At 44.7% G+C, this 210,892-nt stretch overlaps 3 protein-coding genes and 1 long non-coding RNA gene across 8 annotated transcripts in view; 1 reads left to right on the top strand and 3 right to left on the bottom strand.

Moving 5' to 3' along the window:
* Positions 1-10,658, bottom strand: part of FECH (ferrochelatase) — a 30,373-nt gene extending 19,715 nt beyond the window's left edge. The window contains exons 1-3 of one of the 3 annotated variants that reach the window (XM_084778016.1): positions 10,485-10,657; positions 5,288-5,411; positions 127-246 (exon numbers count right to left, since the gene is read on the bottom strand). In XM_084778016.1, coding sequence (XP_084634142.1) covers positions 127-246; positions 5,288-5,411; positions 10,485-10,551 — 311 coding nt within the window. In that variant the 5' untranslated portion in view covers positions 10,552-10,657. Of the gene's footprint in view, positions 1-126; positions 247-5,287; positions 5,412-9,980; positions 10,360-10,484 lie in introns of those variants that run through there. The other 2 variants (XM_084778018.1, XM_084778017.1) reach the window with 2 other exon arrangements.
* An 8,249-nt stretch (positions 10,659-18,907) lies between these two features.
* NARS1 (asparaginyl-tRNA synthetase 1) lies at positions 18,908-34,071 on the bottom strand. Of its 2 annotated transcripts, none has more exons than XM_084780153.1 (15): positions 33,921-34,071; positions 32,723-32,805; positions 29,570-29,635; positions 29,372-29,464; positions 29,205-29,294; positions 28,116-28,194; positions 26,732-26,802; positions 25,024-25,110; positions 23,302-23,523; positions 23,002-23,201; positions 22,451-22,586; positions 21,614-21,727; positions 20,373-20,504; positions 19,958-20,089; positions 18,908-19,270 (listed from the first exon to the last, which is right to left on the bottom strand). In XM_084780153.1, the coding sequence occupies exons 1-15, from the start codon at positions 33,961-33,963 to the stop codon at positions 19,139-19,141; spliced, it is 1,680 nt and encodes a 559-aa protein (XP_084636279.1). In that variant the 5' UTR covers positions 33,964-34,071; the 3' UTR covers positions 18,908-19,138. The 2 variants fall into 2 exon arrangements, with proteins under 2 accessions (XP_084636279.1, XP_084636280.1); XM_084780154.1 differs by having other exon boundaries at positions 32,723-32,802; positions 33,921-34,066.
* A 16,482-nt stretch (positions 34,072-50,553) lies between these two features.
* On the bottom strand, positions 50,554-176,569 carry ATP8B1 (ATPase phospholipid transporting 8B1). 2 transcript variants are annotated; one of them, XM_084778004.1, is made up of 28 exons: positions 176,218-176,569; positions 121,995-122,197; positions 101,679-101,776; positions 99,239-99,352; positions 97,423-97,521; positions 97,247-97,308; positions 93,478-93,550; positions 93,277-93,347; positions 91,719-91,801; positions 91,451-91,609; positions 91,112-91,200; positions 90,022-90,212; positions 86,209-86,417; positions 84,169-84,212; positions 82,989-83,145; positions 78,136-78,324; positions 76,024-76,136; positions 73,911-74,075; positions 72,803-72,914; positions 71,613-71,688; positions 67,662-67,794; positions 66,993-67,281; positions 60,805-61,028; positions 59,441-59,524; positions 58,472-58,717; positions 58,042-58,180; positions 52,731-52,861; positions 50,554-50,869 (listed from the first exon to the last, which is right to left on the bottom strand). In XM_084778004.1, the coding sequence occupies exons 2-28, from the start codon at positions 122,173-122,175 to the stop codon at positions 50,645-50,647; spliced, it is 3,756 nt and encodes a 1,251-aa protein (XP_084634130.1). In that variant the 5' UTR covers positions 122,176-122,197; positions 176,218-176,569; the 3' UTR covers positions 50,554-50,644. The 2 variants fall into 2 exon arrangements, with proteins under 2 accessions (XP_084634130.1, XP_084634131.1); XM_084778005.1 differs by lacking the exon at positions 176,218-176,569 and adding an exon at positions 175,660-175,825.
* A 19,962-nt stretch (positions 176,570-196,531) lies between these two features.
* LOC311596130 lies at positions 196,532-200,256 on the top strand. Its single transcript, XR_014778722.1, has 3 exons — positions 196,532-196,634; positions 198,744-199,091; positions 199,818-200,256. It is a non-coding gene; the product is annotated as an uncharacterized lncRNA (long non-coding RNA).
* Positions 200,257-210,892: the final 10,636 nt, after the last annotated feature.

Raw genomic sequence — 210,892 nt, 5'->3', positions numbered from 1 at the left:
GAGAGTGCTCGCTGACTGGCTCTCCCGCTTCAGGCCTTCCTTCTGTCCCCCTAGAAGACAAGAGTGCTGCCTGACCACGGCCAGGAAGGCAGAAGCACAGCACGCATTTCACACAGTAGATCTTACTTTTGAATGGGAAGTGTCATGAGGTCTCGGTCCAAGAAGAGCCTTTGAAGGAAGTCCTGAACTTCTCCGAGGGTTTCGGGGCCTCCCATGTTTAACATTAATATGCCGGTTTTGGGCTTCCTACACAAGAGACGACAGTTCATTGCCACACTTCCATTTGCTCAGGGGCAGCTACTACTTCAGCTGATAAGAACCCACAGGGCCCTTTGCTGCTGTCACAGGGCCACTCTCTGGAGACACAGAGGGCCTCCCTTCACTGACCACCTCAGACTCTGACCCTTGTCTCTGGCTCCAGCCCTACGGTTGACATTAACTGAAGTCAAAACTTCCCAATTATCCCATCAGTCTTGAACAAAGACCCAAATTTTAGAGACAGAGACACAGAGTTCTAGAAACCTAAATCAGTAGTGCTAGTGCTAGTGTAAGTGCTAGTGCTTCGTGAGTACACAAGGTTTGGCTTTCCAATGATTAAGGTGCCTTTGTATAGTAAAACTGAAGTCCAACGCTTTCCTTTAAACATTGTTTGGAGAGCTCAGTGCATAAAGTGCAGACTCAACACAGCCTACCACAGAGTGAGTTCTGTCACTTACAGAGTGAGTTCTTCTCTATTGTAACACTCCAGTGAGTCTATCACTCACTCTTTCATCTGTTTCTATCACTCCAATCACACAGGAATTACTAAGCTAAATTGGCCCTTACACTCTGCTTTCTTCCCCTTCACTGTACAGGACTCCACCTGCCGGCTGGCAATATTATATGCCTGTGCGACAGTACACATACATGTGCTAACCTGTTCTAGCAATATTATATGCCTGTGCGATAGTACACATACATGTGCTAACCTGTTCTAGCAATATTACATGCCTGTGCGATAGTACACATACATGTGCTAACCTGTTCTGCTTAGGGTTTTTTGTCAACTTGACAACAAACTAGAGTCACTTGGGAAGACAGAACCTCAGTAGGAAAACTGCCCCATCATAATGGTCTGTGGGCAGTCGGTCAGACATTTTCTTGAATAGGTATTGATGTGGGGTATTGTGACCACTGGGCAGGTGGTCCCAGGTTTTGTAAGCAAGGCCAGCAAACCGTGGGGAGACCACCAAGAGAACTGCCTCTGTGCTCGGTGCTCGGTGCTCGGTGCTCGGTGCTTGGTGCTCTTGGCTTTAGTTCCCGTCCTGGCTCCCTCGATGCTGGACTGTAGCCTGCAAGACGAATAAACCCTCTCCTCCCCACATTTGTTCCGTCACTGTTTTGTTGAAGCAATAAAAACCAAACCAGGATAATTCCTCACCTCAGCTGTGAAGACCAAAAATGCCTCCAGGTCTTAGAGAAAGCCTGCCTAGCCTTCTTTTTACTAAAGGATTATGCCAAACAATTACACTTAAGACATTACAAAACTCTGTGTGTGAATATGTGGTCCCTGTATATGTGCACAGGTGGGGGTGGCACATGTATCCATCGGTGCTCATGTAGAGGCCAGAGGCTGATGTCTGGGGCCTTCTATTGTTTCTACTTTTTTTCTTGAGACAAGGTCTCTCGCTGACCTGGAGTTTACCTGGGTGCATAGTGAGCCCGGAGGATCCTCCCGCCCCTACCCCACTCCCCAGCCTTGAGGCTACGGCACAGAAAGCTATGCCGAGATTTTATGTGGGTGTGGGGTCTTCAACCCATGATCGCTCAGCAGGACCTCAACTCAGAACCATCTCCCTAGCTCCTACAAAACTTTTTCCACACAAAAATGCTACAACTAAACAGGGCTCTTGGGTTTTCTTGCTACCTAAACACGCCAGATACATCACCTGGTGAAACTGCAACACCCCCCTCCTTTAATCTTCCTACTGAGACCACCCATCTTTGCCCTGAGTTCTTGTCTTTCACCCCAGAAATCTGTGACTCCAAATAAATTAAGTGCCTTTTGCCATGGATTGCTGCCAGTTAACAGATTACTGGTTAACAAAGCCCAGGCTAAAAGACTTACCTAAGCCACAGAAGTTCTCAATGTGCAAACGGGATTTAGCTCTGCGCTTTCCATCTGTAACACCTGAGCTCAGAGCAAGAGTGGCTTTAAAGCGGACAGCACTCTGGCCTGCTCACGTTTTTGCAAGCCCATGTTGATTTTATACATGAAAGAGTCGCATATGATTTGAAAATGCCCCAACACATGTAAAGCTTAATTCAGAACTGTGTTATGCATGATGAGTGGTGCATTAGTCCGGCCCGGCTGTGTTCTGCAGGATGAAGTGCAAAGCCCTCGTCAAGGGTCTCTGGCTCTTTTCCCCTCCAGACAGACCACACCTGAGACCAAGGTCTGACTGGCCAAGGCTCTCTTTGTTTCAACATGAAAGTATGCACATCAACGCGTATTTTAAAACTTACTTGGCAAAAGTTTAAATGCTTTGCATTTGTCATATTCTGGGACTTCCAAAGCACAAAGCTCTCCCTTTGAACCTTGAAATGTGCACAATAGGAACTAAAACTCACCAGTGGATCAGCAAATAGGAATTTCACTCGATGGCATCTAGGCAGCACTGATGAGGGATATAACCTCAGCTCTTCGTTAAACCTACAGTATAGCAGTGAGTGACCCAGGAATCTAGGCTACTTCTAGAATAGAGCCCAGTAAACAACAGAATCTGCACCAAATTCTCACACACACACACACACACACACACACACACACACACACACACACACAGGAGAGAGAGAGAGAGAGAGAGAGAGAGAGAGAGAGAGAGAGAGAGAGAGACAGACAGACAGACAGACAGACAGAGACAGAGACAGACAGAGACAGAGATAGACAGAGACAGAGAGCAGAGAGAGACACAGAGAGAGAGAGACAAAGAGACAAAACCAGAGCCGGTGAGCACAGCTGGAACACAGCCCCACTTTGTGTTTGTCTTATCTATGGCTGCCTTGACGTAGTAACAACAAAGGTAAAAAGCAGCAAAGGAGATGGTACGGCCTATAAAATCTAGTACTTACATACATACATACATACATACATACATACATACATACATACATACACACATCTGATAAACACCTGTAGACTCCTAATCGAGGAGAGCAGCTGGCCTAGCATTGTAGTTTAGCTCAAACCAAGCACTAAACAACACAAAGTCTTCCAAATCCTTGGCATCAGAGTGGTCCTGAGCCCACTCCTGACTTTAGCACCTCAAACATTCAAGACTAGACATAACTCATGCCTGGAAAGCGGGCTTAGATAAATAAATTGTGATGTGCTACTTGAGACAGGTAAGACTGTCAACTTGATAGTATATAGAACCACCTAGGACACAAGCCTTCCGTGTGCCTGTAAGGGGGTTTTAGTCTAAGTGAGGCGGGAAGATCTCCCTGGACCGGGAGTGGCACCATTCCATGCATCCGGGAATGAGTGAAAAGGAGACATGAGCTGAGCACGAGTGATCATCTCTCTCTGCTTCCTGAGTGCAGATGTAACTGTGAGCGGCCACCTCACACTCCTGCCACTATCGTGGGCAGCACCCTCAAACTGGGAGCAGAAATAAAGCCTTCTTTATGTTGATTTTTGTATTTGGCCACAGCAACAAGAAAAACAACTAAGACAACATAGGAAAATGTGTATAAATATATGGTGGCAGTAGATAAAAAGAAATTGTAAAGTAATATGCACAGTACTGTTTGCATGTCAGTAAGTATATATGAGTGAAAAATAAAATGCTAGAGGATGAGATTACTATGACTTTTAAATCCTTTTTTTCCACCTGAGTTTTCTATTGTTTCTTATAAATATTGTATAAAGTTACTTAGTAAAACCTAAGGCTTATATTTTATTTAATTTTAACAATTAATATAATGTTAAGGCCATTTATTTTATTGACTTTTGTCACTACAAACTATAGCACTGAAATAATTTTTCTTGCAAGCTCCTCATCAAATCAGTTCTTTGGCTCACACTAATATTTTTTCAAGTCTTAAGGAACCATGGGGACAGAGGGCCAGTGTCCTACGCAGCGTGCCACCAGCCCAAGATGTCTGTTTCCTATCCTACCCTCTAACTCCATCTTCTAGGAAGACAGATTGAGAGGAAGGGATGCGGACCTATCCCTAACTCCAGATCCTAAATCCACCTCGGGTTCTTGGCCTTCAGTCAACAAACCCATATTATGATGAGAAATAACAAACACAAAATGAAAACACTTCACTCACATGGCTGCTCATGGTAGTCTGAATGAGAACGTGGTCTATGGCATTTGAATAGCTGGTTCCTAACTGGTGGTGGATAGGGTTAGGACGTGTGGCCTTGCTGGAGGAAGTATGTCACCACCGGGGTTGGGATTCCAGGTTTCAAAGAGTCACACCACTCCCAGTGTGCTCTCTCTACTTGTGGTTTAAGATGGGGGCTCTCTGACACTGCTAAGCCTTGGTAATCCTCTGGAGCTAAAAGCCAGGACAAGCTCTTCTATAAGTTGTGGTTTATCACAGCAACAGAAAGGTAACTAACATGCTATTCAACTGTAGATTGACGTCGTCTTGTCTACCAGGAAGGTCATGACGTCACTAAGTCATAGCTACTTTCCTTCTTAGGTCTGAACAGCTTCCATGTATAAAACCTGCTTTTCTGTATCACAGTGGAGGCCCTGTGGGGCATCTGTGGCTTCTGCTGCTGAAAACACATACCACAGCTACTGCTTCCACCCACAAATACCAAGAATGAAGTACACTTTATTTCCTTAATAAAGTATAAGACATAGCTTGTCATTGATAATTATGTTCATTATGTTAAAAGCTAAAAGTAATAATGGGAGCATCTCCTGGAGAAGTTCTTGGTAGGTTAACTACTCTTTATCCTATACATGGTATACGTAGGTATGCCTATGTTCATACATAAAGTTCCAGTATTCACATAAATGATTTTATATATGGCATATACCATGGCCACATTCTTACATGACTGAAGGCTGTATTTAACTCTACATCCTTTGTTAGCCCTTCAAGCCTATTACTTAACAGCTGTTAAAGGGAAACCAAGAAAATAACATACCATTGTTAATAAATATATTAGATTTTCCAAGTACCTCTCCCTTTAGGTTGCTTGAACTCACTCGTGTTTGCCGTAATAGAAAAGAAAAACAAAACCAAAACAAACAAACAAAAACTTATTTAAGCCTAAACTTACCTCCTGTCTGGTTGGGCTTGGGGTTTTGCAGTTTTGGCACGATGCACATTTTCTGCAGTGGCTGCTACCGCTGTACCCGACAGGCACCTCCATGGCTGACAGGTCCTCCAGCTGCCATGCCCCACTGTGACAAGATTAAAGTGCTAGCATGAAATCTAGTTGGAAGGTAATTTCTTTTCAAGAGGTCCTCAGGGCATAATTCCTGGCTTTAAATTTTAAGATGGTGCAAAGGTACAGGAATTTGCCCAGCATCTCCACAGGCACACAGAAGACTTGTTTCTTCAGGGGGCTGGGTGCAGGTTCCCTCCTCCATGCTGGCTTCATCTTCTTAGAAGCTACACACACCTCTCGATGCCCTGGCTACAGATTCTGCTCGGATCTCCTCCCTAGAACCTCTGCACACTCAAAATATCTCCAACTGTGGGACAGGGCTCAGAGGGGAGCTGGGCACCATGGGGAGGGTCATTTAGAGTGCAAACTGGGTTAGTTCCCAACTAACTGTGGGTCCCATTTCTGTCTTCAAGCCTTCTGGGCAAAGCATTCAGGATGGAAGCCAGAGAAGTGCCCTGTGCCCTGCCAATGACACGCAGGCACTCTCTCTTCTCAATGAGTGCACCCATGAGGTGTGGAGTCCCTCAGGGTCCAAGACAGACCAGCCTCCCAGGGCCCAGAGCTCAAGAATTCCCTCTCCCCCTAAGCTCCACTGCCTACTCTAGCGTCTCTATAGGCTCTCTGCCTGCATCTGTCCTCTGGGCAAGCGGTTTGTAACCTGTGTTTGCAAGGGTAGCCAAAGGGTAGCAGGAAAGGACTGGTGGTGAGAAGAGAGGCAAGAACACTTGCAGGCCAGCATTCTCAGGGCCTCTACTTGGCAGGGGTTTAAGAGAGCTCGGCCATTCTTCAGCGTGGTTATAAAGGTCTACTGGTTAAGGCTGAGAGACAGGACTTACTATTCTATGGGTGACACATATGCCCCTATCTACACTCTTGACCTGGGCTCTGCAAGAGTAGGGGGTGGGCCAGGGAAAAAAAAACTGAACCAAGGAGTACATGTGCCATGGTGAGCTGTAACAGGGAGTATTGGTCCTTAAACAAACAGTAAAATTAAATTAAAACCACAAGTTAGTAACAGAGCTACTGCAACCCGTGATATGCACTAGATAGACACTAGTCTGGGCTCTTCTGCCTTACTGTCCTCTAAGTGCCCTGATGAGGACGTTCAGATAGGTGTGACGATGTTCAGCCCTCCACTTCCTAGCTGTGTGACCTGGGTCGGACTATAATCTCATAAAGCCTTAATTCCCCCTCAGTAACAAGAGTCCTTGTTGGCAGAACTCTGAGGAGTCAATAAAAAATCAAGGGAAGTGTTCTGCAGCATCTGCCACATGACAGGGGCTAGTACAACATTAGCATATTAGTTTCACCTGGAAGTTTCTAGCGACTAGTAAGCACACCTGCTCCACCTTCTTTAAATCACCCTCATTGAACAAAACAAAAGAAAAATGCTATCTCCAGGCCCCCTACAGTTCTTTATACCCAGACTGTACGTGCCCACATGGCGGTACATGCCTGTAACCACAGCATCAGCAAGCTGAGGCAGGAGGAGCTTTAATTTGAGACCAGCCAGGATTCGACCTAGACCCTGCCTCAAAACCAATAAATAAAACTAGCTTGTGCGCCTTCCCGACAGAGCCCGCTACGTGAGCTTATGCCAGGATAGCCTTACTAAGTCGAGGCAGGGCGGAAAGACTGATGTAAAGAAGTTCAATTCCGCGCAGATGAAGTCTCCAACACCACCCATGCCCTTGTTTGAGACAAGCTTCATTATGAACTACATGACAGATTTAACCAGGTGTTCAGTCATGTGCAATACCTCCAAGTCCCTATGAATGAGACTCCATCAGATTCTATGGGGTCAGACAAGGGAATTCTGATGGATGGTCACACATAAGATTTCTTTCTGTGACCCTAACAAAAGGAGCAGGGGGGAAGGTGGGGGTAGGGCTAGATTCCCCTGGCTAGTACATTAGGGTTTCCTAGTATGATTTCGAAGCTTCCTAACTGCTGCCATGCCCTTGCTCACACAATTCTTGTCTGTGGCTGAACAAATTAGGGTGCTGATAAGGGATCCTTCTTGCTGTGACTTGGATTAGCACACCCCTCAAGAGCATCTCTGAAACATCCCTCGCCGACTGCTGGGCTATTCTAGATATGGGAGGGCACGAGGCCCGGGTGGTCAGAGAAGATAACGGAGGAGGTGGGTATGCTCACAGTGTCGAGTGTGTGTATGAGAAAGTCACAGAGAAACCCACACAAACTGTACAAAGCACAGCCACTAACTAAAATTACATAGGACCCCACACTAACTTAGGGGCAGGGGCTGCAGGGGCAGGGGGACTTGCTTCCCAGATTTGGCCAGTTAAATAGATTATAACAATAAACAGGAAAAGGACTGTCACTGTCCCTCCCGTAAATCCATCTTAGGAGGACATTCAAAACCAAGGTCATTTCTGAGCCATTTAAAAATTAAAATATATTGGGGCTGGGGAGCTCAGGGGTTAGAAGCGCTAGCTAGCTGCTCTTACAGAGGACTTGAGTTCGGGTCCCAGCACCCACATCGGGTAGCTTACAAATACCTGTACTCTAGATCTCATGCCTGGGGTACCTGCACACACATGTATACACACACACACACACACACACACACACACACACACACACTTTAAAACAAATCTTCAAAAAGAGAATAGAAATTTTACTTAAAGCATATCATGAAAAGTTTTCCATGAATCAAACTGATGACAGACTGCTGTTACATATACTGCATAACTGAAGCAAAAGACATTATGCATGTGTATATACAGCTTAAGCATTTAAAAAAAAAAGTCATGGCCAGGTGTGGTGGCGCACGCCTTTAATCTCACCACACGGGAGGCAGAGGCAGGCAGATCACTGTGAGTTTGAGGCCAGCCTGGTCTATAAAGCCAAGGACAGGACAGCCAAGGCTGCACAGAGAAACCCTGTCTCGACCCCTCCCTACAAAAATCAAAGCTGGGGAGTTGGAAAGATGGTTCAGTGGTTGACAGCACTCTCCTCTGAGGAACCAAGTTTGGCTCCTAGCACTGACATCAGGTAGCTCACAAACACCTGTACTCCAGCCCCAGGGGGATCGGACCCCTCTGGCCTCTGTAGGAAGTTGTAGTCTACACACAAACCCACACACAGACACATAATTTAAAATAAAAATGATTCTTAAGTAGATGGAAATTAACATAAAAGCACTGAATACATAATAAGCTACAATTTTTGTATATCAGAAAATATACAAGGAAAAATAAGTGATTTTGTGAAAGATAAGTTTAATTTCTTCACAAAATCTTAAAAATACAAATTATAAAACCAAAAAGAAAAATGTGCATAGATCTAATAGAATTCTTGAATAAGGAAAACACAGAACTGTGGGGGGGGGGGGAGGTTATGGTGTGTGTGTGTGTGTGTGTGTGTGTGTGTGTGTATGTGTTATAGTGTGTGTAGTACACAACACATTTGAGGAAGCATCTTATTAATTCTAAATGATAAAAAATACAGAATATAAGACTTTGCCTTTTCCAGTTTCATTTCCAGAATTCAGTTGCAGAAAATACTATTTTCTCTCTTAGCTAATATCAATCTTTTCCTCTTAACAAAAATGATCGAAGTAGTAAAATACCATCTTAAAAACTAGAGTGTGGCTGGGCATGGTGGTGGGCATGCCTTTAATCCCAACACTTGGAAGGCAGAGGCAGGCTGATCTCTGTGAGTTCGAGGGCAACCTAGTCTACAAACACGAGTCCAGGACAGCCAATGCTACACAGAGAAACCCTATCTCAAAAAAACTAAAAAACTAAAAAAAGAAAGAAAAGAGTGGAGTGTGAGCAATTGACACAGAAACTCACAACTAGTTAAAGTGCAAAGAACGATAGAAGTGGGGTAGAAACTCTGTGAGAGCCAGGCACTGTGGAGGACTAGGGCAACGTGGCTTACGGCTGCACCATGAACTCACTGTGGCTGCGGTTGCTGCACAAGACCTGGACAAGATCCAGCCAATCAACATTCCGTTATGGCGTGAGGAGGGGCTCCTGACCCCCCAACCCTAGCTATCAATGGCTTCTGGAGAGGGAGAGTCGGGCTCTTTTTAAAGGTATGGTCCCTGATAGGTTGACCATGCTCTGACAAGTGGCTCCCTCACCCATGTAGATCACAATACAATACTCTGTATGCATTTATGAAATCCTCAAGGAATAAAAAATATTTTTTAAAAGCGTTGGAACCTGTATCACAGCGGGAACTAGGATACATTGTGGTTTCTGAATCCTTTCAACTTAGTTACTTCCAACTTACACAGAAAATAATTTCATTTCTCATACTGTTTCATGGCCTCCAATCTTGGGTCTGTTGGACTTTATTTGCCACTGGAAAGTGCCTTTTCTGGCACTGTCCTTATCTTAGGGAGCACATCTTGTCTTTTAACAAAGCACCTGCAATAACATGTGGATATCCAGAGTAGACTTTCACCACCCAAGTAGGTGCCAAATTTACATTAGAAAACTTCTTTGAAATAGGTCAGGTAGCCACCATTCAAATTTCTTAATTGAGCATCTCGCTTGGGGCAGTCTTTTCCATCAGTAACTGAGGGGCTCTACAATGCCTACTTCACCTGTGCTGAATCTTCACAGCCAATAATCGAGGTTGGCCAGGTTGGAACCGCGACTCATCAGTGTCCTTACTCAATTCAGTGTCAACCTGGTGTGTCCCACCCAGGGTCTCAGCTCATCTAGTGGGCTCACCCTACAGTCTCCAAGTGTACCAGCAACACTTGAGGTCTCACTTGTTCTCCAAATATCCCACAAAAAAACCTCTAGGCCGCCCCACGGTGAATCCTTCTACCCAGAATTCGTAGCACTGGCTTGGGCAGAAGGCAGTAGTAGGCGCCGTGAGCACCATCAGCACAGAGCGAACTCAAGGCAGATGACAACAGTGATGGTGACAACAACGCCTGCGTCTTGGTTCCTTAGGTGTCAGGTCATTCCGAGATCTTTCCCAAATCCAGCTACTGCTCGATTTCCCCACCCCACCCCACCCCAAGCTGGCCCTGGCGACTTGAACCCGCGGCCTCCCGGACGCTCCTCGCGTACGTGAACGCAGACGCAACCCAACTTACGCGGCTCGCGGAGCAGTGCGCCCGCAGCCCGCAGGGCCGCAGCCATGTTTGCGCCGGCCGAAAGCATTTCCGGGACAGCCAGGGATTCTCTGCAGCGACGCTACAGCTGGAGCGCCGACCTGGCAGCGTTCCGTACCCGCGCCCCAGAGCCTTATCACCGCGCATTCGCCGGCCGGCGGGGGCGGGGACAACATGAGCTCCGCCTTCGGGGTGTGGCCGGGAGGGCGGGGCTTGTGGGCCGGAGTTGCCAGAAGCTTCCCAGGCTGGACGGTGCTACAGATAGCCGGAGATAGGGCCCGTTGCTTAGAGACCGGTTCCTGCCACCTCGGGTCAGTGCACCCAGGTCCAGCTAGGTCAGCGGTGATCTTCCGGTCGTTTCTGCCAACCTGATCAAAGCTGGCCACGACTCAGCAAAAGACTTTCTAGACGTTTCCATAACTGTCTTTGGACGTGCCCACGCGTTTGCCTCTTTCCAGTTTGGCTGCTTCGCTACTGCAGCACAGTGCAGACTCACCTTCTTTCCAGAGCAGAAAGAGGGTGGGGTGTTTTTGGTTTTGGGGGAGTGTGGTTGTCGGCAGTATCGCAGCACCTCTCTGTATCAGTTTGAGACAAAGAAGCCAGCTCGGGTGTGGGGGCGTTTGGAAGGGTGGAGATCAGGAACGCAGAGGCCGAAAGGGCTGTGGAGAGACTTAGCAGAACAGGTAGATAGTATTTTGAAAGACTCAGAGTCTTCTAGGAAGAGAGAACAGTAGGGTAAGACTGACTGAAAGAAGTCCTCATGGAGGCTTGGGGAAAGGCTATAATCTGAGCTCTTGGCCTTACTAGTTTATTGTGTGTATATGACCTACTTAAATTGTAAATGTTACCAACAGGATTTTCAAACTCAAACTTGATGGTAGCTGAGAAGAAAGAAGTATCAAATTATCTCTTGTTGAGGACTGAGCCCAGAGCCTCACACAAGTGCTAGGCAAGAGGTCTGTCACTGCCTCAGCAGGCCTCTTTTTCCATTACATTTAGAGGCAGGGGTTTGTAAATTCTCCTCCTGCCCTAGCCTCCCCCAAGAGGGGTAGGATTGCAGTGCTGAGCCACCAGGCCAAGTCAAAATGGTTTTGAGACTGCCCTAAAGAGATGCCGGGCATGGTGGCACAGGCCTTTAATCCCAGCACTCAGGAGGCAGAGGCAGACGGATCCCTGTGAGTTCGAGGCCAGCCTGGTCTATAAAGTGAGTCCATGACAGCCAAGGCTACACAGAGAGACCTTGTCTTGAAAACAAAAACAAACAAACAAACAAACAAAAAAAACAAAAGAGAGATACTAAGGGAAAGTTAGGAAACAGGCAGACAGAGAAGACAGAGACTGCCTTCTTGAGGGGACCCCTTCCTTTCTCTTAAGATATTTGGGGGTGAAGGGGATGCCTGCTAAGTGACAAACATCTGGACAAGATAGTAACAGAGATGGGAGGACCCAAGGGTCTTACAAAATGCCGGAACCAGTCCTTTGCCTATCACATGAAATGAGCTTGGCCGCAAGATGACCTTTATGGACAGTGCTGCCCATGGAAAACTGGGGTTTTTCTAAAGTTTATTTAGAAAATGAACTGCAGAGCTTCCACAACACACTTAGAAATGCTGTGTCGGATGGTGTAGAGATGAGGTCACAGCTCTAAGATGTCTTTTCTGTGGCCTCTGGGAGGCCCTGAAGGAGTCACTCTGCCACCCTGGGTGCTAAGCACTCCTGCTAAGTGAAGATAACAGGAGTTCCTTGGCCCCTCCCAGGGAAATGCTAATGATTAGTGACAAGGCAAAAGTGGCACTTCTCACAAAATCTGCTGCTGAGACAGGTTAACTTTATCCGTGGCCAGAAAGCAAACAACAAAAACAAAACAAAAAAACCTGACAAATATGTTTATTCCAGACATTGATCCAAACATTCTAAAAAAAAAAAAATTAATGAGCATCAGTTCTTTAATTTTATTTGCATTTGTTTACTGACTTTGAAAAAAAATCAAAATTCTCTGTGTGTAAAGCTTCTTGATGTACATCTGGTGGATTCATGGGTTGTTAAAAAACGAACAAACAAAACTTCCTAAGAAGCTGCTTGACAGCTGAAGTGCTTGCTGCTCAGGCCTGACCATCACCGATTTTTGGGAGTACACCACGGAGGGACTGCACCAGCCTCTGAGAGCTGTCCTCTGACCTCCACACGTGCACCACAGCACTCCTGAGCGTGAACACACACACTAGAAGTAGAAAATAAGGAAAGCAAAGTGTTGTAATTGTGTTGTTTTTCTAGTTTTGTCTAGGTGGGCCTTGAACCTGGGACCCTCCTGCCTCAGCATCCCTTGTAGTTGGAACCACCGTCCTGAGACACCAGGCTAAACTCTTTCGATAATTTTTGACTCTGATAACAAAAATGATATTATTTGAGGTTGCGCTTACATCAAATACAGCAGCTTCCCAGTGAATAGGATTTTTTTTTTTCAAACAGGGTTTCTCTATGTGGTCCTGGCTGTTCTGGAACTTACTCTGTAGACCAGGCTGGCCTTGAACTCACAAAGATCCACCTGCCTTTGCCTCCCAAGTGCTGGGATCCCAAGTGCAGGGATCCTAAGCCAGAGAGCATGTTCTTAGCCCAGAGGTTGTGAACTCTAGACACAGGGTTACAGAAAAATTAGAAAGCCCTTGAAAGGCTAAATAAATGAGATTTACAAATGGAAGCATACACACACACACACACACACACACACACACACACACACACACCATATATACATGTATATACCAGCTTTTTAAGCAAAATTCTATACCAATTCCATTAGCAAATGGAAGGCTGAAAGACACAGCCTTTGTGTTGACAAGATAAGCAACACAGCCACCAGGGAGAAGATTTGTCTGAGCCTGGGCGACTTAATTAGTGAATAAAGCACTTGCCTGTCACAGACAACGCTCTTGAGTTCAGCCTGTAGTTCTAAATAAAATGAATTTGTTGGTTTCAGCTCAGTGCTTCAGGGAAGGGGAGACTCCCCTAATTCATTATGTGCAGTGATTGGCACCTCTGCGCTACACAAACTAAATTTAGATTACTCGACTTTGTCTCCTTAATCAGAAAAGGACCAGGGGAAGGGATCCCGTGCAAGAGAAAGAGTGGCTCCACGTGACAAATGGCGAGCTTAGAATAATCGCTCAGGGAAACCTGAGCCGTTGTCCTCACAATTAAGACCTAAGCCACCAAACCCAGATCCAAACACTGCATGCTTTGACTAAATCTTTGACCACTAGAAGCCTGGAGCCCCTGAGTGTGTCCCCAGTGAGAAAGGGGCTGCCCCAGGTGACAGGAAAACAGTGTGAAAAAGTCCTAAGGGAACTTGTACTTGCAAGAAGCTCATTCATATATGAGACAAGTATGAAGGCAAAGCCCACGGACAGACACCCTGGACAATTCGTGGTTGGTACTCATATGGATCTAACACTCTAGAAGGCCACTTAGGCAACTGTGTACGAGAAAGAAGACAACACACAACATAAGGTATGTTATATATGGCTAGGGGCCAGGGAGGAAAGTAAAGTAAGAATGCAGAGAGGCTGGAACTGCTGGTTTCTGTGCTGCCCTCAGACATGAATTCTGCAACCCGGCTGGGGGAGGGGGGGAGGGTTAGGGGGCTGGAGGTTGCCCCAGGAGGGACCTGCAAAGGTTAGGACCCATTTGGAGCCTGTATTAGTTTCCTAGTGTCTCTATGAAAAAGTCTCAACATTTTGCTATGTTTCTGACTCTGAAATTTAGAACCTTATGTTAAGGTATCAACAGGGCCGCATGCCCCTGAAGTCTGAAGGGGCAAACCCATCCTAATCACGCCTTATCCTCTGGTGTTGACTGGCAAGGCTTTGAATACCTGTTATACCGGAGTCAACTGCCCCCATAGTTGCATCTGAAGTACTTTTTCTGTAATCCTCCATCCAGTTTACAATTTCTGGGCTAAGAACATGGATTTTGTTGCTTGATTTTAGTTTCTTGAGACAGGATCTATATAGCCCAGGCTGTCTTGGAATTTACTGTTTGACCAGGCTGGCTCAAATTACAGAGATCTGCCTGTTTCTCCTGGGATTAAAGGTGTATGCCACTATGCCTAGCAGTAACTGTATTTTATTTTATTTTTTGTTTTTCAAGGTTGGGTTTCTCTGTGTAGGCCTGGCTGTCCTGGAACTCACTCTATACACCAGGCTGGCCTTGAACTCAGGGATCTGCCTGGCTCTGCCTCCCTGAGCACTGGGATTAAAGGCATGCACCACCACTGCCTGGCTGTAACTGTATTTTTGAAGCCAGGTATGGTGGTATATGCAGAAGAACCAATGAGTCAGAGCAGGGGGCAGGACATAACTTCTTTTAGAGGATGGACACAAGGGACCCGAGAAGAGGTCACATGGTCTGAGCAGAGTGAGGATGGAGGTAAAGTGAAACCAAGGCTCCTCCATGTAATAAGACTTTGCAGGTGATAATGAATCTTTGACATGGCCTTCTGAGTGCTCTCCAGGGAGCACTGCGATACACGCTTGGGTTTCCTTTTTTACCCTCCTGAGACAGGGTTTCTATGTGGCTGTCCTAGACTCCCTTTGTAGACCAGGCTGGCCTCGAACTCACAGTGATCTGCCTGCCTCTGCCTCCTGAGTGCTGGGATTAAAGGTGTGCGCCACCACACCCAGCTCATGTTTGGGTTTCCAAAGGTTCCATTTCTCAGTTGCATGGACAGAATGGGAGCACCTGGATCAACACTGAGACGCAGACTACATGACCAGACACATTATTTTTCCCCATGCATTACACTTTTTTAAAGCTCTTATTTGTTTTTTTGTTTGTTTGTTTGTTTTGGGGGGGGTTTGCTTGCTTGTTTGTTTGTTTTTCAAGACAGGATTTCTCTTGTAGTCCTGGCTGACCTGGAATTCACTCTGTAGACCAGGCTGGCCTCGAACCCACAGAGATCCTCCTGCCTCTGCCCCCAAGTGTTGGGACTAAAGGCATGCGCCACCACACCCGACTTTAAGCTGCTATTTGTAAGAGTGCTTTCGTAGCATAGTTTCCACAGTGGTAAAGGAGTCCACTGCCAGTGTCTTGAGTTTCTTACAGCTAATGACCATAGCTGAAAACCTATGAGTTCACTCATAGCTGAGCTAGGATGCACCAAGGAAATTCAACAACCAGGATAATACTGCTCAGATTCCCAGGACACATGCAAACGGCGCCTACAATCTTTCATCAGTGTCTTCACTCTTTGCCAACCTGCCCTTCCCAACAGCTAATGACTGCATGTTCCTCCCCGTGTACCGACTTCATTCTGATTTGCAATGACTTCTGGGTAAAGGGGGGCCTGGGTACACAGATTTTCACTTTAGACCAAACCCCACTGAAATCTCAACAGAGGACTTGAAATGGGGGTGAGGGTGTGGGGTGTGGGGTGCTTTCTGTTTTCAAGCACAAGTTAAAAAAAAAAAGAGGGAAAGATTACCACAGAAACAGAATTTTAGAAGCTAGAGGGCAGATGAATCAATATTTCATGGTTCAGTCAGCCGAAGAAAAACTGAATTGTAAGCTGGCCATTCTAAAATAAGAACCATTTAGATTTAGACAACAGAATCCCTGGAGGCTGGCATTGGCGGCAGCAGGTGCCTTTGGAAGTGGAGATGAGAAAAAGCATGCTATAATGAGCTGGATGGTAAGTCTGTGAAAGTAGTTGTCAGATTCCTAGGTTCCCAGGCTGCGGTGGGGTACAGCTCCCCTAGTCCATGGCCAGCTGAAGACTGCATACCTGGACAAGATGCTCAAGGTTCTAGGTAAAGGCAGGTAAGCAGCCCAGGAGACTTTTACAGGAAGAATGTAACAGATTTACCCAATATGTCTGAATGTCTTTTGGGGTTGAATCAACTGAATAAAACCTGATACTACTAATTGTAAGGAAAACAAAAAGGCATAGAAGGAAAAGCAATTCCAATTTACTACATATCCAACAGAAATGATAACCTAACGAAATTGGGAAGATGGGGATGTGAGCATGGGTGGTGCACGGGAAAGGTACAGCTCCTGACTAGATGGCATTTAAAGGAAGCATCAGTGAGGAAAAGCACGTGATCCAGCAACATGGAGGTAAGTTTTAAATTCAGCTAAACACTGACAACCTCCATGTCTCTAGGCTGGTATGCTATGACTTTCACTCCAGAATTCAGCGCTTACACTCATGACTTCATTTAGTTCTAATCAAGCTGCTATCTGCCCAATGGACCAAGAAATAACCAGCTTTTAGCACGAGAGCCACTACGTTGAGTGATTTCCAGATGGTAGGAATTACAATGCCTGAGGCTCATGGCACCTTTGTTCTAGAAGGCTAGGAAGAAAGGAGGTGCTACGAGAGTTTTAAAAAGCCAGCCTTTCCCCAGGCTGTTTCAACTAGAGATGAGCAGTAATATCTCCATACTTAAGTCTTAAGGTAAGAAGAGCTTTAAGGGTCACTTTTGTAACTGTCAGCACCACCCCCACACGTTTTACTCGGGAATTTTCAAAAAGTATCTTGGCCTCATCCATTAACCCAGATTCAGCTAGTCTATGTAAAACCCAGGCACTATTATTTATAAAATCACCATCCAGAGCTGAACTAATCCTATACTTAAGAAGCCAGTTTTGAGAAATGGATATGCAGAGCAAGGTGGGAAGGAGATAAAGGAGAAATCTGAATTACTAAAAATGGTTGAAGGACATTTAAGGAAAACTGATACTAAGTCTAAGCGCTTCTTGGCATACAGTGAGGTCACTCCCACAAGCATAGGTAGGAAATATACTCACTACACCTTACATAATAGCATAGTGTGGCCTACATTATCTTAAACATAGAGCATGAGCTACCAGTGAGCAAATCCTCTAACACACGGCACATTTTATAACGTATGTAACACTTGTAATGTGTTGACTAGTAAAGATGGAAAGCAGAGTGCTGGACAGGACGATCTTCCATAGCAGTGTATAAAGGCAAAGAGTGAACTATCCCAAGCCGACATCATTCGTAATTTGAATCACTAGAGCACTAGTTTCCCACTTCTGTGAGCAGCTCCACTGCAGAAGGACAGGTGAAGAGGCTTTGATGTGACCATCGACAAGCTTCTGAGAAGAGCTGCGGGATGACAGCCTAGTGAGGAGGGCAGGAACCAGAGCCAGGGGTGTCTGCAGGGGTAAGGGGTGGCGTGTGACCCTAAGAGCAGAACAAGACTCACACAATGAGAGAGTGCCCACGAACCGTGTCTCTGATCCTTCATGGTCTGGTCCTTGGTCCCAGGTCACCATTATCTGATCCCTTATCTCACCTAATCCTGGCTCTCTTTTAGTATTTTAGCTATCAACCTAGACATGCCACCAAAATTCAAGCTAACTGGGCCTAACCTCTTCCCTTAAGTCCTGGTCAAGCCACATGCTAAACTGAATCTACATACAGCCTACTGACATTCTCCCAGGACTAGATCACAAATGCCCTATTTCCATGCAACATTTCACTTATTTGCAAAAGAGTAGGAAATTTAATGTATTTACAACAACAACAAAAAAATGTAAAAACATACTAGGACCTAAGTATTTAATTTAAAAAACTCATTCTTTAACTATCATGTAACTCTAATAATACTAAATTTAGTATCTAATAATCATGACAAATAGACTAAAAAAATGCATAAGGTTTGAAATGTAACTCAGAGATGTTCAATGTTGAAAAAATAAGTCAGCATGGTTTTGTTTTTGTTTTTCCTTTATTGATTAGTGGAATACAGCCCATCAGAAAACATGGCATGCATCTGGTGGAGAATTGAGTTGTGCACTGCAGCCATTTAGTAAGCCTGCTGAGATCACGAACAGTAAAGATGGTTCCCATGGAGAGTTGCCTATGGTGGCTGATTTTCCACCATGTCTTTTAGGAATGTATTCACTTTTCACTACTTCTGGAGAGAGAAGCCCTGTTCATCCCCGGCTCTTCAACTAAAGGCTGAGGGGTTGGAATCATTTAAATAACCACCGTCCAAATCATGTTCACTGCAATTTTAACTCAATCCCCTACATTAATTTTCCGTATCAATTCATACTCCTCAGAATTACAAGCACTATGAATTTAGAAAAGATTAATAGTGAATGCAAAGGATTATGTATCCAATTCCAGTATCTACAACTGTTGTACTATAATACTAGAATTTTTATGTCAAATGGCCAATTTCTCTTTTAGACCCTTGCTGTAACAAATATATATATATATAATAAATTAAAGAATTCCGGTGACATTTAAAAGAACAAAAAGATGAAGTTCCTGGAACGTCAGACTACAATTAAAAACCATATAAGCATACAATGATTGTAACCTAAAGAACTATAAAATGTCTCCATAATAAAGAGTGACATGCCATGTATTTCCTCAAAATCTTGTGGTATTTTTATTAAAGGGACATCAATGTCACTTGATGTTCAAGTAACCCTATGGTTGTTTATGATATTGCAAAGAAAAAACATAATGACAGGAAAAAGCTGTTACCCACAACAGGAAATCAAGAATGATTTGGATGTTTGCTCTTTTCTTTTGCAGAGGCAGTCTTAAATTTTCATGAACATTTTCCCTTCCTTCGTGTTTCAGGGGCCCCTGGTTATGGCCGGCAGCGCTGGAGAAATCGAGGGTACAAGCACACATCTCGGATGTGATACCTGTTCAGAATCCAACTTAGGAACCGTTCCAAGCCCAAGCCATAGCCTCCATGAGGACATGTACCATATTTTCTCTGTTAAATAAATGGAGAAAAGAGAAAGAATGAATGCTTACCTTAAAACTGTATCTAGCCACACTAAGACTCTTACTACTTGGGTAATAGTTAGTTCACCCAAATCCACACGCCTTCATAAACCACGCAGAGAGGACTAGCTCAGTAAACCACCATCAAAGGAAGAGAGTTCAACCTTTCAAATTAATTGCCTTGATTTCTCAGAGCAAAGTGAAGATTGGAATCAGATGTTGGTAGGATCTAGTACTTTATTTTCAAAAACTGCACCTGGGGCTAGCAAGGTACGCTCAGCAGTTAAAGAGTACTGGCTGTTTTTCTAGAGGGCCTGGGTTCAAATCCCAGCACCACATGGTAGCTCACCATGGAGATCTCAAGCCCCCTTCTGGCCTATGGGGGCACTGCATGTGAAACATAAAAGCAAGCAAACCAACCACACACATCAAAACAAAAACAAAACCAACCCACAGCAGATAAAGAGCTTTACTGATGAACTGACATATAACGTGGCTAAAGACAAAAATGGCAATATCCAAATGCTACACAAAGCAAACACAGCTCATCTGAATACGCATGCACTACCTGGGATTCTGGCCTCCTAAACACTTCAGTGTGTGCAAGAAGTGTTACAGTGAAAAAACAAAAACAAAACACAAAAAACTTAAAAGAAGTTTAAACAGTTGCTTTTACCTGATCTGTGTACCAGTAATAAGGCGCAGGGTCAATCCCTTCCCTTTTATAGCCTTCTAGAATTTCTTCACTATCCCAGGAGCGCATCGAGCCTCCCACAATCTCACCAACATTGGGCATCAAAACGTCAACCTTTAAATGAGTCAAAAAGACCCACAATTACTACCAACCAATCAGACATGAATGCAAGACTTTCAGGAAAATTACTCATTAAGCTGCTAACTTTAAAGGAAGCCCTCTGGCTATGCAAAATTCAAGTATTACAGAATGTATCAATTCTGACTGGGGAAGGAATTTTTTATACTTTAATTATTGCCATTCTAGATTTATGAAATATTTGCCATGGGCTGTATCTTATCACAAATGGCAGTTCCCACACCCTTAAAAATACTCATGGGTGGGATCGCAAACTGACAGATTCGGTAAGTCGAGGATCCTTGGGACAGCGCTGCATGTAGAAGGACTTGATCTCCACAGGAAACCGACACAGCAGGATTGGTTCATTAATGGTGTCTGTCATCAATCTCTCGGGGGCTTCGGGAATATCCTGAGGTTAAACCAGATTTCATTAACATTTAAAACTGTGAATAGAAAGTGGCTTTCACCCTCAGTCAGCCCTTGCTGTGTATCTATAACATAGCAGAACGCATACGGACCTAAGCCCTTCAGGAAACCATATTCCAATCAGAATTCAAAACTCCTGTCCTAGTAAACATTGGCTGAGAACTGGACAAGATTCACTGATCTGTGTAAGAACTGAAACTGGCAGTCCTTGGCTCTGGTCCCTGAAGCCCTATGCCGCCCTCTCAGGTTGGAAGACGAGGATAAAACGTGGGAACTGATCTCTTAAGAGTGTCTGCCTCCCACACGAGGGTTCTGTATGAGACGAACGCACATCTGGAAAAGCCTGCAGCCTAGTCACTAGCTCTAGAGCCCGCATGCTATGGGCTGGTGGAAATGCACAGTACACACCGGCATGCACTGGGGCTTCCAGTGCCACAGGCCCTGCCCACCTTATTGGGTAGAACAGGGTGTCACCTCAAGGTAGACTTGAGGACAGTTGGGCCAGTAGCCTTCAGCTGCACAGCAGGCTGAGAGAGAAGTGCATGGGGGGCCTGGAACATTTGGACTCTATAGCTGGTGACTGTCCCACTCAACCATGGTAAGTACTGCGTATAATTAGCACTTCAGTTCAAAATCATGCTATACATCATAAACTGAATGTACAAGACAGAAAGGGCAAAGTGTGGAGGAGACCCAGTACGTCACTTGTTCTTACATAAATTACTTCTACATCCAAAGCAAAACAGCTGAGTAGCAGCCAGTCACACCTCACCTGTAAGCACACATGCACCAACAGTGACTGGGAATGGTCAAATAGACAGGTCTGAACTTGTGATAACTCACACCCCAGTGCATGCTGGGATCCGAGCCTAGGAGAACACTATGTGACAGAAAGAGCTCTAATATTTTGGAACTCCACAAAATACACACTGATCTACAGTTTGCTCTCATGAATCCACTTAATATTAAGGAGGAGCTTCTGCTATTATTGCCTTGAGGTCAAGCAGAGGCATCCAACATCAGTAAGCAGCCACAATTGGCAACCTGCTAAGCGCACAACCCCGTCTGCAGCAATGACAGAGGGACACATACGTCTCCAAATTCATAGAATGTCCCGTCTTCTTTCTTCACATCGTGCTCCTTCAGCCACTCAATGGCATCTGAGTAGTCCATCCGCCGGAAAGGCCGCTTGGGGGGTTTAAAGTTCTACAGTAAAAGGGAAAAAAGCAAAACTGTACCTAAGAAGAAAGCATTCAGACTAAAATGTCTATTAAGAAACAAAAAGGGAGACCGCAGAAACGGCTCAGTGGTTGAGTATGGGCTGCTCTTCCTGAGGTTCTGGGTTCAATCCCAGCCCCCACATGGCCAATCACAACCATCTGCAACTCTAGTTCCAGGGGACACAGCACCCTCTTCTGGATTCCAGATATACTGCATGCATGCGGTACAGTGACATAGACACAAGCAAAACACCCATATACATAAAATAAAATACAAATTCAAGCAGTGTGGGTAGGAGTGGACACTGGAGAGAGGGCTCAGCTGGTGAAGCCCTTGCCAGGCATGCCTGATAACCAGGGTCTGACTCATGAAGCCAAGGTAAAGGTGGAAAGAGAGCCAGCTCCACAAACGTCACCTTGGCCTTCTACATGCTATCATGGTACAGTGAGCCCTCGTGCACCATAAACACGTTCAGTAATACTAAATTCTTTCAAATAGAAAACAGTCCTGAAGATCATTACTATGAAAGAGGATTTCAGGTGAAGAAATACTTATGAACCGCCTCTATTGTCAGCTAAAACAGTTATTGGCAATTACCAATATTAAACTTTCAAAACATTTCCGCTTGTCAAACCTACAAAACTTGTGCGTGACTCTGACTTCTACAAAGACTGGAACCCTTTCACCTGGAGAAAACACCACACCTACCGGGTTGAGCTCATGCACTATGCTCCCCGCTGGTGACTTCAAGACTCGGTCCACCACGTCACACACGAGGTCCTCTAAACGGTTCAGGAGGTCCTCAAAAGTCAGGAAAGGACACTCGGCTTCCACGTGAGTGAATCTGAAGAACAGACACAGCTGAGAGGTGCTGCTCGTTCACCACAAGTGTCTCTCAAGCCAAGGTTTAAGCCTTGGGGCGCGGTCCAGAAAGGATGAATGCCCTGCTCTGCATTGTGTTGAAGATACCGCGCAACTCTCGCTGCAAGACTGAGGACAAACTAGAGGATTTCAGCCATGGCCTAGGAAGCCAAGTGCCTTTTCTTTCTTCTCAGGCAGGGTCTTATAGCCCAGGCTGGCCCTGAACTTCTAACCCTCCTGCCTCTGCCTCTCAAGTGGGATGACCCGCATGTGCCAACATTTCTACTTATATGTGGTGCTGGCAATTGAACCCACAGCCTTGAATATACTAGGCATGCTCTGTACCAGCTGACCTCCACCCCAGCCCCAGGGGCAGCTTAGGTAAGACAGTTTCATACTCGGCCAGGTGCCTCCGTGTTCTGGACTGCTCGGCCCTGTATGACTGGGCAATACAGAAAACATCTCCCAAGGCCGGAAGGCAGGTCTCCAGGTACAACTGGGAGGACTGGGTCAAAAAGGCTTCTTCCCCAAAATAGTCAAGCTTGAAGAGTGTGGCCCCGCCTTCCACCTGCGTCTGCACCAGGGTCGGTGTAGTAACCTGTTCAGATGGGAAGGAGCAAACAGGTCTGCTGTGGCCATCACTCTTCCAAACGGCACAGGTTACCACTTGCAAAAGGCGACCTGTGACGGGCACTTACTTCACAGTAACCCCTGTCGAAGAAGTGGTCCCTGAAGCACCTGGTGATCATGGACCGTGCTTTCAAGATTTTGGACATGTTCTCTCCGCGGATCATCATGTGCCGGTTGTTGAGCTGGACATCCACATCAGACTCCTCATTGATCAGGTTATCAGCCCCTCCAGCGGGCGCCAGCCCCACCAGCTCCCAGAAGTCACAGCTCAGCTCATGGCCGCCAGGAGCCTGTACATTGAAGAAGCAGAGGGAGTGAGACAGACACTAGAAACCCACGGTACTGAAGAGTTATCTCCAAACTTCCAGTAAGGTATTACTTTAAGAACATCATTAGTGAGCTGGAGAGATGGCTCAGAGGTTAAGAACACTGTCTGCTCTTCCAGAGGTCCTGAGTTCAAGTCCCAGTAACCACATGGTGGCTCATAACCATCTATAATGAGATCTGGTGCCCTCTTCTGGCATGCAAGCAGAACACTATATAAATAATAAATGGATAAATCTTTTAAAAAAAGAGAACATCATTAGTAGTTTCAGTCTCTAAACTTAGAGACCCACTAACTCAATGTTAATGAGATTTACATCTAAAACTTCTTTCCATGAACACACACACACACACACACACACACATTTTGTAAATAAAAACACATATACTAAGAATTAATTCTAATTTCATAACCTGGAGTAATTACTTACAAGTGCTAGCATGATGGTTTATTTTTTTCTAGCATTGTTTAAAGATTAGTTAACATTACCTATCCAATTTCAAAACTTAAATGCGGAGCTTAAGAGCTAGCCCAGCAGTTAAGAGTGCAGTGCATACTACCCTTCCAAAGGACCCGAGGCCAGTTCCCAGCACCCAAAGGTGGCTTGCACCCACCTTTAGCTCCAGCTCCAAGGCATTGATGCCTCTGGGTCCCGAGGGCATCTGTATTTATATGCACAAAGCTCATACCAGCACACACACGTAACTCAAGTAATGGAGTCTTAAAATCAACTGGAGAAGTTTAACTAAAAGCAGTACATCTGTTTTCTACTTTTGACTCTATGGAAAGTAATTTATGCTAAAAGCCTCCCACTGATGGAGCATTTAATTATCTTGTTGCCAAACCCTGGACAGCAAGCAACACCATGACAATCACTTCATCTGCAGTCAGCTACTTCCGTGAACTTCCTTCAGATGCTCATTGTTTTTACAGAACTCTGGGACTAAGAGTATCTGCTCCCTCTTGTGGTTGTAGTTAAGATGCTATATCTGGAAGTTTCTTTTCCTTGACAACAGTTATTTGAATTGTAATTACCAGCAGGCGACTGTTATTGGAATAGGTTGCCTGCCCTTGGCTAAAGCACAGACATATCCCTATGGCCAAGTTTTTATATCCGTCTTGCTGGAGTTATTCTTACACCCACAACCAGGGGGATGAATAAAGAATTAAAGAGAAAAGATGCTTTCCTTTTTAGGGAGCCCCTCTATCCTGGACTTCCCAACTACCAGAACTACAAGAAAATTTTCTTTTCTTCATTAATTTCCCAGTCCGTGAATGCAGCTACAAAATGCAGACTAAGACAAAAACATATAGCATCCATATTTTACGGGAAAAAGAAGTCTATTGAACTTATAGTACGTCACACTTGTGTATTTCTATGCCAAACGCCACATGTGCCAATAACGACATCGGAGAACAGGCTACTAAACACCTATGACTTTACTCCAGGTATCAGCTTCCTTACCTGTTTGCCCTTGGGAGTTAGGTTTAGTGTTCCGTAGACTGCCACACTACTCTCGGTGGACAAGACTACTCCATTGTAACACTGACACTGTAAGAAGACCAAAGTTCATATTAGGCTATTACGTTGACATTAAGATATTCTAATAAAATTAAAGGAATTATTTACAAAAAAGGTCATTTGGTCAAATATTTGTAAATTAAGGATTAACACTGCCACTAATTTTGGTTTTGGAAACAGGTTCTCAATATTGCCCCAGCTAGCCTTGCACTTGTAATATTCAAGTGGTGGACTTACAGGCTATGCTACCTGGAAGTCCTACAAATATGGCATCCAGGGAAAGAAGCCAGGATCCACCATAAATTGGTAGTGACACAGGCCAGGTCATATACTTTCTACACTGTCCTAAGATTTTTTTCCCCCCGAGACAGGGTTTCTCTGTGTAGCCTTGGCTGTCCTGGACTCACTTTGTAGACCAGACTGGCCTCGAACTCACAGCGATCTGCCAGCCTCTGCCTCCCAAGTGCTAGGATTAAAGGCGTGCGCCACCACCGCCCAGCTACCACCTGATTTCTAATGAGAGGTGGGGAAGGAGGACAGAGAGAGAGAGAGAGAGAGAGAGAGAGAGAGAGAGAGACGGGGTGGGAGGGGGGAGAGAGACAGAGACAGAGAGAGAGCGAGAGCGCACACGACATGAGCAAGCTAGCTTTTTTTCTTTAAGCTAGCTATTTTTGGAAGGGCAGAAATATCAGTGCAGCCATGCACCACATACAGTTCCTATTGGCAGTGGCGTGTGCTCCTATGACCCACTGCTAGCATGGCTAAGTTAAGTACACCCTGCTATCTGCTCAGTGAGATAAGAATACTAATGTACTTTCTTGGACTGTGGTGCTATCACTCAGTTTCATGGCTGCATAAAAACATCTTTAAGTCCCCTGTATGTGCACATCTGAGCATGAAGGACACTAGGCCCATGACATAGCCACAGTTTGTCTTTGATTTAAACAGAGCCCATCTACACTATGACAACCAGTACATGCTAAAGTCATTAGGAGAAAAGTGAGGGGCAATTTGACAACAGTGGCATAAGGCTGCTTACACTTAAAGCTACTAATTACAAAAAGCCAAGTGGGCATCATGTGCCTCTTGACGTAAGCAGAACAGAGCTTTGCCCAGCAAGTAACAGTGTGAAGGAAAAAAAGATCAAATCACATCCAACACTGCCAGCCCCAACCTCCATTTATAAAACCAGCGCAAGGTGAAGCTCATTAAGCGAAGCCACAAGGCAGGAATTAAGCAAACTCATAAAGTGAGATGCTCCACAGACAAAATTTTCTGGGTTTTCACCCTACAAATAAACTGGGGAGCAGAAGGAAGGGTAACGAATGACAAGGGGACACTGCTACAGATAAGACATGCAGGGAAAGAAGCCAGGATCCGCCATAAACTGGTGGCGATACAAGCCAGGTCATACACTCTCTACACTGTCCTAAGATTTCATATTTCAGAAAACCCCATAACAGAAGCTTTCTCCCTAGCTTTTCTAAGGCATAATCAAAATGTTTACATTTATGATATACAATGGTTTTGATAATGGGTATCCACAGTTAACACAGTAAAAATGTAAAGTATTTATGTAGATGCTAAAATACAATTTATATAGACCCTATTAAATACAATCTTTCAGACATACCTAAGACACAATACTTACCAAGTCATCTGACAAGACACACTGAAGATAGCCTGTGCCATCTCGCAACACCAGAAACATCAAATTCTTTCCTAGAAATGAGAAACACAAAGTCAGCCAGTCTGAAGGGACTCCAGAGTGCTTCATAATCCACCCTGCATAAATGCAGCTCCAAGGTTAAAGTCAGAAGTTCAGGTCTCTCCATCACAAGTAACCCCAAGCCTACGCTATGTGCTATATGTTACAATCATACATGATCCTCGCAGCGCACATGATTGTGGACAGTAAGGGAGTCATGAGCTAAGGCACTGTCTTATGTACTTCTGAATGCCTTATTATCTAAAGAACAACGCTGAACACTTGGGAGGAGGGGCATAAAGATGTGAAGATAAGCACTCGTTTGTCCCCCATTTTTTAATGAAAGATTTGACAATAACTTACATGAAAGTAATAAACTAATAAAAAGAAGAAAAAGGTCAGGATGACAGTAATTATTAAAAAAAAATCAAAACTAGCTGGGGCTTAGAGTACTTGCTGTGCAAGCATGGGGGGCACATTTCAGACCCCCAGAGCCCATGCAAATGTCATGCGGCGTGGGTGTGGTGGCCCCTGTAATTCCAGCCTCCTTAGAAGAGACAGGATCTCCAGAGCAAGCCGGTTAGCTAGACCAGCTGTGTCAGTGAGCTCTGGCTTCGAGTGAGAGAGCCTGCCTCAAACACATATGGTGGACGATGAATCCTGGAAGATTTAATATATGTGGCTCAGGCCTCTACACACACATGTCCACATGTTCATGCCACACACATTCAAACATGTGTTTATACACACCATACATGAGGGGGGAGGGAATGAACTAAGATGCTAACTTAAAAAATAAAATAAAGGATAAGCACATACACAGTCTGTGATCATATCCAGACCAGAATCTGTTCTTATAACACGTACCCCTGTCTCTCATTAAGTAATCAACATTCACTTTGAGGATGATGTACTTATTATTCACCTGATCACTGTGAATACCACCAGGTGAAGTAATGTCTAAATAGTTTTCAAACTTTCATAGTCATGCTCCAAAGGAACCAATTTAAACCATAAATTATTTATTACATCATTTAAAAAGACAGTACACCGCTAGGCGTGGTGGTGCATGCCTTTAATCCCAGCACTGAGGAGGCAGAAGCAGGTGGAGGATCACTGTGAGTTCCATGCCAGCCTGATCTACAGAGTGAGTCCAGGACAGGACAGCCAAGGCTACCGAGAGAAACCCTGTCTCAAAAAAAAAAAAAAAAAGACACAGTACACCAAAAACCTAAACTAAATCAAAGAAATGTTTCTATGCACTTCTTCATCTAAGACCGGGTTTATTTAAGATTGAAAAGAGGGAAAGAAAAACTACCCCACTCACCTTGCCTACGTAACCTGTGAACCCAGCCAAACACCTTCACTCTCTGGCCTCTATATCCTTCTAATGCAGAAATCTTTACCTGTCAAATGTAAATAAAAACTACTTAAATCATGGCATTTATCACAAACCAACATTTTCACTAATATTCCATAGATCATAATAAATGTTAAAATGTTAAAAACAGTCATGGTTGGGTGTGCAGGTGAACACACTCCATCTCAGTAATGGTAAGGCAAAGCCATGCAGAGTTCTAAGAATTCTAGATCAGTCAGGAATACATTTGTCTCAAACAAAAACAAAATGAACAAAACAAAAAAACCAAACCAACAAAACACAAAACACCCCGACAACCACAATGATCAATATAAAAACAAAACAACAACAAATAATACACACAATCACAAATAATACAAAATTACCATGCTAAGTCCTTTTCATTGGTGCAAAATTGGCAATGAAACATACCTGACACTTTTTTAGATACTGTTATAGAAAATCAGTTCAGTTTGTCACAGAGAGGTGGCTCTCCCCAACACTAGCAAAAATCCCAGGCTCACAAGTCCCTCTGAACACCCAGACACCAGAAACCCAAGTCAGAGAGGAAAAGGCAAAGAGGAACTGGGTGATACAGGGAGTAGTGAAGGTGCTGGACACTCCCACAGCTCAAGCCATCACTGCCCAGTCAGCAATCTGTGGGTTCCAGAACAAACACACAAGAGCAAGCCTTTGCAAGAATCATAAATGCTTCTGAAATATTTGTGAAACTTGTGAAAATCACAGATTCCTACCTTTTCACTTTGGGGTGAAGACACTGACCCTACAGAAGGCAAAGTCCTTTGCCCCGAACTACCCAGCACAACCAGATGGTACCCACATCTGCTGCCCTCAGCAGAATCCACTCATCACACACCTTCTAATGCTAGTACCAAAGAACCTCTAAAAGCCACCCTCTGCACTTAGGACACCACCTCTCTAGTCTTCCTGAGTAGAAAGACAGAACACAAGAACAAAGGATGCTGTGCCTGCAAACCAAGAAATGGCACAGCCATAGCCACAGCCACGCCCACAGCACCAGTGACAGACACTTACACATGCTGGCTCTGGCAGGTTTGGGTCATTTTTAATGATAATTTTTTTTGCTTCCTCCAGGTTCTTCTCTCTTCGTAAGTTATCTTCTGCCTAATTTTAAAAACAATGCAAGTGTAAGTATAGTTCTGTTAACTATAAAAATGTGCAGTGGCAAATCCGTTAGTCACCTCTTTCTTCTCCCGAGAATCATGCTTCATCTGTTCTCTGTGCCACATCTTTTTAATGTTCTTCATCTGTGACTTAGAAATAACGTCCCATCTCTACAGAGAGAGCACGAAGATGCGCGTTATTTTCAACACCTCTGTGTGCTCAGACAACTTATTATTCACAAAGCATGATCTCGGAAAGGTTTTGGTGCACCCTACCTCATTTTCCTTTTGTGAGTCCACATAAATGGTGGGAAACGGCTCTTTTCCAACTGTCATCAAAGCCTTGGATAGGGAGGGAAAGGGAAAACAAAACAAAACAAAACCTTTCTTTAGTAGTATACAATGCTTAGTAACCAAGATCACACTGGGTAATGAGCCTGAGCGTGACCGGGAGCCTAGAAGGAAAACATGCAGCAGGATGACTCCATCAGGAGTTTGCTCTAAGAATGCCTCAGGTCACGCAACAGAAAATCCCAAACCAGTTCAGCTGCACAGTTCAGCTCCGCCCGCCCCACCCCGCCCAGCCCCCATCGGAGAAGAAAGGTGACTAGTTACAGAAGCCACCAGCAGCGAGCAAAAGCACTTTGCACATGACATCCGAAAGGTTAGAGACGTGTAAAATATCAGAGCGGGGCCTACGACAGGCAGGCCTGAAACTCTCAACAAAACAACAGCCAAGTTACAGGGAAGGCCGGCCTGTGTTTAATTTGAAAAGTTCTCACCAGACTATTCTTTTTCATCAATATTGGTATATCAGGCGTTATACATCACTTAATGGTTTATAGTTTGTGTGTTTTGACTTGGGGAATATACAATTTAAAAATGCTTATGTTTCTATTGAGTGATTGCAGTGTGCATGTGCGTGTCGTCAGAGGACAGCTAGGAGAATCAGCTTTCTCTTTTCACCATGTGGGTCCCAGGAACTGAACTCAGATTGTCAAGCTTGGTAGCAATCACCTTTACCCACTGAGCCATCTCATAGGCCCCAAAAGGCTAATTAAAAACAAAAAACAAAACCAGGATCTCTGGGTCAGGCCAGTGTCGGCCTTGCTGTGTAGCTGAGGACGACCTTGAACTGCTGATCCTCCTACCTTAACCTTCCAAGTGCTGGAACTACAGGCTGAAGGAAAATATGAAAAAAAAAATTATTTTATTTAACTTTATTTTGTGTGCACTGGCGTGAATGTCAGATCCCTTGGAACTGGAGTTACAGATAGTTGTGAGCTGCCATGTGGGTGCTGGGAATTAAACCTGGGTCCTCGGGAAGAGCAGCCAGTGCTCTTAACTGCTGAGTCATCTCTCCAGCCCAAAGGTATCTTAGCAACCTTCAAGTACTGTCTGAAAATTTCTCCAGAGTTACTACATCAAACAGGAAAAGAAATATCGTATTCTCTCTGGCAATAGCATCTCAAGTTTATAAAGCCTGACCTCTGAGATGCTACAAGCCCCTAGTCTTCTGTCCTGCTCTGTCTTGTGTCATTCCTCAGCTAAAGGCTTGAGGCCTTAAGTTACAAAGGACAGTCATCTGGGAGTGTAAACAGCTAGGCCTATAGGAAAACATTAACAACGTGTATTTAAGACTACCTAAGACCCCCACCCCTGTATGAAATGACACACACACACACACACACACATACACACACACACACACACACACACACACACGGCTGCCCACAACTGCCCCTGCAATTGCTGGAAGCAATCATAAAAGGAACAAAGGGAGGAATGACCAAGTTCCTGGAAGACACGCATAACCCCACACTGACTAGTTCATCCTCCTCCCCCACATACTAAACTCTCTAACCCACAAGGCCCCAGAAGCTGGTTTGAAACAGTATCCCCCACTTTTATTCCTTCCTTGTTCTAAAACCAAGGGCAACAGAAAGCCTGATCTAGTGTGACCTAGTCCACTGCATTACCTGCTGTGGAGCAAGGGCGTGAAGCTTCCGAAAACACCAACAGAATGCTTAAAAGGAAGTCAGCACGGGATCACCTCTGCACCACAGTAAGTACACTTCTTCATTCAGTGATGGGTTGCATGTCCAGCTACGGCCCCATCACACAAGCACAGTGCGGAGGAGCGCTGCGGCCAGCTACACTCATCTCTCAACAATACAGATGCATCTGCAGGGCCCTCAGACTGAATTTCCTTCCTTCCTCAAGGTGTACGCTGACTCTCATCTTTTATGTCAGAAATGGAAAGAGCCTAACTATCCACAAAACACAAGGGCACGCCTTTGGACGGCAGCATTCCTCCTCTGAGGGTGGCCTAAAGTGTTCAACTGTTTTGGAAAGTCACACAAGATCGCTCAACTGAGAAGGACTTCCCTCTGAAGAGTTACAAAAACAAAACCCTGGTATGACACATTAAAGCATGATTGTGTGGCCTGACTTATAGAGAAAGCACTTCCAGGTTAGGAGACGTTAATGACTGATAACCATCAAGAAACACAAAACAAGAATTGGCCAGATCTGGATGCAAAGAGAAAGGAGTGTCGAGACCTTGCTCTTCCAAAGAGAAGGCATGTAAGCTTCCCCCTTATAGGGTACCTGTGGCCAGAGGACTGCAGCAAAGTCAGTGAATAAATCCATAGCGGGTACCCTGGGACCACACCTTTCAAACCCGGAATTGAAGGACTCCTGGGACACGTGTAACAGTCCACTTAGAACGAGCTAACCTCATGATGCTCCAGGCCCCGAGGGAACAGTGCATTGATGAAGCAGCATGAGAACCCTGAGTGTGCTTTAAGACGCTGGCCTACGGGTGTCCTGCTGGTACGTCTAGTTGTTGGGTCTCTAGGTCAAGGTGGCATCTGCACTATGATAAAGCCATGAAGAGACCTCTTCAAACTCATGGGGGTGGGGGGGGTAAGGGAAGGGGCTCAGTGTGACTCAGAGGGGACTCTTTCTCCTATAAGAACCAGAAAAACACTATCTGACACAGGAAAAAATTCCGAGATGAGCGCCTTGTGGTAAAGGAGGAAAAGAAAAAAAAATGTGTGTGTGTATATATGTATGTATGTATATAGTTTGAGCTAACACTTATTAAATATACATGTGTATACACAACCCTTCTTTACTTTCCCTTTTTGGTGATTTTTTTTTTTTTAAGTAAAATTATTGGGCTGGGGAGATGGCTCACTGGGTGACTGCCAATAAGCACCACGACCTGAGCAGGATACTCAACAGTCACGGGGTAGAAGGACAGACCAAACAGTACAAGGTCTCCTGGCTTCCTTACCTGTGCAGAGGCACACAGACACCTCCCCCCATGAACAAATGCAGTATTTTCTTTTTTTAAAGAAAGAATGAAATACAATTCTTAACAGTCATTACAGAATCGCAGAGCCGTTATCCTGATGAGATTACCTTCAGGCCTGTTTTAAATGGTTTCTCCTTGGATCCATCTCCTGTTGCATCACTTCCTTCTCGATCAGAGACATACAGCTCTGCTGTTTTTTAAAAAAATGAAAAGTTACTCATCCCTCACCAATAATCCTCAGTCACTTAGCAATGCAACTGCTTTACCAACTTCCTACCTTTGTAAACAGAAAAATCATCTGATATGTAAAAACTCCCAAAGTCCAAAAGAAGTCAATATGTTATTTTCCCAAGTTCCCCCTTTTAAGACTACCCCACCTCCTAACACAATGAATTACAAACATGACTTTTCCTCTTCTTCTCCTTCTTCTGAGACAGGGTTTCTCTGTGTAGCCTTGGCTGTCCTGGACTCACTTTGTAGACCAGGCTGGCCTTGAACTCACAGTGATCTGCCTGCCTCTGCCTCCTGAGTGCTGAGATTGAAGGCATGCGCCACCACGCCCAGCTACAAACCTGACTTTTCTAAATGAACTTTTTCATTATTTTAAACCATTAGCATTATCTCTACTCGACCCTCTACAACAATTAAGACCAGAGTTTTAAAAACTCATCCCATCTTTATTAGATGCTGTACTTTAAAAGTCAGGGTGACCTGGGGAGAATTTATTTAACCTTTCTGTGCCTATGTCTTCATCTAGAAAAATCAAGAAAACAATACACAATGTACAGGGCTGGACTGAGGGTGAAAGAGAACAAAATTTGAATCCAGCAGTCCAGTAAACGGTGCACACAGAAATGGCAAATGGAAATGCCAGTTCCCCACGCTTCTCAAAACAAATCCAAACTCTGGGGTTAAACCGCTGAGGGCCTCACAACTGTGACATCGTCTCGGTCCCCTTTTACTGCTGCAAACCTCACAGAAAGATGAGGCAGTGCGATTAAAATCATTCCCCGAAGAACTGCATATCGGGGGCTTCACTAGGTCCGATACCCTAGCAGCGCCCCAGCCGGAGGAACGGCGAGAATGGGGCTGGGCCAGAAAGGCGGTGGCGAGGGATCCACAGGGTGGGGCAGAAGGGGACTTGGGCCACCGAGTCTGGTGTCCAGGCGGCCTAGATTCGAGGGTCTGATGCAAAGGTCCAGGGCCCCACAAATATTTGGGTGTGCTCCCACGCTGCACCAAGCACTAAAGGAAGTTCTGGAATTCGGCCAGAGCATTTCGGGCCACACGCCGAACCTCACTCACCTAGTACCATGCCTGCAGTCGAACTGATCACGTCCGAGGACATCGACACTGCACCACCACCGCCTGGTCACCCCAACGTGCACTGAAGTCTTCCTTGACTGAGGGGTTGCATCAGATCACCTAGGGCAGCCGTCGCGGATGTGAGTCAGCGGAACGTCGGGCATCCATTGGCTACAGGAGGCGGGCAAGTGACTCAGCGGCCGCCATTTTTAGTAAGGGAAGAGAGCACTTCCGGTTCGAAGACCGTGGGAGAGGTAATTCTCAGGCTCAGGAGTCGGAACTGGCTGTCCCCGGGTTGGGATGCACTACTGAGGTCGATGTCCGTTTGCTCCCAGCTCTGAGCCTAACTGAACACATAGCAGGATTATACTTCAGAGGGATTCAACCACCGAGGAGGAAAAGGGGATTTTTTTTTTTTTTTAGATTTATCCTTTAATTGATCTGTGTGAGTGTTTTGCCGGTACCTGCACCAGGTGCGTGCCCAGTAAATGAAAAGACATCGGAAAAGAGCCAGAGTTATGGGTGGTTTGTGACCTGAGGACCTTCATAAGAGAAACAAGTGCTCTTTGACCCCTGAGCTCTCGAAAATATACTTTAAAAAAAGAAAGAAATTGTGATGAGCTGACTATCTACAGACTTCCCTGGTAGAACAACAGTTTATATAGCATTTAACTCTAAAATATGCAAGATTTGCATAGGTTCCTTGCAGACATTACGCTGTTTAGTATTTTGCGTGTTATTTCATTATTTGCAGGGATCCTGCTAACAATCCCTCTAAGATAGCAAGGACTGTCCCTAAGTCTGACGGTGGATCTTTTGTGGGTCTGACTATGGGTAACTCTCCGGCCAGGATCGGTTTAGCGGTCCCAACACAGCATGGAGCTCGGGAACCGCTTGGCTAACTCGTCTAGACAGTCTCATTTAATCCGATCTTCTTCCGGGAGCTGACGTTTCCTTGCTGCATAGCTGAGAAAGTCACTTCCAGAAATAGGCTGAAATTTGCCAGTGTCCTTTATCGATTGACTGGCCGACTGAAATGTGTTTAATTAATGGCATTGTTCCGGCTGTGGCCGCTCTGTCCTTGTGGTCACAATGTTCCCCCACTGCGTTCTCCAGATTGTTCATTTGGTTTGCAGTGCACAGTAAAGGGTGTGTCTGTATTTAACTTTCACCACAGTTAACCTGCCTAAGTTCAGGGCATATGAATCCGACGTCGCATATTGACTCCGGGCAGTTTCCGGGTTCCTCTCCGGGTCCTGTCAAACCTCTTACCCAAGAGCATTCGTTTGCATTCAGTATTTTCCTTCAGAAAACAAATTTTGGAAAGAGAAGAGGCGAAAATCACCGCGAGGTCTTTTTACTCCGTCCCAGCCTGGGAAGGGGTGTAGTGTATGGAAGATGTAAGTGTTAAAAGCTGTAACTGCAGACAACAGTGGAGGTATCACGAGACTTATTTTAAGGAACTGAAGATTGAACTTCCCTCTCGCCTTGGAGAGTTAAAATTAAGCCCAAGTTAGTTCTTTTATTCCTGGAGAAGCTTTTATTCCGTGATCCCCAAGAAACTGCTTCATGCTTGTCTGTACACACCCAGGAGCGATAAAAAAAAAAAACCATTTAAAAACTAATATCTCATTAAGTAGGATAAATTTGAGCAATTAGGACTCTGATACTAGATACACTTGAAAACAGCACAACTCTTATTTTCTGACCCCATGACTTTGATCCAATGCCTTGAGTCTTGGACATTTCCTTTGTAAATTGATAAGAACACATCTCTCAGAAAGTAAAGATTACAAATAGCCAAGTATATAAAAATGCCTACTGTGTCTTTGACATCCATCCTAATCTGAACTATTAAGCAACATTTGGCACTCTTTGTTCCCTGGTCAGGCATGAATTAAACCATCAACCAAATTTCTGAAGGTTCTGGGGAACCCCTCATTCTCCTCTCTATCACACACACACACACACACACACGCACGCACGCACGCACGCACGCACGCACACACACCACCACCACCACCACCACCACACATCTACACGAGTTGGCTCCCTAGCCAGTGTCTCAAGAAGTCTCTGACTATTTTGCCCCAACTGCCAGAAAATTACTTGTCTTTTGCTTCAAGCCATTGTATGGGCGCTCTGACCGCACTCCCTTGAAACCCGAAAACTTCCTGCTTCAACTCCTGTCTTTTGCATCTAATTCAATGCAAGTAGCAGCCCCATTAAGGCAGCCAGCTGGAGTTCTCGGCTGAGATTCTCAGAATGTCCTCAGAGTGTCCGCTGTGGTAAGGATTCTAGGGGAGCGAATAGCAGCACATAGGGACAGTACCATCACGTCAGGCCCTCAAGATGTCCAGCACAAATGACTTTGGAAGTTGAGGCAGCGGCTGGAGTTCCTGGTTGAACTTTTTCTCATGGCTGAGCACCACACAGCTGAGCTAACCAGCTTCTCTTTTCCACTGTAGCTACTCCCCCGATTTTCTACTCCCCCGACTCCCTACTCCCCACTTCCCACCCGGGACAGGGCTTCTCTGTGTAGACTTGGCTGGTCTGGACTCCATTTGTAGACCAGGCTGGCTTCGAACTCACAGAGATCCACCTGCCTCTGCCTTGCATCACCCAGTTCCCACTGTAGGCACTTTTATATCGTGGGATAAAGAATTGTAACTTTCGGGCTGTATTGCTGTTCTCTTCCTTCCCTCCCTGTCACACAGTTAACAGGACCAGCCTAGTCCAAAGCAAGAGGTCTTGGGAGGCAAACCCGCTTAGGTCTGGACTAGGGAGTGAGGGGCATCTCCATTTCCAGATCCAGCTTCTCGGTGATGGTGACTTCAACAGTACCTGACAATTTATCAACACCTACAGATTCTATATCAGTTTAGCCTAATAACTGTATTCTCTTTTACCCTGGGGCCAATGACCTCTCTTGCTATGGGTTTTTGGCCATGTTATGGGACCAGGCATGGACTCCTTCCCTGTTGAACAGGCCTGCAGTCCACTCTTAGGCAGTTGGTTATCCCCATAACAGTATGCACAAGTGGGTGGGAGGAAAAGCCCCATCTTGTGCCCACACTGCACAGCTCTATCATCAAGGTCCAGTAAAGATCAGCCATAATTCGCAAGGTGGCAGAACACAGCATTTTGAACTCACATGGTCATTTTTGCATCAGGTGGGGAGGGTGTCTAGTTTCATGTGCAGGTTGTGGCCCTATCTCAAGAAAGAACAGTCACACAGATTACCCTGGAAGGGCCAGTGGGTGGCCAGTGTGCATGTGATAGTGGCGAGTGTCTGGGCGCATGGAGTCCAGTTGCAGCTGCCCTGGTTGTAGTTGCCAGTCCTACCTACCTACATGGTAGGTTCCAGGGTGAATGAGTTCCAGGCCAGCGATAGACCCTCTCTTTAAAAAAAAAAAAAAAAAAAAAAAAAAAGAGCAACATCAGAGGAATAGCAACCGAAGCTGGCCTCCACAAACATATGCACACACACACACACACACACACACACACACACACACACACACACAATGAAGAGGGAAGGGAGGAAGGGAGGGAAATGGGGAATGGAAGGGGAAATCTAAAGTGAAGAGAAATAAACACCTGATAAATCATGATGATGGTTAAAAAAGAAAAACAAACAAAAGAAAATCCCAAAACAACACAACAACAAACAGTGGGAGGCGGGGGATATGAGCAACATGCAGTAACAAATACGTATAAAATGTCAAAGTGTAACCCATTATTTGTAACAGCATGGCGTGGTCTGGTGCTTTGTATGTGATTGTCTATTATTTTGCCCCTGAGGTCTGCTTGCTGTCTTTTACAAGCAGACACTCACGTTCCTCAAAATGACGTTTGTAATCCATGCCTCCAAATTATGCCTGATTGGCTGAATAAATGCGAGCACACCTTCACAAGTCAGAAGTGAGGTGGGCGTGGCCAAAGTTGGAGGGCTTGGAGGAGGGCAAAGGAGGAAGATGGACAGGTGGGAGAGAAAGGGGGAAGCAGAGTCGCCAAGGGATAGGAAAAGAGCTGAGGATCGGCGTGGAGAGAAGCGGCCCAGATGGAAAGCAGGTGAGAGTATTTATGGTGATATTGGATGAGAAGTAGCCCAGATAGGAATGATTAAAGCAAATGGCATGGGCTGTGGGGCTGAGAGGTAACGGGGTGGATCAGGGGCTAATGTCTGCCCAGCCACAGCGAGAAACAAAGCTTATTTAAATACAACAGGTGTCTGTGTCTTTTATTGATATGGTAGCGGGATAATAATAATCGCCGCAGTAATTACATGTTTTAGTAATTAACATTATCAGCAATTTTTATTTTCTATAACAATTATTTGCAAATCAACAGAGCTTTAAAGGCACGCTTTTAAAGACGCTGGAGCAGGGATTGTCAGTGGTTAAGAGCATTTGCAGAGGGCCCAGGCTGGTGGCCCACAACAACGTTTAACCACAGTTTCAAGGGATGTGACACTTCTTTCGGCACCATGCATGCACATGATACATAGACATACATGCAGGCAAAACACTCATACACATTAAAATGAATAAATCTTCAAATAAAAACAACCCAGGGGCACTGTGCTGAATTTAAGATATGTTACTTGCTCCGGCAGACCTGCCTGCGGTCTCCTGTTGAAACGATTATTAATCTTCCTCTGGCTCCTGATACTTTCAAATATTAAGAATCATTATTGAAAGTTGCCCTAAACCCTGGAAGGCCTGGGTGTTTCTTTTTCGTGAGCTGATTAAAGATACAGCATCCTTGAGAAGCTAAGGTGAGAGGAGACCATGTCTAACATTTCTCATTAGGAATCAATTCTCCCAGGGGATAAAAGTCAACCTTTAGCATAGAGGTCAACTTGTCCAGAGAGCGTCATCTTGCAGTTTCATTACAAAACAGTGCTACCCAGCCAAGCTGCAGAATGATAAACCAGTGTATGGAAATGGAATGGGGGAGGGGCTTCTGGTTGCCACTCATAGGGGATTCCCACGTGTTTTCAGCTTCTTTGTTTGACCAATATAAACAGTCTGTGCTCACTGAATACTTTAATAACACAAGGAACTATTTCTAAAAGTAGAGTGTTAGTTTATATTTCTGGAGAATTCACATCAAAGTTTTAAGTACCACAAACATTTTTAACAAACATGCACCCAGAAGGGCTCTTGAAAATTGACCAGATTTTTTTCATATTTCTTTATATATCTATATCTATATAGATATCTATATATTACATACATAACATTATATATTATATGTTATAAAGTACTCCACTGTATCTGTATCTATATAGTCTATAGTCACGGTTATAATGGGCTCAATATAGGTGTATATATATATAAAGTTATATATAGAGACAGACAGATATAGATAGATACATCTTGGCTTGTAGAGCAAATATTTTATCCATGTAATTTATGTATATGGCACTCTGTCTTCATGCATATCAGAATAGGGCATCAGATTCCATTACAGACAGTTGTGAGCTACCATGTGGTTGCTGGGAATTGAACTCAGGACCTCTGGAAGCTCAGCCAATGCTCTTAACTTCTGAGCCATCTCTCCCGCCCAGAGAAAATCCTCTCATGGAACCAAGATGTCCGAATCAAGATATCCTGTGCACAGCTATCCAGAGAACAGTAGAGGCAGCGAAGAAGAAACTGTATTTTGATGCTGGTGATCAAGAGAGAAGATAGTCTTTGCCCTCCTCCAACCCCAAGAGCTTAAACTCCCAGAACAGCCACTGCTAGATGTGTTTTTGGTTAGTGGACTAGGCAATGAATACTTGAGTCAGATAGAAGCTTGAGCCAGTGTGCCTCTCACTGGGATAAACATAAGTCCCTCAACACCCTGAAGCTTTAGGACCAACCAGTTACCTAGCTATAAGCCCACACCCACACCCAAGCCCAAGCCCAAGCACATGCATTACTTGCAACTGTCCAGCGGGAATTAGGAAGGCCCTTTCACCAGCCCTCAGCCTTGGGACTACAGTCACTGTTACAACAGGGGGACCTCCAGGATTAGGAATGCAGCAACCACAAAGGTTAACCCTTAACATACCTGTGCTCATTACAGGCTCATGAGTATTCAGGGAGGGTCTCTTTCCCAGCTGATGGCCTTGGGCTGCAGCTGCTCATGTTTGCCCTGAGGGACCTGAAGGTAATCCTCTCTCCACTTCCTGAGTCATTGCAAATGGCAGGTGCCTGAGGACACATCTTTGGAAGCTTCAGCCCACTGCAAAGTCATTACACCTACCTTCACCATCCACTGCAGTCTACACAATTGTAGATACTAATGACACAAAAGAAAAAGAAGTTAGGTTGTGGGTTCCCTAAACCAAATCCAAAGTACATAACTAAAGGACATCCTATATCCCAGCTTAGGTGTTTACAGTGATAAAACACCATGACCAAAAGAAACTTGGGGAAGAAATGGGTTGTTCTGTTTACACTTCCATACAGTTGTCCATTAAAGAAGGAAGTCAGGGTAGGAATTCAAAGCAGGGGCCTGGGCGAAGGACCTGAAGCCGAGGATATGGTGGAATGCTGCTTGCTGGCTTGCTGGCTCCTTGTGACTTGCTCAGCCAGCTTTCTTATACACCCAGGACCACCTGCCTCTGGAGTAACGACACCACCAGTGGCCCAGATTCTTCCACATCCATCATTAATCAAGAACATGCCCCACAGGCTTGCCTACAGCCGGATCTTATGGAGGCATTTCTCAACTGCAGCTCCCTTCTCTCAGATGACTCTATCTTATATCAAGTAGACAAACAAACAAAATGAGCCAGCACTATTGACCCCTTGTCAACTTGACAGGCAACACATAACCATTCAACTACAACCTTTCCTTTCTCACGTGTTGCCCATCTTAGTCACTGTTCCATTGCTGGGAAGAGACATCATGACCAAGGCAACTCTTATTAAGAAAAAAAAAAACATTTAACTAGGGGCTTGCTTACACATTCAGAATTTAATCTGTAGCAGAAATTTCTTATATCTGTATGGTATCATTACCTGTCAATAAAAAGCTGATGGCCTATTAGCTGAGGCAGGAAATAGGAAGCAGGAGTTCTGGTAGAGAAGAGATGAACTCTGGGAGAGAGTGAGAGGCAGGAGATTTCACCCACAGACTCTGAGAAGGAAAGACACATGAAAGCAAGGAAAGCTAAGCAGCCATGTGGCACACATAGAATAGAACACGTGCTTAGTTGGGAAATGAGCCAAAGCTTATGGCCTAGGCATTTATTTCTTCATGAAACAATGAAGTCTCAGAGTCATCATTTTGGGAGCTGGGCGCGGGAGGAACACCCAAAGGTTACATTCGTTCATCGTCACCATGGCAGGGAGCATCAGAGCAGGCAGGTGTGGTGCTTGAGCAGTAGTTGAGAGGCACAGCATGATCTGCAAGCAGAAAGAGATAGATGGTGGGGGTGGGGCATGGCATGGGCTTTTGAAACCTCGAAACACCTCCCTTTCTGGTGACACACTCCCTCCAACATGTCCACACCTTCTAATCCTGCTAATACCAACAGAGTTTCCACTCCCTAATAACTAAGCATTCAAATAAATGAGCCTATGGTGGCCATTCCCATCAAACCACCACAGTCCCCAACTTGTCACGTCAATATCACAGTATAAAGCATTCCAACCTTTTGGGCTTTTTGTTTTGTTTTGCTTTGTTTTTTTTTTTTTTTATTTTTTATTTTTGAGACAGGATTTCTCTGTGTAGCCTTGGCTGTCCTGGACTCACTCTGTAGACCAGGCTGGCCTCGAACTCACATCAATCCACCAGCCTCTGCCTCCTGAGTGCTGGGATTAAAGGCGTGTGCCACCACACGCGGCCAGCATTCCAACTTTTTAAAAGTCTCACCGTCTTTAAAGATTGAAACACTTTACAAAGTCAAGTCTCTTTGAAATATTCAAAGTCTCTCCCAAAGTTCAAAGAGTCCCTAAAATATCCAAAGTCTCTCTCAATATCCAAGATCTTATGACTGTGGGCTCTTGTAAAGACAATGAGCAGGTTAAACGCTTTCTCGTTTCAAGAGGGAAGGACAAAGATACGATCAAAATCTGAATAAAGCAAAACTGAAATTCAACAATGTAAGCAATTCAAATCTTGATGTCTGAGACTCATTCATTACCTTCTGGGCTCTAAAGGGCCTGGCAGCTCCATTTCTCTGGCCTGCCATCCGACGCATTTACCACTTGTCTCCTTGGCTTATGCTGGTTCCACACTACAGCTGCTGCTATTGGTGGTCATCTCATGGTACTAGCATCTCCAAAACTCTGGGGTCTCCTGCTGCAACTGGGCTGTACCATCCTTAGTAGCCTCTCGTGGGTTCTCTTCATAAAACTGATTATTGCAGCTTTATCACAGTCGAATCATAGTAGCTATTGGGCCTTCTGTGTCGCTTAACTGACAGATACATGCATTTTGTTTTGGTTGGGTTTTGTTGGGTCTTGCTATGTATTCTGGTTTGGTCTTCACTTACTGCGTAGCCCAGCTGGCTTTGAACTCATGATCCTCCTGTCCTTTAGTGGTACAGGCATGTACTGCCACACCCAGTTGACCCGAGAGAGAATTGGTTTATATGGAGTGAAGAGTTACTTCCTGCGGCTCACAGTTTCAGAGCACAGCCACTCAACCATGCTGCTTTGCCTGCGGAGACATAATCATGGTGGGGATGTGCGGCGGGGCAGACCCACTTACAGTGACTGGGAAGAGAGAACGAGAGCAGCTGGGGCTCCGTATCTCCTTCACGGCCATTTTTTCAATGGCCTAACTGCCTCTCACTGGTGTCCACCTCCTAAAGATTGCACCCCGACACGAGAGTGACACCGGCTGGGGAGGGGGGGGGGCGAGGTCAAGCCTTTAACACCTGGGCTTTAGAGATGGCTCAGATCCTACCTGCTAAACTTTATTTTTGCTTCACTCTTGTCTTATAAATCCTTCTAAGTCTTTGTATTCCCAGGTGAGGCTTAGAACTAGCTGGACACTTTTAGAAAAATCTATGGGATTTTTGGCCGGATCCCAGGGCTTCTGTGCACCAAACCCCACCTCTTCTTTCACAGGAAAGGGGGCCACCAGACTCAGGTCTGTGCCCGGCCTTCTGGCTCCACAATGAATTGTGTAAGTCTTTCTTAGTTTCTTAGTTTCCCTTGGTTTCCATTCTACTGTCATCAGAAGATACCTAATCCCCTCTAACAAGTCTCTACTCATTGGTTTCTAGCTTTGCCAATGCTTTGTCATTACAAACACACGGTGGTGCTGCCTGTTATTCGTGTGGCTTCCCCTGGGGCAGATACATCCGCAGTGAAGTTGATTAGTACAGTGGTGACCGGGTCAAAGGGCAACAGCATTGAGATTTTAATGGCTATTTCTAAAGTGCCCATCTCAGAGTCTCAGCACTTTGTAGTTCTGTCAATAATAAAACGAAAGGTTTGTTTTTGCACACAGCAAGCCTTGTTAGAGAGTTGATCTTTTGTTAAGGCAAAGCATTTATTTATTTGTTTGTTTGCTTCTTTACTTATTTTTTTTCAAATTTTAATTCCTTTATTTTTTCCAAGATATATATTATTTTATTAATTTGTTGTTACATCTCAATGGTTATCTCATCTTTTGTATCCTCCCATTCTTCCCTCCCTCCCATTTTCCCCTTATTCCCCTCCCCTATGACAGTTCCTGAGGGGGATTTCCTCCCCCTGTATATGCTCATAGGTTATCAAGTCTCTTCTTGGTAACCTGCTGTCCTTCCTCTGAGTACCACCAGGTCTCCCCCTCCAGGGGATCCAGAGGGTCCTAGAAACCTACAAGTAGAACATTATGATAGGTGGATTTGGGCCCAGGGGTCCCGCTCAAACTAAGGCACCAGCCAAGGACTATACAGGCTGTAAACTTTAAACCCCTACCCAGATCTAGCCAATGGTCAGAACATTCTCCACAGTAGAGTGGAGAGTTGGATATGACCTTCTTTACTTATTTACCTATTTTATTTAGATAGGGGCTCATGTGGCACAGCTTGGTGTTGAATCCACTTTGACTTTGAATTTTTCATTCTCCTGCCTCTACTGTCTGAGTGTTGACATTACAAGCACTTGCTGCCACAACTGGACATTGTTGTTTTGAGACAAGGTCTCACTATGTAGCACTGGCTGGCCTAGAACTCATTTTGTAGAAGAGCTGGCCTCTAACTCACAGAGATCTAGTTGCTTCAGCTGGAATTAAAGGCATATGCCACCATGTCTAACCACATCACGTTTTATTCCAGAACTTCATGGAAGCTAGGCAAACAGTCTACGAAGGGAGCTATAGCCCCAGCCCTGATTTTTCACTTATTAAATTTATTACAGGTAAATTTAAATTCCAAAACATTTCATTACCAGCCCCCCGCCCCCGAAAACCCACAGTCATTTTGGTGGTTAATTGTATTTCACTGAAATGGTCAAATAAGCCTAGACATTGCTTTGAACATGTATACAGAGATTTAGATCTGTCCATTGATGTCCACCAAGAGTAAATAATTCCATTTCCAGCTTTTAGATTCAGGCTTGCAATATCAATCTCCAGCCAGAATTTCCCTGCGCAGCCTGCATATCCTAATCACTTTTAAGCCCCACGACACAATTATATAAGCAAATTCCTTAGAACAGGCTGTTTTCTGTTTCTCACAGCAGCTGTGGTTGCCTGCAGGCGGTCAAGCCAGTCAAATTTCCACCACAGATGGGGAAAGACACCCCCCCCCCCAGGACCCTGCCCTTATTGGCAAGTGAAGGCTGCTGCTGGACAGATAGTCTTGCTTCTTTGGGGATTTGCTGCACGCTGCTCATGCCCAGTAGTTGGCCAGGTGCATTCCCATGTACTATGTGGTATATGGGAAGCAGTAACTTGACTTGGGGAGTTATTGATAACAACAACGACAACAACAAAGACATGAATCTGGGAGTGAGATGGAATGGGAGCCCTAAGGGGAGTCAGAGAGCAATAGTGACAAATGGATATGGTCATCAAAATACATTGTATACATGTACAAACTTTTAAAGAACAAAACCATTACTTGCAAAAAAAAAAAAAAAAAAACCCTTGCTGACCTCCCCTCTCACATACACACATGTGGTGTTCTCTGCTCTCCCCCTTCCACCCCTGCCCACCAGTAGTTTCCTCCATTTAAGGTGTATCAAGTTTCGCTCATGCTGTAGCATGGATCAGTTTTTCATTCTTTTTGTGGCCAAATTGTATTCCATTGTATACACACCGTATCTGTTGACTCATCCACATGTTGATGCACTGTCTGGGTTGTTTCTGCCTTTGGGCCACTAGCTTGTGTTTGCTCGAGTTCATGTCTCTGATACTGTCAAGTATGTATCTCAGAACGGACTTGCTGAATCAAAGCCAAACTGTCTTCCCCAGTGATGCTATGACTTCCCAGGTCCCCAGAAGGATGGGGATTCCAGTTTCTACACTGACTCTTAGCATCATGACTATGGTGTTGAGTATGAAGTGGGATTTTGTTGGAGTTATGGTCCTGTGCACTGTGTATTCAGATGCTGATTTCTGTGTCCCGAGATCTGGGTTTAGTCCAGACATGGGCATTGCCATTTCTATAAAAAAAGATCTCTTGTCTCAATGTTGTGTAAAAATTGTTCTCCATCATCTCTGATTGGCTAATAAAGAAGCTGATCAGCCTATAGCTGGGTAAGAGAGGAAAGGAGGCGGGACTTCCAATTCCAGTGAGGAAATCTCAGGTAGGGACCAGAGGAACAGGAGTTGAAGGTGGTAGGGAAAGGAGGAAGTTCCCATGAGGGATTTGCCATGAGGACAAAGATGGAGCAGAGACAGCTAAGGTGAGACCAAGATGGCAAGTAACAGGGGGTTAGAATAGATTAATATCTGCCCAGCTCTAGTGCTTTAAAGCTTATTAAATGCAATAGGTTTCTTTGTTATTTTTGGGAGAGAAAATGGGTATAAATAAACCATTATATTATTTTGCAGGAGTTTATTTTGATTATTGGTTTACTTGAGGTAGGATCTCCCTAGTTCATGTTGGCCTCAGGTTGACCATGATGCTGAAAATGATCATTTTGCAGAGTCATGCTTGGCTTCATTTTGGTTTTCACTTTCCTGGTGGCTAAAGACCTTGAGCATCTTATCAAACACCTACACAGATACTTGGAGATAGAGCTCTAGAAGATTGTTTTCTTTTTCTTTCCAAAGTATTTTTATAGCTGGGCACTGTGATGCATGCCTGTAATCCCAACACTCCGTGAGTTTGAGGCCAGCCTGGTGTACAGAGTGAGTCCAGTACAGCTAGGGCTACATGGAGAAACCCTGTCTTGAAAAAAAGTATTTTTATGAGTATGAATGTTTTGCTTGCAGGTTTGTCTATGTGCCACTTGCATGCCTGGTGCCTGTGGAAGCCAGAAGAGGGCTTTGGATCTCCTAGAGTTGGAGTTACATATGGCTGTGAGCTGCTATGTGGTTGCTGGGAATCGAACCTGGGTCCCTGGAAGAGCAGCCATCGCTCTAGCTCCCTAGGAAATTATTTCTTCAGTGCTCTGTTTTAGGTATCTTAACCTCCAATTGCCCCAGAAATTTACTTCAACATCTTGACAGACCTTTTTGTTTTATCATTGTACCAAAAATTTATTGCAGCCATAACATGCTAGCAGATCCTGACAGGAGTTTTGGAAGACATTTTGCAGTTTTCCTGAGCTTCATTCCTATCACAGGAAGGCAGTGCCTCTTGAAATTGGATTCCATCAGGTTACATTTTGTTATAGATTTCATCTCCGTCAGACGCCACTCCCAAGCAGCATCTGCTAAAGAACGTGACTGGGTACCTCTATGTAGTGGATGTACATATGTTTTTGTTTTGATCCCAAGTGTGGCATGGAGAACAGATTTGTGAGAGATCAGGTGATGTTTACCCACTAGAAGACAAACCACCTTGTGAGGGGGCTTAGTTTTTGTCAGCTGAAACACATCTTGGTACAGACTCTGAGAGGAGGATATATATATATATATGTCTTGGTATTGTTTAGCTGTTCATCACTCCACTTTGAGACGCTCCTAGAGAGACCCTGCCAGAGAACCCTTTGGGACTCTGGGTTCCGGCTGCTGTTCCAGGTTCCAGCAGCAACTTTGGCTGAATTGCTGGTCTGCTGAAATCCTGCTGACTATGCCAGGGGAATTGTTCCCATGAACTGAGTACAAAAAGGTCTACTTCTCCTATTCCCATTAACCTATTTTCTCTGCTATCTAGGGTAGGTGGGCTGGAAGGGAGGAATAAGCATTAAAAAAAACCTCAAATAAAGTATGTTTGGAAAAGTTTGAAGCCTACACCTCTAGGTGGTGCTGTTGGGTTAAAAATATCCTGAAACCAAGTCTGACACGGGTGGTACTTTGCAGGACTTAGTTTCTCACAGGCTGCTCAAAGATTGTCTCACACTTTGTCTACTGAGGAAACTAATACCTGCTCCTCTTCCCTCCCCACACACCCACAGCCTGACAACACCCTCTCATCACTTACTGCTAATCATGCCTCCCAAAGAAGTCCTCACTTGGGGGATGCCCTTGATGGCATGACCACGCTTTGCTGGCGAGGATGAGGCACACCATCCTTTACGTCTAAAGGGCCCACTCCTTGCACTATACCCAGGCCATACCACCTAACCCTCAAACATGGACTCCGCCCCGCTAGCTTCATCACTCCTTCCCACTTGCCCACGTTTCTGCCAGCTATTCCGCATGTATTTCCAGACTCTCTGCTCACTTCTCTTACTCTCCGGGAGAGAGGTCTGCAGCACTCCGTCTCACCATCAAAGCCATTCCTTCTTCCTTGACTAAACAAGGAGTTCCAGCAGCCTACGCTATAGGAGAGCCCGTATTACAAAGGCGATAAACAAAACTTAGTTCGGTCAGCTGGGCATAGTGGCGCATGCTTGTAACCTCAGCACTTGGGGAGGCAGAGGCAGGCAGCTCTCTATGAGTTCGAGGACAGCCTCATCTACAGAGTGAGTCCAGAACAGCTAAGGCTACACAGAGAAACCCTATCTCAAAATAAATAAATAAATAAATAAATAAATAAATAAATAACAAAACCCAAAAAGAGATGGCTCAGTGGTTAAGAGTACTTGCTGTTCATCCAGAGGTCCTGAATTAAGTACCAGCACCTACAGCATCTGTAACTCCAGCTGAAAAAGAACCTGACACCTTTTACATACATACATACACACAGGCATGCACACAACACAAATACACACACACACACACACACACACACACACACACACACACCTCACCAACCACCCAACTTAGAAAAATATTTTACAAGTGGAAAGTACAGCTCATTGGAGAGCATTTGCCTGGCGTACACGAGACCATGGGTTCAGCTCCCAGCACTGCAAAGAAGTAACCACAAAATACATATATGAATATATATATATATATATATATATATATATATATATATATATACACACACACAAGTATACTTTCCAAATATTTTACTAAAGCATTTATTTTTTAAACAAAAATATACATTAAATCTCAGATTTACAGCATATAGAAATAATTTATGATTTGCATTTTAAAATTATTAATATTGCACCCAACAGTGTAAGTCTTTGACACATTTGCATTGTCAACCTTTCCCACCATTCAAAAATAAATGAAAGTGAAACCTGAAACTGACAAAATTACACAAGCTGAATTTTCCGTAAAAAAAAAGAAAAACATACAATTCTTCTTATTTACAAGGTAAAGTTGTAAACTTTCAGAAATTTACCTCCATAGGCTAGGCATACATTCTTTCCTCATACCTAGACAATGCATTATAAAATTACAATTAAATTTTTCCTGCCCTGTGTATAGAAGATGAACTATTCACATGATTTTTTCTTGGGAATTCACAGACTGTTATGAACATTTAACGAGGGGAAAAAGTTACCCACTGCAACCCACCTACCTATTCACTAGGCTAGGGAAACTGTTTTGTGAAAGATACGAAATGGGAAGAGTCCATGGAAAACAAATAAGTTACCTTTTCAAGGATATTTTCCTTAATCACCTAATTTTTTTTTACACAATAATGTCTTAGACATAAGGCAGATGCCAGAGCAAGGCTCCTTAAATAGTCCTATAAAATACTTTGTAGGAAGGGGTACACAGTTACTTTTCAACAGACAACTCTGCAAATATCCCAAAAAGTATCACCGATGCCCTCTGGGCTTTTGGTTTGTTTAAACTTATCTGTACTGAACAGGAGACCTCTCTTCCGCTTTCAGGAAACACAGGGGAAAGTTCCCCCAAAGACTCCCTACCAGCTACGTGCAAGCTTCTGACATTGTGACAAACTGTGCAAAGCTCACACTCTAGAACTAAGCAACGGAATCAATCATTTCACAAGCATGGGTACAATCTCATAATGCTTTAAGGAACCTTTACGATTTTTGTATTGGGCTACATTCATAGTTATCGTTGGCTGATACACCTCGTAGACTTTGTATCTATTGTGCTTACCCGTTCTGGGTAGTAGTAGCAACAGTCCTATAACTTACTAGTCATGACTCCTGCCTCCCCTGCCCCCGCCCCCCAGTGCATCCAGGGATTCAGAGGAGCTAAGTAGTGTTGTCTTCCAAAGGGAACCACAAGGAACAGTTCAGTAGGCATCGTCGTCCTGTTCTTTCCTAGTTAATTTTAAGTGACCCATAATTGTGCATATTTACGGGACACCATGTGATGTCTCTCTCTTTTTTTTTTTTTTGTACTGAAATGGGACCTAAGGCCCTAGCTCTACCCCCAAGCCACAAAGTAGCCCGTCATGGGGTTTTCCCCTACATGTGCATACTATAGAATATTGACAGTAGGGTTTGTCCATCTCTTCAAAACAGTTATCACGTTGTTCTGGAAACATTCAAAACCCTTTCATTCCATTATTGTTATCCACAATCCTTTTCTGTGCAACAAACGCCACAATTTGTTTCTCTTATCTAAATGGAACTTACTTAATATTAGTTGATAACATCCTCAGCTTTTCAAAATCATTTTTTTTTGGAAAATTAAGGTGGGGAGGAAAGGTGCTAAAATATGAAGTAGTAAAACCATGTAATGCATTATTTAACCTGGTAGTAAATCGAAACCAGAAGGAAACGTTGCACTTAATCATTCAATCAAGGAAACTTGTTTCAAATTTCATAAATTGGTATAAAGAAACAGGCAGCTGGTCACCAGCTCCGAAAAAGTCACTAAACCACTGTGTCAGGTGATAAACATTACGCATCTCTTGTCACTACACTCACAAATTAAAAAGAGATTTTTTTTTTAACAAGGTGACAGCAGGGGGAGTGCATCCGAGAAATCCATGCTTAAGGCCACAGACAGATCAGTGTAATTGTAATTTTATAGTGAACTAGCATCCTTTGAGTTGAAATGGAGACTTTTCTAGATTCTGCTTTGGGCCTGGATTTAAAAAAAAAATTCCCTTTGAATCTCAGCAGACACAAACAGCTGAATAAGAAGCAGTTGGTCTCTTGGCTTTGCTATTGCTTTAACAGCATAACCCTCGAAGCTTATTATAATGGTCCTTGGTATCACTGTGACAAATTTAGTTTGTCTTTTTGTTTAAAAAAAAAAAAAAAAAGAAGAAGTCCTGAGTCTTTCCTTTAAAAAAAAAAAAAAAAGCATTTCCCCAGCACTTGGGTCTCTCTGCGGAACAGAGCTTTTCAGCTCTCCACTGTGCGTCGGTACTCAGCTGTGCCATCTGCGATGATCGCATCCAGGGGTGAGCGCTTCTTGCGGATGCTACGGCCAGAGGAGATGAGGTCCGCATAGCCCCTCTGGTGAGAGAAGGCATAGGCTGAGCGCCTGGAAGATGCTCCCCTCCTGAACACGCTCTGCCGCCGTTTCCACTGCTCTTCAGCCTTCAATCGCTTCCGGTGCTTCTGGATCTGGATAAAGGAAACCACGAAAAGACAGGTTTTAGATGCCAAGGACGCCTGGCCAATAGGAACTGGACAGAAGCTAGGCCCTGACTGAGAAGCTATGCACTCCTAGGCATGTGTGTAAATGTCCCCACTTTGTAGACTACCTGGATGTGGAGGGTCCAGGAGGTTGGGGACTGTTTACACCATCTTGCAGATAGATTTTGGAAAACTATGGCCAGGCACGGCGGTTTGGAAATTAAACCCCCTATGCTCAAAACGTGGAGGTATCTTGAGAGGTCAGCCTGGTCTATAGGGCAAGTTCCAGGAAAACCAAGTACGGTGCTTTTTGTAAGTGTAGTGGTTATTTTCTGCCATCTTGACACAAACTTGAGTCATTTGAGAAGAAATGTTAATTAAGATGTCTCCATCTTAGGTCAATCTACGGGGGCATTTTCTTGATTAACGGTTAATACGGGAGGGCCCAGCCCAGGATGAGGGCTCCACCCTGAGCATACGGCCCCAGTTAGTGTGAGAAAGCAGGCTGAGCAAGCCATGGAGAGCAAGCCAGTGAGCAGCACCCTTTCCAGTTTGGGTTTTAGTTTCCGACTCCAGGTTCCTGCTTGAGCATCTGCTTTGGCTTCCCTCAGTGGCCTGGGAGTCGTACGATGAAACAAACCCTTGCTTCCCAGCCTTGCCTTTGGTCATGGGGTTTACCAGAGCAATAGAAAGCAGATAGGATGCTAAGCTAACATATTCTGTAAATCCCAGGGCAGACTGGTATGTGTTGACAAAACCTCTACAGGTTACAGCATGTTACAGCGGTCTGTCTGTGTCTGTGTTCGTACGTGCAAGTGGTTGTGCATGTGTGTAGACATGGCTGCGGAGGATAGAGACGGGTGCCTGGTGTCTTCCTCAATCACTTCCACCTTAAGTTTTGGACAGGATTTCTCATGGACCCCCAATTCTAGGCCTCATGGCTTCAGCTACACTGGCCGGGCCAGCAAGCCACAGGAATCCTCCTGTCTCCGCCTCCCCAGGTGCAGAGTGCCAGGTGAAGTTGTTTATGTGTGTGCCAGAACCCAAACTCAAGTCCTCGGAGCTCACACTGCAAATCACTTTAGGAACTAAGGCCCGATCTCTGGTTTACCAAACACTGTCATCTGTCACAGTGCTCTCCTAGGCACTGAAGGTTGCTTACCTCACACCCACTCTCGCCTTTCTATAGGAGGCTGATTTATACAGGTAGGTAATCCTCCCCTCCCTCCTCCCCCATAGTAACATCCTTCATGAGATGTGGGGATTTTTCCTTTCTGGATATTAGTTCAACAAAGTATGCAACCTAATTCTGACAGATGAGACCCGAGAAAAGTGTGTGTTAAAAGTTCCCAGGGTGCCGAGGGAAAGGATGGGAGTCTCCCCTTTTCCTCTGTCAGACGTGACACTGGGAACTGCTGTGGCCATCTTCTAGCACGAGATGAAACTAATGATGAAGGCATTCCCATCAGAAGAGTGACGGGAAGAAAAGCACTGCTAAGCTGCTCAACAACCAGGCCTGAAGTCCTCTAATCATTATGCATGGGAAGATGACATGTTACTTTTGAGACATTGATTGTATTCTAGGGGATAATATTTTGCTTTAAATAATGAGGGGAGAAAAAGCCCAACCCATTTGCGACTGTGAAACTGAAGGCACAAAGCATGCCGTTCTGTATGGACAAGTGTACCAAGGCCCACAATCCTTCATGATGGGATTAAAGAGAAATAATAACTCAATTCTTATCAGCCTTTCTATGAACTCTTAGCAGGAAAGGCAGTATTGGGAAATGCCTTGATTCCTGGAAGGGCCACTCAAGTAGGAGGAGGATAGGTCTTTATCTTTTTGTACCTTATCACTTTCTGATGGCCAAATGGTCATTGACAAGAACCGGATGGCAACAACAGGCAATAAGCACACGGCAACTGTCAGGATGATGGTCAACCAGATGTACGGCTGTCTCAGGGCGTTGGAAGCAGTACCTGGGAAGAAGAGGACAGTGGCTCACGGAGGCACTTTGACCCTAAGGGCACAGCTTGCCTTCCATACACTGGTGCAGATATTCTTTTTTTAAAAAAAATATATTTTATTAATTTATTCATATTACATCTCAATTGTTATCCCATCCCTTGTATCCTCCCATTCCTCCCTCCCTCCCATGTTCCCCTTACTCCTCTCCCCTATGACTGTGACTGAGGGGGACCTCCTCCCCCTGTATATGCTCATAGGGTATCAAGTCTCTTCTTGGTAGCCGGCGCAGACATTCTTAGGCAACATTTTATAACAAGATTTACCTCCTCAGATTGCTCCAGAAATGGACATTTTTCTGTTTTTGTATTTTGAGATAGGGTATGTCTCTCTCTCTCTCTCTCTCTCTCTCTCTCTCTCTCTCTCTCTCTCTCTCTCTGTGTGTGTGTGTGTGTGTGTGTGTGTGTGTGTGTGTGTGTGTGTGTAGCCCTGGCTGTTCTGGAACTTGGTCTGTAGGTAGACCAGCCTGGCCTCGAACTCACAGAGATCCCCCTGCCTTGGCCTCCCTAGTGCTGGGATTAAAGGTGGTTGCCACTGCCCAGCAGGAATGCATATTTTAAAAGCCAAAAGCAGCCAGACAGCCTGGTCTACAAAGCAAGTCCAGAACCACCAAGGGTATACAGAGAAACCCTGTCTCGAAAAACCAAAACCAAAACCAAACCAAACCAACAACAAAAAAACCAACCAACAAACCAACCAACCAAACAAAAAAACTTGCTTTGTAGACCAAGATGGCCTCAAACTCAAAGCAATCTGCTTGTCTCTGAGTCCCGAGTGCTGGGATTAAAGGTGTATGCCACCTGTACCCCCTCTCTCTCTCCCTCCCTCACCCCGCTCCCCTCCCCTAGGTCCACAACAGAAGGGGACCCCAACCCCCACCACAAGATCACAGCTTATCAGGCTATCTCTTCCTGGTAGCCCACTTACCCTTCTTCTAAGTGTCACCAGGTCTCCCCACCAGGGGAAGTGGTCAAATATGGGGCACCAGAGTTCATGTCAGAGGCAGTCCCTCTTCTCCACACAATCATGGAGAATGTGCTGTCCATTGGCTAGATCTGGATAGGGGTTCGGGTTTACTGCATGCATTGTCCTTGGTTGGTACAGTAGTTTGAGCAGACCCGCCTGGGTCCAGATCCACCAGCCTTAGTGGTCTTCTTTTAGGTTTCTAGGACCCTCTGGATCCTTCTATTTCCCCAGTCTTCCTTACCTCTCTCACCTAGAGTCCCAATAGGAAGTCTCAGTATCTATCCCCATCTCTCGCTAAGTGAAGACTTTCAGGGACATCTCTGTTGGGCTAGTGTTCTTAGTCTCACACTAGAGCCTCTTCTCCCCTCTGTGTCTTTTACTCTTTCATGTCCCATGTATTGTTTTGCCCATATTCCATCTTCCTTTGCCATCTATTTTTATTCATATTCTCCTTCCTGGTTTTTAAAGCTTTACTCATATCTACACACACACACACACACACACACACACACACACAAAGAGAGAGAGAGAGAGAGAGAGAGAGAGAGAGAGAGAGAGAGAGTCTTTGTTTCTATACTACTAAATATAAATTAGATTAAAAAACACTTCATATAGGGATATTCTAAGTAAGCATTAAAAGAGTAAGAAAAAACCTAAAGATCATAAAAACTAGCGCCATCCAGAAATTTAAAAGGGTTACCATGGCAACAATCTTTTATGACCTAGCAATGGGTCATAAAGTCCCAATCTTCTATTCAAAAGGAAAGTTATGCAGAATTTTTATTTCATAGTAAATCAAAACTATTTGAGAATCTCACAAAGTCCAGCTCATGTTTATTTTTATTTTTATATTTGTAATATTTACATCAGTTAGATTCTATTGTTTTTCAATTTACCATATGTTTTAAATATATGTTTTGTTAGTAGTTTGAGAATTTCATACAATGTATTTTGATTAAATGCCAGATCAACCCTCCTAACTTCTTACTCTTTTTTAAAAATTTTCTTTCTTTCTCATTTATTTTTTGGGTTCAGTTTGTTTGTTTGTTTTTCGAGACAGGGTTTCTCTGTGTAACAGCCCTGGCTGTCCTGGACTCACTCTGTAGACCAGGCTGGCCTCGAACTCACAGAGATCCACCTGCCTCTGCCTCCTTGAGTGCTGGATTACAGGTGTGTACCACTGCGCCTGGCTGTTTGCTCTCTTTCTCTCTCTCTCTCTCTCTCTCTCTCTCTCTCTCTCTCTCTCTCTCTCTCTCTCTCTCTCTCTCTCTCACACACACACACACACACAATGCATTAAGTCTGCTTTGTGCTACCCATACACTCAAGAGTAGGACGTTTACTAGAACATGGCAGATCAACCAGGAGTGACATTCTTAAAGAAATCTGTCTCTCCTTGCTCAGAAGCCATCGACTGTCACCCCTTAGTCAGAGGCTGAGGGCTGAACTACTGACTGGCTTGATCATGGCAATGCAAGCTACTCTGAATTACTGAGGACAATAGTCTGTTAGATGCAGAAAGCACTGGTCTCTTCCTTGACCTCTGGCTCTTTTAAAACTTTTTTTTTTTTAATTTAAAAATCTATGGGTGTTTTGCTTGCCTGTGTACATGTGCACCGTGTGCATGCCTAGGGCCTCTGGAAGCCAGAAGAGGGCATTGGATTCTCTGGAACTGGAGTTGCAGATGGTTGTGAGCTGCCAGGGCAAGCCCAGGTCCTCTGGAAGAATAGCAGGTGCTCCTCACTGCTGAGCCATCTCTCCAGTCCAACCTTGGCAGCTTAAGCCATGTGTCTTACACAGTTACAACCATTGGTCCCATGGCTTTTGTGTATTGTTCATTGACCTGTTGTTCTATATACATATTTCCAAAGATGGACCCAACTTTTGAGATCTAGGTTTCTGATGTATTAGTATTTTGTCATTTGGTTAATTTACTATCCTTAAGTCTTTAACAGTTTTAATTATTTTTAAAGAAAGGTGGTGGAAATAGGTCATGGTGATGCAGCTTTTGTACAAGGAACTTTAAGGTAGAAATACCTGGTGAAAATGAATGTAGAGTTTTGTAGTTCATTGTGCATTTTCAGATAGTGTTTTGGAAAGATTAAACATTACAATTCTTCTGGCAATATAGAGGTGCTATATTTGTTATAACTATCAACATTAGGAATTCTGGGAGAGAAGGAAAGGCTTTATTTAATTGCCACCTCTTTCTCCTTTTACCTCTTTTTTTTTTTTAAAGGTAAAGCCTTGCTGTCTAGGCCAGCTGGCCAAGAGCTCACTACATAGACCAGGCCAACCCTGAACTTGGAGAAATTCTTATTCTGTCCTCATGTGCTTGGACTACATGCACGTGCCACTATTCCCAGCAACTTAATCTTTGGGGTTTTGTTTATTATTTTTTAAATTATGCTTTGTTTATTTTTGTTGAATACAGCTTGAATTTAATTTTTAATAATTGTAAATAGATTTATTTTATACATTATGATCAAGATTTCCCCTCCCCGAACTCCTCCCCGATCCTCTTCTCCACTCACCCAAATCCACACCTTTTTTTCCCCTCTCTCATTAATACAAACAGGCATCTAAAAATAATAAAACAAAAAAACAAAAACAATCCAGAATAGGACAAAACAAACAGGAAAAAAAAAAAAGAGCCACACACACACACACAAAAAAAAGCAGAAGAAACACATATAGATGCGGAGATACACATGTTCACACACACAGAGATTTCATGAAAACACAAAACTAGAAACAAGGACCTGTAAGAAACAAATAAGCAAAAAGCCACGACAATGCATTGTGATACAAAGAAACTCCAAAAAATGCCTTTAAGTTCATTTTTTGTTGGCCATCTACATCTGGACGTAGAATTGTGTGTGTAACTCACAACCAAACTCTGAGCAGAGCACTGAGAGGCTTATGGAAGAGTAGGGAGATAGAAGGACCCAGAGGGGACAGGAGCTCCACAAGGAGCCCATCAAAGCCTGCACAAACGGATGCACCAACCAAGGACAATGCGTGCAGAGAACCTAGACCTCTGTTCAGACGGAGCCGATGCACAGCTCATTCTCCATGCGGACCCCCTAGTAAGGGGAGCAGGAACTATCTCTGACAGGGACTCTGGTGCCCTCTGTTTGATCACTTCCCCTTGGAGGGCGGGCCTTGTGGGGCCACAGAGGAAGAGGATGCGGACTATCCTAATGAGACCTGATAGGCTGGGGTCAGGTGATAAAGGAGGAGGGGCCTCCTCCTGTCAAAGCACTTGGGAGGGGAATAGGGGAGAAGAGGGAGGGAGGGTGGGAACGGGAGGATACAATTGAGGGGGTAACAATCAGGATGTAATGTGAATAAAATATAAAAGGTAAAAAAAAAAATTTTTGTGCATGTATATGTGTTGCCTGCAGAGGCCAGAAGAGGACATGGGTGTCTTGGAACTGAACTTATAGGCAATTGGGAGCCACCCAGTATGGGGTGCTAGGAACTGATCTTGGATTCTCTGCAAGAGTATGTACTCTTAACCACCAAGCTATCTCTTCAGCACTGTTTTTAAAACTTTTTTTTTTAAAGCTTAACTGATTTTTATGGTTTTTGTGTGTGTGTGTGTATGTGTGCATGTGTATGTGAACATGCATGTGAGGGTGTGTGTGATCGTGTGTGTGAATGTGTCAGCATGTGTCAGCATATGTGTGAGTGTGTGTGAGCATGTGTGTGAGTGTGTGTTTGTCAGCATATGTATGAACATGTCTGTGACTGTGTGTGTGTGTCACTGTGAAGTGACCCTGTGTGTGTCACTGTATATGTGAGCACGCGTATGGGCATATGTGTGAACACATTTGCAGGCGGCGGTCAGAGGACAATTTGCTTTGGAAGTTCATTCTCTCCTGCCACCATGCGAACCCACACACTGGCAAGCAGTTATTTCCCTGCTGGTTCATCTTGCTGGCTCAAGCTATCTAACTTAACAGATGCACAGCTGTGTCTTAATATGACTTTAACTTGCTTAGGCCCTTTCCAACAGCCACTGCCACTCAATTCCTGTTAGAACATTAACTTTTCCTATCAAAGACGGATGCCTTATGTATTGCTGTACTTACCCAGCAGTGACGTTAGAGTGTAGCCTTACGACTTGACCTATACTTGCTTCTGGAACCTGACAAGTACCAACCTGTGAACTGGAATGCGGATGGGAAGAGAACATGAATCCCCGCACTGTGGAAATCAAACATGATGCCGAAGTATACCGCAATGCTTCCAAAAATGGAAAAGGCGTTCACAAAGGTCCAGTAAGAAGTGTCCAGGCCGATCTATAGAAAACCAGGGAACAGAATGCTCATCTGGGGAACTTGGGAGGAAAAGAAAGGATCCAGGAACCCTCAAAATGTATTTAGCAATTTGGGTATGATTTGGTTTGAACAGTAAACAACCAGAAACCAAACCATCCTTGGCTCAAGCAACAAAGAGGAAATATGCTGAAATGAGGGGTGGAAAAACATTCTTATTTTATAAAGTGACAGAGGCTCTGACTACAGGGTGGGCATACTAACAAATACAGGTACCAACAGATACAGAATACGGTAAGGGGGAAAACCACATACCTGGAAATTAACTGTTATGACTAGAGCTGAGGCCACTGTGACAGCAAAGGACTGGTAGTCTGAAGGTGCCTCTCCGTCCTGTCCTACTGTCTGTAGATAAGCGCCAAGCGGAATGAAGAAGAGGACCATCGATGTCAAGACCCCATGCAGCAAACTGACAAAGAATCTCCTGTAGTTGAACAGCAAGTCTCTCTGTCCCACTACATACAACCCAGGGAATCGGAGGCTCAGTTTGTCACTCACATCCTTAGGGCGAAAACAAAATTAGAATGATGGATTATCAGGCTGAAGACATAGGTACAACACAATTTGCATCTTGGATCTCACAACCAGCTGCAGCTTATGTTTGTTTCAGGAAGGCAAGCAGGAAGCCTCATCAGTATTTTTTGTCCACAGAGGTGAATCACACAGCTCTAGCTCACCGCTATTCAATATTTGCAGAGAGTGGCTATGGGGGATTTATCACTGTGCCAGCAAAGGCAATCGATTAGTAATGTCAAAACTACGTGCAGAGTATTTTTAAACTCCCGGGAAAATAGATTGGTATTATTACAAGTCTAGAGGGGAGAATACTCACATGGAAGTTGATAAGTCAATCCTTAATTATCTCCATTTATTTATCATTAATTATCCCTTTCTAAAGAATCACTTGCCAGGTGAAATGTGATTGCGGAATTAAATGCATAAACTTTGGAAAGTGTTAAGGTTCACTTTTTATATAAGTTGTTGTTATAAACCATGCCGGATTCTCAGGTGTCTGAACAGATGTCTGGAAGGAGCACGTGAGCACTCTCGCATGAGCGACAGAAACTCTTTTAGTAACAGAGCATAGAGCAGCTATTGTTCCTTGCCAGGTGTACGAGTGTTTACCCAGGATGAGCAAAGCCAGAAGAATGCATTGATGTGTTTTCTGAAATCTCCCTGGCCGTGGATGGGTCTTTCCAGAGCGGCCCGGCCCACAGCTCCTACCTGGTCAAGCAGCCCCATGAGGAGCACGGGCAAACTGGAGTACAGCACATTGTACAGGGTGATAAACCAGTCCTCGTACGCCGTCTGCAAACAGGGGACAAAGACAGAGACTCCGTGTCATGCACAAACACAGATTATAGGTCTCCTTTTTTTACCTACACAAGACTATCTCCTGCCAAGTTGGGGCCTATCATGAAGAGAAAACAGCCCTCAGCTACCCCCAACAAAATAGACGTTTGTCTATGCTGTGGGATATGCTACGGACTTTTCCATAGCAACAAACCCCACCGCTGGTCTCCTTATATGTGTGTGTGGGAACACTACAAGGTTTTGTTAGAAGATTCTATTCTGACTGATAATACTAAAGAAATATCAGTGTTGAGTTAAAGAAAAAAAAAAGACGTTGTATTTTTAAATTAGTGATGTGTGTGTGTGTGTGTGCATCTGTGTATGGGTATGTGCACATGAGTGTAGGTGTCCGCAGATGCCAGAGGAGGGCTTTGGATCCTCTGGGTAGTGTGAACCACCTGACATGTGGATTGGGAACCAAATTCAGCTCCTCTACAAGAATGGTATATACTCTTTAATCTTTTTTAAAAGATTTATTTATTATTTATACAGTATTTTGCCCACATGTGCACTTGCCTGCCACAAGAAGGCACCAGGTCTAATTACAGATGGTCATGAGCCAGCATGTGGTTGCTGGGAATTGAACTCGGGACCTTTGGAAGAGCAGGCAGTGCTCTTAACCTCTGAGCCATCTCTCCAGCCCTATACCCTTAATCTTGAGGCACCTCTCCAGCCATGTTCATCATTTTTGTACTTCCTTGCCAATGAGTTAGAATTCTGAAACTGAATTAGAACATTAAAAACATTCTGAAATACTTAAGAAAGAATTCTGAAATAAACCTGGTTCAGGAGGGCTGTCAAGGTGGCTTAGCAGTCAAAGGTTAATCCCTGGAGCCCAGCTAAAGACGGAAGATAACTGACTCCCCGGAGTTGTTTCTGACCTCTACTTGTGCACTATGGCACATGGGCACTGTCCCCAACACAAACACAAACACACACGCACACAAACACACACACACAAACACACACACACAACTAATCAATCAATTAATAAAATGTCTTGTTGCCAGGCGAGGTGGCGTATGCCTGTAATCCTAGCACTCTGGGAGGCAGAGGCAGGCGGATCTCCGTGAGTTCGAGGCCAGCCTGGTCTACAAAGTGAGTCCAAGACAGCCAAGGCTACACAGAGAAACCTTGTGTTGAAACAACAACAACAACAACTACAAAAAGAACTAGCATTTTATTTATGTAAATATTCTACTTAAAAAATAGTTTTAAAAGGAATGTTATGTTACCTGTGCTGAGTAGCCGTTGAAGAAGGAGTACCAGAAATGAACTAAAGTAAACGCAAAGTTCTTGTAAAAGAAGTAGCGTAGGAACTTGCACATCCTTATGTAAGACCACCGGCCATGGACCAGCAGCAACCTCTGCAGATATCTGAACTGAGCAAAAGAATAGTCACTGGACATGACAGCTTGCATTCCTTCTTGTCCACTTATTCCAACACCAATGTGGGCAGCTATGGGGCAGAGGGAAAAAAAATGGTGGGTCAGACACTGTTTTTAAGGCAAAACATGGGGGTGACTTAAGGCTTTTCAGAGCGAAACAAAAACAAAAGCTCTTGTACACACACACACACACACACACACACACACACACACACACACACACACACCTGCCCCCACCCCCAGCTCCTGATTCCAACTCAAAGTCAGAGGGACAGGGATGCTAGACCAGGCACAGAAGGTCTCGGGTGGGTGGTGAATGCCATTTGGATTATCCGCCCAATGCATCAGCCATTCCATCCGCAGGGTGAGGCCCAGGCACCCTTACTGGCCACAGATAAGTCAGCTGCACATCGGTAGATACTGCGAAACTAGCCCTGTTAACCTCCATTCTCGCTCTCTTGTATTTAGAGATGGCAGGAAAGCAAACAGACACACTGTCCCAGACTCTGCTGCAGCCGGTCTCATGGGGACTGGGGTCCATTGTTTAGATCCACTCACGACTGGGAAACTGAGGTGACCCAGAACCTAGCATTTCCTCCTTCCCTTTCTGACATCTCGGTAGCAGAGTTCATATCCATTTGCAGCTCCGCAGAGACTGATAGGCAACCACAAAGGCTTCTCAACTGAGAAGCTCCTCAGAGCGGCCGAAAAGGCAGAGGTTCCTGTAGAGACTGGTCCAGAGGCTCTACTCAGACTAGGCGTTTCTTTGGTCCATTAAAAGCTTTTGAAGGCATCTATACCCTGTGTGTGTGTGTGTGTGTGTGTGTGTGTGTGTGTGTGTGTGTGTGTGTATGTATATATATACATATATATATATATATATATATATATATATATATATATATATATATATATATATATATATGTTCTCTTTCCTGTACTGAACCCTAACTGATAGAAACACCAGGCTTGGACCAATCCATCTTCTACTTTAGCATCCTGGGATTAACAATTTAGTGTCTAGAATTTTGCCATGTGAATTATCTTAGTGTAGAATGGATTGGTGGGTTTTTTTGTTTGTTTTTTGTTTTTGTTTTTTCCCCTGAAGGTCTTTGAGAGAGTAAGAAATACAGCAGACAGGCAGGCTGACAGGCACTGGACTCCTCCAGCAATTTTAAGTCCTGAATCCAGTGTCTTTCTGAAGCCTAACTTCTTAGCCAGGGTGAGACATCTTTATATATGTTTTTTTGATTTTTTGCTTGTTTGTTTGTTTGTGTATTTGTCTTATTTTTTAGTTGAGTTTATTTTGATATTTTTTTTATGCAGTTCATGCTTGAGCCTCACAGTGTAACTAAGGATTGCCTTAAACTCTCAATCTCTCTGTCTCCATCTCCTGAACAGGTGTCTCCTTTATGTGGTCCTAAGGGTGTCACCAGGCCTTTCTGCATCATAGGCAAGGACTCTACAAACAGACCTACATTCTCTATCCCTCTGTATCTTTTTTTAATGAAAAAATTTTAAAGCCAGCTTTGTTCATCTTCTAATATTCCTAATCAAAATAATTTTAACTGATGTTTTCTTCAACTTTCAAAGGCCCACTGTGGCTTTAAGATACATGGATGCACACATGCACATGCACATGTACATGCACACACACACTGCCAAGAAGGTTTCCAAAATTGCATTCAACCTTCTAATAGTTATTAAATATATTTTCAAGTTAGAGAATCCAGAATTTTGTTCCAGCCCTTAAAAATTAATATAAACAAAGACAGTGAGGTCTTTTAGAGAAACTGTGTTGGAGAACACCAACAACCATCGCTCCCACCCCAAGAAGTGACTTCACATCCCACAGTTTCTAAATAGAGAGAAACTGAAAATCCTGCCCCAGTTTTGAGCCTGGAAGTATGAAAAATTTAAAGCATGACTATAGGAAATTGCCCGGGGTTGTGTGTTTTCAATTATACTTTATAACTCTAACAGAAGAAAAGAAAGAAAGAAAGAAAGAAAGAAAGAAAGAAAGAAAGAAAGAAAGAGAAAGAAAGAAAGAGGGAGGAAAGAAGAAAGCAAGACAGGGAGTAAGGGAGGAAACAAAGAGGAAAAGGGAGAGTGGGGAGGGTGGGGAGGGTGGGGAGGGTGGGGAGAGTGGGGAGGGTGGGGAGGGTGGGGAGGGTGGGGAGGGTGGGGTGGGGAGGGTGGGGAGGGTGGGGGGGGAGAGGTGGGGAGAGGAGGGGAGAGGAGGGGGGAGGAGGGGCAGATGAATAAATTGGATCTCACTTAGTGATTTATGACTCTTCAAAACACACAAATAGTGCTTATAACCAGTTCTGGTTGCTAAACTGCTTTCCTACCAAACCACGGGCCTCTTCCTTCCCTGAACAAGCAACAGAGAGAAATGGTGAGATTCCCAGTGGGCTGCCAAGAGCCACTCTAGGCCAGAGGCACTCAGTCCCAGGCTCTGGTCTCCAGCCCTGTGACTTTTCCACGAGCAGTGTATGAAAAGGAACATTGACACAGCTCAAGGGGTACCGGAGGACAGACGAACTCTAAGGCAACATTGCTTTCCCCTAAAATCTAAACACAGAATCTAGTACTGTTGTTTTGCTGAAAGATCGTGTTGTCAAATTGCCTTCTAAATAATTATGTTTATTCTCAGAGATTAGTGCTGCTCTGAACCTTGGTCAGAGACATTTTGGGTTTCAGTTCTGCACTGGGCAGTTGTTGGTGCAGAGATTCATAACTGGTCAAAGTGCTGAGAATAAGCAACTGCTGCGTGCTCAACTCTGAGCAGGACTTATATTGACACCCTCAGGAAACACTGAAAAGGTGAGGCAGGTAAAATATAAGCGCTGGGGGACCGGTAGGAAATTCTGTGAAGTATTGCTTTTAAGATATGACATTTCGACGGGGGTGGTGGTGCACACCTCTAATCCCAGCATTCAAGAGGCAAAGGTAGTCGGATCTCTGTAAGTTCGAGGCCAGCCTGGTCTACAAAGCGAGTTCCGGGGCAGGGGCAGTCTTGAACCCTGTCTCAAAAAACCAAAACCAGCTAAACCAAATCAAACCAAACGAGCAAAAAAAATGGCATGTGTGTTATGTTCATGGACTCTCAGTAGCCATGGTGCCATGGTTACCTGTATAAGGCCTGTACAAGGCCAAGGCAGTCAGTAATTCCAGCATTCGGTGTGTGTGTGCGCGCGCGCATGGGGGGGGGGGCGGGGGCTGGTGAGGTCTCACTGCTGCACAAGGCGCTATTGCCAGTTGGTCGATGGTTGAGGGGAGTTGCGGAGTAATTTTTCTTCAAGGGTGTGGCCACTGGTAGGTTGCCAGTGTCAGTGTGCCACACCCAGCATATGTGGGGAGCACTAATTGGACCTTGGATTCTTTTTTTTTTTTTTTTAAAGAAAGGTAGGAATTGGAAGTATCCAAGGAGAGGGAGACTAGAGAGTTGTGGGTAGATACACTCAAGATACTTTGGATATATGTATGAAATGGCCAAAGAATAAATATATCCTTTTTATTAACAAATAATTCTAAACACAGGCACCTAAATTCTCATGAAATTCCCAATTCAACCTAACATCCCACTAGCAAACACACCTTTATAATCCCTCAAACCTAATTAGAACCATAAAGCCTTCTGGGTCCTACCATTTAACTATAGGCCCTAGAGACTGAGTGCAGGTCATCAGGCTTGGCACCCTTACATGCTGAGCCGTCTTGCTCTCCCAATGTAAGGTGTTCTTTTCAGATTATTTTTCAGATTAGCACACACAGCATTAGGTTTTGTTACGACATTTTAGACAGACTAATGCTTCTGTTGGTTCTCCTCTGGCCCCTTCTCTTTCCGCTACCCCTGCACCTGTCTTCCCTCTGCCCTCACCTTCTGTTTACATGTCCCGTTTGTCCTACTGCCCTCCTGCACTTTTCTTAAGACCTCTTCCTCCTCCTCCTCCTCCTCCTCCTCCTCCTCCTCCTCCTCTTATGCTCTCCTCTCTAGTGCCATAACCTAACCTACACTCATGCCCTACACACATACATATAAGCATTATAAGCTAGAATCTGATATGAGGCAGAACATGGGATTTTTGTCTTTCTGTGCGCATCATTCTTGATACAGCAGAAGACTTTTATAAATAGAAACAGGCACCGATATTATTTGGACAACTTCTAGGTAGATCCCAGTTTTCTATATTTTTTTATCCCAAGTAGATGGCTCCTTAAGTTTTAGACAGACAGACAGACAGACAGACGCACACACACACACACACACACACAGAGTAAATGAATTAACATGTTAAAATGGGCCCACATGGGGCTTATCACTATCCCCTTGCTTTGCTCTCTTGAAGACAGACAGGCAAACCCAGGAAGGGAACTTTTAAAAGCTCCATCACTTAATAACATGGTGGGTCTGTTAAGGCGCCTTCCCTTCCAGGACATCCAGAAGTCTGCATTGTAACTGAATAAAACCATGTTTGAGTTACTCTTCTGATACAGGTAGTTGCAGTCATATAAGGGTGCATAATGGGACAGTAATCCAGAGCTGGCCACAGAGGGAGGGAGGGGCCTAACTCAGGGCAGGCAGTGGCTTCTGTGTGGTGGGACAGGCACAGAGCAGAGCGCGGAGGGGATGAGCTGGCGGTGGCCGCAGATACGCCCAGTGAGAAAAAGCAAGAAGACATACGTCATACAGCTGGCCCCCGCTGAGGAAGACAGTGTTGGGAGACTCTGAGCACAGACCAAGGAGGAAAGGAGAGAGGACCCTGAGGAAAGAAGGAGATAGATTTGTGAATCGTGAAATGGGCTGAGTTAAAATCTGGCTCTACGTGATCTACTTAAATTCCCCAGCACAACAGGTCGTGCGTGCGTGCGTGCGTGCGTGCGTGCGTGCGTGCGTGCGTGCGTGCGTGTTTGTAGTCATACAATAACTCACCTTAACTGCAACAAGGTCATATCACAGAGTGAGAGGACAGAGAAGGTAATTTTCTTGTGTGAGATAAGAAATCGGCCCCGAGCTGAAGCCCCGGCTGATGTGGGAGTTTGGTGGGAAGGAGAGATGTGATACTCGGGTCAGACAGCTTCTGTAACACTAAAAGCTGACACTGTAATTCAAAAATCTAAAAATGCTCCAATGTGTGAAAAGATCTGAGCAGCACCCAAAAAGTCAAACCCATGAAATCCCGCGCCCTCCGCCCAGAAAAAAACAGAGCATCTCCAAAATCTGAAGCTCTTTTGGTTCCACATATTTTGACTAGGAGATAATCGACCTGAGTTACCTAGTATGACAGGGAGAAAAGGGAACCGGGATGGGGCACAGGGGTGAGGACCAGGGGTTTGGTCTGCGTGCTCTAACACCGCCCCCCCCCCCCCCCCCCCGTGAGTAGCTCCCATCTCCAACTGGAGAAAAAAACCATGGTCTGTCTGCCAGGGAGGCCGAGACCAAGACCATGAGATTGTGGTAGGATGTTTTCTTCATGGCTTAGGCAAGAAAGAAATCATAGTCTCAAAAGAAATACCAGAGAGAGCTAACAGTTCATGCTGAATACAGCAAAAATCTCTAGCAGAATTAATTACATATCAAGGGTTTTGTTTTTAAATCGCATTAAGGAAAAAAAATCAATTTTATTTGCAGTGCACCTAAGTTTTTAATCAGTATAGAAAAAACAGTTTTAAAATTAAGCTTTTGTTTTTTTTTTTAAGCCCTTAAAAATACGGGAGATGAACCATCCTGAGGGGCGGGCGGGGGGTGGGGGTGGGGGAGGGACCAGCCATACTGCAGATAAAGGAAACAATGATTTTTTTTCTCCCAGCGACAGTGCATCTCCTACTTGGCATTCAGCAAGTCCCAGCCCTGCTGGATATACTGCGGGCTTCCTGAGGGAAGGTCAAGGCAGAACATGGCTAAATGTCTTCAGTGACATCTACTTCATGAGGCCTCAGGGGTGGGAACGGAAGACACAGCCCCTTCACACCTCTGCCACCTGGGTCCATCCAGCAAGGTGGGTGTCGCCAGCCGCCCGTGAGCAACTCACTTTTGATCATGTTCACGTCGTTGGCCCCGTCTCCGATGGCCAGCGTGATGGCCTTCTTGTACCTCTTCACCAGGTCCACCACCATGGCCTTCTGCTTGGGGGTGACGCGGCAGCAGATGACGGCGCTGCACTCACAGGCCAGGTCCACGAAGTTCTTCTGCCGCTGCTCTTTCTTCTCCTCCAGCCTCCGCCTGCTCTGGCTGCGCATGCGCCTCTCTTCCTCCGTCCGTGGGAACTTCAGCTTCAGGATTTTACTTCTCTTGGTCTTTTTCTCTAGGAGGATCTCATTCTGGAAGGCCAGAGGGGGAGAAAGCAGCTCCCATTACATTGGCTTTTTACACCAAGAGTAACACTCCCAAGATTTGAGTCCCAGGAAGGAAAGTTCGTGGGTTATAACACTGTATTGCTCCGATAAAAAAAGACTTACAATAAACCTAAACAAGTGGAAACTACCCACTTGTTGAAATACCAGGATAATCAATTTCACCATTTTGCTCAATCCCTTTTAAATATCCTCTGACATCAAGACTCACAACTTAGAGAAGTCACACTTGATTTTATAAGCCAAGAGACTTTTAGATTGACAGGCAGTTAATGTACAAAGCCATCAAGAACAGCCCCGATGAATTTGTCCGAGTGACAGGTGGAGACGCACTACCCGATACACACCAACCAAGAGCCAGTGATGATTAAGGCGCGGTTTTCTCCAGGTGGAAAAAAGGGTTCATACACAGGGGGTGCAAATTTTGCAGAGACTCCACCTCTGTTTCTCTGATTCTCCATCCTGGTATGAAGAAGAGAACTGGGGGGAAATAAATTGAAGTATTTAGAACACATGACTATAAAAGGCTCTCTCTATATATAATAGATATTAATAATATATTAAATATATAATATGTTAAAGTCCAGTGCCATGCATAGCAGTGCATACCTTTAATCCTAGCACTTGAGAGGCAGAGGCAGGGGAATTGGTGAGTTCAAGGCCAGCTGGTCTACATGGTGAGTTCCACATGTCTATCAGGGATACAGAGTGAGACTCTGTTTCAAATTTATAATATTTAATCCAAGTGCTAGGATTAAAGGTACACACTACCATGCTTGGCCCTAGATTTTAATTTTAACATCACTTAATCATGGTGCAAAGTACCCAACATGACATTTATCACACTGTGACATGTGCAGCTCAGTAGTGTTGTGTCTGTTCAGATGTTATGAAGCCAGTCTGTCTTGCTCACTTGTTTTGTGACTGGCTCATGTCACTAATGTCTTCAAGTTCATCAGTACTATTCAGAAATATGTCATGCTTTCTTTCCTTTAGCAGGGTATGCGATATTTCACTGTATGGAAATGTTGATTTTTGTTTATCCAAATCATACCCTACTGGGTTGCTTCTGACTCTTGGCTATCATGAACAGTGCTATATAAATGTGGCTGTGCATATTATTTTCCCATAATCCTGATTTCAACTCTTCTGAGTACATATCCAGGGTAGGACTACTGAACAATATGAAAATCCTATTTTCAATGCTCTCAGGGAAGGCCTATACCATGACATGCTTTCACCCCACCAACACACACCAGTGTTCCGCTCCCTTGTGGCCTCACCAGCACTCAGCAGCCACACACATTTCATCCCACTGATGCACACTGTAGTCCCGATCCGCACAGCCACACTGGCACTTGCTATTGTGTTATTTTCTTTCCTTTCTGGTTATCCAGAAATAAGTCATAGTCTGTGATTTTGAGTTGCATGTTCCTAACAATTCATGATGCTGAGCACTTCTGTATGCCTCTTAGCCACAGTGCTCCGCTATGGAGAAATGCCTAAAGTGCTGACTCGTCCACTGTGGGGCACTATGGGCACCGTGTCCTTGGTATCTTACCACCGGTCAAAGACCCAAATAATGATGCAGGCCACATAAGCAAGAGAAGGGAGGCAGTCTCAATGTGAACCTCACCACTCTACTGTATGATAGGGAAAAAGAGCCTATTTTCACATACTCAAACTTATATCTGCTTTTCAAAACTCTCAGTGCTTTGTTTTTTGAGTCAGGGTTTCTGACTCTGGCTGTCCTGGAACTTTCTCTGTAGACCAGGTTGGCCTTGAACTCAGAGACCCACCTGCCTCTGCCCCCCCCCCACCCTTTTCCCTCCTCCCTAAGTGCTGGGATTATAGGTGTGCACCACTCCCATCCAGTATCACTGCTTTTTTAAAGATTTATTTTTGATTTTAGTTATGCATAGGTATGTGTCTGTGCGAATGTGTGTCACATATAGGTGGGTGCCTGAGCTGCGTAACGTGGGTGCTGGGAGGCGAACTCAGGTCCTCTGCAAGAGCAGTATGCACTCTTGACTGTTCAACCACCTCTCCAATCTTCTTATTGCTTTAAATCAATAAGTTATTATAACACTTCCATATGGTGGGACAGTGAACCACGGAGTGTTTCAGAATGGGAGAGGCCAATCTCCTCATTGTACAAATCAGGAAATGAAGGCAGAAAGAGATGATGTGATTTTACTTGCAGGGAGTCAAAGAGAAGTCTGCTAAAAGGCTTCAGGGCATCCCACTTGGCCTGAGGCTTTTCCCGTCCAACACACACCACCCTCATTCTTCACCAGCAGAGGCAGGTTTCCCAACCATGGCACTATTGGTATCTTGAGCCAGGTAACTCTCCCTCCTACACGGTTGCCTACTTTAGACTGTATCCTTTCTATAAGGTTTTTTAACATATTCTGAGCCTCTCTGTCCACTAGAACTTGGTGAGGGCCTTCCTCCCCTGTTACAGTCACACCCAAGATGTCTGCAGACACTGCCAATGATGCTTGAAAGGCAGACATCAATCTCAGTTAGAACCGCTGTTCTAGGGCCGGTGAGATGACTTAGTGAGCGAAGATGCCTGCTGTACAAGCCTGGGTTTGTTCCCCCAGAGCCTGCACAAAATAAAATGTAAAGGTGGAAAGGAGAGAACTGACTCCACTAAGTTGTCCTCTGCCATCCACCTATATGCCATGGCATGTGCACCCATGTGTCATCATCATCAATAAAATAAAAACTTCAGAAACACTGCCCAGAGGATTAGGTACAAACTTCTTTCCACATCAATTTCATTCTCATTTTCAAGTTCAAAACGAGTGAGTACCATGACAAGCCATCAAGACTGCAGCAGAGCAATACACGACGTTGCCTACTCAAACTATTTGATGGGAACCATCATTTCAAAGAACCATCTAGAAAGACGGCTCGTCTCACTATAAATGGGAAGTTGGCTGATCATAAAATATGAAACTGCTGTTTAGTTCGGCTTAGACCCAATCTGACACTTTCAAAAAGGAGATGGAAAAAGTATTAAGCACCCCATGTATAAAAAGTAAATAAAGCCATATGGTATTTAACCAAATTGCTTGCAATAAAAAAAAAACCACTTAAGTAAACATGCTTATTGGCATTAAAAAAAAACTTGCAAGTTCAAAGAAGCATGGTTTGCGTGCTTCTGTTTGTAAGGCTGCTTTGTCTACCTTAGCAAACTGCCTAACACTCTGAAATGACTTACAGAGTTGACTGGGTTAGGACACACAGCAGATGGGAATTAACAGCTTAATTTCACTTTGTACCATTAGACAAGACTGATGAAAAAGCTCGAGGAATAAATGGAACAATTAAGCTGTCAGTAAACGCATTGCAAATGCTTATAGCCTATAACAAGATTGTGCCTTTATATTATACCTTTCCAGGTCTGCTGCAACTGACTAGGGCTAAGGAATATTCCAGCACAAGCCAAGGCATGCTCTCTTAGAGACTACAAATAAATCACACACACACACACACACACACACACACACACACACACACACACACACACTATAACTCACTGAAACTTACTCTGCGACTTTGTTATGTTATGTCTGTTATGTTATGTTTGTTATGTTATGTTATTGTCTGTTATGCCTGTTTCAAAAGATGAAGTTCCCTATAAAGGGCTGGGGAGATGGGTTATATGGGCATGAGGATCCAAGCTTGGATGCCCAACCCCCATGCAGAAAGCTGGGTGTGGCTGCGTACACCCGCACTTCCAGTTCTGGTTCACCTTTTCCCAGTAGACAAATAAAGGAGGTTCCTAAGGAATAGAGAAAATGGTTCCTTAAAGGCCCTGGGTCCCTGCTGAGCCTCTCACTGTAACACGGGATGCCTGTTTCATTTGAACAGGAAAAAGAGACACAGGACAGGGTCTAGCTTCAGTTTCTTTGGGTTTTCTGCCTTCTGCATTTAGTCTTGGCGTTGGTAAACAAACAACAACAACAACAAAAACCCTAGTATGGGGCTGGTGAGATGGCTCAGTGGTTAAGAACACTGGCTGCTCTTCCAAAGGTCCTGAGTTCAATTACCAGCAATCATATGGTGGATCTGTAATGTGACCTGGTGCCCTCTTTTGGCATGTAGGTATACATGCAGACAGAGCACTTCTACATTTAAAATATACATAAGTTTAAAAAAGTTTTATTAAATACCCTAGTATTATATCCTATCACCCCACAGGCCTTATGTCCTCTCAAAGAAGATATTTAATTTACACCTACCCACAGCAGGTACTTAATTTATGACCTTCCACAGTGGGTACTTACTTTATGTCCTCCCCATAGCAGATAGTAGTGTCTTCTGTCAGAAGTTCACAGGCAAAGCCTATGTTTTCTGCAGTTTCTACAACAGATTAAAATGAAGTCAAGTGTTATTTCTACTTATCTAAATCATGTTGAGTGTCCCTTATCTGAAAGGCTTGGGACCAGGAGTGTTTGAGATTTGGACTTTGGAGTGTGTGCAAGTCTAAACATGTAATCCGTGTATTCCAGACAAACCTTACATGTACAGCCTAAGGGCAATTTTATACAAATTACTTTTACAACTTTATACAAATCACATGCACTTTGACCATGACCTGTATATTATGAGGCCAGGGCTCAAAGAGTTTCAGGTTTCAAGCATTTGAGGGTAATTCCTGATAACATTTCGACTCATGATCATAGCTACGTTGAACCAAAGATACTGTTTTTATGTAGCCATGCATAAAAAACACATAAAAAAAGAAAACATTTTCTCTGTAATAAAATAAGTCAGAGTCTAATTTGAAACACTTTTAATAAATGAAATGTACTGTGCCATTAAGCCCAGAAGATGGTTATATATAATAAGGCAGTGTTCAGTAAAATATTAAATACTATATCCTGCGGCTTGATATTAAGGGTTGGGGCGAGGATGGCTGTTTAAGGCCTCCTTTTCTTCTTTCCATTAGCATCCATTAGGTATTTGTAAAAAGCTAGGGCTGTGCTTCTCTTGGGAGAGGGTTGGAGCAAGAGACCGCAATCTTCAGAGAAAGACTTGGAGGATAAGGCATCAACTCTGAACAATGACCCGTTCAGCTCTAAGTTTAAATGCTAAACAATTTCCTGGCATATAAAATGTTTGTTAAATAATTTTCAAGACATGAGACAGGGCAGGAAAACCAAAACTGTTGTAGCGGTGGAAAGATGGGGGTGGGGGGGGGGGAAGGCCAGCAGGCGTGGCCTTTCCAGAAGAGGAGCTCACCCTCTGGTTAGAGAGATGAGACAAAACCAGGCTTAAGTCCTAGGAAGCAACCTCTGCTGCTGAAGGAAGCATGTGGTCAGGGTGGGCTGGACCAGGGAGGGGGGGTTTAAGGTGAGGGCATGCCTCCATTCTCACAGGGTAGGGTGTCTACAAAGGTCATCTCAGGGAAAGGAAATAACTCTAAAAACCGTGACTGAGCAGATGCCATTCCCCACCCCCAATGATGAATTACCCTTTTTGTCTCCTGTAAGCACCCAGATCTTAATGTCAGCTTTTGCAAGTTTTGAAATGGTTTCTGGAACTCCATCCTGTAGCTTGTCTTCAATAGCAGTAGCTCCCAAGAGCTGGAATAGATATTTTTCTTTTAAATGAGCATATAGAAAGTGTCTTCAAGTGCAGTTTGCCAGCTTCTAAGAAGAGGAGCTAATCATACAAGCTGATGGTGCGCTGATGGCAATGGCTGGTACTGTCATCAAGAGCTGGGACATTGCATACTTGCCTCAAACCAAAGTATCCAAAAATGTGCTTCTTAAAGGATTTAATTCACCAAGGCAGAAAGGGCAAGTCTAGACACAGACTGTATGGGCCCTTACCCTGAAAGTCTAGCACTAAAGAGGCAGAAGTAGGAGGCTCATTGCATTTTGAGGCTGTACAAACACAGGCCTGCTAAGCTAAAGGCGGCATCTTTTCGTTGCTTATCTCCCATTAATATAAATTCAAGAAAACTGGGGCTGGAGAGATGGCTCAGCGGTTAAGAGCAATGGCTGCTCTTCCAGAGGTCTGAGTTCAATTCCCAGCAACCACATGGTGGCTCACAACCATCTCTAATGGAATTTGATACCCTCTTCTGTCTTGCAGGTAGGTATACATGTAAATAGAGCATTCATAGACATATATAAATAAATCTTTAAAAATTCAAGAAAACCATGTATACTTGAAACATTTTGTTTTGTTATAAACTTCCATAATTTAAATTGCTTTAGTACGTCTCTTAATAAAACTACTAACTACTAGTTTGTTGCCATTTAACTATCAAATGAAATTTCTTTGAACTGCTATGAGTTCAAGGCTACTCCGAACCACATGTGAGTGCTAGGCCAGCCAGGGCAGTGTAGCAGGAAGCCTGCCTCAAAAAAAAAAAAAAGTTTTCTCTTTTGGTTTCTGTTCTGTGATATCAATTTTTTTCTGTTTGCTGAACAAGAAAAATCAAGTGATGTAGCTGTTTGTATCAACTGTACACATCAGAGAACTATCTCTAAACCACAATATCGATGACACAATAAAATAAAAATGTAAATGTGTTCAGAATGCAAGGAGAAGGTTATTAGGGTTGAACTCACAATCAAGTCTTTTTCAATCTCCTCATACACTTTATCCAAAGCTTCGTCCCTGTTGGTTGAGGCCACACTGGCAGCGGTAAACTTCTTGTTCCATTCTGCAAATTCTTTTTCTTCAATTTCCTTGTAGCACAGGCACAGGGTCCGGAGAGTTTCACTTGCAAAGATCTGTTTTATTTAAAAGACAAAACCCACCCATGCAAAGAATAGTTATTTTTAAAAAAAAAAATCATTTAAAAAACTACATTTACTCTTTGTGTGTGTGGTGTGTGGTGTGTGTGTGTGTGTGTGTGTGTGTGTGTGTGTGTGTGCGCGCGCGCACGCGCGCACGCACGTATGAGTACACACATGCATACATACATGCCATGGCACCCATGTGTAGGTCCCATCCAGCTCGGAGCCAAGGGCCTTTTCCTGCTGAACCATCTCATAGGGCCCAAATAAACCATTCTTGATCTATTTTTATGTAGATTAATTGTGAAACCTTACTTTGAAGTATTGTATTAAGAGAATTTAAAAAGAGTCCATGAGCTATGAAGGATTGTATAGTGAAACTAAACGGCATTCTAGTCAATTTTTTTCTTCTAAGCATCTCAGGGGTCCTATATATTATATTCCTAGAACCCAAATTAGATGAAGCAAACAAACAGCTGCCATTCTTTTAAATCAAGTCCTAGGAATAAACAAAACCCTTTGCTCTTACTGACTAATAAAATAACAAAGAGTGTGGTGTACACAGAGACGTGGCCCATTCAGAAGTGCTTCCCTCAAACTGTGTCTCAAGTCTGATCAACTACGAATTCTCAGCCTAACACTGATAACAAAACCAATTCTAAAACTGGCAAGCTGCTGTCAAACTAAATCAGGCATTAAAGAGAAGGGTATCTGGAAAAACGTCCCATGCTGAACACGTTCACACAGCTTCTGTCTGAACCAGTAAGGTCCACGTCCCATCTGCTGTAGCTGAGACGACAGAACAGCCCCAACCACTGGCTGACTTCCCAAGATTCTTTGGGAGGGTCCTCATTGAGTTGATCCTACTCACTGACACTGTTCTCATTCTCATGAGAACGCATTCGTTGTCAATGTGTGTCAGGGCGCAATCTGAAAGGGTGACCCCCACTCGGTAAATAACAGGGTTATTAGGCTTCTCTCTGAAGGACTTTGGGGACAGAAATAACCATTTCCTAAGAACCTACTTACTACAGGAAACGAGGCAGCGGGCTTTCTCTTGCAACTCTGTCACAGCAGCACTTTCCCCCTCACTTTTCCCATGGAGACTGGTGATCCACATAGCACAGTAAGTATGCAACCCAAAGACACAAGATTGATAAGAAGGCAGGAAAGGGACTCAGTTCTAAGGGATCTCCTGAGGATCTCACCACCATCATCAGACAAACCTAAAGGAGACTTGGTGGAAAGTTCCCAAAGCACAAGTTTCAGACACAGTCTAGCAGCTCAGGAGGAAATAAGCATGTAGCTCCCTAAGACAATGCTTTGTAGCTATGGACTACATAGGTTACAGCAGAGGTGTCAGAACTCAGTGACCCAAGACTCTGCTATACAGAAATGCTTTCTTCCCTTCGCTCTGTACCTAGAATTCAGTAAAACTCTTGGTGACCACAGAGATATCAAGTCTACAGCTCAGGGCAGCTGCTCCTTGCTTAAAGTCCCCGGAAGAGCTACGACCCCCTCGCATCAGCCCTGCAGACTCGGAGGCTAAGAAAGGCCGTCACCATCAATTTCTGGGACATTGGCAGCAAGAGCAAAGCTACTGCCCGTTATGTTCCTACTTTGGTGTTTCCAGCCCATGACACGAAAGCGAGGTGAGAGTTAACTAACCATGAGCATAATTCTCACGAGGTTGGAAAGACAGGCCCAGAAAGTAAGAGTGGAATTTCTAGCAGAAAGAGTAAAAGCCAGGTGCCAGGGGTGGGTGGGTGGGTGGGTGGGTGGTGGGGGTGTTGTGTGCCTTTAATCCCAGACAGAGGCAGGCAGATCTCTGAGTTTGAGGCCAGCCTGGTCTACAGAGCGAGCTCTAGGACAGCTGGATCCATAGAGAAACCCTGTCTCAACAAACAAACAAACAAACAAACAGAGCAAAAGCGAGCCTTACATCCAGGGCATCCTGAGTTTCTTGCCTCATAGGATTCATCCGATGGAGTCGTTCATAAATTACGGTGTCAGCACCTTTACAGTACAGCCTGATACTACCTTCTGGGGTTCTTACTGGGAGCAAGGGAAGGAAAAGCAACAATAAAGTTATGTTTTGTTTCTTAATACAAACAAACAAACAAAACAAACAAACAAGCCACATTTGTCATGTGAATTGAACTGCTGCCCTCAACAAAGCTGGCAGGCTACTAATGCAGCAGTGAAATAGATTTTAACTTCATTCATTCCAGGCCAGTTCGGTTTTCTAGATCCTTCAATGAGCATTTATAGGCTCCATACCAGGTGCAATGTCTTGTGAGAGCTGATGGCCTCCATAGAGTTTTCTTTGTCCACACTAGCCAATAGGAATCTTTCTTTCCTGTCTTTGAGCTCATACCAGTTACTGCCTTTTAGCAGGGCTCCTGTTACCACTTTCATACACTGTTCAGTCTGTACAACAACATAATCACAGAATACGGCCCATTACTACCTAGATTTTAAGTTCTCTGAAGTAGGTGCCAGGCATGATCCATGACAGTTAGACCCCTAGAAAGTATTGGATAAACTATATCATTAAGAATTCAGTATCGGCCAGGCGTGGTGGCACATGCCTTTAATCCCAGCACTTGGGAGGCAGAGGCAGGCAGATCGCTGTGAGTTCGAGGCCAGCCTGGTTTACAAAGTGAGTCCAGGACAGCCTAGGATACATAGAGAAACCCTGTCTTGAAAAACAAAACAAAAACAAAAACAAAAACAAACAAACAAAAAAAAAAGAATTCAGTATCACAGTGGGAACATTCACAGACACGTCTTTCCCCCCTTTTAAATTATCCTTTTTCTTTTTTTTAAGAAGTATTTTTTATTCATTCATTTATTTAATCACTTTACAACCTGATCCCAGACTCCTTCTTCCTCTCCCTCTAGTCTCACCCTCACTCTCCCCTCCCCCCACCCCCTTGTCCTTCTCAGAGAAGGGGAGGCCCCCAAGGGGTACCAACCCCCCCCCCAGCATCTCAAGTTTCAGCAGGGCTAAGTGAATCCTCTCCCACGGAATCCACACAAGGCAGCCTAGGTAGGGCCCAACAACGTGTGACCAGGGTATAAGCATTAAGGGACAGGGAAAAAAAAAGTTCCAAAAAGGGATGTTCTATAGCAAACTTGGCCTTTGTGTTTTGAAAAATGCCAATATATGAAAGATCCAAGAAAGAGCGAGGAACAGTTTTTAAGTCAGAATCATGATTATTAATTCACTGTTTGGTATCTGAGACCAAAACTCAAGCGAATGGAAGGAAGAAGGCGGAGACAAAGACCAGAACACCGGAAAGAGTTCCTGGTAAGATCTGAAAATGTCTGTAGGTCAGCACCCTAGAGTGCAGGGCATAATGCTGTGTCAGCGCAAGTTTCTGATGCTGACCCCTCACATACATCTACGGTTCCTGTTGGTAAGGAATACCTCTGACGTATATATGGGAAAGAAAAGAGTACTGGACCTGTAATTTACTTTCAAGTAGTTCAGAAGATAGTTACCCTTTTCTATAATCAAACTGACAAACTGTAGACAAAGTTAAAAACTGGTAGATATGAAAGAATACACAAAAGTACTACCCAGCAGCCTTGTGGGTTGGGAATTACTTCAAATAACTTAGAAAAAGAAATCCAAATATAGAATCCGAATATCTCCATCTGGTGGTTCGTTGGGAGCCTAGACTGGAAGCAGGGGTTCATGGACACAGCTTTCCTGCTAAGGCCTCCCTTTCCCTGGTCTTAAGCAGAGAAGTGCTGAGAGGTGACTCAAAGTAAAGGAAAATAGGTCTGCGACAGTGGTGTTGGGTGTGCTGCTCCGGCCACGACAGACGCAGCAGCTTGAGGCCTTACGGCTAGAGAACAGAGCAGCATTTGTAGGATTTAGGAAGGTCACAGTGTCCTCATGAGTGGTGGCAAATGAAGGGCAGAGAAAACCCAGTTTCAGTACATGGACACCTTTGAGAAGTCGTGTGTCCGTTCACACTCTCTTTTACTTGAGCAAAAAGCACATAGAGTTGAAGAATTCATAGAGCCTGAGGTAGAGACCCACCGATGATAGACATCCGCTTCCGGTCGCTGTTGAAGTCCAAAATGGCAAGCACATTGTAGGTCCTTTCTGTGCCCAGCTCACTGACAGTGATGGTGTTCTGTGTCCTGGCGAGGAAGGCAAAGCCAAAGTTCCTGGCAGCGTTTACCAGGGCGCCTTCATCAGGAGAGGCCGCCTGGTAGTTGATCTGACCTGAGGAGGGAAGCAAGAGAAATGTCAGAAGATCTGTGGGACTCAGCTTGGCAGTCATGCCTGGGCTCCATGTGCACCCGGGGGTCCTCACACTACTGGGCCCAGCACACAGCAGAGAGAACATGTCAGGGGCTCTGAAGGGTTTATGTCTCCTTCAGAACTGAAAGTGGTGATAGAAATTGCAAATAAAAGTGCTTAAAAGAGCGAGTGTGAGTGTGTGTGTGTGTGTGCGCGCGCATGTGTGCGTGTTTGTCAAAATTCCACCATTTCACAAACTAGAAGAGACAGCTAACATTTCACTGTCCCCTCAGGCCTCTTCAGTATGCCTCTAATTCAAACATACTATCCACACAGGTGAATATTTCCAATCTGATTTTTTTTTAATGTCATATTTTGAGCCTGCTGGCATACCTTTAAAGATTATTCACAAATATTATTTTAGTGAACATAAACATGTTATTCTCTTTTCTCATGAGTGTTTTGTTTATTTCCAAAATTTCTGGCTCTTAAAAATGAAATTGTAAAGCCGGGCTGTGGCGGCGCACGTCTTTAATCCCAGCACTCAGGAGGCAGAGGCAGGCAGATCTCTGTGAGTTCAGAGCCAGCCTGGTCTACAGGGTAACTCCAGGACAGCCAAGGATACACAGAGAAACCCTGTCTCCAAACACTGAAAACCAAATAAATAAATAAATAAATAAATAAATAAATAAATAAATTGTAATAATCGCTGAGTATGTACGTAAGTAATGTGTGTGTGTGTGTGTAAGTGGTGCGTGTGTGTATGTGTGCAAGCCCATATACATGTATATATTTTATAAACCTTGGTGTTCAATATAAGGACCCACTTACTTAGCTGTACAGTGATGTATATGTGTTTGTCGTATGTTATACTTTTAAAAAGATGAAAAAATATATCTTGAATAGAGTTTCTGTTTCCTGTCCCTAATTAATGTGCCTCAAAATAGAAGGAAAAGCACTTCCACAGCCAGATAGAGTTTTACAGAAAAAGGCATTTAGTTCTCCAACCGGAATGCAGGGCACAGGTGCAGTGGCAGAGTGTTTCCCTTTAGTCTACCTAGTAGGGTAGGATGTTCCAGGGCAGGCAGCTGTGGATGGAACCCCTTCTTATTGGCTCAGAGAATCCATTCCAATCAAGTCAGCATTTTTGTTCTGTTTTTGTTTCTTTTACTCTTGGAATGTGTGTGTGTGTGTGTGTGTGTGTGTGTGTGCATGTGTGTATGCATGTGCATGTGCCTGTGTGCATGTGTGTGTATGCATGTGTGTGTGTGTGTCTGTGTGTATGCATGTGTGTGTTTGTGTGTATGTGCCTGTGTGTGTGCCTGTGCGTGTGCCTGTGTGCATGTGTGTGTGTGTCTATGTGTGTGTGCCTGTGTGTGTGCATGTGTGTGTGTGTGTGTGTATGGGGGGTGGTCAAGCTGGTCTTCAGCTCATGCCGTCCTCTGTCCTCAGCCCCCGGAATGGCTGGAACTGTCCCTGCTTCTGCCAGGACTAATGACTTTCCAATTAGTAATTAGAGGTGGCGTTATAGACTGTTTTTCTAGAAGTCACGGCGTGCTTGCCTACATCCAGACACTCTTCAGAGACACAAATGCCACCGCTGCGTGTTTACCCAGCACTGTGCAAGCCACACTGAGAACAAAGCATCGTCCTTCAACATTTTCACTTAGCTGGGGCATAAATATCTTCCATAATATTGACAGGGAAAGGAAACAAAATAATGAAAGGTGGTAAGAGTCTCCACGGTTGGGCAATCCTAACTGCAGCCAAACCTCGATGTTTTGGTTATTAATGGAAAAGTGCCCCAGTTGTGGAATCACAGACGTGGAAGAACACCTGAGACCCCATCAGTTTTATATCCGCAGGAGAACTCCTCTGAACACTCCTCTGAAGAAAACTTACTTTGATTGTACTCCTAGAGGCAACCCCAAAGCTTTTCTTTCTTTCTTTCTTTTTAGATTATTTATTTATGTACACAGTGTTTTGCCTACATGTACACCTATATGCCAGAAGAGGGCACCAGATCTCATTATAGATGGTTGTGAACCACCATGTGGCTGCTGGGAATTGAACTCAGAACTTTGGAAGAGCTTTTCTTAACAGACCCATTTTTGGTTTAGGATGCTGTCACAATAAAAACAAACATGTCGGGGTGGAGAGATTGCTCCAGCCACTACTTGCTCTTACAGAACTGAGTTCAGATCCTGACACCCACATCAGGTGGCTCACAACTATCTGTCACACAAGCTCTAGGGGATCTAGTGCCCTCTTCTGGTCTCTGTGGGTACTACATTTATATTCTCTTTATCCTCTTACCTCTTCCAATCAACTCTCTCTCTCTCTCTCTCTCTCTCTCTCTCTCTCTCTCTCTCTCTCTCTCTCTCTCTCTCTCTCTCTCTCTCTCTCTCTCTCTCTCTCTCTCTCACACACACACACACACATGGCTATATTCCTACCTTCCACTAGCTTCATGAAAGAGACACACAAGGTCACCAAAAAAGACAGCCCTATGGAGAAGGGCTACACTGAGCTGACCCCTGCTGGCTGACCTAGGGAAGGTCCCTGTTGCTTTCTACATCTGAATCTGTTTATCACAAATATTTGCAGGCAGAGTCTTCCCAAAGAGCTCTCCCGTGGACCAAACCCATTTTCCTCTCTAACAGCCTGTATCCCAAAATACAGCCTGTCTTGGTTCTCAGTGACTTTTATTTGTCATTTGCTGGGCAAAGATTGCTTGGTACGTACAGCCCTGTGCCTCAGCCAAAGGTAGGGACAGGTAGCCATAGCATTATGGCGGAAGGAACCTTGAATATCCACCCTTTGTAGAGCACCTCTGAGGAAAATGGTGGCTGGCTGGGGACTAAACCGGGACCAGTTCATGTCTGGCTCCACCCATCAGTGCAGAGAGGAAAGAAAACAGACTATACAATTAAGGCACGTTTGTCTGAGGGCTCAGTTAACTCCCAGATCATCACCACACATTCAAGGAAGAATTCTACTGAATGAACCAAAACCTAAGAGAACAAGGGTGCTTAAAATGATCCTATTTTATTCTTGTTAGAAAAGTCAGATTGGCTTGGCTAGCCAGACACTGAGCCCAGCTTTGGCAATTTTTTTCCCTTCTGTTATTCCTGACTCTGCCACAAATAGCCCCTCCCCCAGGCCCTTCCCATCTGAACTATGCTATTTTGCTTTACTAAACTTTGTTTCATCCTTGGAGAAGAGTAGGCTTTTCTTTTTCCTTTTCTTTCTTTCTTTCTTTCTTTCTTTTTTTTTTTTTTAAACTTGCTGAGAGATGGTTTTACAAATGTGCCTTCCCAGGAGTGTTTCGTATCACTACATATGAAAAGTAAGTTTTGGGACTTCATTAGGAGGCTCTGTAGGGACTGAAATAAAGAACGGAGTGAAGTGGGTGAGTGAAGAGCCACACCAAAAGCTTTCCTTTTACTTCTTCCACAATGCATTTGGCTATCTAGAGAATTAGAGAAATTATGTCCACGTATAATACAATAACTAGTTTTCACTGACATTGGACAGGTTTCCTCTGATAAAGCGTGCACAAACTGCATTAAGAATTCTGCAAAAAACCCAAAACCAAACAAAAAAAAAAACCCAACAACAACAACAACAACCCCTAAAATCCTTCCTGGGCACTCACAAATCCTCTTTTAATTTTGTTCTATCAAATGGGTAAAGAGACACAGGCTTTAGCTGATTTAATTCAAGTTTCAAATATTTTAATCTGGAGAACAAAAGCAGATGTCAGAAAGTTGTAAAAAAATAATGCTTAAGTTTAAAGTCCATTCACATTGCCAATGAACATTTATACAACGAAAAACTTGTCATTTTATTCAGTAGTCAACCATTTTAAAAGTGTATAGCCAGGCATGGTGGCACATGCCTTTAATCCCAGCACTCAGGAGGCAGAGGCAGGCAGATCTCCATGAGTTCAAGGCTCTATACAGTGAGTCCAGAACAGCCAAGGCTACACAGAGAAACCGTGTCTCAAAAAAAAAAAAGTGTGGGTATATGGATGTGTGTGTGTGTGTGTTGTGTATGGCTCCCCCACACATATGGAGGTCAGAGAACAACTTGTGAGAGTTCTCTCCTGTGTGTGTGTGTCTGTGTGTGTGTGTGTGGTTGTGTGTGTGTTGTGTATGGCTCCCATACACATATGGAGGCCAGAGAACAACTTGTGAGCATTCTCTTCTGCTATGTGGGTCCTGGCAATGATGCTCAGGTTGTCAGGCTTGGCAACAGGCCTTCACCTGCTGAGCCATCTTACCAGGCCACCAGCCATATCTTTTAACAGAATTTCATTTACAAAGTGATTCCCCTTCAGAAAGATAATTAAATCAGCCATCAACTTTGAAAAGTAAGTTTTTCTGGAGCTTCAGGAAACATTTGTCTAGCACGCAAGCACTTTTCAAGTCTAGTCCCCCCACCCCAAACGAAATGAAATAAAACAATTTAAAAAATAAATAATAAGCCGTCACATGCTTTGTTCCTTTATACACATGTAGTGTCGGGGCTCACAAGTGGGCCATTGCTTGAGTGTGTGTGATAGACGTGGCATTTGTTACACTTCAGATGCATAAGATGAGTCACCTGCCAACTCCAAAACTGGCCTGCAGAGAAGCACTCACCGTCAATTCTGTCCACCATGACTGTGTGGCAAATGGAAAGCAAGAAGAAGAACTGCCGCACCTCTGGCTCTTTTCCTGACTGGATTTGCTCAATCAGATAATGGTCGTAGAACGCAAGCTTTCCATCAGCAAATGTGTTCCAGCTGAAGTCCACGAGCTGAAGGAAACGGAGAAAGAGAGAAAGTGCAACTAGTGACAAACATATGTATTAGGGGCAGCAAGATGACTCACGGAGCAAAAGTGCTCGCTGCTGAGGCTGGCAACCTGAGCTTAACTGATAGCTGGGATCCACACTGTAGGAGGAGAGAAGCAATTTCTTTAAATTGTTCTCTAAACCCCACACATGTATCGTGGCAGCACACAAGTGCACATGTACATATGTACACACAATTAAATGTTTTAAAAATCGGTATCAATAACTGATATTCCCTTTTCTCTGTAGACACGCTTTTAATTATGTTAAAGTCACCTTGTGATTTTAGCACATTCGTTTTTATTTTTGTTTTCTGTTTTGTTTTGTCAACATGTATGTATGTGGAACATATGCATGCCTGGTGCCCATAGAGGCCAGAAGTGGATGAGAAGGTGTCTGATCTTTTAGAACTGCGGTTATCCACGCCTGCTGTGCAGGTGCTGGAACTGAACCCGGCTTCTCTGAAAGAGCAGCAACTGCTTTCACCTGCTAAACCGTCTCCATAGGATCCTACTTTCTTGTCCAAAGCCTTAGGAAGATTGTGCTTAAAACAGAAGGCACACTATAGTGAGCTGAACTGTGTCTCCTTCACAAGTATGTCAGCATCTCAAACTTTGGTGCCTGTGAATGTGACCTCATTTGATCTGCATGTCTAATTAAGCTAAGATGAGGTCACATGGATCAGGATGAAAAGGCAGATGTCCTTAAGAGAGACACACATGAACAGAGCCAAACATGTGAGAAGAAAGAACACTGCGTGACAAGAGAAGTAGTCTGGTGCCAGCATCATTTGCAATGACCAGAGGCTAGGGAGAAGACATGAAGGAGGCTCCTCTAGAACTCTGGAGGGACCAACATCTGGATGCCAGTCTCCGGAAGTGTGGGAAGATACGTCTCTGCTGCTTTGTGCCCCAATCTGAGGCAGTTCATCCCAGCATCCCGAGGAAGTATACACAATCAAACAGCTGCTTTGCCTGGACCACTCACCTCTATTTTGCTGTGGCTGTGTTGAGAAGCATCTCGGTGGTCTCCTAAGAAACAGAGAGGACAAAACAAGTTGAGTCTGTGTGTGCAGAGCCCCTCCTACCTGGATCTGCAAACACATTGTAGTGTCTGATGTCACCCTTGGTTTTGGATGGTTCTAGAGTAAAGAACTGTGGGGGGCAAAATGAAAAATAGAAGAATATTAGACCCAGGCATGGATGGCTCATGCGTACCAGCCACACACTTGGTGGCCTTAAAGGAGACTCAACATGAGTCAAGGGTAGCTTGAGCTACAGCGTGAAATACTCTCTCAAAAAACTAATTAAAGGCATAAGTAATTCTAAGAAGAAAGAATGTGGTGGAAACCATTATGTGGCCTGCAAAGGCTGAAATATTTGCTATCTGTCTCTTCACAGGACAAGGTGACCAAATATTGAGCACAGTTCTTTCAACTATGTGTGTCTGTCCCACTATACTCCTGTGAGACCAGAATGGCATTCTTTGATATGCTTTAGTCGGCTGTTACCACTGTGACAAATTCTTCAACCCCATAGTGCCCTGTCTTCCTTAGTTATGAGGAAATGCACTATATATTTTTTTCTAAAGGGGAAAATATATACATGTATATTTCTTGAAAAATAAAAATAAAAAAGTCAATAAGGCAATATTAACTTTAATACTGCTCATGTGTGTGAGGAACGCTTCAAAAAAGTTGGATGGAAGTCAACTATTGCAACCACTTCTTTTTTTTTCCTTTATTAATTTATTCTTGTTACATCTCAATGGTTATCCCATCCCTTGTATCTTCCCATTCTTCCCTCCCTCCCATTTTCCCCTTATTCCCCTACCCTATGACTGTTCCTGAGGGGGATTACCTTCCCCCTATATGCTCATAGGGTATCAAGTCTCTTCTTGGTAGCCTGCTATCCTTCCTCTGAGTGCCACCAGGTCTCCTTCTTACTGAGCAGCTTGGTGACACTCAGTGTAGTCACCTTGTGCGGCTGTCACCACTATCTACCTTAGATTGTCCTTATCTTGATAACTGAACTCTCTAGCCTTGCACAGACTTCCTATTGCCCTACTCAAACCTTGGCAACCAGCACACATCTGTGTCCCTGTGACTTTGACTAATCTAGGTACAGTCATACAGCACTTTTGTGAGCTTATATTGCTTAGCACAGTGTCGTGAGGGCTCACTCATGTTGTAGTACATTTTGTTCATGTCTTTATTCATTGATAGACACTCGGGTTGTTCCTACCCTTTGCCAAACATGAATAATGAATGCTGCTATGAACATGGGTAAACATGTGTCTCCTTGGGTCTTTGTTTTCAAATATTTTTTAAAAATATTTTTTACATATACATTTATATTATTACACATATATAAAATAAACTACATACAGCAAGAAGAACCATGAAACATTCAGGAATTATATTAATGCTATATTAATAATGTTTGCTTTCAAATCTTTTGAACACGATTTATTCCTGGGTGCAGAATTGCTAGACCATGTGGCAATTCAGCTTTTAATATTTTGAGGGGGTGTTTATTTCTAACTGTTGATCTCTCTCTCTCTCTCTCTCTCTCTCTCTCTCTCTTTCTCTCTCTCTCTCTCTATATATATATGTATGTATATATATATGTGTGTATATATATATGTATATATATATGTATATATTTCTCTTCCTTTCTCTCTCCCTCCATCCATATGTGTGTATGTGTGTATGTATGTGTGTCTGTCTGTTCCCAGCAGTTATTATTATTATTATTATTATTATTATTATTATTATTATTATTATTATTATTATTTTGGCAACTGGACTCCACACAGGGAGGGAGAGCATCAACCATAGGAAGGCAGGCTCTGCTCCAGACAGCACTCAGGGAATGCTGTTTCTGCCCCTATACAACAACCAACCACCCCTGTTGTTTCTGATCCAAAACCAAGCCTAGTAAGTGAAAGGATGTCTCTGGAGTCTGCAGAAAGCTTCCAGTGCCCTTATGGAAAGGATATGTCTGACTCTTCATAACCGCCACTCACCATAGATTTGCCCATTAATGCAGCACTTTTTGAAGGTCATGATATTCTGCGTGAGTGTCCCTGTCTTATCGGAGAAGATGTAATGAATTTGCCCGAGCTGCTCGTTCAGTGTGGTGGTCCTCGCCTTTGCAGGAGTGTCCTTCTCAGCGTAGTACATCTGCAGGTCCCAGTTGATGAAATGACTCTGTCCCAAACGGATCACTTCCACACTGTGGGGACAGAGGAAGGCTTCAATGGTGAGCAGGAACGGGATTGTCAAGGAATGGATTCTGCCCTCCCTGAGCACATGGGAGTGAGCTGCTTATCTCCTGCTTTGGTCTGAAAGTTAGTGCCCACTCCTGTGATGGTCAATTGTTCTTTAAGAAAAGATTTGTAGCCAGGCAGTGGTAGTGCACACCTTTAATCGCAGCACTCAGGAAGGCATAGGCAGGCGTATCTCTGTGAGTTTCAGGCCAGCCTGGTCTACAAAGCAAGTCCAGGACAGCTAAGATAACACAGAGAAATGGTCTTGAAAAAAACAATTTATTTTTAATTCTGTGTGTGAGCCTTTGTATGGGCCTGTGCATGTGAGAACAGGGTCTCTTGAGGTGTATCTTCCTGGGGCTGGAGTTATAGGAGACTTCAGGTGCTGGGAATCACACCCGGTTCCTCTGCAAGACCATATGTGCTCTTAACTGCTAAGCGGTCTCTCCAGCCCCATGATGGCTAACCATGAGCGACCATTTGACAGGATTTTATAATTCCCTAGGAGGCGCACCTCTTGTTGTGTCCATGACAGTGTTTCTAAGAGCAGTTTACCTGAGCTGGGAAGGCCCCATGTGGTGTCCTGGGGTTCCCCGACTGAACGAAAAGAAGAAAGTGAGCTGGGAAAAAGTATACCTGTCTCCTGACTATGGCAACAATGTGATCAGCTGCCTCACACCCCTGCCACCACGCTTTCTCCAGCATGACAGACTGTACCCTCAATCCATGAACCCAAATAAACATTTCCTTCTTGAAGCTTCTTTGAACAGATAGACTGTTAAACCAACCGGAAACTGACTCATATCACCCTCCCCCAGCCCGTATAGTGAAACCTAATCTCCAGTGCAACAGTACTGAGGCGGAGCGTCTCCGTGATGGTTGGGGCCGAAGGGCAAAGAGCTCACAAATGACAAGGGAGCTTGTTTGCTCTTTGGCCATGAGATAATGTAAGAAGGGGGCATCTGTGACACAAGTATGGATCCTCACTGCTTACTGAGAATGCTGCCCCTGATCGTTGACTTTCCAGCCTCCCGAACTATGAAAAGTAAAGTTCTGTTGTTTTGAAGTCACCTAGCTTAAAAGCCACACTGGGGTCCCCTGCCCCTCACACCTAGGGACAATTGCGATGGCCAAGTTCACCTGTGCAAAGTGAATTAGCGTCCACCAGGTGAAATACCATCATAGCTCAAATGAATGGAGTCTTTTTAGCAACTAGCACCTAGCCGGGTGGTGATGGTGCACACCTTTAATCCCATCACTTGGGAGGCAGAGGCAGGTGGATCTCCCTGAGTTCGAAGCCAGCCTGGTCTACAGAGTGAGTTCCAGGACAGCCAAGGCTAACATAGAGAAACCCTGCCTTGAAAAACCAAAAACACAAACTAACAAACAAGCAACTAGCACCTTAGTTGTTTACCACACTGTGGGAAAAGTATATGCACTTCTAAACTCCTAGACATGGAATGTCCAAAAGGAGATATCCTAAGAGGATCATATTAATCTTAAAACTCAGCTCAAGGCTGTTTATATATCCAGCAACTGCTAAGTGGGCAGCGCGTGGCTGCGCAAGAAGATCTCCCTTCCAAATGGCAGTATTGTTTAGTGTAGAACACCGCAAACAAGGCAGAAGCAGACAAACAAAAACAGCCCAGCAAAACATAAACTCACAGGGCCTGCACATCCTCTGAAGACAATGAAAGCAGAGAACAGGAGATAGAGACCAATAGAGAGGGGAAGTGACCATTTAGATGGGGAGGGAGTAGAGGGTTGTGTGTGTGGGGGGAAACAGAGGCCATGGGATAAGGTAACACCTGAGCCAAGGCCTGAAGGACATGAAAGAGTATGGACAGTCAGGTGTGGTAGGATGTGCCTGTAGTCCAAGCTCTTGGGTGACAAAGGCAAAAGGCTTGCTATAAGGTCAAGGCCAGCCTGCTCTGAACATGAGTTCCAGGCTAGGAGTATAAAGAAGGACCCCATCAAAATCAAAACACACAACAAACAAACAAACAGGGTAAAGTGAGCTTGAGCAGCCAAGCTTGATTTCTCAGCTTCTACATAGAAAGTGGGACGCAGCAATGTCAGCACGCACCCCAGCACTAGGTGGGGGTGGGAGGTTCCGGAGGATATCCAGTGCTTTCCTGACAGTCAGTCTAGCCATGCTGGTGAGAGCTTCAGGTTCAGTGAGAGATCTTGTCTTAAAAAGGACTGTGAAGAGCCATGCATGGTATGCACGGCACGCTTACTCACGCATGTGCGTGTGAAGGCCAGGGGTCAACATCAGGGGTCTTCCTCTGTGCCTCTCCATCTGATATTCTGAGATAGTGTCCCTCACTGAATCTGGAGCTCAACATTTTGGCAAGGCTTGCTGCCCAGTGAGCCCCAAGTATCTGCCTGTCTGCCTGCACCCTCCCACCATCCCTCTCTCTGAAGCATTGGGGTTACAGGCACACACAGGCGCGTCCAGCTTTTAAGTGGGTGCTGGGGACCCAAACACATCTTCTTGCGTGCGCAATAAGCACTTTGTCCACTGAGCCATCTCATCAGCACCGCCATCTTGGTTTCTTTTAAAGTGGCTACTGAACAGACGGCAGCCCCGGCAATTTACTTCCCACTCAAAGAATACTGGTAACATGTTAAAAAAATCAGATGAAATGTAAAGTAAGTACAAGCTTCTAGTGACACTTGAGTGTGAGAGCCAGGTTCACTGGGGAGATGACTGACTGGGTACTCTATGTATTACAAGGCACAGTGTCCTCTCTAAAGGACCCAAACCCAACTGGTCAATAATTGTGGACTTTGATATGAGAAGGAAGCAGCAGGAGACAAAGAGGGATTATAAACCAGAGAACTGTGACCTTGATTTTTGTTGGGGTCGGGATTGGCACTGGGCAGAGAAATAGCGTTTAGAGAGGCCGAAGGAAGGCAGGGGACACCTCTCCTGCCAGGAGGTAGTGGCAGGAAACAGGGGACTGACAGGAAAGCAATGCTGGAGCAATGGTAATAAAGAAGATTCTATTAAAAGCACAGAGAGGCTCTGGGAAAGGAAGAATCTTCACATAGTATTCTGAATCTACACCTTCTCCCAGACTCTGTTTGGACCCTGTGTGTTAGAATCCACTAAGAAGGACTCGCCAAGCAAATGATTGTCACCTTTGACCGTGGGATGTCACTGGCCTTATCTGCACTGAGGGCAAGATAGAAAGTGCCTGGCACAGAGCAGACACTCAAAGTTCATGTCCTTCCCCCACCTCACCCTCAATTCCAAAGTGGAACTTAATTTCTTCTTCCTTTTGACCTTTGAAACAACTATTGCTAAACATGAAGGCACTCCATTGGGGAAAGACACTGCTTTCTTTCTTTCTTTCTTTCTTTTTTTTTTTTCTGAGACAGGGTTTCTCTGTGTAGCCTTGACTGTCCTGGACTCATTTTGTAGACCAGGCTGTCCTTAAACTCACAGAGATCCACCTGCCTCTGTCTCTCAAGTGCTGGCAGTAAAGGCGTGTGCCACCACCACCCAGCTAGGACACTACATTTTTGCCTAAAAGCAAGAGGCCAAGGGGAGGCCAGGCTTACCTGACGTAGAGAGAGATGGGCACCATGGTGTTGAGCACAATGATGTAGCCCCAGAAATTCAGGAAGCCCCGGTAGGAGGGCGTGGCATTTTCTCCATCATAGAGGTACCAGGAATTATTGCCAACTTGTGCTTCCCAGTAGGCGTGGCCAATGGCAAGGCCGGCAGAAACCAGGATGAGTACAATAAAGATCTAGAAGACATGGATTGCGAGGCAGGGTTTCCAACACCAGACATTTCACAGATCCTAATAGCATTAATGCTTTACATACATATGACCTTTTAATGGGTTGCAACAATATTACATTTAGAAGAAAGCAGGATGGTAAGGGTGCTTTGAAAGTCTACAAGGTTATGGCATTGTTTTTCATTTATGAGGTTTTCTTCCCAGAATAATATTTCAAAAGAGGAGCTGATGTCTTATATTCAGCCCTTAATGTAATTTATACGGCAGGGGAGCTCTCTGCTATTACCACTTTGAACAATAACATATTGTTTGTGAAGATGCTTTATCTTAGCATGAGGCAACTTCAAAGAATACCAAAGTGAGAGGTTTACAGAAAATACTCTATAAAAGTCTTGTTTGTTTTTCTTTTTTTGCACCCCTTAAGCTCCCCATATAATTGAGGATGACTATAGTCTCTCTGATTTGCCTGCCTCCACCTTCTGGGTGCTGGGAATAAAGGCATGTGCCACTGCACTCTGCTTAGGAGGTAGAGGGGGTTCACTCATGCTAGACAAATTCTCTGCCAATTGAGCTAGATTACTAGTCCTGTTTTGTTTTCTGACAGGTTTTTCTTTGTAACCCAGGTCAGCTCTCAATTTTGTCTTAGTTGCCAAGTGCTGTGAATACAGGAATGGGCCACCATATCCAGATTTTTTTTTTCTTTTTTTTGAAAGGCATGGAAATGTCTGCCGTATTTGGGTAATTATTCATACAGATTCGATGTTATAGGAGTGTGTGACATCATAAATGCATGGTTTGACCACTCCCGTGTAAAGATGTGAGATCACCTTGCATTAGGAAAACATGCATCAAAATTAGAGCAAATGACAGCAGTGTAGGCTCCCATCTAGCAGGAGGATAAATACCGTGTACACCATGTAGTTCATCAAGTAATCAATTTTAGTTCTTTTAAACCTGGTTTTCCCGCTATTCTTCATTATCTTAGTGTCAGCACCTAAAAAAAATGGAAAATTCAATTAATAATCATGTTGATATAATTACCCTTTCTGTGATTTTGATGGGAAAAGGACAGAAACGCATTTCCCACCACTAACTCTCTACAAGGTCTGGCTGTCTAGTCCCAGCTGGCTCTGGCATATCAGCCCCTACTGCCTCAGCCTCCTGGGCGCTGGGATAACAGCCTGGACCATTATGCTCCGCTCTTTCTTTTAATCGTAAGAACTCGAAGCACATTCAGGAAGTACCTGCAAAAATGACCAAGCCGTGGCAGATGTCGGTGTTCCTAATCACGCAGCCACGTAACAGGATTTTATCAGCGTCCAAAGGAAAGCTTCGGTTCCTCCAAAACAGCGTGCCGGTGAACTTGTCTAACCGATTGTTCGGTTCTTCACACTCGATGAAACCTTTTTTCAAAATGCATGACTTACATAGTTAGTCAAATGCAGAAGGGCTGGGCTTAACCAATAGAGACCAAATAACTAGAGTTAAAGAAAAGAAAAGTTCTGTACAAACCATCAAACGTGGCCAAGTTATCTTCTGTTTGGAGATAATGGTCTGTGATTTCCAGGGCCATTTTGAACTTCAAATTGGTTTCTCTACAGAGAAAGGGATGGGAAAGAATTAAAGAAGCATAATTTGCAGCTCAAAAGAACAAAAAGAAAATTCCACACAGTAACATTCTGCCTCTCTGGGAGTGAGTGACACTTAATTGTTAGCTTGTTCTATTTTCAAAGGAATTATGAGCTTAGATGGGCCAATATGATGCTCCGGCAAGATTATAAAGCTAAGATGTGCCGTGTCCTTTTGCTGTGTGCCACTGTGCAAGTTTAGACAAAGTGCAGCCTTCTCTTCAAGTGTGCTCCTGGCCCCTAGCCTGGTCTGCAGCACACTGCCATGCTACAATGGTATGGAAGACAGACTCAGTGAGGATACCCTGCGTGGCACCTTCTGTCCATATACTCTCTAGAGATATCAACTGGACGTGTTTCCAAAAGGCAACTCTATCCAGAAAAGGAAGTGGTAGGAATATTTAGGCTGTTCCAATCACAGCACAGAGGTGTGAACGCTCCAAGGGGGTGGGCGGCCACATCACTCAGGAGGGCCAGGTTGCCTTCTCAGGAGCAGTCACAGAGGAGTTTCGGCTCAGCTGGAGGCTGCCTGGTGATCCCAGCTCCACCATTATGAAGGGACTTCTTCCCATCTCTGGAGCGTTTCAGAATTTCTCAGCACCGGGAATAAGAGTCGTGTCACTGCTAAGACTGGATGATCAGTTAGTTCATCTACAGGGCAGGGAAGGCCAGCTTTCCAGTCCTGGGAGGCTAGCTCTCCATAAAGCTGTGGGTCCATATCTGGGGTATGAGGAACAAGGGCCACAGGGAGCAGAGCCATGACTGTCCCTTCCTGTGTGATCTTCGCCAGGCTACTCCACGCCCCTGGGCCTCAGCTTCTTTATGTGATAATAATTATATACTTGTAAAAAAGATTAAATGAAGCCAGGTGTGGTGGCCCTTTATTCCCAGCACTCCGGAGGCAGAGGCAGGTGGATCACTGTGAGTTTGAGGCCAGCCTGGTCTACAAAAGCAAGTCCGGGAGGGTCTGGGCTAACACAGAGAGACCCTGTCTCAAAAAACCAAAAACCAAAAACCAAACCAAACCAAAACAGCAACAACAACAAAAATTAAATGAGCTAATACTTAGAAATGTTTACATGCGATTAAGTCCTCAATAAATCTACTGAAAATTGCTGGGAAAAAAACACAGTACTTTATTCTAAAAATAGTAAGAGAATTCAAAATTGTCTCTTGGCAAAGAACCTAGACTCATTTCTGAAGATATAATAGTATCTGTGGTCATGCTGTGAGCCTGGTCACTGCTCCGCAGTTTGCAAGGGGCTCCGGTATGTGGTCTTGAAGGGAGGTGGGGAATTTGGTAGGACAGCTCTATTTTATAGAAAAAGAAGAGTCAGTCTGCTTTGGACACGGTCAGACCAAGGCCTCCTACCCAGACCGGGCAACACGGCGTGCTCCCGTCCAGGCTAGCTTTGGAACAGCTGCACTCGATTTGCACTCACCCGTCGAGCTCCGCCGTTTCTACATAGCAGAGGCTGTTAGGCTCTGAGCTGGACAACAGCAGGATGTCAGCCTGTGGAAACCAAGAGACGCCTGTCACACAGGGTCCCCAGGGTGGAAGGAACATGGGGGCAGGATGAGGGTGGGGGTGAGGTGGTGGGGTATGCATGAGAGGAGGAGAGACGCAGGAGCTGTCCACTTACTGGAATAAAATCATTCTTTTTCAGGCGGATGACATCTCCAACCTGGATATCTTTCCACTTGATGATTTTGAACCTAAGAGTCAAAAATAACAATTTGGGTTTTTAAGTTTCAGGCCAAGAAATTATCATTCTTCCTGGGTGTCAAATGTTCTGAAAAATTGTGCAAATCGCAGCAAAGTGTTTGCTCCCTTACAATGAGGCCACAAGAGTGATCTTTTCCTATTGGGAGGCACTGGAGTACTCAGCTGTGTTCTTTCCACAAGGGGGCGCTTTGCTATGTGGCGGGGGGGGGGGGGGGGACAGTGGCTTGTGCCCCTCCCTGTTTTGTTTGTTTATTTGTTTGTTTATTCTGCCACTTATCACTTGCTTAGTGCTGGTGTACGGAGGCCAGGAACACGGGACTCCCCTAGAGGCCACCAAGAAACCTCACAGGCCTTAAAGTGGGGTTCCTCTCATTCTTTAAATTCCAAAAAATAACTCCCCTTCTAATGTGTCACCATTTAAAATGGCTTCAAACTGGAGTGCTCCACCCTAAAGGGTTTCACACTTACAAATGGTGCATGCAAATTCACAACTCCGTAAACCTGGAGCTGCTGTTCTCTCTGAGGTCACATAGCTGAGTGTATGGATTTTGGAAATTTTGGCAACAGTAATAGATTCATGAACACAAAATGACTCAAAATCCAGTGCTTAAGGAACCCAGGGTGTTTTGAGAGTGTTCATCCTTGTTACGTCAGAACACTTCACTGCAACTGTGGTTCTGCCAGTGATCGCTGCTGGGAATGCCTCAGCCCAGGCTCAACACTATCACCTCTTATGGACCGTGGCGTTTTCACTGTACACGCAAGTGTTTTCTGTTCTTATAGATATAACTGTTCAACTGCGGAGAACAAAGACTTTAATATTTCCTGTCATATTCCTCAGAAAACTAGTACATCTTTGTATTATGTTATTTTAGAGTGCTTGGTCTTTAAAAAAAAAATGCCAGAAGGAAACTGTTGAGAATAAAATACGACATAGATGATGAAAATGTCATAATGAAGCTCTTTTACTTTGTATGATAGGCCAGAAATTAACTTTAAAAAATTGCTGGTTTTGAGTTGCTTACGTGAGTTTTGAAAAGCAAAACAAAACAAAGCATTAAATAAACTCTGGCTTGGGATTGGGACATAATTTGCAACAATTTCCGCTATAGCCTTAAACTTACGCTATCATTTGTACTACGTACTATCTGAAACTCAATTGCCAGCAGCGGCGACTCAAACGTGTCACGACACTAGCCAACTGAAAAGTGTCTAAGTAGCTGGGCTAAGTCCTGCAGCATCAAACGTTCAGCTGAGACTTAATTCTTCATATAACAAATCAACAAACGCCATACCCCATTAGTATGAAAAGGCAACTTCATCCTTAATAAATGGTGAAATTATACTGATGCCCAAGATTTGTTCTAAAATGAATTTTTATGATTATCAGACAATGATTGATTTGTATGCATATTTTATACACCCACATACCCAAGCTTTCGTAAAAATTTCTCAGACCAAAAAAAAAGGAGCCCTGAATAGGAGAAGTTTCAGATGCCCTGTGGTAATGGCCTTGACAACCCAGTAAGCCGCTTTCTGAACACAGACATTTAGTTGCTATGTTTTCCTCCCATGTGCTCATAAACAACAGAAAACTGGAAATTTAAAATGCATTTTAAGTATCTGCTAATATCAAGTTGCTCAAATTTGTAAGAATTTAAATTCCCAGTGCCAGAACTTTTAAAACAAACTTGTCTTATTACTCCGTAAATGAAATCCTAAGGACTGGAGATGTGGCTGGGTGACAGAGTGCAGGGTTAGTCTACTGTCCTGACTTCAAGCTCCAGCACCAAAAACAATAATAAAAGTAACAAATAAACAAGAACAAAACAAAGTAAAAAGAAATTCATACTTAATTTTATATTAATTATTGCTTATTATTTAGAACTGTTTGCGTTGCTGGGTGTGGTGGCATATGCCTTTAATCCCAGAACCTGGGAGGCAGAGGCAGGTGGACCGTTGTGAGTTCGAGGCCAGCCTGGTCTACAAAGTGAGTCCAGGACAGCCAAGGCTACACAGAGAAACCCTGTCTTGAAAAACCAAACAAATAAAAAAATTAAAAAAGAAGTGTATGTGTTGATCCCAATTTACAAAGGGACACAGTGGTAACTTTATGTCCCAACTCTGGGTTCACGAAGAGGTCGTTCTGTTGAGCTGAGTGATGTGACAATTTTCCTGGAGAAGGCTTCTGGGCCCTACCTCACTGATACAGGCTTGATTGGCTGTTAAGAGCTGCCAGGGCCATAGGCCTGCAGGGGATGCTCCTCAGAGCCCGTGCGTGCTGTGCATGTGTGCACGCTTGCTTCTTAGGTGAGTACTTTGGTTTTCAGGCACAGCAGGCAGGCGCTGTGCTCTGAGCTCCCTCCCTAGCTTCAGGGCTGCTCACTACCAGTGTCACTGACGTACACTAAACAGGGAGGTGGGATAGCAAAGAACCTCACCCCCACTCACAATATTGACTCTAGGTGATACCACCAGTAACTTCCAGCCCAGAATCCATTCCTTTACAAGGGGAGGAGAGGAGAGGAGAGGAGAGGAGAGGAGAGGAGAGGAGAGAGAGAGAGAGAGAGAGAGAGAGAGAGAGAGAGAGAGAGAGAGAGAGAGAATGTGTGCTATGTCAACATTTATAACTTAGTGGCTTCTATTTTGAACTAAGTGTGGCGGATGTGTGGCTGTAAATTGGGTTATTTTCCTAATGGTGGACACATTAAACAGTCTTTTGAGTTGGGCTTTCATTCTTATTTTTAGCACTTGCCTTTGGAGTCCTTCCCTGAGGATCTTGCTCATAAAATAACTCATTACAGCTCCTTGAGTTGGTTGGCCTGGCTAGAGTTGACAATACTCTGTGTTCCTTGAACAAGAGTTTATTGAATCCTTTCTGCATGTTAGATGCAGGACACAGTCTGGGCCAGGAGGTGGGACACCTACACAAATAATCCTGATGCAATTCATAGCATAAAAAGATGGGCACTGAATGTCCTGAAAGTGGAGAGGTGGGAGAAATCACTTTAGGTGGCAAATTAGGAAAGGTATGGGGACACCCTATATGAGCAAATCCCCAAAGGGGACACATTTGGGAAGGGTGGAGGGAGAAGCCACACCCTGGAACAAGCAGACCTTGTAAGAGCTACATATTCTGGTGGCACAAGCCTTGTCACCAGCCCCATATATTCCAATTTGGGTACAGCTCCACAGCCCTGAAGGAGAGGTGACCTGTCTATCAGAGGTGACACTATTAAAATACTAATGTGCTTGAGTAGGTGCCTCAGTCACGACCTACATGCTTATCATCCCAGTACTAGGGAGGCAGAGAGAGGCAGACCCCTGGGCTCGCTTGCCAGCTAGTCTACCTTGAACTGGTGAGCCCCAGAACCTTGAGACGCATGATTTCCAAAAGGAAGTTAAATAACATCTGTGGAAAGACGCCCAACATTGACCTCTGGTACCATGTGCATATGCACTCATGACCACAAGTACCTGGCCCAGTGCACATGTCCACATGTCACATGAACACACACACACACACACACACACACACACACACACACACACACACACACACACACACACACACACACACCCCTAATGTGCCACAGACTTCCAGGCACTAGTAGTTATTTTTTTTTCAATACGCTTATAGACATATTTACACACGAAGTCTTTGTAGCAAAGTTAAAAACAGGTACCTGCCATCTTTAATGACTTCACACGTCCTGTTGTTGATTTCCTTGTCCATTTTATGGCGAGCCTTTGGGAGGAAGATGAGGAAGTATTATTTGGATCATCTCAATGTATAAGACATCAATGACAAATGTCAGTAGGGTCAGAGTGGTGATAAGAAAGTGGCTTGAGAAATCCTTACCACATCATCCACCAGGTCTTTGATTGCTGTGATGCCCAGCACCAGAAGTAGGGGTACAAGTGTCGTATACCATGCCAGGGTGGAGATTTGAGGAATTGCCTAAAAGAAAATGAAAAGCTTGTATACACACACGGCCCCACGGAAGCCTGACTAACCTACGGGTAGTGGGTACTTGATTTCAAGTTTGCCAGTTCCGATGTCGATCATTGAACAAGTAAGTCTACTGACTGGAGGGCACCGAGGAAAGGACATGTAAGCACCATTCCGAGGGCTCTCGCTTGCTTCTTGAACATGAAACAGTCTGGCGGACAGTGGCCCCAGAAATTATCTCCCTGTGGCTTTAACTAGACCTCAAGAGGGTTTGCATCATAACTACCCCAAAGTACTTGTAAAAATTCAGAGTGGGTGGAGTACGGAGGAAGCAGCCCTTGACTCTACACAGCAATGTGTTCGGGTAGTGGTTCCTGTGGGTCCCACAATGCAACAAAAGATGGCAATATGGATGGTTCCAGTGTTCAGCTCTATATACTCAGGCTCTCAGACTCTGGACAAGTTACCTCGCCACACTTAGCCTCAGTTCTTCTGGGTAAGATGAAGTCTGTGCTGGTGTTTACCTCATAGACAGCAAGTAAGCAGGCACACAGCCTGTCTACTGTTGTCACCCCAATGGGGACTGCTATGCCTTAAGAGAAGGCATATGGGCTGCAGCTATATCATGACCATGTGACTCTGTCTTTCTCCCTCTAGAAGGAGGATATGGGAAAGTCGCTCACTGGCTGCAGAGAAAGCTAATGGACTTGAAGTGCACATCTCTACACTTGCCCGGTGATACCCCCTTTCCTGACCAATCAGGTCTTCTGTCTCCCCACATCTGTTGAGTATCTACGTCTTCCTGCTCTCTCTTCTCCCCTTTCTATACTTTCTGCTCCACACACTCTACCTCCCTCTCAGACACATGGGCTACTATATTTTCAAGGCTTTATTAGTAAATCCCCGTGGATTGGATGTTTTCCAATCCAACTCTGGTGATAAAGAATCTGATAAAGCCAACTGACTATGTTATCTTTATAACCCACATATCAGGTGCCAAAGGTTGACGGTGAGCACTGACTGAAATGTGCGGAGCCCCTCGATTATAGCAACCGTTTCTATACAGATAAGAGTCTAATGCTCCAGATAGTTCTGTTCCTAATGTAAAACCAAGTCATGAGAATAACTTAGAAACTTTATGAACAAAAAGCATCCTTAAGGAAAAACAGGTGACTAAATTAAAAAAAAAAGGGGGGGGAACAAACACAAACAACAAAACCCTATTAATCTTAAAGTACAAATAGTTTTATAAAAAAAATCAGTTGTTTTTTTTTAACTTTAGGGATACAATTTTATTGCTCACGCCAGTATAAAAATCAAAACTTTAAAAACAGAATTAAATCATGTCTGTTGGTTCAGGCCTGTAATCCTAGCTACTAAGGAGGCTCCAGTGGAAAGGCTACACGTTCAAGGCCTGCCTGGGAAAATAGGTGAGACTTTGCCTCAAATTAAAACAGTGAAGAGAGCTGAAGGTGTAGCTCAATGGAGAGCATGTGTGAGATTTCAAGTTAAATCCCCCTCGTATCCAAAACAAAAATGAATACTAGAATCAGAATGGTTTTGCCTTCTGTTCCCTCTAAACACTGGCTGAGCTGGTTCACACATGAGGCACAGATCCCTTATGGAGATAACTCTGAAAAAAACAGAAAACGCCTTTGAGATTGCCTACTGGCTGCTTACCTGCCTACGTCACTGACTACAAACTCAAGGCATCAAAGGGCATTACCTGCAAGATAAGGAGAACCAGGAAATAGAAATTGGCTGCTCTCTTAAATTGCTCAAACAAATTCATGGGTAGAAAGGAAAATCCGTTGTACTTGTAGGTCTTAATTGCATTGTTCTGTTGGAAACAAAACATAACAAAAACCAACGAATTATTGTAAATGGTGTCACACACCAAGTAGACCAGCCTGCACAAGTCATTATCAAAACCCAGGGCCACAATTCTCCAAGCAGAAGGATGGTATTACAAGCTTTTAATTCTACCCAGGCATTCAATGATTTTAGAGTCTAAATCACAAGATACAGAGATCAGATTGTGACCTCATGGAATCTGCTGTCACATTTCTTGATCCATAGTACTTCTTAGGACTTGGGGCCAAGATGGATGCCAACATGGGCAGAACTGGAAAGTACCTTTTATTAAGGGAATATGAAGGCCACTGTGTCAGAAAAAGCAAAAGACATTTCTTGGAGGTTGATTGTATCCTCCAAAAAGTAGACTAAAGCCTCACTCTAATACCCATTAACAAGATCTTATTTGTCTATAAGGTCTCGGCAGATAAAAACAAGATACCTTCACAGTGGGTCAGGGGTTCTATGCTAATGACTGGCATCCTTATAGCAATGGTTGTAAGCCTGTGGGTCTCGATCCCTTTGGGAAGGGAGGGGGCATCAAAATCCCTTTCACAGGGGTTGCTTAAGACCATCGGAAAACACAGATATTTACATTACAATTCATAACAGTAGCAAAATTACAGTTATGAAGTAGCAATGAAAATGATTTTATGGCTGGAGATCACCACAATGTGAGGAATTATATATATATATATTAAATGGTCTCAGCATTAGGAAGTTTAAGAACCACTGCCTTTAGGAAGGGGTGTGTGTGTGTGGGGGGGTATTGGATACAGAGACACACTGGGAGAAGATAGAAGCAGGAATTTGAATGATGTGTTTACAAACTAAAGAATGCTAAGGATTGTGGGTAAGCACCAAATGTTGGGGCATGGGGATTCTCCGTATGGGACCTACTTTGTCAGCCCCTTGACTCTGGACTTCCAACTCCCTGAACTATTAGAAAATAATGTTCTGTTTCATAAGCCACACAGCTGTGGCACTCTGGTGACCCTAGCAGGATTGGAAAGCTATTCTAATCACTAATACCCATGTCTTTGGCTATCAAACTATTGAAACAATGGTCCCTAAGAATTTGAAATTGTCCAAATTCTCATGCTGGGAGAAGGAAGGTCTGAAACCTCGTACCAGCCTGAGGAGGGATTTCTCTCCTGGAAAGAGATTTCACACAGTTATGACAATTTGTCTGATCGAATTGTCGATCTGACTAGAGCCATCACGCTGATGGCCAGTGATGGGTTGTCAACATATTGACCGGGACAGTTTAATTACACATACCTCTCCTCCTCTGGTTAACCTTCACTTCATGGGAAGATCTGGAAGATGGACCTGGGAAGTCACTGGACTGTTTTCTTTGTTACTCTTCTCAATATGGCCACAGTGAGTAAATTCCTTGCTCTGCTTTTAAGTAATACTTCTCTCTCTCTCTCTCTCTCTCTCTCTCTCTCTCTCTCTCTCTCTCTCTCTCAATAGGCTTACTGGCTTTTATTTTATACATATGAATGTTTTGCTTGCATGTATGTATGTGTACAACTTGCATGCCTGGTCCTTGCAGAGGCCAGAAGAGGGTGCCATACTCCCAGGAACTGGAGTTATACTATAAATGGTTGTGAGTTACCATGTGGGTGCTGGGAACTGAACCATAGTCATCTGCAAGAGCAGACTGAGCCATTTCTCTAACCCCATATGTGTATGTGCTTTATCAGATTTTAAAGGAAATTATCATATTTTAAAGGAAAATATCTTTGCTATCTCTAAATCCATCCAAGGCAGAGTCAACTCATTATTTTCCAAAAAAGACTTCACTAACAAATCTTTTTTTAACATGAACTTTGCAGGGGAAGTTTCTACTGACATAATTCTACTTTGTTTCAAGTCACACCTACCAACCTTCAGAATAGTTAAACTTTAGTAAAAATGACATTCTATAGGATGAGGAGGGTTATTTTCTTTCTTTTCTTCTCCTCTGTTCCTCCTCCTCCTTCTCCTCCCTCCCTCCTCCTCCTCCTCCTCCTCCTCCTCCTCTTCTTCTTCTTTGGATTTTCAAGACAGGCTTTCTCTGTGTAGCCTTGACTATCTTAGACTTGCTTTGTTGAGCAGGCTGGCCTTGAACTCAAAAAGATCCACCTGCCTCTGCTTCCCTGACTACTGGGATTAAAGGCGAGTGCCACCCCGACCTGCTGAGGGAGGGTTATTAACAGACCCAGGCTAGTGATTACCTAGATGGAAGGCACTATTCAAAGCTGACAAACATGACAGCTACTAGGCAAACCTAGAGTATTACAAAAACAATTTTAGCATTAACTTACCGCATATTTGCTCTCCTTAATACAAAAGAACTTGGTGTTCATAAAATGAGGTTGCTCATGGAACTTTCGGTCATTTGCTTTGACTTGCCATGTGCAGTCTTTCAAAGGGAAAGAGAAAAGAATTGTCAGTAGGAGTGAGGGTCACTGGGAAAGGAATCAAAGTGAGGTCTGTAGAGCGGGCTCTAATCTACTATATACATGATGCCCTCTTCAAAGAAGCCATTGGGACGCTAGCAAGAAAGGAGGATGGTGTGAAGTTCGCTGTGGAAGACAGAAATTGACATCATAGAGCCTGGGGTGGAACCTGTGATGGGCAATCTCAATCGTCAATTTGAGCTGATACTGGGGTCTAGAATCGCACCAGAGACAGGGCTCTTGGCATGACTGTGTGGAATTAACTTGATTACATTAATTGATATGGGAGACCTACATTAACTGTGAACACCCCATATGGGCTCAGGTGGGAACCCGGATAAGGAGAAGAAAGGGAGCCTAACACAGGTGTTCATGCTTGCTGAATGGCTGCCTTATCCTCCTACTGCCGGGACTTTTCTGCCAGGATGGACTGTACCCGTGAACTGTGAGTAGAAATAAATTCTCCTTCCCCTTAGGGTCCTGTTGTTTAGGTAGCTTATCACAGCAACAGTAAAAGTAAAAAAAGATCCCAACCTCACAATCCTTGGAAAGAACCAAACCTGCCAACAGCTTACTCTCAGCCTTTCAGACCAAGAGCCCAGGAAAATACATGTCAGATGTTTAAGTTACTGTCTGTGGTCCTAGCAAGTGAATGCCCAGCTTGTGTCTTGGCCAGTTGCTCATGGACCATTAGCGTTCTAAAACAGCAATCTAAACAGAACGGAAACAAACCTGCCAAAGACCCAGAAGTTTACAGCTATATTAAAATTTCAATCCCATGGACTTGGTTTCTAATATTTACATTACTTTAAGCAGTTAGTGAATGAATAAACTGCAAATAAGGGTATCACCAGCTGAGCCCACACCTCTGAATCATAATCTTGGGCTGCCGTTGGGCATGCCATCCCTTAGTGACAAGCCTGTCATCTTTCCAAGTTCATTTCATGCTGCTGTGATATCTGAATTCCAGGGAACTTTAGAAAGTTCATAGTATCTCTGCTGCTGAGGAGAGCGTTTCTTGTCCAAAGAGGTCTCCTTAAACACCTCTCATGTCCACCACACCATGCTGCTAACTTGATTTTCCCTAGGGTCCACTGTAGGGTTCCCTGTCCACTCGGCAACATTCCCCAAATCTGAGTCCTGTACTGTATATTAAAAGAGAAAGATATGCGAGTAACAAGCATACGTACATCCATTTCTCTGTGCTCTTGGCTGCAGATGTGACTTGACTAGTTGTTTTAAGTTCCTGTCACTGTTTTGTTTTTGGTTTTTTTGTTGTTGCTGTTGTTCGTTTGTTTGAGTTTCCTGCTATGATGGATTGTAACCTGGAGTTGTAAGCTAATATAAATCACATATTTGATCTCCTTAATACAAAAATAACTTTATGTTGATAGCATGAGGTTGGGTGTAGAGTTTTTGTTTTGTTTTATTTTTGGTTTTTTGAAACGAGGTGTAGCCTTGGCTGTCCTGGATTTGCTTGTAGACCAGGCTGGCCTCGAACTTACAGAGATCTTCTTGCCTCTGCCTCCCGAGTGCTGTGATTAAAGGTGTGTGCCACCACACTCAGCTGATTGTAGAACTTTCAATAATTTGTTTTGTCTTACCATGTGTAATCTTTAAAAGCAAAAGAGAAAATGTACATAGAAACCCATGTCATGGCTTTGTGTCAGAGTATTTTTGATCCCAGCAATGTAAAAACAGGGCACCAACCTTTCCCACCCTGTAACCAATGTCATATTTCTAAGCCAGCTTGGTGTGCCGGGTAGATGCTATCCTAATCTCCCTGGATTCCTGTAGCTGTAGGACTCTTCACACCTTTGCTACAAATACAGACATGTCCATGGGTGACCACAGATGGAATGGCCTAAATTCCAATGTGGTCCTTCATGGTAGCCTCATGAAATATATGTATTTCCCCCCTGTAGCCCAGGATATTTTTCCACTTCCCCCCTGTAGCCCAGGATATCTTTCCACTTCCCCCCTGTAGCCCAGGATATCTTTCCACTTGCCTGCAGGGCTACACAGAGACACAGGAAGGAGCTAGTGAGAAGCTTCTTGGATAGTTGATGTTTCTCATATTCATAGCCAAACGCCAGTGCCCATCAGGAAGGCATGCCCAATGCCAACCCAGAACCATGACTCAGAAGTGTGGGGTTAGCTGGTGGGTGCCCTTCTTTGCAGTTTATTCATTCATTAAACATTTAAAGCAACGTACATGTTGGAGACCAAATCTTTTATAAACTTCAAGTCACACTCTGACATTGTTGGAGACTTGTGGCTGCCTCCCCTCCAACACCCCAGCTTAGTCATGCTCAGCATAGCCAATGGCTGGTTGAACCAATGACACGACTTCCAACAGTAGACTTAAGGACCATGTTCCCTTGTGGCCTAACTTGTACATTGATCATGCCTGATTGTTCCAATATGGATAGCGCTGCTCGGACACTGGCGGCTCCATGATTGTAGCCATCCCTCTAGGACACTGTCCCCTCTGAACATGCTGAACAAGCCAGTGTACCACTCATTGACAGGGGTCCTTTGGCTTCTCTGTCACTGAATCTTGGAAATCACAATCCTTAAGTAGAAGGGGTGAATGTCACTAGCCATCACATTCCAGAATAGTTGCCCCAGTCTAAACCTCATTTATATGGCAGCCTTTAACTTTTAAAGTCTTCTGTGACCATCCCTTTGTCAGTACCACTCCCAAGGCACACCCTTTATTCTATCTTCTGCCTGCTGCCCCTTTGCCAAGGACCACTCCATGGGTCTTCAACTGGTGGAGCTGACCCTGTCCCTAGAGCAGAGGCAGAAATCTGCTTTAAGACATAAGGAATGAAGATGTGCTCATGAGGACAGGCAGAAGTCAGTCCCTTCTTCACACTTACCCTACATTGTGGCCAGGCCACTCACAGGGACAGCAGTGACCACTGCTGTTCTATCCACACCTTATCATGGGTATAGCATCCTTCTCCCTGCCCTGACTGGTTCCGAGGAGAGCCTTGGGCATGCCAACTTTATCCTTGAATTCCTCACAAGTCCTCCAATGTGTCTGGAACATTATAGTACCAAAAGTATCTACAGAATGGACTGGAAATGCTAAATTCATAGTTCAGCTTGCTCCCTTTCTGTATCAGTTGGTGCCCTATTGCTGAAACCCAGCACCTGGTGGGAATTTAGGCTCAAGGGACCTTCCAACATTCATTTAGCAATGAAGCTGAATCTCCTGTGTTTTGTCTTGTTCCTCCACTCTGGGCTTCTACTTCCCTATAGTATGTCAGCTTTGTAGATAGCATGCTCCATACTACATGTATCCATGAAGATAACATGTTCACATATGTGCCAAGCGTGGTGCTTAGTGGTTAATATCTTTATTGTATAGCTCAGAACACTGAGCCATTAAGCAGGATCAGTAAGATGAGTGTTGGCATAAGACTTAGAATCTAGCTGGTCTGTCTGAGCTCCAAGTGTAGCCTGCCCTCCACCTCACTGTGCTGGCACACAATCTCCATAGCACTCTGGCCAGCAAGAGCCAAGTTAAGAAGATCACATATGAGAACAGAATCACCTTTCCTCTGTTACCCCAAGGGCCACGCTTGCTCTCCCACTATGGAGGTGCAAATGTCTTGCTGCCATGAAAGTGTAAAACAGGGATGTCATCAGTTAGGAGTTAGGCCACAGGCAGCATCCCTAGGCATTGAATTGCTCATCCACCCGCAGGGAGATGACCTTCCCTTGAGTGACACAAAAGTGGGTAGGCCAAGTTTTGATGAAACTGACAAGTGTAGCATGCCACTTTGGAAGGGGGAATAGAGAAAAGGGAATTCATGAGTAAGGGATTGTAAAAACGATCAGTCCCGTGGCAATTGTAGAAACTGAAGCCACATTTACGAGAATACTTCATCTGTTTAAGTGACTCACTTTTCATCTTCCTACTCTTTAGGAAACACAGATACTACTGTAAGAGATCAAGTGCAGTCGGCCGGAGAATGCAAATAATGAGCCTGATTATATTTTTAGAATCACAATACCATTACCGAGCGTCTCCTTGCGTGGTTCGGCTGCCACTCATCAAGGTAATCGTAAGTGTTGTGTTATGACAAGTGGAAATGTTCCTGGCATCTTTCAAGCTCAAGAGCAATTTCATCAAAAGGAAAAATGGAAGTGGAAAGCACAAAAACAAGCCATGAGTACTGTGATAAGATCTGCAATCAGAATACTTCTTTCCCACCCAAAGGAGAACTCTAAGGGGAAACTAGCTTTAAAAAGACACTTCTTAGGAGAATCTGGACTCCTTTCTATTTTGTGACAGTTGGCAGAAAATGTATCTGACTTTTATTATTTTTTAAAGATCTATTAATTTTTTTATTATGTGTGTATTGGTGTTTGCCTAGATGTGTGTGTATGCACCACATGCATGCCTGGTCCCCATAGAGGCTAGAAGGGGCCATTGGACATCCTGGAACTGGAGTTACTGACAGTTGGAAACCGCCATGTGGATGTTTCAGATCAAACCAGGGATCCCTGCAAGAGCAGAGAGTGCTCTAAACTGTTGACCCATCTCTCTAGCCCCTATTATTTTATTCTTTAAGATGGGGGTGGGGGGGTGGGCGGGGCAGGTCTTACTACATAGCCAAGCTGGCTAGGAGCTCCTTATCTTCCCGACTCAATCCCCTGAGTGCTAGGCTAGGGTGCTATGGACCACATCCAGCGACATGAGCTTTTAAGGTTTTATCTGAGGTCAGTGATGATGTGACACAGCCCATGCACTGGCATGCCAAAGCACTGCTCATAATACTGCACTACATTTCAGGAAGGGAAGAAAACTGGACAGAATTCCCAGAGAAGAAAGAAATGGTCAGTGTGAAGGATTGAAACTCAGAAACACTCAGGAGGAGCTTTGTACGGGGTGGGGCATGCCTGCAGCTACAGCAGTTACCAGGGACCCTAGAGCAAGGAGAGAAAAAGTTACCAGCTAGGGGCTGGAGGGATGGCTCAGCAGTTAAGAGCACTGGATGCTCTTGCAAAGGACCTGAGTTTGGTTTCCAGAAGTCACATAAGGGTTCACAACCATGCATAACTTTAATTCCAGGGAACCCAAAGTCACCCTCTGACCTCTGTGGGCACCAGACATATATATGCTACACATACATACTCGCACAACCATAGGCATGAAATAAAATAGATAAATCTTAAAAAAAAAAAAGTTATAGGCCAGTTAGCCTGGGCTATACAGTGATACCCTGTTTTAAAAACAAAAACAGCAATGCAGTGGTAGAGCCTGCCTTTAATCCTAGCACTCAGGAGGCAGAGGCAGGTAGAGCTCTGGGAGTTCGAGACTAGCCTGGTATCCATAGTGAGTTCCAGGACAGCCAGGCTGCAAACAGAAACCCTGCCTCAAAAAACAAAAACCCAAAGAAAACAAAACCAATTTCGAACCCCTACCCAGACTAGCCGATGGACAGGACAGTCTCCACCATTAAGTGGAGAAGGAGATCTGACTTTCACACAAACTCTGGTGCCCCATATTTGACCATGTCCCATGGATGGGGAGGCCTGGTGGCACTCAGAGGAAGGATAATAAGTCACCAAGGAGAGACTCAATACCCTATGAGCATATACAGGGGGAGGAGGTCCCGCTCAGTCACAGACATGGGGGGGGGGAAGCGGGAGGGAGGGAGGAATGGGAGGATACAAGGGATGGGCTAACAACTGAGATGTAATATTAATAAATTAATCAAAACAAAAACAAAAGCAAACAGCAACAAAATCCCAAGCAAGCAAAACAAAACACCAACAATGAAACAGGAGCAGACAAGCCTAGGAGGAAAGAATAAGCCATTCTGTGAGTAAGCTCAGCTTAATGAAGTTTCCTGCTGTCCTATAGAGTGCCAGTCCCCTTCTATAATGAAGGCCTTGGCACTCGGGTCAGGAACTTAGTCCTATCACTTGTACCCTCCTCTAGTCTGTTTTCATTTGTATGTCTTAAACAAAGGGCAACGTCTTACTCCATGTACACGCAGTGAGGCATGCCAGAGCTGCATCTGGTCTCTTCATTTTATGTGTACGATAGCTTGAGGGGCCTGGAGAAAGTGTCCCGTGTGTCTGTATCTGAGGTTCAGCCACAAGAATCCCTCAACTGCCTATAGTCAAGGCTCTTGTCTGACCTGTATGCACAAGCAATTGCTGTCTCTTCATCTTTGGAGCTCTGAATGGTATTACAACCAAAGACCATAAAAAGACGTGCAGATGGCAGTCTACAGTCAAATCTACTTACAGAAAACCCTTAAAATATCTCTATTCCAATACCCTTAATGAATAAATCAACTTTTTAATTCAATGCTAGCTTTTGCAAAATTAATGTGACAATGAGAATTTTAAAAAATTATAGTAATCAGAGAAGTTCTCAGAGATTAAAAGCATTTGTTGAGGGACTGGAGAGATGGCTTAGCAGTTAGGAGTACTGGCTGTTCTTCCCAAAGATCCAGACTCAATTCTCAGCACCCACATGGCTCTGTTTGTAACTCCAGTGCCAGGGGATCTGACACCCTCACACAGATATATATATTTATGCAAAAACAATGAATATAAAAGTAAATAAACCTGAGGGGGGGGAAGCATTTAATGCCAGCACTAGAGAGACAGGCAGGTAGATTGCTGTGAGTGAGGCCAGTCTAGTCTACAAAGAGAGTCCAGGACAGGCAAGGCTAAACAGAGAAACTCTGTCTTGGAGGGGAGAAAAAGTGCTTGTTCCTGCAAGGGCCTGAGTTTGGTCCCTAGTACCCCCAGGTGACTTACAGGCATCTGTAACTACAGTTCTAGGTGATCTGACGACTTCTTCTCACTTTGTAGGCACTGAATGAACATGGCACTCATACATACATGTAAGTTCATGTGCTCATACATATAAAATTTTTGAAAAACTCAGAGAACACTTATTAATGTGGGTTGAAATGCTGTGCTAACATGCATGCCTTTAGCACTTGGGGTGTTTACCTTTTGGACACATTTTGTTATACCAAATAGTATATTTACACCAAAATAGTAATTTGCAATCAAAGAAAACACCTTGTCCCATTTTCTAGAATAGGAATATTGACAAAATAAAGAGAAGAAATTATAAATTGAAGAGAAACAACCTCAAAAATAGATCTTTAACATATAGTCCTGTAGTTGGATGCTAGACAGATAATCAACCAGAGTTGTGGCTACAAACCAACCAGGCACCTGTCTGGGATGCGTGTCACAGCAGCCGCATGTGGATCAGTGTCACTCCACACTCTGCTAAATGCTTGCTGTCATTGATGCATCTAAGGACAGCTACGTGATGTCCAGGGCGTTCTCACAGATGTCAAGTGCTTTGATCAGTGCCATCTGGCCAAGGAAGTCAGCATGGCTGAGTCCCCATCCCCTTAACTGCTTTGAATTCTCATTTACAAAGCCACCAAAGAGGAGGAGCCAAATCATCCCAGAGAGACATGGGTACAGGACACAGGCAGGTAAGTCACACAGACACAAAACATAAACAGTTCTTTCACAGAGAAGATACCGAGTGTCATCAAAGAAAAATGCAGTGTTCATAGAAGTAGCATTTTTAAAAAATTTTATAATGCCAAAATTCTGGCAAAGTGTAAAGAATCTCATGGCACTCTGAGTTAAAAAGTAAAGGACTGGGTCCTCTGGACAGCCTCTGTGGAGAGCAGTTTGACCATGTCTCAAAAGTTACATCGTCATGGATGCTGACTTCTAAGACTAACCCTGCATGTGTGCACTGCTCTGCAAGGTAGAGATGCGTGGTGCAGAACTTCTCAACACAGTCAGGTTTTCCAAGGATTAGGAATAAGCTAAACGCCTCCTAGGAGCAGTTGGTTAAACATTCACAAAACGAAAGCCTAAGTTGAGAGAAAAAAGCAAAACAAAACAAATGAGGTGGCTTTACATGGATGGCAGGGAAATTTTCCCCATCACATGGCCAACTGACAACTGACAAAGGCAGACGGCATCTGCTACCGTATGCTTCCAGCTAGCAGGTGCACAGAAGCAATACATGGTGTGGCTGCACGCCCACACATATCCCTGGCTACACAAAGCAAAAGGTATGTAACAGTTTGTGCATATCCATATGCGCACTACACACCTCTAGAAGGAGCTATGAGAAACTAGGAAGAGCAAGTTTCTTTTCAGAAAAGGAAGATTCATGACTGAGGAAGAGTCAGGGAAGGGAGAGTTTATTTTCACTCTCTACCCATGCAAATTAGATTCATTTGCATATATTATCATTAAAAATATGCTTATGGTTCTATTCTTTCAACTTGTGTAGCCATGGAAATAAGTATAAATATACCTTAAAATACTTTTGAATAAGAATACACATTTTATAGCTCTACACCGATAAGCACAAAGTTCAAAAGCATACAGAGCTAAGCTACACTATCTAAAGACATGGGTTCAGATAGAAAAAGAAAAAAAAAAAACAAAGAAAAGAAAAGAAGTTGTGGCTATGAAAATAAGGGTGGGGCCAGAACGATGGCTCAGAGGACAAAGACGCTTGCTGCCAAGCATGACCACCTGAGTTTGATCCCCAGGCCCACATGGTAAGAGAACTGACTCCTACACACTGTCCTCTGATCATCACACATGGGCCATGGCACACATGCACTCACACGCCTACACACACACACACACACACACACACACACACACACACACACACACACCATACCCCAAATACAAACGGATAAATAATTTGATACTTTAATAAAAGTGCTTTAAAGAAAAGAAGGATGGAGGTTTGTTTTGAGCACACAATTAAATTAAAGAAATTAAAATTCTCCAGGCTATCAGCCATATGCTCATGCTTGATATAGAGACAGTTCCACATGTTCATGAAATAACTATTTAGCAGGGTATTTGCGTTCTCTGTGGTTTTTAGAATTGTAAAATACATGAAAACAATGACACCAAAGCCAGATGTGCACCCCGTGTTGTTGGCTTATAATCCCAGAACTCGAGCGGCAGAGGCATAACCAAAGGCAGAGGGATGGCTGCAGGTTTAAGTGCAGCCAGGTCTACCATCTAGTTAGCAAGTGTGGATATGGAGTGAGACATCTGTAGATCAAGCTTAACCTCAACCTCCACAAACCCAACTACCCAGCCAGAGCAGGGAACACAGAGATGCCTAAATACCCAGACAATGAGATGGCCATGTACTAAATGTAATGGTGGACACTTGGTGGCATGGGAAGTCTAGTCCAGCCAGGGTCTGGTGGAAACATGTTTGGAATAGACGCTCCTTGTATTGACTATTGTGTTTCCGGTTTTGCTTTTGTCTTTTTGAGGTGGGGGAGTCTTGTAAAATAATATAAACATTTTTTCTATTATCTCCCAAATAATGACATGGAGACCTATTAGATTTATTAATAAGCTTTAAAGCATGACATTGATCTGGTCTAACCTGTCTATACTAGTTCCTAGACCCGTGTTACTTGTCATCTTTGTCTCGCCTTGGCTGCTTCTGCTCTATCTGACTGGTCTGTGCTCATGGCAACCTCCTCCCCTCTCCCCCTTCTTCCTTCTTCTCTGGTCCTGCCTCCTGCCTTCTCTGATCAGCTATAGGCCGATCAGCTTCTTTATTAACCAGTCAGGGATGATGGAGAACAATTTCTACACAATACTGAGATTCTTCATAGAAATGGCAATGCCCACATGCAGACTGAACCCAGATCTCAGGACCTAGAAATCAGCATCTGGATACACAGTGCCCAGGGCCATCCCTCAACAGGCTCTTTCCACATTGGCCAGGCTGATTTTGAGTTTATCACTGTTCCATCTTAGCCTCCGGACTACATGAGGCAACGGTCCAGGACTGCATGATTCTTAGAAGCTCATAAACATGCCGGTAGAGGAAGCGGAGAAAGGTCCACGGGGCATTTCATGGAAACAGGATGTTATTAGCAAGAACACAAAGGTGAACAGCCTGGCTCACATGTGAAAGGCTGGGTACTGTAGGACCACAGAGTGGCTCCCAGGAGGAAAAGACAGGCAGCTAGAACCCCGAAGGTGGTGGGGCCTGGGACTCCATGGCAACACATCATCAGAGGGTTTTAGAGGGAACACCAACATGGTCCAATTGAACTTTACATCAGGATATATTTGAAAGGAACAAGACAAGTGGCAGAAGACCAGGGCTGTCATTAAAGGATGCGTGAACAAGGCCCAAGCAGAGCTATGGTCTTAGAAACAGAGAGGAAACAGCTTCAAGAGCTATCTTGCTCTTTCCTGCAATGAAACCAAGAAGAATTAAAAATAAAAACGGGGGTGGGGGGAAGTAACCCAAGACAAATTAGACTCACAGGCCCAGCCAGCATGCAGCCTTGGAAAGGTGGAAAGTCTCTCAACACAAAACCCTACACTTAAATATTAAAGCATGATGTAGTTCTCTCTCTCTCTCTCTCTCTCTCTCTCTCTCTCTCTCTCTCTCTCTCTCTCTCTGTGCATGTGTGTCTGTGTGTGTATGTCTGTGTATCTGTATACGTGTGTGCCTATATGTCTGTGTGTCTGTGTGTGTATATGTGTATGTGTGTTTGTCTGCATGTGTGTGCTTCTGTGTGTTTGTGCGTGTGTGTATGTGTTTTTAAAAAAAACAGCTAGATTGTGCGGATTTAGAGCATGAGCTTTGGTATTGATGTCATCTATGGCCACATTGTCCTGTGTCCTGTAAGATTCCAGAAGCAGAGCAGGTCCAGGCATGGTTAGTAACCCAATGGGAGGTGACAGTATCAAAGGGTTAGACAGACCTGGGGCCAGTGCCATGTCTCAGCAGGTAAAGGTCCTCATCTGATGGCCTGAGTTCTATCCCAGGGCGCACAGGTGGAAGGAGAAAACCAACCCTCACACGCTGTCCTCTGACTTATGCACACACACACAAACACATACACACACAAAGACTTTTTTTTTTTTAAAGAAATGGATCTGCCTGATTGAGTGTGGGGAGAGGGACCTAGTTGAGGGGTTGTGCTGAACTGAAAACATCTGTGAGACCTGTGAATGGGAAGAGCTGGTAAGGAGGGTAGACACAGTCAGCTATAGGCACAGACGTGCTGCTGCTGAGGGCAGGAATGCTGGAGGAGGAAGGTCCTTGTCTTGGCCTTAAAAGAGAGACAGGTTAGCTGTCCGTGTTGGCTTCCCCATGATCAGAAAAGGAAAGTCAAGCAGACAGCATGAAATTTCCACTTGTGAATGTAGAAAGAAAGAAAGAAAGAAAGAAAGAAAGAAAGAAAGAAAGAAAGAAAGAAAAAGTGTCTGATTTAGTGCATCGTTTCCTCAGATCTCCGTGTTTGAGTGGGCTGGATTTAACTGTATTTGAGATATGAATACAACTTGATTAATAGGTCCTCTACGCTCCCACATCTCCAGTTACAGATCTTTCATGCAGGTGTCCTTGTCAGCAAGTGTCCGGCTGTACTGGTTTCCATGAATGTTATATCCAGCTTAAATTCTGCCAAGAGCAGAGACATATCTTCCACTCACTAGTAACACTCCACTTTAAACCCTGCGTACCTATTGAATATTAAATATTCACCCTAAATACTGCCCACCCAAGTACTGTCTGCTAATGGCCATTTTGGTCTTGAAAAGAATCAGAGAAAAGTTCCAAGTCAGAAGAAAGTTTGAAAGAAACACAGTCAAGGGATGGAGAGGTAGCACAGTGGTTAGGAGCACTGGCTACTCTTCCAGAGAACCCAGGTTCAATTCCCAGCACCCACATGGCAGCTCACAGCTGTCTGTGACTTGAAGATCTGACACACACACACACACACACACACACACACACACACACACACGCACACAGTCAATTGCTATTATTTTTTGAGAGGGGTCTCACTTTGTATGCTAGCCTGGAGCTCGCTGTGTACACCAGGCAGGCTTTGAACTTAGTGAGATCCTTCCCCCTCTGTCTCCTGAGTGCTAGGACTAACGGTGTTTGCCACCACGCCTGGCCTATAGCTTCATATTTTTGAACACAGAGAAGAAACCAGCCAGTCAAGTGGCTGGCTACAAAGTAATGAATGAAGCTGCCAGCTGTGGGTAACCTGATCATCCAGGAAGGAAGAGATGACCAAGCCACACCAAGGGACAGGAGAACCGGCTGGCGAGGATTCTGTGTACAGTACAATATTTCTCTATGATAAGAGCAGCAGGAAGAGGGAACAGCATGGCCACAGAGAGGCAGCCATGGAGCGGGGCTACTGCTTATTCTGTGCTATTATTTACACCCTGAGAAGCTCCCAAGGCCTTCAGGATAGCATTTACAGTAATCAAACACAGCTGCTGGACCCCCGATCCCCATCACTCAAGTTTCAAGGATTCCACTCAGTACCGAGAACCCTAGCGCCTCTGAGCTCTTCTGAGCTCCTCTTCACTCACTGGCAGTCTCTGCTGCCTCATTCTGGGGCATGCTGGGAGCCAGTCACCTGCCTCAGTCAGGTGAACTCATCTCCAGGAAGCCTTTGGTACACAGACTTTTCTCTGGCACACCCCAATTTGGTCCCTGTGCTGACGTACCCTGACATACCCACAGACACCTTTTCACGTGCCAGCTCAGGGTCTGGGGAATCTAGAACTAGCTCCGAATAGGAAGATGGCACCCCAGGCCACAACAACATCCCTTGATTGACTAGGACATAGATGATCTCCAACCAGTCATGTCAATTGTTAAACTGCCCCAGGGTAGTTGCTGAAAAGAAGAGGATGTGTGTGTGTGTATTTTTTCCTGTGGCACCAGAGGCTTGCTTTCAGTTCCCCCATGTGCTGTCATCAGTTTGCTCCTCTCTGCCTGTGATCTTCATGGGAGCGCTCTTCTTGCCTCATCAACCCCTCATCTTTCAGATGACAGGCCAGGATCATGAGGATGCCCCCGGGATACAACAGGAACAGATTCCCTGCTACAGGTCAAAACACAAGTCACCACATAAGTGACCTTTTCAGTCTCACTGAGAGCTTTAGTGTTATCCTTGTGTGTGTGCTGGTGGTTTCCTCATGGAAGGCTATATGAAAGCAAAAGCCTTGGGGTAGCAGAGGCAGAGAAGATCCCAGATTAAAACAACCCATTGCCAATATGAGGAACTGATCCCTGGGAATGCTGGAATTCATCCAGCTATCTATCCCTCTCTTGCTCATGGATTTGGGCGGGAGGACACTGTTAATAAATGACCCTGCAGTTTCGGTCTGGGAGCCCAGAAATGCAAATGCCCCAAGGGGAAAAAAAGAAAGGGTCGAAATGAAGATCTGCTAATAGAAAAATGAGGCAGGAGCTGATGGTGAGGGGAAGGCAGTTAGGACTTGAAGAGAGACTAGGAAAGAACTTCCAAGTGGGAGGTGACAACAGCTGATATTCATTAAAGTCCTTCACACCCATTTCTGATTTAATTCTCATAATCACCCTAAAACGTGCCCTGATATCAGTCCCATTTCACAAATAAGGACCCTGAAGCACAGGGAAGCAGGGTCTTTTTCCTTAAGGCCAGACAGTGAGAAAATAGCGAAGGCAGGACTTACAGCTACACAGCGTGAGCCTGAGGTCTTCCCTCTCAGAATCCACCACACACTTGGCCTTCTCGACATGCATTTGGGCTAGTACATGAGCATTTTTAATTTATATTTTTTAAAAATGTGTGTGTGTGTGTGTGTGTGTGTGTGCATGTGCGTGCGTGCACACGGACAACTTGAGGGAGTCCATTTTCTCCTTCCAGCAAATGGGTTTTGGGGATCAGACTTGGTGCAAATACATTAACCTGCTGAACTTGGCCTATGATGTTGGTCTAAAGGCTGAGTTTGTTACAGGATAGTTTGCAGACATAAACAAGGACATGCAAAGGATGGAAAAGGGGGCGGGCTGGAGACGGAAGGAGGGAGACAAGGGTTTTCTGAGTGGGGATGTTAGAAACTCTGGCATGGTTGATACAAAGCTCAGTGGGCTTGGTGGCCGGGTGCCTGGTGACCTTTAAGCAAGCATTATCTGTGGAGGCAGGGAGCCCACAGAGGGGAAGAACCCAGTGGGATGGGAGCGAAAGATAGTTGATAGTGGTTTTTAGAAGCCTTGGCCATGAGAACTCTCAACTGGAGCATCCTGTGCAGAAGGTGGAGATTGGGTCAGAATGTGGCCCCAGGGGTATAGAAGCTGCGTGTAGATGGGGAAGCCAGCCGGGGCTGGAAGGCAAGACAGGACTTACCAGATAAGCCAGCTGTGAAGGAGGTGGGAGGCAGTGTTCACACCCCATTCCTAGGCCCAGAAAAGCCCAAATTTGCATCAGCCCAGAAAGTCTCTCCAGAAGGTAAAGAATTATTACCCAAGGAGTTGGAATGAGATTTCCATGTTTCCAGCGTCAGGGGCAACCATGCCTGGGGTCCTCCAAAGCCACTGTCCTTGTGCATTCACTAGCAAGCATCCCCTGGTTGCTGTCTCCCCTTGCTCAAGGCAAGCAAGAGCAAGGCTACCTCAGTGAATACTGTGAGCTTATCTCTCCTGGAACATTCTAGCAGCATGCTAGCACTTGTTTTCCTTTTTTTTTTTTTTTTAACAGCCCACAGGAATGGCTCTTCAAAGGAAAGGAACTTTCAATGGTTCTCTTAAAACTCTTGTTTAACATGAGTTTAACAAGAAAGTTTAGCTGGCTGGGGGCATTCTCCTGATTTAAAACAAGAAAACAAACTACGTGACAATGATGTCATCCAAGAAATAACTGTGGCTCCGTGCACTTTGAGGTGCTGGCCCACTGGACTCGAGCTAGGCTGTGGTGTCACTGGCCTCCAGGGTGGGTCATAGCTTTACTCTTGCGTCCTTAAGAGCTAAACCGTTTGTAGCCAAGAATCCATGTTGTTCAATATTAAGGAAGATGGAGAGCAGTTTAAAAACAAAACCACCACAGCAAAGACAGGTCAGAGTTACATTACTATGACTGAGAAGATGACCTAAAAAAAAAAAAAAATAGGGAAGCAGATGGCTAGTCACAGAGTTGAGCTGCAGGGCAGCAAAGAAATAGCAACAAAGAGGCCTGGCACCTACTAAATGCCCTTCTGTGCTTAAAAATTGACAGGCAAAGTCATCTGACAGATGTTTTAAAAACCTAGAACCAAAAAATTCCCCCTAGGACTATAAACCAGACGAATAAAACAAGGACAAGTGGATAAAGGCGGCACCTGCCACAAAGCCTGAGCACCTGAGTCCAATCCCCCAGGCCTACGTGGTGAGAAGAGAGAGCTGACTACCAGAATGTTCTCTGACCTCCACATGTGTGCTATGGCATGCATATACATCACATGCATATACACTCACACATGTACATTCACACACACACACACACACACACACACAGTGTCAAACCAACTTATATTTTTAGAAGACCAACCTCCATCAGTGGCCATGGAACAAGCAAAAACAAATCTATGAATAAGATTATCCGTCATCAAACGGTCAGCAAGGGGCCCTGACCACCACAAAGTCCAGGCTGAGTTGGAAAAAAACAGAAGACATGTTTGTACCCAGGATGTGTTTTTCCAACATTTCTGTGGGCGCCCAACCCCAGTCCCTTCACTGGACCATTTATCTGACTGTGTGGCCCCAGGCACAAACTACAAAATTTGACCTTCACCCTACAGATACAGACTCCGGCCAACTCCCAAGATATCTACACACTGCAAAGATTCCGAGATTATGATGCCAGGCTGGGCCTTAGAGGAAGGAATGAGGAAGAAGCATGTTTTTTTTTTTTTTTTAAATTCACCCCAGGCAATCAGCTAGAACTCCCAGTTAACTTGCTGTCGGGCTACTTCAGCTTTGTCCCCATTCCACCTGTACCAGTTTGGACCTGTTGGAACAAGAGGCCACCTTTCTGTTCCGATCAATGTGATTTCATTTTAATCTTAATCAAAGATTCTGAGTTTCATATGTTCTATTTTGGGCAGTGAGCCCATAGTGCTCAAGAGTGTTAAGGTGACAACAGGAGAAGCCACAGATCTGACCCATTTGAGTGACAGGAAAGCTGGCGGGCAGATAACCCAGGGTCTCGGGGGCTGTGGTAGGATGAGGCCTCTTAAAATCCTTTTGTAGACACAGATAGGCAGACAGACAGACAGACACAATAAGACTGTAACTCACCAGGGTGGGGGAGTTAGGGCTAGAGAGTGATCCAATCTGACTAGAATTAGGAAGAAATACCATTATAGAAGAGGGATTATGGGCCCACCCCTTTACTTTCTTTGATCCTTTTTGACACAGTTTCTTGGCACGCAGCCAAGGGTGACCTGGGACTGACTGGCATTAACCCTGTGATCCATCTGCATTAGCCTCCTGCGTTCTGGGACTACAGATATGTGCCCCTACCCCTGGCACTTGTCACTTTCTACAGGGGAAAAATTGTTCAGGAGTGGGAAAAGGCTTAACTAGGTGCAGACCACCAAAAAAAAAAAAAAAAAAAAAAGAGTCAAGTATTGGGCAGAGAGTGGCAGGGAAGAAAACAGAGGCATATGGAAAATCTCAAGGGTAAAAAACAGGGAAACAAGACTTCAAGGGAAACAGTGGTTCTTATACTAAGCTGGGGAGGCCATGTGGAGGCCTTCAAGTCACAGTGAGTCACACTCAGTAATGAAAAACTGTTCCTCTTGCTAGAATCCAAACCCGCTAGTGAGAAAAATTAACCTGAATCCCAGACAAGCCTGGAGACTCAGTTGTCTCAGGAGCAGACAAGGGACAGACAGGGAAGGTCACATTTGCTTGCCAGGGTGGGACGAGCAGCAGACCCAAGGGAGAAGTATAGGGACAAACGTGAGCCACATTCTGCTGCCCAAGTGACCACTGTCCACGGACACTTTGTTGGTGGAGTAGAGCGGTTATGACAAGGACTATGTGGCCTGCAAAGCCTAAAATGTTTCCTGTTTGTCATCTTATAGGAAAAGCTCCTCAACTGGCCTCTATTTCTGAAGGTAGCCTGATTCAGGCAAGAGGCACAGGCTGCTGACGACTGGCCCCTTGTGGCAAATAGAAACCCATTTTTAAAAAATTCCTTCTGATAACACACACACACACACACACACACACACACACACACACACACACACACACACACCCCTCCCAGGACATGGAGAAATCAGGTTGGAACTGAACAGGGAGCCTTCTGATAACACACACACACACACACACACACACACACACACACACACACACACCCCTCCCAGGACATGGAGAAATCAGGTTGGAACTGAACAGGGAGTTTCCTCCCCCCTGAAGGCTATCTTTCTTTATCCTGGAAGGTGCTCTGAAGACTGCTGGGTGGAGAGTGCCATTAAAGTCTTACTCAGCTGTGAAACTCTGTGAATTGCAGTAACAGTTAGAGTAGCAAGACATGACCAGGGGTGTAATAGTGGTGTGAATGTTGTGCCAGTAACCAACCAATACAGTGGGGCAGCAGGAAGATCTCTGTGAGTTCGAGGCCAGCCTGGTCTACAAAGTGAGTCCAGGACACCCAAGGCTACAGAGAGAAACCCTGTCTCAAAACAAAACAAAACAAAATACACACACACACACACACACACACACACACACACACACACACTGAAATGTTATAGGAATATGTTTTTAATCCCAGGTGTGGGATACGGGGCTGCTTCAGACTGTGCACAGCAGCTGACTATCATTTGCCTAGCTGTAAATAGTTTACTTTTGGAAATTCTGGGAACTCTTCAGAGGGTATGAAATGTGAGAGCCCTGAGGGCAGCATTCCCCTCTCTCCACCCCACTCTTCTCTGCCTGCTGCTGCTGCTGGTGCTGTTTGTTGCTGGTGCTGTTTGCTGGATTGCTGGTTGGAGATATCCTGATCACTCGCCCCAAGAAACTCAATGCCCCTAATCAGCAGGAAGTAGTCACTGATATCAACACCCTCTTTCCCCTCTAACTTTCTTTCTCTTTTACTTAGTGTCGAGGGGGGGGGGGTGTTGGGAGGGGTAGGGTGATGTAGGGAAGTAGGAAAAAGAACCCAATAAAGTAGCCAAAAAACCTGGCTACAAACCACTCTCTGCTCAATTTTAAGGCCCCACTCCACAGATGGAAACATGTGTCTGGTACTACGAAACAGGCCGAGAACCAATGGTTGAGGAGTTTACAGGCCACACGAATGATCTTACTATTATTATTTTGTTGAATGGACATAGTAAGGAAATTGTTTTCTAAGCCTGTACCTCTTTACCTATAGTTTCGTGTAGTAGCTCTCTTAGTTCATTACAGAAGTTCCTTGATGTAATGGATGGCAGTTAGTACAGAAATTCACAAGTGGTCAGTACGCAGGAAGGAGTGCCCAGCTACAAATGGGACATCTATATCACCTTCCTCTCCAAAGCTCAGGGATCATCAAGGAAGAAATGGCTGAAAGATTGTAAAAGCCAGAGGTTCAAGAGGACCAGAGCAAAAAGTGTCTTCTAGATATGACAGGACCAAGAAGCTCATGGACTCCCAGAAGCTATGGCTGCTGGCACAGGATCAAACCAGTCACAATTCAAGCAAGGAGTGGGAATGGATTTATGAGTTCTGGGCCTTACTGAGGAGCTACAAACAGCTGACGGCTTCTGGCTGGGTGGGTGGGTGGTGGGAGACTCAGTTTTCTTTAAGGGTGTGATTCCTTATAGATTGATTGAGCATGCTCCAGTGGATGATTCCCATGCCCAGTAGTACAAGTTGGAGTCTTTGGGTTATTAAACTAAGAGAAACAAAACTGAGGAAGTAGAGAAGTGGGGGCAGATCTGGCAGGAATTAAAGGGAGGAATCGAGGGTAAATATAATTAAAATGCGTTGTATAAAATTCTCAAAGTAGTAATAAAAACATTTTAAAGACAAACATGCAAACATAATCAACAAAAGTTCTTTCTCGAGGGCCAAACCTATTTTATATTCACTAATGACTCAACAAAAAGTATGGACTCCAAGGTTCCCGAAGTACCAGGAAGCACTAGAAAGAACAAGCTGAAGAGGATAACAGGGAGCTTGGAGTTATGTCCTCATCCCCGAAATGTACAGTTGAGGACGTGTGCCAGTGTCACTCCCCTGAAGAGTCTTCACCTCTGAGAGTTCCTTGGGAAACTGTCCTCACCATGTGATACCCTGACCTCCAAGGAGCAGAGAAAAGAGACATTTCAAAGAATGGTACCCACAGGTGGAATGTTCGCCAAAGCACATTCATTTCAGCACAATGTAAAAACTGCAGGTGGAATTGCTCTTGCTAATCTATTTGTGGGCACATGAGCCAACCCACATAGACACATAAGTATATGGTGTATGATCAAATGTATGTGCAGGTGTGTGCTCGCATGTGTGCAGAGAGAGGCCAGAGGAAGATATCAGGTGTCTTGTTCTATCACTCTGCCTTATTTCCCTGAGACCAAGTCGCTTACTGAACCCGGAGCTAAGCTAGCAGCCAGCAGGCCCACAGCTCCTCTGGCTAACACTGAACTAGGGTTACAGGCACCTGAATGGACACACCTAGTTTTTTGTTTGTTTGTTTCTGTTTTTGTTTTCTTGGTTTTTCAAGACAGGGTTTCTTTGGGTATGCTTGGCTGTCCTGGACTCACTTTGTAGACTAGGCTGGCCTCAAACTCACAGCGATCTGCCTGGCTCTGTCTCCCGAGTGCTGGGATTAAAAGTGTGCACTACCACCCGCCGGCCTTTGTTTTTGCTTTTCTAAACAAAGGTCCTTCAGACTTGAACTCAGGTCCTTGTGCTTATACAGCAAAGGCTCCTACCCACTCAGGTATAAATTCTTAATGGATCCACATTAGTTTCTTAGGCTGACTATTTAGCAATGCAAATCATTTAAATAAATAGTTATTTATTATTATGATTGGCATGTATACTTTTTAAGATTCCTGAGTGCAGTAGCAAGGCGATTCTTCTACACACAATGCCGTTTGTAAAGTATATGCGCACTAACCAAACCTTGTAATGCTTGACAGAACTTGTCAGCTACGTTCTTTCACACTTGCCACACTGGCGATGGTGGACACTCGCTCAGTGCTACCCTAGGGGGACATCAAAGAAGGTTGAGACCCTCCCAGACCATGTGAAGTGGGCCACTCAACCTTGGCCTATTTCCCACGACCCATCAAGCGTCTACGCGCATGGTACACTGTCATCCCAGGCACCTTTTCGGAATGTCTCCCGCTTGCTCTCCGCTTCTCTGTTGATCCGATTCTGTTCCGGTTCCACTGCAGGGCCCTGGTCTTCCAGCTCGTCCTCAGTCTCATCGTCACTGTAGGGTACCACCTCATCGTTGGGCTGAGAATCCTCATCAAATGTTGTTTCAGAGTCCCTTTCTGTGTTCATTCTGCTGACAGGTCAGAACTACCTGGAGAGAAAAGGAGGAAACTAGAGTGAACCGTGACTTTTCCTGTGCCGGGCTGTGTCTTGCTGCATCCTTGTCATAACACCCCTTTTACAGAACACCATCCCACTTGACAATGTGAATTATTCAGGAAAAATGACCTAAAAGTTTAACCTGCTATGCCCCGAGAACAAAAAAACATTGGTTACGTGTGGGATAAGGGTTGAGGGAGAAAGGAGGGGGGGAGGGGCAGTTTATAAGTGCTTGCTATGCAAAGAGCATGAGGACATGAGGCGGGCACCCACTGTCACGTCTGGTCCCCTCACATGTACCTGCATACACACATGTACCCACATGTAACAAAATACCCACATGTAATGCACACAAAGAAAAAATATATAACTATATGACTCAATCTCTCTCAATCCTTCTTTTCTTTCTAGAAGGCCACACAACCCTTAAAAGTCATATTTCAAGTTGCACATCTCTATCCAGTGTAATAAATTTACTGGGGTCACGCTCAGTGTTAAAGTAAAAATGAAATGGGCTAGACAGTATCAAAGATTATTCATGTACCAAGAATAAGTACTTTCTGGTTAAAAAAAAAACCCTTATAATACCAAGAAGCACACATGTATATACATTATATTAATATATATTAATGGAATTGTATTTCCTACTTAAGACTGTTGGCAGATGTGGAACACTGCTGCCTTAAGAGAGCTGTTCCCTTCGAACGCTAATACTTTGAGCCTTTAATCAGTTTCTTTCAAGGAACAAATGCTCCTTCGATCTCCTGTGCTTCTACCATGAACCATTCTCCGGACCTAGAATTGGTTTGTGGGTATGCTGTTGCATAAAGTAACTCTACACTGGGAACAAGGATACCCCGAGTTATATTTATATTGGGAAAATATTTACACAAATTCCCTGGGTTACTTGAGGACAGTCACACGGCCTGACATTATTTACCTAAGTGTCACTCTGCCATGCACCTAGCACTGTGTGCAGCAGCAACCCACAATCATTTACTGTTAACTGTGCACCAGCCCCTGGACTAAGGGTTTCATAAGCACTGCTCCTTTGTGGAGGTTTCATATCAAGCTGGCCATCGTGGCGCACACCTTTAATCCCAGCACTCAGGAGGCAGAGGCAGGCAGATTGCTGCGAGTTCGAGGCCAGCCTGATCTACAAAGCAAGTCCAGGGCTACACAGAGAAACCCTGTCTTGAAAAACCAACAAAACAAAACAGAAGCCAGGCGTGGTGGCACAAGCCTTTAATCCCAGCTCTCGGGAGGCAGAGGCAGGTGGATCACTGTGAGTTCAAGGCCAGCCTGGTCTACAAAGTGAGTCCAGGACAGCCAGGACTACAAAGAGAATCCCTGTCTTGAAAAACCAAAACCAAAACAAAACAAAACAGAAGAAAGTTTTATATCGCCCCAATGAAGGTGTTATTACCTGTTCTCTATGGAGAAGAAAACTAAAACTCTGAAACATTAAAAACCTTATGACAAAGACAATCTCCAGGAAATATTTCTTATACTCTATTTTTGTGCAATAGCTTATTATGTACTTTAATTGGGCGTAAGTTGCTTTACATGAGTTTTACATTCTGCATCTCAGACGTCTAGAATAGTATTTATAATGAGTGTAAAACATTTTCAAATTTTAGGGCTGGAGAGATGGCTCAAAGGTTAAGAACACTGACAACTCTTCCAGAGGTCCTGAGTTCAGTTCCCAGAAACGACGTGGTGGCTCACAACCATCTATAATGTGATCTAATGTCCTCTTCTGGCCTGCAGGTGTACGTGTAGGCTGAGTACTGTATACATAATAAATACATCTTTTTTTTTTCCCAGACAGGGTTTCTCTGTGTAGCCTTGGCTGTCCTGGACTCACTCTGTAGACCAGGCTGGCCTTGAACTCACAGCGATCTGCCTGCCTCTGCCTCCCGAGTGCTGGGATTAAAGGCGTGCGCCACCACACCCGGCAATACATCTTTTTTAAAAAGACATCTTCAAGTTTTATGTGGGATTTTTGTCTAGAGTGACTTAAAACAGGAACAGCCAGAAGCAAGCCAGGAATCTAAAGAGTGTCAATTATACAAATAAACCCGTGCTCATTCTGTGGCCTAGTGTACATCAACTTAGAACAAGACTGGAGGAAGGGGAAAGTGAGCGAGCACCGAGTGATGGCACAATTCACTGTGGGGAGAGGTGAGCAATAAGTCCATATACATAGAATAGTCTCAGCTATTTACGCAAATGGCAGCACCTGGCAGGCGGTATTTTAAGGATGAAGATTGGGGCTGGAGAGCGGGCTCAGTGAGTGCTTAAAAGTCTTTGCTTCTCTTCCATAGGACACAGGTTTGGTCCCTGGAACCTACATTGGGTGACTCACCACTTCCTGTTACCCCAGCTCCAGGGAAGTGGAGGCCAAAGGGCACCCTTAAGCACATGTTTATACACACACACACATAAAAAAAATTAATCTTTGCCTGGTGCAGTGATGCACATCTATAATCCCAGCACTCAGGAGGTAGAGGCAGGTGGATCGCTTGAGTTCAAGGCCAGCCTGGTCTACAAAGTGAGTCCAGGACAGCCAAGGCTACACAGAGAAGCCCTGTCTCAGAAAAAAAAAAAAGACTCTTTAAGTGAATGGTGCATACAAGTACTTAAATTGCTAGATCACCCATAGTAAGAACCCAGGAAACCTCGGTTGGTACTGCTGTTAGTAACTGTATTCATCATTAAAGTGCTGTTTTCAACAGCAAACAGTAGGGCCCATCTAGACTGAAAGCCTTTCCGGCTCCAAATTTATCTCTAAAATGTAGTTATCGTTGGAAAGTAAAACTTACAGACTATCATCCCCTTAAAAATGGAGTCTGCTTGGGACAGTTATGCGTGGCATGACCCTTTCCTCTCTGGCTCCATCCAGTCAGCATTGTAAACATGTCACTGACAAGCCATATAAGCCTTTTTTTTTTTTTTTTTTTTTTTTTTTTTGGTTTGGTTTGGTTTGGATTGGATTAGGTTTTCATTGTGGAATTCGTGTTTCTTCTTTTCAGATTTCTGTGCCTTTATTAATCTCTGGGTGCCACCTGTGCTCCAACCAACCTGATCTGACGGATGCTCAGCGGCTGAACTTGAGTCTGTAAGCTGGGATAACAACATCCACATCACATCCGCATCCCTCAGATCCATAACCAAGCCTTCCTTGCCGCAGTGCCTTTGGCTGTGCTCCTCCGGCTGCTGAAGAGCCCTTCCCTCAGTCTAAGCACAAGCAGTTCTCAGTCTTTAAACCATAACCTCAAAGTCCCTGTCTGCTGAGGACACTGACATCTGAACTGAAGGGCGACAGTACCTGCTCACCTCCGCTGCTTTGGTACTACAGGAACAGCACAAACTACAGGAGTCACTATGGAGACCATAAGGACTCAAATCCTAAAACAGTTATTCTCTGGCTCTTGAGAGAGAAAGCCTGCTGACCCTGAAACTATAGTGAAATAAAATAAGATCACTGAGACAACTGGTCAGCATCAAATGTCCAAAGCCAAGTAAAATTCACAATGAACTGGCTAAATAGCACACACTTTGGGAATGAGAAATAAACTACCATGTAAAGTGGTAGGGAAATGCCCTTAATAGCCAGAGTTGCCATTTTGACTTGGGGTATTAGCTCCTTCACTCTTTCTTGGATGTGTAAGCAGAAAAGACACACACCAGACAATCAATAGGATGTCATGCTAGCCTCCCCCCTTGCTGTGAACCTTTCTACACACTCACAGCCAAAGAAGAGGGTGTGTGTGTGTGTCAGTGTGTACATCTGTGTGTGCACTTGGGCACACAATGTAGAGGACAGAGGACAACTTCAAGAGTCAGTCATCTCCTTCCATCATGCGGGGTCCAGGGCTGAAACAGCTTATCAGCCTTGAGGTAAACACTTTTAACCGCTGAGCCATCTTGTCAGGCCCCAAGATGGCATTGCCCCCGTAAGCTGTATCATGCACTAAAAGGAACAACAGAGCTTGATGTGTCGGCATACATCTGAGCATCTTGGAGGTGAAGGCAGAAGGCTCAAGAGTTCACAGCTTAGATCAAGAGCTCAAGAGCTGGCTTAGTTGGTAAAGCCCTTGACAAACAAGCCCAAGGACTTGGGTTCTGGGAAGCCCCAGCACACACATTAAAATCCAGTTTGGTGCAGCAGTGAGCTCCTAGAGTTCCAGTGCCTGGGAGGCAGACAGAAGCAGATAGCTGGGGCTCACCGGTTAGCCAGTCTAGCCAAACTGATAAGTTCGGGGTTCACCAAGAAGTCCTGTCCCCTTAAATAAGGTGGTGAGCAAACGAAGTCAACCGTTGGATGACACACACCTGCACACGTACACACAGAGTTCAAGGCCAGTTTTGGCTGCTGCACAGTGTTTGCAGCTGATCTGCACTATGTGACACTTATGTTTCAAAAAGTAAACAGGGTGAAGATCTGCGGATAGGGTGCTCGATTAACAAGCAGGACCGCATGAGTGGGTGTGACAGCACACGGCTGTAATCCAAGCACCGAGGAGGAGAGGGCAAGGCAAGGGGATCAATAATTCACGAGCAGCTTTAACTGTAGCCGTGGGGGCCAGCCTGCCTCATGGGACCCTGTCTCAAACACACACACATACACAGAGGGGTCAAGGGGAGGGGAGGGAGAGGAGGAGGGAGGGAGAAGGGGGGGGGAGAGAGACAGAGAGAGAGAGAGAGAGAGAGAGAGAGAGAGAGAGAGAGAGAAGAAGAAGAAGAAGAAGAAGAAGAAGAAGAAGAAGAAGAAGAAGAAGAAGAAGAAGAAGATTGTACTTTTTTTTTTTTAATTCATCAGCGAACTGTAACATTCAAGAGATTTTTCTGGCCAGCTATTAGAAACTGCCCTCAGTCAGCCTAGCTGCAAGGAGCCACTAAATTGTTTCTAGCCTTTTGGGTAGCATTTACATTGCTACATCAATACATTGCTACATCAATACATTGCTGCTTAAAATGTACCCTGTGTGCACCTCAAACGGGAAAGTTGTTTGATTCCAGCACTGGAATAAATACTATGATTTTATAAAGTTAATGTTACTGCACATTGGGAAAAAGATTAATCTTCCTGACTAGTAACACAAATTGACTTAATTTAGATCAGATCTACCTATATCCTCCCCCTCTTCCTTCTCCTCCAATGCCCTGGTCCTTGGAAATCTCATTTCAGGTACTAGCAGGACAGGCAGAGATGTGGCAAGAAGTCATCCTCTCAAGGGATCGGATGGTTAAAACAGTGGCCTGATGCACTGGTTACCACAGAATGAAGACTGCCTAACTGGGACGAGAGTAAGTACGTTAGCACATCCATTTTCGAAAGGCAAGGCTCTTCAATAGGACATCAGGAACTGGCTCGGTGACAGGGAACAAAGACAGATGCTATGGGCCACACCACAATGACAATGTACCTGGGCCAAATACTGGTCTTCAGCTTTATGCCGTCGCCCTCCCAGGCCTCAGTAGAGTGCGGCCTGGGCTTGGTAGTACATGCCTGTAATCCTAGCACTTAGGAGACTGATGTAGAAAGAACACAGGTTTGAGGCTAGCCTGGGCTAAACTGTGAGGCCCTTTCCAAGAAAGGAAAGAAGAAAAGAAGGGAGGGAGGAAGACAAGAAAAGCAGGGAGGGAAGGAAGGTGCATGGGGCTAGATTAAAATTTCAGCTCCACAATTTGTAACTCCAGTGCATAATTTAACATGCTGAGAGCTCACATTTCCCATAGAGAAGGGGAGGGGACAATGTTGTCTTTTGGATGCAGTAAGAGTTAACCAATGTAGACAATGCTTGTGAGAGCCCCAGGGCGTGTGAATGCTAAATTCCATACCCTGCTTTTCCTCCTTCTTGAAGGATAAAGATTTTCAAGACAAATCCTAACTGAACCACAGAGGGCACAGTCTCTCAGCCCCATGTCACTTCCCCAGAGAGGGACCTTAGTATGTACAGTGTAGTCAAAGTCTACCAGGTGCTGTCTGTGGTTTAGAGAGCACTTTTTTATTTGCTCATGGGTCCAGGTGTGGGAGAGCCGGGGGCCATTAACAGTGTTAGTCTAGTAGGAGCCTTGGGCCCTTAAAAAGGCCTGGGGTTAAAACTCTCTAGAGAGGATTGTCAAGAAAGCCTGAGTCTGGGCCACTCAGCCTCTCTCTGGCTTCCTGTTTGAGATATGAACATTGTCATCACATGAGTCCCCAACACTGTGACTTTCAGCCCCAAGAACTCTGCACTACATAAGCCTGTTTACCTTATAAGTTAGCATTTCATCACTGTAATGGAAAGATAACAGGTTTCCCTGTACCTTAAATACTCAGGACTTTCTGTGGGTGGCTCAGCCTCCCTTTTCTTCTTCACATGGGAAGCACCCCAAGATAAACCTGCCTTCCTCATGGACAGCCTTCTTCCTCTCATCTGGAAAGTCTCTGCTGGTCAGTAGGCTCTGTACTTGCCTGCAGATCCACTGTGGTGGTTTGAATGAAAATGTCCCCCATAGAGTTATATGCTTTAATACTTTTTCCCAATTGGTAAAACAGTTTGGGAAGAATTAAGAGGTATGGCCTTGTTGGAGGAGGTATGTCACTGGAGGCAAGTCTTTGGGGGTGAGTGCCATTCCTAGCATCTCTCTCCCTCTCACTGACTCCCACTTGTAGATGGAGACGTGAACTCTCAGCTGCTCCTGCTGCCATGCCTTTGTTCCCTCATCAAGGACTCTCTCTGCCCCTCTGAAACCGTAAGCCCAAATGAAACACTTTCTTTCTTCAGTTGCCTTGGTCATGGTGTCATCACAGCAATAGAAAAGTAACTAAGACATGTGCCTAAAACAAGCAGAGTGGTAGGAACCAGGAAGGACTGAGAAGCTTCACTGGTACCAGGACCTTTTTTTTTTTCCCTTCCAGATTTTCCATGTGTCTCTGTGAATCATCCAGCCATCAAGGTCACAGAGCTCAGAAGACAGGAGGGATAAACAGCAGGGGCTCTGTGTTACCCCTCTAGCAAATAGCACTTGAGCACCTGTCTCCCAAATACTCATGATGTGAATAAAGGAATGAAATCACCACCCTTTACTGGGAGAAGGGGCTGGAGAGGAGACAAGGGAACCCAGGCATCAGAGGTTAGGATTCTCGCCTTTGCAACAAATCACCCTGGAGCTGAATTAATAAAAACAGAAATTTCTGATGTTATCACAGAAATCTATATTTAAATGGGTGGGGTGAAATAGGCACAAACCAAATTCAACTTTCACCAGTACTAGCCAGGATGGGCTGTGTGCATTCATAACAGTGATGGGAACCCAGACTCAGGGAAGGCCCATGGCCCCAGTCAATAATATCTTTGTTGTATAATTTGGTTCGTTTCCAGGGAAACCCAAGCTCAGCCAGGGAGACTCAGAACATTCATTTTTACCCACTCTCACTTGTCTTTTTCATAGATTAATAAAGCTTTTTTAAAAAAGATATTTTACTTCTTCTCTCCTCTTTGCTTTTCCTTCCTTCCTTCCTTCCTTCCTTCCTTCCTTGTTTTCTTTCTTAAATGGGGAATGGTAGGGACACTCCCACTCTACAAGCCTAGTTGGGCTAGAACTGACTGTGCAGCCCAGGTTGACTTCAAACTTTCAACTTGCACAATCCTTCTCCCTCAACCTCTCAAGTCCTGAGACCCAGGCTGAACCACCACACTTCAGAAAGGATATTTCTGAAATACAGGTTTTCTCTTTTTGCTTATGGTTGCCAAGGATAATGATGCTATCTATTCAACATAACACTCACCATGACATATAAGTATACACAGTGGATTTCTGTGGCCTGTGCCACATGCTCATGGTCATGTGCTTTATTCTAAACAAGATCGATCCTACCTCAAAATGCAGAGCCTAGGATGGTCTCCAATAACCCCTACCTGCAGCTGCTCACCCCTTTTTTATGACTGGGAGATGGACATGGTACCTTGCCTCACAGCAACAGAACATGGCTACAGGTGATGGAAAGTCATTTCCAAAAACAGTGCCTTTCTTCTTGCCAGACAATGCTATCCTCTTCTTGCCTTCGACGGCACTAAGGTGCTCTGTGTAGAAGCTCAGGAGGAAGAAATGAAGTGGGCAGTGAAAGCAGCCAGCAAAAGCCAGAATCCCCAAGGAAATGAAGTTAGCCAGCAGCCAAGTGAACTTGAAAGCACACTCCTCCACAAGCTTGCCTTCAAGTGAGACCCTAGGTCAAGATGGTGCCTTCATTGCAGCCTTGTGAGACACCTTGAAGCAGAGGATTCAGCTCAGCTGCCAGACACTTGTCTATACCCTGGGAGATGGTAGACCTGTGTTCGCTTAAGTGGCTGCATTTGAGAGTAAAAACATCATGCACCCATGAATATTCATACTACTGATCTCAATAGTCATAGCTCCCCACTAGGATGCCTAACTGGCCAACGTTATTCCCAAGTCATTTCCAACAAGAGTCCTGGATTACTGTCATGTCTGTCACTGTGATAAAATACCCCGACTGTCTCAGTTAGGGTTTCTATATGGCAACCCTTCTAAAGGAAAACACTCAGTTGGGGCTGCTTACAGTTTCAGAGGTTTAGTGCATTATTGTCAATGCAGCAGGCAGGCAGACATGGTGCTGGAGAATGAGCTGGGACTTCTACTTCTTGATCTGCAGGCAGCAGAAAAGACAGTGTGCCACACTGGGCATAGCTTGAACATATGACCCCTCAAAGCCCGCCTCTACAATGACATACTTCCTCCGAGAAGAGGCCACACCTACTCCAACATGGCCATGCCTCCTGATACTGCCACTCTCTATGGACCAAGCCTTCATACACATGAGTCTACGGGCCCATTCCTACTCAAACCACCAGACTGAGCAAATGCAGCTTAGAGGAAGAAGGGATTCATGTGGCCCACAATTCTGGGTCACGGTCCATTATTTCAGGGACGTCAAGGCAAGAACTTAAAGCATCATGTCCACATGCACCACATGGGTCCATGGTTACTTGCTTTCATTTAGCTTTCTCCTGTCCTACACAGTTCAAGACCATCTTCCCAGGGAAAGGCATTATCCACACAAACTAACAATCAAGGCAACCCCTTGCAGACATGTACAGAGGCCTTGATCTAGAAAATTCAACTGAGCCTCTCTTCTCATGTGATTCTAGGCTGTGGCACATTGCATTTTAAAACCAAGCATCACCTGTAATCCCAGCACTCGGGAGGCAGAGGCAGGCAGTGGATCTCTGTGAGTTCGAGGCCAGCCTGGCGTACAAAACGGGGTCCAGGACAGCCAAGGATACACAGAGAAACCCTGTCTCAAAAATTAAAAGAAAAGACTGGGTGTGGTGGTGCATGCCTTTAATCCCAGCCCCTGGGGGGGGGGGGGGGGGACAGAGGCAGGCAGATCACTGTGAGTTTGAGGCCTACCTGTTCTACAAAGCAAGTCCAGGACAGCCAAGGATACAAAGAGAAACCCTGTCTCAGAAAATAACAACAACAACAACAACAACAAACCCAAACAAAACAAACAAAAAAATTAAAAGAAAAGAAAACCAAGCATCAGCCAGGGATGGTGGTATGCTCCTTTAATCCCAGAACTCTGGCAGGCAGATCTCTTGAGTTTGAGGTCAGCCTGGTCTACAGAGTGAGCTCCAGGATAGCCAGGGCTACACAAAGAAACTCTGTCATGAAGAACCAAAGATAGATAGATGATAGATAGAGCTAAAGCATCACAAGCCTTCATCTTGTGATGCGAAGCGCAGGGAAGTAGCGATCTCTTTTTATTCTGGTTAGCCCCGGCACATGTTAGACTGTGTTTGGAACATGCCTAACATTCTTGAAAGGAGAATCTGACAAGCATGTTGACAGCCATAATTAGACCAAGGAATCACATGAGGCAAGGATAATAAAATAGATCTAAGATAGAGATTAAAATCAAACTTTACGCTACCCGGAAAGCAATCTGACTACAGTTCCCAGCACACTGATTGCATTTATTTTCTCTCCAAGCCAAAGCCTAAGAACCTAAAAGCTGAGCTGGCTAACATAAAACAGGCACCATTGCATCACCGCTGCCGGGGCAATCCAGCTGCGATCCTCACGCACGATAAAAGGCTTCTCTGTGCCTAGAGTCCCATCTCATTGCTCAGAAGCCCATCCCTGATCTGATTGCATTTTCTACTCCCGTCCTGACTCACAGCCATGGGAAAGGGGGTGTGGAAACTCTGTACACTCAGGCCTTTCAGAGAAAACAGGTTGTCTCCATCCCTTGGGCAAAGTGGGAGGATGCTTTGTCCAGTTCTGTCATTGGTTCCTCTCTATAGCCTTATATTGATGATTCCTCTTGGGCACCCCCTGAGCATTGAGAGTGTCCTCCCCCACATATTGGCTCCTCCAGTTGTGGTGGAAATGGTCTAAAGCACTTGACTAGGCATTAGCTCCGTCACTCTACCAATGAGTTAAGTGCAATGCCAAGTAACTTGCCAAAGGTTACTGGGCTGGTAAGTGATAAGGTCGTTTGGACTTCAGTCCTCGCCCGCACAGACCTAGACAGTGACACATGTGACACAGTGAAGCAGGGTAGAGTCACTGCAATTTAAGCCCTGTCCAGGAAACACTGGAGAGTCTCTACCACTCAAGGACCCCAAGGCTCAACTGTTAGTCAGCGTTCTGTTACTATGACAAAAGGCCTGAGACAATCAACTTAGAAAGATGAAAGAGTTGCTTCAATTCACAAATGATTAGTTTGTTTCTTTTGGGCCCACGGTGAGCTGGAACATTGTGGCAGCAATACATGGCCACGTCCAGGCAGCTAGGAAGTGGAAAAGACAAGACAGAAAGAGAGTGGGGGTTCCAACATCTCTTTCAGGACGTGTGTACAAAAACTTAACTTCCTTCTGCACGGTTCCACCTTCTAAAGGTTCAAAAAATTCCCAATATTGCCACAGGCTGGGGACAGAGCCTTCCACACATGGGCCTCTGAGAGAAATTCGAGAGTCAAACTTTAGGCCTGCATAGAGCATCGTGGAGCACAAAAGGGTCTAGGTAAAGAAAACACGGGACTTAACAAAATATGTATGGCTCAGAGGTTAATAGCACTGTCTGTTCTTCCAGAGGTCCTGAGTTCAATTCCCAGCAACCACATGGTGGCTCACAACCATCCTCAATGAGATCTGGTGCCCACTTCTGGCATGCAGACACATTTGCGGCAGAATACTGTATAAATAACAAAGACATCTTTTTTTTAAAAAATGTATCAATCTTTCCAACCTACAGGCAGGCGTGTAAAACACTTTCCCTTTTTCCTACACGCTGGGCGGTTACTTCCTCAATATTTTACAGATGGATAATATGGGAGTCCCAGAAGTGCTGAGGAAACTCAGGGTGGGAAGGAGGGAGGCGCAGGAGGACTTTTAGGAATGAGGAAGAGCCAGAACACAAAGGCAGAGGCAGGAAAGTACAGTGGAAAGAGCCAGAGGAGGCTCAGAGGTTGAGTGGAGTCAACTTCCACAGCCGCAGCCCTCCTGGCTTTGGTAATGCCTCACTCTGGGGCTGCCTGCAGCACTGATGGTGTCTGGCAAGGGGAGGAATGTGATCCTCTCAGCTGCCATCTGTCAAGGCTGAGGGTGGGGACGGTGGCAGCTCAAGCCACAGGAACCTGAACAGTTCCTGGTCCCAGATTTTTCATCTACAAAACAGTCTTACTGTTAATAATTATTCCTAATTATTTGTGCAGCAGCCATTGGCTGCAGTGGTCAGTGTGGGAAGCTGATTGTAACAAAAGGGGAAAAGGCCCGAATTAGGGTGGTGGCAGCTAGGAAAAAAAAAATGTGTTTAAAATCAAGACAGGGTGGGGCCTCCATTCCTTTGTCTGGAAAACTCTGGAGGGAAAGTATACAAAAGACTAGACCTGCTTTCCCAGAAGGCAATGGTGTTAAAATTCTCTCAGATGTTGATTTTGGAGACTCAGCCTCAATCCAGGGTGTAATTTTATAATAAATGATAAAAATTATCAGGAGAACATCTTTGGGTTTTTTGTTTGGTTGGTTTTTAGTTTTTTGGTTTTTTTTTTTTTAAACTTTGTCCTTCTAGCTAAGCACAAAATAGCTTCATTTTTTTTAATGCATTACTATTGCCACTGAAATTAGGTTCTAAAATTATATTCATGTTTCAATAATAGAAAGTCCAAGGGAGGTTGTAATTGGGGAAGGAAAACCTCTAGGGGAAAGTGAAGCTGTGATGTTTGAAGCCGTAGCTACAAGTGCAAGAGAGACGTAATCCTTGGCACGGGTTTCCAGAGCATAAGCAGTAACACTTTCCATCTGCACAGAGAGTGCGTACACTCCACATCCAGGCTCAACAGGAACAGCTTGTTTCAATAAAAGGGCAGATGTGGTGTGTACACAGGAGTAACAAACAGACCAGGAAAAGATTATTCTCACTAGTAACGACAGGAAGTCAAGCTGGCGGACACAAAAGACGCCGCTTTATACTGAATATTTAACAGTGGTGTCTAGGGCTGGCCCAGGGAGAGACTGAACTAACTCTCTCTCTCTCTCTCTCTCTCTCTCTCTCTCTCTCTCTCTCTCTCTCTCACACACACACACATATTCATACTGGGCTACTCACTTAGAAATCTGCATTTAAAGGGGGACATGGTGACCCATGCCTGCAATTGCAGCACATCAGAGGCAGAGGCAGAGGCAGAGGCAGAGGCAGGGGGATCTTTGTGAGTTTGAGGCCAGCCTGGTCTACAAAGCAAGTCCAGGACAGCCAAGGCTACACAAAGAAACCTTGTCTCAAAACAAACAAACAAACAAACAAACAACAAAAAAAAAAACCCCAAAAACAAGGGGTAGGGGTGGTGGGGAAGGAATCTATGCATTCTTTACGTAAAACAATGCAACATTCTTTTATCAAGAATGATAAAGATATATTTGGGCCAAGGATACCACTCAGAAACTTTCCTACCAGTTAAAAAAATAATAAAAAAATAAATAAAATTAATAAAAAAAAACCTCAACTCGAGTAAAATATTTATTGTTAGTGGAAAAACAGGAATAGATACAACTTGAAAGCCAGCTAAGATGTGAGTACAGATGCTCAAGGAAGCTAGAGGCAGTGGATCCCTCTAGAGCTGGAGTTACAGGCAATTGTGACCTGCTCAACATGGATGCTGGGAACCAAGGGCAGGTCCTCTGCACACTCTTGACTGCTGAGGCATCTCTCCAGCTCCCAGCATTTTTCTTTTCTTAATTAGCATATATTAATCATATATAATGATGAGTTTCACTATATTTTTCATATATGTATATAATATACTTTAATCATATTGACCTCCCATTACCCTCTCTTGTGGCTCTTCCCAGGCAGCCCCTCTTCTATTTTCACATCTTTTGAGGTGTGTGACTCGGTTTACTTAGGGTTGCTTGCACAGTCATAGGTGTCAGACTGTTTACAGGTCCCACTGAAGACAATGTCTCCCCTTCTCTCAGAAAGCATTAATAACCAAAAGCTCCTTGGGAAAGGACAGGTGTTAGACACTTTCAATGTAGTCATTAAAATTTACAAGGTTGAAATACAGGAAATGCTTTCTAGTATTAAATGGGAGAAAAGGTAAAGCCCCAGATCGCGTCCCATGACTTTATCTTTTGAATGATGGGGGCAGGAAGCTAGTCACTGTCTCCAGCGTTACATCAGTTTCAACCAGGTCTGTTTGCTCCCCAACCCTCAGTCTCTCCAGTGCTGTTCTAGGAGGACTAGAACTAGACCGTTCTTTCAGGATATCAGGATTATGCTCGTCCGAACTCTCTTAGCATCTGCAAACAACTACCAAAGGACAAACAGTAGTGAAAGAGATTAACAAGAGAATCCAGAGATGGCTTCCGTGCTCAGAGCATGGCTGGCTTGCAGGTCAGGGAGGAAGGAGGAAAAAAAAAAAAACAACCCAACTTTGTGCTCTGTTTTGGACCAGCTATCAAGTCAGAACCAGCTGTTCCTCCCTGAGACCTTGCTGGCCCACAGAACAAAGGAAATCCTAAGCCATCGACCTCCACCCAATGGCTGGCCGTGCTGTGCTGTGCTCACTACCAACTGATCTTGAGTGCCTGACAGGTCCTGGGACAAAGGTGACGTTAGAGTTGATAGCATTAGTGTGGCAGAGGCAGCACATCGCTGGGGCTCACTGGGCAGCTAGCCTAGTGTTTATTTGTTAAATACCAGGCAAGTCACAAAAATTGGGGGCTCAGTGGGTAAAGGTACTAGCCTTCAAGCCTGATAGTCTTGCTCCCAGGACCCACATGTGGAAGGAGAAAGGCTCCTACTGTCCTCTATGCTCCACACACATACCATGGCCCTTCTGTGCATTCCCCCCCCCCAATAAAAATTATCTTTATAAGGTAGCTGGTGACTGCCTCCCTTCCCCTCCCGCCTCATACACATACAGAATTACCATTTTTTCCCCTTAGTGATCCCACCCAACTTCCTTTAGTGACTCACATTCAAAACTGGATTCAACTGAAAATAGAGACGCGCATAGCTCAGAACTTAAATGGCCACTGATGGACAGAGCAAGCACAATCATGGACGCACTTGACACCTCTGACAGCCGTCCATGGGTCTCTGTGAACTTCACTTCTCTCTTCCACCAAAAGTTAGCACCTACACAGACTCCACATCCAGAAGCGTAGGGGATGAGGGCCACATGGGATCGGCGCCGCCATCTCCTCTGCTGTCTCTGACTCAGCTTGGATTCTGTGCGGCAGCAGCAGAATTCACAGCCTAACTTCTGCACCTCACCACTCTGCGAACACACAGCTCGGACTTCGCGTGCCCCTTAGAAGTACTTGAATTTGAAAGAGCTGAGGAGTCCCCTGGCAGTTCTATCCGGGCTTTCGGGTTTTGAGCAGCTAACAGGAATGTTTCTAAGTGTCTCCTCTGCAGCTGATAGACTGAAGAGTTCTGGTAACACTTCTGAGAGGGGGCTTCTGAAGCTCCTGATATCTCCTATGAGGAGGCATTGAGCACTTTCACAGGGCCAGTTACACAGTCCACGCACCAGACTCCACAATGTGGTTGATATGAGTTATCTTATTTCCTTTGGAAAGGATCAAAATTAGTGTCCCCAGTTTACAGACAAGGAACTAACATTACAAGACGCCCAAGTCTTTGCTCAAGGGCATATAGTTGATCATGGTGTTCAGTTCCTTGTCAGAGCCTATGATTTTAACCACTACAGTTGAGGCTTTAATTGTACCTAATGATACTACTTTGGAGTAAGCTAAATAAAATATAATTAATCTACTTTATAGCTGGGAAGACAAACAATCCAGAGACACACAGGCTGTGTCTATGTTAGAGGTAGGAATACTTCCTAGTGACCCAGACACTTTCCCGTTTCTCCCCTCAAGGGTTTACCTGATGGGAACTGAGGGAGGAGAAGGAATATCAAGGGATGTTAGGTGTTTCCTAGGCCCTTGCATAGGCCCCGCTGGAGTGTTCTCTTCCCTGTGCTTGGGAAGGTGTTTCTGCTACAGTTGCTGCTTAGCTTCAACAATGTATAAGGTTCCTCAAATGAGCAAGCCACTAAAGCAAACTTATCTTTTTAATGCACACTGGAGCCTAAGCACACCAGACCCTGTCACAAAAATAACCTAAAATGAACAAAGAAAAAAAGAAAAAGAAATAGGGTTGTAACAGATGTAATTAGGTAAGATGAGGTCATCACAGTGGGAGGTGACCCAATACTGGCTGAACATTTGGACGGATGCTACCACAAGCCAATGGAACATCAGGGGTGTACCAGCTCTCCAGCCTTGAGAACTGAGATGCTGTACTTTCATTGTTGAAGTCACTCAGCTGCCTACTTCTTAGAGGTACACACACACACACATACACACACACACACACACACACACACACACACACACACAGAGCTCCAGTATGTAGCTTCTAACTTTAAGGAGCTTTTAAAAATTACCTAATTCCTACTAGCAGAGGATGTTAGAGCTAAAGATTTGCCATTCTGCATCTGTGGATTGGAAGTCTACTTCCCCCATGGCTGTGTACACAGGTGGAAATGCTGCCAGCTCTTCTAATGCTACGATGAGACCTAAGCGACAGTGCTTTCTTCTCTCTCTTTTAATTAATGTTAATGGGTGATGAAACATGGTTCCCCCTTAGAAGTGTTATTTGTAGGAAATAAAAGAAAAAATAATATTTAGCGCAAATAATGACTGGTTACTGAAATCTAGACGACAAATACAGAGCTTGCACAGACACAGACACATGTTCTGATTTGCATTTTCAGAGAAAATATACACCCATAAAACCAGCCAATATTTGTTAAAATGACTTCCAAATATTTGGGGATCTCAAAGATGTGCCAAATGAATCAGTTTTCTGTTCCACTTCTTAAAACACATAGTCACGGGGCGGGGTGGGGGGGTGGCAAAAAAAAGCAAGTTTATTCTAGAACTTTCTTCTACTGTGGTGATTCTTCCTCTCAATTAAAATCTTCATCCTTTTTAAATTTCTGTGTGTTTCTTTGAGGGAAGTAATTATATGGAGCAATGATGGTTTGGCTTTGATTTAGCAGTACCCAACGGTACAAGGAAAAGACTCAGTCTTTTAAACACTGAAGTAAACTGTAAATCATTCACAATATGATTGAGTTCTGTTGTTCTTCTTCCACACGCCACACACAGACACACACAGATACATCACTCAGCTGGGCTAAGTCAAAATAACTTTCACGAATGTATATGGACTAAAACAATAAAGAAAAGTCATTTCTTTAACACTCTGGTTATCCTAAAATGATTCGGAACACTGATCCTACTATTATTATTACTATTATATCTTTATAATATTGTACAATATAAAACTACTTAAAATATTGCCCCTCTCCCCAGATGAATCTGATTTTGGTGAAGGTATGTAGTAGCCTTTATTATATTTAGGAAACACAGCTCGTTATCATTGTGTGTAGGTCTGGAAGGGAGCAGGCTACAGCAGGACTGTCTAGAGGTCTGTGCTTTCCGGCCAACAGAATAACTGTTCACTTGTCTCTACTCTGATGTGTAAATCCCCAGTCATCTATTTAAAAAAAAAAAAGTCAGTGCTAGGGAGCTGGGCTCAGGGATTAAGAACGCTTGTTCTTGCAAAGGCTGTGGGTATGAACACAAGCACTCCTGTTACAGCTCACAACTGTCTGTAATACTAATTCCAGGGAACCAGAGGTCCTCTTCTGACCTCTGTGAATACCAGGCATGCATGTGGTGCATAGACGTGCATATGAGCAAAATAGCCATACACATGAAACAGATAAATCTTTTTTAAAAACAATCATTTTTTTTAAGTACCAGGAATATATTTTAACAAGAAACAACTCTAATTGGCCTTGACTTGATATTTCAACCTATTCATCCTTCTGATTGCAGAGTCCTTTTTTTTGAAAGCAAAGAAGAAAATGGAGTTAGTATAAGAATATAAAGAGGGCCTGGAGAGATGGCTCAGAGGTTAAGGGCATTGACTGCTCTTCCAGAGGCCCTGAGTTCAATTCCCAGCAACCACATGGTGGCTCACAACCATCTATAATATGATCTGATGTCCTCTTCTGGCCTGCAGGTGTACAGCAGGCAGAGCATTGTATACCTAATAATAAATAAATAAATCTTAAAAAAAAAAAGAATATAAAGAAAGCTGGACAGTCATGGTGCACTTGTTTGATCCCAGCACTCAGGAGGCAGAGGCAGGTGGATCTCTGAGTTCGAAGCCAGCCTGGTCTACAAAGTGAGTTCTAGGGCAGCCAGGGCTGCACAGAGAAACCCTGTCTTGAAAAAAACAACCAGCCAAGACTATAAAGAAGACAGTTGGGCTGGGCGTGGTGGCGCACGCCTTTAATCCCAGCACTCGGGAGGCAGAGGCAGGCAGATCGCTGTGAGTTCGAGGCCAGCCTGGTCTACAAAGTGAGTCCAGGACAGCCAAGGCCACACAGAGAGACTCTGTCTCGAAAAACCAAAAAAAAAAAAAAAAAAAAAGAAGACAGTTGGGTGTATATCTACAGTTCCAGCACTCTAGAAATGAATGCAATATAGCGTTGGCTATATACAGCAAGTTCAGAGCCATTTTACACAACTGACTATATGTGACCCTGACTCAAAAAATAAAAAAGGAGAAACAGAAGAGTCTCAGGAATAATGAATTTAAGTATTCTTTGTAAAAAGACATAGGATCCAGGAATAAATCCAAGGTGACTGCATCCTATGTAACTCAAGGAAACTGCTGGAAAAGTCTTCCAATGTCTCATGGATTTAAACTTCAACACACACACACACACACACACACACACACACACACAGAGAGAGAGAGAGAGAGAGAGAGAGAGAGAGAGAGAGAGAAAGAGAGAGAGAGCGCTAGTTAAGATATTTTCAAAACATGTTTTTAAAGCACTTAAGGACCCGGATGTGGTGACGCACACGTCTTTGATCCCAGCACTCAGGAGGCAGAGGCAGAGGCAGGTGGATCGCTGTGAGTTCGAGGCCAGCCTGGTCTACAAAGCGAGTCTAGGACAGCCAAGGCTAACACAGAGAGACCCTGTCTCAAAAACAAAACAAAACAAACAAACAAACAAACTCACTTTGTAGGAGTTTGTGTTAGGAGATTGTGGACAAACTCATGATTGCATCCCTTCAACTGCTTTCTGGGTATATTCGTCAGTGAGCAGTCCATCCAGCCAAGACCCAAAGCTGCTGTTTGGGTGACAAAGGAGGCTACCTCACAGGCCTGTGTAGTACCATGGTCCTGCCTGACCCCCGACTCCATGCACAGAACCTACCCTTGCTCTCCTCCTTCTGCACCCTGAAGACTTCCTAGCTGTTTTAGCTCTTGTACATCTTACAAGAGTGTGTGGTGGCTCTCTGCAGCTCCCTGTTCGCACATGCGCACATATCACCATCTCACCATGTGGGGATTTAAATATTCTGAAAGCTACCTACAATTTGAAATTAACTTAAAATACCTTAAGACTCATTCAGAATGGTTTAAATTAGACATAGTTTGAAGTCAGAGTCAATGATTCTTGGGAAGTGGCTACCAATGTCAAGTGGGAGTCTGTGAAATCTGAGTACTGTCTAAAAGCTATACAGACAGCCCATTTCTGTTGTTCTCCGTTACGGGAACTCCTAGTTTCACATCTGCATTAACAACCTGGAGAGACAATATCTGCTCAGCCATGCCTATTGCAGGGTACAGCCTGACTCTGGCTACCCTCCGACCACCCACAGGGACTCTCAAAGGGCAACAAGGCTCTTCAACTCATTTTCTGGATCCTCAGGTCCCCATGTAATGGCTTGTCAGTCACATGCGAACAATTCTGCACCTAGTCAGGTCTCTGCTTTCTTGTACTGTGCTTGTCACAGCCTAAGACTAAGAGCCACGCTGATCTGATCTCACTATTACCCAAGTAGGGAAGGATCTAGACACAGGCAAGGGCCAGGCAGGCTCTAGAATGTCTGGTTCTCTACTTAGTCAACTACAGGACTTAGGGCAAAATATCCTTAGTATGCCTCCAGCTGATCATGTAGAGAATGAGACGTGCGGCTCGCTCTGTAGGGTCCTTGGGAAGCTCAACCTTGACCCCATGGGAAATTATTAACAGACTACGCAGAACATGGGGTCTAGACACCTACTCTGTGAGTGATTATATCCATCAGTACTACCAAGTGATGGACATAATCAAAGAATAAGAAAGACATGATACCGCCAGGCGTGGTGGCACACACCTTTAAACTCAGTATTCAGGGAGGCAGAAGCAGGTGTTCAAGACCAGCCTGGTCTACAAAGTGAGTCCAGGACAGCCAAGGTTACATAGAGAAACCCTGTCTCGAAAAACAAAAACAGAGAGAGAGAGAGAGAGAGAGAGAGAGAGAGAGAGAGAGAGAGAGAGAGAGAGAAATGTTTTCTCTTACTATTATAAACTTAGAATATGTGGTTGTTTTTGAGTAAAAACAGAAAATCAAGCAGTAGCCTTTATAGTTCACTATGAAAGGTCTTCCCTCCCACTAAATCCCTTGTGCAGTTGATATCATTGAAAAGCAATGGTTTTCATTGGATTCTCTGCACTGTCTCTACTCCCCTGAGCAGTATCTGACACACAGAAGACATTAGTAAAGAGCTGCCAACTAGACCTTTGAGCTCAGAATGCAACGTTGCACCCTTGTTCTGGGAGCTCTTGATATCCAGAGAAAACTAACCAACCAGGTCTGGGGAATCTCAGTCCAAACTGTTATCATGCTGTGAGCCCTGTACATGCCCTATGCAAACCAACTTCCAGATGGCAAATGAGTGAAGCCCTCAGAAGGTCCTAATGAAAAGAGACAAAACATGGTCACTCCCGTGGTGGCAAGGGGAAGCTGCAGCTAGTGATCTAATTAGTGGAGTTGGAGTTTTGCTTTCCTCAAAGTCTGCTTAGCAAGCAATCTTTCGTGGTTACATCAAGGTATGAAAAAGTGAAACACGCCGAATTTCGAAACCAGATTAAACAGGAGGAGGCAAGGACTGAGTTTGCTTAGGGGGAAGGGAGAAAGTGGGTAGAGAGACACAGCACAAATGAAACAGTGCTGGCCATGGCCATGAATAAGGGAGGGCAGACACTGATTATTTTTAATTTTCTTCATGTCTGACGTCTTCCTGTATGCAGTGAAACACACCATTCTCAGAAATCGGGTACTAAATAATAATAGAGCTGTTTATAAGGTGCTAAAAGAAGGTTCTCTCTTTTTAAAAGTGAGCCAGTGTACACATCACAGGAAGCAGCAGTGCTTGCGAGCCAAGGCCTCTCCAGCCATACAGTTCCCAGGAAGCCTGTGTGCTCTTTGGACCAGCTGGAACTTTCTGGAACTTTCTTCATTGCCTCAGTTTTGTACGTGATTAATTTTTGGTTTAAGATTCACTTCACTTCACATTCTGCTTTCTTTCTTTCTTTCTTCCTTCCTTTCTTCCTTTCTTTTTTTTTTTGGTCTTTTGAGACAGGGTTTCTCTGTGTTCACCTTGGCTGTCTTGGACTCACTTTATAGACCAGGCTGGCCTCGAACTCACAGCGATCCACCTGCTTCTGCCTCCTGAGTGCTGGGATTAAAGGCATGCACTACCACACCCGGCTTCTGACCCCACTTTCTATCACAGTAAATTCATCCCAAATATGAGATTTAAATGATCACTATCATTTACACTATGGAATACTACTCGGCTATTAAAAACAAGGAAATCTCAAAATTTGCAGATAAATGGATAGAACTAGAAATGATCATCCAGAGTGAGTTAACCTAGACACAGAAAGACTCACATGGTATATACTCACTTATAATTGGATACTAGCCCAAAAGGGATGTCCCATGAAAGTCATCACTTACCAGGAGATTGGGATAGATGTGAGGACTTCCTATTGGGATTCTAGGTAAGAGAAGTATGGGAGAATGGGGAAATAGAAAGATCCAGAGGGTCCTAGAAACCTACAAGGAGAACATCATGATGGGTGGAAATAGACCCGGGGTCCTGCTCAAACTATGGCACCAACCAAGGACAATACATGCAGTAAGCACCAAACCCCTACCCGGATCTCGTCAATGGACAGCACATTCTCCACAGCTGTGTGGAGAGCGGGAACTGACTCTGACATGAACTCTGGTGCTCCATATTTTACCACTTCCCTTTGGTGGGGAGGCCTAGTGACACTCAAAAAAAAAAAAAAAAAGCAGGCTACCAAGATGAGACTTGATAGGCTGTGACCATATGGTGGGAGATGAGGTCCCCTTCAGTCACAGACCTAGGGGAGGGGAATAGGGTAAAGTGGGAGGGAAGGAGGGAGGAATACAAGTGAGGGGAAACAATTTAGATGTAATCTGAATAAATTAATTAAATAAAAATATTTTTAAAATGTGATGCTGTAACCCAAAAGGAATAAATAAATAAATAAATAAATAAATAAATAAATAATCACTCTCATTCTAAGTTAAAGATGAGCAGACTGAAGCTGAGAAGGGACTCCATAGATTCTGCAAGGTGACACAGCCAGTAGGTAGGAGGCTGAATCTGGAACCACATCTAAGCTTTCTTATTTTCCAGGGTCATCATTATAGATCCTGAGCAAACAAACAAAACAGACAAACACAGGTTCCAGAAAGCTGTGTGGTCCCAAGAAAATAAACATAACTACCCTCCATTTCCCATCTCTAAAATTACCAAAATCATTCCATACTCTCTCTCTCCCTCTCCCCCCCTCCCTCCCTCCCTCCCCCCATCTCCATCTCTCTCCTCCTTTCTCTCTCCCCCCAACCCCCATATCTCCCCTTTTTAAATTTTTTTTTTCAAGACAGTGTTTCTCTGTGTAGCCTTGGCTGTCCTGGACTCGCTTTGTAGACCAGGCTGGTCTTGAACTCACAGCGATCTGCTGCCTCTGCCTCCTGAGAGCTGGGATTAAAGGCATGCACCACCACGCCTGGCCATATCTCCCTTTTTTGACAGGCTCACTAATTATCCCAGGCTGGCCTGTGATCCTGGATGCCCCTGCCTCTGCTTCCTGAGCACGGGACTGCGTCCACCATCACACCCAGCTATTGAGAAGATGAAATGAACTCGAGCGATTGGCACAGAAAGCTCATGAGCTAGAGCTTGACTCAAAGGAAGGCCCGGTAAATATTATTAGCTCTCGCTGTTCTTACATGGGAGGATTTGACACCAGGAGAAACAAACCCATTGCCAACTGACACTTCACAATGGCTAAGTTACTACAGCCCAGACTGGGCTCAAATGGCCCTTTGCTTGTTGAATCATTAATAGCGAAGGGAATGCCTCACTGGTAACCTGCGTGCTGGGGCTGCAGGAAAGTGTCACCCTAGCAGTGAGAGAGACATTAAATATTTCAGTCGAGCAGCTGCTCGGGACAAAGCTGTCTTGGGACGATCCATTACTACCTTCTTCAGATCGCCACAAAGTGTCACAAAACCCAGACTCAAGAACTTAACATGTAACACCAGCAATGCATCTTAGAGTCAGTGTCTTTGCATAGTAAACTCCTGTGGGATTTTTTTTTTTGAAAGACAAAGTGTTATTTTTCAGAACTAGAAACTGGCTTTACATCTGACACCTTGGCCATGATACACTGTATGGACCTTGCCAGCTTGAGGCACATTACACCGGCCAGACAAAAATAGTCACCCAGTTGTTTATCAACAATGTGTCATTGTAAATTGGGGAACCCAGGGCTGAATGTGTTTATATATTCACACAGCGCACACCTTTTGGGACTGCTTTAAGGAACTGTCATTAGGCCAGCCTCCCATTTACAGAGCAAAAGTCGTACGTTATATAGCCATGCTGACATTTGGGGAGTAAAGACTTATTTAAAGAAACTGGATGGTCATGTTTTTTACCCATCTGAGGGAGAAAAAAAAAAAAACTTTTTTGATACCATATTCCATGACTTGGCAACTTCACATCCATGACTTAATCAAATTCATACTTGACTATCTGCATGTTTAATGATTGATTAATTCATTATCTGGGGCTCTCAGGCCAGGCACCCTTCCTAGTCAGCTGCTCACCTCACCTGTTTACATAGGCCAGCTCCCACTGGGACGTTTAGCTCCCAGCTCCTCAGAGAGTGGGCAGAGACAGATGGTGGCTAACTGCTTCCAGACCATAATGGATCCTGCATTCTCCCAGGATCTCCATGGAGCCACAGTGGTGCTGTTTCAGTCTCATCCCGCCCCAGTTGTGATGAAACAGAGCACTACCAGGACAGACAGCTACAAGGGACTCGCAGGTACCCAGATGCTGTCTCTGTTTCACACAGTGTCCACACCACCACTGGCCACACATGCGCAAACTCTCTCTCTCTCTCTCTCTCTCTCTCTCTCTCTCTCTCTCTCTCTCTCTCTCTCTCTCTCTCTCTCTCTCTCTGGCTGCCCTGTCTTGTGTGATGTTCCCAGCACATGCGTATGCATTCACACATTCCTCCCTTGGACCACTTGAGGGTAAGTTACAGAGTTAAGTCACAGTCTTCTGTGCCTAAACACTTGCAGGTAGTCGCTTACCTTCTTCTACATAAACATGGTATAAGTGCCAGCTTTAGCCAATTCAACATTAACGATAACATTAGTAAGACCTCTGCTTTGTCCTGTACCCAATAATGCCATTTGTAGTGTATTTTCCTTCAATACGAGATCTATTTTCAATTGGCCATATTGTTCCATCTATAATTTTTTTCTTATAACATGCACAAATATTTAACTTTACATACAATTAAATATAGTAGCTTGGGCCTCTTTTGGTTTTTTTTTTTTTTTTTTTTGGTTTTTTTTTTTTTTTCATTGTACTGGTAATCAAACCCAGGACATCCATTATGCTAGACAACAAATAGTACACTGCCTCTGAGCCATACCCACATGCTTTCTTCATTTTATTTTTAAATTCTTTAAATTACATTTATTTTTATATAGGTGTGCACATGAAGGCACAGGAAAGCTTGCAGAGGCTAGTTCTCTCCTTTCACCATGTGGGTAAAAGGATGACCAAGCTCAGGTCATCAGCCTTGGTGGCAAGCATCTTTACCATGGAGGCATCTTCCTGGCTCCATATTCTTCCTTTTAATTATCTTATTTTTATTTATGTATAAGTATATATATGCGCCCACATATACCTATTCAGGTGCCCATAGAAGCCAAAGGGTGGCACTAGGGGCATTAGGACCCCTAGCACTGGAGTCACAGATGGTTGTGAGTCACCTGACATGAGTGCTGTACTTCGGTCCTTTCCAAGAACAGTACATGCTCTTAACAACTGAGCCATCTCTCTGCCTCCAGAATTGTCTTTTACAAGTGGTATCCATCAGTGGTTCTCTCCTCAGCCAACCTTTACTACAAAGGCCACAGAGGATGGCTTCCCAACCCTCACACCCTTCCACGTTCATCAGCTTGGTTGGTGCACACGCTGGACGCAGCCTCCCTTCTTCCCTTTTATCTCTGTAGCCACTGTGCACCGTTATGGATGCACAAGCTCCCCGCCTTTTCGTATGGGTTACAATCCCTTCTGGCCACACTTGGGTTCCAACCAACCCAGGCTGGGTCATCAGAGGTTCCCTTCAAGATACCTCCTAAAAAAAGGCTGTCGTCGTTTTCTGAGAACGTCTACGCTTTCAGACACTAACAAGCCATTCCAGCCTTGTAGTCTGACCTCTCTCTAGGTGTGTCTGGTTCTTTATAAAGAGAAATGATAATAGATATCAAGGTCTCAGTGAGAGGTGTGCCCAGTGGTGGGCAGGGTTTAGTACTATACACAGATATACAGATGTGTGTGTGTATGCACGCATAATGTTTGGAATGCCTTTTACACATACATATTTACAGAAATGAGTTCACAACTGCACCTAAACTCCAACTGACCTCTACAATGTCCTTAACCCTCTCCCCCAAACCATCCTCATTTGTCCAGTACTAACATAGATCCACTTTTTTTTTCTTTCAAATTGCTTTACAAATATTACTACGTAACATACTAAGACAGTTGGGAGTTCTTTGTAATTTTCTTTTTAGCTATTTCTCTCACCACTGTGACTAAATAGTTGTCTGTTTGTTTGTTTTGTCAGCTCATATAAGCTGGGGAGAGGGAATCCCAACTGAGAAGATGCCTTATCAGATTGGCTGTGAGGAGGGGACACTTTCATGACCTATGCTTGATGTGGCAGGGGCCAACCCTCTGTAGGTGGCACTAGCCCCTTAGATGTATAAGAAAGCAGGCTGAGCAAGCCAGAGAGGAACAAGCCAGGAGGCAGCATTCCTCTGTGGCCTCTCTTTCAGGTCCTGCCTCCAGGCTCCTGCTTGCCTGAGTTCCCGCCCTGATGGACTGTAGGCTGTAAAGTGAAATAAACCCTCTGCTTCCTTCCCAGGATGCTTTTGGTCATGGCGTTTATCGCAGCAATAGAAACCCAACTAGAAAAAACACCCAACAGAAACAATCAAAGGGCAAAAAGCTTACTCCGGCTCATGGTTTAGGGGGCTACGGTTCACCCTGGCAAGAACACATGGTAGCTGGAGTGACTGTACATGGCAGGAGGGACGCGTTTAGCTCGTCACATCTTGGTGGGTCAGGAATCAGAACATGAGCCCAAGTGGGACCAGGTTCTAACGGCAAGGCCAGTCCCTGGCAGCCCACAGCAGCCAGCCTTACGTCCCATAGGTTCCATGGCTTCCCCCAACAGTGCCACCAACTCTACAAGTAGGTTCATTTATTTCCTTTTGGTTTTAGCTTTAGGGTCTCCCTTTGCTATTCTCACTGATTTAGAACATCTTTTAAATGTGGAAAAATAACATTTTCCCCGAAACCAAAAGTCTGCGAAGAGAAAAGTGGCCCTCCTCGTCCACCTTCTGGCTGCTGCACGTTCTGTGTGCAGGCCGACTCTCTGTTCACCCTTTCCAATGTTTCTTTACATGAGCATCAGCAGAGATGTAGATTTTTCCTCATATCTCTTTCACAAATACAGATCATACATACTCTTCTATACTTTCCTTGTCCTAGTTAACTTCTGGAAATCACTAGATGTCACTGTTTGAAGAACTATTTGAAAAGAAAGTATATGTCTGTAAACATTTTCTTAGATTTTTTTTTTTTTTTAGACAGTCTTGCTGCTATGCAGCTCTGGCTAGCTTGGGACACTCAGTCATCCTGCCTCAGCCTCTGTAGCACTCAGGTTAGAGGCATGCACCCACCACTGTGCCATTTTAGAAATACTTTTAAAAAGAAATCTATAAAGCCCACTGTATTTTGCTTCCATCCGTTCTCTGTTCTCCAAGACAGAAGTCCTTACCTACATTTCCTTGTGATTCAAGTCTAGCTTTGATTTAAAGGTTCAAGTGAGCCAGGACTGATAGAGTATTATTATATGAATTTACTAGCCAGGGCCCTTCCCTATGAAGCATTCCTATCAAAAGTGGTGAACAGTCTATGATATGATATAATGCAATAACAGCAGCTAAATAAATATTCATATGCAGGGAATATAGCAAAAAGATCATTCAGCGAACCTTTAGTCCCTGACAGATATTTGGAAACTCATAGAAAGTGGTCATAAAAAGAAGCAGGCCAGGAGAAAGTCATCTGGATGACTCAGAACAGTCTACCAGCCCTGCTGGTAACTCACTCCCCAGCCCTGCCATTTCCAAACCAGCCACAGCTCAAGGCTGCTCGCTCCCATCCTCCCATGCTTCCCAACTCAGAGGACGGCTACCAGGAGGCCCTCTCACTGTGTCACCAGCACCCAAGTTCAAAGGCACCAGGAAAGGGCAAACATTCTAAAGCCCTTAGCATCAACAAGAAGGGGGCCGATGCTAGGATATTAGGTTTTTCTTAATTCTCTCTCATGCATAAAAATTCACAGAAAAATAAACATCTAGAGATCCAGGCAGGCTGACCCATGCCTGTGATCCCAGCACTCGGGGAGGCAGTGGCAGGTGGATCTCTGTGAGTTCGAGGCCAGCCTGGTCTACAAAGTGAGTCCGGGACAGTCAAGACTACCCGGAGAAACCCTGTCTCAAAAAGCCAAAACCAACCAAACAAAAAAACCCAAACAGCTAAAATGTATTCCCCCAAGCCTTCCTAGTGATTTTCACTTAATGAGATAGGGTCTCCATGTGTATCCCATGCTGGCTCAGAGTTGTGATCCTCCTGCCTCGGCTCCTCAAGGGCAGGGGTCACAGGTGTGCACTGCCACACCTGGTTCCAGATGGTGTGGTGAATCAGCCCCAGAAACCTAAGTGGAAGAAAGCTCGGATGAATTCAGAATAGTGGCATCATAATTAACTGAGTCTTTTCATAAACACAAGTCACTCTGGAATAACGCAGAGAAGGGAGGGGCGTGGTCTCAGTGGCTCCTGTCCTTGCAGCTATATGTTCTGGGTCTAAAACATCCCCCAAAGGCAGATAGTAAAGGCTCAGCTGTTGGCCAGTGGGCATCTGGGAAATGACCAGCTCACGAAGACTCTCATGCGTTCATAATTTGATGGTGCCTTTTGGAGGTGGGGGCTCACTTCTTTGACATCAGTTGCTCTTGTTTTGGTTCCACTGTACACTCTTCCTACGACCTGTGGCCTTGTCTTGGGCCCCAATTAATGGACGTAAGTGAGCGGAAATAAATTGTTCCTCCATTAAATATCCCTCGCCCCCTTCCCCCTCCCCCCCCCCCCACACCCTGAAGCATTTTGTTACCTTAGGGATGGAAAACCAACCAACACATCTTTGGAGGACAGGCAGAGGGAAGAGTCCTCATCCTAGGTCTCTGCCTGGCAACAGGTATTGCCAGCTCCAGCAATGTCTGAGGAGGCCCCTGCCATGAACACTCTGATCACCACCTTCCCTTTTCCATTAGGACTTCCCTAGTCAATGAGAGTTCTTGACCTGATCAGTGATTCTAAATAGTGACCGCATAAGATCTTGAGTTCAGGAGACTGTGGAGCAGGGCTGTGGCCTCCCTGAGCCTGGCCTGAGGATAAGAGGAGTTCTGTTCCCATGTGTCTCCAAAAGATGCCTGAAGCCCCTTCGGGCACCCAATTTCAATTCTATGAGGCTCCCTCCTTCCCCTCCCTCCCCTTTCCTTTCTCCCCTCTTTCATCCCCTCTGTCTGTCCCTTATTTTCTTTTTTTTTTCCTATCCTTTAAAAATCAATAAGCCCTACACAGAGAAACTCTGTCTCAAAAAAAAAAAACCCTAAAAAAATAAATAAAAATAAAAATCAATAAACCAAGCCGGGTATGGTAGTGCACACCTTTAATCCCAGCACTCGGGAGGCAGAGGCATGAGAATCGATGTGAGTTCGAGGCCAGCCTGGTCTATAAAGTGAGTCCAGGACAGCCAAGGCTACACAGAGAAACCCTGTCTGGAAAACAAAACAAAACAAATCAATAAGCCAGAGCCAGGTGGTGGTGGTGCCTGTGTTTAATCCCAATACTCAGGAGGCAGGGCCAGAGAGCCAGATTTTGTTTGTTTGATATTTACAGAAAAGTTAAAGAAGTTCAGAGGATTTGCCTATGTCTCAGTCAGGGTTTCTATTGTTGTGATGAAACATCACAATCAAAAGTGAAAAGGAGGGGAAGGGCTTTATTTGGCTTATACTTCCACATTGTAGTCGTCACTGAAGAAAATGAGGACAGGAGCTCAAGCAGGGCAGGAACCTGGAGGCAGGAGCTGATGCAGAGGCCATGGAGGGTGCTGCTTCCCATGGCTTGCTCAGCCTGCTTTCTTATAGAACCCAGGACCACCAGCCAAGGGATGACACCACCTACAATGGTCTGCCCCCTCCCCATCCATCACAAATTAAGAAAATGCCCTACAGATAGATTTTATAGGAGCCTTTTCTCAATTGAAGCTCCTTCCTAGCTTGTATCAAATTGTATAAGTGGCTACCACACCCTATAAACCTGTGGCCCCTCCCTTAGTGTTCCTTATCAATGACAGTGTGAGTTACTTTAATTACAACCGATGGGTCAGTCATGACTAAAGCCTGTGGGTGACGGTGGGTTTCATCCATTCTTCAGTTTGACACATCTGTAGATTTTCCCACTAAAAGAGCACAATGCACTGAGGGGTGTGGTGTCCAGGAAAAGACTACTTATGCCCCCTGATCCTGAAGTTAGCACAAGGCAGAACTGTTCACATCAAATCACAGCACCACGGCCAAATGCTGAAGGCAGAGAAATGTGCTTTATTCCTCTAGTCCAATTTTCCCTATTAACACATGGAATATCCTTGCTCTGTTACTTAAACCTCCAAACCCATAAGTACTCCCTGAGGATGGAATGTTCTTCCAAAACACAATGAGTTATTACAGATTCTATGGCTTTGTGGCCTCAAATAGTATTGTCTGCTTGTTTGTTTAAAAGATGAAAACCAGATATTGGCAGAGGATGCAACTCATTATCTGGAGATATTTAGCACCTCAGGTTCCATTAAAGTCAGGGGTTAATGTAAATGAGACTGATTGAGAAGAAGGAAGATTCCTGAATATTCATGCCCGCTGTTTTCCATGACCTGCACTCTAAAAATGAGATCATTATTCAAAAATAAACTCTCTCGAGATGGAGTTCCACTTCCCCGAGTTATGGCAGGGCTAGTGGCAACATTTGAACATTCATATTTTTACATGCATTTTATAAACGTTTTCAACTTTGTTAGAATCAGATGAAATCCACGAAGTCAATACTGTTGGCTTTGTTTTTCAATTATGACAGTGTTCTGTGTAATAGGTACTCACTAGATGAGTTTCCCCCACTGGGCCAAGAAATGTTTTTAACAGCGTCTGGAGACCTTTATCGTCCTCTGACATCATCCTGAATTAAGCTTTCTCTTCCAAGTATCTAGCTGCCAAAAATGGAAACTACGCACTGGTGGGGATGTGGAAAAGTTGGAGCTCTTGCTTGTCGCTCCTGGGAATATGAAACAGTATAGCCATCTTGTATGGAAAACAGATGATCTTTCCTGGGAAAAATTAGGCATAGAATTGTCGCGTCATCTAGCAGCCCAACTTGGAGGCATTTACCCACAAGCCCGGAAGCAGCAACTAGAGCAGATACTCACGCACCCATGTGCCAAGCACCAAAGCTCACGAGAACTAAACAACAGAAGCAACCAAATGCCTACTTGAAAATGCAGGGTATGTGCAATGAAATTCAGTCTCAAAAAGGAGTTTCCCTGCACAAGCTGTCACACAGGCAAACCTGAAGACGCTGTATTAAGCAAAACAAGCCAATCACCAGAGGGCAGATACTGCAGACTCCGCCCCCATGAGGATCCAGAGAGGCCAAACTCAGGGACTGAAAGCTGAATGACAGGATGGTGGCTGTTGAGGACCAAGGGAAGGACAGAGAAGCTGCTCTACGGATACAGTTTCATCTTTAATATCACTGAGCTGCACACTTACAGCTATTTACATGGGGATCAATCAGAGAGACAGCTGAGTAGCAAAGAGCACTGGCTGTTCTTCTAGAAGACCCAGGTTCGATTCTCAGCACCAACATGGCAGCTCACAACCATCTGTTCCAGGGGGCCCAACACCCTCTCCAGGCCTCTTTGGGCATTGTACGTAAGTGATAAACAGACATGCATGCCGGCAAAACACCCGTACACATAAAACAATAAAATAAAATCTTCAAAAATTTTAAGTGATTGATTTTATATTATGCATATATTACTTCATGATGATTTTAGATATTTGTTTCTAGGTACCTGCACATTTTATTTATTTTAAGTTAAAAATAAATTTATTTCATTTGTTTGCATTTTAAGACAGAGCCTCACTATGTGTCTCTAGCAGGCCTGGAACTTGCCATGTGGACCTGGCTGGCATTTGTTTTTGACACAGGGTCTCACTACGGATCCCAGGCTATCTTGGAACTTACTATTTCCAGGCTCAGCCAGGACCACCACACTGCCTCAAAAATACATATGTATTATATAATATATATATTAAAAGTTAGTCATGTTTGCCATTGCTAGAGAATGGAGGACAGGATTAATGTTTATTTCAACATTAAAAAAAAAGATCCAGACCAGAGAAGCTGATAAAAATAACAGACTCTCTGCCTACATGTGTTTGTGAGCACCTAACTATCTATTCCTCTCATCCAGGCTATTTGTGCTTAGCTAGGGGTAGGGCAGCAAACTGGACATCACGGGAGGGGGAGAGCTTAGCAGCAGACAAGGCCAATGGTTCTCAAAGGCTTGGGTACCTCAGAATCCAATGGAAGGCCTTTAAGTGTTAAGTTGACAGACTCTTTATCCTTAGTCACTTGGATTCAGGAGTTCAGGGTTTGAGCCTGGGAACACCCCTGTTGGGGAAGCCCTCACGTGTTGCAGATGCTACTGGCTCCCAAACCACCCTCCTGAGAAGCTCTTGTGTAGCTGGGAAAATGTGAGTAAATAAACAAGGGCTAATAGCTATGACAGGGATTATTCCGCCCCTAGAATCGGCCCTAGAAAAACTCAAGAAGTCTCAGCAGAGGTGCCACAGGGATGAGACCTGAACTGAGATGAGCACACGGGCACCAGCCAGGGGGACAGAGAGACGGGCACTTCGGACAGCAGGCATGGCGCTTGCAGAGGTCTAGAAGGGAAACCATACAGCCCTTCTTCTTGGAACCGAGAGTCTTTCCAAGTCATGGGAGCTTGAGGGTGTTGGGAAACGCTATGGACATGGAGGCAGGAGACAGCTGAAGCATATGATGAAGGGTCTTAAGGAGATGCTAGACTTTATCAGTAGGGCAGCAGAAAACCAGCTTTAATGCCAAAAGCACCAAAAGACTAGGCCATCTGGGAGAGCTTCAGAACAGGTACCTCAGAACCTGGGGGGGTGGGGGGGGCTAATAAAGTGGCAGTGACACGTTCGCCCGATTCTAGAATCATCTAGATGTAAGTTCTAGGTCTTCATAAGCTCTCTTGCTTCACATCCTGTGGTGTTGTCCAAAACAGTAGCTACCAGCCCCGTGGGGTTAGGCTAATATAATTAGCAGAGCCTCGGTGAAAAGCCAGTTTCTCGGTTGCATTGGCACATTTCAAGGGGTTGGCAGCCGCGTGTGGCTAGTGGCTACACACATAATAACACTTCACCACACAAGTCCTACTTACTGGACAGTATGGGTTCAGGAAGTGGTTACAAAGGATGCAGCCAAGACTCCCCAGGCATTTTGGTTTTAGAGTATAACAGCTGAAAGCAATAGGCTTGAGCTATTATTTAATACAACACATATACTTCTATATTTATAAGAAAAAAAAGAAGTCTAAAGCTAGAAAATTATCAAGCTACAAATATATTCATCCATCTTTGATAAGGAAAGGGAATTTTTTTTTTCAAGCTGGTAAGAAGAATCCTAGAATCTCACTTATTCTGAAAAGGTATCCCTAAACCCTAAAAATAGCTGCCCACATAAATTGAGAGAGGAAAAACACACCCAAGATTAAAACTCTAAAAGGTCATGTTTACTGCTTCTGTGTCAGCTAAGCCTTTAAAGCTTTCCCTGTCGTGCATTTAACTCACAGGGTCTCCCGTATACTAACTTGGGCATTAGCGAATTCTGACTCCGAGTTCTAAATAGAAAGGGCAAGAAATGGGAGGCTGCCAAGCTGGGAGGGAGCCCCGTGCCAAGGACATAAGTGGATACTGATGCAAGGAGGAAATGAGTTGTGCTGTAACACACGCCCAGGAGGAAAGTTTAACCCTTGGGTTTACCACAGTGGATACCATTCTGCCTGGCTACAAAGCCCATGAAGCAAACGTGTGGGTGATAGTTCCTACGGATAATGACTCAGATAGGGTTTCCCATCCCAGTTCCTTAGGGAGGTAAGGAAAGGAGGGTCCTAAGTTGAGAGCCTGTTCTTCACCTCTCCTGAAGTGGCACAGGCTGTCCTTGATAGGCTAAGTGCTGATATGTATAGGGTATGAGCCAATTCACACCAAGTTAAAGTATAAAGGCAGGTTTATTGGGGGCAGCTCTTGGGCAGGTTCTTGTGTCCCAAGGAACAGAGCCAGGAAAGTCTTCATGCAGAGGGAGACAGGGCATGGAGGGAAGGAAGAAAGAAAGGAGAGAAGGTAAAGAAAAAACAAAATGTCTGGCTTATATCGTGAAGAGTCTCTGGGGAAGAGAAAAGTCAAGGGAGGAACTGAGGGGTGCTGGGAGAACCTGGGGGCCAAGTCCACTTTGGTAAGCTAAATAGGAACCTCAGGCTGCTAGTCCCAGGTCTGAATCCCAACAAGCTCTGGTCCTGATGCTGAAGGACAGGTGTCTTTGGAAAGCATACACAGGCAGGTCAGAAACAGCTTCCTAATACAAAAGTCTCTGGACCGGGCAGCAAGAAGATACAGTCTGCGTTGGTCAACCCTGTGACCAATGGCCAGGACCTGACCACTCTGCCCATCTTTCCCACAGCCTTGTGTCCTGCCTGCTTCTGGGTTCCTCACTCCACAACACCAGGACATCTGCATCTAATCAGCTGGAGACAAGTTGTAGTGAGAGACAGAGCACAGGCTGGCAAGCAGAACACAAAAGGGACGGTGAGGCATGGGTAATTTAGCATCCTGTCATCACTAGAGATGTGGATTTCAACTTCTTATCAGGAGGAAGGAGGGGCTGTAACTGGTGAGGGAATTAACATGGGAGATCTTGGATCATAGCAAAACAGAGCTGTTTCGGTTGGAGATAAAAATAAACTAATAAAGCTATTTCTGCTGGGGATGAGACACCGACTTTACAAGTTATGTTGGGTGGTTTTACTAAGCTCCCTGCTGTCTGGCTAGCACTCAGGCATAGCGCAGCATGTTATTCCTTCCTTCTGCCTTCTAGATCCTTCAGTTTGCCTCCTTCAGCATCCTCAAAGGACAGGACCTGACCAAATCTCCCTAACAAAAGCTTCCAAAAATCAGGGAGAAAGAGCTGTTTTTAGACAAGTACCTTAAAAGCCAATTACAGTTTCCTCTCTGATAAGTGATGAACTTCCTCGGGGCCTGTGAGATACTCAGCCCATATCAAGAGGCAGTGTGTTCCTGGAAGAGCCTCAGGTCAAAATTTTTACAGTAATCCTCGATTGTCCAAACTGATTAGCTGCTCAGAATGCACTTAATTTTCAAAGATAAGAATAGTAACAATAATGCCAGGCGTGGTGGCACACGCCTTTTATCCCAGCATTCAAGAAGCAAAGGCAGGCAGATTGCTGTGAGTTCAAAACCAGCCTGGTCTACAAAACGAGTCTAGCTAGACAGAGAAACCCTGTCTCAAAAACACACACACACGTACACACACACACACCAAAAAAAAAAAAACCAAAACAAAACAAAAAAAGAATAGTAACAATAGCAGGGCTGTTCAATCCCAGCGCAGGCAGAAGCAGACAGATCTCACTAAGTTTGAGGCCAATCTACATCTTGAGTTCTGGGACAGCCAAATCTCATAAACAAAACAACAACTAAAGATTATTAACAAACAAGATAAAGGAATTCCATGTTAACAGGCAGGCTTAGCAGTGTGGTTGGAATGACAGGAAAAAAAAAAAACCACACCCATATTCATAAGGGAAGGCAGCACAGCCCAAAGCAAAGAACTTCAGGAGACATATCTAGAGGGTGGACGCAGAGAGTTCTAGTCCATCCCTGATGCAAAGCCTCCTCAAAGGTCATGATTGCTACAGTAGTAATAGGAGTCAAGCACTGTGGAACAGGCCTTGTGTAGAACTGAGGCAAGGGGATCACAAGTTCGAGGTCAGCCTGGGCTCCTCGGGGAAACCCTATCTCAAAAGACAAACAGACAGACAGACAAACAAATATCCAATCATCAGCACACAGTGACATCGGTTTACCTGAACGTACCTACTGGGTACTCCCCTAAAGTGATGCTAAAAACAAAAACAAACCAAAGAACAAAACCTTCCCAACCACCAAAGTACTGGGTCAGGTGTAAAACTTATAGAGACAAGCCAGGCGTGGTAGTATATAAATTATATATAAGGATATAAAAATATATATATGAAAGATATGTAAAGAATGTCTAAAGATAAATATATAAAATATATAAATTACACATTTAAAGTACCTGTATTTATGAGTTTACAAAGTCTCTATACATAAGTATATAAAGACAAATAGGAAGGGGGCCCCATGCTCTTATACCTGGAGTCTAAGAGGAAAGAGTGGCCAACACACACCATGCTTAGAGAGAATGTAGGGGAGTTTGGGCAGAGACACCCCGGGAGCAAAGGCAGCATGGGCTTGCTCTCTGAGTGGCAGAAGTGTAATTAACTGGCTGGTAAAAATGATGGTGGTGGTGGCAGGAAGACAGGGATGGAAAGTGAGCCCACCAAGGCTAGGAAGGTGTTAGAGGTTAGAGGCACTTATAACTTGGGTGTTGAAGCAATTGGAGGCATTTTCTGCCTGATAGGATACCCATTTCCTGCCTATTAGAACAGGGTATCAGCTGCTGGTGAGAAACATGCCTCCTGCTTTTATGGATCTTAAATCCTTAAGACTGAGGGGAGACAGGTACCTAGCTCAAGGACGTTTGTTCTTAAATTTTTATTTTATCTTTAATTATGTATATATGTACATGCTTGTGTACATCTGTGTGAGTGTGTGTGAGTGTGTGTGTGTGTGTATAAACATGTGGAAGGTATTGGATACCCCTGGAGCTGGAATTACAGGCAGTTGTGAACCTTCCAATGTAGGTTCTAGGAAACAAAAATGGAGCCAGGTCCTCTGCAAGAGCAGTATACACTCTTAACCACTAAGTCATCGCTCCAACCCCAAGGAAATATTTAATTGCATGGTGATGGAAAAGTAACAAGAATACAAGGGCCCAAAGTATGGGGGAAAGGAATCTTAGAAGATTCCCCAGGACGAGAGATTCACATGTGGTCTGAAGTGTCCATATAAGAACGGCTAGGGCCGGGCGTGGTGGCGCACGCCTGTAATCCCAGCACTCGGGAGGCAGAGGCAGGCGGATCGCTGTGAGTTCGAGGTTAGCCTGGTCTACAAAGTGAGTCCAGGACAGTCAAGGCTGTTGAGACCCTGTCTCGAAAAACCAAAACCAACCAAACCAAACCAAACCAACCAACTAACCAAAACAGTTAGGGATTCTCCGTATAGAGCCTGGGGCCATCCAAACTGGCACTGTCCTAATCAGATATGCATTTTGAAGATGAATTGCCTGACCAGCCACTCCAGTTGAGGCAGTGGTAATCTGTGGCTAAAACAAGACTGAAGTTCCCCTCACCCTCTGCAGGGAGGATGCATCCAGAGGGCAGCCAGGCATGGCGGGCAGACCCTCCACAGCCAACACCTTCCCAGATCATTCTAGGGAGGGCATGAAGCCCCTGTTTCTAGTGTTAAAGGAACATTCTCCAACTGAACATTGCATCCCCACAGTGTTCCTACCCACTAGTAAACGCTATTGGCTCTGCCTTCTAATGTTTGTAAAGCTCAGGCATCTGCCATCAGGCATCCATCCTTTCCTCTCTTCCTTCTGCCCTCCTCATCTGCAGCCCAACTTCAACACGGAAGGCACAGAATTCTCCATGTCCAAAGCTCTGCCATGGCCAGTTTCTCTCAAGGACGGCCTCACGTCTACCCACCCTCTTTGCCACTCATCTCCTCCATCCCCACCCCCTTTAATTCCAACCACAAAGTTTCTGTTTGGAGAAGCCTCAGGCAGGCATGTTGCTTTCTTGGGGGCCTTGCAACATCAGCCCCTAAACCCACTTTCCCCAGTGACCACAGGGAGCACAGCCCTCAACATCCCCATAACCTTACTCTTTTAGGGAAACCTGACTAATGGCTACTTTTAAATCACGTAGCCTTATCTTGCTCATCCCTTCGGTACACTCATCTTAAGGAAAAAAAAAAAAGATATTCTCTGCCATCTTATCTCTGTGTATGTTTTATGCGTGGATGTAGAGGTCAGAGGTCAACAATAAGTGTCTTAATTGCTTTTCAGCTTACTTTTTGAGGCAAGATTTCTCATTGAACCCGGGGCCGGTTCAGCCAGACTGATTGGCCAGCAAAGTCCCAGAGGTGGTCCTGTCACTGCCTCTCTAGCCCTGGGATCACAGGGGTGATGCCACAGGTTCTAGGGACCTGACTCAGAATCATGCTCACACAGCAAGCACTTCACTGGCTGGGCATCTCCTACCTCATCACCTCCCATCTTCTACCAAACTTAGAATGCCTGGAAGGACAATGTGTCTCTTCCCACCAGAATGCACACTCTTCTGTCTGTCCTTCAGACCCATACCCAGCCAAGGCAAGAACAGATCTGAACACAGTAAACACCAGAATGTTTGTCCAATAGCTGAAAGGTCACCTTATTAATGAGGTCTCCCATAGCTAGTAGTATAAAGTCACCAGTCTTCCTTGCCTCTTCTCTAGCCCTCACGTTATTTTCCCCCATCGCATCTATCATGAATATCAGGGTAATTTACCTCCTATGGTATTGGGGATTGAACCCAGGGCTTTGTGTGTACTAGGTAAGTGCTGTACCACTAAGCCACACATCCTAAAGTGTGGTTTGCTATCTGTCCATGTGAATGTTAGCAGCTGTATCCAGAATGCCTCGGAATGACTAGCAAGGGTGGGTACCCAAATATTTGGAAAGGGAGGGGAAGGGGAAAAAATAAAAGGAACCTAGTGGGGGGAGGGGATAAGGGAGGAAGTAGAAAGGTGAAGAGTAGAAAAAGGAGGAAGGAAAGAGAAAGGAGGAAGGGAAGAAAGAATTCTTCTTCTATATTAGCAGGGTCATAAATGAATGCTCCCCAGATACAACAAATACACACCATTAACTGGTTCTGTCTACAGTGAGAGAGTCTGTCAGGCGCTGAGCAATTAAGCAATCATTTCAGACCTGTCCACTCCTATGTTGCTGTAACCTAATCAAAGGGACTATCCAGTAACTGAGCCAGGACAAGGAGTAGACAGGGCACTGGAGTGGCATCAAAGAAAGAGTGAGTCACTGAAAATCAGCGGTTATTATTCTTTGCCGGCTGTTTTCTTCTAGAGCATTCTGAGCAGTAAATAAAAGGGATTGGCTGAGCTTACTTTTCGGCATGTTAAACCAGGTGAGTATGCTTAAGGTTCAATTCAACGGAGAGATGGTATTGCACATCGGGAAACAAATCTGCTGTTTGTGATCACCAAGGGGCCACCCAGGTACTCTTTTTCTCCAGTGTGACTTGTGTGGCGCACCACGTACAATTATAAAGATAATTACTTCCATAAAGATACCGCCTCAATTCAGTTACTTTCTCCTGGGGCACTTCTGAGTCTCCATATACCACATGGCGAGGCTGCGCCATTCTCAAGAGTCCTTTTAATTACCTGGCTTAATTATCTTCCCTTTGTAGAAAGTAAAGCAAGGCAGGAGAAAGTAAGAATGTGTGGCAGGGGGTCTCTGGGCCGGTCAGAGAGAGGCCAGCTCCTGTTCTGGCAGCTCAGGACATGCCAACATGATTGACACCAGAAGTGGGACAACAGCAAGCCTTTTGTTCCCTATTTATCTTCTTAGAGCTCATTCTCCATTAAGCTGAGTCACTTCAGGTCCTTATAGGTGACCAGGAGAAAGTCTCAAGAAAAACAGTACAACTAGAGGTAGGGGTTATAGTTCAGTGCTAGAACACCATGCCCTGTAAGACAAAAAGCAAGCAATTTTTCATAATACAAAGAGCTCTCTGCCTTTTGTTTTTTGAGGTAGGGTCTCTCTCTTGTAGCCCAGGTTAGCCACAAAATCTTCATGTAACTAGGGATGACCATGAGTTCCTGATCTTTTGACAGAAGCTACTCAAAAGCAGGGCACCTGGAGGTTTCTGTCCAAAGCCAGCAGGAAAACATCTGGCTTCCCCGACTCCATTCCAGCCCTGCCATGCTATATGTCACCTGCTTTTCCAGCTGTTTTCTCCATCTGTCTTCTTATCTAGCAAGCTGAGAGCAGAGTCTAGTGTCAGAAACTACCTGGACGACAGTCTGTTCTGTAGCTGCCAGGCTGTAGATGAAGGCAAGTGTCAACCACGGTTCACTCTCATGTCCTTGCGGGGCATATGGGCATGTGGACATATTTATAGATGCAAATAAGACTGCCTCTCAAAGTTTATCCAATAGGCTTGGTGTGGCTGTGAACCTTGGGGAAAGGAGCTGGGTAGGCAGGGTAAGAAGGACGATAACCACAAAATTTCACTTTCCACCAGCTTGTACCTCTGAAGGGTGTACCACTGCATGTGTTTCTTGTACTAAACATTAGGTTAGATAAGGCACCACATACCAATAATTGTAGCACTCAGAAGGCTGAAGTGGGAAGATAAATTGGGGCTAGCCTTGGCTGGACAGCAAAACATAGATAGATAGATAGATAGATAGATAGATAGATAGATAGATAGATAGGTACACAATAGATATAAAGAGAGACGACAGACAAATAGTAAATACAATTTTTTTTCCGAGATAGGGTTTCTCTGTGTAGCCTTGGCTGTCCTAGGCTCACTTTGTAGACCAGGCTGGCCTCGAACTCACAGCTCTCTGCCTTCCTCTGCCTACCTGAGTGCTGGGATTAAAGGCCTGTGCCACCACGCCCGGCTAGTAAATACAATTTAAGCAAACAAAAGCAAATACCACGAGACTGAAAACTGGAAGTCAGAAGCTGTTTTTGTTGGAACCTTTCATCGGGAAATTACAAAGGCCACATTCTCACATCTTAGCTGAGAGTGCTAGTTGACACCCGAAAAGCTTATAGCTAGACAGCGGACTCTCCAACAGTAGGAAGGGGACTCCGTAGTTTTACTGTCAATCTTTGACCTGATGTTAATTGTCAACTGTTACTTAACAAAGTCCCCCTAAATGAGAACCCCCATCTGGCAGTTTCAGGGGTGCCGGAAGCTGGGCATTGCCCAGGCTGCAGTCAAGGTGCTGGCTGGATTGCAGTCACGTACCCTTTCAGTCAGGGAGGATCCAATCACATGTTTAATCCCTGGGCTGCTGTTGGGATTCAGTTCCTCATAGACTGCAGGTCTTTGCCACGTCATCTCTCCCATGTGGCAGATGCAATATGGCAGCTGGCTTCTCTCAGAGAAAAAGGAATGGGTTTCTTTCTATAAGCTGGCTTCAGAAGAACTGCTAACTCATAACACATTTCAGGGGCAAACTCCTGTATCAGTGCCTTTTTCCTTATTTTTGGCCAGAAGGCTATTGCACATGCTGAGCATGCGCATACTACATACCTTTATACACGTGCTCCAATGACCTTGAGCTAAGCATGCCCCAAAACGTGTCTACTATCCTTCTTAAGTATGACCTTAAACTGAGCGTGCTCTGTATCATATTCCTGAACTGAGCATCTTGAGGAAGGGCCAACCCCAATATAAACAGGTGTAGGCTCCCTGAGTAAAATTCCTTGCTTCCTTTATTGGGGGAGAGGGCATTGTTTTTGAAATGTACCTGTGCTCTCTTGCCTGTTGCAGGCAATAATAGTTCTCTGCTTTTGATGTCATAACTAACTTCTGGTGATTTTGTATTCACTCAGCTATAAGTGGACCGCATTTGGTTACAGTGTGACCTCCTCCGTTCTGGCCACGGTCTCTCCATGAGAATGGCTTGCTAGGTCTAACCTCCACTCATTTCAAGATTACCCAGCCACACAAGAAGCCATGGCAGAAGCATGAGCCAGCGGACTCTGCATCAGAATCCAAATTTAGTCAAGGAGGCTTTCAGGGAACAAGCCTGAGAGATCTGGTAGTAAAACAAACCCCAGAGAAATTACATAAGGGCCCTCAGATACTTTAGTGGGGCCCAAATATGGTCAAAAGCAGTCTGAGAAGGCTTTTCTGGAACAATTCTAAGAAGTCTAGCAGAAAAAAAAAAAAAAGAAAAGCAAACCACGGAGAAATCACTTCACCCAAACTGGTTTCCGGAGGCACACAGACTCATAGTCTGGACCGGGAAGCTGCTGAGAGACAAAGTTGAATCTAGGCTTGATTGTGAAATCTGGGGTTAGCAGCAACTAGCGCCTGGTGTTCACTTTTTAAAGCTTAGCAATGTTGGACATGGTGTTAATATTTCGTATTGTGTTAATTAGTAATAAACCTCACTTTGTACCATAAGGGGAGATATTTGAGTATAATGTTAAGCTTTGTTTCTCTGCTGAATTTATTATAAATGCTGACTTCAGAAGCCAAATAAAGAGACTAAAACCCATACTTATGGTTCTCATAACAGTGATCACTCTAAATCTTAAATCTCAAAAGTTTGGGCCTGAAGAGACGGCTTAATGGGTTAGGGTCCTTGCCACCAAACCTGACAAAACCATATGAAAGAAGAAAACGTTACACTACAAATTATTCTCTGGCTTCCACACACATGTGTACGTGCGTGTACTCCCCCCATCCCCCATGCACACACACCAAATAGGTAAATACAATTTTAAAAGTTCACAAGTTCACCTGCAAAAGTAAATTTGTTTTGGTAGATGTCAACAAGCACAGAGAAATGTTTTAAAGCCTTTGGAAAGGTTAAAACACATTCAACATGTTAAAGTTCTTTAAAAAGTCCTTAGAAAATACGTAACTTTATAGTGACTGCAAGCTGAGCCAATAGTTTTGTAGGGCTGGCTGCATTGGACACAGAGGCGGTGGGGCTGGCTCCCAGGTCCCTCTGCACAGCTGTGAAGAATATCCTGTTGTGTGTTTACATATATTCATGCTTCGGGAATTTAACAATTAAAGCTGTGATGGGCTGGCTTCCGCTGCAGAGCCGGTGGGAGAGGAAAAACTTCAGCTTCTGGGAAGATGTAGGGGGAGGAAGTCACAATGACTTGGCAAAGGGGGATTCTGGGGTTTGCCAGTTCTACTCAAGGCCAGAGGAATTTAATATGCTTGCTTGATCGTTACTGTTCACAGTTCTCAGAATCTCTCCATTGGCTTTGGCTAGAAGGGATTATCTTGCAGAAACAATATCGTACGCGATTTGGGGGATTTTTGCTTATTATGGATGGATCCATTCACACAGAGGGAAGGGGTAGGTCTAGGTTTATTTCTGTATTTCATTTCCCAGCCTGCCCAAGCTCCTTTGCACCCTGAGTGATTAGGAAATGACTGCCGAGTCGCCAAGAGTCCAGTCCCGACAGCCACACCCCTGACTTTACAGGATTTATATAATGACAACTTCCTTCTCTCAGCAACGTTTCTGACTGGTAGGGCTGTGGTCTGGCCAATGCTGGTTGCCCCAAAGGATGATCTGGGGTCAGTCAGCTGGTTACAGGCCAAGAAAACAGGCTTTTGAGACAGGGTTTCTCTGTGTAGTCTTGGCTGTCCTAGACTCACTTTGTAGACCAGTCTGGCCTCGAACTCACAGCCATTCCCCTGCCAGTTTGGTTTTGGCTTTGTGAGACTGAATTTCATGCAGCCCAAGCCGGCTTCAAACTATATGGCTGAGCTTGAATTTGAATCCCTGACCCTCCTGCCTCTTTCTACCTTGCAATTACTCAGGTTATAGGTATGAGACATGACCAGGCCCAGTGACCTCAATTTTATTTTATTTTTTTTTAATTTATTCTCTCTCTCTCTCTCTCTCTCTCTCTCTCTCTCTCTCTCTCTCTCTCTCTCTGTGTGTGTGTGTGTGTGTGTGTGTGTGTGTGTGCGTGTGTATGTGAGTACCTGTGCCATGGACACATGAGAACACTTGAAAGAGTTGGTTCTCTCCTTCTCCTGTGGGCACCCTGGTCTTCAGCAGCACTTTCACCCACTGAGAATCCCAGCACTTGAGATGCAGAGGCAGGCAGATCACTGTGAGTTCAAGGCCAGTCTAGTCTACAAAGTGAGTCTAGGACATCCAAGACTACACAGAGAAACCCTGTCTCGAAAATCAAAAAGAAAGAAAGAAAGAAAGAAACAAACAAACAGCATGAAAACACAGCTCTGGGCATGAACACGATGGTGTTTCCAGAAGAAAGCTCCACCCTGAACATGAGATGCACCATTTTATGGGCCAGGGTTAAAGTGCGAAAGCAAGAGAGTACCAGAATTTTTCTAGCCCTCTCTGCTTCCTGGCTGTAGATACAATATCACGAAATACCTCACAATCCTGCATCATGCCTTCCTCTGCATGATGAAAAACTTATGAGCAAAATGAACCCTCCCTCTGCCATAAGTTGCCTCTTGACAGGCCAAAGGGACCAGGAAGAAGAGCAAGAGGTGATGTGCCTGAAACTACCCTAGGAAAACCAATACTATAAGAGAATTCCTATCTGTGGGTCAGAATAAGGCTTCTCCACCCACCAACACTGTCCTTTTGAACAGGATGCCTCACTGTTGGGGGAGGGGTACACTGGGAATCCACAGGCTATAGAATGTTTATCCTGTGTCTCTGGTCCTTACCAGTAGTCTAGTCACATCTGAGTTGTGACATCCCGAAGTATTCCTTGAGGGCGATGGCTCCAGGTTAGGTTGGGGACATTATACCAAAAATCCTTGATAGACTAAGCACTTGTCCTCAATTAAAAAAAATTATAGCAAAATAATGAAAATACAAATTACTCTGATGTTTTTATGTTTTGTTTTTTTTGGAGAAGCACGTAAAATTGATGGACTCCAGCCAGGTGAGGTGGCGCACGCCTATAATCCCAGCACTCGGGAGGCAGGTGGATTGCTGTGAGTTCGAGGTCAGCTGGGTCTACAAAGCAAGTCCAGGATAGCCAGAGAAACCCTGTCTCAAAACAAAACAAAACAAAATATTGATGGACTCCAATCAGACAAAGTACTGAACTTCACTTTGCCATATTCCATTACACTAGCCCCTAAGACAACTGCATGATCGTAAGTCTGTCCCTTGTTTTCTGACAACAACACACTCACAACTGAGGGAATGTAGCTGGGTTTACCCCTGCTTGCAAATGTCTCATAGTTCAGAACTACAGAACGATCTAAGGATTTCCAACGACTGTTTCTAAAGAGATCCATAACTTAGACCAAAATGTCAAGAGACTACAATATTACAGAACAGGTACTAACTCTGAAAAGAGAGAAAGGAAGGAAGCAGTTGCCACGCCGTGACATTTGCAAGGCACGACAATTGGAGTTTCAGGCTGTCCTGGGACGAGCAATGTAGGTGCTGGAAACTGACCTCGGGCCCTCTGGAAGAGCAGTGCACTAACCACTGAGCTATGCTTCCATCCCTTACTAAAAAAAATCTTAATAAGCAAATACTTTGCTGCTTCATGTCAGGCTATGCTACAACCACTGGCCTGAAAGTTTCAGGTGAGGAAGACTCTGAGATTGCATGCAGACACAGCAAGAACACATTTGTTAAAATTCCTTCCTTCTGTCACCTGGAGCAGGAAAGACGTGGCTATAATGTGTGTCAATATGAGCCAACCTAATACCATTGAACTATTCATCTGATGTCTTAACTATGATAAATTTTATGAGGTTTTGTCAGTGCTGTTTGGTTGGGTTTTTGGTTTGTTTATTTGTTTTGGTTTCACTATGTAGCCCCAGCTAATCTGGTACTTATTAAGTACAGCCTGCACAGCCTCAAACTCATTGTAATCCTCCTGTCTCAGCCTCCAGAGTGGTGGGACTATAAGCACACACCACAACCAGTTTTGTGTTCTGTATCTCACCACAATATAAAGAGGAGACAATGAGCAGGCTCAAGGGGGTCTTTGGGGGGGGGGGGAGGCTATCCTCAAAGGAGGAGAAGGCAACAGTCAGGGGAAAGAATGTTCCAGTGAGCGAGAACAGGACGTGCCAAGACCCTTGGGCTGGGTAGGAACTTAGGGCTCTGTTCTGGGGTGTGTGAAAAGCGAGAGTTGGGGTAGAGGGACATAGGTCTGGGGAACATGGATCGAGCAGACCAAGCCATGGCGTAACGGACCTCATAGGAGCCGTGAACAGATGTTTAAGTAGAGGTGCATGACTTGATTTCTGTCTTAGGTCGATAAGCTACATGGATGCAAACAGGAAGCCAGTTAGGATGCTCCTGCAGGGCCAGTGGCAGAGTTGAAGGCTTGGACCAGGGCCACAGGGTGTGTTAGAAAGCAGAGGGTAAGAACTGCCCATTCTAATTAGACTTTGGTCTTGATGGCAGGTTGGACTTGAGGACGTAAGATGGCTCTGATGACACCGACTTCTGACTCAAATGTTACTTAGGCAGAGAAGTGGGTTTGAAGGATGGAGAGCCCAGCTTTAGTGAGTAACATCCTGCAGTGGTTCTCTATCTCACACAAGGCCAACCGCAAAGTCCTTCCAGCACCTGGCAGGTCTTCCTCTGGCCCTCGCCTCTCACCTTCACATTTCTGGTTTGTTTTCTCACTTGTGGTAATGAGACAGGCTCCTGCTATAAAGCACAGACTAGCTTCGGAGTCATATCCCCCTGCCTCAGATACCCTATAGGTCCTCCCCTCTGCTCTCCACTCAAGTCTTTGCTCATGGGTCACCTTCTCAATAATGTTCTTAGTCACCCCACCTCCAATGCTAAGTCATGTCCTTGCTAGCCCATTCTCCTGTTATTGCAGAGCACATACTCTGGTGTGCAGTATCCGACTGCATACCATGTAATGAGACATTACATATGTGTTTCTATATGCGTAGCTACTACTATCTGTCGCCTCTTGAATTCAAGCTCCTAAAGGACACGTTTCTTTGCTAGCTCACCGACACAGGCCACGGATTGGTATACAGACCTGCAGAGCGTTGGACTTGCCCACTGATTCAGTGAGGCCTCAGTACATACTTGGAGCTTTGTATATATCAGGAGAGGCCTCTCTAGAGGATGGCATAGGAGATGGGAAGCCCCAGTCCTTGAACTTCAGCCATTTAAAGCCAAAGCTCTAGTAAATGGGACTGAGTCTTCCATCATCTTAAAGACCTAAGACATGCTACAGCGCTCACTGTAAAGTGGTCTGAGAGTTCCACGCTGCCTCCTAAAATGTTCACATTTCCCTCTGTAGTGTAGGGAGAATAAGACTGATAGGTGTATCAACGCTTGTAACCAAGTTGAGCCAAATAACTCTTAGAGATCAGCCACAGGTGTCTTTACTCTTTCTGTGGCCATGCTTAGCATGAGGTAGGAAAGAAGGATCTCTGGGGGTACTTAGGGGTGAAGTTCTGTTGTTGTTGCTGTGCTTCCTTTACTTTAAAAGAAAATCCTACTTTTGAAAACACTAAAATTCCTATTTCGATGATTTTCAGGGCATCGTATGAGTATAACCCCGTTATGAGACATTACCATTGTCTAGAGAACACAGATGTTTCAGCAGGACAGACAGACTGACATTCAGCAGGACAGACAGACTGACATCCAGTAAGTCTTTCCAGTAAGCCCGGCATTCCCTAAGGTATGACCTTGGCTTTTATGTTGCAGCACATGTATGTAAACGTGTCCTTCTTGTGTGCTTATTTGTCTGGCTCGGTTTTCTTGAGATAGGCTTACGTGTAGCCTGGGATATTAGCTGAAGCTGGCCTTGAATGTGATCTTCCTGCCTCTACCTCCCAAGTACTAGGGTTATAGGCATGCACCACCACACACCAATAAATACACTTTCCACCCCCAACTCCCACCTTATGCCAACGATTGAATCCAGGGCACTGTGTGTGCTAGGCAAATGCTCTTCCACTGAGCTACTCTGCCCCCCCCCCATTTTGTTTGTTTGGTTTGGTCTTTAGATAGGGTCTCAAACTTGTACTTCTCTTTCTCCCTCAGCCTCTCAAAATGCTGGGATTATAGGTACTCTGGACCATGCCTGACCTATCTGAACAGCTCCCTAGGGAGACACATGGCAGTGGCTGATCCTGCCATGCTTTAGTATACAGATGACCCTTTTGAACTTTTTTTTTTAAAGGCTGTCCATTCTACCCAAAAGTAGAAAACAGTAATCTGATAGTTAAATATTCAATTAAAAGATTTTTAAAATTGAATCATTGGTGAAGGAAGCTAGGGTTCATTTCTACATCCAGAACATCATCTCCAGCAGGCACCTGGGCTCTGTAGAGACTACCTTGTCATGGGGTCACAGAGCTTAAGACACCCAGGATGGCACAGAGCACAGTCAACCACAGCTCCACAGCAGGCCAGCTGGGTGACAATAGCAAGCGACTTTAGCTTAGATACAGAAGCTACAGGTTTCAAGAAGAAAGTGGCTGCTATCTTACATCTTTGATACCACCTCCTGAACCCAGGGTTTTCCCAATAGCGGGTCTGGAGGAAAGCATGGCACTAAATACTATATGTCCCCGGCCACACTGAGGAAGAGAAATTTTTACCAAGCAAGCACTCAAAACAAGAACATAAAGGAACAAGTCCACAGCTGCACAAGGGCGAGGTGGCCATGATCCAAATACAATGGATTTGCCCGAGAGGCTAGGTGGGTAAACAAAAACTGTGGAGACTGATAATGGGATATTACCCTCCCTTAGAGCAGAAGAAAGACCAGACACATGCCACACTGTGGGTGAACCCTGAAGTCACTATGCTGAGAGAAAGAAGCCTGTGACAAAAGGGTAAGTAGGATCGCACTAAACAGCAGGTACTCAGGCTCATGGCGGCAGTAGTGGAACAGAGAGAGGACTCAGGGATAAGGAGACATGGACAGAGCCTCTGAGCGAGACACTGAATGACTTTATGGACCACACAATAAGAATGCATTTAATGCCACTGAACCCATGCACTGAACATGGCTAACATTGCAGGATTTGGTGTTTTGGACATTTAACCCTTTTCTTCTTTTTTTTTTTTAATATATAATTTATTTAATGTGCATTAGTGTGAAGGTGTCAGATCCCTTGGAACTGGAGTTACAGGCAATTGTGAGCTGCCATGGGGGTGCTGGGAATTGAACCCGGGTCCTTCGGAAGAGCAGACAGTGCTCTTAACCACTGAGCCATCTCTCCAGCCCCATTTAACCATTTGCCTAAATGCCCGAGAAATCAATTTTTGCATCATGAAGGTGATCACAAAGGTCCGCCCTCCCATCCCAAAGTCGTTCTGCTTCCTGAAGCAGACCAAGGATCTTGCTGACAAGCCCTGTGGCCCACCACACGTGATTCCTGTGGAGAGTCGGATGTTCTACAAGTTTATGGTCAGCTGCCAGTTCAATGCTCAGAAGACCCACATACACTCATTCTCCAAAGCAAAGCCAAGGTGAGCACTTCCTGGGAAGTGGGCAGTGAGCAGCACTGGTGCCATCTTGACGGGGAATGACCATTTAAAGCAGTCTTAATATCTGTTTTCTCGTGGAGAATGTAAACAAAGCATAGGGATCTCAGTTCACCAGGTCCCGAGAAGACAAAGAAAGAACATGTACATATCACACCATATTTTATAAAATAAGTCATGTATCCAACACATGTGCACAGCTCCTATGAGCAAGATACATTGCCAGGCAGCGTGTGAGGGCAAGATTTGGTGTCTGCAAAACTCTGCGTCCGATTTTGTAGCTCAACTCGGCTTGGGTGAAGATTAGAAAACTGATTTCAAACACAGCTTACCCTAAATCAAACAAACCTCAACTCTGGTGGAACAAAAGCCACTCGGCAAAGAAATGAAGCCATAAAATGACAGTCCTGTAAATAGAGACCCAGGATACCAGGCAAAGGTCAGACTCCTCACACGCATAGTGCAGAAGCTAGCTTCTCAACCATGCTAGTAGGAAGCAAATAGCCTTCACCATCAAAAGGTGTTTAGGGCAAGCTATGCCCAAGAGTCCAGTCCTTTGTCCAGAATGACACCTCTACGACCATGTCCAGGCTCATCTCTCACACCTTAAAGACCACACTTGGAGACTGATGCTGAACCAGACCCACAAATCTGGGAGAGTCCCCCCACAAAGCCCTCCATACCTAAAACCTAAGACCACCCTCTTCCCATGTCAAGACAGCATCCAGAGTAGGAGAACCTGATCTCGTGTGTGTGTGTGTGTGTGTGTGTGTGTGTGTGTGTGTGTGTGTGTGTGTGTCATGTTTGTGCACAACATGCATGCAGTGTTCTTGGAGGCCAAAAGAGGGCATCAGATTACCTGAGTGAAGTCACAGAAGGTTGTGAACCGCCATGCCGTTGCTGTGATCCAAACTTGGGTCCTCTGCAAGTGCAGCAAGTGCGCTTAACTGCCAATCCATCTTTCCAGCCCCCTGACCAGATTTCTTATCAGAGAAGAAGACCAACTCAGGCCCTTAAGAAACCTGCTGACAATCCTCCCTAAGATAAGGAGGGAATCCATTGGCACAACTGAGAGTGAGTGAGTGAGTGAGTGAACGAATGTTGCACCAAGTTTCACTAGCAACAGTTACCCAGGCTCCACAAACCATGAAGTTCAAACACTACTGAGTATTAAATTGGGAGTAAAGAAGCAGTAGAGGAGTGAATAACACAAACACGGGGGTACAGAAGGCACTGGAGTGTTCTGAGTGCCCCAAGAACCTCTGTTGGGCAGGAGGAGGTTGCACCCAGTTGAAAGCATCCAGAGTCCCTTGTGGCTGCGACTGACTGAACTCATCCTCCTGCAGGGTTAGAGGTCAGTTAGCCCCCTAGTCATCGGAGCACTGCAGAACAATGACAAGGATTGCGAGCCTTATAAACCTGCTCATACTCTGAGGAACTCTCTTTCCATTCCCAGGTGCAAATGTGCACCTGTGTTTGCTAAACCAATGCTAACACGTGAAATGAATCCTGTGTCCTCCAAGGACCGGGAGAAAGGCAACGGGTTCCCACAGAGAGCACCACCACTAACACAGCTAAGTCAAAGCTACGTCGACACGTTGTATTAAGCTAAGTGCTAGGCACCCTTCCTTTTCTCCCAAGTGCTTGCTTTGAAACCCATTACCTCCCAGCATTTACAGGTGAAGAAATCAGGCTACAGAAAAGCTCCCAAGGTTATACAGTGTGTGTGTGTGGGGGGGGGGGCAATAAAGCCTAGATGCCAACCCGGGTCAGAGGAGGCAGCGGCCAGCATTTCTGCTTTACCACTGTTCTGGACTCTGTTCAGTTGGGTGAAAAAGATAAGCCGTGTGTGTGTGTGTGTGTGTGTGTGTGTGTGTGTGTGTGTGTGTGTGTTCAATGCCTTTTGAAGCAAGTTAATTGTTACATTAAAAAAAAAAAACTATCAACGAACGGTGGATCCAAGAGAATACCATAAAAATGCCAACTGACAAGGTACCCGAAGATGCCCACAAAAGAAAAGGTTCCCAGCAGATAAATCTAGATGCAGATATGGAGGCGGAACTTCTAAGCAATAGTGACGTATGCCTTTAATCCCAGCACTCAGGAGGCAGAAGTGGATCTCTGAGTTCGAGGCCAGCCTGGTCTACAGATTGAGTCCAGGCTACACAGAGAAACCCTGTCATGGGGGGTGGGGGAGGGGAGAAGGGGAGAGGAAGCTTTCTAGAGTTATAGAAATCACCTGCGGTCCATGAACATTGCATCTGAAAAACTAACAAACACAGAATTTAAGCTAGTAGGACAATAAAGTATTAATATACCAATGGGCCTTTCTACGTGTTCAGACTCCCAGTATCAAGTGATAATAATATATAAACAGTAAATACTTGTCCCTGGTGTTGGCTTCCTAAAGCCATGTCAACAGGCTGAGAGAAAAGCTCAGTGGCAGGTACTTGGATAGCTTATCCCCAACTCTGAAAAAAAAAATATATATATATATATAATAAACTATGCCAGGTGTAGTGGTGCACACCTGTAATCTCAGCTCTTGGGAAGCAGAGGCGGAGGATCGCTGTCAGTTATGTGGCAAGCTTGAGGCTAACATAGACAAAGGAGATCCTGTCTGGAAATATCACACTCAAAATAAAAACATCCTTCTAATAAAGAAAATAAAGCAACACTCAAACTTCTACTATTTGTAAAGGACACACATGGCTTCTCTCTCTTCTCCAACCCTCCCCAACAGGGGGAAAAAAAAAGAGTAGTATCTTTCCACCTTAACAGATGAGCAAACTGCTGATGTAATTAGCAAGATACCCAAAATCAGTTGGAACTCTAAAGCCATAAATTTTTTCTTTCTTTTTTTCTTTTCTTTTCTTTCTTTTTTGTTTGTTTGTTTGTTTTTTGAGACAGGGTTTCTCTGTGTAGCCTTGGCTCTCCTGGACTCGCACTGTAGACCAAGCTGGCCTCCAACTCACAGGGATTTACTTGCCTCTGCCTCTCAAGTGCTGGGATTAAAAGTGTGCACCACCACCACCCACTAAGCCATGTATTTTCTACTTCTTTAAAGCAGAAGGGAGGAGAAGAAAGGAAAGCAGGTGGGAAAGAGGGAAGCACCCCGCAGTCCGCAGCTGCCCGGTGTGGCACTCCCTCATTACCAAGACCCCAACACACAAAGTGAGGCTGAACATGGCGCTGGACCTGAACTTGGCTTACATTAAAAAAAAAAAAAAAGTTTTGTACTAAACCATTTGCCCCTAGAAATCATTTTAAATCACCATCTTAAACAGAAAAAGAAAATCCTCCCAGTCCCATTACTAGGAGGTGATAACAAGAAAACTTGGGTGTGCATTGCCCTTCAAAAAAAAATTGTTAGAGTTCGAAGGTGGCAGACAAGGATCCGACTCCGGCGTTGGATGTATTGGTATTAAGGAAGCTATGTGAGTCCTTTGCACCCCCTCCTTGGGCCCTGACACAAAGAGCCTTTGGAAATTGTCAAAGTAAAACCATTAGAAGATTATACACAAACACAGCGGTTATGACAAGGAAGTCTCTACATAAAGAAAACCATTAGCAGTTTCGGAGGAGTAATTGTAGGCAGGTGTGACTGCTCCCCAGAAATTAATCAGCTAATAACCACCCATCATCCTTTGCACAGTATATGCATTTATAATAGGGTTTAATAAGGTCTTAACAAAAGATGGAGTACCGGATGGCACTTTAGGCCTAACACCAAAGTACTGCTTAAAAGACAAAAACCAGAGCTTTGACCTCTTATCTTGTATGGTTCTCTTTTGACATGGGCCTGCATTTACTATCCATGAAGACCTTGGCGCACACACACACACACACACACACACACACACATCCTTTGTAGCTTTTCTTCCTCAAGGAAGTTAACCTTCCTCCATGGCCAAGGAGTGCCTAGTGTCTTCAAGCACTTCGGGTTTTTTGTTTGTTTGGTTTGGTTTGGTTTTTGGTTTTTCGAGACAGGGTTGTAGCCTTGGCTGTCCTGGACTCCCTTTGTAGACCAGGCTGGCCTCGATCCACCTGCCTCTGCCTCCCAAGTGCTGGGATTAAAGGCATGCGCCACCACTGCCCGGCTCAAGCACTTCATTAGTGTTATCTGGTTTGATTTTCTAGGGGTGGGGTGGGGAGAATTCAGAAAGCAATAGACGGAGAAAAAGGGGAATGATTCTTTTCTTCGCTCCAACAGGGCGGGCAGTTTGGGGAGGATGGGAGACTCCACAGAACTAGCCACCAGAGGAGGACTAGAAGAACACCCAAGGCAGACCAAATGAGGTTGCGGGGAGGGGGCGGCGACGGCTCAAATGGAGCCTTTCACTTTCCCAGGCCAGTTCCTCACCGCTGGTGCTTCATCCTCTTGGCACACTGATGCTCTCCCACAGCAGTCTAGAGATCTGTATTCTGAGCCTCCAGGGGCAAAGACTTACAGGCTCACGCTCACAAATCCCTCCCCAATAGCTTGCCAGACATTTCTTTCACTTTGGGCTGAAAGAGTTAGCCAAAAGAGGAGTTAAAGCACCGGCCCTGTTCCATGCCACATCTCCCGCCGCCAGCAGCGCGTTTTCCTTCAACAAGTGACAGCTCCTGGAATCAAGCTAGGGATTAAGGACAGCCAGCGGCGGCGGTACATCCAAGCTAGTGAGCAGGACCCCACAGTCACCCGGACACTGTTTTCCCACTTCCTCACTGATATGCACCGAAGGAGCTTAGGCAACGGGTCTCACCCCCATCCTCCCCGGTAGGTGCGCCGTGACCAGAAACGCTCCTCCCTATGGTCATTTTCCCGTCCGCTGGGTCGCCTTCTCCCCAAACCTGTCAGTGGAAGATTCCCAGAGGGGCGGTGGTCCCTCACAGCCAGCAACACAATCCAAAGATCCCCACCCCGTTCTTAGCTTAACTCTGAAATCTTAACTCCGGACATGTGTGTCGCAAACCAAGGAAAAATAATCAAACAGCTCCCCCGCGGGAGATCCCTCCCCCTGAACAGGTGAAAACCCTAAAGAACTGGGAATCGCTCAGCTTGCCCTTCGCCAGCCGTGGATTTTGGCGGGGGACAGAGGGTTCCATCACCACCGCCCTCGCCCCCCAAATACCACTTGTCCAGGTTCGGGAAGCTGAGGGCGCGGACAGCTGCTGCCATCGCTTCGCAGATGCTTGGAACCCACTAGCCCGTGGACCACCAAAGGAGCCAGGAGACCCTGCTTGTCTGGTTGGGTCCCGGGACCCTGTTTATCTGGTTGGATCCCGGAGGTCTGGGAACACCAGTGCCTCGCCCCTCTTACCTAGTGCTCACTGGGCCCCGACTGGGGCATCCGCGGGGTGCGCGCCGCTCCGAGGCTTGTGCGCACCTGGACGCCTCCCGCCCGGCCCCAGCACTGCGGCTGCGTTAGCGCTGCATGGCATACAGGGTTTGGCCGGGGGCCCCGGGAAGCCTGTCCAGTTGGCCGCCTCTCCTCCGGCTCTCGTGGCTCGCCAGAGGCTCCCCGCCTTCCCCCGCCCCGCGTCGGTGCGCCCTTCCTCGGTGGCAGCCCTTTTCCCTCCGCTCTGCCCGACCGGACAAACTGGTTTCTCTGCTCCAGGGAGGAGCCTCTTGCCTCCCCCTGGCAGCGGCCGTGGCCGCGCGCGGCTGGGGACTAGGCTGAAGCTAGGGCCAAGGCGGGCCCTCCTTCGATCCCTCCCCCAGACGGAAAGGGGCTGGGCCACCAGGCCTGGGGCTGGCTTAGGTAGCCCGGCTCTCGGGCTGCGACCTAGGGCCCCAAGGGCAGGTGGCTACACTGACCGTGACCGATCTTTGTCTTTTCTGCGACCCTGTCGTTTCGACCGTACTTGGTTCCCGGGGCGCTCCAGCTCCCTACTTCAGAGCCGGCACCCTGCAAGCCTCGCGTCACTTTCCCACCCACTGTTGTCGACTTGGCCACAGGCCGGGGTCGGTGACCGCGCCAGCCCGGAAAGCTGGCGGGGTTAGTGAGAGCCCAGGACCTGAACTCCTTTTGTAAGAGGAGCTATGCTCGCTACCGGCCAAGTCACGTTTCAGGATCAGTCACCAAAGGCAGCGGAACAGAGGACGCTAAGACTTCGAGAAACTCTAATTGCAGAAAGCCCACTTTCTTCTGAGATCAAAGTCGTCCAAGTTTTAGACCTTGGGACCAGAAGGAGCCAGGGTGGAGGTGGGGTGGGGGTGTATAGCAGGCGAACCCGTTGTATGATGGCCAGATTTAGACCTGGGCTGCCTTGCTGGCGGCTGTTCGGAGTATAAGCCACTCCCTACGCCCACTCCCACCCCTGACAGAGAGAGGGAGAGAGGGGGGGGGGAGGGAGGGGGAGAGGAGAGGAGGGAGAGAGAGGAGAGAGAGGAGAGAAGAGAGGAGAGAGAGAGAAGAGAGAAGAAAGAGAGAAGAGAGAGAGACAGAGACAAAGTTCAGCAGTATGCTCGTACACCTGCATCCCTTAGGCTTACCTACCAAAGCTTACCTACTACCAAGTCTCTGGGGTCAGAAGGGAGGAGTATTTAAAAGGAAGCTGCGGGTAGAGAGCCTGCTGAGTTTTAACTGTTAGCACCCCTCCCTCATCCCTAAATCTAAACAATGCGCCTCATAAAAGCACCTCACAATTCTGCTTGCAAGATAATTCCGTAACGTTAGAACAATAAAACAGCTTGTGCTTCTATTTAATTTAAAACTTTTATCTTTAAGTCTCGCTGTAAATTACATCCTTTGGGCAATGTAACAAAACAAAACAAAACAAAACAACAACCATAGAATCCTGTATACAAAGCACAGGGAAGGCGCCTATGGAGGTCTCTGTGCTTTCCCTGTCCTCTCTCTCACTCTTAACTACAAAGCATGCACTAGCTCTTATCTTTATCCTTATATCTATCTTTACTTAATAAGCTCACATTGTTGGACTCATGGCCTCATAGTCAAGGGCTCAACTTTACCTGGGTGAAGGTCGGTCCCCAAAAGAGGAACTTCTCAAGCCACTGCTGGAAGCGAGGGAGTTTTTCTGCCGAAGCCGCCAGCCGCCAGCCGCGGTAAGCTTTTTGAAGAACCCCAAAGGGAAAAAGGTTTGCAAGAAAACCAAGTTTGAACCTAGACGAGATGCTGGATGAAAAATCAGTCTTGTCTGAAAAGCACCAGATGAGGGAGATCATGTTCAAAGTGGGGATTTCCCTTCTGTAAGCTGTTCTACCTTGGGCGGGAGGGTCTCCATGTTGACATCGCTGATGAAGGAGTCCCGACTTAGAAATCCTGGCCAGCCAGGTGGTGGTGGCGGTGCACTTGAGAGGCAGAGGCAGGTAGATAGCTGTGAGTTCGAAGCCAGCCTGGACTACAAAGTAAGTCCAGAATAGCCAAGGCTACACAGAGAAATGTCTCGGAAAAAAAGAAAAAGAATAAGAAAGAAAGAAAAAGAAATCCTGGCCCATGTCCTTTCTGACAGTGAAACCATGCCAAATTTCAGTGTGTTTGGTCAATCACTGCACGTGTCTCATGCATGTAACAAGGATTAAATTTGAAAGCTGCCTGGCTCCACTCTATTTCCCACAACAGCCTGAAGGGGTCCCCTTAATCTTTTATTAGAGACTTTGGCTTAGATGAAAGTACATCCTTGGCTTCAACACAGAAAATAAATTCAGAGTGAGCCAATATGAAGTGGTTAGACTTTGTTAAAATGGAAAGTAGGGCTGGAGAGATGGCTCAGTGGTTAAGAGCACTGGCCTGGCTGCTTCTCTATTTTAGATTCCCAGCACCCACATGGCAGCTCACAAGGTCCACTAACACCTCGTCCAGGGAATCTGGTGCCCTCTTCTGGCCTCCATGAACAGTGCACAAACATCGTGCACAGACATGCTGGAAAGAAAGACACCCGAACAGGCAAAGAAAAGTTAATAAAAAATTTAATAGGGGGGGGGGGGGAAGAGAGACACCCAAACAGGTAAAGAAAGGTTAATAAAAATTTTAATAGGGGGAGGGGAAGCACCTGAGCATGGCTGTAGCATTCTCAATAGGCTGCAGTTAATTAAAAGACATTTCAATATTGATTTTAAACATAGGAGTTAAAAAGAGAGAGATGCCCAGAAAAGGAATATGACATAACCAAGGGTGGAGGGGCAGGGCTTCTCCCTTAAGAGTTACAATTAAGTGTCTCAGCTGTGGCTATATATGCTGTTTTGGTGGCTCTTGGGCTAAATCTCAAAGGATTGTCTTGAATCCCCCACAAATGTACCTCCCCCTTTCCTTTTAGTGAGTAAGAGTGTAGGCTGTCTCTGGAGGTGCCTTGGATGGGATTATTATCCGATGAAGTAATAGGAGCCACTGGACTTGAACAAGGATTTGGAGCATGTTTGTGGTTTTTTGTTTTGTTTTGTTTTGTTTTGTTTTATCATAAAGGGCGGGTTTCTTCGTGTGAGATTCCTAGAAATTTGGAAGTTCATAGCAGGAAAGGGAGGAAAGCTTAAACAGTATGGTTGCTGGAATTCTTGCTTTTCAGCTGGCCAGAGGGTCTTCAGATAGATGCTAAGGTGAGGGATCCTTCCCTTCTCACTCCCTATATTTTCCCTCTCCCCCCCCCCCCTTTCCTCTAGCTCTGGTAGCATCAAACAGATGTGCTGTGGTGTTAGAACTCTTGCCCCACACCCAGCACCTTCACGGAGCACGCTGCCAGGGCGATGATGAAAAGAGAACATAAGGCTTGCCAGTTCCTGCTTTGGTAAATCATGTCCTCCCGCTGTTTCTGTTTTACCCTCTGCACATCACTATGTACCCGCAAGGGGAGCTTATCAGGAGAACTGATAAAAGCCATGGACTGAAAAGAAAATCATTTTATTGAATAGTACTTTTTTTCCTTACAAGGAAAAAAAATTAAGGGATGAAAGATAATCTTAAAAAGAGGTGATACCACCTACATTTGCTCTCTAATAACCCCAGGAGTCATTTAAGCTAAAGGAGTCTCAACTTGGGTAAGCAGAAAGCATAATAACTCAGGAGGTGCGTGAGAGGTATGCTGGAGAATATATCATCAGGGGCTGGCAAGATGTCTCAGCTGTTGAAGGCACTTGGGGTATGGAGACCACACTAAGCACAATCAATCTGCACCCTAAATTGGCAGTCACAAGTAACTCAGCTGGAAAGTGACTGCTATCGTGGTCTGCACCAGCTCCAGAATTTTATTTGGGGGTGGGGTGGGGGGTGGGTGGGAAGGGCAACAGCAGGGTGAAGGAGCCTGTACCCAGCATGCTAAGCCAGCCATACCCCGGCATCGCCAACAACTTTAAGCACAGACACCTTTGTGCAAACTTTGTAATGCCCAATGGCAGAAATTCCTAATATCTGTTTATTTCTATAAGTGGTGTTTCGAACAGCAGATGTATGCGATACGTTCTTTTTTTCTTTTCACGTGTATTTATTTGTTGCGAGGGGGGGGTGGGTGAGGAAGCAGATCACACATTCCAAGTCCTCCATGTAGAGGTCAAGAGACAACTTGCCTGAATCTGTTCTCTCTTTGCACCATGTGGGTCCCAAGGACTGAACTTGGGTTGTCAGGGTTGGCCAGCTGAGACATTTTGCCAGCCGCCGCACCCCCATGATACATTCTGCTGGGTTCTCTGGCATAAGTAAAGTTCCACCGTACCCCCTGAGTTATGAAACTTCCTGTGTCCTTTTGAATCGCTCAGCTCCTCCCCCCCCCACCCCCTCATTCTTCTCAAAAGAAGAAATGAGAAGTTAGCTGACTAAACAGGTCTCCGTTAGTCTGGTGACTGCAGGGAGGCACAGAGTGCGTGAGATTAGAATGTTAGGCCTGGGCCCTGATGTTCAAATCTGCTTCTCAAAAGCTGCCCGTGGTCTAGTTTTCCCAGTACCAGGAGGTGCTATGAAGGCCTCCAATAGAGGGGACACACCTACAGTCCTACTCAGCCGTGATGCCTAATAACCAGCAAGAGAGGCCCAAAGGTGGAGCAGTAGCATTCATATAGCTTGGTGGCAAACCAACAGCAGCTCAATAGGAAGGAGGCCATGCCTGTTTGTAGAAACCTAGGCAACTACCCGGGGCCAATGACGTCATAGATCTACTGACAGTGTACTAGGCCGGCATAACGCCCGACTACATTGTAAATACTTATCCATTTTTGTCAAAACAATATTTATTTATTATTATGTATACAGTGTTTTGGCTGCATATACATCTTCGCTCCAGATCAGGGTGCCAGATCTCATTATGGATGGTTGTGAGCTACCATGTGGTTGCTGGGAATTGAACTCAGGACATTTGGAAGAGCAGCCAGTGCTCTTAACCTCTGAGCCATCTCTCCAGCCCACAGGTAAGTGTAGCTCTCACCCCTCATCCAAGAAGCCTCTTGCAGCAGATGGAGACCATCAGAGAGAAATAAAATTGGCCATAATGCAGAGACCAACTGATCATGATGAACCCAGTCCCAGTGAATGGATTTATGACACAGTTCTTGCAGCTAAGGCTCAGGGAACATTGCAGAAGAGGGAGTGGAAAGATTGTGACAACCAGAGGACCAGGAATGACAGAGAAGCTACATCCAAGATACCGCCCCCAAAATATGGCTGCCTAAACAAGACATAAGTAATGAGAAAACAAATAGGTATGCCAATACAGAGTCGAGAAATCTCTCTGGATGTCACCTGTAGACAAAGAACTGCAAACAACTAATGACTGTTAAGAGGGAACACTGGTCTTTTCCCAGGGATGCATCCCCTAACTGGTTATCCAATGCCCCAGATATGAGCCCTTTAATGGGCTATCCAATGCAAAGTGGTCAGCCCTGAAATAATATGCTCACAACACTAAACAGACTCAGAAGGCTATATTATATATTCATGCATGCATACACACGTGCATATATAATAATAATTATTTTTAAAAAGAAGAAGTTTTAGAGGAAGTGGCAGAGTGGCAGACATGGCAGGAGTTAAAGGCAGGAAAGGCAGAGAAGGAGGTAATGTAATTATACTTGAATTAAAAATTAAGAACAAAATATCAGTAAGTATTTAAAAATCAGCTTCCTTTTCTTTCATGTTCATAATTGTGCATGTAGTGTTCATCTAAATCTCTTTTCTATAAGGAAGAGATTTGTTTGTTTGTTTGGTTTTTCAAGACAGGATTTCTCTGTGTAGCCTTGGCTGTCCTGGACTCGCTTTGTAGACCAGGCTGGCCTCGAACTCACAGCAATCAGCCAGCCTCTGCCTCCCAAGTGCTGAGACTAAAGGCATATGTCACCATGCCTGGCCAGGGAAGAGATCTTAAAGAGTCATGAGTGTCTATTTACATAGACTCAATGAACGCTACACTGACCTAGTGTTGATAACATAAAACCAGTTAAGCTTAATTAGTATAATTAACTTAAATAGCCAAGTAGCAGTTTTGAGGGCTGGCGATGTGGCTCAGTGACAGAGCACTTGCCTAACATATGTAAGCCTCTGGGCTCTATCTACCACAAAACAAAACAAAAGATTTCCCAAATTGTCTTATGATCATGGTTAGTACATTTTGCCACGTTCTCTTATTTACCTGTTTATTGGTATGGTAGTAACGGTGGTGGTGGTTCTCTCTCTCTCTCTCTCTCTCTCTCTCTCTGTGTGTGTGTGTGTGTGTGTGTGTGTGTGTGTGTGTGTGTGTGTGGCGGGGGGTGGGGGTGTATGGCATGCATGAGGAGGCCAGAGGACAATCTGTGAGGAGTCTTTCCTTCTATCTTGTGGAGTCCCAGGCATTGAACTCAGGTCATCAGGCTTGATGGCAAACACCTTCCTTCACCTGCCCTGTTGCCATGCTCTCATTAGGCTTGAGAATTTTGTGTCATCCTTTGTTCCATTTTCATCCCTTCCCACTGACTAGTGAAAACACCTTGACCTTTCCAACTTCATCCTTCATTATGCCTAACCTAAAACCAAAGTCCTCCCCATTCCAAACTGTTGGATTCTGAGTGATACTTGCTCTATTCCCCTCTGATGGAAAGGGCACCCCATTTTCCTTCACATGCCAGGTCTGAGCCAGCTGCCTCTAATATCCCCTAGAAGGCACTGTGCATTTATCCTTCCATCTCACTCCCTATTGCTTTGTGGGTCCCTTGAGATCCAATATAGATATTCCTCTTATTGAGAGGATCAGTGTGACATTCCACATGGTCATGGAATTATTATTTCTCCTAGAATGGAGGAACGGTTGGTGTTCTTATGTAATATTTTATCTGGCTCATGGTTTTCTTTTCTGTTTTTTTGAGACAAGGTTTCTCTATGCAGCCTTGTCTGTCCTGGACTCACTTTGTAGACCAGGCTGGCCTCAAACTCACTGAGATCTACCTGCCTCTGCCTCTCTGAGTGCTGGGATTACAGGTGTGTGCCACCACACCAGGGGCTGACAGTTTCTTTTTTTTTTTTTTTTTTTTTTTTTTTTGGTTTTTCGAGACAGGGTCTCTCTGTGTTAGCCTTGGCTGTCCTGGACTCACTTTGTAGACCAGGCTGGCCTCGAACTCACAGAGATCTGCCTGCCTCTGCTTCCCGAGTGCTGAGATTAAAGGTGTGTGCCACCACACCTAACAAAAGAAGGTTTTAATCTAAGAGAAAACTACTACACAACATACCTCCGCAGAGAGAGGGCCACCCACACTTAGCTGGGATGTCTACATCAATCAGCAAACAGAACATACCCCCACAGCCACGCCCACAGACCAGTCAGACGAAGACAATTTCTCAGCCAAGTTTCTCTTTCTAGATATATCTAGGTTTGTGTCCAGTGGACAAAATTTCATCATTGCAACAGGCATGCAAATTATGCAACTTCTTTGGAAGAAAGGTAAGAAACAAATATCAAAATTTCAGGCATATATGTGTCCCAAGAATTAATCCCAAGGATCAGTTGAACATGTACGCAAAGGTGAATGGGCACATCTGTTCACTGTGTCATGTTGGGTTTTCATTGTCGAAGACTTTGATGCCCATTGAACGGAGGTTTCTACTATAATACTGAGTGAGATACCAAGTCAGCATTTTATAGACTAGGAAGATCTTGTGATACTGATGTTTGTACTGTCTCCAAGTTATATTGCTATAAGATAATGCCAAGTAGAGAGAAGAGTGTTTAAATAAATTTGTTAATGGTTTATGTACTTGCTTATGTAAATAGATGTGTGCATTATATAATATATATTAAAGTGTCATCTTTGGGACTAGAGAGTTGGATCACTGGTGAAGAGCACTTATAGTTCTTGCGCATGAGCTGGGTCTGATTCCCAGAACCCTCACAGTGGCTCACAACCATCTGTAACTCCAATTCTGGGATATCCAACACTCTCTACAGACACCGGGCATACATGTGGTACTCCCGGCAACACACACGCACATACACACACACACACACACACACACACACACACACACACACACTGAGGCAAAACATTCCTATGGAAATAATAGAAATAAATCTTAAAACATTGTTTTTTAAAATCAAAACATCATATGTAATGCTATATATGTGTATGTATGTCTGAAGAGAAAGATTGTAAGGATAAATAAGAAATAGATGATAGCACTCACCTTTATGAAGGAAACTAATTTTTCATGTATATCTTTAAAACTTTTTTCTACTAGCCAGGTGTGGTGGCACACGCCTTTACTCCCAGCACTCAGAGAGACAGAGGCAGGCAGATCGTTGAGAGTTCAAGGCCAGCCTGGTCTACAAAGTAAGTTTGGGACAGCCAAGGCTACACAGAAACCCTGTCTAGAAAAACCAAACTAAACAACAAACAAACAAACAAATGAACAAACAAACAAAACCCTTTTTCTTACCAAGATGCCACAAAATCTTGTAATTATTTATTTGGGCAATGTAATGCATATAAACTCACACAGTATGACCAAGTTGCTGACAGAGAAGCAACAGTCCCCACAGCAGCAAGCCTCATGGTCAAAGGGTGCTCTCTAGAGGTCACCATTGCTTAGCTTTGTTGGCTCTTACATACTAATAATGTGCTTGTTTTGCCCTTTTGATTTTTTATTTTAAACCTTAGATATATGTGGGTTTCCTGTTATAAACCTTAGCGACACAATCTCACTCCCGGCAACCCACAAGCACACTCTCCCTCCCTCTCTCCTGTAGGGCAGAGGAAGTCCTGAGTGAATACGTGCTGTTGACATGGGCACAGCTATGTCCTGCTTTCGTGATGATGACCTCGACGGCCCCTTTCAGGACCAGGGGCCTCCATCACCTATGCCCTCAAAGCAACCTCCTCCCAACTTCGTCATATCTTTGGTTTTTCTTTTTACAACCACTAAGTCCAGTTGCTGCTGCCCATATGTGCTTCCGGGTAGATGGGGTCTTCACAGAAGCATGGGAATCCCACCCACGGCCACACCCTCAAATGTTCCTTTATCTTTCCCCTTGAGAACAGGACTTAACTAGTACTACAGACTTTGCATCTACAGCAGGGGACAACCATCTCTTCTATGCTTCTCTGGCCTGTCTCCTCAGCTCATAGCAAGAGTGCCCCCAAAGTCCACTCCATGGAAGCCAGACAGTCCACAGAGGCCACCTTATGCACACACAGAGGCCTGGTACACACTAGGAGCCTGCTTCTCTCTTCATCTGACCCTAAATGTGGAGTTTTCTACCAGCCTCCAAACACTTGGGTCTGATACTGCTGTCCCAGCCCTCTGGAGCTTCACAGTGGACAAATCTGTCCTTGTGTCTGCAAGAGGCACAGAACACATTATTTTGGAAGAAACATCTTGAACCCTTCCCTTACTTCATATTCTGCCAGTAGGGTCCAGAGTATGGGCATGTGGGCCCCCCCCTTTTTTTTGTTAAGACAGGGTTTCTCTGTGTATCCTTGGATATCCTGGACTCACTTTGTAGACCAGGCTGGCCCCAAACTTCACAGGGATCAACCTGCCTCTGCCTCCCGAGTGCTGGGATTAAAGGCATGAGCCACTACTGCCCTGTGGCATGTGGACTCTATCTTACATCTGGCCTTAAGAATTTACTGTTGCTCTTTAAGAACACTGGCACTGAGCCATTTATAAAGAACAGAAGGTTATTTAGGCTCCTGCTTCTTTTGGAGGCTGCAAAGTTTAGCTTGGGGAGTGCATGTGGTGAGAGCCCAGTGCTGCTCTTGTAAGGACAGCAAAACAGTCTTGACTGAAAAGCTAGGGGGCATCGCTAGGAAACAGGTGTGATTCACCTCCATCCTGGAGACAGCCAAGCCATCGTGAGCCATGCCAATGCCTTCGTGAGGGTGGAGGACCACGCCCTCACATCCACACACTCTCAAGGATGCCACCATCCCTTTATGCCAGCTTTAATGTGAAACGGCATGGGGGCGCAGACCTTAATCTCAGCCTCTCTGAAGGGCAGGAGGCTCTCAAGTTCAAGTGCCCCTCCCCCAAACCTCAGGGCAGCAACATTTAGAAATCAAGAACACAGAGATCTTAGAGACAAAATATATGTAACAAATAAGACCCGTATGCATCAAGAGTGAATTTAACTTCTGGCAGATTAAGAATTTGCTCAGACATCAAAATCATTCCTTCAGTCTTCTTCTTTTCCTGGGATGAAGACATTTCCAAGACATTTTAAATATTTTCACATATTGAAAACTCTTTCCAAGGATTCCCTTCTTCCATCTGTTAATGGAATAAAATTCCAATTCCGCCGTTTAAAATGTATGCATGCTCAGGGAGCAGCATCTGCAGGAACCCCTGTGTCTGCTTGATCCCTGGCACCACCCCCCCCCCCACTTTAAAGTATGCTTCATTAGAAACCATTTTAAAACCCACTTATATTCCAATCTAAACAATCCATGACACTTGCCTAGGGAACACCTGACCGAGAGGCACTCAAATTCCACCCTGTGAGTCACAGCTTGCTATGCTTCCCAGAGCCCAGCACTTAGGTCCCGGGCAAGCCTAGTCCTCATGTCTCATGTGAAGTCAATTAAATTCTGAAAACTGTGGCTCATCCAATGCTGACAGATAACAGCCCCTGGAGAGCAGTGGCTTGCGTGCTTTCTATTTTCCTTTCCTTTCTTTCTTTACCTCCTTCTTACCCTTCTTTGCCTGCCTTCCTTTGTTCCTTCCTTCCCTCCCTCCCTCCTTCTTTCTCTCTCTCCCTCCCTCCTTCCTTTCTTCTTTCACAGGGTTTCACAGTTTAGCCCAGGCTGGTTTTGAATCTGAGATGCCCTGTCTCTGGAGTGCTGGAATTACAGGTGTGTACCATTGAGCTTAGCAGCAACAATAGTTTTAAAAAATACTTTTATATTTAACCTTTGTTGATGATTTAAAATCTTCAATGTCTATAAACAGAAGAGACGTGTAAGACAGACACTGGAGAAATGAGTTCATTTACAGCAATGGGGGTCCCCAGTGGTAAGTTTTTCACAAACACAATGAGACTTAACTTTAAGGCCCTTCTAAGGCCTGAGCCTATTTTTATATTCTTCTGTTTTGTTGTTTTGAGACAGAGTTTCTCTGTGTAGTCCTGGCTGTCCTGGAACTTGCTTTGTAGACCAGGCTGGCCTTGAACTCAGGGATTTGCCTGACTCTAGTTTTTTGTTTGTTTTTTTGTTTTGTTTTGTTTTTTCAAGACAAGGTTTCTCTGTGTAGCCTTGGCTGTCTTGGACTCACTTTGTAGACCAGGATGGGCTCGAACTCACAGAGATCTATCTGTCTCTGCTTCCGGAGTGCTGGGATTAAAGGTGTGCACCACCTCACCCAGCTTGATTCTAGCTTTATATTCTTAAGTTTTAATTTTTTTTTCTGGAAGAGCTTCACCTCCCCCATTTCTATAGCCCCTGGACTCCAGGAACATTGGTTTCATACTTGTCACAGAGCGTCCCTTCTCATCTCTCGGGCACCCATGACCGCCGTGGGACAGACATGGAAACAATCCGCAAGTTGGCACAATTCCGAAAGCTGACCCAGCATAGAGGTCTGAGGTGTGGGCCGGCCACCAGCTGCTTGCATGCTGGAGCCATCCGCTCCACACCAAGGTCCCTGTCCAAACCAATTGTTGGTCGTACACACGTGCACACACACACACACACACACACACACACACACACACACACACCCAGGGCCCATGCTACACTCTCACAACACTTTAAAATCTTGGACTTGTCCGTTTTCCCTAGAAACCTTCTGACTTCTTGCAACCTTCCCAGGCTCTGCTGGAGCACTGGTTCTCACAGAGGAGTGCAGAAGCTGAGACGGGCCGCCACCTGTGTCCCATTGCAAGCTGCCCTGCCTCCTCTTCCATTCAATGAAAGCAATGGCCGGTTGTAGCTCTATATGATATTCTTTAGGCAGTGGCTTCGTTTTAAACAGAAGCTACTGTTTCTGCCTATAGTGGAGCTCTTAGATGAACTTCCAGGCAGCAGAGCAGAGCAGAGCAGAGGTCCCTGTCAGATCCTAAAGCTGGAGTTCTTTCCGAGTTCCCTGAGGCACCAGCAGCCACTGTCTGTTGTTCTGAAGCAAGACACACCCACACACACCCACACACACACACCCACACACACATGCTCATGGTTATTAACATGGACACAGGGAAAATTTGACTCACTAGAATGCCATCCGCACCACACAGCTGTCCAATGGGATTAATGGCACAGTGGAACTGGCCTTGCCTGTCGTGACATCTGTTCCACATGTCTTTCCTGGTCACGGGCTCCAGTGTTGTTAGAAGCAAGATGGTGTTTAGTTAAAAGAGAGCAACATCTCAGTCCCCGGTTAGTTAGATATGATCACATGACCAAGTTCTGGCCGATGATATGGTATAGGCAGAATGTTCAAGAGCTTCAGTAGTACTCTAAATGTAAAAAACACATCCTTTTCCTCGCTGTGTCATTCGCGTGAGCATGGCATCTGCTGAGCTCGCAGCCATCTTGGATCTGAGAGGACTTTAAACACTGATCCAGTAGCTATGGAGAGTGGAGCAGCGAGATAAACAGGTGCACCGGAAGACATCATGGGTCCCTCCTCTATCCCAGACTGCCTCCTGCTATGCCTATTTTCTATTTGAAAAAAAAAATCATGTTATTTAAGCCACTATCTCCCAGCTTACTGTCACAGCCAGATATAAGTCCTCATTGATATAATGGCGACAGTCACCTCTCCACATCGTAGGGAAAGAAGTCAACAAATGAACACGGATCACACTCCATGAGAGGTAGGAACAAACTTTACACTCTCGACATCCACTCAATTTACTTGGCAGGGTGTAGAGGACAAGAGGGAAGGGTCGACAGAGTGAAGCAAGAATAGGCTTTACTCTCTAAAACACCGGCGAGTGTAAGTGGTCCCAGATCAGTGTAAATGGTCCCTAGCAACTGAGGTTACCAAGCAACACTCTGCAACAGATGATGTGTGTTTAGAACAGTTGGAGCTTGAAGGAAACCAGCTCAGCCCAGAAAGCACCCTTGTTCTCAGATAGAATGATGCATGTGCTTTACACACACACACACACACACACACACACACACACACACACACACACACACACACACAGAAACACACACACACACACACACACACACACACACACACACACACACGCGCGCATGCGCACTCTAAGTATATATTAAATTAGGACCTACTCAAGACATAGTGCCCTCCCCAGCCACTGCTCTACTTTCTGTGTCCACTTTTCCACTACCAATAGCAGTCTAGAATATTCTTATAGTACAATGAAGAATTATATCTGGAGAGCAGGAGAGACAGAGAGCACGTTTGCCTAACTTTTATTATAGTATATTATTAACATAATTCTGTTTTATTATTAGGCACTGTTGTCAGTCTCTTACAGAGCCTAACTTATGGACTAAGTGTTACCACACACGTGCAGAGAAATGCTAGTGTATACATAGCTTACGCTTCAGATATCTCTTGCGGGGCGTGGGGGGTGGGGCTTGAAATCCATGTCCTGTATTAGTTACTTGACTTACTGCCGTGACAAAAATACATGTCAAAAACAACTTAGGGGCAGGGGGGTTTGCTCTGGCTCACAGTTTGAGAGTCAGTGCATCATGGAGGTGGGGGTTGGGGGTGGGGGGACAGGGCGCGGCAGCAGGAGTGTGTGGCTCGGCCATTGCATCTGCAGGAAGATGAATGCTCAGTTTGCTTCCTCGGTTAGTCCAGGACCCCCCAGCCCGTGAAACGGGGCTGCTGACATTAAGAATACACCTTCCCACCTAAATAAGATGATCCAGAAACGCCCCAAACATGCCCAGAAGTCTGTCTCCTAGGTGATTCTAGGTCCTATCACGTTGTCAGTATCAGTCTGTGGCTCTAGTTTGAAGACAAGAAAAAATAAAAAATAAAAAAAAGAAAGAAAGAAAAAGAAGTGAGAATCAACCTTGTAGATTATTGTTCCTCCCATGTAAGTAGAAGCCGAGGAGTTGGCTGGTCAGGAAGTGACACCTGTGCACGCCTCGCCTCAGAGTCACCTGGACCAAAGGTTGAGCAATGCGAAAGCGATGCCTGCCTCAGGGGAAGTGTGATGTCATCCTCGGGCATACACCACGTCCTGTTCTCTGTTCTGCCGCAGCCACTGGCTCTATAACACCTCTCTCTGGTCAGCCTCTGTGGCTCTGCAGTCGGCAGAGCTGGGGACACAAAAGAGGAGTCCACTTCTGAGTTCACTCGTAAGGACTTACAGCTCAGAGGGAGCAAGTTCAAAGACTCAGAGAGGCGATGTGGGGCAGGCCCTGCAGGGAGAAGGGAGTGGGGCCTGACTCACTCTTCCGGGAAGTTCCTGACGGTTTCTTTGAGAAGGTGACATCTCAATAGAGACCTGGAGCAGGATGAGGGAGTTTCTGTCTCACCTTCAGTTATTGTTCAAGTGGCTGATGCCACAAGACAGATTCACAGAGCTAGGAAGTGTCAGTGAATTGGTTAGAAAAATCCCTTGCCCCGTCTCTTCCATTCTTGGAGTTCTGCAGGCATGGCCATCTCATTTGCTCTGGACAGTGTCAGGGACAGTGATGCTCTCCTCCCCTCAGGAGACTGGGTCTGGAGATGTCTATTTGGCATCTTGGAATTTACACTTGCTGAACAATTACACACACACACACACACACACACACACACACACATACACATGCACGTGCACGTGCGCACGTGCACGCGCACACACACATACACTTTAGCTCCAAGGAAAAAGGAGCAGAAAGAGCTATGATTTGATACATGCAATGCTAGTCGTCAACTTGCTCACACTCATATACACACATACAAACACACACACACACACATACACACACACTTACACAATTTAGCTACAAGGAAAAAGGAGCTATGATTTTATGCAAGCAATGCTGGTTGTCAGCTTGATTTCTCTTGTTCATTCAGTCTGGGGTCCAGCCCATGAAGCAGGGCTACCTTCCCACATGGCTTTTCCCACATCAGTTGACATAATCGAGATAGTCTCTCACAGGGATTTATTTATTCATCCACTGACTCCAAGTGAACATGGAAAGCAAGCAGCGGGGCAGTTTGCTCCAGGGAGAGCATCTCTTGAGTGTGCAAGGTCATATAGTCTGTGCCCTTGGGTGGGAGGGTTTTTCTGATTGAAATTCATAAGGAGAATTCCTGGTCAGTCCTGCGCTCTCATTGGCTTACTTGCAGTCACTCTCCAGTTGCCAAATGGAGCCAAGGATTTCCCCTGGAATTTTCTTGCATTGTTTTATTTTGGGTGTTAACTTATTTTTGTTCAGCAAACAAGTCACTGTTAATTTCCTTTTGGGGATTTTTTTTCCCTTTTCTTTTTAAGGCAGCACCTCTATCAGGAAAAAAAAAATGGTCACAGAGCTGTCCCCAGAGGACCAGCTATCTTTGCCTAGCTGTCACCAAGGTGTTTCCATATAAAGCTTCTCCGTCATTTTGAGGTCACAAGAGCACGTGAGCCACAGTCATCTGTGACCTCATCCCTCTGGGTCTGGTCCAGCAGCTTTGAGTTTCACCACTGAATGTGGGGCTGGATCCTGGCTAATGCAGTTGCATTCATACTCCTTTTACAAACCAGGAAATTCCCAGTTAATGTTAAATGGGAAAAGGATGGCCAGTTATAGGCCCCAGCTGTAGGTCATCTGTGTATAACATGGAGCAGCCCTTCACAGGAGTGACCTTTGTCCTACTTAATAGCTTCCTTTTGCTGTGGAGTAGAATATGTTCTTGTAACCAAATCAGATGGCCCGGGTTTGTTCTCTTACAGAGACTATGTACTATGAAGAAATATACTATACGTACAATGGAATATTATTCAGCCTCTACTTGTTTTCAAGGTCTGATTATTTGTTGCTCTTAAAGTTTTATTTTTGACTGGACTCAGTCTTAAGTAGCTCTCAGGGAGGGGGACAGCCTCTATCTCTTGGCAATCTTGTTCCTGCCATTTTCTTTCAGCTTCCCTCATTCTCTTGGCCAAAGTTTAGCATATTCAGCTGCCTCCTCGTTTTCATTAGTGAGTTTATTATTTTTTTTCAGAGCAACGTGTTTGCATTTGAGGACACATGGAGTGACAAGACACCAAATGTTAAGTGCTTTGGTCCTGGGCTTTTTACCTTCCTTGTTTAAAGGCTTTCTGGCAGCATATTGGCAGACATCATCTTCTTTAGAGAGACTGGAAAGCTCTCTGATCCTGCTAGCTCTTTTAGGCCCCCAACTGAAGAGACAGATTGCAGTCAGTCCAGGAATTTCATTCTCCTCTCTCTCCCTCTCTCTCTGTCTCTCTCTCTCTGTCTCTCTCTCTCCCTCCCTTCTTCTTTTATTTCTTCCTTCCTTTCTTTTCTTTTTACAGTAACCAAGTTGAGAACACTCAGGTTGGCATCCACACTGCATCCTCAAACAGACTTGCCCAGCCTCTCTCCAGTTCTCCTCGATCTATAACAAGACTGCCCCTTATGAAGAGCCTGGAACACATTGGCACAAGAGACAACTTCCTGAACAGAACACCAACAGCCTAGGCCTTTTGGTCAACAATTAACAAATGGGACCTCATGAGGCTGAGAGGCTTCTGTAAGGCAGGAGACACTGTCACTAGAACAAAGTGACAGCCTCCAGAGTGGGAAAACTCACTAACCCTACATCTGACAAAGGTCTAATATCCAAAATATATAAAGAACTCAGACACCACCAAACCAAATAACCCAATTAAGAAAAGGGGCTCAGAACTAAACAGAGAATTCTCAAAAGAGAAATATCGAATGGCTGAGAAACACTTAAAGGAATGTTCAATGTCTTTAGTCATCAGAGAAATGTAAATCAAAACAACTCTGAGATTCCACCTTACACCCATCAGAATGGCTAAGATAAAAAATTCAAGTGACACCACATGCTGGCAAGGATGTGGAGAAAGAGGAAAACTCCTTCATTGCTGGTGGGAATGCAAACTTGTACAACCACTTTGGAAATCTATCTGGCGCTATCTCAGAAAACTGGGAATAGGGCTTCCTCAAGACCCAGCTATTCCACTCCTTGGAATATATCCAGAAAATGCTTCACCACACAACAAGGACATATGCTCAACCATGTTCATAGAAGCCTTATTCATAATAGCCAGAACCTGGAAACAGCCTAAATATCCCTCAGTTGAAGAATGGATAAAGAAACTGTGGTACATTTACACTATGGAATACTACTCAGCTATAAAAAACAAGGAAATTCCTAAATCTGTGGACAAATCGATGGAACTAGAAACAATCATACTGAGTTAACCCAGAAGCAGAAAGACTCATATGGTATATTCTCACTTATAATTGGGCACTAGACCAAAAGGCATGTCCCATGAAAGTCTTCACTTACCAGGAGATTGGGATAGGATAGATGTGAGGACATCCCACTGGGACTCTAGGTGAAAGAAATATAGGAGATGGGGAAATAGAAGGATCCAGAGGATCTTAGAAACCTACAAGACATTCGCTGCTGCTCTAGTCACAGTAACCAGAAATTGGAAACAGCCTAAGTGGCCCTCAACAGTAAGTTGATTCCCTGGGAGGGCTGCCCTTTCCTGAAAGGAAAGAAAGAGAAGTGGATGGCAGAGAGAGGGGAGATGAGCGGGAAAGAGAAGGGAGGGGAAAAGCGGGTGGGATGTAACCTGTGAGAGAAGAATAATTTTTTTTAATGGAGTACAGTTCTAAACAGACTTTTCAAACAGTGAAACACACATGGCTTAGAGACACGTAAAGAAATGGTCACCATTCTTAGCTATCATGGGAATGCAAATTAAAAACTACATTGGGATTTACTCTTACACCAGTCAGAATGGCCCAGGTCAATAAAACAAATGAGAGCTTATGCTGGCAAGGATGTGGAGGAAGAGGAGCACTCATCCGCTGCTGGTGGGAGTGCAGACTTGTACAGCCACCGTGTGGCAGGTCCTCAGGAAGCTGGGAATAGCTCTACCTCAAGATCCAGCCGCACCACTCCTGGATGCTTCATCCTACCACGGGGACACTTGCCCAACAACATTCGCTGCTGCTCTAGTCACAGTAACCAGAAATTGGAAACAGCCTAGGTGGCCCTCGACAGTAAGTAGAATAGAATTTTTTTTAAAAAAAAATGTGGTGCAATTTACTCAGCTATTTAAAAAAAAAATGAAACTCACAGGTCAATGGACGGAGCTAGAAAAAGTCATTCTGAGTGAAGTAACCGAGACTTAAAAACACAAATATGGCATGTGTTCATTTATGTGTGGGCATCAGCTGTTATGCCTTAGCTAAGCAAGCTACAATCTGTATAACCACAGAGGATAAGTATAGAGGGAGGGACGGGAGGAAGGAAAGGGTCTTCCGAGGAGGGAGAAGTGGAAGAGATAGTTGTGAATGACAGGGGAGGGCTAGAATGGGAAGATTAAACTGGGGAGGGGAGTGAAGGGAGGGGGTAAAGGAGGGAATATGGAAAGGGACAGCTAAAGCTAAAGGCCATTTTAGGTGTCAAATGAAAGCTTCCTAAAATAAATACACATATAAAAGAAATCTAAATGGAACTACCAAATAATAGGCGAGACAGAGTCCCAACAGCACATCTCTCGTTACCAAATGAAATCTCCAGTTCAAGAATGGGTTGCAGCTAATAATTAAGTCATTGGCCAGAAGGGCCCATGGAAGTCTCCGAACAACCCACATTATTGCCAAGGCTATCGGTTGCTCTACACAGACTGACAAAGATAACACCTACATAACTTACTGAATATGGCGAAGTTGATGTGGTGCTTATCTCGTGCCTTCAGCCCTGCTAACTAGTGTTGATGGTACTAACGTGTACCCTGCACATCACCAGAGGAGAAAGGTAAACACTAACTCAGCTACAAAACTTTGTGCCCACAGTGGTGATCTGCCTGCAAGATATGCTGGAGCAATATGGGCGCCAGAGTGTTGTGGGAGTAACCAACCCCTACTTGACTAATGGCCCACTCCTCGATATGGAGCCATGTCTGACACTGCTCTGGTGGCCAAGAGCTTGAGACTAGATAGGCCACAGACCTAGGAGAAACCAAAGGCTATTATTCTACTGATGGAACACAGTAGTAAAATGACTCCTAAAGACATTAGGTTATACTCGCAGATCAGTGTCTTGCTCAGTCATCATCAAAGAAGCTTCCTCCTGCAGCAGATGCCAACAAATCCCCACAACTAGACAAAGTGCAGAGCAAGAGTCCTTGAAACAGTCTTAAAGGAGTTGCTGCCATCAAATCCCTCCCCTAAGGGCTCAGGGAACCTTGCAAAAGAGGAGGTGGAAAGGCTGTATGGGTCAGAGGGGCGAGAGGCCGCCAAGGAAACAAGGCCTTTTAAACACAGATGCACACATGAATTCACCAGAGGCTTTGGCAGCATGCACAGGGCCTGCGCAGGTCTGAGCCAGATGGAGTTCCAGTGATGAGCCCAGGGAAGTGGACTCACACCCCCATCCCCAACCCAGAAGCTATCTCCAAGTGATAGCCATTCACAAAGGAAAGATTACCTCTCTCCAACTGACTCTTTCTGGGGTACACAAACCACACTTAAGGGTAGGTCCATGCCCAGAAGCAGATGGTCACCACAAAACAAACCCGATTGTGGTTTTGGAGTTGTTGCGTTGTTTGTTGTCTCACAATGCTTTGTCTGAATATTTTTATTACTTTACAGGTCTTCTGCTTCTACTTTTATTGTTTCTGATTTTCTGTTTCTGTAGGATTTGTGTCTGTGTGAACGTGTGTGTCTCTGCATCTGTGTGTGTTTCTTGTGCTTTTTATTTGTCTGTATTTTTTCTGCTTGTTTTGCCCTATCAGATTCTGGTTTTTTTTTCCATCTTTTACATTTTATTTTAATTTTTACTTCCCTGTTTTCTAATGAGAGGGAGACAGAAAGGGTGTGGATTCAGATGGAGAGGAGGTAGGGAGGATCTGGAGTTGGGAGAGGAGAAACTGTAATCAGAATGTGCTGTATGAATAAAAATCTGTTTTCAATTTAAAAATACACTAGCCATAGGAAAAAATTAAGGTGGGAGGATTTTTTTCCTCTTTCTGACCCCTCCCTTTCTCTGTGTGTTTGTTGCATGACACAGGCTTGGTTGAGAGCTTAAATCACAATGACTATGATGATGCAACAAGTTGTAAAAGTGCAGTAGTGGTTCTCCCATGTGTGCGTGACCAGGACACAGGCTACATGATTCATTGCCTGAGTTCAACAGCATGGAATGTGTCTGCATCTTTGGGTATTGTATTGGCTAGGGTTTTTTGTTTGTTTGTTTGTTTTGGGTTTTGGGTTTTTGTTTTTTGAGACAGAGTTTCTCTGTGTACCCTTGACACTGTCCTGGACTCACTTTGTAGACCAGGCTGGCCTCGAATTCACAGTGATCTACCTGCCTCTGCCTCCCAAGTGCTGGAATTAAAGGTGTGTGCCACCACGCCCGGCCAGTATTGGCTAGTTTTAATGTCCACTCAACAACATAGGCCAGAGTCATTTGGGAAAAGGGAACCTCAACTGAGAAAATTCCCCCACCAGGTTAGCCAGTAAGAAAACCTATGGGGCATTCTTAGTTGGTGATTGACATGAGAGGGCCCACTGTGGATGGTGCCAAGCACCGGCACATTGGTCCTGGAACGTATAAGAAATCAGGCCGAACAAGCCACGAGGACCAAGGCAGTTAACAGCACTCTTCCTGGCCTCTTGCATCAGTTTCTTTCTCAGGCCTTCTTCCTTGATTTCCTGCCCTGACTTCCCTCAGTGATGGACTTTGATGTGGAACTGCAAGCTGAAATCAACCCTTTGTTCCCCCAAGGTGTTTTTCTGTCATGGTGTTCTATCACAACAATAGAAACACTAAGGCGGGTGTTGAAGTGACACCAAGCTTTGTAGCCTGTTCACTCGACTCTGCACAGCACCAGTATGTCTGGATGGGTCAGGATTTGGCTCTTGGAAGAGGTGGTGTTTGCTTTAGGTAGAGACTTAAGGAAGAAGATGGCCAGATCACATATATTTGGGGAAGAACCATCTAGGCAGAGGACCCAGTAGGTACAAATCTTCAGCAGAAATATGCAACCTTGCTTTAGAAGACTAAAGAACACCTTATAGTTGCCACTGGGTGAGAGTGAGGAAGGAATAGAGCCACAATAGACAAGACACAGGGACCCGGGCAGAGTAGCTGATTCCGGCTCAGCAACCAACGTGGGAGCTTTGGTTTCTGTTTGGAGTGTGGGGTTTGAGCTGCTGCACGGCATGGTTAAACTCAACATAGTAAGTAATCCCTGCCCCCATGTAAACTTCCCAGGCATCCCAGGACTCGCCTGTGTATAAGGAATCTAGGATAGGACTGGAAAGTCTGGAGTCAATCGGACAGAGAGTGCTCCTGGACGCCCCTTAATTCTTTTATTATGGTTTTATCTTGTCCAAGTCAGAGGGCCACTTCCTGTCAGTGCCGACAGCATCTTTCTGCGTCACCCAGGTCCTCTAGATCTCCTGCCTAGCACAGCCTTGCACGAATCTAGTGAACAGACAAAACCTTCTTCATATTTTTTAGTACACTACCTTCATATTTTTCAGTATCTTCTCCCTGAAGCTAAACTCTGTTCTGTGCATTAAGCCAGCCCTCCTTTGTGGTTTTGTGGAGACAAATGATACAATTCTGACATGAGGGATGGGTGCAACCTGCTGACTCTGCCGCTTATCTCTGTAATTGTGCAGGATGGTATACAGATGAGTTGATAGGGTCGGAGCAGCAATGCTCGGTCACTAGAAGATGAAAAATCTCATACATATTGGAAGATGCAGAATAACTAGATAATAGCTATTGGCTTTAAAACTATTGCGCTTGTGTCTAATACTGCCATAATTGCTTGGATTTTTATCTATCAGAAATATGCTTCCACATTACACAAGCCAACACATTAATGGTCCTCTTTGTCATAGCAGCAAACCTAGAATTCATACTCATTTTCACCTAGTTAAAAAAAATAATGAAGAAGGCAATGATAGGTGGAGGGACAAAGGGCAAATTTACACTCATTCAGAGTTTCACCCAGTGTTCAAGTTACAACTGCTTTCATTTTCCTTTCCTTCTTTCTGGAGCAGGGTTCAGATACATGACCTGATAGTCATCTCATGACACTGGCATCAGTTGTCAGGCTAGACTGTGCCAAGGGTGCACTTTAGTCTCAACTAAGCGATTCCCAGAGAGCAAATTTCACAGGCTCCAGGGCAGATTACTGAATTACCACTGGAGGGTGGACTTCCCAGAGCTGTACATTTAATCATTTTACAGAGCAGGTAAGCCTTGTCATGTCATGCAGCCTTGACAGATGAACCCTCTTCTTCCTCTTCACGGCTGAGTTCCACATAAATGACCCGTGTGGGACTTTATCAAGGCTGGGATTTGTGTTCCACATGGTAGGGCACTGACATGGACACTGAGTTCTGAGCAACCAAACTCCCACAGCTATGACAGGAAGTTCAATGGCCCATTTGAGGCTTCTTGTCATCACAGAGCACAGACTAGCCTTGAATTCCTGCTAAAGCACAGTCCTCACTGTGACCGTGATAAGAGGGGAACTCCCTGGAAGACGGCTGGCCTATGAGTGCTCTCTCTTTGGGATGGGATCACTACTCTTATAAAAACAGCTCGAGGGAGACTGCCTGGCCTGTTTGTCTCCTTCTACAGTATAAAGACCCAGCGACAAGGTATGTCGTTGATGGACGAGAGCCAGCCTTCCCAAGAATTGTCATGGCTTTGACCTTGGGTTTTCCAGCCTCCATGATTGTGTATACTAAATCTTAAATAACAATGCAAATAGTGTATTTTAATTATATACACCTCTTTCTCATTTACCCCCACCCCCACCCCACCCCACTCCCTCTGGAACACTTCTTCCCAACATGCCCCGGCCAACATCTTCTTTTTATTGCTATAACCCTCTGATTCAATCAGGGCTGCTTGTATGGCCATTGGCATGGAGTTATTTACTAGATCATGGACCACTTACCAGTGGCAAAGCCACTGAACAAAAACCTTCTCTTCTTCTCTAGCATCCATTAACTGCCAATAGCTCCCCATGCCCCTCCCCATTGCTGCTACTTATAAATCACTACATTAAGGTATTTTATGACAGACAGAGATGTATTTGTTTCTAAACAACATCTCTCTTAAGTTTTCATGCTTTGCCACTTTTATGGACAGAATAATACCATATATATTCTATATACTTTTTCATTCAAAACCTGAGCGACCCATCTGGGATGATGCCAATAGCCCTGTTCACTAATTCTCACTGCCACTCATAACTGTATACGCATATATGATTATTCTACAATCTATTATAATTGTGTGTATGAACCATGCCTTTTAACACACATGTTTATATAAGTTTCTTTTATCCAGTGTTAATTTGACACAATCGTTTTTCCTAGGCTTTGCTGTATATGAGAGTAGCTATAAGCCCCATATGGTTCCTCAGCACTCAAAACATCTTGTCCAAGTTGTGATGGGCTACCATTGTAAAGCACCTAAAGATTTAATATCAAGAAAAAAAGGTAGACCATCTTATTGTTACTTTTTATAGTGAACATTTCCTAGATACATTGGTTTAAGTAAAATACACTGTTAGATTTATTTTCTTCTTTCAAAAAATGTGGCTTGTACATGTCTACAATCCCAAAACTTGAGGAAGCAGAGGCAGGTGGATCTCTGTGAGTTCTCGGGGCCAGCCTAACCTACAAATCAAGTACAGAACAGCCAAGGCTACACAGAGAAACCCTGTCTTGAAAAACAGTGTGGCTACCAGAAAATATAAATTTTCATAGGTGTATATTTCATTAAGATTTAGTTTGTATTTTCCCTGCTTTGTCTTTGCTGGGTCTGATTCTATTCTATTCTGTTCTGTTCTGTTCTGTTCTATTCTATTGAGTCAGGGTTTCGCTCGGTAGCCTGGCTGCCCTGGAACTCACTCTGTAGACCAAGCTGTGCCATCACTGCCAGGCACTGCTTGATATTTTCCTTTGCTCTGGATGGTGAGCAATGGCTTTGGGAGTTTCACCACACACACCTGCTGAATAAATACACAAATCACGAAATGACCACGGAAGGAATGAAGACCGTCACAGTCACACTCTCAACTGGCTCAACCCTTGTTCCTCAAGAAGATAATAGAGCTGCCAGAATAAAACTCTTAAGAAATCTCCTTTTGAGCCTGATTTTTTTTTTCTGCTGACTCCTTGGATGGCCACTGATGGACCCAGAGTACTTCCTTCTTCAGGGGTAGGAGTGGCCACTTATCCCTACTGAGGACCAACAGACACAAGGACCTGGTACAGCTACGCCTTATCTGAGAGTTACCCTCTGAGGTCAAGAATGCTTCTTTAGTATCTATTGGTTTTTTGTTTTTGTTTTTGTTCCTGTCTATTAGGTTTCCTTGAAAACTACAACTATACTGAGTCCAACTATATGTAGACATGTAAGCTGTGTCCAGTCATCTTCGTAGCATCTACATTACCCTCCATGTTTTCATCTGTTCTTATCCTCAATTTACCTATTGACCAGGGGCCTCATGTAGTACTTGGGGTGGAGGATTTCCTTTTTTTATTATTAAATTATTTTATTTTTGTACATATACATTTATATTATTACACATATATACAATAGATTACCTATGGCAAGAAGAACCGTGACACAGCAGGAATTATATAAATGTTACGTTCTCAGTGTTTTGGCTCTTTGTATTTGACAGCCTTGAAGACATCTTTCTTATCTTGGTGCATCTAAATTTCTGAATGTAAATCAATCTCCATCACATATTGTCAGTATCAACTTAGAATACCTATCTAGACCTAAAAACATCTTAACCCCTAAACAATTAAGCTTCATTGTAAAGCTAAGCTACCTGGTCTTCAACTACCTCAGAGATCTGAGAAGAAGTAACAGAGACAGTTTTCTACCTGAATGGTCACCCAAAACTGTCTATAATGTTGGAGCATCTTCTTTAGCCTTCTGGCCCAATATATCTAAGAGACATATTTGTGAGGCAGGAACTATTGAGGACTTGCTTACCCTGTCTTGGCAGAGTTTGGCCATCGACTCTGCCTGCATCCAAGCTTGCCCTTTTTTAAGGCAGAATTCTGTCTGTGGCAGAAATGAGGACCTTCTGCCCAGTGGCTACGTTGCCACATTTGAAGCCATCTCCATAAAGAGGGTCTTTGATGCTTATCATCTTCTTTGAGGTAGGCTGGGTGTTGCCAGTAGTTAACCTGTTTCATTGTCAATGAATCTTTAAAGTAATAAAAACATTTTTAAATGTTATATTTGCATGTCTCTGGGGTTTTTGAAGGTCTTGTCTTTTTATAGAGTCATATCTATCTGCTGTACCTAAGATGTATAAAAGTAGACTAGCAATTGACATGACCATGATTTAATCTACTAACATTTAATTTGTATAACTTAATTCTCATAAACAGCTTGGTAGCATTTTCAAAGCATTGGAAGTAAACTCTGTATTATAATTGAGTTATATGGGTACAATAACTCATATTACAGTAGAAATATATATACATAAATGTGTGTGAATAATAATCTTACATTTGAATTCTATACTAGTGTATCCAGAACTTATTTTGCATCTATATACAAAATTCTATATCAGTGAATTAAAAATATCTTGTGAGTGATAATTGAGGCATTAAGTTGAGGAATAGATTCACTAATCTATTTTTTGTTCTATTTTCCCTGTACATTTCTATATTCCCCCTTCTTTTTTTTTTTTTCCAACCACTTTCTCCAAACAGGATGTCAATGTCCAGTATACTGTGAGGAATGCATCCTGTCAGGTCTGATCCAGTGTCAGTGTCTGGTTCTTTTGTTCTGATGAAGGAGGATTTCTTTATCCCACCCTCAGTCCTGCTTTTGCGTGGCGTGACTATTCTCATCACAAGAATGGCAGTTTCTTCAGACACCCACTCCTCATCATTTCTGCATATAAAAACTAGATGGAGGCCAAGTATGGTGTTGTAATCCATAATTCTGGAGACAGGGGCAGGAATAGTACCACAAATTATCCCTTGGCTACATGGTGAGTTTCAGACCAGCTAGGGATATGTTGTGAAACTGTCTCAAAATACACACACACAGGCACGCGCGCGCGCGCACACACACACACACACACACACACACACACACACATTCACACACACACACACACAGTGAAACTACATGAGATTCCTGAGCCAGTAAATGTACAAACAGCTAAAAATACGAAGGGTAATATAGACACGAAGCAAATGATTGAAAACAGATCATATGTCTAAATATAGTTGTACTAAATACAGTTGTATTCTTCAAGGAAACCCAGCAGACAAACACCAAAGCAAAACAAATGAAGGGAACTGCTTTTACAAAATAACTCAGTGTGAACATCATTGGAAAAGTTCATATTCAGGCTGGGGAGATAATTCAATCAGGAAAGAGTTTTCCCACAATAGCATAAGGCCCTGTGTTTGGTCTCCGAATTCACTTAAAAAGCCACGCATCGTGGCACATGGCTTTAGTCTGAGCATTTGGAAAGGAGAGGCAGGTGGGTCTCCATGAGTTCAAGGACAACTTAACCTACATAATAGAAAAACCCTTTTCTCAAAAACAAACAACAAACAAACCCAATGCCAAGAGAGATGGCAGAGGCTTGCGATGCCCGTGTAGAGTGATAAGGACAAGTGGATTCCTGGGGCTAGCTGGCCAGCTAACCAAGCCTACTTGATGAGCTCTAGCTAATGACAGCACTTGTCTCAAAACAAACAAACAAGCAAGCAGAACAAAGTAAATGACTTGTGAGGAACAACACAACAGCAGGCATTGACCGCTGGCCTCCACTATGTGCTTGTGCTCTCTCTCTCTCTCTCTCTCTCTCTCTCTCTCTCTCTCTCTCTCTCTCTCTCTCTCTCTCCCCTCTCTGTGTGTGTGTACATATACATATACACACATATGTATATACATACATACATATCAATACACACATATATATGTATATATGTGTATATATAAACAAACAGAGAATATGCTCGTTGACATTTTAAACTGAAACATACTTTTTAATTTTTATTTTGAATTAAATATAATTACATCACTTCTCTCTTCCTTTCCTCCCTCCAACCCTCCCCTTTGCTTTCTCTCAAATTCATGGCTTTTTAAATTTGTTATTTTATACAGACACACACAGACACACACACCTCATGCACACAACCATATAGATACAGCCTACTCGTTCTGTTTACTGCTATTGTGTGAATATGACTTCAGAGCTGACCACTTGGCATTGATAGCCAGTTATGGGGCTCATGCCTGGGGAAGACTAATTCCGCTCTCAGCATTCCTTTGTTGCCTATAGTTCTTTGTGTAAGGGATGGACTTCATGCAATTTCCCTCTTCCACGTTACCTTGTATATTAGTCTTGTCCAGGCCTTGTTTAGGCACCAATATTCTTAAGGTTTCATGGGTGGGAGCTTTCCTGTAACTCCTAGGAGATGCTCTCACGCCTTTCTCCCTGGTCCTCTGGCTCTTAGAATATTTCCTCCCTGACTCCAAGATGTTCTCTGGCCTTCAGTACAGGAGTTATGTTATAGATGCAGCAATTGGGGTGGGGCACCCCACAGTCAGCTGCTCTCTGCAGTCTCGCCAGTTGTGGTTTCTATAATGGTTGAGCTACAACCACAGCACGAGAGCTCTCTTTGATGACACACGAGATCTACACTTACCTGCGGGCAGAAAGATAAGTTTTTCAAGTGCAGTTAGGAATTTAGCTGTTTTAGTGAAGTGCTGAGGGCCTCACTATTCAAAAGCTGCTCCATCCAGACGGTATGTGGTTGGTTGGTTGGTTGGTTTTTATTTGGGGGAAGCCATAGAAGCTGCTATGATTCTATTTCATTCGCTTTCAAGAGTTTGGGTCAAAGATACTTGGATTTATGTATGTATACAATTGAATAGTCTTCGGTTTTAAAAGGAGTAGATTCAGACTGAGGCCACAGACGTCATGAGTCGATCTTGAGGACGTCATGCTAAACGAAATAAACCTCTCATAAAAAGCCAAATTCTTAAGATTCCCCCTTATATAGTTGTCCATCTTAGAAATAGAAATGGGAAGTAGGATGTAGGTCCTGTGGGCTGAGGGGGGCTGGAAAAGGGAAGTTGATGTTACATGGGTGTACAGTGTCAGATTTGCTAAACAACAGCAACAACATTCGGGAGAACTGTTTCTCAGTAATATGGATGTATTCAACACTACTGAACCAAGCCCATATGAAGTGGTAAGATAATGTTTCATGTTGGATATATGGGGGTGGGGGAAGCTAATGCCACAATCATCATCATCGTCATCGTCATCATCATCATCACCAGTAAAATAAGTTTAACTCTTTTTTTTTTTTTTTTTTTTTGGAGATTTGAATGTTTCCCTTCCCTACCATCTTACTGGGTGACTGTGATGAATTTATGTAGCCTTCCCATATCCGTTTCTTTGGCTGTTGGAAACTGTTGGTCAGTGTACTGAGGCACACTGTGGTACAGAGTACCACAGCATCCCAGCTCTGCCACTTCCCAGACTGAGGTATGCTGGGCCAGTGACTCAGCCTTTCATGCCTCAGACACTATGTGTAAAATGGGGTTGGCAAGAGTAAGGTAGTGGTGAAGGGGTAGATGCATGTAAATATATAACTTACAGAGAACTCAGCGTGGTTGGTTGCATGTAAACATCTCTTTTTATTGTCATAGAGATTTGAAGATTCAGTGAATCAATGCCCCAAATGTAACCATTCCATAAACAGTGACTAGCCCTCCAAGGTGCTCATTCTCTGAACCTCATTAGGTAAAAGAATATCTTAGATTGAAAAGAACTTTTTAAATGCTATTAAAAAATAGAATAACTGAGCTGGGCGTGGTGGCGCACACCTTTAATCCCAGTACTTGGGAGGCAGAGGCAGGTGGATTGCTGTGAGTTCAAAGCCAGCCTGGTCTTACAAAGCAAGTCCAGGAAAGCCAAGGCTACACAGAGAAACCCTATCTTGAAAATCGCCCCCCCCCAAAAAAAAGAATAACTGTACCCCTAACAGTGTAGAAAACTGAGTGAGGATTCAGGAAGCAGCTTGGATATTGACATTTACAAGCCCCTACCTGCCTTCCACAACCCACCAGTTGTAACAGTAGTAATTTAGATTAAAATGTCACACAAAGACTATACGATGTCAGTCAGTGGCTTTTGAGAAACGACTGGATCATGAGAGCTCAAACATCATCAATGGATAGGTCTACTGTTGGGTTCATAACTCGATGGCATTGTTAGGAGGTGGTGAAAACCTGAGGTCGTGGGACCTGGTTGGAAAACGTGATAGCTTGTCTTTTGATGCTTCCTATTTTTCTACCTGCCACCCACCCACTCAGCCACCAGAGGCTATGAGCTCATGCCACAATATGCGTGTGTGCGGAAGTCAGAGGGCAACCTGTGAGAGTCAGTTCTCTCCTTCCACCACAAGAATCCCAGGGATTGAATACAGATCAGCAGGCTTGATACAAGTACCTTTATCCCCTGAGCCTCAAGTTACGTTGTTGTTTATTTTGTTTGAACCAGGGTCTCACTGTATAGATCTGGCCATTCTGAAACTTGCTGTGTAGACCAGACTAGCCTGGAACTCACAGAAAGCTGTCTGTCTCTGCTTCTTGAGGGCTGGAATTAAAGGCTGGCACTACCATCTCTGGCCCCTCAAATTCCTTTATCTGTTTCCCAGGTAGGGATGTCTCAGTAGCAGGAATGAAGACACTTCTGCAGTTGGAGAGGGGTGAGCTTTGCAACGTGGAGCCGAAGGATTTGAACTTAACTGTGTTATAAGCTAGAAGTTTTGAAAAAAAAAAAAAACATGGGAAAAGATCTACAGGACCCGAGAGCTAGGTGAAGTGGTTTTAGAGATGACATCACAAGCAGGGCCTATGAAGGGAATATCAATGCGTTGGACTTTGTTGAGCAGTATAGTTTACTTCTGTGAGCAGCTGCTAAGATGACGGCAATTCAGAGCTGCAGGAGACATTCCCTAACCACATTATCCAGGAAAGAATTTGTATCTAGAATGAGCAAAAAGCCCTCTCACCTCAACAGCCAAAAAAAGAAAAAAGAAAAAAAAGAAAAAAAAAAGAAAAAGAAAAAACAAAACAAAACCAATCCCACTGGGATGTAGACACCTCTCTGGGAAGCACAGATAGATGACAAAGAATACAAAGAACATCCACCATCATAAGCCGTCGTGGAAATGCAAAGTAAAAGCCATAAGGAGAAGTCATTCCCCTTCTATTGAAATGGCTACGATTAAAAAAAAAAAAGTGATTGCACAAAATGCTGAAAGGATAAGATGCTTCCTGCGTTGCTGGTGTCAGACTCTAGAACATGCGGCCCCAAAACCTGACCATAGGAGATCAGAAAGTGATATTCTGAATCAGCCTCAGTGGCATACAGATTGTTTTGAGATAATTAAGCTGAACTTCTGTGAAACCATAGACACAGGAAAAGTTCGAAAGACAGAGAAGAAATTGGTCTTTTAAGAGCAATTTACACCTGTAAGGGAGAGCTCTGTTTAGAAGAGAGGCCTGGGAAGATGATGCCTGTTAATCAACCACAGCTTGAGGCCAGCCTGCTCTACATAGCAAGTTCCAGGATGGCAAGGGCTGAACATCTGTCTCAAACAAATTCATAGGACAGAAGACTGTGCCACGGCCTCAGGAGCTGGAGTTACAGGGGCTTGTGAGCCCTCCAACGTGGCCACTGGGAACTGAAGTCTGGTCCTCTGCTAGAGCAGCAAGCACCTTTAACAGCTGAGGCATCTCCCAATCCCCAGATAAGATCTTAAAACATAAATTCAAAGCCACCTCTGGAATGTTCTCATATATATGAGACTAAAGCATACAAATTAATAAATCTTAGTTGTTTTCCTTTTATTAATACATCTTTTTAAAATAGGATTTATCCCAACAAAGACCCATAGAAGGAAGAGAGAAACCATTTCCCTTTCCTACTCCACAGTGGAAAATGATACAGCCACTCAAGAAAGGGGTTTATTAGCTTCTTAAAGAGCCAAACATGCACTTAACAGAATAAAGCAGTAGCTGCTCTCTGCCATCCACTCCCAAGAGATAAAACACATTTTTGCAAACCAACCCCATACGCAAGTAGTGTTGTGTGGGAAATTTAAAGAAACACCTAGTGCCGGGTGTGGCGGCACACACCTTTAATCCCAGCACTTGGAAGGCAGAGGCAGGTGGGTTGCTGTGAGTTTGAGGCCAGCCTGTTCTACAAAGTGAGTCCAGGAGAGCCAAGGCTACACAGGGAAACCCTGTCTCGAAAAACCAAAAGAAAGAAAGAAACAAACAAACATCTATTAATCATAGGTAGGCATTGACAGATCAAGGAATGGCTTCCTTCCAAATCAAGCTTAGTGAACCAATGAGTTAATCGCGGTTACTTACAGGAGCACTTCCAGGCACCTGCACCACCAAGAGTTCCACCCAGCATGGGCGCTGACTCATGAAACCTGCATCACTACAGTTCCATGTCCAGCCAGTCCTCTGCCTCTCTTACACTCTAGCACATATACCAGGCTGCCGGAACCTGTGGGGTGGGTAGGAGGTGGCAGCCAGATCTCAGGCAGGAGTCTGATGACCTCCTCACCATGCATCCTTCCATGAGGAAAGATTAATAGTCGTGATCCTATGAGGGTGATCACAGTTGCTCTGATTCAAGGTGCTGATGGTCATGTCATACCCAGAAGACAGAGTCCTGCCACAGATATTTATTTATATTCAAGGCTCATAGTAGCTTTGTGATGGACCAACCATAGCAAATGACTCTTCTGTGAGTGAGTGAGCAGTTAAGCTGTAACCAGGCTATGCCATAGAGCACAGCTCAGCAATGAGCCACATGGAGCGTCTCTACACACACAAATGGGACCCATCAAGGGAATTAGTGTGACTAGCAAACACTCGTCCCTGGGGCTAGCTAATGAACAGCCCATGTATGGAGTGTGATGGTTCGTAGCGACTGTTAACCCCTGAAGGTCTGGAGTCACCTTGGACGTAACCTCTGGGGATGTCTGGGAGGGAATTCCTGGATGGTGCCAACTGAGATGGGAGTTCCACCCTAACCAAGGGCAACACCGGTCCACCAGTAAGAGTCCCATGTGTAAGAAAGGGGAAAGCACTCTGAGTTCTAGCATCCACCTCTCTCTGCTTCCTGCCTGTGGATGCAATGTGATCAGCTCAAGCTCTTTCCTTCACCCATGACTCCCCCACCATGATGGCAGGTACCCTTTTACGGTGAGCCAACACAGACCTTCCCTTCCTTAAGTTGCTTTTGTCGGGGATTTTTATCATCTCAGTGAGAAATGTAATTAATACATGTACATTTTTTTTTGAAATGACAAGACTGTAGTTATGGCGATCAAGTCCCTGATTACTAGAACGTAATGAGAATGCAACTGTGGATGGGGGCTTCTACCAGGCGGGAGGAGGCAACTGTGTGGTGACGGGGCAACTGTAAATAAGACTGCACAGAACTACATGAACACCAGATGTTATAAGGTGGGTGGAAAGTGATAAAGCTCTCCAGAGAATATGAGGCTCAGTATTCTGGTATTGACATCATCTCACAATTCTGTTTTGTTTTTTGTTTTTTGAGACAGGGTTTCTCTATGTAGCCTTGGCTGTTGTGGACTCACTTTGTAGACCAGGCTGGCTTCAAACTCACAGCGATCTGCCTGCCTCTGCCTCCCAAGTGCTAGGATTAAAGGCATGGGGCACCAAGCCCAGCATCTCACAATTCTGAAAAATGTTAAGTTTAAAGAAACTTTTAAATTTTAAATGCATGCATATATATAATTTTAATGCATGCATATATATATATATGTATGTATAATTTGTGCCTATGAGTGGGAAAAGGGCATCAGATCCCCCAGAGCTGGAGTTACAGACAGCTGTGAGCCTCTGCATGTGTGTCCTGAGAGTCGAATTCTGGTCCTGATGTAAGAGCAGTATGTACTCTTAACCACTGAGGCATCTCTGCTGCCATAAAATAATTTAACAGGGAAGGTGCTCAGTGGGCAGTGGATCTCTCTGTATGCATCTGATTTTATTACAACTTATTATAAGTCTATATTTAAAAATAAAACACTTCTGAAAACTATTCTTGAGCATAAAACCATGTTTTTTCTCTCTTCTCCTCCTCTTCCTTTTTGGAGACATCTCATTGCATACCCAGCCCAGGCTAGCAGTTGAGCTCTCCAGCCTTTCTCCTCAGTGTTTCAAATGCTACGGTCACAACCATGGGCCACCATACTGGCTCTTATAATATTCTGCAATATAAAATTTACCCCAAGAAGTGTACACTTAAGTATTTTACACAGAATTCTGATTATATCCATGGGTATATCTGCCCCGCCATTGAATTCCTGTGTTCTGCTGCTGAATCTGTGCTTATAGTATGTTTGAAATGTTAGCTATGCACCATTGTGTGATTTTCCAGATTTTTCCTAAGGGCATTTAAGTGTGGGAAGCAAGAAGTACCAGACTGACTGGTTTCATCGTTGTTATTGCTCTGGTACATGTCCTGTGATGGGTCTTCTTAGAACACATCTAAACGCTGTGATTCTATTCGCCTTGGGTGGTGGAGAGTTGCCAGCTTTGCTCATAACTATCACTTCTTGACTTTGTCTTTTAATATCCTTTCCATAGCAGCCAATGCATCCAATAGATCATTTAAAATTATAGTTTTATTTCTATTTGTGTGTGTGGGGGGGGGGTATCATATGCTATGGCACATGTGTGGAGGCCAGAAAACAACTTGCAAGAATCTGGTCTTTCCTTCCACCATGTTGGGCTCAGGAGTCAAATTCAGGCCATTAGAGTTGGTGGCAGGCACATTGAGCCATTTTATCAGCTCTGAAATAATGTAACCTTCTAAAAGCAATAATGCCATAATCTCCTTTATATATTTTATGCATATTTTTTTGCATCTGTTCTCTTATTTAGAGTTCACTCACAATAAATGTGGTCTCTTTGTTTTAAAACATAAGCAGTGCAGGCTGCTTTTCTGAGTAGATGTTCCTTGCACACTACTATTCTGGCAATACTGTGTTGAATCTATATTCGACAATATAAATATAAACAAATCAGAAATATGTGCCGCCCTGTAAAACTCTCCCTTTGAGCTTCTCTGTCCTTTGGTACGGAGTTGGACTGAGTTCAGGTGGGAAACTCCCTCATCCTTTAAGCATATGCCTACTACCTACTTATCTACCTGTCTAAATACTCTACTTGTTATCAAATGCAGCCGAGGGTGTGCATGAGTGGCAGAGACACGGATGGTGCACGGGCACCTGCACCCATACAGCGCCACCCCAGTATGAGCGCTGACTCACGAACACTGCGTACCTGAAGCTCCTAGTCCAGCCAGTCTTCCAGCTCCTCAAGTCTG

Source organism: Acomys minous, assembly GCF_964271855.1.
Source record: "Acomys minous genome assembly, chromosome: 4".
NCBI classification, from domain to species: Eukaryota; Metazoa; Chordata; class Mammalia; order Rodentia; family Muridae; genus Acomys; species Acomys minous.
Note: the sequence above shows the minus strand (reverse complement) of the source record. Positions and strands in the feature narration are given on the sequence as shown.

Coding starts and splice junctions, on each gene's coding strand:
- NARS1 (XM_084780153.1), bottom strand. CDS start 33,963: ATGTCCTCGGACGTGATCAGTTCGACTGCAGGCATGGTACTAG. Junction 32,806..33,920: donor GACTGCAGGCATGGTACTAG/GTGAGTGAGGTT, acceptor TTTAAAAAACAG/CAGAGCTGTATGTCTCTGAT. Junction 28,195..29,204: donor ACCTGCCAGAGCCAGCATGT/GTAAGTGTCTGT, acceptor TACATTTGACAG/GTAAAGATTTCTGCATTAGA.
- ATP8B1 (XM_084778004.1), bottom strand. CDS start 122,175: ATGAACACAGAAAGGGACTCTGAAACAACATTTGATGAGGATTCTCAG. Junction 97,522..99,238: donor TGGTTCTCCTTATCTTGCAG/GTAATGCCCTTT, acceptor ATTTTCTTTTAG/GCAATTCCTCAAATCTCCAC. Junction 76,137..78,135: donor GAAGCGGATGTCTATCATCG/GTGGGTCTCTAC, acceptor CCTTGCTCCCAG/TAAGAACCCCAGAAGGTAGT.